Below are 203,885 nucleotides of genomic sequence, written 5' to 3'. Positions count from 1 at the left end.
GCCTGGGAGGCGGCGGGCGCCCGGGCCGCGCCGGCGCGTGCCTCAGTTTCCCCGGCCAGAGGCCTTCGGAGCGCCGCCCCCTCTGACGCCGCAGGGCTGGCGGGCCGACAGGGGGCGCGAGCGCGGGGCTGGCTCCCGGAGGTGGGCGCGCGGGGACCGAGGCGCCCCAGGGCCGCGCGGCCGAGAGAGGCGGAAGCCGGGGCGGCGGGAGGCGGGGAGGCGGGAGGCGGGAGGCGGGGCGGCGGCGCTGAGTCACACCGGATCGGCCCGCCCGCCGCTTCCAGGGGCGGAGGTGACAGCGGCCCGGGACGGGCGGCCGCAGCCAGCTGCCCGCCGCGCCGAGGGACCGCTGGGCGGCGGAGAGCAGGTCAGGGCCGGGCGGGGAGCACGAGTCGGTGACCCGGGGCGGCGGGCGGAGGGGACCCGAACCCCGAGGGACGCGCCGCGCGGTCCGGCCTGCGCCACCCCTTTCCCCGAGACGGCCGCTGCCGTGGCCGGGAGCCCCCCGGGGGACGGGGGTGGGGGGCGCCGGCCCTCCTCGGAGCCCGGGTCGGGTCCCGCCCTGTGAGGTCCCGGCGAGTGGCAGAGGCTGGGCGGCCGGCAGTCAAGGGGATGCGGCCGTGGGCTCGTTAAACGGTGTCAAGCCCGGGGCTCTTTTCACTGCACCGCCCTGCCACTCGGGCAATGAGGCGGAATTTGAGAGCTGGGAAAGAATTCGACATTAGCCCAGCCCCCTGATTTTACAGATGAAGAAATCTTCTGGCTTGCTCAGAGTCCCATCCAGTCGGTATGGGAGTCCGTGATTCTGTGTCAGGGAGGCAGGGAGGGATGATTTCCGAGGCAAGAGTAAGACCTGTTTGGCTAGAGATGCATGTTTGGTTATGCTGGAGTTTTGCTGTTACCCGCGCACACCTGCATTCCTGCCACAGGTCCTGACGTCCGCCAGGCATCAGTTTCTCAAAGCGCTTAACCTTGAAAAGGGTGACGGTGCTGTCAGTTGCGTAAAGGAATACTGGGGTTACAGACTGGTCAGGTCTGCTGCACATTAGGTGCTGTGGAGAATGCTTGGGGTGTAGAGTTCGTTTTTAAGTGCAAAAAAAGAAAAAACCCACCCCGCTTTAAATGCAACCTCATTATCCTTTATTTTCATCAGGCAATAATGAATGGCTCTCCCAACGTGATTCTGTTATATTGGTAACTTGCCTACTTTACAGTAATTTGCGGATCTTGTGTTGAAACACTTTCTTTACCTAATTAGTGATGCTGTGGTATGTGGCAAGCCAGTGGCAGGCTTAATGTTTAGGGTTTGAGCATAGTTTAGCTCCAGTTGTTTGAAATAGCTGAGTTCCAGGGGGGGAGAGTAGCACTGATTAACCCCTAGTTGCATTTGGCAGACGAAGTCCCTGGCACCGGACAGGTGTGCGTTCTCAGTTAGTGCTGTGTTGATGACCCTCACAACAGGAATAGATTCCAGGTGATGAACGAGTTAGTTTATCCCTCCCCACCTGTGTTTCTCTAAATTATTGAATTAAAGGATCTCTAGCCCGTTTCCATCTCCTGACTTTATGTGTTAATTTGGAAACTGCCACTCATTGTGACAACAGAGAGTTTTCATAAAACAAGTCACTTTATCAGCATTGGCCTACAGAAGTGAAAAGTGATTTTTCTTTTTCTTTTTTTTTTCCTGGGTGCTTAATTTATTTGATATGAACAGGTTTCCGTTTTGAAATGATTTCAATAGGTGTCAAGCCAAATTAAACATGCCTACTTTAAGACAAATTTTTTTCTGTCCTGCTTTTTATTTTTTATTAAAAAAAAATTTTTTTTAACGTTTATTTATTTTTGAGACAGGGAGAGACAGAGCATGAACGGGGGAGGGTCAGAGAGAGAGGGAGGGAGACACAGAATCTGAAACAGGCTCCAGGCTCCGAGCTGTCAGCACAGCGCCCGATGCGGGGCTCGAACTCACGGACCGTGAGATCATGACCTGAGCCGAAGTCGGACGCTTAACCGACTGAGCCACCCAGGCGCCCCTCTGTCCTGCTTTTTAATTGGAAGATATATAATCAAACAAAGAAAAGTCCTTAAAGAAATCTGAAATAAATAACAGTATGATACCATCAGTTTCTTAGAAATAATGTACAACCTGTGATTACTTTTTTAATCTCAGCAGTGCCAAATGCCATACGTAATAACCTCTCAGCCATAGTGCAGTTCATAGAAATCAATCATATCAATCAAATGAAAAGGAGATTCAGCACACACATCTGAATGGAATTGCTTAAAATAAAAGCATCAAGCGTTTAAAAATTACGGATACTTCGGTGTTCACTGACGTTCAGAGACTGGAATGGGGTGCTTTGTGAGAACAGCTAAAATCTGACCTGGGAGTGGGGTGTATGCGGTGCACAGATAACTTTTGCAATAAACTGAGAACATTCTGCCTCAGGAAATGTGATAAGATGTCATTTCTGTAGCGCTCCTATTGTGTGTATTTTCGGCTGAGATATAATAATCTTTATAGACAATCTGTCCAAATATGTACGAGTTCTTTATTTTGCCTTGTGGCCCTAAAGCAGAGCCTTTCCCACTTCTTGTTTCCTTTTTTTTCTGGCTCCTTCTGAGTGGCCCTCTTTCCCACAGAGACACTTTCCCGTTCCTCTTTCATCCACATTGCAGTTCAGAGCCTCCTTCAAGCATTGCTTGAACTTACACCACTTCTTCTCCCCTTAAAGAATATGACAAATCCTAATTCTTGAGTCACCATGTAGGATCTCCTAAACACTAAGGGTGGGCGTTCATTTGTAGAACATAGTGCAAGACTCCTTGAGACTCTGGTTCTGAAAAAAGGGTGCAGTGGACTGCGTTTAGGTTTTTATCTCCTGTGTACTTGGAGGCTGCAGTCGAGGAAGCCTTGAGAGCCAGCAAACTCACTTATCTCTGCCTCAGAAGGAAATCCTTTCGTAGGATGCATGGTGAATCTTCAAATGTCTTATTGCCCTCAACCTTGCCACTTTACAGGATTGGGCTAAAATTAGCAAAAAGCTATTTTTCAAATTTGAGATACTTCAGTGATGTTTCAAATTGCAGATCCTTTTTACATTGTGAGGATTTTTTTTTAAATGATAAAAACAACTACAGTGGAATGCAGATGGAAACTTGTATGCCTGCCTATTCCCAGTATAAGGCTTGAACTATTCTCTAGGTTTATTATCCTGTTTCTGAAGTCAATTTCTTACCTACAACATAGCATTGTTAATGGGATTATCTGCTTTGACATTCTCAACTGGGATTGGTTTTTAGCTAAAGTGTCCTGAACATTCATTCAGAATACTTATGAAAAGTTTCACAACAACCGTCGAATTAATATTAAATAATTTCTTATGCTCAGTTTAGGAAGACATCTGGATAAACTAATTTTCAAGATTGGATAATGTAGTCTTGTTGGTCAGGTGTTAGTGATGAGATTTCAGGGGCATCTGGCTGGCTCAGTTGGTAGAGCATGCGACTCTTGATCTCAGGGTTGTGAGTTCAAGTCCCACATTGGGCATAGAGCTTACTTAAAAAAATTATGAGATATTAGTCTCTCACCTGGAAAGGCAGAAACCTAAAGTAGCAGCATCACAGAACAGCTCTATAATAAAAGGGCCCTTAAACCAAAGGTGTTAACTTTTGGTTGGGTGCTTTATCCTTGATGCTATAAAAGTCAGCCACAGGAGATAAAATAAACATAGAGTAGCTAAAATGTATTATTTCATTTTTAGATTTTAGGGCTTTCTAACTTGAAGGATGTAACCACTGAAACTGAGGCAGCATGGTGGAGCAAATAGGGCATTACACTGGGGGTCTCAAGTCTGAACTCCTGGATTTTGGTTCTGATTTGTTGATTCATTCACTACATGTTCATTGAGCACCCCTGTCCACCAGGCACTGTTCTAGGTGCTGGGGATACAGCTGTGAACAGCTGTGAATGAAACAAAGCCCTGTTGACATGCCATAGAATTCTAGTGGAGTGGAGGCAGACAGATAAAAATGTGAATGGATAGACTGTCACGTGGTCGTAGTGCTATGGAGAACTTGAAAGAGGTGTAAGTGGGAAAGCATAAGTCTAGGGGTGAGAGGGTGGGCAGGAGGCCTCTGCTAAGATCACTTTTGATCTAGGACTTGAAGGAATTGCGAGGGTGAGGGTGTGGGGGGCGGGGCAGAGGGATGAGCAAGTTCCAGGCCCCGATGCTGCATATGTTTGGCATGCGTGAGGGATGGCGAGGCGTAGCGGCCACGCAGTGCCAAAGTGGGTGAGGGAAAAGCGGCAGCAGATGAGAGGTGGTGGAGTGGGAAGGGGCACATCAGTGTAGGCCATTGTAAGGATTTTGGCCTTGACTGTGAGTGAGGGGGAAGAAGCCAGTAGAGGGTTTTGAACAGAGTTGCTCATGATGACTTAAGTTTGACAGGCTCCCTCTGACTGCTGGGTGAGAACAAAATGGGGACAGGGCAGAGTCAGGAAGGCCTTCCTTTTCATGCTAGCTGTGTGACCCTAAACCGTAACCCTTCTCAGGGCCTTAGTTTCCTCATCTGTAGAATAACCAGGTCCTTTCTAGCTCTAGAATTTTAAGATTCTAGGTAGCGTGTAATATTTCTCTGGGGAGGCTAGGGGATTGCCTACAACGGGGTCCTAAAAGTAAATAGCTTCAAATGACCCGAAAACTTGATTCTGACCCGCCTTTAGCTGAATCACTCCAAATCAAGAGGTAATCAGGTCTTTTCGGTCAGGTTGTCAGGTCATGAGAACAAAAACACTGCTTCGTGAATAATCTCTGCTGATCCCTTTAGTACTCTGCTGATCCCTGAATTTTCTCTTCCTGCTTGAAAAAGGATGAAGAGCTGTTACTCATCAACAGAGCTGGCAAGCCAAGTAGCTTTTGTTGTTAGGAAAGTTGGAAACTTTGGGGAAGGAAACAATTCTAATTTTATATTTATCATAGGTCATTGAATTCTTTTTTAACATGCAAGGAGTCTGAAAGATTTCTTTTGCTTTTAACTCCCTTATCCCCTTCCCATTCCCCGTATGTATCGTAGGTACTTGTTCTAATGCACATGTGTTTCTTTTTGTCCGCATAGGATCTTGCAAAGTGGTGATGTTTGTTTTATGTGTATTTCAATTTATAATGTTGCGTTTCATTTCGCTTCTTTTTTTCTCTAAGTACTGTTTTGAAGATCCATCTGTTTCTATGTGCACGTCTAATTCTTTGTTCTTGACTGATGTCTTACACTCCATGCTGTGTGCTCAAACCACAATTTTACTTATCTGCTGTCTGTGTGATAGATACTCAGGTTATCCCCTACTCCCTAAGATATATATACTACTGCCATGAGTATCTTCATACCTGTCTGCTTATACAGCTGTGAGTATATATTCAGAAGGGTAATGGGCTTGCATATAATGAATTTGATTAAATAGTGCCAGATTCCTCTCCACAGTGGCGGCCCCAGTCTCTCTTCTGCCAGAAGTGTTGGAGGGTTCCTTTACCCTCACATCCCAACAGTGCTAAGCTTTATCCAGCTGTACATCTTTTCTAATCTTGTAAATACAAAGTGACCTCTTATCATTTTAATTTGTGTTTCTTTGGTTACTAAGGATTTTGAACATCTCTTATATATAATAGCTTCTTCTATAAATTGCCTATTCATATCTTTGCCCATTTTCTATTGGAGTTGCTATCTGCATTGTTCACGTTTAGACTTTGCAGATGTCTTCTCCTTGGTCAGCTGTTAATTGTGCCTTTGTTGTCCTTTGATCAGGAAACATTCTGGGGCAGTTGGGTGGCTCAGTTGGTTAAGTGTCCAACTTAGGCTCAGGTCATGATCTCATGCTCTGTGAATTCAAGCCCCGTGTCGGGCTCTGTGCTGACAGCACTGTCTTTTTCTGTCTCCTGTCTCTGCGCTCCCCACTCATGCTCTTTGTCTCTGTCTCTCTCTCTCTCAGAAATGAACAAATGTTAAAAAAAAAAGTTTTTTTTAAAGAAACATTCTTAATTCTGATGTAATCAAAGAAATTCTTTGACATGTTTAATACTTGTGGAGTTTTAAGAAGTCCCTTTCAGTAGCTATTTCTGTAACTAATCGAGAGCCCTCATTGCATGTGATGTTAGATAGGGATCCAGTCCTCTTACTCTTCATTTAATGAGGCAGTATTTCCAATAATATCTCCAAGAACATCCATGCTTTCCTCCATTGAGTTGTGGTACCCTGTCTTTCATCAGTGGTTTCCATGGATACAACTGGTCTGTCTTTCAGCCTCTCTTCTGTTCCATTAGTTTGCCAGTTATTGCTCTATGTTTTATTGCAATGATTTTGTAGTAAGTTCTCATGACTGGCAAGTGTCCTGTCTCTGTTCTTCATTTTTAAGTTTAATTAGCTATTCTTGGACCATTATTTTCCCATATAAAATTTGGAATTAAGTTTATAAGTTCCTCAAACATTTGATTTTTAAGAAATTTTTATTGGGGTTACATTGAATTTATAAATTATTTCAGAGAGGTTTGACATCTTTTTGATATTAACTCATTTCCTCCAAGAGCATGTAATTTGTCTCTCCATTTATTCAGCTTTTTTTAAAAAAAGAATTTTGTTTTATTTGGAAATAATTTAAAACTAACAGAACAGTTCTAAGGTTAGTACAAAGAGCTCCTGCATATTCCTTACCTAGATGTACCAAAAGTTAGCATTTTGCCATATTTGCTTTATTACTCCCTCTGCTGTATTTCTATGCATGTTTTTTTTTCCTGACCCATTTGAGTTAGTTGCCTTTTTATCCCTAAATACTTCATCAACTCATTTTTAAATCCTTTATTAGAAATTAAAATTTTTCTCCATAAAAGTCTAGGGGGGCATTTTTGGTTAAACTAATTTCTAAATACTTCCTAGTTTTTGTTGCTATTGTGAATCATGTCTCTATTATTATTTTCTATTTGGCTATGGGTAGTTTAAGAGAAATGGTGTTGATTATTGTATGATCTTGTATCTGACAGCCTTTCTTCCCCATCTCATACAAATAGCTGATTTCTGGGTCACCCCCCCCCCCCCGCCCCCTGCCATAGTTAATCACATTCTTTGAAAATAATGATAGTTGTTTTTTAATGTTTTTTTATTTTTGAGAGAGAGCGAGCACGTGCACGCAAGAGAGAGTGGGGGAGGGGCAGAGAGAGCTGGAAACAGAGGATATGAAGTGGGCTCCATGCTGACAGCAGAGAACCCGACGTAGGGCTTGAACTCACAAACCACGAGATCATGACCTGAGCTGAAATCAAGAGTTGGCCACTTAACCCACTGAGCCACCTAGGTGCTCTGAAAATAATGATAGTTTTATTGCTTCTTTCCCATCCTTATACTTTTTATTCCTGCATTGGCTGGAACTTCCAGGACTATGTCAAAATAGTTGCTATGCTAGTGGTGTCTTTGTCTTGTTTTCAGTCTTTTAAGAGAATGAGTCTAAAGTTTTTCCATTTCATATACTATTTGTTTTAGGTTTCAGACTTTTTTTTTCCTTTTTTTTTTAATTTTTATTTTTTTAATTTTTTTTTCAACGTTTTTTATTTATTTTGGGGACAGAGAGAGAGACAGAGCATGAACGGGAGAGGGGCAGAGAGAGAGGGAGACACAGAATCGGAAAGAGGCTCCAGGCTCCGAGCCATCAGCCCAGAGCCTGACGCGGGGCTCGAACTCACGGACCGCGAGATCGTGACCTGGCTGAAGTCGGACGCTTAACCGACTGCGCCACCCAGGCACCCCTTTTTTTCCTTTTAGAGAGAGTGCACGAGCTGGGGTGAGGGGTAGAGGGAGAGAGAGAGAGAGACAGAGAGAGAGAGAGACTGAGAATCTCAGCAGGCTCCATGCTTGTTGTAGAACCTGACATGGGGCTCCATCTCACAACCTTGGAATCATGACCTGAGCTGAAATCAAGAGTTGGATCTTCACCAGGCACCCCTGGTTTTAGATGTACCTATGTCAAGTTAGGGTGTTCTCCTCTAGTCCTAGTTTATTGAACATTTTCATCATAAATGAGCATTAAGCCTTATCAGCTACCTTTTCAGGATTTGTCTCCAAAGAGCTAAGACGGCATCGGGAAGGTGCGTACCCAGATTCTAGGCCTATGCTAAGGTTAAGTTTTAAGCAAAAGAAGATGAATAAGAGTCTTCAGTACTTCTGAGCCCTACTTATATAAATTTATGGTAAACATTTCATGTTTCTAATATAAGCTTATTTCACCATTGGATCAGCCTTTCCTCCTGTTAAGAGTCAGAATTTAAATAGCTGGTGTGAAGAATGGGAGAAAGAGCCATATTCAGCATCACAGCTGGGGCCGTCAGCATGATTGTAAATAGAAGACCTGTAAAATTATAGTTTGCTTACTCTGTGGATCCATCTCTACTCCAGGTATAAATCTTATCCAAGTATATCTCACAGGCTATTGAGATACTTTAGCTCTTCAGCAACCGTAACTCCTGGGGAGTTGGGCAATTGATTGTCATGGCCATCTCTTTTGGTATATGGTTGGGTTTTTTTTTTTTTTTTTTTTTTTGAACGTTCATTTATTTTTGGGACAGAGAGAGACAGAGCATGAACGGGGGAGGGGCAGAGAGAGAGGGAGACACAGAATCGGAAACAGGCTCCAGGCTCTGAGCCATCAGCCCAGAGCCCGACGCGGGGCTCGAACTCACGGACCGCGAGATCGCGACCTGGCTGAAGTCGGACGCTTAACCGACTGCGCCACCCAGGCGCCCCGGTTTTTTTTTTTAAGTAGCTATTTTTTCCCAATTATAAAAACTATACATCTTCATTGTAGAACATTTGCAGAAATATAGAAAAGCAATTCTTTCGTCCTGACTTTTAGCACCAACTTGGAAAAATGTTGGTTATTTCTCTCTCTCTGGCCTTTTTTGGGGGAGGGGCAGAAGGAGGGGACGTGTTTGTGGAGGCGGAGAATGCACTTAAATTTGGGCTATATATAACTGTATCCCCCTTCCTCTTTCAAGGTTAGGCCGTCAACTCTTGTTGCTTTGATTGATCCTCTGAAAAAAGGCAAAAAGATAGGAGTAACTTATGGGGTGAAGTAAATGCATGCTGGTTACTTAGAAATTCTGAACAGGCTATGCCTGGGGGAGCCATTGTGCACAGAGAGCCCAGTCTCACTCTCCGAATATGGGGCAGTTGAAGCCCAAATGCTAATAGACCGAAGACTAGCTTGGTGCAGGAGAAGGGGAGAAGTCTGTCTGATGTCACTTTGCTTTGGTTCATTTAGGACTTTCCTTCTTTAGGCCATTTTCAGAAAAGAAAAACATGGAGAATATAGTTGTAATTTATCTTCTTTTGACTCTGAAATAAACCCAATACAGCTGTCTTGTTTCCCTCATCACCTGCTATGTGCTGAGTGGTGAGGGAGTGGTAATAAATAGCAGGAAGTGAGAATTTCTAGGTTAACATTCCTGTCAGCTGGAAGATTCCACATCCAACTGCCCTCCCCTCCTTACTCCCCATCCCTTTGTCTACTATTTTTTGGTTTTGTTTTTCATTTTGTCCTACCTAACACCTGTCACTTCCTAAAATGCTGTCTGCCTTCCCCATCCCTCAAGGAGGAAGTCCTTCAATGGCAGGGACCTTCTTTTGTTCACTGATAAATCCCAGGCAGGTGGCCGGCACATAGTGTGCTCTCAACAAATGGAAGCTGTAAAATGAATCAGTCTGTAAAGAGGCAGCTCTGTGATACACAGCAAGGAAATCTAAGGGAGGGGTGAGGAAAGAAAGTCCTCTCGGCCTCCTTTAAATACATGGGTCCAATAAGCCAGTAGAATCCCCGTTTCCTCCTTGACCTTGCGAACGTAACCTTCAACCAGCCACAGAGCTAATTTTTCTGCCCCTGTTTCAGCAGTTCCTGTGGAGTGTAGGGTTTCTGAGAGTGGAGTGTGGGTGTCCGTGTTGCTGACAAGCACATGGTGGGAGGAGGGCCCCGGAGAGAATAATCAGTGCTGACGTTCTAGCCATGGGTTGTGGGCCGGGCACACACTCTGCATTGTTTTCATGAGGTGATTCTCTTAGGATAAATGATCTGCCCCATCAGCAGGAAAAGTTGCAATGGATGTGTCGGCCTGTGCTGAACTCCCCAGCCTCACGCCCCATGTCCTCCCACTTTCTAGTTTATTCTGCCCTCCCATCCCCAGGAACGCAGAAACCTTTTGGCGTTTCTGCCATTTCTGGATCCAGTTCAGGATTGTCATGATGAACACTCATGTCGCATATACCTGGTTACTTTATTATAAAGCGAGACCTCAGATTATATTGGTGGTAGCACAATATAGGGCGCTAAAAAAAGTTGCCGCAAATGCATCACAGTGTTGGCCTGGAGGCCAGTGTCACAGACCCAGTTTGTCTTGTACAGACCATTTTCTGACTCATTGTCCTGAAATACTGCTTTTGCTTATTACTCTAGTGTTCAATACTTGTTACCCACTGTTCCCCCCAATAAATCTTAAACCACTGCCTGGCCCTCAAGTCTGATCCAAATCTATATATATATTTACTTTTATGTCGCCATTTTCTACTCTCATCATTCATCAGCTTCTTTTCTACAGCAATAATGATAGCAATAAGTATACTATTAATTATAATTATGGGGGTGCCTGGGTCGCTCAGTCAGTTAAATGTCCAACTTTGGCTCAGGTCATGATCTCATGGTTTGTGAGTTCAGGCCCCACAGTAGGCTGTCTGCTGTCAGTGCAGAGCATGCTTCTGATCCTCTGTTTCCCTCCCTCTCTCTCTGCCTCTCCCCCCCCACATTCTTCCCTCTCTCTCTCTCTCTCAAAACTAAACATTAAAAAAATATAATTGTGACTATTTCATCTTTTATTTTACTGGGTTTCACTAACAGTCTGAATTCAAATGAAAGGGAAGGAATATAAAACAGCAATACTAATATCATAATGGCAGCTAATATTTTAGCCAGTCACCATACTAAAAAATATATCCTCATTTAATCTTTACAATGGTTTTATAAGAAGGTGCCAGTGTAATCGTCATCATACATATGGAGAAACTAAGGTACAGATTGGTTGAGAGGGGCACCTGGCTGGCTCAGTCGGTAGGGCACGTGACTCTTAATGTGAAGGCCTTGAGTTCAAGCCCCACGTTGGGTGTGGAGCCTACTTAAAAAAAAAATTGGTTGAGAAACTTGCCCTGAAGTTATACTGCTTTTAAGTGGTAGAGCTAGAATCTCAGACCCGTATCTATCTCCAAAGCCCATGCTCTTTTTTTTTTTTTTTAATGTTATTTATTTTTGAGAAAGACAGAGCACTACTGGGGGAGGGGCAGAGAGAGAGAGACACAGAATCCGAAGCAGGCTTCAGGCTCTGAGCTGTCAGCACAGAGCCCAATGCGGGGCTCGAACCCATGAACCGCAAGATCATGACCTGAGATGAAGTCGGAGTCTTCACCGACTGAGCCACCCAACCCAAAGCCCATGCTCTTAACCAGCATGCCATATGTAGTAGGCCTCAGGTAAGCAGGTAACTGAAGACAAGAAGTGACACACAATCTCAGGGTTATTGAGGACTGTCCTTTTCTCACGCATGCCATGTAATTTATTCACCAGTGCTCTGGGTTGTGGAGAGCACGGGAGGATTTTTCCTGGAGCCTGAACCCTCTGTGGGGGCTCCTCTCCAGATCCTGCACCAACTGCTGCAGACAGAGCAGGTGGCACCTCAGAAAGGATGGGCTCCGAAACTTTCCATCTGGGTAGCGTGCTTTGGCTTTTCAACCTTTCTCCTCAGGAAGTATTTAAGATTTGCAAAAATGAGGGGCGCCTGGGTGGCTCAGAAGACACAGAGACTGCTTCGGATTCTGTGTCTTCCTCTCTCTGCCCCTCCCCTGCTCACACTCTGTCTCTCTCTCCTTCAAAAATAAATAAACATTAAAAAAATAAATTAAAATTCCTCATTTGTTTCAATTTTTTATTTTTTTTTAATTTTTTTTTTCAACGTTTTATTTATTTTGGGACAGAGAGAGACAGAGCATGAACAGGGGAGGGGCAGAGAGAGAGAGGGAGACACAGAATCGGAAACAGGCTCCAGGCTCTGAGCCATCAGCCCAGAGCCCGACGCGGGGCTCGAACTCCCGGACGCCGAGATCGTGACCTGGCTGAAGTCGGAAGCTTAACCGACTGCGCCACCCAGGCGCCCCTGTTTCAATTTTTTAAACAATTGACTTGTTTGAATCAGGATCCAAGAAACGGGCACATACTGCATTTAACGAATGTGTTTCTTAGGTGGTTTTTAATTGATAAGTCCTCCTTAGTTTTTCACTTTAATTTTTTAGTTACATTTTATTTTATTGAAGAAACTGGGCTTTTATCTTCTAGTTTCCCACATTCTGGATTTTTAAAATGGTTTTTGACTTAACTTTATTGACCTAATGTGAGTTAAGTTACCCTTTTAATCTGTCAGTCACTACAGGAGGTTCCAGGTTATTCAGCTTCCAGAAATAGAAAGGATTCACTGGCCCACATACTGCTTGGTCTGGCCCAAAGGTAATTTCTGAGGAGTCTTCCAAAACATCCCAGGTGACAGAGAATGATGTTATCAACAGACTCTCCATATTTCAAAACATTTAGCCTCAGAAAGAATTTTATAACTTCTAACTGGCAAGGCATTTCTGTGTTCCCTAGAGTTAGTGGAGAGAACGGCAAAGGCAGTGAGTAGTCTGCTTTTCTTCTTTTAGACAGTGTTTGTTGCTTTAAGGATTTCTGGGGCTCAGTGCCAGAACCTCCTTGGGATATTATTGTCTTACAGTTTAGATCTGCTTATCAGGAAACAGAATCCCCTAGGGGTCAGGTAGGAGGAGAATGAGTTTACATTAAAACCAGACGTTGGTTAGTGGCTGTTGGGGTCCTGTATTCTCGAGCAGCTAGCGGGACTGTGGCATATACTAGTATATACATTTTCTAAAACCATAGTTTTCATTACTTCTTGCTGCTGCCGCCTAGGTGTCGTTGGTGTTGTTTAGTAATTATGAAAGCTGGACCACTGGAGACATGAAGAAGTCCAGTTTTGTCTCGTTTTTCTTGTAGACTTGCTGCCTTGAGCTGCTAGTCACCTGCGATAGTTCTGTAGGGCAGTGAGTCAGTATTAAAGTACAAGGAATGAATATCGTGGAAGTACGAAGCGGTGCTTGGATTTATGTATTCACTGACTTGAAGATTGTAAGAATACAGTATCTCAGTGTCAATATTTTCATCTGGTTTCAAAGCCAAATGTTAATAAACCAAGGCTAAAAATCTTAAACACAGAATGAGGAAGGCATGTAATCAATTTAAGTATTTTAAGTAACTTTATTATAAGGCTACCTGCTTATTTTAAGAGGTGTGCTTTCAGGCATTGATAATAAAGGAATGAATCTCTGTGCTTTTACCAGAATGTTCAGACTCTATTACACTCTGTAGGTGCAAGTTAGGCTTGGTCTTTTTTCTCTTCTGGTGACTCTGAAAACTAACAAAGTAAAGCATATTTATTATTGACAATTAAAGTGTTAATCAGAGCGATTTGATAGTTTACTGATTGTTGTTCCTTGTGGTGGTCAAGTAGCAATAAAAATAAGCACCTCACATTCACATCTGATCGCAGATGGCAACAACACATACATGAGATCATGTGTTTGAAAAGCAAGCTGTAGATTATTAGATTGTAATAATGTCTGTTGTAAAACTGTAGTACCTTGCAGAGTGCTGCCAGCATTTTAGTGAGTCTAGAGTTTAGGGTATATGGGCGGTGGAGCGTGTCTGGAAATGAGGCTGAACTTGTGAGCGGGGACCAGGTCACGAAGGGCTTTGTACAGTCTGCAGAGGAGTTTTAGATACTTCCACAAGTGATGATTGGGAATCCCTTGTGGAACTTCAAGCAGCAGAGACTGATAGAATTTTGTGTTTAAAAAGATAATCCTAGTCACAGTGTGGAAACTAGAACAGAAGGAGACGAGACTGGTAGGGAACCAGTTAGGAAGATGTCACAGTAGTCCCAAAGGAAAGGTGGTGAGAGTCTAAAGTAGGGCAATGGCAATCTCAAACTTGTACATTTCAGCCCCAAAGAGCAATTTTTAAATAATTTTTTAATGCTTATTTATATATTTTGAGAGAGAGGAAGAGAGAGAATCCCAAGCAGGCTCTGCAATGTCAGTGTGAGATCACAACCTGAGCCAGAATCAAGAGCCGGTTGCTCAACCAGGTGCCCCCCACAAAGAGCAATTTTTAAAAGGTCGATGTATTTGAAGGATTTAGTGTCAGTGATGCCTCTAGAAGTTCAGGATTTTTTTTGGAAGAGTAAATAAATTAATTTCGTATCCCTCTTCTATCCCTGGAAGGCATTTGGCAAAGGTTTGCTTGGACCCATATGCAGGGATCTCGTTCATAAACTGCTGCCAAATCCTTGTGGGTCTGTTGTGAATACACAGCTCATTTAGAGCTTAGAGTAGAGGGGGTGTCAGTTGCTTTGTCCTTGTGACCAGTAACCACAGAATCACATTGTTCCCCCTTCTCAAGAAGATTGTAGCAATTTTGGGCAGTGAGCCCTCCCACCCCCCCTCCCCAAGTTGCTGCCTCCTCTGTATTTTTCATGTTACAATCAGTTTGAGTGATGATGATGGTTCTCTTACCCCTCTTCCTCCTTCATTATCATCATCATCCTGCTCATAGCTGACATTTACAAAATCTATGAGTACATACTATTTGCCAGGAAGTGTATTCAATGTTTTATCTAAATGGTTAAACTTAATCCTCCTAACACCCTATAAAATAAATTACTATTATTATCTTCAGTTTACTGATGAGGAAACTAAGGTTCAGAGTTCTTTAAGTAACTTGCCCCACGTACATAGCTTGACAAATGGTGGAACCAGAAATTGAACATAATTCTCTTTAATTTTAGAGTCTGAGCTCTTAACTGTTATGATGTGGTTACTACTTAATACAAGTTAGTATGATTTCTCTTTTTAAATTTGCTCTTTTTTGTAGCTCTGCCCAGTAAGGGCCATGTAATCAAACACAGTTTATTTACCCTCCATCTGCAGTTCATAGCAGGTATAAAACACAAATATAGAACATTTTTAAGACATGAAGCACAGGAAAAACTGTGGGGGAAAGTGGTGTGTGGGCAGAGTAGGGAAGCTATTTAAATTTCTAGCCTTTTTCAAGGCAGAATATTCATATATGCCTTCACTATTTTGCTTCAAGTATAGCAATTTTGGAAATAGGAAAGACGATTGTAAAAATCGAGATAACAATTCAGAAACTATAAAATTCACCCTCTTAAAGTGTATGATTGAATATGTTTTTTTGGAGTGTATTCATAAATTATGCAACCATAACCACTATCTAATCCAAGAACATTTGCTTCACCCTAAAAAAGAAATTCTGTACTCATTAGCAGTCATTCCCCATTTCTTCCTGCAGAGACACTTTCAACCCTACAATATACCAAAACATATCCCAAAGCTATGAAAAAGATTTTGAGAAGAATATTTATCCATGATCCCCTTCTCTTTAACACAGATAATAATAATAATAGCAGCCAACATCTGTATAATGGTTACTATGTGTAAGGTACTATTCTAAGTGCTTTACGTATTAACTCATTTCAATTTCACTATGACCCTGTGAGGCAAGTCCTGTTATTATATCCATTTTACAGATGAGGAGATTAAGGCACAGGGATGTTGAGTAACTCACCTTAAATCATATAATTCTAATAGGGGATGGAGATAGGATATAAATCTGGGCAGTCTGTGGGGCGCCTGGGTGGCTCAGTAGGTTAAGCGGCCGACTTCGGCTCAGGTCATGATCTCGCGGTCTGTGAGTTCGCGCCCCGCGTCGGCTCTGTGCTGACAGCTCAGAGCCTGGAGCCTGTTTCAGATTCTGTGTCTCCCTCTCTCTGACCCTCCCCCGTTCATGCTCTGTCTCTCTCTGTCTCAAAAATAAATAAACGTTAAAAAAAAAAGTTTAAAGATAAATAAATCAATAAATCTGGGCAGTCTGACTTTGTAGTCTGTGCTCTTAATTATTACATATGTTTTAACGGGATCATATCTACATTTGAAAATGACAAGAGGACCTTGAGAACGTTATGCTGAATGAAACCAGTCACAAAAGACCACATATTGTATGATTCCATTTATATGAAATGTCCAGAAGAGGCATATCTATACAGAGTATTTATAGAATAGCAATTTACAGAGTGTAAATTACTGGTTGCCTAGGGCTGGAGGTGGGGTGGAGAGGGTGGGAAGACTGTTGGTGGGAAATAGGAAGTGACTGCTAATGAGTATGGAGTTTCTTTTTAAGATAATGAAGATGGGGGCTCCTGGGTGGCTCAGTTGGTTGAGCATCTGACTCTTGATTTTGGCTCAGGTCATGATCCCAGCGTTGGGGGATCGAGTCCTGCATCAGGATCCGACCTGAGCATGGAGTCTCCCTGGGATATTCTGTCTCTCTCTTTCTTTCTTTCTCTCTCTCTCTCTCTCTCCCTCCCTCCCTCCCTCCTTCTCCCCCCCCCCCCGCCCCTTCCCCCCCCCACACTTAGTCTCTTTCTAAAAAAAAAAAAAAGTGTTCTAAAATTGATAACAGTGAAGGTTGCAACTCTGGGAATATACTAAAATCCATTAAATTGTACACTTTAAGTGGATGAATTATATATATGTGAATTACAACTTAATAAACCTGTTTCTTAAAAAAAAATATGAAGAGAAACCACCAGAATTATTTTTCTTAGACTACCTTTGTCTTCATCTAAAAAAATTTATATGTACATACACACACATCACCTTTTTCTCTTTATTTGGGGATACTCAGTCACTTGCAACCAATTCTGATTCTAAGCACTCTGCTTGCCTACTCAGACATTCCAGATGCTTCCAAGTACCTAAAAGCCCAACCTCCTTAACCTGGAAGTGAGGCCTGTGAGATCCCATAGAGCTCTGTGGGAAAGAATAGCATGATTATCGGGAATGTGACTATATATATTTTTTTTATTAAATATAATTTATTGTCAGATTGGTTTCCATACAACACCCAGTGCTCATCCCAACAGGTGCCCTCCTCAATGCCCATCACACACTTTCCCCTCTCCCCCACCCCCCATCAACCCTCGGTTTGTTCTCAGTATTTAAGAGTCTCTTAGGGGTGTCTGGGTGGTTCAGTTGGTTAAGCGACCGACTTCGGCTCAGGTCATGATCCCTCAGTTTGTGAGTTCAAGCCCCGCATCGGGCTCTGTGCTGACAGCTCAGAGCCTGGAGCCTACTTCAGATTCTGTCTCCCCCTCTCTCTACCCCTCCCCCGCTCACACTCTGTGTCTCTCTGTCTCTCAATAATAAACGTTAAAAAAAAAAAAAAAAAAGAGTCTCTTATGGTTTGCCTCCCTCCCTCTCCATAACTTTTTTTCCCCCTTCCCCTCCCACCTGGTCTTCTGTTAAGTTTCTCAGGATCCACATAGGAGTGAAAACATATGGTATCTGTCTTTCTTTGCCTGACTTATTTCACTTAGCATAATACCCACCAGTTCCATCCACATTGCTACAAATGACCAGATTTCATTCTTTCTCATTGCCAAGTAGTATTCCATTGTATATATAAACCATATCTGCTTTATTCATTTGTCAGTTGATGGACATTTAGGCTCTTTCCATAATTTGGCTATTGTTGAAAGTGCTGCTATAAACATTGGGGTACAAGTGCCCCTATGCATCAGTACTCCTATATCCCTTGGCTAAATTCCTAGCAGTGGTATTGCTGGGTCATAGGGTAGATCTATTTTTAATTTTTTGAGGAACCTCCACACTGTTTTCCAGAGCGGCTGCACCAGTTTGCATTCCCACCAACAGTGCAAGAAGGTTCCGGTTTCTCCACATCCTTGCCAGCATCTATAGTCTCCTGATTTGTTCATTTTAGCCACTCTGACCTGCGTGAGGTGGTATCTCATTGTGGTTTTGATTTGTATTTCCCTGATGAGGAGTGATGTTGAGCATCTTTTCATGTACCTGTTGGCCATCTGGATGTCTTCTTTAGAAAAGTGTCCATTCATGTCTTTTGCCCATTTCTTCACTGGATTGTTTTTTGGGCGTGGAGTTTGGTCAGTTCTTTATAGATTTTGGATACTAGCCCTTTATCCAGTATGTCATTTGCAAATATCTTTTCCCATTCCGTCAGTTGCCTTTTAATTTTGTTGATTGATTCCTTTGCAGTGCAGAAGCTTTTTATCTTCATGAGGTCCCAGTAGTTCATTTTTGCTTTTATTTATTTATTTATTTATTTTTTTTTAATTTTTTTTTTCAACGTTTATTTATTTTGGGGACAGAGAGAGACAGAGCATGAACGGGGGAGGGGCAGAGAGAGAGGGAGACACAGAATCGGAAACAGGCTCCAGGCTCCGAGCCATCAGCCCAGAGCCCGACGCGGGGCTCGAACTCACGGAGTGCGAGATCGTGACCTGGCTGAAGTCGGACGCTTAACTGACTGCGCCACCCAGGCGCCCCTCATTTTTGCTTTTAATTCCCTTGCCTTTGGAGATGTGTCATGTAAGAAATTACTGTTGCTGAGGTCAAAGAGGTTTTTTTCCTGCTTTCTCCTCTAGGGTTTTGATGGTTTTCTGTCTCATATTCAGGTCCTTCATCCATTTTGAGTTTATTTTTGTGAATGTTGTAAGAAAGTGGTCTAGTTTAATTCTTCTGCATGTTGCTCTCCAGTTCTCCCAGCACCATTTGTTAAAGAGACTGTCTTTTTTTCCACTGGATACTCTTTCCTGCTTTGTCAAAGATTAGTTGGCCATACAATTGTGGATCCAATTCTGGGGTCTCTATTCCATTGGTCTATGTGTCTGTTTTTGTGCCAATACCATACTGTCTTAATGATTACAGCTTTATAGTAGAGGCTGAAGTCTGAGATTGTGATGCCTCCCACTTTGGTTTTCTTCTTCAATATTACTTTGGCTATTCGGGGTCTTTTGTGGTTCCATACAAATCTTAGGATTGCTTGTTCTAGCTTTGAGAAGAATGCCCTTGCAAATTGATTGGGGTTGCATTGAATGTGTAGATTGCTTTGGGTAGTATTGACATTTTAACAATATTTATTCTTCCAATCCATGAGCATGGAATGTTTTTCCATTTCTTTGTATCTTTTTCAATTTCCTTCATAAGCTTTCTATAGTTTTGAGCATACAGATCTTTCACATCTTTGGTTAGGTTTATTCCTAGGTATTTTATGATTCTTGGTGCAATTGTGAATGGGATTAGATTCTTTATTTCTCTATCTTTTGCTTCATTATTGGTGTATAAAAATGCAAACGATTTCTGTATATTGATTTTGTACCCTGCAACTTTGCTGAATTCATGTATCAGTTCTAGCAGACTTTTGGTGGAGTCTGTCGGGTTTTCCATGTAGAGTATCATGTCATGACTATATATTTTGATATAGAACTTAAAACAGTTTAGTGTGTTATATCATCCATTCTGCAAATATTTATGGAGGGCCTTCTGTGTACCAGGCAGTGCTCTAGGTGCTTGATTGATATCAATGAATAAAATAGACACAAGATTCTTTGCCCTGTAGAGTGTAGAGGAGATAAGGTCTAATCCTATAGGCTTCATAGAGGAGGTATTATTTAAGTTGGATCATAAAAGATACCAGGATTTTATCTAGATGATAAGAGTTAAGTGTGTTTGATGGAAGAGTGAGGTGCCCAGCCGGTCCAGTCAAAACATATAGCATCTATATTGTGTCCTTTTTTTCTGTTTTTAATTTAATTTTTTTTTTTTTTTTGGCTGTGCCACAAATAATTTTAAAGTCTCAGTGGTTTATACCAACAACCATTTACTTTCATTCTCATGGGTCTCTGGCTACAGTTTGGCTAATCTAGGCTGGACCAGGTAGAATTCAAAAGGCTTTCATTTGGGTTCAAGTCTCTTTCCCCTTGTCTTCCCTCTGGGGCCCTGTCTGAAGAGGCAGTAACTTCCCAGGGCATGTTCTTCTCTTGGTGGGTATTAGAGCACAAGGGGACAGATCAAATCATACAATATGGTGTAAAGCTTCTGCTCATATTCTGTACATTGGCACTCTCAAAGCAAGTCACATGGCCAGTCCAACAAAAATGTGACAGGCAACTATACTCTGCCCACAGTGGGAGGCACTGTATAGTCACACAGCAAAGAGTATGGAGCTGTAATTCTGTTATAAAGAAGGTGATGAATTTATTTTTATTTTTTTATTTTTGAGACAGTGAGAGACAGAGCATGAGCAGGGGAGGGGCAGAGAGAGAGGGAGACACAGAATCTGAAGCGGGCTCCAGGCTCTGAGCAGTCAGCATAGAGCCCGACGCGGGGCTCGAACTCACAGACCGCGAGATCATGACCTGAGCCGAAGTCGGATGCTCAACCGACTGAGCCACCCAGGTGCCCCAAGAAGGTGATGAATTTTGAACAGCAATTTGATCAACAAGAGTATTATAAGTACAAGAAATAGCTGGACAATGGGGCACCTGGGTGGCTCAGTCGGTTAAGTGTCCGACTTCGGCTCAGGTCATGATCTCATGGTCCGTGAGTTCGAGCCCCACGTCGGGCTCTGTGTTGACAGCTCAGAGCCTGGAGCCCGCTTCAGATTCTGTGTCTCCCTCTCTGTCTGCTCCTCCCCTGTTCATGCTCTGTCTCTCTCTGTCTCAAAAATAAATAAACATTAAAAAAATTATAAAAAAAAACAAGAAATAGCTGGACAAGGCATGAATACAGAAGCGAATAGACATGGGTATAGAAATGACTAAAAGGTGTCAAAGATGTTGTTAGAGGATTGGAACAAATTGTGAATTATGGTGCTCCATTGATTCACAATACTAGTTTTCTGTGTTACTGCTATCAATTTTAAGTCACAGCACTATGGTGTAAAGACAGTAAATATTTATTTATCTAAGTCATATTTTACCTATCCCAAGTTCTCTTCCACCTGGTTGTTGGCAACTTTAATTTTAGGTATCATTGGAGTCCTTCCTTCCCTGCACCCAGTAGTATCAGAGAGATTCCTGGATCTACACAGTAGAAAACTGGAGGGGGAGCTGTATCTTTAGGCTACAGTGGTTGCTTCCTAATATTATGGAAAATCCTACTATTCACGTATACAAAATTCAGAGAGTTTAAAATGTAGAGTTAAAAAAAAAGGTACTCTATGAACTCAAGAAGTTTAATATGAAACATTTGCGAATACAAAATGCTATGAAACGCTTCTGTCCTTTCTCTCCTAGATGGAAAAACCGGTATCAGACTTATATTCTCACTGTAAACAACTCTAAAACTGGGAAAACACAGGAGGCAGCTGTTTTCAGGCATCAGGCAATAGGCAGCGCTGGTCTGTGATCCTGGAAAGAAAGGAAACACCAGGTGAGTCCCGTATTCACCCGGGCTCTTTGCCTGGGAACATTTTCCCAATTACAGCCCAGGGAGGTGGCACTCAAGTGAGAGCAATGGGCTCCCTGAACAGAGGAGGAAGAACTCAGAGTTTAGGGCTACCAAAAGGGCTGAATTGTAGAACAGGGTACAGGAGGAGAGGGAGCAGCATATAGGTGTAGGGGGCAGGAATCTGCTTGGGTATTTACCTCAGTTCCTTGGCCAAGGGTCAGGTTGGGCATGCACAGGGAAGACTCTGTGAGACCTGATGCGGAATGGCTGCTGTGGGGCTGAGAAGTGAACAAAGACACCTGAGGGTGCACAGTGCTCAGAAATGTTGGTGTTCTAGTCCAGCCAGAGTGAGAGAACTTGATGAGCATTTAAGATGAATTTGGGATCCCAGATAGGACAACTTTAGGAGTGAGTACAATACCCTATAGTAGGGGCACCTGGTGGCTCAGTCCGTTAAGCATTCGACTTTGGCTCAGGTCGTGAGCTCATGATTCGTGAGTTCAGGCTCTGCATCAGGCTCTGCATTGATGGTCTGGAGCCTGCTTGGGATTCTCTCTCTCTCCTTCTCTTTCTGCCCCTTCCCCCTCCCCCTCAATAAATACATAAACTTAAAAAAAAATACCCTAGAGTAAAGGCTGTACCTTAAGACTAGGGACAGAACCAAAATAAACCCACCTGACATGGCATAAAACCAAACCTATCAGGATCAAGAGGAACTGCCAGTAATTTAACTGCTTGTCAAACCAAAATTCAACACCCATTAAAGGAACACAACATAATCCAGACTGTGTACAACATATCATCCACCATACTTAGCATACAATAAAAATTACAAAAGCACAAAGAAGTGAAACTATGACAAGCAAAAATGTGACCCATCCTATGGAGAAAACATACAACACATCCTATGATGGTCCAGGTGATGGATTTAGCACACAAGGAATTTAAAGCAGCTGATACAAATGTGTTCAGATATTTAAAAGAAAAGATGGACATAATTAATGAATATATGGGGAACACTGGCAGAGAAATGGAACTATTAAAAAGAGCCAAGTGGAAATTCTAGATTTCCAGATGGAAAAGTACAATAGCTAAAATAAAGATTAACTGGATGGATTCATGAGAGCAGGAGAGACATGCAGAAGAAAGAGTCCAATGCACTAAATAAACTGAATCTAAACTGAATAGCCAAGAGCAAAAAGATTGGAGCTAGGGGATAACAAAGCTGTAGTGACTGTGAGGCAATATCAAGTAGTTTAACATATATCTAATTGGAGTCCCATAAAGATAGGAGGAAAGACGAGGAAGAAACATGTGAAGAAATAATGACCACAATTTCCCTAAATTTAGTGACAGACATCAACCCACAAGTCCCAAAACCTCAGTGAACCTCAGACAGTAAATATGAAGGAAACAACACCTGAGAACATTGTACGCACCTGCTGAAAACCGAAGATAAAAACAAAAATCTTTAAAAAAAAATTTTTTTTTTAACGTTTATTTATTTTTGAGACAGAAAGAGACAGAGCATGAACAGGGGAGGGGCAGAGAGAGAGGGAGACACAGAATCTGAAACAGGCTGCAGGCTCTGAGCTGTCAGCACAGAGCCTGACGCGGGGCTCAAACTCACGGACCGTGAGATCATGACCTGAGCCGAAGTCGGACACTTAACCCACCAAGCCACCCAGGCGTCCCAAAAATCTTAAGAGTAGTCAAAGTAAAAAGATATGTACAGAGAACAAAAGTAATAATGATAGCTGACTTCTTATCTGAAATTGGCAGAAGACAGTGGAACAACATCTCTAAAGTTTGAAAAAAGAAAAACAAAACTGTCAATCCAAAATATTATACTAAGCAAAAATACCTTCCAGAAATGGAAGTGAAATAAAAACATTTTCAAATAAACTAAAGCTGAGAGAATTTGTTGCCCGGAGACTTAATATTGCAACAAATGCTAATGGATGTTCTTTAGGCTGAAGGGAGATGATACCTGAAAGAAACTCAGATCTGTAGAAAGGAATAAAGAGCACTAGAAATGGTAATTATATAGGCAAATGTGAAAGACTTTTCCTTCTTTATTTAAAGGACAACTGATTATTTATAACAAAAATGGCATTGTATTATCAGGGTTTATAATAATTGTACCAATTATTTATTGCCGTGTAACAGATCTTCTCCAAAATTAATGGCTTAACACAATAAGCATTTATTGTCTTACAGTTTCTGTGGGTTGGGAATTCAAGAGTGGCTTAACTGGATGTTTCTGGTTCAGAGTCTGTCATGAATTGCCACCAAGATATTGTCTGGGGCTGTACTGATCTGAAATCTTGACTGGGGCTCTCAGCTCTCCTTATAAGATCTCAAATAGCTATTGGCAGGAGGCCTCATTATTCATCATGTGAGCCTCTCCATAAGGCTGCCTGAGTGTCCTCACGAATTAGTCTTGGAAATCACATACTGTCGCCACCACCACATTCTGTAGTTTAGAAATGAGTCACTAGCAAAGCCCACAATTAAGAGGAAAGGAACTATGCTCCTCTCTTTGAAGGGAGCAGTATCTAAAAATTTGTGGAGATACTTTAAGGCTACCACAAATATGTAGAGGTAATATATATGATAGAAATAATACAAGGTACAGGATGGAGTGGTAAATGGAATTATACTGTTGTACAGTTTATACAGTGTATATAAAGTGGTATAATATTAATTCTAAGTAGATGCATATTGTACTCCCTAGAGCAACCACTTGAGAAATCCAGAGGTATAGCTCAGAAGCCAATAGAGGAAATGAAATGGAATACTAAAAAATATTTGACTAGCTCACAATGTTGCAGGAAAGAAGGAACAAACCAATGGGACAAGTAGAAAAGAATTGCCATACCAATAACACTAAATGTAAATAATCTAAATATGTTAATTTAAAAGTATAAATGATCAGACTTATCAATTAACTGTTTAAAAGAGAGGCATTTGAGAAATAAGTCAGAGAAAGACAAATACTGTGTGAATTCACTTATATATGGAATCTAAAAAAGGCCAAACTCATAGAAACAGAGTTGAATGATGATTGCTGGGGGCTGAGGGATGGGAGAAATGGGGGAATATTGGTCAAAGAGTACAAACTTCCACTTATAAAATGAATAAGTTCTGGGATCTAATATACAAGATGGTGACTATAGTTAATAGTACTGTATAGTATACTTGAAAATTGCTAAAAGAGTAGGTTTTCAGTGTTCTCACACAAAAATTCTAATTTTGTGAGATGATGGATGTCTTAACTAATCGTATTGTGGTAATCATATTGCAATATACACATGTATGAAATCACATCATATACACAATGTCATATGTCAATTATACAATGTCATATGTCAATTATATCTTCATAAAGCTGGAAGAAAAAAGAGAGGTACTTTAAATATAAAAGCATAGATATGTTGGAAGTAAAAAAAAAAAGAAAAATATAAACCATGTAAACAGTATGGAAAAAGCTGACATGGCTATATTAATGTCAAAGAAAGTAGACTTTAAGAAGTATTAACAAGATAAAGAGGGATATGTTGTTATGATAAAAGTCAATTCATCAAAATGACTGAAAAATTCGAAATGCGCTAATAACAGAACTTTAAAATACATGAAGAAAAACTAACAGAATTAAAGAGAAAAACAAATCCCAATAAGAGTTAGGGGTTTAATTCCCCTTTCTCAGTATTGACAGAGCACATAGATAAAAATCAACAAGGATATTTATGATGTGAATGCTGCCATCAATCACCTTAACCTAACTGACATTTATAGAACACTATTCTCAACAACTGCAGAATGTACATTATTTTCAAGTGTGGATAGAGCACTCACTAAGATAGACCATATGCTGGGCCATAAACATCTCGGTAAATTTTAAATAATACAGAGTATGTTTTCCTACCACAGCAGAATTAAACTGGAAGTTAATAACAGAAAGATCTCTGGGTATTTGGAGTATTTGGAAAGTAAACAATGCACCCCTAAATAATCCATAGTTAAAAGAACAAATCATATGGGAAATTGGAAAATATTTTTGGTTGAATGAAAATGAAAGCATCATATCAGAATCTGTGGGATGCAGCGAAAGCAGTGTTTAGAGGGAAAGTTGTAGCTTTAGATGCTTATATTTAAAATGAAGAAGGATTTAAAATCTGTTATCTAAGTTTTCACAGGAATGAGAAAAAAAGAACTAATTAAATGTAAGGTTGAAGGAGGGAAATAACAAAGAAAGAAGAAATCAGTGAAATAGAAAACAAACAATAGAGATATTTAACAATGTCAAAAGTTGATTCTTTGAAAAGATCAATAAAATTGATAATCTTCTAGCAAGACTAAGAAAAAAAGAGAAAGCGAAATTTTCCAATATCATTACAGATCATACAGATATTAAAAGGTCAATAAAGGGGGGCGCCTGGGTGGCGCAGTCGGTTAAGCGTCTGACTTCAGCCAGGTCACGATCTCGCGGTCCGTGAGTTTGAGCCCCGCGTCAGGCTCTGGGCTGATGGCTCAGAGCCTGGAGCCTGTTTCCGATTCTGTGTCTCCCTCTCTCTCTGCCCCTCCCCCGTTCATGCTCTGTCTCTCTCTGTCCCCAAAAAAATAAATAAACGTTGAAAAAAAAATTAAAAAAAAAAATAGGTCAATAAAGGAATATTATGAACAACTTTATGCCAGTAAATTTGATAGCTTAGATTAAATGGGCACTTTCTTGAAAAATACAACTTACTAAAACTGAGACAAGAATATAAATTTTCAATAGCCGTATATCTGATAAAAATATTGAATATTTAATTGAAAACCTTTCCTTGATGTTCTACAGGCCCAGGTTATTTTACCGATAATTCTATCAAATATGTAAGGTTGAAACAATACCAGTCTTAACATAGATTTTTTTCAGAAAATAGAGGAGAAAGGAGCACTTCCCAGTTCTTTCTGCGGCAAGCCTATCCCTTATACACAAATCTGACAAAGACATTTAACGAAAAGATTAGAGACCAATATCCCTTTGGGAGCATAGGTATAAAATCTTCAACAAAATAGTAGCAAACTGAAATTTGCACTACATAAAAAGAATAATAGGGGCACCTGGCTGGCCCAGTGTGCCACTCTTGATCTCAGGATTGTGAGTTCAAGCCCATGTTGGGTATAGAGATTACTAAAAAAATAAACTTAAAAAAAAAAAGAATAATACATCATAAGCAAATAGGGTTTATTCCAGGAATGCAAGGGTGATTTAACATTTGAAAATCATTTTAATTTGCCATATTAACAGAATAAAGGAGAAAAAACACGATTGTCTAAAAACATTTGTCAGTAGATACAGAAAAAACCATTTGATAAAACTCACTTATTCATGTTTTTTTGTTTTTTTTTTTAAAAGGGCAGAACAAAACAGTACGCACGACCGAGGCAAAGTCCTGAACTATGCCCTTCGTTTCTTTTGGCAGGAATCACAACTATCACAGACATGCTAGCTGCCCAGAAGGCGCAGCAAAAGACCCCATGCAATCTCTAGGACAAAGCTAATTAATTGCTCTATGATTGTGTGCATTTGCTCTTTGTTAGAAAACTAGCATTCCAGCTTATCTCAACTACCAAACACAATTGTTATTTTCTGTAGCAAATCTGTAATCTTATTATTAAAATGTCATCTTAGTTTTCTATCTGTCATGGCAGTCTGTCATACAAATCTCCCACCTGTTTTGTTCTCTTTTTATCTTATCCTAGCTACTATTTATGCGTCACTCCCAGATTTCCATATAGGGTTTCCATATAGATACGTTATTTTCTTTACATATCCTACCACTGCTCCCTCTGCTCTTGTCAGAGATCTTTTCACACACGATGAACCCTTTTACTGTTGAATTTTACGTTCAAACATCCTGATTTAGGACATTAAATCCTTCTGGTTGACACCGAGGAATCAGTCATTCATTGGGTTTGCCATGCCTTGGCCGTTACTCTCTGGTTCATCTTAAATAGAAATTACCAGAAGGTTCCATATATACATTTTCCTTTCAAGTATAGTGGCTCTAGTTTCTACAAATGGCAAGTGTGTGGGTTTTTTTTTTTAAGATTTAATTAAAAAATTTTTTTAGAGAGAGAGTGCCCATGAGCGGGGAGAGGGAGAAGGGGAGAGGGAGACAGAGAGAGAGAGAATCTTAAGCAGGTCCCACTGTGGAGCCCGACGCAGTGTTGATCCCATGACTCTGGGATCATGACCTGAACTGAAATCAAGAGTCAGCTGCTGAACCGACTGAGCCACCCAGGCACCCCAAGTGTTAGTTTTTGTTATTTGCTTGTATAAAGCTGCTGGTTCCTGTTTTCCATGGTGCTTGGATAGTGGTGCTCTTTGAGAGAACCTAAATCACCCACCCTAAGAATGGTCTCAGCTATGTTTAACTCCAGTTGGACAGTTTTTCTTTCCTAGTTTTCTTCCTCAGAATCTTTCGTTTTCAGAATTGCTTTCCTGATTCTTCCTTCTAAAATATCAAGAGTATTTTATAAAGTAGGCTGAAGGGTAGAGAAACTCTTCATGTCTTTTTAAACCTTTTTCTTTAGCGCAGAACTAGCTTGCCCTAGAAACAGATAAGGGAAAGAAACAAGATGCCTACCTTGCAGATCTTTGTAACATTTATCCTCACAGTTTGGAACACTGGGTTACATTTTCTTGGCGTTCCCTGGAAACAGCCCTACAAACTGCCTGTCTTCACATGTTTGTGGTTATCTGTGGCCTCACCCTAAAGTTTCATTTTATAGTGTCACCTTCATCTGCACTTCTGCAACTGCTAAGGGATGTTTTATCTGGGCATTTATTACACCCACAACCTAGTGGGGTTGTGAATTTTAATGTATCACTAAGCTGCTTAGCTCAGACATGTCCAATGTATTTACTCATGTGTCAGCAGTTCTTAAATTTCCACCCATAATTGAGATTCATGCATGATTTAAGAAATGTGTACCTGAAAGGTACTTAAGGAACTCTTAGGTCGACCCATCTGAAAATATTTCTTTAATGCAAATATCCTCAACCTTGATAGGCCCTGAACTAGTAATTTTGGGACCTTCCTCCACCGGTGCAATTTTGTCAAAAAGACAAAATTGATGTAGAGACATATAAGCGAATTTTTACAAAATATTTTTTGGCCTCTACTTTATTTTAGATGAGAAGTGTTTGGTTTAAACCCTGAAGGGGACTGAAGGGCCCTTCCATGATTGGCAGAAAGTCAGATATATATCCTGTCCATCTGCTGAGGTTGCTGCCTTCCAGCTTGGGACCAGTTTGAAATAAGCAAATGTAATGTAAATTGTAAGACAGTTTATACTAGTAGATTCCTTTCCTACCTTCATTACTCTGATCATTCCATCTAAGTCAGAACAGGTTTTTCATTTTTTCCTAGGAGTCCGACATTGCACAGCTTGTTTAACCAAAGTATATGTTGTGAGTCAGTGCTCTTGTCATCAGAAGAGCAGTAGGCAGAAGGAGGTTGAAGGAGGACAGGTTGGCCCTGACTGTGTTACTCAGCCTCGTGGGGGATGCCATGATCAAGATGGGTTCTACTTTCCCTCCTCATCTGTTGCTAGTTCTCTGAGTAGTCACCTGGCAGTGACTGTTGACCTTCTGTCCAAAATGAACTCCGGTGACATAAACCAGAAGGGGAAATGCTGCTTCCCTAGCTTCTCTCATTTCCTTCCTGAAAGGAAGAACTTCATTTTCTGACACCTCTGATCCTTTCACACAAAGCAAAGAGACTATTCTTTTTATCCCTGTATTTTTAAGAATAAGACAACTGCACAATTGTCTTTTTTCTTTTTTTAATTTGAGAGAGAGCACACGAGTGGGGGAGAGGGGCAGAGAGAGAGAGAGAGAGAGAGAGAGAGAGAGAGAGAGAAAGAGAGAGAGAATCTTAAGCAGACTCCATACTCAGCATGGAGCCCAACACAGGGCTCAATCCCACAACCCTGCGATCATGACCTGAGCCAAAATCAAGAGTTGGACACTCAACCCACTGAGCCATCCAGGTGCCCTCCACAATTGCTTTTTGAAATTAAATATTATTTCTCATTGCGCTATTAAAATTTTTAAAATGGATTTCCATTCCCAAAAGGTAATATTTTTGAGAAAGTCAGTTTCAAGACATAAAGAAATTCTCACATGCTCATGAAAGCATATTCCTTTGAAGGAACCTATACTGGAGAGTCCCCACAAAGAGGCCCCCTTCCCCAGCTTTTGTCAGGTAGGCAAAGATGTACCTGCTCCAGGGCTCCCCCCTTGCAGGACCAAACATGAAACAAGAAAGGAGAAACAGCAGTCCTTCGTTTAGGAAACCTCTTCAGAAATTTTGTTTTGGAATCCCAGAGTTTAGACTTACACTATGAATTGGGAAATCAAAGTGTCACTAGTGCTTTCTGAAAGAATACATTTTCAAAACTCTCCTACATTGTATCCTACCTTCCTAATGGTAAAACAGATGGCTCGGAATTTTGAAACAAGAATTTAGAGTCTGGGTCCCACGCACGAGATCCATCAAAAGTGAGGCTATTTTTTTAGTGGAGTAATCCAGGCATTAATAATTTTATTCATATTTTTTAAAGGTTGCAAAATTTGCATCTCTAGCTCTTCTCTCTCATCTGGATTTAGAATGGTAGATTTAGGAAACCAATTTTATAGTTTTGTGGATTCTTTGTCCCCATTTTTTTTCATGCACATTTCTCAGAAATCCTGAAAATTCCTTTGGGCATGTATCCATCAGGGGCCTAGCAAAATATGGAAGGCACGCCGAAGGTGGATCATTTGAGGAGGTTCTTCTTCGAATGGAATGGACAGGTGTGGGGAAAATAACAACCCCAGGCTTGCAGAAGAGCCACCCCAGGCCTGAAGGGGCAGGGAACCGGGAGCCAACTGATAGCCCAGCAGGGAAGGAGCCCGGGGAATAAACACCCCGACTTCTCTGTCCTTCTACCGTCAGCTCTTCTGCTATGCCACCCGTTGGCTGAACCCAACTGGAAGCCAGAGGCAAGGGAGCACCTTGCTGCGGTTCTTGTGGGTCAGCTCTGAGGAGCACAGCACAGGGTGCAGGGTGGAGGAAGGTGGAGGACAGGCCCAGGAGGGAAATGGCAGACCCTCAGCACACACTTATTGTTCAGTGTCCTCAATCTGTACCAGGCTCAGCTCTTTCCTCAAAAGGCTGGTTTGGAAATTACTTATTAAGCTGTGTGATATCGGTATCAGGGTAAAAGTTTATAGTTTGTGATCTCAGGATTTTTTTTCAGTAATACGTTCAGACTTGCAGATATGTTACTTATTAAAAATTACCGAAGTTCCCCAAGCCTTCTCTCCCTTCTATGACATACGTTTTAAAAACTCTTTTTTACTGTGGTAAATGTATATATAACCTAAGATTTACCATCTTAAACATTAAAACGATTTTTTTAAGTTTATTTATTTTGAGCGGGGGGAAGGGGCAGAGAGGGAGAGAGAGAAAATCCCACACAGGCTCTGCACTGGCAGCACGGGGCTCAAACCCACGAACCATGAGATCACGACCTGAGCTGAAATCAAGAGTTGGATGCTTAACTGACTAAGCCACCCAGGCATCCCCCATTTTGACCACTTTTAAGCGTACAGTTCTGTGGCATGAAATACATTGACACTGTTGTGCAGCCATCATCACCGTCTGCCTCCAGAACCCCTTCATCTTCCCGGGCTGAAACCCCATACCCATTTCCCCTCACCCTAGTCCCTGGGAGCCGCCATTGTACTTTCTCTTTCTTTGAGTTTGTTCTTGAATGATCATACAAATGAAATCACATAGTATTTGCCTTTTTGTTTGTGAGTTAGCATGATGTCTTCAAGTTTCATCCATGTTGAAGCGCGTGCCAGATTGTCCTTCCTTTTTAAGGCTGAATGATGTTCCGTTGTATGTCTGCACCACAGTTGTTTTCTTTTTATCCCAAGTTTTTATTTAAATTTGGGCTTGTTAACATACAGTGCAATATTAGTTTCAGGTGTAGAACTGAGTGATTTGTCACTTACATAGGACACCAGGTGCTCGTTACAAGTGCCCTCCTGAATACCCATCACCCATTTAACTCATCCCCTCACCCACTTCTCCCCCCCAGTAATCATCACTTTGCTCTCTATAGTTAAGAGTCTGTTTCTTGGTTTGCTTCCTTTTTTTTTCCTCCCCATGTTTATTTTTGTTTCTTAAATTCCACATATGAACAAAATCATATGATATTTGTCCCTCTCTGACTGACCGACTTCACTTAGCATAATACTTTCTAGTTCTATCCATGTCATGGCAAATGGCGAGATTTCGTTCTCTTTTATGGCTGAGTAATAATTCTGCTTTGTGTGTGTGTGTGTACGTGTGTGTGTGTGTGTGTGTGTGTGTGTGTATATATATATATATATATATATATATATATATATATATATATATAACATCTTCTTTATCCATTGGTTGATGGACATTTGGGTTCCTTCCATAATTTGGCTGTTGCTGATACTATAAACATTGGGGTGCATGTAGTCCTTCAAATTAGTATTTTGGTATCCTTTGGGTAAATACCTGGTAGTGCAACTGCTGGATTGTAGGGTAGCTGTATTCTTAACTTTCTGAGGAACCTCCATACTGTTTTCCAGAGTGGTTGCACTCCACTAAATGTAAGAAGGTATGCTACATTTTGTTTATTCATCTGTGGATGGATAGTGGTTGTGTGTTACACATTTTATTTTATTTTTAAAAGTTTATTTATTTTGAGAGAGAGGGAGAGAGAGAGAATCCCAAGCAGGCTCCACACTGTCAGCAAGGAGCCTGATGCGGGGCTTGAATTCACCAACCATGAGATCATGACCTGAGCCAAAATCAAGAGCCAGTTGCCTAACAGCTGAGCCACCCAGGTGCCCCGTGATATACATTTTACTTTATGATCTTTTTAATTTTTATTTATTTTGAGAGAGAAAAGACACATGTACAAGCGGGGGAGGGGCAGAGGGAGAGAAAAGAGAGAATCCCAAGCACTCTCCACACTGTCAACACAGAGCCCAATGTGGGGCTCAAACTCATGAACCGTGAGATCATGACCTGATCTGAAATCAAGAGTCAGATGCATAACCAACTGAGCCACCCAGGGGGTCCCCTGTGATCTACATTTTAAAATGTTATTTATTTCTGAGTATGTTCTCATTAATACATTCACTATCATGACTGTAACCTATACATGTGCAGTGTGATGTCTCAGAAATCTACAAAGTGATATAAGAGGAAGGGCTATAGGAGCTGAGGCATGAAAGGTGGAAGTGAGCATGAGCAGGAGAGGTGGGCATCATTTGGAGAAAGTGGAGAATGGGGAGACTTTAAATATGTGCAAAGATGGGGGAACCCACCATGGAGAAAAAAGGGGCATGTAAACAAAGGAAAAAATTCTGGACAGAAAGTGCTTTATCAGAGCAGAGAGCATTTTGATTGGTTAGGATTGCACTGAGGGCTACTCAAGTGGGGTGAGGTGAGGCAAAAAAAAAAAAAAGTGTGCTGTGGGCAGAGAAATTTAGAAAACTGGTTTACAAAGGATTCTTAGGGGGCACCTGGGTAGCTCAGTTGGTTAAGGGTACAGCTCTTGATTTTGGCTCAGGTTATGATCTCATGGTTTGTGGGACTGAGCCCTGAGTCAGGCTCTACACTGACAGTGCTGAGCCTGCTTGGGATTCTCTCTCTCTCTCTCTCTCTCTCTCTCTCTCTCTCTCTCAAAAAAGAATAAAAATTTTTTAAAAATTAAAAAAAAAAAGAATTCTTTTTTTTTTTTAATTTTTTTTTTTCAACGTTTATTTATTTTTGGGACAGAGAGACACAGAGCATGAACGGGGGAGGGGCAGAGAGAGAGGGAGACACAGAATCGGAAACAGGCTCCAGGCTCTGAGTCATCAGCCCAGAGCCTGACGCGGGGCTCGAACTCATGGACCGCGAGATCGTGACCTGGCTGAAGTCGGACGCTTAACCGACTGCGCCACCCAGGCGCCCCCCCCCAAAAAAAAGAATTCTTAATTGGATTGTCTCAGTCTTCAATATACTAGTATTTTATGCCCCTCCTAGAGGGAAATAGTCCATAGCTTCCCCCAAGTTTACAGTGACCGTGGAGCTCTTGTATTAGAAGCTGCTTAGTGTCCTCAGAACATGTTTTGGGAAAATGGTGGGGACGAAGCTAAGCTTCTTGGGGGCAGGAACTATATCTTGAATGTTCTTTGGTACATCATGGTAGTAAAACTGGATTAAGAGGTAGCTGCCAAGGATATCAGTTGATAGTGTTAAAATAGTGAGTCACTAAAAAAACTCAGTGCAGATTTAAAAACTCTCTTTCTCTGTCACTGTCTAACTGAAAGAGAGAGAAATCTCCTTCTGAGATTAATGGTCAAGTTATATGCAGGGTTTTATTTTTCCCTAGGTAGGGTAGATACTTTGGGATAGGAGTTAAACTATTTCGGACAGTAGAGGAGAGTTGAATGCTCCTGTCAGCCACCAACGGGATTAGAGAATAAATATTTAAAGAATATTGGTCAAAGGGTCATCAAAGTACAACCAGAGTTTCAGCCTGCATGGGAATTTGAGTCCGTTAGGCTTGATAAATATTTGTCCAATATGTGAATAAATTAGAGAAAACAGGAAGACCTTGTGAATTTTTAAGCAACTGAACAACATGTAAAAATCAATAGTTTAAAAGATTAACTACATTCATTGGAGAGAAATGAATTTTATCTTTGGCCAAGAAAAGAGGCAAACGACACTTAAAAACAACAATAAAATATGTAAGCAGGTTTGCCTGGGTGGCTCAGTCGGTTAAGCGTCTGACTTCAGCTCATGTCATGATCTCATGATTTGTAAGTTTGATCTCCATGTCGTGCTCCATGCTGACAGCTAGGAGCCTGGAGCCTGCTTCGGAATCTGTGTCTCTCTGCCCTCCCCTGCTTGTACTCTGTTTCTCTCTCTCTCTCTCAAAAATAAACAAACATACAAAAAAAGGTAAACAGATAATGACCTCTAGTTAAGATATATATGCCAAAGTGCTGGAGGAAAATATCTGTGCTTTATTTTGAGATGCATCAAAAATAAAACAAAATGTTTGCAGTATGTCAAAAAAATAACATGGATTGATAAATGGATAAAGAGATGTGTGATAAAATAACTGCAGTAAGATGTGAACAGTAGAATCTAGGTAGTGGGCGTAAAACTTTTTTAAGTTCACTGTGTAAAAATTTTTATAATAAAATGTTGGAGAACCAAAGAGAGGAAATTGGAAGTTTAGAAGATTTTGAGGGAAGAACCAGGGAGATTTCAGAGATGTGATACCTACAGTAAAAAGAACATGGGCACTGGAATCAAACAGACCTGAATTCTGGGTCTGGCTTAGCTTTTTATTTGCTAGAGATATAGCAAATATATATATATATTATATAATATACGTAAATATATCTAATATAGATATATTAGATATATTTTAATATATATATTAGATACACATTAGATGTATGGCCCAGTGGTGGCACTGGGATTTGAACCTGGACACCCTGGCTCTGAAGCCTTGCTGTCTACCTTGCAATGCAGCAATGATTCAAGCTTCCAGTTCGGTGTCTGGCACATGGTAGATTATCATCCAGTAGCTGTTGCTATTAGTGTACCATCAACTGTAGAGGATGAAGTCCTTCTAGTATTCGATCTAGAAGATTTATATGACACTATTATAGGAGCTGGAAGGCCAAACTGTTTGTGGAAAGAGATGGTTAATTTAGTTTTCGATAAGTGGAAATTGAGATTTTGATACGAATAGTTTTGTGTATTTTCTAAAATCATTTGCTTGTTAAAAATTTGAAAGTGTGTTACGTGCTGCGCACTGCTCTAGACAAGTGAGCAAAACAGACAAAAATCTCTACCCTCTTAGGGTTTTGTGTTCTAAAAGAGTTTGAAGAATTAAGGACCTTTATATCTCAAATGCAGACTGACTCTCTGCCAGCGAGAGGAAATGCCAGCGAGAGAAGAAGGTGGTGTTTTCATAGCAGACTTTCCTGATGTCCCTGACATCCTGCCGTATGGGCAGTTCTTTCCTCTGCTTTCTCTCAAGCCCAGCTGTGTTCTGATTTCCTCTGAAGTTCTTTTTACTTCCATCTGGAGTTGGTGGAACAGCTTATATAAGCTATTTATGATTAAGTTTCAAAATATCTGTCCAGGACTCTAAAACGGCCCAGACAGGAACAATAGTAGTTGCTTTTCATGGGGTTTACAGAGCAGAGAAGACGGAGATGAAATTCATGATATTCCATGTAACCCAGAGGGCACCAAGATCTCCTTTGCGGTCTCACACATGAATCCTGTACTTTAGCTAGGCTCTGGCTCCAGCACCCTTCCAGGGTGTGTATTCCTCAGCGATTACGCACTCATTCCAACAGGGCAGGAGGTCAGTCAGTAACAGTATTCGTTGAGCCAGACCCTCCTCTGCTTCTGAGTCATTTTCTGGTACAGCAAAAAGGTTGTCAGGGAGAAGCTTTAACTCTTTCAGATCACGAAGTTTACTCCTCAGCGTAACAGGGTCTGTCTCTTACATCCTACAGAGTGTATGCTGATTCTCTCTTTGACGTTTCAGATAAGGAGGTATATATTTAGTCTGAGAGTGAGATGGAATTTGAGAAAACAAAGTAGAAGGAGAAAAATAATACCACCGTGGCCCAACCTTGGGGAGGTGTGTTGATAACGGATAGATGGCTAAGAGGTTTGCAAAATATTATGCTTGTTTAAAAAAAATATTTATGACACCACGCTTAATGCGGAAATCTGACATCTGGCAACTTCAGCCATTTGGAAGACAGCCAGAAAATAAGAAAGGGGCATCAGAGCACATAAAAAGTAACTGTTGAAAAACTCTAGCTAACTAATACATGTAGTTTACCACCACGGAAGAGTTCGTTAGGTTTTCCTTTAGAGCTTGTTTACATTTTATTTATCTAGGGACTTCTAATAATTTTGGCGGTGTCTGTATGATCTTCCCTCCCCAGCAGACTATGAACAGCAATCTAGAAAGAGGATAGAAAAACTGATAGAGGACGTAACTGATAGCAGAGGGGCAGCTGACAGCAAAAGAGAAAGACCCAAAAGTTATACGGTACTGGTAGTATGCATCACAACACAGTATACTAATGTATGGTCTTAATGAACTTGTGTCCATCAGGCAAAGAGTAAATTATGTTCAGTGTCTTTCCTACTAGCGAAGGCAAGAGAGGTATATAATTTTTTTTAATGTTTATTTATTTTTGAGAGAGAAAGAGAGAGAGAGAGAGGGAGACACAGAACCTGAAGCAGGCTCCAGGCTCTGAGCAGTCAGCACAGAGCCGGACACGGGGCTTGAACTCACTATCCATGATTTCATGACCTGAGCCGAAGTTGGACACTCAACCAACTGAGACACTCAGGTGCCCCTATAATGTGTCTATTTTTAAACATGGTCAAAGCTAAACCAAGTTTTGACGTGTTGAAATGGTAGATTCCGTGGTGTTTTTGTACTTGTACAGTGTGCTATACATTGTCTGGTGATATATCAGTGAGACAGATTTGAGCTTGTAGCTGATTATGGAAATAATGTTTAGTAACAACTGCTCACAGTTATCGAGCACCTCCTATACCAACCCTGTCCTAGGTGCTTTTACACTATCAGCATATGGTTAAAGCTTTAGGCAGATCTGGATTTCTGTTCCATCTCTGACTTACTGTATGACCTCGGACAGATTGCATCACCTCTCTGAGCCTGTGCCCTCATCTGCAAAATGGAAACTAATAATATGGGATAGGATTGTTGTGGGGACCCAATGAGGGACATAGCACAGTGCATGGCATATAGTAAGTGCTCAATAAATATTAGGCATTATTATCATTATTTTTATCATCATCATCTTTCTGATGATTATTATCAAAGTATGATTATCCCCATTTTTCTGAACAGGAAACTCTAGCCCAGAGAGTTTAAGTAGTTTATCCAAGGTGAAATAACTAATAAAAGTTGGAGCTGGCATTTTGAACCTTGATCTCTGACTCCAGATGCCTGGTTACTTTGCATTCACATTATACTGCCTCTTCAGCATGGGATTGTAATTCAGTTTTTTTCTATACAGAGGGCAGAGGACGTAGGGAATGTTACTGGCCACTTCTCTTTTCCACTGTGGACCCAAGTCATCTCATTATAGACAAAAATTCCAGTCACACAGAGATAAGCTCCTTTTACTCAACAGTACAAATTAAATATGCAATATTTAATTGTGTTGCATGATTCATTGAAATTGTAAAGGTGCTCCACATTAATATCCTCAACTATTTATATGCATAACACGTTTGTGTACATCATTGTTTTCTTAGGTAATAAACTCAACAAAACTTGTAACCATCTTTTTTTTTTTTTTGGTAACTAGACATTTAGTGCTTTTTGATGTCATCATAGTTATATGTGAAAGAAAAGTTAGAAGCCTCATCTCTACCAACACCAGACAGATACTTGAGATGAATAAAAGAAAATAGGCTTGAGGCCTGGATACTCAGGAGAGCATCAGGTGCTCTCTGTGAAACACCTGAGAGACAGGTTGCTAATCACGGCTTGTTGACAGCTGAGCACATGCCCAGTCTTTCCTCCTTTTCTGTTTAAATGTGTATTGAGGAGGCTCCTTGGGCACATATGTCAAGGTGAAAGACCCTCTTAACAGTGCAAAGGATACTATGCAAGCTTGGGGGATAGGTGTCTTTGAACTGAAAACACATTCTTGATTTGGTCTATTGTACTAAATCTTGTCTGGAAGTGTCATTTTTATATCGCCCTTTCTTGTTCTTTTCATGGATTTTCACATTTCAGTACATTTTAAATCTCTGCCATTGAGGTGTGATCCCACATTCCTTTTTTTGGCGGGGGGGGGGGGGGTGGCTAGGGGGTAAGTAGGAGCCTGAATCCTGGCCCTGCTGCTATGAACTTTGTGACAAATTAAGTTTTTCAACTTGCTGAGCGTAGGTATCCTAATCTTTAAGATAGTTCTGGGGAACTATCTTATTTCATTATAAATGAAATGCCATATTAAAAACCCCTACTTAAAAAAATTTTTTTTAATGTTAATTTTTATTTTTGAGAGAGAGAGAGACAGAACATGAGCGGGGGGGAAGGGCAGAGAGAGAGGGAGACACAGAATCTGAAGTAGGCTCAAGGCTCTGAGCTGTCAGCACAGGCTCCCCAAACCCCCTACTTTTTAAATACCGTATTTTAAAAGTACCATATTGACTGTACTTGAAAACTGTTAATTTCCTTATTGGCCCCTTCAGGCCTATTGAGATGTCTACATTTCCCAACTTCTACCTTTTCTGTCAATCACAGGTAAAGGTCACTTTTTTTTCCCCCCTGACTCCAGAAGTGCCATGAGAATCAAATGAAGAATGTATGAGGAAATCATTATTTTTGTCAGTACTTAAATTTCTTCAGAATATAAAGTACAACCTTCTTATTTGCTTAGCTTTGACTTGATTCTAAGCGTCTTTATATCTTAAGCTTTATCATTCTCAAGATATTGACCCATAGTCCAATGTCTTAAATAGTTAACACTTTCCAATGTCTTTTGACTTGTCTTTCCAGGTTATAAAACATGGAGGCTGGCTCAGTGGTTCGAGCCATCTTTGACTTTTGCCCTAGTGTATCAGAAGAACTACCACTCTTTGTAGGAGATATTATTGAGGTGTTGGCAGTGGTGGATGAATTTTGGCTTCTAGGAAAGAAAGAAGATGTTACAGGTAAGAGGCTTATAATTCCTCAGGTACAAAATAGACCACAGGCCCTCCAATCTTTCCATATTAAAAAATAAAGGTTAAATGGGAAGCCCAAGTCAATAAACTACAGAATCCTTTTGTCTTTTTCCTGTGGTTTTTACCAGTGGGGAGAGAATGTTTGTTATCAATCCATCTATCCTTATTGGTTCCTTCCAAAGGCTGAGATGGTTCGATACCAGCTGCCCCAGGCCAATTTTCTGTTCACATCTTTACCTGTCCTTCCCAGGTCTTTGTCCTTTGTGCTCAGTGCCATTGTTTACCTTCTGAAAATATGTGTTATTTCTTTATTCAGAAACCTGTTGTTTGACATTATTTTTCACTACCAGTCTTTACCTGTGATTTGTGGAACGTAAGTCCCTCTCCACCATATTTTCTCTACCTGTCTTCCTCAAATGTTTTCTACCCTTTCTTTCACTCTGTTTTTCAAGGGATCATGATGCGTCCTGTTCACTCCTTCTTAGATCCATGGTTGGCCCAAATTTATTAAAGCTACCCCTGCCCTGGGTGCAGCTACCTTCCACTTCTTATACACCTGATTTCCTTTCTTCCAGTCTTTCAAATATATGTTAGCACCAGTTTCTTTCATTAATTAGCCTAGGGAAGGGTGAAGGTTTTTACCCCACACTATGCACCTGTGTTAAATCCGGTCCTTAACTGACATAGATTTATGTAATTCTGGGCTGCAGCTTGTTATACAGACTCTGTTAACACTTAACCCACATTTGGGAGATAATAGATTATTTCGCAATAGAAATGATAGCTCAGCTAAGACAAAAATGATGAGTAAGAGTTAGCAACACAAAGAGGATAGACAGAGAGAATTGCTTATCCAGAGGCCCTTGAATGACAAAGAACATGGAGGGTCCGAGAAAAGTTCAGCCTGGCATGAGGTCTGAAAGGTTGAGGAAGGGAGAAGGTGCTGGGGAGAGGAGCTGGGGAGGGAGCAGGAGCTAGATCGTGGAGGACAGCGTATGCTGTGGTATGGAGTTATGGAATGGGATACAATACAGGTGCTTTAAGCACTGTCAGATTTGTATTTTAGAAAGCTCAGTGCTACAGATTGAGAAATGATAGGGAAGGGCAAAACCAAGGGCAGGGAGGCAGCCTGGGAGGTTGTTGCAGTGACCCAGGTGAGACATGCTGCTGACCTGGACCGAGGTGATGGGTCTGGAGATAAGTGGATGGATACAAGAGATATTTGGAAGGTGGAATCCATTAAACTTTCTGATGCTTTCCAACTGACAGGCCCTGTCTGTCTACTACCACCTATTAAAACGCTACCCATCTTCAGACTTAAATGCAGTCTTTTTCATAAAATTTTTTGTGTTCTTCCTGAACCATTTTCTACCTTCTCTAATGTCCATAGCAATCTGTGCATTTTTCTTGTGTCACTAGATTTCAGAGTGATTGTTTATGTCTGAATTCGATTTTAAGATCTTTGAGAGCAAGACCGTCTTACTCATTTTTCCCCTCTGTAGTGTGTCTTGTCTAGAGTAGCACCCAGTTAATGCTTATTGGATTGAATTGCATTTTTTCTGCTCTGCATGAATGAAATTTTGTGTGCTGTACTTTTTCTATAGTAGATTTTCCAATTATGAGTACTCACTTTCCAATTTAGTGTCTATAAATGGGCTCAGAAACAAAGTTATTATGTCCTGGTACACAGAAAATGAAATTTCAGTATTAGAAACGTTTGCTTTTACTTTCAGGACAGTTCCCCAGCAGTTTTGTGGAAATCGTGACCATCCCCAGTCTAAAAGAAGGAGAGAGGCTGTTTGTCTGTATCTGTGAATTTACATCCCAAGAATTAAACAGTCTTCCCCTCCACCGAGGTAAGTTGACCATTCAGGAGTAGACTGTTTACAATAAGTTGAATGGAGCTGGCCCATTTTGACAACTAGATTTTTTTTTTGAATTTTTAAAAGTGGCTAACCTCTGGAGAGTGTTTAGTAATAGCAAGATCGTGCTGACAATAATAATGCCTTATATTTGCATAGCATTTTATAATTTCCATAGTATTTGCTCACAAATACATTCTCATCTGATCCTCACCACAGACCTGGTAGCAAAGTGGATATTATTAACTGCATTTAATAAATAATGAAAATGAGATTCAAAGGATGTTACCTGCAGATGAAAACTTTTGGCCTCAGAAGGTCAAGTCATGTCACCTGATTGTAAGTCCAGCATTCTCTTTCCATTGCCCCATATTGTAGCCACACTTCAGACTACATTAATCTTTTTTTCCCTTAAAAACTAATATGGCTTTCCCAGCAACATTACTATTTATTACTATATAATAATCAAGCAGGAATTGTGGTATAGAGATTAAGAGACAGATGTCAAATAGCCCCATTTTGACTCCCTATCGATAGGTAATATTACATTAAAGTTATCATCAGAACCAGTTTAAAAGGAAGTGATTTAAGGGGTGCCTGGTGACTCGGTTAAGTGTCCGACTTTGGCACAGGTCATGATCTCACGGTTCATGAGTTTGAGTCCTACACTGGACTCTGCTGTCTGCGTGGAGCCCGTTTGGGATCCTCTGTCCCCCTCTCTCTCTGCCTCTCCCCTGCTTATGCTCTCTCTCTCTCTCTCAAAAATAAGTAAACATTAAAAAAAAGGAAGTGATTTAAAATGAATAGTTGTAGCCATGTCTCAGTGACATTCCAAGTATTTCTCACTTACTCTGATAGACGTATGAACTTCTCTAAAGATGGACCATAAACCGTTTCACCAAGGATACTTGATTAAGTCCACACATTTCTGCATGAGCACAGAAACCAGTAGTGTTCCACAAACTGATGTTTATGATGAATGCAATTTTTGTGATGACAAAGGAGGAGCCAGCAAAATGGTAGAATTTATTGGGCATGTTCTTAATATTGTTACTTGTTCTTTTGAGTATGGCCCTGAAGGACTAGGCTTAATTTCTTAAACCATGTGCACATCTGAGAGAGAGAGCTCGCAGAGGTGGGGAAAGAGAGAAACCTAGCAAACTTCCCTAACCCTTAGGCAGTGAGAAGGAATATTGAATTTAGATCTTAATCCTCAAAATCTGTTTTGAGAGTTTCTTACACTTTGCATTGACCCTCTACCTCTGTTCTGAACACTTCTTTGTTAATCAGTGTTGGAAAGGGAGAGAGAAATAGATCAAGATGTTATAGCAGGAAACTTTTATCTGTCTCCACTCACAGCCCTTCCACTGCGGGGAGAGGGGGGGTCTGTAGTCCACATCGGACCAGAGGGAGTGGAGAAAAGGCCAGAGCACAGTAGCTTCCATTAGAGCTGAGCAGAAGATATGGGCGGCATGGATTTGTCCTTTCCTATACCTAAAGCAAATAAATAGTGGGTATAAGAATATACTCTGTGGGAATATGCAGTATGTCTACAACATTTGGGGAATTGGAAGATGTATCTTCTGGAATTAGCTTTTTTGCTTTATATCTTGTGTAGTCAGGTCTTAGATACTAAAAAGAGAGATTTTCTGCTGAATGCCTTCCCTGGAAAGACTGGTATCATGGGTTCTGAACTTGCTTTGAAGTTAAAATCTGCCTCAGGAATCCCAGGGCCACAAAATAGATTCTTAGGAAGACCCTAGCATGGATCTTTCAGCCAGGAGCCTCCTGGACCAAGACTGACTCAAGCTCAGGCTGGGTCTTAGAACCTGTAGATGTTATCTTGATTAGTTTTTAAGCAAAGGAAGAGGATGCAGCAGGGGCAATACGCAGGAAGAGACTAGAAAGAGATATGCTTACTGTCAGTGTTTTTATCTGTTCTCTTCTCTGATGCTCTCCTTCCAGTGAGTGCACTGACTATTCAGCTCTGTTTCCTTCTATGCTTTTCATGTCTCTTTTAGCTCTGTGTCTTCTGATTTGAACACATAAGCCTTTGAGAATGGGAGAGTTAGATAGATGCACCTCTGCAATTTGAATTTTTCTGGGAAGTTTAGCAGGAGACACAGAAATGATTTTAATTTCTCTTGTTTTCTATGCACGACAGTACACATTAACAGATAATAATTTTACTTGTGGGAAACAAAACCAGTAAAAAAAAGAAAGTATTTTTTATGCCACCTATAGTTTATAAAACTTGAGTCTAGGCTTCCTGATTTTCAAGTCTAGTGCTTGGAATGTCCCTTCTACTTCTTAGGTTGAAAATTGTTTTTTTCCATTAGATCAGTGTCTCAGCTCACGAGTGGTATACATTCCTCTAGCCCTGCCTTCTAGTACTATTAGTCCTATTCCCTGTTGTTTCTTTCTCTCTCCTCAGTACCTTCCGTGTAGCAGTGAAGCTTCCTCTGTGCTGTGTAAATAAAACTTTTGGTGATTGAATATATGTCAGGAGGGGATTTGGAAACCTTAAGAGCATATGGGATAATGTTTGAGACCGGTTTCGTTTTACCATGCTGCCTTCAGTTAATTGTTACCTACTTACTGTTCAGAAGTATCATTGGGATTAATAAGAGAAAAAATTATATATTTTAATTGTAAAATTATGTTATTAAAGATACATATGTATTTGGAGCTCAGGAGATAAGAATTCTGATGGCCGTAGATTTAAATCCATCTCTACAACTTAGTAGCTGTGACTTTAGGCTAGTTACTTACGTTATCTCAGCCTCAGTAGGATAATAATACCTACCCCAGGTAGCTGTGAGGGTTGAGTGAGGTTATGCCCATAAAGCATCTGGAACAAGGTAAGCATGCAGTAAAGATTAACTGTCCCTCTTATTCTTAACCTGGGATTCCTGGACTTTGTGGATGTGCTTTGGGGGGACGTTGTGTCCTAATAATGACATGAAGTTTATGTGTCTGTACATTTTTCCAGGGAGATTCTATCTGGAATTGGAATCACCAGTAGTTCTTCCAGCAGGTGTCACCCTTTCTCCTTTCCACAAAGCCATCCAGTTGTTTTGGACTATTCGCTGTATTCTGAGTTATATTTAAACTCCGAAAACAAGGCTGTCTCTGTATGTCTTCTTTGGAAAAATGTCTATTCAAACCCTCTGCCTATTTTTTAATCAGGTTGTTTGGGTTTTTTTGGTGTTGTGTTGTATAAGTTTTTTATATATTTTGGATATTAACCTCTTATCAAATAAGTCATTTGCAAATATCTTCTCCCATTCAGTAGGTTGCTTTCTTTATTTTGTTGGTGGTTTCCTTCACTGTGAAAAAGCTCTTTATTTTGATATAGTCCCAAAAGACACATGAAAAGATGTTCAGCATTACTAATCATCAGGGAAATGCAAATCAAAAACCGCGATGAGATTATCACCTTATACCTGTCAGAATGGCTAAAATCAAAAAGACAAGAGATAACAGGTGTTGGTGAGGATGTGGAAAAAAGGAACCCTTGTACACTGTTGGTGGGGATATAAATTGGTACAGTCCTGGTGGAAAACATGGAGGTTCCCCAAAAAATTAAAAATAGAAATACCATATGATCTAATAATTCTAATAATTCACCCAAAGAAAACAAAAACACTAATTCAAAAAGATATGTGTGTGCCTGTATGTTTATTGCAGCATTATTCACAATAGCCAAGATGTGGAAACAACCTAAGTGTCCACTGATAGATGATAAGGAACATGGTGTGTGTGTGTGTGTGTGTGTGTGTGTGTGTGTGTGTGTGTATACACATATACATATATATATATACATACTTATATATATATATATATATATATATGTATGTATGTATGTATGTATATATATATGTAATGGAAAATTATGCAGCCATAAGAAAGAATGAGATCATGCCATTTGTGACGACATGGATGGACCTAAAAAGTATTATGCTAAGTAAAATAAGTCAGACTGAGAAAGACAAATACCAAGTGAATTCACTCATATGTGGAATCTAAAAAAAACAAATGAATAAACAAAAAAGCAAATCAGGGGGCCTATAAATACAGAGAACAAACTGGTGGTTGCCAGAGGGGAGAGGTAGTGGAGGGATGGGCAAGCGAGAGATATAGACTTCCAGCTATGGAATTAAGAAGTCACAGGGAGGGGCGCCTGGGTGGCTCAGTTGGTTAAACGGCCGACTTCGGCTCAGGTCACGATCTCGTGGTATGTGGGTTCGAGCCCCGCGTCGGGCTCTGTGCTGACTGCTCAGAGCCTGGAGCCTGTTTCAGATTCTGTGTCTCCCTCTCTCTCTGACCCTCCCCCGTTCATGCTCTGTCTCTCTCTGTCTCAAAAATAAATAAATGTTAAAAAAAAAAATTAAAAAAAAAAAGGAGTCACAGGGATAAAAGGCACAGCATGAGGAATACAGTCAATGGTATTGTAATAACCATGTATGGTGACAAATGGTAGCTATGCTTGTGGTGAGCATGGCATAACATATAAAGCTGTTGAATTACGGTGTTGTACATCTGAAATAATGTAACATTTTTTGTCTACTCAAATAGAAAAATTATTTTTATTTTTATATTTTAGAGAGCGAGAGTAAGGAGGGGAGAAGGACAGAAAGGGAGGGAGGGAGGGGTGGGGAGAGAGAGAGAGAGAGAGAGAGAGAGAGAGAGAATGAATCTTAAGCAGGCACCATGCTCAATTCCACGACCCTGGGATCATGACCTGAGCCAAAATCAAGAGTTGGATGCTTCACCGACTGAGCCACCCAGGCCCCCTCAAACAGAAATATTTTTAAACAGAGAAAAACAAGGCTCTCTCTTAAAAGATCAGTGCAGGTGGCCAGGGCCATTTACTGTTTTAAAAATAAACAGAGGGAGAAAAAAAGAGAGAGGGAAAACAAAAAACAAAAAAAAAAGAGAGCATGAAAAGGAAAGTACAGAAAAAGGAGAGAAAAAAATTAGTGGGAATGATGAAATATCACTGATAATTGCCTCATATAACACAGAATGCTTATAACCTCATTTTCTAGGCCACCTCCTCACCCTCAAAAAAGACCAATAAAAAATGAATTCATAATTTTATTTTGTAATTAAATTTTTAATTTTAATTCCAGTATAGTTAACAGTGTTATATTAATTTCAGGTGTAAAACGATTCAACAATTCTATATGTTACTCAGTGCTCTTCATGACAGGTGTACTCTTTTTTTTTTTTTTAATGTTTATTTTTGAGAGAGAGACATCAAGTGTGAGTGGGGGAGGGGGAGGGGGAGAGAGCGAGGGAGACACAGAATTTGAAGCAGGCTTCAGGCTCTGAGCTGTCAGCACAGAGCCCAGTGTGGGGCTTGAACCCACGAACCGTGAGATCATGTATGACCTGAGTCAAAGTCGGTTGCTGAACAGACTGAGCCACCCAGGTGTCCCTATGATAAATGTACTCTTAATCCCCATCACCTATTTCCCCCATTCCCCCCATCCCCCCCCCGCCCCCAGCTCCCCTCTGGTAACCATCACTTAGTTCTCTATAGTTAAAAGTCTGTTTCTTAGTTTGTCTCTTTTTTTTTTTCTTTGGCTTGTTTGTTTTGTTTCTTAAATTCCACATATGAGTGAAATCATGGTATTTGTCTTTCTCTGACTGCCTTATTTCACTTAGGATTGCACTCTCTAGCTCCATCCATGTTTTGTTTTGAGAGAGAGAGAGCATGCTCACGAATGGGGAAGGTGCAGAGAGAGGGGGGGACAGAGGACCTGAAGTGGGCTCTGTGCAGATAGCAGAGAGCCTGATGCGAAGCTTGAACCTACAAACTGTGAGATCATGATCTGAGCTGAGGTCAGTTGCTCAACTGATTAAGCCACCCAGATTCCTCTCTGTGTTGTGGCAAATGGCAAGATTTCATTCTTTTTTATGGCTGAATAATATTACATTGTATATGTATGTATATATACACACCACATCTTCTTTATCCATTCATCTATCAATGGACACTTGGGCTGATTCCGTGATTTGACCATTGTAAATAATGCTGCAATAAACATAGTGGTGCATGTATACCTTTGAATTAGTGTTTTTGTATTTTTTGGGTAAATACCCAGTAGTGTGATTAATGGATTATAGGATAGTTCTATTTTTAACATTTTGGATAAATTTATGTATAAATAACCTGATAAATGATATAATGCCCAGGCCATAAATTTGTGATGCCGTGTGTGTGACAGATGAGGGTAAGGTTCTCATATGGCTCATATGGAAATCTAAGTAAAACATGTGGTGAGTCTGCCTAAAGCACAGTCTCCTGGGCATTGTGATTCAGGCTGGGGGGCAGGGGGACCTAATACGACGGAGTCAGACTACTTACATTTCAGATTCTAAGAAGGCTTGTGTTTGTTCTTACCATCTTATTCCTAATGCATTTCTCGTTCGAATTAAAAAATCAACCAGCAAACGTAAGCAGCCTGGCGGCTGGGATTATTTGTGCATGAGTGAAAGGCTCAGGCTGACTCTAAGAGTCACCACCACACTTCCTATTTTTCTGTTTTTGAAATCTGGGCGCTCTGTTCCAGCAGTTCCTCATATTGTTGTTTCAGAAGGCTGGAAATGACCACCAGGAAGCCTCTTTCTCAGGACTCACCTGGGATGCCAGTGCAATAGCTGCACGACTCTTTCTGATGCAAATGAGAGATGGTGCAAAAACTCAGTAACGGCTACAAAATAAGGGTGTTGAGCAAAATTAAATCTAACATGCTTTTCGGGGTTTAAACTGTGATTCTTAAAAAAATCCACCTTTTTGGGGGCACCTGGGTGGCTCAGTCAGTTGAGTGTCCAACTCTTGATTTCGGCTCAGGTCATGATCCCAGGGTTGTGGGCTGGAGCCCCGCGTCAGGCTCCATGTTTGAGTAAGCTTAAGATTCTTTCTTTCTCTCTTTCTCTCTGTCTCTCCCTCTCTCCCTCCTCTCCCGGTGCCCCTCTCCCCCGCTTGCACATACTCTCTCTGTCTCTCAAAAAAAAAAAAAGATCTTCTTTTATATAAAAGTAGCCAACAGAATGACAGTCTGCCAGGTAATAAAGCTTATTGAAACAGTCACCCAGGTGAAAATAGGAAAAGCAAGCCCTATTATAAGGGTTTCATGGAGATCTGGCAACACAAGGAAAATATTGTAATTCTACAGTTTAGGAAAGCCAGTAGAGTAGGAGTTATGGAATGCCTTTATTCTTCTGATTCACCCAAAAGCCTCTTGTGCCTGGATAGTAGCCATGTCTCCAGTGAGTTTCTTCTGTGGTTCTGATGGATTAGCCTTAGAGGTAGTGGTGGAAAAATCATTTATAAAATTCTCAGGACCCCAAGCTCTAACCAATGGATAGTGAGCCATAAATTAAAGGAATATAGAAATATAGGACCAAGACCCTATATATTTTTTTCAGGAATATCTAAGTAAAACATCAAATCAGTGAAAATGTGTTGGGTGCCTACCACCAAGTACAAAATCTTAACATTGGGTCCTGTGTAGTATATAAAAATACAAGTGTCAAAATTAGTGATGTAAATGATAATTTCTTTACTAGGCTACAGATGGCCAAAGTGGATATGAGTTTCTAAGGTCTTTTAGAGAAGGATGCTAGGGTTTCAGACAGACAGTCTTGTTTGTATAGGAAATAATGAAAGTGTCCTTGTGTGGAATAGGGAGATAATATTGTCTGGCTGGGGTGGAGGCAGGGAACGGGTTATGACTGGATGTGGGTGCCAGGTTGCACTAAGGTAAAAACATAAGAATAGTCTTTTAGTAGTTTAGTAACTAAACCTTTTTAGAGAGTTTAGAGCAAACTTATTTTTTATATATTTCAGATAATAAGAAATACATTTAAATTTTATTTTATTGTTTTTTTTTTTTTTATTGTAGAGAGAGAGGGAAGCATGAGCAGGGGTGAGGGGCAGAGGAAGAGAGAATCTTAAGCAGGCTTCACGCTCAGCCTGACGTGGGACTCGATACCACAACCCTGGGATCATGACCTGAGCAGAAATCAAGGGTCGGACGTTCACCTGACTGAGTCACTAGGTACCCCAAGAATAGGATTTTTAGAAAGAATCCTATGGGAGTAGTAAGAAGCCTTCATGCCTCACAGGAAAAAATTGAGCGGGGGAGGGATATGATAAAACTGGTACGTTTATCATCTCAGTTTGGCTGGAAGAGACTGGAAAAGATGAAGTCTGGGACAAGGTTTAAGAGAGTGAGATGGCGAGAATTAGACCAGGGCAAGTAGTGAGTGGAAACACTATTTTGAAAGAAGGCATTAAAGGAAGAAAGGAAGGAAGTAGCCTGGAGCCAGTTTCAGAGGGAAGATAGGATTGATTTATTTGGGAGTTGGGAGTTGCAGAATCATCATCAAATTGGACAACGAATGCTTGCTCTGGAAAGGCATCGTATCAGACTCAGGCAATACAAAAGAGAAGTGGTACCTGCCATTAAGGAACATGCCATTCACTTGGTGAGAAGATAGGACAGACTTAAATTTTTTTTTTTTCAAATCAAGAGAAGTTGAGTACCCTAAAAGATACCCTAAAGTTGATACCCTAGAAGATAATCTAGTTATAACATATGCTTGACTATAAAATAACTTATGTGACTTTGGTAGGTGTTTGCTGTCCTGGTCTTATTTTACTTGGGCTGCTTGCATCCCTTGATCACCTCTGCTGATGAAAGTAAAATTGACTAGGCAGCCAGTAACAGGAAGATTTAAAAAGATTAAAACTGATAATCCAGAATATGAATAATTCATCATCAGATAATTAAGAGTTTGTTTTATAACAATTTATTACAAAACCATAGAGCAGTTCTTTAAGTTGGGGTGAATCCTCTAAGACTGAATTTTAATTTCATTTTTTTCCAGAAACACTGTGCCCCTATCCTTTCTTTACCTCACCTTCTTCAACAGTAAGACAGATAGACACTAACTGTTCAGTTTACGTTTTGTGAAGTTAACCGAAACATTGATATTGGAACTATTTTCGAAACAAAAGTACCTATTGCTAGAACATGCTTTATTATGATGTATTTTCAGGACAAGAATAGTTCAAAAAGGCCTCTGGAGGATATAAATGAAGAATTTGTTGCCCACACCCTGTACCCCCAACAAAGAAACCATTCCTGAAGACTTGTTTTATTGTTCCATATTTGATATTAAATACGATTTAGCATGAGAGAGTAGATGCATTGGTTCAAAGGATTTCAGTGGACATGTGTACACACACATACATATATTTTAAATGTTTTTATTTATTTTTGAGAGAGAGAGAGAAACAGACTGACAGAGCATGACCAGGAGAGAGGCAGAGAGAGAGGGAGACACCGAATCAGAAGCAGGCTCCAGGCTCTGAGCTGTCAGCACAGAGCCCGACACAGGGCTCGAACCCATGAACTGAGAGATCATGACCTGAGCTGAAACCAGACACTTAACTGACTGAGCCACCCAGGCGCCCATATATATTTATATTTATATTTGTATTTGTATTTATATTTATATATTTATATGTAAAATATATACATGTATATTTTAATGTTTGTTTATTTTTTGAGAGAGAGAGAGTGTGTGCACAAGCAGAAGAGGGGCGGAGAGAGAGAGAGAGAGAGGGACACCACACAATACAAAGCAGGCTCCAGGCTCTGAGCTGTCAGCACAGAGCCTGACGCAGGTCTCAAACTCACAAGCTCTGAGATCATGACCTGAGCCAAAGTTGAACACTTAATTGAGCCACCCAGGTGCCCCAGATATGTGTATATGTCTTTTTTTGTTTTTTTTTTCCCTTTTTTTAAAATTTTTTTTAATTTTTATTTTTTCAATATATGAAATTTATTGTCAAATTGGTTTCCATACAACACCCAGTGCTCATCCCAAAAAGTGCCCTCTTCAATATCCATCACCCACCCTCCCCTCCCTCCCACCCCCCATCAACCAATATGTGTATATGTTTTATCATTTATAAACTAATCCAATGACACAGACTGTAAGAACACTGTTTAAAAGTAGTATTTTTCAACTTTTTGATCCTAGGAGCCCTTTTATACCCTTAACAATTATTGAGACCCGAGGGAGCTCTTGCTTATGTGGGTTTTTGATATTTGCAATATTAGCTATTAAAACAGAAAATTTAAAAACATTTATCAATTCATTTTTTAAAACCTATTATATATTAACATAAACAGCATATTTTTAATGAAAAATAGTTTTCCAAACAACAATTTTAATGAGAAGAGTGTCATTCGTTTACATTTTTGCAAATCTCTTTAATATTTGGTTTAATACAAGAAAGCTAGATTCTCATATTTGTATCTACGTTCATTCTCATTGAACTGTGGTTTACTGAAGTATGTGAAGTATATGAAGAAAATATAGTTCTGACTTTACAGACTCTCCAAAAAGATCTTGGGGCTCCCCCAGGATTCCATGAACCACACATTGAAAACCACTTGTTTGCAGAAACGTGTACTATTTTGTCACTAAATTGTCAAAATTCACTAAATTCACTAAATTATCAAAAGTATTATGCCCTGTGTGGCTCAGTCAGTTAGGTGTCTGACTCTTGATTTCGACTCAGGTCATGATCTCACGGTTCATGAGATCAGGCCCTGCGTCAGACTCTGCTGACAGAGCTGAACCTGCTTGGGATTCTCCCTGTCCCTCTCTCTGCTTCTCACCCACTTGCATACGTGTTCTTTTCTCTGTCTCTCTCAAAATAAGTAAATAAACATTTAAAAAAAAAAGTATTATGCCCTTAAAACTCCAGATGTGTATTTCCCTGAAACTGACGTTTAAAATGATGAGTTGTACTATTAGTTATGTTAATACTCTTTTGGGGTGATGACTCAGGTCATTATCTTTGCTTCTTTTTCTTTAGGCGACCTAGTGATTCTCGATGGTGCTCCCACTGCCGGCTGGCTGCAGGGCCGAAGCTGCTGGGGCGCGCGGGGCTTCTTCCCGTCCTCGTGTGTCCGGGAGCTCTGCCTGTCCTCACGGAGCCAGCAGTGGCACTCGCAGAGTGCCTTGCTCCAGATTCCTGAGTACTCGATGGGACAAGCCCGGGCGCTGATGGGGCTTTCTGCCCAGCTGGATGAGGAGCTGGACTTCAGAGAAGGGGATGTGATTACCATTACTGGAGTTCCTGAACCAGGCTGGTTTGAGGGGGAATTAGATGGTCGAAGAGGCATTTTTCCAGAAGGTTTTGTAGAGCTTTTGGGGCCCCTGAGGACTGTGGATGAGTTGGTAAGTTCTGGAAATCACGACGATTGCATTGTTAACGGTGAAGAAGACACCCCTACAGGAGAAGAGGAGAGGGAGCCCGAAGAGGATGAGGAGCAGCCAGGGACCTACGGAATTGCCCTCTACAGATTCCAAGCCCTGGAGCCAAATGAGTTGGATTTTGAGGTAGGTGATAAAATCCGAATTCTGGGGACGCTGGAAGATGGCTGGCTGGAAGGATCACTGAAGGGCAGGACAGGCATCTTTCCTTACCGATTTGTAAAGCTCTTTCCTAAAACAAGAGCAGAGGAGACCATGGATGTGCCAGAGGAAAGCAGCCCTGCTGAGATCCCTGACACTTCTCTGGATTGTTCTGAGAACTCCATAGTAGTAGAAGGAAGAAGACATGAAACTCTCGAATATAAAGCGGAGAAGTCCAACTGTGTTATTTCTGAAACATCTGCTTCTCCCCTGGAGCATCTGACTTTTGCGTATGAAGTAAACAAAAATTCTCATCAGGACGAGGGCACCTCAGGAGGGTCCCAGAGAAGCCCGGGCCTGGGGCACGAACAGCCTCTTGCCAAAGACTGTTTTGCAAAGGATCCTTCAGAGACTATCAATGGGGTTTCCTCTCAACCTCAGGTACCTTTTCGTCCCAGACTGCAGAAAAACCAGTATTATTCTCCAGTGGGAGGGAGCCTCCTAAGCTCAGAGCAGTATCCTGACCCTGTTCCCTTCGAAGCAAGGACTAAAGACTACTCCAGCCTACCTCCCAGAGGAATGCACTCCCCACCAAAAACCCTTCAGAAGCTGGTGCGACCTCCTCACAGTGGCTCTAGTCTTTTTGCCCCTAGGGTAGTCAGACCCAGCCAGTTGAGCCCTCAGCTCCAGGGCATGGTAAGATGTGTTAAAAAGCCCCACACGCTCAAAGAAAATGCCTCTGGCTTTTGTTCTGGATCAGAGGTGAAGCCTGGTCTGCAAGATAAAGGGTTCGCAGTGGAAGCAATGACACTTGTGCAGGGAGAAGGCAGCACTGACCTGGATTCTAAGTTGACACAACAGCTGATAGAGTTTGAGAAGAGCTTGTCAGGACCCGGCACAGAACCAGATAAAATTTTGCGCCACTTTTCAATCCTGGACTTTAACTCCGAGAAGGACATTGTCCGAGGTTCCTCAAAGCTACTCAGCCAGCAGGAGCTGCCTGAGAGGAGAAAAGCCCTAAGGCCACCGCCACCGCGGCCCTCTGTTCCAGCGTCCACTTCTCCCCAGAGCCTGAAACCTGAACCTCCCTTGGCAGTGCGACCCTCTCGCCCAGCTCCCCTGCCTCCCCCGGCACAGCACAGAATGATATCCCCCAGGCTCCTAACCTGTCCCCATCCTAGCTGTGAGACCCCAGAAAAGGAGGGCCCTGAGAATATGGAACAGACTCCGGACCAAACTTCCCCGTGTCCGTTAGTACTGGTGAGGATTCAGGAAATGGAACAGGACTTGGATATGTGTAGCGGGGCTCAAGAAGAGCTAAACGTGACGGTGGAGGAGAAGCAAGATGAATCATTAAGGGCAGAGACCCTTGAGGACCTTGAGTTCTACGAGAGCAACATTGAAAGTCTGAATATGGAACTCCAGCAACTTAGAGGTAAGTGGTGAGGAAACAAAATGTACTCGCTTCTTGACATCCACAAGTCCGCGTTAACAGCCTCCCTGTGCTTTTTAAGGGAGATGTTACCGTCTTCGACAAAGAATGATTTGCTGTTTCATTACCTAATTTCATATCACAATTCGACTGGTCTGTCTTGGTATATCCTATGACCACTCACTGTAGCTTCCTGAGTTCACTTGATGCCCAGATAAAGAAGCTCAAACCTCATTGATGTTCATGCCTCCTGTTCTGGTGTGGTATGCATAGCAGTCAGGCAGCTGGAAAGTCCCTTAACCAGGCTGTAGTGAGGACTAACGACTCCTAGGCTTCCAACTTGTAAGATTCCAACTTGTAAGATTCCAACTTCCGACTTCCAACTTGTAAGATTCATGAAAAACTCCTCCTTATGTCTTTGTGGTTTAAGGACTGGGTTTCAATAGTAACCATAAGTCCTAACATTTATTAACTTGTTCATAATAAGGACTGGTTACCATTTGCTTGCACAAATAATCTTCACAGCCACCCTAAAGGCACTGGGATAATTCATATGGCTGCTTTATAGATGAGAAAGGTAAGATTTGCAGAGATTAAGTAGCTTACCAAGAGAACTGGGAGCTCTTGTTTTTAACTACTGCAGTTCACTGCTTCCCACCTTGCACATTCAAATATTCAAATTCTGTCCCTTAATTTGGGGGTGACCAGCCTCGGGGACTCCATTTGTATTCACCAGACTTATGGGAGAAATAAATTATAAAGGAGAAGGAGAAAGGAAGTGAGGCACCAGCATTAGTCTGGGGCTCGCGGAGAACACGGCTGTGTCGCTTCGGGCAGGTGTGCCAGAGAGCTCCGAACCCACGTGTCCTCAGGAAGGAAAAGAATACAAAATATTATGTGTGGATATTATGTGTGGAATATTATGTAGGAATTGCAGGATACTGATTGAACCCCCAGCAGGAGAATGGTGGTCCGGAGAGGCTGGCTTAAGAAGGCGGGCCAAGTACACACGCTCACCTGCCCCTCTACTTTAGATCCCTGCAAGCGACTGGAAAAATAAGTTCCAACAAGAAAGAGTATTATGGGAAGGCCAGAAGTGGAGTCATCTTCTGAGAGATGGAGAGCAGATGGTATTAAGGAGAGGAAACTTCTATCTAAACTATGCTCGGGAGAGGACCGCTATGCGAGCGCGTTCAGGTCTGAGGGGACTGCAGCCTCAGAGGCGGGGCGGGGCCGGGGGGTGTCCTGGAGCAGATTTGCTGTGAAGGATCAGGGAAGAACTAGGGCACTTGGGCTGAACAGGGGCGGCAGCAACAGTTACCCTCAAGGGGACTCGTGAGGATGAGCTCTTAGTCATATCCTCAAGAAGGTGATCACTTAGGGGCACCTGGCTGGCTCAGTCGGTAGAGCATGCAACTCTTGGTCTTGGGTCATGAGTTTGAGCCCCACTTTGGGCGTAGAGTTTACTTAAAATAATAAAGGGGACATTAAGAAAAAAAGTGATCATTTAATATGAGTACCTGAAGTCCTGGGGGGATTGCCAGATACCTTGATGGTTTCAGTGTGCCTGAAAAGGAGTTATAAGGGAATCTCAGTGCTGCATCCCCAAAGCAATAGCAAGTTCCAGGATCTTCCACCACCTTCCAACTTGTAAGTTTTGAGATACACCTGTAAACTATTCTTGCATTAGATATACGGGTGGCAGAACAAAAGTGTCTCAAATTTCAGGTAGTGGGAATTTCTCAATAATGAGGCTTTTTAGGAGGGCTTGGCTGGCTCAGTGGGTCATGCAACTTTTGATCTTGGGGTTGTGAATTTGAGTCCCATGTTGAGTGCAGAGATTACTAAAAAGACATTTTTTTTTAAGTAATACTTTTTAGAATTAATTGTATTCCACAGAAATGCTATGTCTTCTGTGCTTAAGGATCCCATGCAGTGTTTTTAAATGGATGTATAGATTAATGGACTGGTACTAAGTGATGAAATAGGTGTTCTTTTTCCTTCAACTGACCTTCTTTTTTAGGACTAATTTAATAATTTAGCCAGTGTTCTTACCGTGCTTTTTTTTTTTTTTAAGTACTAAAAGTTTAATAATGTGATAGATCTACAGTGGGTGTGTACAGTCTTAATTAAAAAGATTTTTCTTCATTTGAATCTATCAACAGCATAGGCTATATTAATGTTAATTTTTTTTCAATAAGTATTATTTATGTCTATTGCTAATGTGATGAAATTATTCCTTGCAGTCACTAACAGTACCTCATAAGGTCATCGTTTTCTATTTTCATAAAAATGATATTCAGTAATATAGTCAGTACAGTGAAAAAGAAGGAAATCATCAGTTTGAGCACTAGGCTTTACTCTTCCAATGCTCTTGATACAGCATTCATCTAATTCTGATTGATATTATATTTAGTTGTTTATATGCCTCCCAATGTGAATTTTAAACCTACTGAGAAGATATACTTTGTCTTAGTGTATCATTTCCCACACACCTGCCAGAGTATTCTGCAGGTAGTAGAGACCCATTAAATACTTGATAAATTGGATATAGTTTAACTGAATGAAATTAGAAGTTGAAGTTTGCGTGTCTACTTCCCAGAGTTTTCATACATCTCCTACCTCTGTTTGTTACTTTGAACTTGGACCACTGTGGCTCTGGGGACTGTTGGAACAGAGATGCCAGTCCCCTTATCAGACACAGTTCATGGGTAGCAAAATAGTCCAGTGCTGTGTCAGACCCAAGGTAAGGTTCTTTGTTGTAGCTAGCTACACCTCCTTCTTAAGACTCTGGAATTACGGTGACATGAGGATTCATTTTGTAGAAGAAGCTCTATTTTTTTTTCAAATCTGAAATGTCATCTTTTATAGTTTTCTGTTTCCTGCAGGTAGCTTTCAGCTTGTTTTTTATTTTCTTTACATACGGTAAGCATAACTTTAGTATTAGAGTCTGCATATGATGATTCCAAGATATTATGTGTTAGTGGGGTTATTTTTGATGTCGCCTACTCCTCATTCATGTGGTCTAGACTCCTTATGTGTCTGATTATCTTTTACTGTGTGCTGGTCATAGTATTTGCAAAACGTTAAGACCTACAATGAAGGCACCTGATTCCAGAGAGGATTTGCATTTGTTTCTATCAGTTTTTTTGTGATCTGCTAATGTTCCCAAATTCCCAAAGGATAGTAATCCTCGGGATTCAAGAAAAAGAAACTGGAATCTCTGTTAATTCCTAAACTATAAATTATTCTGAATTTTAAACTATTTATTTACATGTTCTTAAATAATAATAGTAATACCATAATCATCTACAATGAATAATTTTTCTTTGTTAGGCTTACATTAAAAGTTTCAGAGATTATAATTTTCCTGTCTTATGCTAATACTAAAAGAGATTATTATATTATCATGGCACACACACATATACATATATAAGAAATGTGTGTGTGTGTATATATATATATATACACATATATACATACATACATACATACATACATATATATAAATGCATGGTTTGTAATGAACCAAATATTATGACAAGATTATGTATTTCTGTTTTTTTAAGATGTTTATTTTTTGAGAGAGCACAAGTGGGGCAAGGGCAGAGAGAGGGGGTAGAGGATCCAAAGTGGCTTTGCACTGACAGCACTGAGCCCCATGTGGGGCTTGAACTCACGAACCACGAGATCATGACCTGAGCCAAAGTCCAACTCTCAATTGAGCCACCCAGGTGCCCCAACAAGATTATATATTTTAATAACATGTAAAAGTGTTCTCTACCTGATAATAGACTTTTTAAAGACTTTAAAGACTTTCTTACTTTTTAATTTAAAATAATTTTAGATCTGGGGCACCTGGGTGGCTCAGTCAGTTAAGCGGCCAACTTCAGCTCAGGTCATGATGTGTTTATGGGTTCAAGCCCTGTGTCAGGCTCTGTGCTGAGACAGCTCAGAGCCTGGAGCCTGCTTTGGATTCTGTGTTTCCCTCTCTCTCTGCCCCTCCCCGCTCACAATCTTTCTCTCTCTCTCAAAAATAAACATTAAAAAAATAAAATAATTTTAGATCTATAGGAAAGTTGCAAAAAATTAAAGTTCTCATATACCCTTCACTCAGCTTCCCCTTAACCTTAACATCTTACATAACTATAGAATATTTATCAAAGTCAGAAAATTAACATGACAATAGGCAATTGAAAACATTAGAAGAGGGGAACATTAACATAAAATAAATTGTAAATAAAAATAATTTCAAAACTGTAAAGTAATACCACAAGTAATTAGTATTTAAAAGTTATTCTTAAAACAAGATTGTAAATACAAATCTTTATTTGCCCTGATCCTATTGATCATTGTTATGTTAATATTCCAGGCATAAGAAAGAGTTTCCATCTGAGATTGATGTTGGTTGGATTATGAGTGTAGCTAAAAGCATCCTCAGGTGGGGCCATTAGGGTACATGTAAGTTCATTTTCTTTTTTAACAATGAAGTATTTTGTGTACTTGCTCTGATTTTGACTTTGCTATTGAAATCAATATTGTTTTTGCTAATTCAAAATTTAGATAATATTTTTGCTAATTCAAAATTTAGACAAACTGGGTGGCTCAGTTGGTTAAGTGTCCGGCTTTGGCTCAGATCATGATCTCACTGTTCGTGAGTTTGAGCCCCATGTCAGGCTCTGAGGTATTAGTTCAGAGCCTGGAGCCTGCTTCAGATTCTGTGTCTCCCTCTCTCTCTGCCCCTCCCCTGTTCGTCTTCTGTCTCTCTCTGTCTCTCAAAAACTGAATTAAAAAAAAGTTAAGGGGCGCCTGGGTGGCGCAGTCGGTTAAGCGTCTGACTTCAGCCAGGTCACGATCTCACGGTCCGGGAGTTCGAGCCCCGCGTCAGGCTCTGGGCTGATGGCTCAGAGCCTGGAGCCTGTTTCCGATTCTGCGTCTCCCTCTCTCTCTGCCCCTCCCCCGTTCATGCTCTGTCTCTCTCTGTCCCAAAAATAAATAAATGTTGGAAAAAAAATTAAAAAAAAAAAAAAGTTAAAAAAAATTTAGACAATAAATTTTTAACTATTCATGTCTATAAAAAATTTTATTATTATAATTGATATACAACATTATATTAGTTTTAGGTGTACAATGTAATAATTCAATATTCATATTCTCATGGTCTCTGTAATCTTCTGTTAAAATATTTATAAAGAACTATACCCTATAGCAAATATTAAACCCTGAAGAATGCTGGACAGCTTTGGGTGGTATTCAAATAATGGAACATTCACTGCTCTGAGCAAGATTTAACACTGCACAGAATCATTTGTCAGAGTTGCCAGTTTTGCTTCCAGAACTTGATATCACTTACAAAGTTTGTATGACATACACTGTACAAATAAGCTTATTAATATTTATTTGCAAGAATGACTCACTGTTAGCAGCACACAAGGCCATGAACACACACACTTGTAAACATAACATAGCAAGAGCTACAAGCAAAACTAACTGATTAGATCCTGATCACTATTCTGTGTACTCTTGTCTGGTCAACCTTAATCTTTCACTTTCTGTGTCAGTATTTTCTGTTCTTGCTTTCAACTGGACATCGGTAGATGCCTTCAAACCAGTAATGTGTCTACCTTTATTATTAGGCTTTATTCGTAAAGGAGAATTATAGTATTTTCTCTTGTCTTCAAGATTTCTAGGCTGATTTTTCTTAGGATTCAGAGAGACCTATACATTTCTCAAGAAACACTGAGAAGCATTTTCCACATGGAAGCATTAGTCCATCTCAGTTTGGTTCCTGAAATTAATTTCAAAGCTTAAAGTTCCATGGAAAACCAAGATATAGGAACCCCAACTGTAATTTTGCAAGAGGGCTGGTCCAATTCTGACTCACTCTCTGGGGTCCCTTGGGATCTTAGCTTATTTGGGGAAAAGGGCTGTTTTTAGATTTCTCGCCTTGGATAAGCTCTGGGCTTTGAGTTTTTGACCTTTTCTCCTCAGAGGACCATTGAAACAAAAGTTCCATTTTCTGGAACTGGCAAGTGCTGTGGGGCAATGCCGCTTCTGTGGTTATTTGCTTGTCTGGATTCCAGTTTTCTTTTGGTTTTGGCCAGCATGCTACCATCTTGTCAGTGTATTGATAGTTCGGAGATTTTAAAAATATTTCCTCCAACTTTTTAAACTTTTTTTTTCCTGTGAGAGGATTGGTCCAAATAACCTAAACTTTAGTTATTAGAAATTTGAAAGCCCAGGATTAGTTTTAGAGAAGCCAGTATTTGGCTCCAGCTGAGAATTTGGAGCTTTAAATTTGGAATTACCATGTAGAGTCAGAGTAGAATCAGAGTGGGAGGCATCTCTGATTATAGCATGTTGGGGAATGAAATGCCATTTTGCAGGCTTCAGGATGGGATTCAGTTCAGTCATTCATCCAGCAAATGTTTGTTATAGGTACTGTGCTAAGGGCAGGGTAATAAACACAGATGTGCTCTCTGCTCTCAGAGAGCTTCTGGTCAAATGAGTTGCTAGTTAATAAATTAAGGTACATATCTAAAACACAGTATCTTCAAATCTGATAAATAGGTTGACTTCCAGAGCAATGGAAAGATTTGGGGTTAATCCACAGACTTTCAGGTTTCCCAGTACATGTTACTTTTAGAACCCTGATTAGGACTACATAATGTAGCCCTGAGAGAATCTTATTTTAGAATATCATAGTGTTTTCCTGTCTCTAGGAGAGGTTCACATGCCTCTCAATTTGACAAGTAATCAGGGTTGTACATTCATTTCTTTATTCAGCAAATATTTCTTAAGCACATACTAGGAGGCAGGCACTGGCTATCCATTGATTAATACGAAGGACATAGTCATAGTATTATTCATATTTGTGTATCTCTGAAACTCCAGTGATCATAGTGATGTTGACCTCTGTACATAATCACACTGTTGAAGCCTTTGAACCATGGTCATAGTTACTTCAGTGTGAGTAAGGACCCCATTAGTTCTACATCAGTGCAGGGAATGGTAAAGGGTAGAGTCAGCCTCTTCCATATTGGGAGCCTCGCTCCTAAACTTTTCTTCCCTTGAAGGTAATGTCAAGGGAATGTTGACCAGAGACTCTCAGGGTAATTTTAAAAGGCTGTTGCACATCAAATCAGAATGTGTTTCAAGAAAGTAACATTTTCAACAACATACTGAGATCTAAGACCCACTAAAGAGAGCCATTCATTTAATAAGTTAGAAAATTACTGATATGGAAGAGTAACATCTTTATACTGAAGTGATCTACAATATTCTAGAAAGTATAGGTGCACCTGGGTGGCTCAGTAGGTTTGGCATCTAACCGGCTCAGGTCATGATCTCACGGTTCGTGGGTTTGAGGCCTGCATCAGGTTCTGTGCTGACAGTTAAGAGCCTGGAGCTTGCTTCAGATTCTGTGTTTCCCTCTTTCTCTGCCCCTCCCCTGCTAACACTGTGTCTCTTTTTGTCTCTCAAAAATGAAAAAATGTTAAAAAAATTTTTTTAATTTGAAAGTATAGTTTATTTCTACATCCAGAAGCTATTTATTATTCTGAAGACTCCTTGGTGTGCCTCAGTATTAAAAATTCTTTCTCAGGGCGCTGGGTGGCTCAGTAGGTTAAGTGTCTGACTTCAGCTCAGGTCATGATCTTATGGTTTGTGAATTTAAGCCCCACATCAGGCTCTATGCTGAGTTCACTGGAGCCTGCTTTGGATTCTGTGTCTCCCTCTCTCTCTGGCCCTCCCTCACTCACACCGTGTGTGTGTGTGTGTGTGTGTGTGTGTGTGTGTGTGTGTGTGTGTGTCTCAAAAATAAAAACTAATAAATTTTTAAATAAAAAAATTATATTGAAAAAATAAAAATAAAATAAAAATTCTTTCTCAAACTAGTAAAACACAATGAGTTAAATAGCCAAACATTTTGTGGTCTTTCAAGATGTAAAAGTTTATGTGAAAGGAATAATAATCTTTCTTTCTGATTTGTCAGTACATGAGAAAAAAAAGCAAGTATCTTTGACTTGTGGCATGTGGTTCAGGATGTTGGCTCAGTAAAAATTAGCTCGGTTACTTTAAATGGATTTTGTCTTGGTATAAAACAGCAACCAGTTAGAAGGCTTTAATAGTCTATGTTAATTCAGGACTGAAACTAGTTTTCCTTTTACAATAGGGGTTCAATGTGTGTGTCAAGAAATGTAGCTTGGAATGGTTGACTTAGTTATAATTAACCCATGAATCACTATTCTTTTTTTTTTTTTTTAAGTTAGTTAAAGAATCTCTATTCCTAACTTTGTAGCATGGCTTTGTGAACATTTCCTCATGCTCAGCTCATGGCAGAGGGGAGGAGAAACTGGAATAGATCCAGGGATTTTAAGTATCGGTTTCAGATTTCACTGGGGCTTTGCAGGGATATAGTGAAAGGACCTGCCTGCCTCCTGCTAGCACAGACCCTTGGCCACAGTCATTCCTGCCACTACACGGCCACTGAGTGTGTCATCTCCCAGCCTACACTTTGCCAGATGTAGCAAGCCCCAAGAGATGAGAAACTCCAGGGCAGTCATTTAATCTGCATATATTGAGCTCCTGCTGTATTCCAGGCAGTGCTCTGGAGTTAGGGCAGTGATCTCTGCCCTCATGGGGAGAGGCAAACAGTAAGTAGAAATATGAATATGTACTAGAAGGCAAAAGAAGCTATGGAATCAGGGAAGGCCTCACTGAAAAGTGACATTCGCGTGAAGATCTGAATGATTGTAGGGAGCCAGCCAAGCCATTTTTGGGGGGTGGGGAAATCGTTGTAGGCAGATGTGCAGCTAGTGTTTGAGGAACAGCAAGGAGGCCAATTCAGCTAGAGCTAAGGTGTGGGTTTTGTAGTTCATTGTTCAGAGTAAGACAAGCCACGGGAAGGTTTTGAGCAGGGGAGCAGTAAGATCTGGCGCATGTTATAGCGTCACTCTGGCTGCAGTGTGGAGGCCAAACAGAAAGACACAAGGTTAGGGGCACAGAGGCCAGTTGGGAGGCTACTGCAGTGATGCTGCAGGCAAGAGGTGATGGCGGCCTGGACAGGGATGGTAGACTGGAGATGATGCGGAGTGTGTGGTCCTGGGTATATTTTGAGTCTGAGCCTGTAGGATTTGCTGGTGGATTGGATGTGAGGTGTGAGAGAACAAGAAGAGTCACGGATGACCCCGCGGGTGAGCAACTGGAAGGATTGGAGTTGCCAGTAATTTCTCAATTCATGGTGAAGACTGCAGGAGATGCTGGTTGGTGGGGGAGGTGGGACGGGACAGAGGTCAGGAGCTCTGTTTTGGTCATGTTGATGAGCCCATAAAACATCCGGGTAGAAGTATTGATTAGGCAAGTTTGATATACAGCCCAGAGTTCAGGGGAGGGGTAAGGGTTGGAGACGTACATTTGGGACAAATCAATTTTGACAGCCCATAAACTTTATTTAAAGCCACAACGTTTAATGAGATTACTTCTTAAAAAAAAGAAAAGAAAGAGTATAGATACACAGAAGTGGCCCAGGCACTGAACCTCACCATTAGCTGAAGGAAGTGAAAGACAGTGATCATAATTATAATTAATTGAGCACTTATTACTTGTCACACAGAGTGCTAGGTCTTTGACACACTTTCATTAATCCTCCATATTGTGCATATATGACAAATGACAAAGCCCAGGCTGACCCAGACTGTCACAGTTAGTAAGTGGTAGGGCTGGGGTTCAAATTCAGGTCGGTTTCATTGCACAGCCTTCTGTGCCCTGTCACTGTGCCACACCATGATGTTGGCGTGTTTCAACTTGAGAGAGGACTGCTTGATCTCTGAGAGTGGGTGTAGGAAGCAACACCTGAAAAACCCAGAAATTCAAGGGCTCACAGAGGAGGGATCCCAAAAGACCCTTGTCAACTTACTTCCAAAATAGTTTATTGTCAGGCATAGCATTTTTTAGTACTCTCATGTGTTGAAAACTATAAGAGAATATATGTATGTCTTGATATCTTAAAAAAAAATACTTAACCCTTCTTCACAGATACACTTTTGGCTGCTTGCTTATCAGGGAGTCATACAGCTTTCCAACATGCTTACCCATTCATGCTAGCAACATCTCCACGCTGGTCGTTCGTCTCTCTGAACCCTCACCTAACTCATAACCCTTTCACTTCATCACGAGGTATAAATTCTGAGACATCTTAAGTGCTTCTCACAGCCCTGTCTCATTGTGAATATTCACACCCTTCAGAGCATATCACATTTCCCCCCAAACACCTCTTATTTTCCAACACTCCAGCCCTTATTGCCTTTTACAGTGCTCCCAGAATGCTCTCTGCTTCTGCCTTCCCTCCTCCCAGTCAGTTGTTGCTTTTCATTAGTGCTTTATTTCTTCCTCTGCTGGGGAACTTAACCTTTAGATCTTAGGTGTCTTTCTTCTCCTTTATTTCCAGACACCTCTGTCCACACCACCAGAGGCTGTAGCACTGATGTCCTATGAGTAGCTTTAGCCGTAGTGGTCTCCTTTATTATTATTATTTTTTTTCAACGTTTATTTATTTTTGGGACAGAGAGAGACAGAGCATGAACGGGGGAGGGGCAGAGAGAGAGGGAGACACAGAATCGGAAACAGGCTCCAGGCTCTGAGCCATCAGCCCAGAGCCTGACGCGGGGCTCGAACTCACAGACCGCGAGATCGTGACCCGGCTGAAGTCGGACGCTTAACCGACTGCGCCACCCAGGCGCCCCGTAGTGGTCTCCTTTAAATTCTTCCTTTAGGCTGAGAGGCAGCGGCACTGAATAAGATTGGAAACCACATTTCCAGTCCTATCAGTGTTCCCTGCATTCCTGCCATGTGCTAGGTAATTGCATATCTAGGAGAAGCCCTGGGGCACACCAGTGTTTGGGAGTGTAGAAGACCAGGAAGGTGAATCAGCGAAGAAGAAGACGCAGATAGTCCAGTGAGTGGGACCGATCCATCGGAGTGATTGCATTGCAGAAGCAGAAGCAGAGGGAGGGCCTTGTTGCTGGAACACAGTCTCTGAGGCATTAGGGGGACTGGGATCCAGGGAACCAGCAGAGAGACTGGCCTGTTATCAGAGCTGCGACAGTTTCTCCATTTTAACAGGAGGGAAGGCAGAGTGTGTGGATACAGACACAGTAGGATGGTAGATTTGCTAGGGAAAGGATGAAGAAACAGAAATAATTTATAAAGGAGGAAAAGAAAGGAAGTGAGGCACCAGCATTAGTCTGGGGCTCGCGGAGAACACGGCTGTGTCACTTCGGGCAGGTGTGCCAGAGAGCTCCGAACCCACGTGTCCTCAGGAAGGAAAAGAATACAAAATATTATGTGTGGATGTAGGAATTGCAGGATACTGATTGAACCCCCAGCAGGAGAATGGTGGTCCGGAGAGGCTGGCTTAAGAAGGCGGGCCAAGTACACACGCTCACCTGCCCCTCTACTTTAGATCCCTGCAAGCGACTGGAAAAATAAGTTCCAACAAGAAAGAGTATTATGGGAAGGCCAGAAGTGGAGTCATCTTCTGAGAGATGGAGAGCAGATGGTATTAAGGAGAGGAAACATCTATCTAAACTATGCTCGGGAGAGGACCGCTATGCGAGCGCGTTCAGGTCTGAGGGGACTGCAGCCTCAGAGACGGGGCGGGGCCGGGGGGTGTCCTGGAGCAGATTTGCTGTGAAGGATCAGGGAAGAACTAGGGCACTTGGGCTGAACAGGGGCGGCAGCAACAGTTACCCTCAAGGGGACTCGTGAGGATGAGCTCTTAGGCATGTCCTCAAGAAGGTGATCACTTAGGGGCGCCCTCGCTTGGCTCAGCCTGTTAAGCTTCCAACTTCAGCTCAGGTCATATCTCGTGGTTCGTGAGTTCAAGCCCCGCGTCAGTCTCTATGCTCCAGCGCCAAGCCTGGAGCCTGCTTTAGATTCTGTGTTTCCCTCTCTCTCTTCCCCTCCTCTGCTCACACTCTGTCTCTCTCAAAAATAAATAAACATTTAAAAAACTAATGAAAAAAAATTTTTAAGGTGATCATTTAATATGAGAAGTCCTAAAGTCCTGGGGGATTGCCAGATAGCTTGATGATTTCTGAGGACCTGAAGAGGGGCTGGAAGGGAATCTTGGCTCAGTGCTCCATCCCCAAAGCCATAGCAAGTTCCAGGCTCTTCCATGGCCTTCCATACCTGTGACTTGGTTTGAGATACACTCGAGAACCATCCTTGCATTAGATATACAGGTGGCAGAACAAAATTGTCTCAAGTTTCAGGTAGTGGGAATTTATCAATAATGAGGCTTTTTAGAATTATGTTCCACAGAAATGTCATGTCTTTTGTGCTTAAGATGAAAACATGATGAAACAAACTTGGAGAGCTTAAGTAACTTCCCCAAGATTCTACAGCTGGTGAGTGGCAAAGTCCAGACTCACACCCAGGGCTGGCAAAACTGTGCTCTTAACCTCCAAGCTGTCCTGCTCTCTGCCTGGCATCTAGCACATGCCCCATACATGCTGCAAACATCAGCTCCTCAAACCTGTCTGTACCTGCTGGGTAACCCATGTGCAGAGATGCGTTGAGGACTGAGATATAAGTTAGACATGGTCCTTGCCTCCAAGGAGCATTCAGTGTAATAAATGGAGATACACACGCATAATAAAATGACGTAGGTGAAATGAGAGAGAGATTTGCTCAGTGCTCTGAAAAACAGCAAGAACTGTAGGAATCAGAGAACATCACTGGGGCACCCTTAGTGTGGAAGCGTCGGTCACCAGACGAGAGGCTTGACCTGCATAGTTAACAGAGACATTAACAGAAGTGTAGGGAGGCATGTGTTCTTGCTGGTTCTTTTCCAGTCTCCTCCCTCTTCTTCCTTTACCCTTCTGGCACCTTCTCCCTCTTTCTGTCTCCTTCTAAATCCTGCTGCCTGTCTTCCCTCCTACCATTGAATGTAGCAGTATTTCTGTCTACTGGGGGTGAGGGGTGCACAGATAGTCACTGCAGCCAATCGCCCCCACTCTGGTGACAAACAGCAAGCATCAGGGCCCTGTGGCACTTTAGGGCCTCCATAATTTATCCTCTTTTATATCTTCTCTTGGTTGATGTACTAGGTGTGTTTCTTACAGTGCTATCTTTATCAAAGATACAAAGTAGCTAAAGGGAACTTTGTTTCCAGTAACAGTGGGGGAAAGATTAATCTTTATTTTCAGTATTTAAAAGTGTGCCTGGCTTACTTTATGTGCCAGTCTAGATGTACACTGTGGTCAAATGGCGAGGAACGGCCCTGTGGTGGCCGGGCTGGGGGTGGTGGCAGGGGGCACGGGCAGACTCCAAGACTGGAGGCACAGAGGGAATGTCAGGGGAAGGGAAGGGGCCAGTGTGAGCACACCTGCCTCAGAAGTGGCCCACCTCAGACTTAGATCGTGATAGAGTTTACTTGTTCGTTTGCTTGGTTGGAGGGAAATTAAGGTTTTCTAGTACGTTTTTGAGTATCCCTGTTCGTCTAGTGCCACGAAGTCAAACAGATCTGAGTTCAGATTGTGGCCCTCCCTGGCTGGTACCAGCTTATGTGACCAGGTTATTGAAACTCTGAGACTCTTTCTTTGTCAGCAGTAAAGTAAGGGTAATACAGTACCCTCTTTGCAGGGTACTGAAGATAAAAAAAAAAAAATTTTCTTTTTGTCAGCTTGCTAGCCCTCGCCCCAATTCTAGCACATTCTCACACTGGAAACATAGAAGCTTCCAGGGCTGCCGCTGCTATGGCTATTGGTTTGGAAGGTGTGAGGGAACAGAACAGAAACCTTCACATCAGAAGATTTGGCAATCCAGAGATTGCAGCCAAAGGGTGCATACTAGCGCCTTAGGTATTTGAGGAAAGGACAAACAAGTTGTGAGGAAAATGGAACATGGATTTTTTAAACTGAAGGAATCAGAGGTGTCATAGAGGTCAGTGGGCCTAGATGTCTACATCGAGTCCCAGAGAGAGTGAGTGGTTCATCCAAGAGTAAACATCTAATTATTGACACAGCATCTAACCCTGGTCTCCTCACGGTTCTGTATATTGTTTCACAAATAGGGATTAGACAGTGGTTCAAGGAACCGTTCCTGGACGTTGATAGATGACCAGTTAGCTAAAACAATCATCTTACCAAAGCCTGTCTCTGAGCACAGTACTCTCCCTTGAATGAAGTTAAATGGCATTCAGTCCCTTGGGATCTGCCCCAACCTACCGCTCCAGCCTTTTCTCTTACTACTTTTCTACGTATTCCATCCTCCAAACTGTTCCCCATCTCCTAGTCCTCCATATGTAGAAAGTCTAGGGAAATCCTGCTTGTGCTTAAAGGCACTGCTCAAATGCCGCCACTTCCATGATACCCTCCAGCTGCCCTGCCGGGGACTTTGCTTTGTTGCGTTGCCCTTGTGTTTGTCATAGCACCTGTCACATTAGATCTTCTGTTGTGGGGTTGCTCCTGCATTGCAAGAGGCAGGGACTGACTTGTTCACTTTTTCTCTCTTCTTCAATACCTCACCTATAATAGGTGCCCATCTAATGTTTGTTGATCCACAGAGGTCTTTTTATAGGCACCTTTCTGCTTCCTAACCTTATTCCCCAGTTCCTGAATATTGCTGCATGATTGGATGGAGAAGAGATTTAGAAAATGGTTTTCATGCTTCTCTGGCATGGCACGTATCAAGGGAAGTGTGAAAAACATACTTAACTACATTCTTGTAGGGGACAGTTTTAAAATTACTCAGACACCAGATGAGAGTAAAAAGGAAGTTTTTTTTCTTCCTTTCAGTGGGATGCCCCATTGCGTCTGCAGGCAGGAGTTGAAACCACTTGCGATTTGAGTGTGTACTCACTAACTGGTAACCTGACTCCCATAAAAAGCAAAGCTCTCACAGGAGGAAGAGTTCTCTCTCTTAGGGAAACGGAGACCTGCAGAGTTTCAGATGTCTAAGGATTAGAAAGCTGAACTTGGAAGATGAGGAACAGAGGTCCAGTTTGAGCGGCACATGAAAACATTATTTATACCCCTGGTTGATTACAGAAATATCTAAAGAGGCCAATGAGATTGATAGATGACCTTACCTTGGCTTTTAAAGGGGGCTGTTCTTGCTCACTCTGCTTTTTCTACAAAACCTTTAGAACAGCAGAATACTTCCACCTTCAGCACAGAAAGCAGCCAAGCCAGTTTGACCAGCTTGAGGGAAACACCAAACGAAGCTGCCAACTCCAATCACATGAACACTAGTTACTAATTATCTTCTGGCCTCTGTGGGGAAAGATATAGCAGCTCACTGATTGGATCCGAGGTTGAAATAACTCCACATTTCTCTGTGCTCCCAGCTGGAGGAGCAACAAGAGTGAGTGTCTCGAGCACTTTGGGAGACATTTTCAGAAGGACGGACACAGCCTTGGGCTAAACCGCACCTGTCCACATTTCAGCCCCACCCAGGCCCATGGAAGAGGGAAGCAAAACTCGAGTCTTAAAGTGCACTGAACATGTGTGAAACCCACAAAGATAGAAAAGAAAGAGGAGCGGGCAGGAAAGGGCACTGGGGCTCCAGCTGGGAGTGTGAAGATCACAGGAGTCTACAGAAGAGGGATCTTACAGGGCTGGATGGACTTTACAGAGAAGGCGCCTCGGATTCCAGAAACTGGACGTCAGGGCACAATCGGCCCTTCAGAAAAAGGCATTGTGGATACTGGGCTTTTGGGCAGAGTGAATCAAGTTCAGACCACGAGGAAGCAGAGGAAAGTGGAAAGGACTGTATGGACTATGGAAGTGCGATTCAAGGCTGTGATGGTTACTGGAACTCAGGAGATGTAGATTATGGGAACCTGAGCCCCGAGACGAAGGATAATTGGCTTACAGGCAGCCCAGAAAGCTGGAAAGCTGAAGGATATAGGGAAACGAATGGCTACGTAGATGGTCAGAATCCGAACTGTAATCCTGAGGACTCTAAAGAAACTGGACAACAGACTCGCCACAGTGGTTTGGATGATCCTGTGGGGAATGGTGGTCAACCTGAAAAGTGGCACGTGGACCACAGGAATTTTAATTATAATGCTGAGGATTGTAAAGAAACTAATATTTATTGTAGAAACCGCAGCAATTTATGTCAGGTTCCTGGGAATTATATTAATGGTCAGTCTGTGGACTTCCCAGATTTGAATGGTGTCAGTGAAGGTAAAGAATTTGCCGAATACTATGAAGGGGACAAAGGTGTGTGTCAAAATGATAAAATCTATCCCAAAACAAAGACTCCTGTCGTGGATCAGAGTGACTTTGATACAGAAAATAAAGGCCACGACACTCTATTTGCAAGCTGTGAGTATAAATTTCAGAATTACAGAGAAACAGATTCTGCCCATCAGATGAAGGATTTGGAGGACAGTGGCATGGACAGAGCAGGAATGATGGCCCTTGGGAGCAGAGGGATCTTCCCGGATGGTCTGCGGAATCAGTGGACGAGAGGGGATCGGGGAGAACACCATAGCGGCATTCCGCAGGGCCCTTCCTTAGGAAAGAATACCTGGCATTTAGAGGACGAGAGAAAGACAAATGGCCCTGAGACTTGGAAAAGGAATAGTCGCTACCGCCGCACAGCACCCAGCACCCTGAGACGCTCAGAATTTGTGCAAAACAGGAAGAAAACTCAAGGTACGAACTCAGCCAGCCTTATTAGAATGCTAAAACATGAAAGTAGGTAATAGGGGTGGTTATCTAGGTACTAGGAACATCCATGTACTTAAGGAACCTGGCGCTTGAAATTCTTTTTTCAGTGTCTTGAGTGAGAACAACCTTAGAAATTTAATCCCTCTGGGAGGCACTTTTCAGAGCAAGAGCGGATACAGTACTATAAACACACACCATGGCCTCCAGAACGAGACCGTGTTCTCATGGGAAATATCTTTATCATTCTTGGTTTTGTCAGGGGTCTCTAATCCCAAATATCTTTCCATTTGTTCTTTAATATTTCTTTGTCTAATGGGAATGGCAAGTTCATTACTGAGGCACCAAGCGAAAATTTATTTTCCTGGCAGGATCTTTCTCTCCATCTCTACGCTTCTTTAGACGTCGCGGAAAAGAGGATTTAATTTGTTTTATAGAGTGTTTGTATCTTTACACTCAGGAATCTTAAGTGAATGATGAGCACTACAACTCTTCTGGAAATCAGAGGATTATTTATATTCTTCATGATGCTTTGTACATTCAAATTACTTCATCTCACTTCGCCTTAACGAAGTTTTTGTAACATGATACATTAAGAGTCTTTTATAATGTAGAGGTTGTTTCTTTCTTGCCAGTTTGTCTTCTGTTGTTCTCTGAAATGAATTATGTTCATTTTGTTTTGTTTTGTTGTGGTTGTTTTTATAATTACTGGATTCCCTGTTAAGTCTTTCTTTTTATTTACGCTATTCTCTCACGAAGCCAACTTTCTGGTGGAGGCCGATTTGAGGGTGGTGTAGGTTATGAGCAGAGGATAAGGGTTAGAGTCAGAAAATGTGAATGACCTAGAAACTCCATCTCACACCTTCCTCCCGAGCGGGAAGTCTCTCATCTAGATCTTCAGAACAGGCTCTCTGTTGGTGGGGGCATGACAAGTCCCTGGTGTGATCCCAGAACTGCCAGTGGTTTATCCTGTGGTCTTCCGGCACAGGCTTAACCTAACCAGAATTTCCAGGGCATTGTTTTGGATAAATCAGGGTCTCCACCTGCATTTATAAAGATAAAAATGAAACTAAGCCCGGCTTTAATTGGAAGGCTGAGGTATTTAGCAGCTAGCCATTTTTTTCTAGGTGTGTTTTTGCTCTGAGATGATAGGGATTGAATGACTTCTAAATTCCTTCCAGTTCAAATCAACAATCAAAACACACACACACACACACAATTACACAAGTGATTCTGTGATTCCTTATATTGGTTTTTGTATTGCTCCTATTCCCTTCCCCCACATCTGTTCCGTACATGAACTTTGTTTCCTATCTTTAGTTCCTTATTGTATTAAGCCTCCTAAGTGTAATCTAAGTGTGTTTACTCTGTCTGACTTAACAAGAGTCAAGCCCTTCTCTCCCGAGTGGTGCAATTTGCCCTATGATCTCTCTTAAACCAGCTCAGTTCCCCCTTCTGTCACTTACATTTTTACAACTCTCTCTTTATATTCGAGGGCTTCAGTTTTGATGGTATTCCTATTTAGCTTAATTGACATCCCTAGTTTATACCACTAGTGTCCTCCTTGGCCTGTAACAGAATCTTAGTCTGCCCTGAAATCCTTTTGCTTTCTAACATTCTTTGCTGGCCATCTCACAGCACAGGCACCACTGTCCTTGCTGAACGTTACAGTTACAACGTGTAATTACAGAAACAAGTGTTAGAGTCTGTCTTCTGCTGGGAGTTCACGTCTCAGCCCCACCATTTACTAATAGTATAACTTGAGGTGAATTACCTAATCTCTCTGAGCTTCGGATTCCTTATTTATAAAATGAAGATAATGACACCTGTGTCAGTGAGAGAACATAAATAAAACCCTTAAAGAACATAGTAGGCCTGGAACATAGTAGGTGCTCATAAATTGTGATTTCTTGGTCTTTTGTCCACCCGCCTCCCTTCAGCCTTACAAGTTATTCCACCAGTCTATCATTGCATGGTCCCCTCTCTCCTGAGATCCAGATTGACCCCCACTGAACATCTGCCCTCAGGCCCTGTGTCTGCAGGTGTGATTATCTACGTGGAATGTCCCATCCCTGCCTCCCCCTACTCCATCTGAGAAACAAGGTGCTATCTAATGGCCACTCCCGGCCTGTCTCTCAAGCTAGAAACCAAGTCCTTCTACCATAATGTGCCCTTCCCTCACCTGCCTTATCAGTTCATTCTCCTATGGAGGCCTCAGGCTTAGAGATTGTTAGGGCATGCCTGTTAGGGTTTTGCCCTTAGTCCTAGGGTGTGGGCCCCTCCTCCTGAGAGGTGGGTCTTACTTCTAGGGTGCAGCTTTTTTGATGTTTCAGTGCAACATGAAGTGTTTATTGAATCTCTTAACTTAGAGGGACTCAAATTTCAAGCCGTGTCTTCTCAGCCCCAAGCAGTTGTGAATATCTGCCAGACTTTTTGGCCTCTAGCTGTTACTGCTTTCTGCTGGCTTCCCGGAGTCTCATCACCTGCATGCATAGTTCAAGGATTTGAGGGGAATTTCTGCACAGATTTTGGGCTGCTCTCTCTGTGGCTTCCTCTTTTCCAGGATTTCACTCATAATACCTAGCCACTTCACAGCCCCAGAAATGAGCCTTTGACTCTTCAGCCCAATAAGATTGCCAGTTGTTGGCTTTCCATTTTTGCTTGATTTTCCTCACATTCTAGAAGACTAGGGATTGACTTCAGGGAGTAAAAATTGGATAAATATGGATCTTACCTAGTTTGCATCCCTTGTTTTGAGTCCTATCCCCTCTAGTTTTCAGCCTGCTTTTGGTTGCTTTCCAATACCTTCACACAGTTACTTTAAAAAAATGCCTTATCCAGGTTGCTAATAGTTATCAATAGGGAGGTTGGTACAATGAAAGCTGCTCTCCCATTGCTAGCCCAAAAGTCGGCACCAAGGATTTACACTTGCTAGTAACATAAATGGTTGTGATGGGAAAGGGACACGGTACCTCAAATTCTGTGTTAACTATGGGTTAAGTGATATTAGGATATGTAAATGAGGAATTGTTACAGAGAGGAATAGGATATGGAATTCAGGTGAGAGTCCAGGCTTGGAGGTTCAGGATTGGAGGGCTCAGTAGCATCCTCCTGTCTCACTACACATCAGCAAGCCCAGTGTTTTATAAATAATGGGTAACCACCCATGACTGGGTCTTAAAGTCTCTTCCGTGGGTTATAAGTAGCATTCTTGAAAAATAAAAGTGAGTAGAAAATTTCGTAGCACATCTCGTGTAGGAAAAGTATGCATGTGATACTTTCATGTGTGTGTGTGAGCGTGTGTGTATCCACACGCACGTGTTACATGTCATGTATATACTGAGTCACAGTGTAAAGTGTGGGCTACCGTAAAAAAACAAAAATGTTTGAAAAACACTTAAATCTGACCCACCGTTTTTATAACCAAAGAGCTGGAGCACAGAGAAATTGAAATATATGTCCCAAATCAGTCCCTAGGTCAGGAATAGAATCCAGGTCTCCCGATACCCAGACCAGTGCTTTTACTGCGTCACCAGGGTTGAAGCCAGAACCACAGCTCTGCGTTCATGCCATATAAATGAACCTAGAAAAAGCAGAAAGTGTTGTATTAGGGAAGTCAGGGGAGAGACTTCAAGTGGAGGGGGGCGTAGCTGTGTAACATGCAGCAGAGATACAGGAGGCGTGTGGACCAAAGAAAGACCTTGCATTTGCCAGATGGGGTAAAGAAGAGGAGCAACCAAGGTGCAAAGCACATTACATGGGGTTTAGGAGGGAAGTGGTGATGAAGATATACACGCGATTCCTTTAAAGTTTGGACAGTAATTGCCGTGGAACAACAGAATCCAGGGAAATCTGTTTTGTTCTCTCCCAAGATGATAAAAACCAGCACAGATTTGAAGGCACTTTTGCCAGTGTTCCACAGGTAGCGCAGTTTTTAGGACCCTGTGGGTCAAGGTTTCTTTTCACTGCAAGTATACAAACATGATGTCTTTGTAGCTGCAGACTGTATTCAAACTATTGGAATAAAATGTCTGCCAGTCAATCCAAGACATTAGCTCTTCATCCTGGCTAATTTCATATGCTGATTAGAAGCCACGAGCGCAATAGATGCCAAGAAGTCTCTGCCACTCTGGAGACAGGGACCATACTCCTGGGAATTAACTGGGCAGTAACTAATGGCCAGCAAAACAGACTGTGGAATTTCACTGTGGGTAGGATGAGCCGTGCTGGTGGAACCACTGTCATTTACCTGCTGGACATTCTCAGAGCACCTTGTGCCGCTCTCTCTAATTTCATTCTCTTATAATAAATATTAGCCACTCATCTATTTTTATCTAACAGAACCGTACTGAGCACCAAACACTGTGTTACATTCTGGTTCCACCTAGATTGCCTGAAGATCCTGAGGAGGGATGAGGCTACTGCTCTGGTACAAGTGGGCTGCAACCAGCTACCCTTGGGCCCAGCTCTTCACTTTTTGCGTCTCCTTCAGGGACCATCTTTCTCATGACGTTTGTACCCTTCTCTGAACTTCTGCATGGTCGCCTCTTATTGCAGACCAGCACTTCCCATTTACTCATAGTTTCCGCACCCTCTTCACTTTTCATTACATATAACCATACTCGTCCCAACACTGTCTTTGCGACATTATTGCAACTTCTGCTTCTGTTTCTGTCTGACCCGGCTGATAGTTCATAATTCAGATTCCCAGGAGAGTGAGTGTAATTGACTCACCTTGTGTTTTTTTTTTAGTCCTCATCATATGAACTAACCATTCATTGATTAGGTACAAATCCCTGGTCCAAATGGTAGAGGTGAAGTCCAGGATGGGGGGTCACCTGGTTGAAATCACGGCTACATGGATGACTGATGGTGCCGATTTGGTATGCAGTGGGCTCGAGGGGGCAGGTGTTCTGAGGCTTGGCTGGCCCAGACCAACCCCAGGATGTGGAACTGGGTGGAGGTATCTTTTGGCTGTTACAGTGGCAGGGTACAAGGACTACTTGGGCTTAGAAGGCAAAGGCCAGGGACTCTAAAATTCTTCAGTGTGTAGACCTGTCCTATGCAATGTAGAATTGTCCTGGCCAAAATGCCAGCTGTGTCCCTATTGAGACACTGGAGAAGATGGATAAGACTTGTGCCTGCATTCAGGAACTTGCGGTTTCAAACAGAAAACAGCATATAAGCAAATAATTAAAATACAATTTTATAAGTCCTATAAGGGGAACTATTAGATACCTTTTCCCCTACTTGGCGCTATTTAAACTTGTGTAAACTTGTGTAAATTATTTAATCCCTCTATGTTGTAGTTTCTTCATCGGTAAAACCAGATGATGTAACTATGTGGCAGTATTATGAGGGTTAAGTGAGTTTATAGATACAGAAGTACCTAGAACCGCACAGTAGAACCCGGCGTGTAGTAATGCAAAATAAACATGAGCTGCCATCATCCTTTCACCAGTATACAGATCCCACATCCCCTTTGAATGCAGTTCAACAGGGATTTGGTAACTAGAACTTGTACTCAGCACTGTGCCAAGTATTGGGGGTATCCGGAGAAGGATGCCTCCCCCACCCCCAACACACACACAGAAGTTTCCAGATCAATTGAAGAGGCAAATGTAAAAATATGAATAATGTAATAAAGTACACGAGTATTTGGTTTAGATGGTGAATGCTGTGGACAATCAGAAGAGGGAAAGCTCAGTCTTGAGTTATGGGAAAAGACTTAAGGAAGATGTTTGAACTTGAGCTAAAGCTGAAGAGAGTGAGTAATGGAGGTTGACGTAGGCAGAGAGAAGCAGGGAGAACATTCCTGGTTGGGGAAACTTTATAAGCAAAGATACATGGTTGTGGTGACAAGGAGGAACCACAGTGTGTGGAGACTGGAGTATTAAAATCTTAGAAACCAGATGCTAGTTTGGAGCAGAGCCTGAGGAATAAGGCAAGCTGGATCTGCCTGTGCGGAATCATCTCCTCGCTTGTAATCACTGAAACTGTGAGTGGATACGTTCTCTGAGGAAAGGAGCAACTAGGGAGAAGATCAGGTGTCTGAGAACTGAGCCACAGTTTGGGGGAAGGGGGAGGAGGAGGGAGGCCAGCAAGAGGCATAGGGCGAGATCATATGAAGAGGTCAGGAGAAAACCAGAGAATTTAAAATAAGAGAGAATGGCCAGTGCTTTGAAGTGGCCCAAGGAAATCAAGGATAGTGCCATTGGATTTGTCGAAGAGGCTGTTGGTTGACTGAAAAGACAATATTGTTGGAACCGTGATGATTCAGAATTACTTGCAAAGGACTTATATGGGGGATGCAGTCATAGAAGGAGGGCATGAAGACCACTCTTTCAAGACCTCTCACAAAAAGAACCAAAGACCTGTGACTGTAGCTGAAGGGGCACAGAGTTGGACACGGCTTTCATGTGTTTACTTTTTAAAATCAAGGTGTTGCTTGTTGGAGGATAGATGGGTAGGTAGGAGGTAAAGGAGAGGAAAGGGTAAATATGTGGAGGCAAAAGGCAATATATGTAGGGCCATATATCCCCAAGAGCTGGGAGAGAATTGAAGTCTGGGAAAGAAAATAAGATGATGCTGTGGTTGGAATGATCTAGTCTGGCAGACTCCCACCCAACCCAAAGACCTTGCCTCTGCCATCAGGAACTGTATTCTCAAGGAAGGTTGTATGTTTTTTCCACAAGCCATTACCTAAATTGTTTTTGTATAATGTTTCATCAAAAACATAGGAATATTGGCCTGGGAAGATTCCAGGTCTCTGTAAAAGCAAAAGATATGAAGGAAAGGCAAGACGTCGAGTGTGGATAGGAAGAGGTGCCCTTGTGGGGCATCTCCTTTCACATGGACCTGGGGATATTAGAGGGTGCAGTGGGAGGAGGGGTGAATCAAAGCTGCTAACTTGCAAAACCATGGCAGGCCTAGCCTTAAATGGAATGTCAAAGTGGGAGCTCAGAAACTTGACATCCCCAGCCTGATCCCCAGAGCTTTCCAATTTGATTATTTCCTGAGAAACCAGGAAGTGCCCATGCTGGGCATGACCATCAGGCTGTAAAGCCATAGTGCCCACGCACAGTGATTTCTGGTGGGAAGGGACATGTCTGTATACGTGGTTCCACAGCGGACCTCATTCCACCATATCAAGAAACCCCTTTTTTCTTTTTCTTTTTTTTAAGAAACCCATTTTTTTTCTTATCATAAACCAAGAGGAGACCAATAGAATATATTGCATTTCATTGAATCTAAAACACCATCTGTTATAAGACACTGAATGATTGTATGTACCAATAGAAAGAAAACTTCTGATTAAACATTACCATGCTATTACTTGGAAAACATATCTTGCTTTCAGAAATGCTAAAATGTGCAAAACTGTGCGTCTTAGTATCTACTGAAATGTGGAGATGCTTCTACTCAGTGCTGACCTTACAGCAATACTTAGACAAAAAATATTAGAGAATTCTTCTAGCTCTTTCCTCAGTGATTTGGAGATAGGGAATTCAGTTTTCTTGCTCTCCAGCCCCTGCCCTGCATAAAAGAAGATTTAAACCTCATTTACCCCAGTGCCATAGGGGTAACTATGTACAAAATTGTAACTGAAATTTTCATAAAAGTTAGGATAGTTCATGATTTTTCAAAAATCTTTGGGTAGGGGCGCCTGGGTGGCTCAGTCGGTTAAGCATCCGACTCTTTTTTTTTTTTAATTAATTAATTTATTTATTTTGAGAGAGAGTGAGCAGGGGAGGGGCAGAGAGAGAGGAAGAGGGAGAATCCCAAGCAGGATCTGTGCTGTGAGTGCAGAGTCTGACCCAGGACTCAATCCTACAAATCATAAGAGCATCACCTGAGCTAAAAATCAAGAGTTGGATGTTCAACCGACTAAGCCACCCAGGCGCCACAAGCATCTGACTCTTGATTTTTATAGCTCAGGTCATGATCAAAGGGTTGTGAGATTGAGCCTGGTGGCAAACTCCACGCTGGGCATGGAGCCTGCTTAAGATTCTCTCTCTCCTCTCCTCCCTAAAAAAAAAAAAAATAAAAAAAAAATTTTGGGTAATGTCTTCTATCCCAGCTATAGCAGAGTAGTGCTCAGGGCACTCTAAGTTATAATAATTGTTGCCATTTATTAAGTACCAGTTGCTGTGCTAAGAACTACGGATTAGGTATGCACAAAAGTCCAGTGGAGTCTAAGCTTTGTGATGGTGGTAAAGGTAGCGTTTCTAGAACCCAGCAATACTTGGCATATCGTAGGTGCTCAGTGAATGTGTGTTGTCAAATTCTATTTTGGGGCACAGAATATGTACATCAAAAAGTAAACACCCTAGGGTTTTAATACAGTGTTCTGTTCCAAATTGAGATAGTTCCGTTCTATTCCTAGTTTTCTGGTACTTATTACTGTATATGGATGTTAGATTTTTACAAATGTATTTTTTTCTTTATCGATTGACTTGGTCATATGATTTGATTTTCAAAAGTTGAACTGGCATCACACACCTAGAATAAATGTGACTTGGCAGTGTTTTTTTAAAAAAAGATAAAATAGTACCTATTATTTTGTATTGCTGCTTAAGGAGGGAAGTTGAGAGAAAAGTCTAATCCAGGGACTAGAGAGGCCTTTGTATGGCTGGGCTTAAAGGACAGTAGGTGAGCAGAAAAGCAGGGACACCAGCTGAGCTTGTCATGTTCAAGGATTAAGAAGGAAACAAATACTGGAAGTACACTGTTCTAGGTTCCATAATAATCGCAGCATATGCCTAGTCCTCAGGGCTCACTAAAGGAAGTGGCCAACTGTCTACATGTGTCCAAAGACACTTACAAGTGGCACTTCTTGTGGGACTAGTTAGAAGTTGATGTGGTTGGGGTGCGTGGGTGGCTCAGTCGCCTAAGCGTCCGACTTCAGCTCAGGTCACGATCTCGCAGTTCGTGGGTTCCAGCCCCGCGTCGGGCTCTGAGCTGACAGCTCAGAGCCTGGAGACTGTTTTAGATTCTGTGTCTCCCTCTCTCTCTGACCCTCCCCCGTTCATGCTCTATCTCTCTCTGTCTCAAAAATAAATAAACGTTAAAAAAAAAAAAAAAAAGAAGTTGATGTGGTTACTCCAAACTGAGAGGAGTAAGTTAAGTAACAGAGTAGGAAGTCATGTAAGATTTTAGATCTTGGAAGTGACCAACAAGGCCCCTTTGTTACATATACATGGAAACAATGGCCCAGAGAGGTCATGTAACATGTCTAAGATCACACAGGTAGGAGGGGAGGCAGGGCTCGATACCAGGGCTTTTGTAGTTTGAGGGCTATATTCACTACACCTGCTGCCCTCTCAAGATCTAGAAGTAGCATCATTGGCAGGCCCAAAATGGAAGCCAGGGGAGATCTAGGAGATGCCCAGAGCTTGTTTAAAACAACATGGCACTTATGATTGGGGTCCTAGGGAAAACATGATTCATATTTTCCTTGTATTGAGGTTTTATATTTTTCCATGTGTCAACTAGAAAATAAGATACTAGTATATAATGACAGATATCCAAAGTTTCATGAGATTTTACCATCAAAATATTGGATCATACTTGGAAATAATCTTTATTTTGAGAGATTGGATTCATTGAAATAAATATAACCAAAACCCTTAATGCTTAAGTTGATTCAATGTTTTACTATTCTTTTGTTTCATGAACTTATGTTTTGCCTGTTCAACTAGATTAAGTCAAATGGAAATAACTTTAAAGACATCTAGTTTAGCCCTATTCTGTTTGCTGTTCTTGAACACGGGACAGATGAAATGACTTTCCTGATGAGACTAAAGAAAGCTTTTGAGGGCATTTCAGCTTTCTCTACGTTTGCCCCATTGCCTAGCACTCTGGTAGCTCTCTATTAAGTATTCATAGAGGGGCCCCTGGGTGGCTCAGTCAGTTAAGTGCAGACTCTTGGTTTTGGCTCAGGTCATGATCTCATGGTTCATAAGTCCGAGCCTCACATGGGGTTCTGTGCTGACAGCATGGAGCCTGCTTGGGATTCTGTCCCTCTCTCTCTCTGTCCCTCCCCACTTGTGTGCACTCCGTCTCTCTCAAAATAAATAAATAAACTTAAATAAATATTCATAAGTTTTATAGTTATAACTTGAACAAGATTATAATTCAGGTGAATTGATGTGGAGGAATTACACAGTTATAAAAGATACATAAAATACTGTGAGGGCAAATGGAAGGACTAAAAGTAAACCATCTCACAGAAGTTGAAGAAAGTCTAGTTTTATAGAGTATGTTAGAAAAATAGCCAGAGGGGCACGGACATGAGCAAATTTTGAAACATCACTGTAGTGTCATTATTAATATTGGAAATATAATGCCAGAAATGGCCCTGTGCATAGAGAGAAGACATAATCCAGAACAGGCCTTGACCCTTCACGGAAAGCACTGGTCTGGGATGCTGGTTTTGAATATGTAGCTTTATCAGCCCTGTGATCACAGGCAAGCTATTTCACTGGTTTGTGCCCCCGTTTCCTCATTTGTAAAATGTGAGCAATAATAACTTCCTTCAAGAGACTTGGTAAATACAATATCAGATGTGTGTGTGCTTAGAAAATAAAGCTTTGTGTATAGAGTTTTGTTGGTTGACTATAATCAAAGCTTGCTTATTAAACAGTGATAAATTATTTTTAGTGAATTATTTTATGAAAACTATCTTTGCCCTCTTGATAATTTCATTTCTGCTGCCTAAGGATTAAATAATAATAATAATGTCACACCAACAGCACACCCCTCTAGGATTTATGTGTATTTGGTAAGTGTCCAAAAATGGTGTTTGAGCTGGTCCTAGAATTAAACTTCCCATCCTGGCAGTGTAAGAAATTGCAGACTCCTGTACTTTGGGCACTTGACTCCTTTGCCCTCCTGAAGGCCACAGGGCCTGGAAAAGGAAAGGAGAAATGAGAAATTTTGAGCTGAGCTTCCCCTGAGGTGGAAACTTTCCCAGCAGGGATTGTGCTGGAAGCTGCTTGCCAAAGTAGGAGGGTGGTTAATGAGTACAAGCCACAGGGAACGTTTTTTTTTCAGTTGCTGTTGAGATTTAGGACCTAAATGTGATGATTCCTCTCTGAAGTTGGGTGGCTGTGAGCCCTGAGGAAAAGCCAGTGACCACAGCCCCTGACGTTTTACTTTGAGCAAACCTTCTCCCTGTAGAGTTTTGTAGGTGCTGGAGGTGAAGACTTGGTGGGGGGCTGGGTGGCCTGGCCTGAGTCGTGTGGAGATCAGGAAAACCAGGATTTCTGATTCCTCCGGTTGGGCCTGGGGGGAAGAAGAGCAAATTTACAAAAGGTAGTGTGGTTTTGCTTTTCTTAGGAGACTGGCAAATTGTTGCTTCAGCAGTGTCTCCTTGCCCACGTTCTTCAGGTCAGGAAAGAAACCTCAGGTTATTAAAAAGCGAGGAAAGAATTTGAAATGGATTAACAGAGTAATTGAGAGCTGCTGGTATTAGAATATTCTCATCTTCTAGCAGATGTTCCCCCCCACTTTATTATTCTTTGTTATATCAACATTACATGTTCACTGTAGAAATACTAGGAAATACAAAGAAAGGGAAAGATACCTGAATTTCCATCACTATCAAGACTTATGCATTTTCAAATATACACACTGAAAGTATTTTCCCTTTTTAACAGAATTACAGTTCTTTCATTAACTATTTTGTAACATGCTTTTTCATAGACAATATTCCATGTTAATAAATATAAATGTGTACTCAGGGGTACCTTAGTGGCTCAGTCGGTCAAGCGCCCAATTCTTGGTTGCGGCTCAGCTCATGATCTCATAATCTCACAGTTCGTGACTTCAAGCCCCACATCTGGCCCTGCACTGACAGCATGGAGCTACTTGGGATTCTCTCTCTCTCTCTCTCTCTCTCTCTTTCTCTGTCCCTCCCCCACTCATACTCATGCTCTCTCTCAAAATAAATAAAAAAGAACTTAAAAAAAAAAATAAATGTGTACTGAATGACTACAATAGTAGTCTGTCATACAGATATATGACATACTTTATTTAACCAGGCCGCTTTTTGGAGAAAGTTTGGCAGTTTCTGGTTAGACTGTTTGTAATTTTTTTTTACACATTGAAGAACTTCCCTATATGTACATCTTGTGCATTTGTCCAATGATTTACATGTAATAAATTCCTAAAAGTAGACTCCTGGGTTAAAAGGTTTGACTTTTTTTTTAAGAAGAAGAGAAAGCATTAAAAGTTTCTACCTGCTGCCCTATCCCTTTGGGTCCCGTGTCTTTCAGGGTTAACAAGAAAGAGCTGAGGTTTTGTGAAGGGGGCTCTCCCCTTCCCTGGGAAAGATGATTGATATGTAAGTCAGAAAGCTGTCAAAAGACAGGATAAAATAAGTCTTTTCCTTTGTTTCACATGTGTTCAGCCATCAACTATCCAGAATACCATGGAATATTTACTGTGTATTACAGTACTAGATTTGATTCTGTCTGAAGGATTATTTACATGATACTAAATAGGGTTTTATAGATATAATCACAGGAACATATGCAGATATGCTTCAATACGTAATTGTTCACTTAATGGTGGGTGAACTGTGGCTCTACAGGGGTTAAGTTGTGCTTTGGAGCCACTCTGTTTTGTTAGTAGCTACCGGGTGGCCCCCAGAACCCACAGGTAGAATTTAGGTCACAACTCCCATGATTGGCCTGGAGGCAGAGTAGCTATTGGTCAGGGGCCCAGACAGGAGCCAGTCTTGAGCTTACTGGGCCAGTTACTGAGTTTGTCTTCATTCCTGCTCAGTATAATGGGCACAGTGTGGTTGTGGTGTTATGAGGATTAAATAAGCCAGTATTTATAAAGTGCTTAGATCAGCACTTTACACACACAGAAAGTGCCATAGAAGTATTTGTTAGAACGTAAAGCTGAAAGGAGCTGCGCTAGATGGTGGAGGGAAGCCACAATGTGGGCTCCCAACCAGATGGGCCTTACAAGTGAACGGTGAGATTTTAGACACGGTGGGAAGGGCTCTTTATCAAAGCTGTCATCTCGGAGATTGCTCAAAATTTCACCAATACAGACGTTTCTTAGTATGACAGTTTATTTTAAATTACTGGCAATACATTAATAGATTCTTGTGAGATTAAAAAGTGCTGATTCAGGGGCACTTGGGTGGCTTAGTCTGTTGAGTATCCGACTTCAGCTCAGGTCATGACCTCAGGGCTTATGAGTTGAAGCACCGAGTTCGAGCCCCATGTCCCCATGTCCTGGAGCTCTGTGCTGACAGCTCAGAGCCTGGAGCCTGCTTCGGAGTCTCTGTCTTTCTCTTTCTCTCTGCCTCTCCCCGTTCATGATCTGTCTCTCTCTCAAAAGTAAGTAAATGTTAAAAATTTTTTTTTTTTTATTTGCAACTACATGGATGGAACTGGAGGGTATTATGCTAAGTGAAATTAGTCAGAAAGACAAATATCATATGACTTCACTCATATGAGGACTTTAAGGGATAAAACAACTGAACATAAGGGAAGGGAAACAAAATTAATATAAAAACAGGGAGGGGGACAAAACAGAAGAGACTCTTAAACAGAAGAGACAAAACAGAAGAGACTCTTAAAAACAGAGGGTTACCGGAGGGGTTGTGGGAGGGGGGATGGGCTAAACGGGTAAGGGGCATTAAGGAATCTACTCCTGAAATCATTGTTGCACTATATGCTAACTAATTTGGGTGTAAATTTTAAAAAATAAAAAATAAAAAAAATAATAAATTAAAAAAAATTTTTTTAAGTGCTGATTCAGCTCAGGCCCCCATTGAGCCTTCTACCCTCAATCCAATTCCCTCCTTGAGGTGTGAGGGCGGTGTGTTCCCCTTCAATCCCTTTTCCTTTGGACTTCTGTATTATGTCCATTTATGGAAATGTGTAGTGATTTTTTGCAGGATTTCCTTTTTCTCTCTTTTCCCTTTTCTCTATTTTGTCTTGCAAAAAATAACCTTTTGTTCTGCAACTTTCTTTTCTTCCCAGTTACTTTCCAAGTGTCAGTGTTTGTGAGCTGTGAGCAGGGCTCCAGGTCCCTGTGAACTACTCTGTGCCGTTCTTGCTGTGCTGGGAGCAGCCCAGCTGAGATCTGCATTCTGTTAGCAGTAGGGAAAGGTCCCCAAAGAAGGAGGTCCAGGTCCCTGGGCAAAGCCCCAGCCTGGTGGGCTGGCCTGGGGGGCAGGGGGATGCTGCAGTAAGCCAGGTCCTAGGGCAGACAAAATTGACAAAGTTCACCCACTTCACAGCGTGGCCTCTTAAGGGAGAGATGGATGGGCCTTCAGAATTCTTCCCTAAAAAGAGCATCCCCCCCCCCCCCCAACAAAGCTTAGTAAGGGCAGGCAAAGTGAGAGGTAATATTCTTGGGTTAAAAACTCCTGAAGTGAAATTGAGATGGTGTCAGGAGCAGGAAAGGAATGCGAGAGGGGAAGGGGTCTGAGCAAAGCTGGGCCGCTTTCTGCAGCTCGGTCCCTCTGGAGGATTCCAGCTCCATCCTTTAGAACCTCCCGGCGCTATAGCCTAGGGGGCTCGGGCGATTCATATGTAAATGTGGGAAAGCCTGGGGGAAATGCCTACCCTATTCAAAGGATTTGGGGGTTGCGGAGCATTCCAGAGCCCTGGGAAGACCATACTCGGCCGGTTACCCTGGGACACACACGTCCTCACCGCAGCCTTTTGGGGCCGCAGGTGACTCCTGGGATGCCGGGCCCGGGGCAGCAGGTGGGGCAGCCGGGGCAGCCTGGGACCTTGGGGCAGTTCTGAGATTTTCACCACCAAACCTGGAGCGAGCTTTCAGAGGAAGGAAGAAGTGAGTGGCTTTTCTTTGCTACTCTGCTTTGGTTTGTGAGGTTGCGGGTTCACTGGATCCCTTCCTCACAACACCGTGGAAGGAGCCTGATGACGGGCACTAACCTGAGGGCTGGGGAGATCTTGAGAGGAGGTGGGATCAAGGTTTTGTGGGGTGGGGGGTGGGGGGGCAGCAGGGGGACTGGGTAGGGGAACAAAAGGAAAATACAACCCAGTACAAATTGTTTTATCCCAGAAAGTAAATCTGTGCAGTCAGCCTAGGCTCCAGCTCCTAAACACCTCCAGGGCCTTCCTGGGGGGGGGGTGGGGGTGGGGGAATCTGGTCCGCACCCTGCAGTGTAGGCTACTACTGGGCTTCCTCAGCTTTTATTGTTCTTATGGAAAAGCAAAATGTTGTAGTATCTGGACAGAGCATTTCTACGTGGTGCATTTTACCTTAATCTGGTGCGGACAGCATTTTCTGACCCAAGTTGGGAAAAAAAACTAACTTGTGTCAAGTCATTACCTTGTTTATTCCCTCAGCAGCTTGGCAAAGTGAACATTATTACCTTCATTTTACGGATGAGGACATTGAGGCCCAGAGGCAAGAGTGGACTTGCCGGGGTCACCCAGCTAGAGTAGGGAAGTGCAGGGTTCACAGCCCGTCTCCGCTGCAGCTCAGCGAGCGGCGAGGCCACCTTCTCTCACTTGGTTGTCCCAGATACTAAAATTTTAGATCAGACTTTTTCCTTAGGACATATTTGGAATAATAAAAGAGTTTTACATTTGGAGTCCTTTCAAGTCAGATATTTCTAGTTTGACTTAATCTTGAGAAGTCATATGTGTGTAGAGTTTGAGGGGTCATGAAGGGTCATCTACATCTTCAGAAGCATGTAGAATAATTTTGTCAGAATTGCGGATACATCCCACAGGGGTTTTAAATCATGCTAAAGTGTTCCTGTTTTATTATTATTATTATTATTATTTTTATTTAAAGGCGGGCCAAGAGTTTATAAATGCACCTGCAAAAAAAAAAAAAAAAAAAGCATGCTGGTAGGTTAAAAGAATTGTTACCATTTCTTTTTTTCTCTTTTTATAAAAATCTGAGTTTCTTAGTGTAGGTTGCTGGCGTTTGATTCATGAGTACTTGGTGGTATTCTAAGCTTTCAACTATAATAATTAAGAGAACTTTGATTCCCGAGATAGAATCATTTCCAGAGAATTTTCAAGATTTGAAGCAAATAAACAAACCCCTGACCTTTTCTAGTTGAGATTCCAGGCTAGGGAGGCAAAATGGTACAGGATTAAGTGCATAGGATTTGGATTGAGATGTATTTAGATTCAAATTCCACAGCTGCCATTTACTCTCTACATAACCTGGGACAAGTGGGGCAACCTCTCAAAACCCAGATTTTCTATTAAATCGAGTAATCATACAACTTCAGAGTTTTGGCATGAATATTAAATGAGTTCAGGGACATAAATATGTAAAGTTCATTGCATGCGATAGGGATTCAATAAATGTTCTTCCTTTCAGAACTTTTTAGCCCTACATTAAAAATGAGTTTCTTCTAAAAATAACATATCATTATGTTGTATGCCTGAAACTAGTATAAATGTTGTATGTCAATAATACTAAAATAAGAAAGATAATTATTTTATTTTATTTTTAAAATTTATTTATTTATTTTGAGCGAGAGAGAGAAAGCTAGTGGGGTAGGAGCAGAGAGAGAGAGAGAGAGAGAATCCCAAGAGATTCTGCACTGCCAACACAGAGCCTGATGAGGGGCTCGAACCCACGAACCGCGAGATAACGACCTGAGCTGAATCGGATGCTTAAACGACTGAGCCATCTTTTGGTGCCCCAAAGATAACAAATTTCAAAAACGAGTTTCTCTTCTCAACTTGCCACTTATGACTCTTTATTTTTTTTTTTATCGTTTATTTATTTTTGAGACAGAGACAGAGCATGAACAGGAGAGGGGTTAGAGAGAGAGGGAGACACAGAATTGGAAGCAGGCTCCAAGCCATCACCCCAGAGCCCGATGCGGGGCTCGAACTCACAGACCATGAGATCGTGACCTGAGCTGAAGTCGGACGTTTAACCGACTGAGCCACCCAGGCACCCCTATTTATTTTTTTTGAAAGAGACAGAGCATGAGGAGGGGAGGGGCAAAGAGAGAGGGAAACACGGAATTCAAAACAGGCTCCAGGCTCTGAGCTGTCAGCACAGAACCCAACGCAGGGCTCAAACTCATGAGCCACAAAATCATGACCTGAGCTCAATTGCAAGATCATGACTAGAGCCGAAGTTGGATGCTTAACCAACTCAGCCATCCAGGCGCCCCTCCTCAGTTATCTTTGATTGAGAACTGTCTCTCAGGCTTCCTTTTTCTTTCTTTTTCTTTTCTTTTTTTTGGGGGGGGGTAAACTGTACCCCCAATGTGGGGCTCGAACTCATGACCTCAAGATCAAGAGTTGCATGCTCCACCAACTGAGCCAGCCAGGTGTCCCTCTTTGTCTTTCAAACATGACATTTTGAAAAATGCAAATCCTCGGTTTGGGTTTGTCTGATCTTTCCTCAAGATTTGTTTCAGATTTTTTAAATGTTTTTTATTTATTTTGAGAGAGAGCAGCACACAGGGAGGGGCAGAAAGAGGAGAGAATCCCAGGCAGGCTCCCCACTGTCTGCGCAGAGCCCATCGCAGGGCTTGATCTCAGGGACTGTGAGATTATGACCTGAGCCAAAATCAAGACTCTGGACACTTAACCTACTGAGCCGCCCAGACACCCCTCAGATTATGCATTTTTGACTGGGATACCACGTAAGAGATACTGTGTTGTTTCTAGATATGACAAATGAAGAAACGTGATGTCTCTTTGTCCCTTATTGGTGATGTGAATTTTGATTACTCAGCTATTATACTCTCCCTTTCTCCACCATATAGAGTCACTATTTTTCATTTTTGTAATTAATAAGTGATTTGTCATAACTAACTAAAAACTTTGCAAATATCCTGATCATCATCAGACTCACCACCAACACCAGAAGTCTCCGTTGATGATTTGTGCCTGGACCAAATTTTATTCTGATATTGCAAAATGATGATTTTCTAGTTCCCATCATTTCTTCTGTATTTATTAGTTGACATTATACCATAAGAAAAAACATGGTCTTCTGCCCCATTTATTTATGTACTTACATGTTATCAATATGAACTCTTGGATGCTTATTTTAGTATTAATGGACAGTCCATTGCTGTGCTTATTTGATACTTAGATTGTACCAGATTTGGCCAATAGGAGCCACTTCAAGCTGGCTCCTTGCCTTTTTGAAATGCCTCCATCATTTTATTGAGCACTTTCTTACTTTCTGCCATTAGATGTTTCAGATTCATCTGTACTTCCTTTGCCTCAGTCTTGCAATTATCCATTTCTCCAAAGAATTCTGTTTTTTTGGGAGGGGGGTTGTTTTTTTTTTTAGTGGAGAATTGTTTTTGGAAACAGAGTACAATTCGAAACTGGGTGCATTCTTTTTTAAACATTGGAATTCCTAAATTCTTGGAGAAGGGGCAGTGGGGAAGATTTTTGGAGATTAAAATCTGATGTGAAAGCCTAGTTTTCCGTAAGTAGTATAAGCACTACTTAGGTGTTTTGCGTCTCAGATCTGGTAAATATATTCTTGTGATCACACTCAGACTAGTATATTTACTTACCAAATTTGTAGGTTTTTTAAAGTGATTCTTAAGAAATTTGAAATAAACTGAGCAGAGGTTGCTTCGTTGGTGGAATTGTTTTCAGTTGTTTATTTTCATATTTAATGTTTATTTTAAATGAACAAATGCCATCCCATCTTTATAAATAACTCTCATCATCTGTATCTAACGAATAGGTTATTGCAAAAGCTAATGACAGGGTACATAGTTGTTTTAATTTTTAGATCATGAAGTATGGTTCTATACGGGTTCTTTTGGTTCATGATACCATTAAAAAGAACTTCATCTTTGGAGCGCCTGGGTGGCGCAGTCGGTTAAGCGTCCGACTTCAGCCAGGTCACGATCTCGCGGTCCGTGAGTTCGAGCCCCGCGTCAGGCTCTGGGCTGATGGCTCAGAGCCTGGAGCCTGTTTCCGATTCTGTGTCTCCCTCTCTCTCTGCCCATCCCCCGTTCATGCTCTGTCTCTCTCCGTCCCAAAAATAAATAAAAACGTTGAAAAAAAAAAAAAAAAAGAACTTCATCTTTCTAGTACCTTTGTATTTTCTAGGGCATTTGATGTAACAGGTACTCTAGTCTTCATTCATGTGTTGGTATGGAGAATCTAAATAATTTTTGTATATTTCATTGTATATGTTAATCCTCTATCACAGTAACTGGAGCATGGTAGGCCCTACAGTCTCTCGGTAATTCCTATCTAACTCTTGTCTCCTCCTTAGTTGGCATTGTTATGTTCCCCATAATATTCTTTTTAATTTGCTGTATCAATGTTTTTAACTTCCAGATTGGTATTTCTGCTGCTGACCTCATGCATTGGGTTTTATACCTAATTAAGTGAAAGCAATTCTTTATGAGAACTGCACCTCTCTCAACCTCTTTCCCAAGAGGTTTAGGTTGGCCCTAAAATGGGCCAGCTACTCCTTTCTAGGACAAATTCTAGAAATGTTATCACCCAGATGAGAGAAGTTCTCAGCCCTTCATCTGTTCATGATTAGAACGGACGTGTGACCGGAACTCCTGATGGTTGACAGGTGTGAGACTTTGGTTCTCAAGGAATGTTTTCTGTTCAGCCTAAACTGTTGAAGAGTCTTGCTTTCAACACCCAGAGCTGCTGACCGGTTCTGTCTTCTGTTCTAGAAATGACGCTCCTCTCCTCCCAGTCCTCATCACCGGTGGCCCCTCCTGGGTCTGTGTACACCGAAAACCCAGAGCAGAGGATGCTGGAGAAGAGAGCCAAGGTGATAGAAGAACTTCTGCAGACGGAAAGAGACTACATTCGGGATCTGGAAATGTGCATTGAGCACATCATGGTGCCTCTGCAGCAGGCACAGGTGGGAACTGTGGGAGCAAGTTTGCTTTACCTTGAATGTGATTCTCCAAGCCTGGAGCATTAGGATATGGGCGCTTTCCCCACAAGAGTTACTGGGTTTCAAATAAAGTCTGTGGCTGCTGCCGCCGCCCTTACTTCAAGGGTCCCAACATAACCTGTGTTGTCGATCTACCCTTTCAGCACCTGTCCCTTCTCAAGTCCACCGTTAACTTACCAGACTTAACTGCAGTAGCTCCCAGGACGTTTCCTGCTGAAAACATTTCCAGGAAGTCTGGGTTGTCACTTTATTGGGAAGGTTGTATAATAATATAATACAGTCTGGGGATGAGGGGTTACAGCCTCCAGCACCTGACTGTACAGGGTGTATTCAGGAAACCCTGACTGTGGTGTATGTGCCAGGTACTTGTCTAGATGCTGGAGATAGGAAAAACCAGTTAACAGCACCCTGGGGATTTACTGTCCTTACTGTTACTTACTTGGCCATCAGGGCTTTGCTTGAGTTTGTACTTCTGGAGCATTCACTCCTAAGAACTAGTATAGGCTGTGGGCACTGCCATCAGATTTTGGGTACTGGATGGAAATTTGTATCCCAATGTAATTATGGACCAAATTGGTAGTAGTCATTTTACTAAGGTAGTGGAGGAGGGGAGTAAAGCAGAGAGTAATTGGCTTAAGGACAAGTGACACTAAAGATAATGTTGGCGCATTCCTATTCTGGGAACTTTGTGACATTGAGTGAAGATGACTTTGAACAATTTTGTACCATCCTTGAAGAGATGTTCCTAATATGAATGATATGTCATTAATTTCATTTCCATGCGTTTTTACGTTTTGTTTCCCTTTCTCAGATACCAAACATTGATTTTGAAGGACTTTTTGGAAATATGCAGATGGTGATTAAGGTCTCAAAGCAGTTATTGGCTGACCTGGAAATCAGCGATGCTGTAGGTATGAGCTCCTGCCATTGCTTCAGAAGTAGCTTCCCCCCCCTTTTTTTTTTTTTTTAAACTTCATGGATAGAAAGTAGGGGGTGAAGTAGTTTCACTGGTACTAAATGGGAAAATGAAGCTTTGCTAGGAAAATGAAGTTTCAGTTACTTAGTTCAGAGGTTATTTGACCCCCTGCTTTGATGTGACACAGGATGTTAGCAATAGAAGATATTTTAGATGTCACATGGTCTGATGTTTTCTAGACTGACGGTTGTAGACCATTAGTGGGTCATGAGATCAATACAGTAAGTTGCACCCAGCGTACTTTTTTCAATAAAATAAAATAGAAAATACCAGAGTGTACTATAAATAATAAGCATAGCTACAGGTTTTTGAAACTTACTTCTTATTTCAATTCTACATATAAGTACATGAGTCATGATTTAAAATGTTTTTATTCATGTGGGTCATTGTCAAAAAAATGTTTGAAAAACAGCAATCTACTCTGAATAAACGAGGGAACTGTATTATCTATTGCTGTGTGACAAATTATACCAAAACTTAGCAGCCTTAAATAAGAAACGTGTATTATCTCACAGAGCCTGTGGCTGAGGAAATCCCAGAGTGGCTTAGCAGGGTAGTTCTGGCTCAGGGTCTCATGAGGTTGGAGTCAAGGTTGGACTCCAACTGCAAGGTTGGAACCCTTGCAGACACCTTACTGTGTCTGACTGAAAGGGGACTGGAGGCAGTTTCCGGAACCAGTTCTGTGTGTGTGTGTTCTGAAAAATAAATACGTGATGACATGGTCCTCTTAAATTTTGCTTTAAGTAAATATAATTTTGAGCGGTTTCATGGAAATTTCTTATAAATTGGATGGATAGTCTCATTATTATTTATTGTGATAAAACTACATTGAGGATACTGAGAAGAAAGTTACTAAACACTCTGTATGTTTATGCATATTCCAAAGGGCCTGTGTTTCTTGATCACCGGGATGAGCTTGAGGGAACGTACAAGGTCTACTGCCAGAATCATGATGAGGCCATTTCACTGCTGGAAATCTATGAGAAGGATGAGAAGATCCAGAAGCATCTTCAGGACTACTTGGCCGATCTCAAGTAGGAGTTTTGTCTGCTTCACTTCTATCATAAGTCTTTAGTTCTGCCTTGTAGAAGTCATTGCATGCATACATCTAGACTTCTTGTGACACCTATCTTATTTATTTTATTTATTTATTTATTTATTTATTTATTTATTTATTTATTTATTTTATGTTTATTTATCTTTGAGAGAGAGACACACACACACAGAGTGTGAGCATGGGAGGGGCAGAGAGAGAGGGAGACACAGAACCCAAAGTAGTCTCCAGGCTCTGAGCTGTCAGCACATCGCCTGATGCGGGTGCTCGAACCCACGAGCTGTGAGATCATGACCTGAGCCGAAGTTGGACGCTTAACCGGCACCCCAACATCTATCTTATTTTAAAACTAAAGTCCTGTTCTGTCACTTGCTCTTCTTATTCCCTTTTTGCTTGAAAATCTGAAGTGGCTTCCTGCTTTGTGTCTACAGATAAAAAAGTGTTAAATTAGCATGTTCAGGTAAGAAGCAGCCAGAAAGATAGTTTGGTCCAAATTAACAAGAGTGTAGGTAAGAAGACCAAATTCACTTATTCTTGACCTTTAGGTGAGATTCTCCTGGAGTTAGAGAGGTAGGTTATAAGGATATAATGTATGTCTAAGTAGATCAAAGTGAAGTTAGGGGCTTATTAACTTTTTAGTGGACTAGATATGCCTCCACAGATATTCATAATTTTCCTTTTATGCCATGTGATTTTTTTTGTCTGCCCAGCTGATAAGGCATTAGTTGAACTAATATATTCTGAGAAATTGAAAATTGGCATTAGTATCACCTCTAAGCAGCTGTCTGTTTTCTTTTCATGCCCGCCGCCCTGTAGGAGCCTGTACACAGAATGGTAAGTCCCTTGCCCTTGATGCACAAGCTCATTTCTTTATTTTCTTCCTTTATAGACAGAAACCTAGGAATAGGTCTGCTGTGCTGTATTTTTCTCCATAGTTCTTCCCACCAAATGACACTTCATGTAATGTTTGCTTGTTGCCTGTCTCCTTCCACCAGGACAGGTCACTGCTAAATCCTCAGTATCTAGAACAGTACCTGGTATTTATTAGGTGCCCAGAAAATATTCGTTGAAAACATGAAATTGGAAAGGAGGGTGAGAGAACACAACTATCTTTATTTAAGAATGACAGACACCACCAATAGGCCCTGTATTATTATTATTTTTTTTAATATGAAATTTATTGTCAAATTGGTTTCCATTACAACACCCAGTGCTCATCCCAACAGGTGCCCTCCTCAATGCCCATCACCCACCTTCCCCTCCCTCCACCCCCCATCAACCCTCAAGTTTATTCTCCGTTTTTAAGAGTTTCTTATGGTTTGACTCCCTCTCTATTTTTTTTTTTTACTTCCCCTCCCCCATGGTCTTCTGTTAAGTTTCTCAGGATGCACGTAAGAGTGAAAACATATGGTATCTGTCCTTCTCTGTATGACTTACTTCACTTAGCATAACACTCTCCAGTTGCATCCACGTTGCTACAAAATAGACCCTGTATTATTGACGGTTGATTAGAAGTCTCTGGTTTACCCTCTCTTACAGGGGATGCACAAATTACATTAACCTGGGCTCCTTCCTCATCAAGCCAGTCCAGAGAGTAATGCGCTACCCACTGCTGCTGATGGAGTTGCTGAATTCCACCCCAGAATCTCACCCCGATAAAGTGCCCTTAACCAATGCAGTCCTGGCAGTCAAGGAGATCAACGTTAACATTAATGAATATAAACGTCGAAAGGACCTGGGTAAGAAAAGCATACTTGCCGAAAAGGAGGAATGCCCTTGAGGACGCTCTCCTAATCAGAAGAATTGTTACTTCACCAGAGATGGGCAAGGCAGAGGGTGGGTAACAGGGCTGTGCTTGAAGAAATGGTGGCAGAATTTGGGGGAAATGGGATATGAAAAAGAAAGCAATAACATAAGGAGAGTACAGCCGTGGAGCAGCAGAAGTAAGGCATCTGTGATCAAGCGTAGAGCAGTAAGTCTTCCCCAAGGATGTGAAGACTGATTGGAGAGTGGCTTATGCAGGCACCGGTGATTCCCTTCGCAGCTCATTGAAGGCGATCCTTTTCCACCCGTGCCTAGATTTGTCCTCCTGCATATGCCGGGTCGGATGTTTTACTACCTCCACTTCAGTTAGGAATTTTCACCTTCTTCCAGAAAACCCCAGTTTGCCCTGTCTCTGGGTCACATGACTCCTCTCTGGTCTGAGCCCCGCCCCCAGCACTGTGCAGCCAGTTGCCAAACCACCCAGCGCATTCTTTATTATGTGGAATGAAGCAAACCGTTTCTTTTCTCTTTTCATCAAACCTCTTATGAGGCTCTAATTTGAATGCTCGATGAGTATGCATGGTGACCAGGCTAACCTGGTTTGTTAGTCATATCCGCAAAGAATGGAGAGTATAACCTCTTTCTCTGCCTTCTGCTTCCACCTCGTCACCCACACTGGTATGTAATGTTGACTGTGCTGTTCAAGCCCTTGGGCTATCTAGCCCTTTGTCTTGGTTCATATCTCCTAATGTAATGTCGTCTTCATCTCCTGCAACAATAAAGTGTGCCTTCGTGGTGCCTCCCAGTTCTCTTGCAACCCTTCTGGCATCTCCAGGCTTTTCTTGATATTGTACCTAAGGTATGACACAGTAGTTAGTCACATGACTCCTGTATAGCTTTTTACTGTGTGAGACAATTGGATATAAATATCTCATTTGTGGGGCACCTGGCTGGCTCAGTCAGTTAAGCATCTGACTCTTGATTTCAGCTCAGGTCATGATCTCATGAACTGTGAGATCGAGCCCTGTTTCTGGTTCCGTGCTGACAGCGCAGAGCCAGGTTAGGATTCTCTCTCGCTCTCTCTGCCCCTCCCCAACTTGCTCTCTTTTTTTCTCTCTCTCTCAAAATAAATGAAACCTTTAAAAAATACATTTCAGGGGGCACCTGGGTGGCTCAGTCGGTTAAGCATCAGACTTTGGCTCAGATCATGATCTTGAGGTTTGTGGGTTTGAGCCCTCCATTGGGGCTCTGCTGGCAGCTCGGAGCCTGGACCTGCTTCAGATTCTGTGTCTCCCTCTCTCTTTCTGCCCTCCCCCACTCATCTCTCTCTCTCTCTCTCTCTCTCTCTCTCTCAAAAATGAATAAACATTCAAATGAAAAATACATCTTGGGGCGCTTGGGTAACTTAGTCTGTTAAGCGTCCAACTTCAGCTCAGGTCATGATCTCACAGTTTGTGAGTTCAAGCATTGGGCTCTGTGCTGACAGTGCAGACCCTGCTTGGGATTCTCTCTCTCCCTCTCTCTCTGCTCTTACCCTGCTTGCTCTGTCTCAAAATAAATAAATAAACTTAAAAATAAATAAATAATACATCTCATTTGTACAGGAGACCATTTAAGATGGTCTTATAAAGCAAGTAGCATTCCTTTCTACATTTTATTGGAGAAGGAAGTGAGGCTTAGAGAAGTCAACTGATTTATGGAAGACCACACCTTGATGAAATGATGGACCCAGGCATTGAGCTCACAAGTTTCCTTGACTCCAAATCTTGGACTCTTCTCCTGACCCTTCTGCTCCCTTTGCTCCTCACCACCCCTAGTCTGCACAGTCTCTCTCTGTGCTTTGTCAAGTATCCCGTCCGTCCATAATGGTGATCTTTATTCATGTTTTGTCTGTAGTCAGTTATGAGCTCACTGAATACAAGCACTAGCTCTAGTTTGGGTGGTTGATCTCATTTTGTGGCTCGTGTTGTAGTCTGTCCATGCTCAGAGAAGGGCTTTCTTGACTCACTCCCTAGTCCTCAAGTACCGAAAAGGTGATGAAGACAGCCTCATGGAGAAAATTTCCAAACTGAACATCCACTCCATCATCAAGAAATCCAACCGAGTTAGCAGTCACCTGAAGCACCTCACTGGCTTTGCTCCACAGGTGAGATTCCCACACTTGAAGGTTTGGCACATCTTCGCAGAGTTTTGGGGTTCCCCAGGGCAGCCTGCATGGTGTCGATTGCATGATTCCCCTCTTAGTACCTCTTTTAGTATTTGTCAGCTGGTGGATACAGGACCCTGCAGCTACTGGGTAGGTGAATCCACCCACCCCACTCCCCCAACCTTCACCCGTGCTTTGGTGAGCTGCTTATGATGTGTACAAAGACAAATCAGGCCAAATCGGTCACTATATCATAGTTAATGTGGTTTTAGACGCCCGTGAGGAGCTTATGATCTATTTGGGGAGACAAAATTGTAGACATGAAGCTAGAAGGGATTTAAGAGATCACCATCATTCAACACCACACGTCACAAATAAAGAAACATAAAGTCTGCGAAATTGAGTAATTTGTAAACAGGTCATGCACATTGCTGAGAGTGGATCTGAAGTCACCAGGCTTCATTCTACTCTTCCATATATGCAGCGTGCAATTAGTGGAAAACAGCAGCTAGAGAACAGTCAGCTGTTAAGTTTTGCAGTTTGTTTTCTGGATGCCGTAGTACTTAAAACAGGACCTCCATGAGAGTGAGCTTCATGTTGGCAAGAGATTTAATCTAAACCTCAAAGAAAGAAGGTAGTTTGGCATAGGAAGAGGGGAGGGTATACCAGACAAGGTGACAGCTCGAGCCAGGGCACCAGGGTGAACAAACATGGTGGGCTCCAGGGACAGGAAGAGAGCAAAGCTGTGAGGGTAAGAGGGTCTGTGTGTATTTTGGAGATCTTTCAGGGTCACATAGGGGTGTTTCGATTCAATTCAGTGTGATTCGGGGAAACCTCAAAGGTTTAAAATTTAGACAAAAGATATTTTTAAGAAAGATGCTTTTGCCCCTAGGATAGGTTGCGGGAGAATCCAAATCTGCTAACAGCACATGTTTACTGTGAACAGATAAAAGATGAAGCATTTGAAGAAACAGAAAAGAACTTCCGAATGCAAGAAAGATTGATCAAATCTTTTATCCGAGACCTGTCTCTCTACCTCCAGCATATCCGGGTGAGTGAGGACAGCGCTCCGCTGAGAATCACATAGGGTATAATCTTGTCTGCTTTCCTGCTTGCCAGCATATTGTGGAATGCATGTTGAATAATCTGGACTCCAACGACCACTGTGCCCTGACATACGTGTTCCTGGGAGCCCTGGAGGTCATTTAAGAGGTGATAGCATTTGGAGGATGAGCACGCTGAGTTAATTCTAGGGTGGCCCAGCTTCTTCCTCCCCCTGGCATCTCTACCTTCCCACCACCTTTTTCCTACTGTCTCCTCCATCCAGTTACTTGTGAAGCACTTGTCACAGTTCATTTTGTTAAGATGATTTTGAAGATCGAAAAACACGAGAATGGCTCCTATGGAGGCATACTTTCTATTAATAATGTTGATTGCCATCTAATTTAGTTGCTATACAAAAGGCCCCTAAAGTTGTTAGAACCATGAATTGCTCTGGAGAGCTGGAGGGGCTGAGGATACCAGGCAGTATTTGCGTCATGGTCAGAGCCAGGACTAGAATCCTTTTATTTTATTCTGTAAAGATATTTATTTATTTATTTATTTATTTATTTATTTATTTATTTATTTATTTATTTATTTAGAGAGAAAGCACACATAAGTGTGAGCAGTGGAGAGGCAGAGAGAGAAAGAGAGAGGGAGAGGGAGAATCCCAAGCAGGCTCTGAGCTGTTAGCTCAGAGTCTGATGCGGGCTCAACCTCACGAACTTCAAGATCATGACATGAACCAAGATCAAGAGTCAGACACTTAACCTACTAAGCCACCCAAGTGCCCTGAGGAGTCGAATCCTTTTTATTTGTATCTCTCATTCCCCTATGGACTTCATACAATCGTGTTTATGGAAGCATATCGTATACCCCTGGCCCTCACACATGAAAATCTCATCCTGTGAAACAAGCAGTTTTCTTTAAAAGAGATCCTTTGCTTTCTTAAAAAAAAAAAAAAAAAAAAAAAAAAAAAGTGATTTTTTAATTGAGCAGAAAGGTACAAAAAAGATACCAAAGGGATAAGTAAAAAGTGAAAATAATTCTTCCTCCAACCCGTCTCCTAGTCCCCTTCTATAGACAGTTTGCATTTATCAGATTCTTCTCTCATCATAGATGGTTGTGTGTGTGTGTGTTACACACTGTTGAGCATCTTGGGTTTTGCACACAATAGTGTTTTAGAAGTCGTTCTGTACCTATGCACACAGAACTGCCTTTTTTTTTTTTAACACCTGCACACTATTTGATTATATGGATGTGCCATAACATATTGAACTTCTCCCCTATTGACGGACATTTAGACTGTTTGTAGTTGGTAAATGAATTGATGCATTGGCACAAGGAACATCCTTATAGATACATCATTTTCTGATCTATGAGTATGTCTGAAGACCAGAGTCCTGGCTTTTCTGAGCCAAATCATATAGCAGTGTAGATTTTGATATTAGTAAATTTCATAGACATTATACCAGTGAAAACTCCCTACCAGTAGTGTGTGAAATGATTTCCTCATCCCTTGCTAACACAAAGTGTTACCAAAATCAGAATATCTTCTCTTTGCAAGATAGGTTAAAAATGCTATTTCAATATAGTTTAAATTTGCATTCCTTGTGAATGAAACTGAGGATATTTTTAAGTCATTATATTCCTTTTTCTGTTGATTTGTCCATATTTTGAGGCACTTATTTATTTATCTAAAAAAACTTTTTTAAGTTTATTTATTGTTGACAGAGACAGAGACAATGCAAGCAGGGGAGGAACAGAAAGAGAGGGAGAGAGAAAGAATCCCAAGCAGGCTCTGCACAGTGCAGAGCCTGATGCGGGGCTCAAACTCACGAAACTGTGAGATCATGACCTGAGCTGAAACCAAGAGTCAGATGCTTAACTGACTGAGCCACCCAGGCACCCCGAGGCACTTATTTATTGATTTGATGGTCTTTTTCTTATCAATTTGTAGTATGTCTGTATATTACAAAGTAGACTTTGTCTGAGATGATGGTTTACAAATATTCCCCCCCCCACCGGTTTGTTGACTTTTGAGTTTGCATAAATATTTTCTCCATGTAGAAAATTTTTAGTTTTGCATGGTCTAAGCTTTTCTTTTATGGCTCTTAGCTCTGTGTCATACTTGAAAAGATCTTTTCTATTCCAAGATAATAAATATCTCCCAGGTTTTAGTATTTTTATCATTTCATTTTTTAAAGTTGAAGTCCTTGATCTGGCTGGAATTCCCTGCATAAGGTCGAGGTAGCAATCCAATGTGCTTTTTTTTCACCTGGTTTTCCAACTGTCATCATTTATTGAGTAATCCCCATGATCTGAAATGTCCCTACTATTCTTCTAAATAGCAAACTCTCTCCCTTCATGTTTTAAGTATATAATTAGGTGAAAGTTAGGGTTTATAGAACTTTTCAGGGAGCACATTGGTTTAAAGTGAGAGATTTGGCAAAACGAATATTGGTATATCTCCCAAGTGTGTTCTCTGGTCTAGGACTTTGCCTTCCAATCCCTCTGATTTTGATATTCCCCTATTGGGTGTTTTCTTCCCATATGTTCTAAATGTGTAGCAAGCATATACCTGAGCCCCCAACTCTTTTAAAAGGCTTATCTCCATAGCAGTGAGTGGGATATACGTAACCTTGACGGCCATTTGATGGGCAGGTCAGTTTGGTTCTGACTGCTAGCCAGAAATGAAGGGAGAAGATGTTGAACAGTTTCATCCCTGACTTTATAAAATGAAAAGCCCTGCCAGATAAAAGTAGCTGAGTCAACTGAGGGAGAGAGAGCGCTGGCAAGAACATAAGCTGAGGGACGTTGACTATACTTTGCTATCTACATTGGTGCGTGGACTACTATTTTGAGACTTTGCGACATTTCTTTAAAAGAATATAAGAGGACATCACTTTCACATTCGTTCTCCCACTCAGGAAGAATTAGGAAGATTACAGTTTATCCTTCTGACAAAACGCTGGCTATGTCTACACATACAGGCATAGGACCTAAAGACTAGAGGTCTGCAAATGCCATGAAATAAAATGTAGTAAAATCAAACCGATGTATGAGGCACTGATGTTTTTTGCTTGGGGACTTCATTTGCCCTTGAAATACATTAATGGAGTTTTGGGTACATTTAGATTTTATTTGGGTTAATATCAAAGTAATAGGCATTCCCTGAACTTAAACTAAAGAAGGTGAAAGCCCAGCATTGTTTCAACTAGCCAGAAAAAAACCAGCCCAGGATTTAATAATGGTCAAGATCAGCCAGGGGAGTTTACTGTTTACTCACTTATTTATTCATTTATTCAGCAAATGATAATTGAGTCCACGAACAAAACAGACAAAAATCCCTGTCTTCATGGAGCTTCCATGCTATTAGGGGTCTGTGGGAGGAAGATAGAGATAATAAGCAAGCATTAGTAAATTATATTGTCCATGAGAAGGTATTTTTGCAGTGACAAGGGACAGAGCAGTCTGGAGTGCCTGAGTGCAGGAAGGGGGGCTGTAATTCTGAATAGGGTGGTGGCCAGTGTCTTTGAGAAGGTGACAACACGAGCCAACACTTGTAGGAGGAGAGGCGATTGCTCATTATCGTGATCTTGCAGGAATCATCTTGGCTCAAATTTGTTAATTTACCTCTTGATGAATTAAAAAACCCTCAAATTAGGAACATAAAGGAATGCTAAAGAGCTGATAAAAACCCTTACCATTTTTTCTATAATTAAGAGCCTTAGGCTTTTCTCTGTGGCTCATAAATCATAGTTTATGAGGGTGAGCTTGTTTCAAAGCTGAAATACTGCGCCAGAGAGAAAATTATTAATCATGGACCCCTTTTGTCCCATTCTGCTACCCAGGATGAATGGTGAAGGCTAGGAAGTTCTGTTTGTCTTACCGCATTTGTTTCTAACTGGCTCCAGGAATCAGCGTGTGTGAAAGTGGTGGCTGCCGTGAGCATGTGGGATGTGTGCATGGAGAAGGGGCACCGAGACTTGGAGCAGTTCGAGAGGGTGCATCGTTACATCAGTGATCAGCTCTTCACAAATTTTGTAAGTGACTCTTTCCTCAACCCTCTTTTTATAGGGCCCTCTTCTTGGGATTCTTTAACATCCAGCTTGTGGAAAAGTTAATTCCACAGAGACATGGTGTGTGTGCATCAGGAATACCAGTCTCCCTCTAGCTATATTCTATTGGGGTTTTATATTCAGAACAGTGGCTTTTAATTAGTTGAAAGGACAGGTTGGCCTTTGGGATTCAAAGAGATTTTTTTTCTAGCTGTGATCAGTCTAGCTTGAAGAGACAGGAAAAGTGGGAAATTTAATCTGGTATCACTATTGATAACTCTGCATAAAAAAACAACTATCGGAGTACTAACTTAGAAAGGAATATGTAGGAATAGTTTAGAAGTTAACAAATGGATCTTTGATTTGGCATGAACTTCCTTAAAAAGACAGTACTAAAGGCCAAATTGCCTGGGTTAATTCTAAATAGAGACATGGGATTGTTTGATCCTGAGTAGAAACAGATGGGTGGGGTTTGATGGGTTCTTGGAAATCTCTGAATGGCGTAAGCTGAAGAAAGCATTCATTCTCGCTTGGGGAACTTGCAGGTGTTCCAACAACAGTAGCATCTTATTAAGTAATTTACTTAAGTGCCTGTGTGTGTGTGTGTATATATATATATATATATATATATTTTTTTTTTTTTTTTTTTTTTTAATTATTTTTGAGAGAGAGAGATAAAGACAGAGCACAAGTTGCGGAAGGGCAGAGAGAGAGGGAGACAGAATCTGAAGCAGGCTCCAGGCTCTGAGCTGTCAGCACAGAGCCTGGCACGGGGCTCAAACCCACAAACTATGAGATCATGAGCCAAAGTCAGACACTTAACTGACTGAGCCACCCAGGCGCCCCTCGTGTTTATTTTCTTTACGTGGCAATATCCTGCCCCTCCATGTCTGTCCCTCTAGAAAAAATTAAAGACAAAATCTTTTGAAGTAGAAATTGACATTACCAAGTAGTCATGATTAGAAAAGGTATTATGGGTGTATGAAAGCTTCTCTACCCCAGATTGATGTAACAAAACTACACCTTCAGTGAAATCCAAGCTGTATAGACGTGTGCACGTAAGAAGTGATACCAGACGCACTGTCCCATCCAGGTTGTAATGCAAGCATCACATTAATGTGTGTGACTTAGCATTTGTCATTAGCTGTGGAGCTGAGGTGGGATTAGCATATTTTGCAAACTGTTTGGCATGTGCGAATTATTGGATGAAGGTTATAAATTGAAGACTTTTGTAGAATGTGCAAGTCCATCTGGGGTTGGATCAATAGAACACTATTGGATCTGTGTGGGTTTAGCTCGTGCGCTAGCCACAAAGCGGGTGGTACAGGATATAACAAATCAGCCTTAAGGGTATTTCAGAGAATAACAAATATATGTGGTGATGGATGTTAACTGGATTTGTTTTGGTGATCATTTTGCAATATATCCAAATATTGAATTATCACGTTGTACACCTGAACCTAATGTATCAGTTACACCTCAATTAAAACCCACAAATACCGGGTACGGAATAACTGAGCGATGTGACTTTTCTTGTCCCTGCAGAAGGAAAGGACAGAGCGGCTTGTCATCTCTCCCCTAAACCAGTTACTGAGCATGTTCACGGGGCCCCATAAGCTGGTGCAGAAGCGCTTTGATAAGCTTCTGGACTTTTACAACTGCACAGAGCGGGCAGAGAAGTTAAAGGACAAGAAGACTCTGGAGGAGCTGCAGTCGGCCCGGAACAACTACGAGGCCCTGAACGCACAGCTGCTGGATGAGCTGCCCAAGTTCCACCAGTACGCCCAGGGCCTCTTCACCAACTGCATCCACGGCTACGCTGAGGCCCATTGTGACTTTGTGCGCCAGGCGCTGGAGCAGCTGAAGCCACTGCTTTCAGTGAGTGTGTGCTGTCGTCCATCCGTGTGTCCCACCCTCCCCTGCCAGCGGTGGGGAAATCTCTGAGGTTCTCCAGGGGTTTTTCTGGGAACGCACATTTGGGTTTCTTAAGAAATCATTCAAACTAGGTAGATGAAATAGATCATCAGGTCAAGCTTGTCAGGCTCGGAATTCTCCATCCTTGCCAGTGCCTGTTGCTTCTAAACGGCGCTTTCCACCCTGAGGATCCGGGAGGAGCTGGCCAGCGGGGCCTACCTGTGGGAGCCTGCCTGCGGTGGCACAGGAGCAGTGTGCTCTGGGTGTGGGAGCCATGCTCCCTGCACCCTGGCCAGTCCTGGGATCTTTCATCCGCTGTCTCTTCTTTCTCTCCGCCTGCCCTTCCCACGGACTCCAGTTACTTAAAGTTGCCGGCAGAGAGGGAAACCTTATCGCCATCTTCCACGAAGAGCACAGCAGAGTTCTGCAGCAGCTCCAGGTTTTCACCTTCTTCCCAGAGTCGCTTCCGGCTGCCAGGAAGCCGTTTGAGAGGAAAACTGTGGACCGCCAGTCGGCCCGGAAGCCGCTCCTGGGCCTGGTGAGTGGAGGGCTGGCGAGGGCACAGGTGGAGAGCGGCAACTCCGGCAGGGGTGGGGTCCGGGCCATGCGAGCTGTGACTTCCTCTTGTCTCTGAGGCCTGGCCATTACACTTCCATCATTGGGTTATTAAAAGGTTCAAGTGAGATCATATATGGAAAGCACTTAGAAATGCCTAGCACATAGTGAGCACTGTACAAATAAGCTGTCTTGTTATTATTGATGGACCCAGCTCCGTCTACAGATTAGTGATGTAATAGGAGTTCAAACATAGTGCAGAATAAAGGTCCTCGAGCTCTCTCCTCTGTCACGGGCTCCTTCCTTCACTCTTCCAGAACATCACTACTGGTCCTAGCTCATGACCACCTATGATTTTTTCACACTCGATATGTATTTCAAAATGCCCTCCGAAAAGCACTCTAGGATCTTAGTCTATACAGTGAATGGAGTTTGTAAAGGATTAATATTAATACTTTGATCAATTAATTAAGGAAACGGATTTAAGGGTATGTTAATTCTGCCAGGCTTCTCTGTGTTTGATCATATACTGGAAAAGGTAATTATCTGATACACTGCCAAACTGTTAGCAGCTGACCACTTTTTTACCTGGAGTTATAGTCCTTCAGAACTCAGTTTTTCCATATTTTGAAAAGTAGGGTCAAACACACCAGATTATATGGGATCATAATCTAAAAGATTACTGATCTCTGTTTACAACATTTTGCTCCATATAATCTCATAGACATTAATTTACCTTAAAAGGGGGAATCAAATTTATTATTACCTTTGCTTTTTCTTTCTTTTTTTTTTTTTTAAAGTTTATTTATTTTCAGAGAGAGAAAGAGCAGGGTACGGGCAGAAAGAGGGAGGGAGAGAGAGAATCCAAAGCAGGCTCTGTGCTGACACTGTGGGCGTGGAGCCCAATGTGGGTTGAACCTACAAACCTTGAGATCAGGACCTGAGCTGAAATCAAGAGTCTGTCACTTAACCAACTGAGCCACCCAGATGTCCCTATTTTTGTTTTTTCTAATTTTTATGGATAGTAATTGTTTTTACAGATGGGGAATTCAAGATGAGGATAGCCTCAGTTGTTCAGATTCATACAGCAAAATACAAGAAGTCCTTGTCATACTCCTTAGATATTTTGACTCTTTAGGTGGCACCTTTTTTTTTTGGTTAAGATTTTATTTTTAAGTAATCTCTATGCTTAGCATGGGGCTTGAAGTCACAACTCTGAGGTCAAGAGTCGCATGCTGTACTGAGCCAGCCAGGCTCCCCAAGTGGCACTTTAATCGCATTTTTTTGTCACGAGATAAACAGGTGTAGAACTAAGTCTGTTCATTTTTCCTAAGAGCCACAAAGGCACTAAGCCATGAACTATGAGAATATGATTTTTACCCAGCCACACGGACTGACTCAGGCACAAAAACATCCGATGGGAGTAGCGAGTGGCTGGCCGTCACTGCCCCCATTTCTGAGACTTAGCTTGTGAGTCAGGATTGAATACGGCTGCTGGGATGATGGCCAGGGAGGGCTTTTGTTGATCATATCTCTTGTGTTACCTTTTAAGCCAAGCTACATGCTACAGTCAGAAGAACTTCGGGCCTCCCTTCTGGCAAGGTATCCCCCTGAAAAACTCTTCCAAGCAGAACGGAACTTCAATGCCGCTCAAGACTTAGATGTCTCACTTCTGGAAGGTGACCTGGTGGGCGTGATCAAAAAGAAGGACCCCATGGGCAGTCAGAACCGCTGGCTGATTGACAATGGAGGTAAGAGTGTTAGACCTCAGATTACTGTAACTGTAAATGAGGAACAAGTTATTTTTGACCATACCTGAATCTTATCTTGGCCAGAAAAAAATGTGAGAGTATTTGATTAAGGGAGAAAAATAACCTTACAAGTTCTGTCCATCTTGAGAGTGTGTAAGGCCCAAGTCATTACTGAAACAAAACCTTTCTTTGTTTTTGTTTTTGTTTTTACAAATTCCAGAGGGGGCTCCATTACTTACCTTGCAGGATCTCGCCATGTTTTACAGCTCTTCTGGGTGGTGCTTACGGCCCACCGGTTCTGAGCCCTCTCAGCCTGTTCTAAGCGAACCACAAAATAAGCTGTCCTCTTCCAAGCTCTGTAAACGTGTTTTGTGAGTGTGTGAATTTAAACCTGTAGGAAAAGATTTTTTTGTTTGCCTTTTGAGTTTTTTGTTCCATAACAAACAGTTTTATCTCTTGACTAGGGAATGCCTTTAAATATTTTTTTGTGTGTTTAATTTTGAGAGCAAGAGAGACAGAGTGTGAGCAGGGGAGGGGCCGAGAGAGAGGGAGACACAGAATCCGAAGCAGGCTTCAGGCTCCGAGCTGTCAGCACAGAGCCCGACGCAGGGCTCTAACTCACGAACTGTGAGATCGTGACGTGAGCCCAACTCGGACACCCAACCAACTGAGCCACCCAGGCGCCCTGAAAATGGCTTTAAAAATAGGGCGCCTGAGTGGCTCAGTCAGTTAAGCGTCTGACTTCGGCTCAGGTCATGATCTCACAGTTTGTGGGTTCAAGCCCCGTGTCGGGCTCTGTGCTGACAGTTCAGAGACTGGAGCCTGCTTCGGATTCATGTCTCCCTCTCTCTCTGACCCTCCCCTGCTCGCACTCTGTCTCTCTCTCTCTCTCAGAAATAAATAAACATTAAATTAAAAAAATAAATAAATAAATAAAATAAAAATAGCTTATAGTTTGTTTCTAGCAGGGTGGTGGTGGGGCAGGGCTTGTAATAGAATTAAAGGAGAAGTAAAAAGAGTAATACTGATCCATATCCTTTCTCCCCAATTCCACAAATCCAAACGCTCTGAAAAACAAGAATTCATTTGCCAAAATCTTCCCTTATCTGAACTTATTTGATAGCAAAATCCAAACAAAGTGACGTGAGCCTATATATAATCATTACTCATCTCTTTTGATGCGAATAGTCATACATTTTAGAAACATGAATTGGTTTAATTATGAGGTGTTGACCTAGATACTGCTGGAGATGTCATAGACAGTATATGTACTTGAGTCCTTTTCCAAAATTCAAAAAGTCTGAATTCCAAAACATATCTGGCCCTCAACATTTTATTTTTATTTATAAGTTTATTTATTTTGAGAGAGCGAGAAAGGAGGAGGGAGGGGTGGAGAGAGAGGGAGAGAATCCCAAACAGGCTCTGCACTGTCCATGCGGAACCCGACAAGGGGCTCAAACTCGGTAACTGAGAGATCATGACCTGAGCTGAAATCAAGAGTCAGATGTTTAACCAATTGAGCCACCCAGGCACCCCCTAAATAAGCATTTTAATAAGGACTGTGGGCCTATATAATAAACATCTATGTTCACACCACTGGAATGTAAAATTGTGACATTCTCAGTTTGAAAGTATTTTGTGGATTTTCTCTCTTCCATCCACTCCTGCTTTCCCCAAGGAATGGAGATTGGAAGTGGGAAAGGAAGGACAAGGATGGAGGGTGATGGGCCGGTGAAGCAGGTGACGGGTTCATAGAAAGACTCCTGGTCAAGATCCAGGCTGTTCAAGAGGCTGCTCCATCCTTGGGGCTTTTCTCTTCCCCATCCTGATGAGGGGTGGCAGGAAGCCCACAGTATTAGGATCAGTTGTTAGACCCTCTACCCCTCACCATCTGCCCCGGGGACCCCTCCCATCATTCAGCAGATGTAACAAGGGTGGCAGCAGTTTTCTTAGGTACAGAAAACACATTGAAGATGAAGACGGAGATGGCCCTTCCTCGCACAGAGGTGACATTCTCCAGGTCCCTGCCTTGACAGATACTTCTTTCTTAACATAAAAAATGTTTCTGTGGATCAGGGATTTCAATCTTTTATGTTTAAAAGTTTTAGCTGAGGACTTCCTTGCAGTAGGGATTTGTATCTGACTTGGGTTCACCAACTGGGTGCAGTCAGAGGAGACTTAAATTCAGAAATCCGTCCAGAAGGGAGAGTGTTGCATCTTCCTGATTCCGGATTCCTGCTGTGATTGAGGTAGAAGTTCTGCTGGTATGGGCAGGTGTGCAGTAGGGTTTCGGGAGCCAGGCCCAGCCTAGCCCCTGATCCTTTAGACCTTCCAATAATTTTGTAAGCACCTGATCGCTTGTATTAAAACTTTCTTCCCCACGCCCCCGCCCCCAAAATAATAAAAGTTTTAGCCGAGGGCCCTCCCTGTCATCATCTTAGGCAATTTATTAAAGTGAACATGTGCTGTGCCTGTGTTGTGTATATACTAACTCCTATAAACCGCTTCCTACTTGAGACTCTTCTCACAGTATTTCCACCACGTTCCCAAACTAGAAGCGGGATTCAAGTGCTCCAGATGGAAAACAGAGCCGGAGGCCCTTTCTGAGGGGCTCTGTCACTATGAGGATGGTTTTTAAAATCCCTTTTTCTGTACTTGGTGTACCTGAACACATCCTTAGTTAAGTCTCTCCTAGTCTTTGTTTCCATGGTGTAGATATCCTGTTAAATTCTCTTCATATGTTCATTCTCACACACGTGGTGATTTTTAATACTTTCCTCTTGAGTCTTCACGAGGGCTCCTGTCACTCATTGTTATGGGGTTGTAACGAGAACGCGCTGGCAGGCAGCCAGAGTTGCGTCTCCACCCACATCGGACCTGGGATTGAATGTCTCATCTTTTTTGTCCCTAGGCATCTTCTTTTGTCCCTCACACTATTGACCTAGCTTTCTTTTCTTCTTTTAAAGTTTTATTTATTTGAAAGAGATAGCATCTGTGCTGACAGCTCAGAGCCTGGATCCTCCTTCGGATTCTGTCTCTCTCTCTCTCTCTCTCTCTCTCTCTGCCCCTCTCCTTGTACTGTCTCTCTCAAAAACAAATAAAGATTAAAAAAAGCATGTGTGAGAGCGAGCTCTAGTCAGGGAGGGGCAGAGAGAGAGAGAATCCCAAGAGAATCCCAAGCAGGCTCCACGATGGCAGTGTGGAGCCTTATTCGGGCAGGGCTTGATCTCACAAACCGCGAGATCGTGACCTGAGCCGAAACCAAGAATCGGGTGCTTAACCGACTGAGCTACCCAGGCGCCTCTTGACCTAGCTTTTCAACCACAGTTTTTTCTCTGTTGACTCCGCCTGCTATCCCTTCCACTAAAAGCTCTTCATGTTGATTTTTTCCTCCCCGTAGTCACCAAAGGCTTTGTGTACAGCTCCTTCCTGAAGCCCTACAACGCCCGCCGCAGCCACTCCGATGTCTCTGTTGGCAGCCACTCCTCCACCGAGTCGGAGCATAGCAGCTCCTCTCCTAGATTCCCACGGCAGAACAACGGCAGCACCTTGACCGTCAACCCCAGCAGCATGGCTGTGTCCTTTACCTCAGGGTCTTGCCAGAAACAGCCTCAAGATGCATTGAAGGAAGTAGACCAAGAAACTCTCAGTGCATCCTTAAACTTGGGTTGCTCAGACAGCAGTCTTTCCAGGTGCCCTTCAGACCCAGACCCCAGCTCCCAGCCCAGGCCGTGGGACTCTATGGAAGCAGTCAGAGACATTAACCAGCCTGCCCCTGCCCTCAGGAGCCACAGAAACTCCAGGCATCCAGAAATGGTAGGTTACTCCCTACCAGGGCGAAATGGGCAGGGAAAAGACCTCATAAAAGGATGTACAAGAACAACCCAGTCTCTGGAAGACAGAAGTGAAGAGCCAGAAAGCAGTGAGGCAGAAGGCAACCAGGTAAGCGCTCCCAGTCACCATGTGGAACAGGCAGCAGGAAGGCTGGAGGTGTGGGAGCGGGGATGTCCCAGGCACGCCCAGGGCCTGTGCGGGAATCTGGGCTGAGCTCATGGGCGACTCTTAGAAAATCTGCTGTTTATCCCATCTACTTAGGTTTTTATTCAAACAGCTATTTTTTTCTTCCCATAGAATTTAGAAATAACATTCTGGCTCAGGGTCAGTTTTTCCCATTCTTTATATAATGGCCTATTCTTGTCTTATGAATTTGAACATAGCTTTTGTATCTTGAATTTTTTTTATTTTTATTATTATTTTTTTTAAGATGAAATTTATTGTCAAATTGGTTTCCATACAACACGCAGTGCTCATCCCAAAAGATGCCCTCCTCAATACCCATCACCCACCCTTCCCTCCCTCCCACCCCCCATCAACCCTCAGTTTGTTCTCAGTTTTTAAGAGTCCCTTATGCTTTGGCTCTCTCCCTCTCTAACCTTTTTGCATCTTGAATGTCTTAAACCTACATATTTTAAAGTCATTTTCACATTCACAGCTGAGGAATCCCTGTCACCCACTTATGGCTTTTGCTCACTCTTGCAGCAGGGAGTTTCTGTGTGTGTTTTATAACATCTGTCTGTGAGCTCATCTCCATCAGGGTTGCCTTTGTTTGTGAGACTCCGCGGTTACGGAGGTATTTGCTTCTGTCAAGCTTTGGATTCCAGAACCAGTTTTCACACTGGATTCTCAGCCCAGTCTTTCTATTGCCACATTCCTCAGTGCTACAGATGAGCATAGGGCATGCGCATTTCTCTGGCAGTTCTGTTACTACTCACTGCCCAGGACAGACATCTAAGGTCTGGGCTCCCAGTGGACAGTTTCTAGACATGTGGAAGGAGAAAATGGTCCTTTTTCAGATTCTGATTTTGTTTAAAGAGCTCACTTTGAACTTCATCAACTCCTGTCCAGGCCCTAAGACTCCTCAGGTGTGTTTTCATCCTTGTGCCCCTCAGGCCTCTTGGCTTCCCCTTCTGATCACTGAGTATCACCCATCTTCCATATTGACTGACGGTTCCTTCTCCTCTTTAAGGCAACTCTGAAAGAGTAAAAGAATATGGATTTTGGTTTTCCTTGAATCTGCCCTGTTCATAATGGTAGCCACCAGCCTTGGGTAGCCATTTAAGTTTTAGTTAAAATTAAATAAAATTAAAACTTAAGCACCTCATGGGGCACCTGGGTGGCTCAGTCAGTTAAGTGTCTGACTTTGGCTCAGGTCATGATCTCACAGTTCATGAGTTCGAGCCCCACATTGGACTCTGTGCTGATAGCTCAGGACCTGCTTTGGATTTTGTGTCCACCCCCCCCCCCCCCCCCCGCTTATGCTCTCGCTCGCTCTCAAAAATAAATAAATATTTTTTAAAAATCTCTTGAAAAAAAAAAAAATTAAGCACCTCAGTCTTACTGGCCATAATACTTCAAGTGCTTGACAGCCACATGTGGCTAGAGGCTGCCATACTGGATGGTGCAGGAATCGTACAACCCCACCACTGAAGGAAGTTCTGTTGGACAGTATTGCTCCAAGCAGCTTCCCATTTCCTAACTCACTTTCTCTCCCTCCCCAGGTCTATTTTGCTGTCTATACCTTTAAGGCACGGAACCCAAATGAGCTGAGTGTGTCAGCCAATCAGAGACTCAAGATCCTGGAGTTTAAAGATGTTACAGGAAATACAGAGTGGTGGTTAGCCGAAGTTAATGGGAAGAAGGGCTATGTTCCATCCAATTATATCCGCAAAACTGAATACACCTGAGCCATTCTCCCTCCCGCTCAACCTTGCTGCCTTCACTTTCCTTCTGCTGAAGGGTTCTGGTGGCCCCCAAGAGGGCACCTGCTCCTGGGACACAGGCCCTGTCTACATTGCTTAACCATGGCACAGTGGGGCACAAGATGGGTCTTGTTCACCACCACTGGGTTGTGTCAATCTTGATGCTCACTAGACTTTCTAGGATTTGAAATGGACCCTAGGGCTATGAAGGATTCAGTGACCATGAGAAGAGGCAAGTCGTGGGTCAGCCTTTGGGAATGAGAAGCCGCCAGCCGGAAAACCAGTATTGTATGTATGCTGGAAGCTGTGCTACAGCATTAGATGTTGGCGCTGGTTACACCATACTGAGTTTGGGGTGGTCCTGTGCTCCACGAACAAATGACCAGAAATTGACTTGGATGACGAATTCTCCGGGAGCCCTTTTAGACTGTGCTTCTGCATGTGGCAAGGAGTTTGTTGAGATTGTATCAAATCTGGTGTTTCAGAGCTCCAGTGTTCAGCACACACATTCACGCATACACACCCGCCCCTAATTCCTAAAAGTCCCTAAAACACTACCATCTGCAATCTTTTCCTTATTTATTTCAAATACTGCATTTCCAGATTGGCTCTGCAAAATTCTGTTGTTTTCTCTTTTTAAAAAATATTTACGGTCTGTATTTCCCTTCGATCTTTATCTGGAAGGTTCTCTTCCCTTTTAGGTGTATAGCTACCTATACTTTCGAACAGCCACCTCTGCTTTATCGAGTCCGTGTGTGATCTCTCCTAGCCCTTCACCTGCAATCCAATAACTGATAGATTTTCTTAGGAGAACAGGCTCAGAGCTCCAGCAACCCCATGAAAAGGATTCGTTCCACAGGGAGCTGGAAGCAGTCTGGCTTTGTGGAAGACCAGATGCCTTTCTCCTTCTTCCACACCTACTACCCACAGAGGCAGAAAGCATAGCACACGTGTCTTATATGATTTAGGATAAGCAGTCCCAGAGGTAGCTTATCCTAGACTTGGAAATAAGCATTCTCTGTTTCACCACTAACCTCCGTGCTTCAGAGACCGTAGTCTAAGCCAAACAGATTCTAAAGTGCCTGATCGTACCTCCCTTTGGCCTCAGGAAACGATTTGCTAATCCTTACAGAAAGAATCTCCCCCTAAAAGTTCTATTTGAGGAGGGCTCTTATTCTTAAGGTCTGCCTCAGATATGGAGCCTACCTTGAAACAAGAAACTATGAATTCTGTCTTAAGGGAATGAAGAACACCTCCAGCCCCTGCTCGTCCAAGTGCACCTTTGGCCTTAAAATCCTGATGAATTGGGAGACACTTGTGTACCCCTTAGCTCTGTGTGTCTGTGGGTTGGTCTGAAGGCAGCAACGCGAGTCTCTTGTGAATAGTGTTTATATTTAGAGATGTTTATATTTAAGTAGTTATTTTATAAATAAAAGCATTTCTAAGGGCCATGAGTGTGTTTTCTTGATTTCCCTCCATGTTTAGCTTGAGCCTAATCAGATTTCTGAGGGTACCTCTGTGACAATTCAAAATGATGTCTAGATTCTGGAAAATGGGAGGCTAACTGAAGAAATCCAAGTCAAAAACTCATTTTGTCAAATATAATTTCAACGGAATGACTGTACCCTCAAGACCCCCGTGCTGCAGGCAATTGCCTGTTTGTTTTAAGCGTGTTTATCCTAGCAGAATGGAAGAGCTGAAGTCTCTAAACTGGAAGCCCTACGAGGTAAGTGTTTTCCTGATATTACAGAAGTGGAAGCCGGTGCACTAGCGGTTAAGTAACAAGGCTTGGAGTAGCAGCCAGACGGGGCTGGGGACGGGAGGTGGAGGATGATGTGTGGGTGACTGTGAAGCAATTGTCTGATATTGTTTTTTTTTTTTAACGTTTATTTACTTTTGAGACAGAGACAGAGCATGAACAGGGGAGGGTCAGAGAGAGAGAGGGAGACACAGAATCTGAAACAGGCTCCAGGCTCTGAGCTATGAGCACAGAGCCCGACGCGGGGCTCGAACTCACAAGCCGTGAGATAATGACCTGAGCCGAAGTCGGACGCTTAACCAACTGAGCCACCCAGGTGCCCCGATTGTCTGATATTGTTAAGGGATAGAAAACATGATTGAATAGGTAGACTCTGTGGTACAGAAACTTACAGATCAACTAGGCCAACTCATTTTATGAACTAGGAAAATGAGATCTAATGACATTGTGACTTCCCCAAGTCACACATCAAGTTTTTGATGAATCCTGAATTTAAACGAGTTCTCTAGCTGAGTTTTTACACCTTGTTCTGGAGCCAGACTGTCTGGCTTGAGACACCTAAGAGCTGTATGACCCTGGCAACTTACCCAACCCATGCTTCAGCTCCCACCTCTAAAGTAGATGGTAACACTAGCCACCTCATGGGTTGTTGTAAGGATTGAATGAGTTGGAACATGGAGAGTGCTAGAACACTGCCTGATACATAGTGATAAATCGGAGAGCCTTGAGGTTCAAGTCAAGGAATTTAGATTTGATGAGTCTGGTAATAAACTCTTGGAAGTTCTTAAGTAGATTGCCTGTTTTAGGAAAGCTAAATGTTACAAGATGATTGGGAGGGACTACAGATCAAAGGCAAGAAAATCTAATAGGAAAAAAAGTTAACTGCTTCGGATATAAGAATGCTTGAGAGTGGAAAAAAGCATCCTATAAAGAATATGAAATTAAAGAAATGATGGAATCACTGGCAAAGAGGAGGTCATTGGGATGGGGACGGGTTTCTGAAAATGTGTCTTTTGTTTTAAACACTAGATGTCTGCTTGTCTTGCTTCCGCAAGTGTGGCTGTCAGCCCAGTGGCATCACCGTCACTAACCTGGGAGCTGCTGGAAATGCAGGCCCCACGTGATTTGTGCACACATCCAAGTTTGAGAACATCCGTCAAGGCAATTTTTGTAAATGGGCTTTTCTGCCGTCAGAAAAGTAAGAGTTACAGAAACCACGGAAGGAAAGGGTGTCAGATGTTTCAGACACAACAGAAGGAAATGTCATTGAGGAAAATCTCTCAATCCGGTTTGCCTACTTGCTTCCTCTCATGAATTTTCTCCCTTCCCTGTCTGGAAGTAGCTCTTCAGTTGTGCTTTCATCCAAAAGTCCTAGGAGAATGGAGAAGTGGTGGGAATTGCCATCTATAAAGTCTCGATTTCTGGCTTTCCTCTCAAAATTATTGTGGGAACCAAATAAGATGACGTGTGTAAATTTTTGCGCACTGAGCTCTAGGAGCTCAGTAGTACGTGGTTCTAATAAGGATTGAATTTTGTGTCACTCTGTTTTAATTAGTTGTGCAGCTGGGACTCTGTTTATGTGGGTTTTGTTTCAGGGTCAGGAATACAAACAGGCCCTAGAAGGACACAGATGCTTCACTTGCAGAACCTTAGAGCCCGAGGACCAAGAAACTTCAAGATGTATACGCATCATTCTAAATCACCGTACAGGTCAGGATTTTAAACTTCTCTATATATTAATATGTTGTATTGATGAAGATTTTACTCTTATGTCTTTCTTAGGTACAGGAGAACCCTTGCTGTATCTCACTCAGCCCACTGGAACTTTCCATGCGAGTATTACTGAAGATCGATATTAGTATTTTGCATGTATCAAGAAGGGAGTGTTCAACAACAAATTGCAGACCTTGCAAGTTATTCCCTCACCCCACTCAGGGGTGACCCTCCAAGAAAAGGGAGCCAGTGTAGTGTTTTCCCAGAGGTAAGTTCTGGTGGTGTGGTGAGAGGGAGCAAGCATTCTGGTCTGGGCGGCGGCAGGGTGTTCATTCGGGAGACGTTGGGAGCCGGCCGATGCATGGGACTCCACTGCAGATCGGGGGTAGGCGGGGAGAGGTCTGCAGGCCTCAACCATGTCACAAGTCACTGCCTGTGTACCACCATGCTAGTTATCCCCTGAGACACCCAAGAGGAGTCAAGCTCCAAACCTTTCCCATAGCCACTCCTCAGGTCCAGGATCAGGGAAGCTGAGAGAGACTGCTGATGTGTCGCAGCCGCCTCTTACGGAGTCACCATGACTCACTTTAACAAAGGACCTTCCCACAACCTCTCCGCTGAGGTCAAGAAAAGATTACCTCCAAAAATGATGATGCTGAATAAGATGCTGGCAGTTTGCCAGCAGAGGGACAGGTATGAGCACTGAAACCTGTGTTTAGCAGGGCTGAAAAGATGGTGTAGTCGTCTGCAAACTCAAATGGGATTCACTGAAGATCAATGAATTGTCATTAAGCCAACTTCAGTTGGAGAATATTGGCAATTTCATCAGAGCTACTTGGACTTATCGTATTGTATTGGTTTCCTATTGCTGCTATAACAAATTACCACAGTTTGTGGCCTAAAACAACACAAATTTCTTATAATTCCGGAGGTCAGAAGTGCAAAATCAGTCTCACTCACTCAGCTAGACAGTGTCGGTAGGGCCAGTTCCTTCTGGAGGTTCCAAGGGAGAATCTGTTTCCCTGCCTTTTCCAGCTTCTAGAAGCTGCCTGCATTGGCTTATGTTCCCTTTCTCCATCATTAAAGCCAGCAGCATAGCGTCTTCCAATGTCTCTGCCCTGACACTATCTTCATTCTGTGGTCCTCCTGCCTCTCTTCTGGGGATCCTTTTGATTACATTGGGCCCCTCTGGATAAGGTCATCTCAATATCCTTAATCCCATCTGCAAAGTCCCTTTTGATATGTAAGGTAAATAAGTCCTCATGGGTTTTGAGGATTAGGATGTGCACATCTTTAGGGACCATTATTTCTGTATGATCCAATTCAGGCTACCCTGGTGATTCTGCAATAGGGGTCAGCAAACCTTTTCTGTACAAGGCCAGACAGTGAATATTCTAGGCTTTGTAGGCCATACAGTCTGTCACAGCTCCTCAACTCTGCCACTGTAACCCAAGAGTAGGCATAGATAATACAAAAACAAGTGAGCATGGTGGTTCTGATAAATCTTCATTTACAGAAACAGCCAGATTTGGCCCTTGAGCCATACCCCTACTTTAAATCTGGCTAAAACAAAAGGATTTGGGTCAACCATTAACATTGAAGGTAAGTATGCAGGAAAATTAGACCTTTTGATGAGGAAAATGAAAAGCTAGCAAAAGTGTAATTGGTTTATAGATTGGAAATACAGTATCAGCCAGGCAGATATCTATGGGGCTAGGAGGCGTCTCTATGATACCAGAATGTTAAACCTTAACATCACAGTTTTCCTGCATATAGATGCTAACAACAAAAGAGCCAGCAGGCAAGGGTGTTAGCACCAGGTGTTGGGAAAGAAATCTGTGTCTAGAGGTACAACCAGTGGATAACTCAACAATCTCTATAGATGGATTCCAACAAAGTTGTTTCCTAGAGAAGAGTGAGTGGCTGTGGGCTTATGCAGCAAACGTCCCAAAGACTGTTGCTCCAGCAGAACCAATCATTCATAGTGGAAGCCAAGGAGACGGTAGGTGGACCTGAAATCCATGACAGTGATTATCAGGAAGAATAGCCAGAGGCTGTCACAGTGAGGACCAAGGTGACTAACCAATATGGCGACCAAGGCCTTGATTGTTAGAGTTGAAGAAAGGAGCTCTTACATTAGTTCATTGTTTAGGTTCAGTAAGAACAAAACTAGTCCTAAGTAATTTTTCTTTTCTTCCAGAAACTTTGTTTTTCTGTTCATTTTACCTAAAAGGAATTCTGCCTTACACACACCCCTTTTTTTCTTTTTTCTACTTCTTCCCTAACTAGTTGATTTTTACATTGCATAGTTAAATTGTATAGCATAATCTATTTCCTGCCTGTGAAGTAAAAAGGAATGCTATGGAAATGGAATGCTTCTTGCAGCCAATTCTTTTATGCATTTTTATCATCTTTTACTTTAATATCTTTAAATATCATAAAGCCCTTTTTTATTCCAGTATAGTTTACAGTATTATAATAATTTCAAGTGTACATTATAGTGATCCAATAATTCTGTACATTACTCAGTGCTCATCATGATAAGTGTACTCTTTAATCTCCTTCACCTATTTCACCCATCCCCCCACCCCCTTCCCCTTTGGTAACCATCAGTTTATTCTCTATAGTTCAGGGTCTGTTTCTTGTTTTGTATCTTTTTTGCTTTGTTCATTTGTTTCTTAAATACAATGTATGAGTGAAATCATATGGTATTTATCTATCTCTGACTGACTTATTTCACTTAGCTTTCTATCTGTCCATCCATATTGCAAATGGTAAGATTTCATTCTTTTTTTATGGCTGAGTATATTCTAGTGTGTGTGTGTGTGTGTGTGTGTGTGTATCACATCTTCATCAGTCAATGGACACTTGTGCTACTTCTGTAATTTGGCTATTGTAAATAATGTGACAATAAATACAGGGGTGCATATGTTGTGCATATGTCACTTTGAATTAGTGTTTTTGTATTTTTTTGAGTAATACCCAGTAGTGGAATTACTGGATCATATGATAATAATTTTAATTTTTTGAGAAACCTCCATACTGTTTTCCACAGTGGGTGCACCAGTTTGTTGTTTCTTGTGTTTTTTATTTTAGCCATTCTAACAGGTGTGAGGTGGATCTTGTGGTTTTGATTTGCATTTCCCCGATGATTGATACTGAGCATCTTTTCATGTATCTGTTCACCGTATGTATGTCTTCTTTGGAGAAATGTCTATTCATGTCTTCTGCCCATTTTTAATTGGATTATTGGGTTTTCTTGATATTGAGTTGTAGAAGTTCTTTATATATTTTGGATACTAACCCATTATTATATGCAAATATCTTCTCCCATTCAGGAGGTTGTCTCTAATTTTGTTGATTTTTTGGTATGCAGAAGCTTTTTATTTTGGTGTAGTAGCAATAGTTTACAGTCTTTTTCTCTCTTGCCTCAGGAGACACATCTAGGAAAAATTGTGCTATAGCAAGTGTCAGAGAAATTACTTCCTATGTTCTCTTCTAGGGTTGTTATGGTTTCAGGTCTCACATTTAGGTCTTTAATCCATTTTGAATTAATTTTGTATATGGTGTAAGTGAGTGGTTCAGTTTTCCTAACACCATTTGTTGAACAGACTTTTTCCCATTGTTTATTCTTTCCTCCTTTGTTGAAGATTAATTGAGCTTATAATCATGGGTTTATTTCTGGGCTGTCTATTCTGTTCCATTGATCTGTGTGTCTATTTTTGTGCCAGTACCATACCATTTTGATCACTACAGCTTTGTAGCAGATCTTGAAATCTGGGCTTGTGATACCTCCAGTTTTGTTCTTTTTCAAGATTGCTTTGACTATTTAGGGTCTTCTGTGGTTCTACACAAATTTTAGGATTAATTGTTCTAGCTCTGTGAAAAATGCTGTTGGTATTTTGATAGGGATTGTATTAAATCTATAGATTGCTTTTCGTAGCATGGAAATTTTAACAGTATTTCTTCTTCCAGTCCATGAGCATGGAATCTTTTTCCATTTGTTTGTGTCATCTTTAGTTTATTTCATCAGTGTTTTATAGTGTACAGCATACAGGTCTTTTACATCCTTGGTTAAGTTGATTCCTAGGTATTTTATTTTTGGTGCAACTATAAATAGGATTGTTTTAATTTCTCTTTTCTGTGACTTCATTATTAGTGTATAGAAATGCAATAAAGGGGCGCCTGGGTGGCTCAGTCGGTTAAGCATCTGACTTCAGTTCAGGTCATAATCTCACAGTTCATGAGTTCGAGCCCCACATCTGGCTTTGTGCTGACAGCTCAGAGCCTGGAGTCTGCTTCGGATTCTGTGTCTCCTTCTCTCTCTGTCCCTTCCCTACTCATACTCTGTCTCTGTCTGTCTCTCTCTCTCTCAAAAATAAACAAAATTAAAAAGAAATGCAATAGATTTCTGTATATTGATTTTTGTATCCTTTAACCTTCCTGAATTCATTTATCAGTTCTAGTAGTGTTTTTGTGAAGTCTTTATAGGATTTTCTATATATAGTGTCATGTCATCTACAAGTAGTGAAAGTACTCCTTCTTCCTTACCAATTTGGATACCTTTTATTCCTTTTTCTTGTCTGATTGTTGGGGCTAGGATTTCCAGTACTATGTTGAATAAAAGTGGTAAGAGTGGACATCCTTATCTTCTTCCTGACCTTAAGGGAAAAGCTCTCAGTTTCCCCCCATTGAGTATGATGTTCGCTGTAGGTTTTTCATTCATTCATTCATTCATTCATTCATTCCTTCAAAGAGAGAGCATGAGCAGGGGAGGGGCAGAGGGACAGGGGGAGAGAATCTTAAGCAGGTTCCATGCCCAGTGCGGAGACCAACAAGGGACTCGATCTCACAACCATAAGATCATGACCTGAGCCAAAATCGGGAATTGGCCACTCGACTGAACAAACCACCCTGCTGTGGGATTTCCATATGACCTTTATGTTGAGGTATGTTCCCTCTAACCCTACTTTGTTGAAGGGTTTTTTTTTTTATCATGAATGGATGTTTTACCTTGTCAAATGTTTTTTCTCCATCTATTGAAATGATCCTATGGTTTTTATCCTTTTGTTGATGTGATGGATTGCATTGATTGATTTGCGAATATTGAATCCCTCTTGCATCTCAGGAATAAATCTCATATGATTGTAGTGAATGATTTTTTGAATGTATTGCTGGATTCAGTTTGCTAATATTCTGTTGAGAATTTTTGCATCTACATTCATTAGAGGTTTTGGCCTGTATTTTTTTTTTAATTTTTTTTTTAATGTTTATTTATTTTTGAGACAGAGACAGAGACAGAATGCAAGTGGGTTAGGGGCAGAAAGAGAGGGAGACACAGAAGCAGAAGCAGGCTCCAGGCTCTGAGCTGTCAGCACAGAGCCCGACGCAGGGCTCGAACTCACAGGCTCTGAGATCATGACCTGAGCCGAAGTCGGACGCTCAACCGACTGAGCCACCCAGGCGCCCCCCGTATTTTTTTTTTTTTTTTTTTTTTTTTTTTTTTTTTTTTTTCAACGTTTATTTATTTTTGGGACAGAGAGAGACAGAGCATGAACAGGGGAGGGGCAGAGAGAGAGGGAGACACAGAATCGGAAACAGGCTCCAGGCTCTGAGCCATCAGCCCAGAGCCTGACGCGGGGCTCGAACTCACGGACCGCGAGATCGTGACCTGGCTGAAGTCGGACGCTTAACCGACTGCGCCACCCAGGCGCCCCGCCCCCCGTATTTTTTATTATAATGTCTTTATATGATTTTGGTATCAAGGTAATGCTGTCCTCATAGAATGAATTTTGAAGCTTTCCTTACTCTTCTGTTTTTTGGAATAGGTTGAGAAGAATAGATACTAACTGTTCTTTAAATGTTTGGTAGAATTCACTCGTTTGTTGGGAGTTTTTTGATTACCAGCAATGAAACTGAATGAGTAATCAGTTTGTTCATATTTTCTCTTATTCAATTTTGGGAGGTCATATGTTCCTAGGAATTTGTCCAGTTCTTCCAGGCTCTTCAGTTTGCTGGCATACAATTTTTCGTAATGTTCTCTTGGAATCCTTTGTATTTCTGTGGTATCGGTTATTTCTCCTCTTTCATGTCTGATTTTGTTTGAGTCCTTTTTTTTTTTTTTATCAAAATCTTATTGATCTTTTCAAAGAACCAGCTCCTGATTTCATTGATCTGTTCTATTGTATGGTTTGTTGTTTGGTTCTATATCATTTTTTTCTGCTCTGATCATTATTCCTTCCTTTCTTCTCTTGGAGTTTGGAGTTTTGTTCTTTTTCTAGTTCCTTCAGGTGTTAGGCTAGGTTGTTTGAGATTTTTCTTCTTAAAGTAGGCTTGTATTGCTAGAAACCTCCTTTTTCGAACAGTTTTTGCTGCATCCCAAAGATCTTGGACCATGGTTTTATTTTCATTTGTCTCCATGTATTTTTTTAATTTCCTCTTGGATTTCTTGCTTGACCCATTCATTGTTTAGTATCATGTTATTTAACTTCCATGTATTTGTGCTTCTTCCAGATTTTTTTCTTGTGGTTGATTTCCAGTTTCATAGTGTTGTAGTCAGAAAAGATGCCTGGTATGACTTTGAACTTTCTGAATTTGTTGAGACTTGTTTTGTGGCCTAATATGTGACCTATTCTGGAGAATGTTCCATGTGCACTTTGAGAAGAATGTGTGTTCTGTTTTAAGATGGAATGCTCTGAATATATCTTGTTAAATCCATCTGGTCCAGTTTCCTTGTTGATTTTTTGTTGGAGTGATCTGTCCATTGATTTAAGTGGGATGTTGAAGTCCCCTACTATTATTATTGTACTACTATCAATTACTTTATTTATTTATTTATTTTTTAACGTTTATTATTTTTGGGACAGAGAGAGACAGAGCATGAACGGGGGAGGGGCAGAGAGAGAGAGGGAGACACAGAATCAGAAACAGGCTCCAGGCTCCGAGCCATCAGCCCAGAGCCTGACGCGGGGCTCGAACTCACGGAGCGCGAGATCGTGACCTGGTTGAAGTCGGACGCCTAACCGACTGCGCCACCCAGGCGCCCCTATCAATTACTTTATTATTTACTGCTTTATGTATTTGCTCCCATGTCCATATTGGATGCATAAATATTTATAATTGTTATATCCTCTTCGATTGTTCCCTTTATGGTTATCTTAAAATCTATTTTGTCCGATGTAAGTATTGCTAATTCAGCTTTCTTTTCATATCCATTTGCATGATAAATGCTTCCTTTTTTTTTTTTTCCATGTTTTTTGTTTTTGAGAGAGAGGGAGAGACAATCTGAAGCAGGCTCCAGGCTCTGAGCTGTCAGCACAGAGCCTGATGCAGGGCTTGAACTCACAAACTGCAAGATTATGACCAGAGCTGAAGTTGAATGACCAACTGACTGAGCCACCCAGGTGCCCCAACATAAAGCCTTTTAAAAAACAGTTTAGAGTCTATGTGGAAGACTCCACACTTATAGCTAAATAAGTTCTCTGCTTACTGTCAATGTTTATACAATAGTGTTTACTTAAAAATTAGCAAAGTCATGATCAGTGTGCATTTGTGATTGAATGTGTTCTTGTCCTATGACCTAAATGGAACAAATTTCTTCAGGGAGTATTTCAAAAGGCATTTGTACAAAACTAGCCTGCAAAAAATTGAGATTTGATTGGTACACTTAGTCTGTTTGTGCCAATGTATCATGTGGAGTTACTTTTCTTTCCCTCTTCCTGCATTGTTAGCACACATCTTTCCCATTGTGTTTATATAATTTCGAACATTGGAAAAAAATGTGTGTTCACTTGCTCTATTCTAGCTCCTGGAGATGCACAAAAAAAATAGTTACTGTTTTCAAGAGGCTCACAACTAGGGAGACCCAAACAGAAAATTATCTGACAAAGTGATAAACACAGTGACCATAAATTAGCTGGAGAGTATTTTTTTTTTTTTTTAATTTTTTTTTTTTTTTTCAACGTTTATTTATTTTTGGGACAGAGAGAGACAGAGCATGAACGGGGGAGGGGCAGAGAGAGAGGGAGACACAGAATCGGAAACAGGCTCCAGGCTCTGAGCCATCAGCCCAGAGCCTGACGCGGGGCTCGAACTCACGGACCGCGAGATCGTGGCCTGGCTGAAGTCGGACGCTTAACCGACTGCGCCACCCAGGCGCCCCAACTGGAGAGTATTTTTAGTTGCAAACCACAGCCCCTAACTCTGGTAAACCTAAGCAGAAAGGGAGTTTTCACGTGTCAGCAGGTAGCTCACTGACTCTCCGAGAGACGAAGAAAGCCAGATTGGAGTCTTTGAAGCCAGGAATGATGCTCAACCTCACTGCACCCTGGTGCTGGGACCCCTCCACTGCTACCTCGGGAGAATAGCTGTGCCTGCCACAACTGCCATCCCCATCGCCGGGACAGATTTCGAACAAAACAGAGGAGGTGCCCCACAGAGCTGAAACCCAGACTTCTGGGAGGGTGAGCCGCTCGTGTCTCCCAGGAGCATGAGGACACCGGTTCCTGGAGTACTAGACAAAGTGCAGTCGGTGCTGCCGCCCGTATGGCCTGCCGCTGCAGACACCATTGCTAGGGGTGCTGCTGATGGGAACAGAGCAAATAGGAAAAATCCCTTCCGCATCCCGCCTTGTAGCTACTATTCTCTTCCTGCAGCCACTTCCAGGCTCTGAGCATCTCACTCAACAGCTAAAATGAACAAATGAAGATATTTTATATAATTTCATCACTAAATGGAAGTCAAGAATGTACTGACCCCAAGATAATGTGACACAAAAAAATCCGGAAGATAAGGAAGGGTCAGAGCTTGGGGTGACTTCTGAAACCAGAGGACTTGGACCTTTGTTGGTAATACAAGATGCCAAAGCCCAGGACAGGAGGCCCTCTGATAAACCTGGACCCAACAGTGTACAAGTAAATAAGGAATAAACCCCATCACGCAGAAGGAGTCAACAAGGCAACGTGTCGGTCTCTAACCTGACACTAGGTCAAGGGGAGGACTCTCCCTGCAGAATTGCAGTCTGAAGTCACACCGACTGTAGGGTTTGAAGCCCCTAGTGGAGAATTTAATTCAAACTGGTTCTGGGTAACGCCCCCAAGTGACAGGCGGAAGCTTTCCCAGTTTTGTTTAGGAGAGCTCAGATTCCACTCAGCCCTCCAAGAATATCCACAGATAAAATGACCAGCTTACAGTCAAAAATTCACAAGGCATACAAGGAAATGAAGCATCATGAATAAGAGCCAGCAGAAACCTCATACTGAAACCTTACTAGTAACCAGAGAGAGATTAATAATTCATACTCATCAGTTTGACAAAAAGGGTTTTCAATTGGCATCACCTAGTGTATGCATGTAAACATTGCATACTCCCCATACCTACATTATATCCTAAAGAAACTCTTACACATGTATCTCAGGAGTAATATACCAGAATGTTCCTAGCAGTATTGTTCATAACAGGAGGGGGAGGGAACCATAGAAAAAACCCTACTGACCAACATTAAAATGGATACACTGTTGGGGCACGTGGGTGGCTCAGTTAGGTGTCCAACTTTGGCTCAGGTCATGATCTCACTGTTTGTGGGCTCAAGGCCCACATCGGGCTCTGTATGTCTCTCTCTCTGCCCCTCCCCTGCTCGTACTGTTTCTCTCTCAAAATTAATGAAACATTAAAATAATTTTTTTTAAATAAAAACATTTTTAAAAATTTTAAAAAATGGATACACTGTGTCATTTATACACTGCCACACTACAGAACGGTGAGAAAGAACCAGCCTCACTATGTGCATCAACATGCATGAATCTCAAAAAAAAAACTGAACAAAAGCAATAGAAGAATATGTCAAGTATGAGTGAGGCCATTTACATAAAAAGTACACCTTGTTTAAGGATACATACCAAGTAGTAAAACTAAAATGAAAGGCAGGAGGATATAATGATCACAAAATTCAGGATAGTAGTTATTTGGGAAAGGAAGTAGGAAGGAGGTATAATCAAAGTGGGTTCACAAAACGGGGGTTCTGCTGGAGCTGGTAATACCCTTCTTTAAAAGGTACATTTCACATACTTCTGTGTGATAGCTTTCATAAGAAATAAGGAATAATCCTTCCTTCTCCAGCCCATGGCACCTACTGTCAGAGTGATGTGCTGTTCACATTTTCAATGCCAGCTTCTTTGGCCATCAAACAAAAGGGGCCAGAATTTTTCAGCAGTTCGTTAGGGGTGCCATACTCTACAATCTTCCCGTTGTCTAGGACCATTATCCTGAAACAAAGGAGAAAGAAAGGTCTTAGCAGCATCTCAAATCTTGGCATTTATAAGAACAACTAGTACTAAGTTGTGGTATATTCATTCATAAAAGGTGATAAAGCAGTGAGAATGAGTGAACCATAGCTGTCTGTGTTAGTCTGGGTGGATTCCAGAGATAATGCCAAAGAATCAAGTGGAAGAATATATACAGTATAAGTCCATTTACATAAGTTTTTGTTTTTTTGTTTTTGTTTGTTTTTTTAAGATATACATTGTTGGAGGGAGACTATTCTCCAAACAGGTCCCAAGATTATGGACATTACCCCCATTTTAAACGTAAGATGTCAGAGTTGGAAGAAGCAGAAAACTAGTTATTGTATGGAGGCAGCTGCTGAGACCCAGTTGAATTGAGAAAATCTGTGGTTAATATCTGCCTCTCGTGGCTTGGGCCTCCACCTCCCACACTCAGTTAATTTACTATTGCCTATTATATCCTCAGGACTATTCCGTTAACACCCTGTTGGCTTTTATTAGCGTGATGTAGAATTTTGGACCCATTACTTGAACTCTCGGAATCTTTGGCTGGAAGATATCTTACGGCTAATGTGCTTAGTTTTTTCAAGGCTCAGTCGTGTCTGTCCAGCTCTGTCACTCACACTCACTTGTCACTGTCCATGATGGTGTGGAGCCTATGAGCAATGGTGATAGTCGTGCAGTGGGAGAACTCCTTTTGGATGGTCGTCTGGATAAGGTGATCGGTCTCTATATCCACCGCAGCAGTGGCCTCATCCATGATCAGAATCTTGGATTTCCGAAGCAGAGCCCTGGCCAGGCACAGCAGCTGCCTCTGCCCTATGCTGTAGCCAATGGAACAAACCAAGCATTAGCTCCTCAGGACCAAGGCAAAACGTGGGATGGGTGTGCGTGCACATACACGTGCACTTTTCATGTTCCGGATCAGGCTTTCGGAACCCCTACTCCTAGATTCCTCCAGGATGAATACCTAACAGAAGAGGCGAACACCATGTTTTCCTAACTTTCTCCATTAGAAGACCTACCACAGGTACTTAATTTTAAAATTCATATTTCTGGGTCCCACTCTTCTCAAGCAGAATGGGGAGGAGCCTAGAAACATGTATTTTTAATAAGCACCCCAGGCAATCTCCATGTTTGATGAGTTTGGAAAACCCTAGCCCAGGAATAGTTCTTTGCATCACTACAGTAATAGCCCAGCACCTCAACAGTAATTCCAAAATAACTCAGGATGCCACCAAGTTCAGTGCAGCAATATTTGACCTGGCACTGTGAATATCGGGTGACACTGCATCAGAATGCCCCAATGGCGTTTCTTAGTGGCCTTAGCAAACCCATTCATTATTTTAATGTGTAATTCTAGTCTCAAGGCTAATTATTTGTTCAAGGCCTTCTGCCTTGATTAGAGACATAGCTCTCTAATGAACGTGATGTCTTGGTGTGAGATGCAGTGTATGTGGAATTCGAATATGCTAGTAAAATGCAAATCGCTTTAATTTGCTAAAAGCCAGTAATGAAGGCTGGACCTCTTACTTACATAAAGAAGCTTTGGGAAATGATGTGGAGGAAATATTCAGGAATTCGCTAATTGCTCTTTCCTGCTGTGGCCATTAGGGAACGTATTAAACAGAGGGCGGCTAGACTAGAGTTCTGTAATTCTCTGTAAGAAAATTTCTGCAGGAGATGAGAAGTCACCCAAGATGAACTTCCAGTTTTTCTCTGTAATGTAAGAACAGAGACACTGTAAAACCGTACTTCAGTTGTACCAAACTCCTGCCTGGCTCAGTCGGGCTTCACAGTAATAGGCTGTTACCGAGGCCCCAGTCTGGTGTTCAGCTGCTATCTCTCCTTCCAAATGATTGATCTCCCATCACGCACCAGAGAAATGTTGAGTTTCAGCCCTCAACCCTGGTCTGAAATCAAGGCCCTGATAATGCCGGATAGGTGTCTCCCAGCAAGGATAGAGAAGGATGGGAGGATTTTTGTTCTCACAAACCAGATGTGTCAAGGCCCGTGTCACATCTTGCCAGAGGGACCCACACGGCCCACATGTCTGCGTATCCACTATATGACATTACTTTGTACACGATCAATGCATATTTGTGGACTGAATAATCTTTTCCATAGGCCTAAAAATCTACTTAAGTCCTGCCAGTTCCTAGATCTGTTACTGATGGTTAACAAACTTGGTGCCATTCTATACCAAAGCTTACAAGTATTCTCTGGGGCTACACACCGAAGTCACCTAGGCCCTGACTCAACTGGTCTGGGGTGCAGCCTGGGCATTGGAATTTTAAAAAAATGTTCCCAGGTGATTCTAGTGTGTAGCCTAGTTAGGAATCAATACTCTTAGGCAGTGCTTCTTAAGCTGTAATGTACACACAAATCCCTTGGAATCTTGCTAAAATGTAGATTCTGATTAGTAAGTAGGGTTGAGTCAGAGTGTGCATTTGTAACAAGTTTCCAAGAGAAACCAGAGCTTGCTGGGCCTCCCTTCAGTTCTGAGCTTCATCTGCTAACGTTCCACGCCCTACCTACCACTGGGACTGGAGCAATCCTATGATACCACGGACTACCTAGCCCAAGGAACAAAGGAGTGGATCCCCTTCACTTCCTCCCAGTGCCTGTGGGTTATGAAACATTACCTAAGGTTGTCACCAGCCTCTGTCACTTTGTGGGACAATCCAAGTTGCAGGCCAGCCACAAAGGATTTGAGGTGAGCCAGCTCCAGGGCCTTCCAAATCTCCTCATCTGAGTGGTTGTTAAAAGGATCTAGATTCATCCTCAGGCTTCCGGAGAACAGGATGGGATCCTGCAAGTCAAGGGATGAGGGGGCTATTGAAGGTAATGACAAAAAAAGGGTCTAGCAGGGTTTTTTTGTTTTGTTTTGTTTTTTTGTGGCCAGGAGAAAGTAGCGAGGACTGGCCTGAGGTGCAAAGCTGGTTAGTGGTCAAGCTTTTGCAAAGTTTCCTCACTGAAGACTAAAGGGGCTGCCAGAGGATTAAAAGGAGTTCTTGGTTTTTTTCATTTTAAGATTCATTTATGGATTTCCATGAAAACTCATGGTAAGGAGGTGGAAGGGTCAGGGGTGGTCAGGGGAAGGGACAGTACAGAAGAATTTATTAAGCTGCAGAAAAGATTCAAACTGAGCTAACACCAGACAAACCAAAACCACCCCCCAGAGACTTGGCTAGAACAGCAGAGGAAGAATGGTTCTAATAAGGACCCATATATCACCACCCCTACCACCCCGCCCCCAATCCCCGCCTAAACCTCCAAGAGAGGCCTTATTTGGCAGGGTCCAGAGAGGAAGCCAAAGAGAAGCCTTTTTTTTGCTGATGCACTAAGCGTTCCACTTGCTGGCAAAAACCTGCAGCAAATTCCCTCCCCTATCTTTTAACCATATCAAATGGGGAGTATAAAGCTTAATGGTTTCAAGCTTCAGCGGCAAAACTACTAATGTTGATTGCAAAGGTCTTGCGAACCTAGGATGGGCTACAGAAATGCTAAATAATCATCCGCTCTATTTGACTGCTGTTGTGTTGCTGCCACCTAGTGGTTAGATTTTGGCAGTGACATAAGTATATTGCCACAAAATGCAAAAGTTATTTTTGTCAGTTCTGGAAACCATGTGTCCTAGGGTATCCTGGGTAGAATGCAGAAATGAGACTGCTAACTGAATATACATCAAGAAGATGCATATGTTTCCTGCAGAAAAATCTGTCCCCTGCTGCACGTGCAAAGTTCTAGACCTCACCTGGGGGATGATGGTCAGTTTCTCTCGGAGGTCATGGAGCCCAATGGAAGCAATATCTACGCCATCAATGATGATCTGGCCACCTGCAGCCTCTAGGATTCTGAAGAGGGCATTTGTCAAGGATGACTTCCCAGCTCCTGTCCTGCCGACCACACCAACCTGTAAATACAGTTCCTTTGTACATTAGTTTGCCGTGTACTTCTTTGGGGGAAAAATGTTTAGCCTGGGACATTCTGGGCACTGACTGGCTACTTCATCTCTAAGGTGTTCAACTGATATTGATTTTTGGTGGGGGAAAAAGGGCCCAGATGTCAGAAAAAAGATGCCTTCTCATTCTACCTTCTCAACTGTTGGTTGCTCAGAACTGTAATGACCATTGGAAATGTACACATCAACAGCTGTTGTTGTAATTATGATAAGACATTATAGGGTTTAAAAATAAATCTTCGTTTAGAAGTGAGGAAAACGGAAGGGTCAGGCCTAGCATCAGTTGAGAACCTCAGCATCCTTACCTAGACTTTTTTTTTTTCTTTTACATTTTTACATCAGACCCCAAGTCCTCATAGAGAAGGCGCAGGACTTTGCAGACCAGAGAACTAAGTCATTATCTCTGCAGAGACCACCTCCACATTGCTGTTCTCACCAGTTCCTTCCCCAGGCTGGGTGCTATCATGCCCTTACAGGAAAGGAGCTACATCAGCAACAGAAGATGATGCTGGCAGGGAGGCAGGGAAGGGCTCAGCAGAAAACTCTTACAGCCCCAGTAAGTCTGTTTGATCCCTTGTTGACATCTTGCCCTCTGGGGGAGGAGAGGGTGTGTCCTTATACCTCCCTTGGGCAGAAGTGTCCTGACCCTATCCCTCCACCCCAATGATGAAAGCAGAGTCTGGCTGCTCTCCCCCTCCAACTGTGTTCTGATCACAAGGACTCACACTCAGGCCTTTCTTCAAGCTCCACCTACCTTCTCCATACTCTTAATGTCACAGGTGATCCCTTTCAGTATGAGATCCAGCTCAGGCCGGTACCGTAGTTGGTAGTTGTTAAACTGGATCTCCCCTTTGCTGGGCCAACCTGGGGGAGGTCTCTTATCAGTCACCCAGGGTGCCTGGCAAAGAGACAGGAAGGGAAGTGCTTTACATGGTGGCAATTCACTGAATGGTACCCATAGGACTCCTATCACAGAGCAGGATAGCAGTATCCCAGCCACCTGTGGGCATCTGCAATGATGAGACTGCAACTCCCAGAAGTTTCCAATTAAAGAACCCCCATCCCTCAAGGTTTCTCTGTGGAGCTAGGGAATGAAGACACCTTTTAACTTAGTGCATTCCAAGACCTGACTTCCCCCCAAACCATTTCCTATCTAAGTTTTAAGAAATTGGGTTGAGTTAGAGCACAGTGAGTTGTAGGAGAAACTTTATGATTCCATATGAAATCTCTAGACAGGGTAACGATACTCTTTTGAAGGAAACTTTTTTTTTTTGGCTTGTCCATGGGTTCTTCTAATTTCTCCTTACCTCGTTTTCCACTTTGGTGTACTCATTTATTCGTTCAACAGCCACAATGTTGGTCTCTACTTCTGACGTCATCCTCACTAACCAGTTCAGGGTTTGTGTGATCTACAGAAAATCATCTCAGGCTCAGAAACCAACTCAATTTGTCAAACCATAAGGTCAGTCCAGTAACTCTGGTGAATAACAGAGTCCTTTTGGGTGCTCCGCCATGATCACATTGGGCCTATATTAACTCCTAATGAACACAGCACCATACATAACCAGCTGGTAGCTATGTAAACCTCCTGCATATTAGTTACAAAAGATGGCCAAGTGACTCATCAAATGAACATTTAGTGAATATTTATTACTGTGACAGACATAGTCTTGGGCACCAGGAAATAATGTCTAACATGTATCCCCTAGTCATGCTGGGGATGCATATCATTTTATTGGACTCTTGATTAGAATTTTCTTGATCAGAATTAACTATTCTGTGATTTAAGAAAAACAAACATAGAAGAAGACAGTCAAAAGACTTTCTGGTTACTACTACATTTTGGAAAAGAAACTCGTTTATTCTCTTTTGACTAGAATCAAGCAAAGAGGCAAAGAGATGGGGACTATTAGGTTGCTTCATATCAAACTGCTTTCTTAACTGCCAAAGGCAACAAAGTTTTTGTCCGTTTTTCCAGATGACACTGGTACCTGCTTAGAAAGGGTAAGGAGCATGTCCATAGACTACACAATTAGTAAGAGATAGAGCCAGGGTTTGAACCTTAGTCTTCCCTACTCCCTTCTAGATCTAGAAAGGAATCAAGAGCACAAACTCCATGGTAGACTCTAGACTCGATTTAAGAATAAGTGCATTAATTTAACCAAACTCCCAACCTTAAGACTCACATTAAGTGCATTGGACAGAACAAAGCCCGCAGTGTCTCCACTTAGTGTATCTCTATAAATAACCATCATCATAGATGCAAAGAAGACAATCAGGTTCCCAATCAGCTCCAGACGGACTGCAAGCCACCTGTAGGGCAACAGAACCAGAGAGAAAGGTGTCACTGATCTTCACCTCCTTACCCTAACCAGGAACCTACATGTTCATGGAACACTCTCAGAGGGATTGAGTTGGTAGGGCTGTGTTCTCATGAAATGCCTCAATTTGACTATACCATGTGTTCCTAAAATCTTTTAAATTAGATTTTAGAAAATAAATTGCATCTTAAAGGTACTAGAGGAGCTTGCTAACCTAAGGGAATTCTATGATTCAGTGTCTCCCATACTTGACGTATCATAAGAACCATCTGAGGTAATAGTTAAAAGTACACAAAATTCATGCCAAAAAAAAAAAAAAAATCCTGGACTTTAACCCCCAGGAGATTCTGGTTCAGAGAGCCTAGGGTGGACTTCAGGAATCCATATTTTTAAGTAAACTCTACCCCCCAACGTGGGGCTCAAACTCATGACACCAAGATCAAGAGTCATGCTCTACTGACTAAGCCCACCAGGCACTCCAGGAATTTGTATTTTTTCTTTTTGTTTGTTTCTTTAGAGAAAGAAAGAAAAAATCTTTTTTTTTTTTTAATGTTTATTTTGAGAGAGACAGAGTGTGTGTGTGTGTGTGTGTGTGTGTGTGTGTGTGTGTGAGTTGGGGAGGGACAGAGAGAGGGACAGAATCCCAAGCAGGCTCTGCTCTGTTAAAGCAGACCCTGACACATGATCCATGAAATCATGACCTGGACCAAAATCAAGAGTCAGACGCTCAACTGACTGAGCCACCCAGGCACCCCAGGAATTTATATTTTTAATAAATGTTCTAAGTGATCTCTTTTGATTAGGCAGGGTAATAGAGAAAAGGGATTAGGCAATGCCATAGAGAATCCATCTGTAAGTGAAGAAAGTCAGCAGCACACGAAGGTTCAACGTACCCTGATTTCATGATTTTAAAAAGGGAAAGAAGCTGGAGGTGGAGGTGCAAGTGGATCACAGAGTGAGATGTTGGAACTTTATGGAGAACTGAATAATGTGTAGACATCATTCATAAAATTTGACTTTCCCAAAGAAAATGAATTTAAGTTTGCACCAATAATTCTAGCACATGTACAAATAAATATGATACATATTTTACAACGGCGTCTAAATAGGATTGACTCACATGCCAATGTTCTTCTTGGAAAGTATCTAAGAAATAAAGTCTCTTTACAATCAGAGTCCTGACCGCTCCATGTTCCAGGTAATACTGAACATCATTAGCCTGCCCTTAACACTTCAAGATAATGTGGAAGCCACTCAGGAACGGTCACTTCCTGAAAAAGACCTCCAAGGACATATCCCTTCTTGCCAGGGTCTAGTGATGCTGCAGAAATGAAGGACACTCACCCTACTCAGGATTCACCTCCTTGGATAGGAGCTTTCCAGGTCTGTCATCACTGGTTTTACCTAAACATTCCATAGTCTCCTCCCTCCAATCTCGGCTTCTTTTCCACCCTACAAGCACACACTGCCCGTGGAGAATCTCACATCCGCTCTCAGGGAAGCCAACTACACATTCTCAGTTCACCCAGCACTGCTTAAGTAGCTGGGATACCGAATGCTTATCGATGTCATTGGACTTCCACCATAGCCCTATGATATATGTTGTGTTCTAGCTGCTGTAAAACAAACCAAAAATGAGATTTTCCTTAGGTCAAGGCATTTTACCCAACTTGGTAAATAGAGTAGGCACAAGCATCCAGTCTCTGACTCCAAACTTCATACTTTCTTCTATTTACACAACAAGTATGTTTGGGCACGGTGAAATTCACATCACTGGCTACACCTGCCCTCCCATAGCTAAGGTCAAACATACATAACCGTAAAGCATATATTTGGGTAAATACCCAGGGGCAGCCTCACCTGTTGGAGACAATCCAAGAGAAGACACATTTCTGGTTGGTGTCAATCCCCACCTCATTATGTTTTAGAAATCGCTGCTGATGCTCAAAGGCACGGATGACAGACAAACCTGACACAGTCTCACTGAAGTGAGAGTAGATTGGGGACCTGGTGACAGAGTCCAGACGTTTCAGCTGGCGGGAAGTAGCCACATAAAACATCTGGACCCCAAAAGTAAACAGTCAGTCACAATCACATTGCATATGCAATATCTCTTCCTCTGTGGCCGTGACCCAGCATTCTTCACCTTGATGGCCACAGCCCATATCTGAACAGGACAGAAGACTCTAGGCTCACCTCTGGCTAGGAGAATGAGGAGAGAGGCCTGGGAAGACATTGGTGGGGAACAGTGGAGGATGAAAGTGAGGAGACTATACCACTTGAGGAATTTAGTCAGCCTGACCCATATTCTCCCAAAGAATCTGCATATATTGTCCAAGCAACAGTTTTTGTAGTAGCTGGAAAAACTGTCTCCAAAGGGATTTTGTAAATTACAGCTGGGACTCTAGGGGTGTGGAAAATGGAGATGGGCAGAAAATGGCCAGAGAAAGGTAGCCTGAGGATTAGATAAAAATTGAATAGTCAGGCAAGTGACCAAACTGTGCTTCAATGGTGTATGAAGGTAGTTCTGGAAATATGTGGAACGTTGAGGGTCTAAGAACTAGAACTATATGTGCAGACAGACCTTGAGACACAAGGCTGAAGGATGAGATTTAGTGGAATGCAGTTCTGCGGTGCTACTGGAGTCTGTGAGGATTTGTTGAGACCAGGAAAGAGCTGGTCATTTGAGAGTCTGGACCCAAAACGTTTTACCTAGAAGTTTCCTCAAATATCCTTCTTCTTACTGTTGTCTTATCATTAATGGCTGAGAGGTTGTTATTGAGATAGCAATGTACCTGAGGAACTTAACACAAATACCAGGGGTTGTCACCTTACCAAGAGCCACAAGGCTGCACTTAACTGCAAGTTTTTCAGAATTGTTTTCCCAACGTAAACATTTCATCCCAACGAATTCTCTCCACAGCTTGCCTCCCCTCATCACTTTTTAATATGGGCGTGGAGTCCCCTCCACTTGCTTCACTTGGCTTTCAAGCTATCTGTTCCCTCAAGAATATATTGGCATTGAGTCTAAGTCATCCATAGACACCCAGGTGAAACTAGAATTGCCCTGAAGTGAATAGAGATCTAGCTTCTGCCAAGAGACATCTCCCAGAAGATAAGCCTAAGCCAATCAAGGAAGCAGCCATAGCACAACTCTTCTAGAAGCAACCCATCACCTATCCATTACGGGGGATCTTACAGAACTTACAGACTGTCCAGAGCCAACCTCAAAGTAGTCTTAGGTCCAAACATAAATCTGCCCCATGTAAATCTTTAGTTGAGGGTTGGGGGAGGGCAGCAGCTAAAGTGAGATCCGCTGTGAACCACACACCAGTTGGTGCTGACACTCTATCTCCAGACAGTGGCCTCTGGACTCCTCAGTATGTCAATATAGGACTAAGTGACAAAGATGCTAGAGAGGACTGAATGACTAGCAATAAACAGAAGATTCTCAGGAGGGAGACTGGGCTTTTCTAAGTAGAGAGGAAAGGACACCTAGGTCTTTTTGAACCTACCTGCACAAATGTATAAATGATGCCAAGGGGAATGATGACGGTGATAAAGATGGGAGTGGCCATGCAGATCATGACAAGGGTGCTGATGATTCCCAGGAAGCACAGTATCCAGCTTCGCAGGGAAAAGGGGAGGGTGTCATCCACCGTGGAGATATCCTAGGAACACATAAATTAGAAGAGTGCTGTGCAAATAGGTTACTAGGACATCTTCCATCTTCCTGACTCCAGCAGGGGAATTGTTGGATTCTGGGTTACCAGTGAGTCCTTCATTTAATCATTTCATGGTATTCATTTGCAATACACTTTTCTGCTCATCCCAATAACCAATATCACTTCTGTAATTTCTTCATCTTTCTAAATCCTTCCAAACAGATATGGCAGTCACCCTTCACTTTTTTCAACAGACTTGGTAAAGGTTTTCACTCTTCTCAGTGAAATTCTCACTTGTCAAATTTATTAAACCATTCATAATCATTGTAAGCTAATAGAGACTTACAGGTAAATCCTCCTCTAACTGAGCCAATTCAATTTAATTTAACTTTACACAGGTCCTAATTCCATTCAGTACCTAGAATAGAACCTGGCACATAACAAGCATTCCTTCTGTTTGAAGCCTCCAGTCAACAAACCTTGTCACCGACCCTTGACTGAAGAACCATCATCTACCTGGCAAGCTGTTTTCTCTGCTGAGCAGAGAGCTTCATGGGAGAGGGAGGTGGAGGTCAAATGTGACACTCGCCTGGCCAGTGTTCTAACCAAGTAACCCAGAGGTGACAAATCGGTCTTACTGCCATATTGCCTTCATGTCATGTTGAATAAATGAACAAATGGATGGATGGATGGATGGATGGACGGATGGATAATGGGTCAGTATACACAGGAAGTCTGACTTATACTTTGGGCTTCCCTTACTTACATTTCTTAGATTATATGGATTTTAGCATTAGTAATATGTGGGTATCAAGGTGAGTTCAAATTATCTCTGGAGTTTCCCAAACTGGGTAAGGGATAACAGTTTCCCAAGAGTCCTGAATGACTGAGTCTAATTTACCTTCTCAGAGTCCTATCAGAATGCAAATAACTATATGTCCAGGATTGGCAGAAAAAAAGAAATCCTTACCAGCTATCAGTTCTATACAGATTACTTTTTGTCCTTTACTGGCATAGATTCTCCCACTTTCTTTCTTCCGTCCTCTCCCTTCACCTCTTAAGGGCTCAGCCATCTATTCCAGAGGACTCTAAATCAAACTCTCCTTTATAGGTATCAGCTCCCTTTCCCCACAAAACTCACCATATAGTCAATGACAGTTGCCTTTTTCATGCAAAAGCAGTTAGCAAAATATGACAGTTGCCTAACTAACTCACAGTAAGGTCTCTGCATTCTTTTTCAGAAGATTAATTATATACATATAATTTTATATTTATTTATATGTATTTATATTTATATATGGTTATACATAATACATATATAATTATACATTTATATATATATACTTATACATATATATGATATATATAAATATAATTAACCTGGCACATAACAAGCATTCCATGTTTTATATATTCCATATATATATACACACACACACCCATATATTCCATGTAATAAATATATATTACAACATCAGAAAAGAGTGTGCAATCTTTGCAAAATTCCTGTGAGAAATCTCCCCATTTAAAATTGCATGCCCAGGGTGTCTAGATGGCTCAGTCGGTTAAGCATCTGACTTCAGCTCAGGTCATGATCTCGCAGTTCACGAGTTTGAGCCCTGCATCGCGCTCTGTGCTGACAGCTTGGAGCCTGCTTCAGATTCTGTGTCTCCCTGTCTCTCTGCCCCTCCCCTGCTCATGCTCTGTCTCTGTCTCTCAAAAATAAGTGTTAAAATTTTTTTAAAATAAAATAAAATTGCATGCTCTTTGGGGCATCTGGCTGGTTCAGTCAGTAGAGCATGGGACTCTTGATCTCAGGGTTGTGAGTTCAAGCCCCACATTTGGCATGGAGCCTATTTTAAAATGAAATAAAATAAAATAGGGGCACCTGGGTGGCTCAGTCAGTTAAGCGTCCATCTTCAGCTCGGGTCATGATCTCACGGCTCATGGGTTCAACCCCACATCAGGCTCTGCACTGACAGCTCAGAGCCTGGAGCCTTCTTTGGATTCTGTGTCTCCCTCCCTCTCTGCACCTCCTCTGCTCGCACTCTGTCTCTCTCTCTCAAAAATAAACATTAAAAATAAAATAAAATGAATAAAATAACTAAAAAACTAACATAACTAACATAACTAACCTAACAACCTAACATAAAATAGTATGTTTTTTTAGGTTTTATTAAAGAGCAGAAAACCCACTGAAGTTGTCTCCAATGACATCATGCTCACCATATTTGTCCCAGAGGAAAGTGATAAATGGAGACCAGTCAACTTGTCCAGTTTTAAAGCAGCCACGATGTCCCAGAACTTAGCTGTGGGTTGGCCTTTGTGTCTGTTCTGAGGCCAAAAAGATAAGGGTCTAAAGCTACTCAGACAGTGTGAAAAATGTGCTCCCTTTTCTACAAACAAGAAGACTAAAAGCGTGCTGATGACAGCCGACTATTAGAATTACTTGATTTCTGCCTCTGTTCCTAAAATCTCCATCTCAAATGCATGAAGAATCATGGGTTGGGTTTGGCTCTTGGAAGACAGCCATCTATGATCTTATCATTTATTAAGCATTCCAGCGCCTCATACAGTCCTTGGCTCATACCAGCTGCTCGATAAATACCGTTGAATAAATGAATGCTAAGCGTTCCCGGATCTGCAGTACATGGAAATGATGTTTTAGAACTTTATTAAAATTATAGGTGGCTCTTTTCCATAATCCAGACTTCGTTTACTTATCTTAAAGTATCAAAGATAGAATAGGAATGGAGCAGAGACCAAGCAAAGGGTTATTCTGTTTTCTCTTTTATTGACCATCATAGCCAGTGCATGTGTTTTTCCCTCTGCAGGATAATCCTTCTCATTTTTCTTCTACTGCCAACCCACCTCCCCCCACCATATCTCCCTGGCTAAGTTCCTTTTATGACTTAAGTCTCACATTTTCTGACATTTCCCGCTTTGTCACCAGGATGAGCTAGTACCTCTTTGCTCTGTCACTGTTTTGTATCCCCAGAACAGCACTATATACACATGTTATTGGTTTTATTGTGTCCTGTCATACTCCTTTATTTCCTTGACTGTCTCCCTCACTAGATGGTGAGCTCTTAAAGGGCCAGAGCTTTTCATCTCTATATCCCCAGGATCCTTGGGACCTCACACAAGGTGCTCAATAAACATTTGCATGCTAAGTGGACAAAAGAACTATAACTGTATACTGTTGCCTAGGGGGATAGGAGAATTCTTTCCCTGTTCACAGTGGAAAGATCCTAAAACACAACATCGTACAGCCCTTTAGATACTTACACCAGCGAACCTGTTCACAATCCGGCCTGTGGGTGTTGTGTCAAAAAAACTCATGGGTGCTCGAAGGATATTGGTTAGCAGTTGCTTGTGAAGGATGTTTGACGCATGAGTGGAAGCACGGATACTGCAAAGATTTCCTAGGAGCACAAACACACCTAAAAATGGAACGAGTTTAGTCAGTACTATGCACAGGGATCCCTAAAGACCTGTGCCAAGGACACGATGGCAATTTCTTCCCTGAGTCTAGACAAAGTACATAGACCAGGCAGATTCTGTAAGAGATGGCTGGTATAGCCATCAGACGTACCTTGTACCAATCCCAGAGCTCCATAGACGCCAGCTCTCAGGTCCCTCTGTGAGGCTGGATAGTTAGTGCCATTATAGGTTTTAGAGTCATTGGTCCAAGCGCTGAGCCAGAGGTTGGATCCAATATAAGCCACAGCATTGATCACATAGGCAAGGATGATGAAGAATATCAAACACAATCCCATGGCTCGCAGGTATTTCAGGTAGATGGACAGCTTCACCTGAAAAGCACCCACCCTCAGTATTAGAAATCCTAATGGCTTTTGGTGAGTAGTTACCTAGAATACCAATCACAAGGGGGAGTGGAGTCCCCTGGAAAAGTGGATAGCAGGTAGCAAAATTTGGTAATCTGTGGTCGCAATTTCTGCATTAGGCCAGGATACTAATGGATGCTGAAATACAATGTGGTGTAAATAATATCACATTATTAATAATCTTCTAGATACAATTAAGAGAGAAAGACATCAAAATAGAGTGGGAGAACAACAACACAGACACAACAGAGTGGGATGGAGGGTATACTGCAGACCTTGGAGCTTGTTTTTAGTAATTTGGATTTAAATTAAGACCTTAAACTTAAGACCTTGTTTTTAAGTTTTATTAATTTGAATTGTGTGCTCTCAGATCGACTTATTAGTGTTTTCTGGCTCCAAGAATTGCATCTCAAAGCAGTTTTGTTGTTCCCTCCACATATCAGAATGGAATTACTTATGCAATGTGGTATGAGGATGTTCACAGGAAACCTGTCATTCTTGGAAATAGGATTTGATAGAAAGCCCAAAGCCTCTACTAACATTTCAATGATGAAGCTGAAGATTTGCAAAGCACATGAGACATATCCCACCTGTAGATATGTATTCAAGTCACCAAACTTTAAAATGTTCAGATCCCAAGCCTTAGATCACCTCAAATTGTACTTTTTATTGTGGCCTTCACCTTTCCAGTTTGTATGAATTCCTTCTTAATTAGTTTTTGTCCTTTGACTAGTTCTTCCTCCTCCTTCAGGGTATTCACATTCCGAGTTTTCAAAGAGTTTTTTAGGGATTTCCGGTGCCTGCTACTGGACCTAGAACTGAGAAAGAGAGAGGAGGAAAGCATTCTTGAGGACGCGCAGAAGCATCCGGGGGGTCTTGTTGCAAGCAGATGTCACAGTCGCTCTGCTAACATCAAAGTGCATTTCAGAACACATGGCCATAGAGAAACACCCCACCCCGCCCCTGCTCTCCGTACAAAGAAACAAAGGAAGAGCTGGGAGTGTCCCCGGTGTCCACTCCCTCAGGACAAGCCCACAGAGAAAAGGGAATGATCAGATGGAAATATGGAAGTGATGACGAGGGCTGCCAGCTGAATAGATGACCAACCTGTGACTAAGTGTTCGATGAAGGCTGTTCTCTCTTCTCATGGTCAAGGAGGCCACCTCCTCAGGGATTTCCTCCACACTGGGCATCAGCCCACAATCATCTTCTTCACTGTCCTCATTGACTAGGAGACACATCAAAGGTTAGGGAGGTGGCGACATAGAGCTGTCTGAATTCTATGAACAAGGAAGAGTTCTTTCTGATCTAGCTGGCCCTTCAGCAAGAGACCACAAATGTATACACAGGCTGGAATATTTTGCTTCAGAAATATTACTTATTAGTATCTCTAATAGCTGAGAAATACAAGGATAAAGGAGAGATGAGTTAATGTTCTAGTGGAAGAGAAAATGGTAAAAAGGAGACAAATATTCCCAGAAGCTTCTCAGTTCTTTTGCAGCAAGGAAAGAATTTTTAAGGTTATAGTAGATAAGCAGAAGAGTCCTAATTCCCAGAATTTACTAGAAAGGGGAGTATAAATTAAAAATGCTCTTCTTGAAATTCAAATAACTTTACAAACTTTTGTGAATTTAAAACACTTTAAAAACATATGCTGCAAATGAAGAATACATTTTTAAAATTGAAAATAAAAGAGTAAAATGTAAAACAGCCTGGACATCAGTGGCAATGGTAAAGACCTCTGGAAATTGATAACTCCATAAAGCAGTGAGAATACTGGCAAAATATTGTTAAACTTTTTTCCTAACTCTGGAATTAACCAAAGGCTTGCAACAATCCAAGGAACCTTTATTTAAGAAAAATGGCTAAATCCCAGTAAGAACAATAAGCTTTGTGATAGTTTAATTTACCCCCAATCCTCTCTCCTCAGATCTGCTGTAGCCTAGAATACTAATAGCCTCACAAACATGGTAACCACAAATAGCAGCAGCCTCCTGGCTGCTGGAGGGAACAGAAAGTGTTCAAAATTCTCCCAAAGCCTCATCCTGTAACTGAACTCAAGTCTGTCTGCCCAACATGCAGCAAAGACAATCACTGAGCCATTGAGTATAAAGTAAGGAAAGGGTTTGAGAGGATGCCAAAAAGACAGGAGGGCAAGCTTCACATTTGCCTCCACAAAGTAGAGTCAAGAAAATTTAAGGGCAAATGAAAAAGGCCTGGGTAAAGAGTTGTAGTTGTGCTTACTAAGTCCCACTAACCCTTTGGTTACCGATTTCAACCCCTAGAGAACCATCATTATTTGACCTGTCTGGCAGTTCCCTAGAAAACCCCATGCACAGGGCTTGTCTTTGTTGGACCTGACTTGGAGTCAGCAATCGGCAACAATTGTGTAACATCACAGCTGCCTGAGATGGTGATAACAGTTGGGGCAAATAAGTAGCTAAACAAAAACTTAAAAGGAAAAGCTGGGGAATAAGATATCCTTAGGGAGCTTTGATATCTTTAATATACCCCTGGCAATCTAGAATGCCATACACATGGGCAGGGCTGCACACATGCTCCAGAGAGACTGGAGAAGGCCCTACTCTCACCTCTGGCTACTCTGGGCAAGCAAGAAACAAAAGGTGAAGCAGAATTGTAAATTGCCTACTGGAGTGTTAAGGACACGCCCCCGCCACCGCCCACCACTCTCACACACACACACACACACACACACACACACACACAAAGCCTCTCAGAAAAGCCTGAGTGACTTATTGGTTCCAGGCCCTTAAAGAAATCTCTAATCATTAGCTGACCACCCAAGCAGAGACTTCATTGGCCACACACGACAAAGAATGCAGATTTAGTAAGAATTAGTTAAGGAAATTAAACAGGAGGAACAACAAACCCTGGCAGAGGAAAAATCTTATTTCCAGAGTTGTATTATTTAAAGTGACCAGTTTTCAACAAAAAATTGTGAGACACGCAAAGGAAGAAAGCATGGGACCATACACAGGAAAAAAAAGCAGTCAACAGAAACTGTACCTAGGGAAGCACAGGCATTGGGCTTACCAGAGAAAGACTTTAAATCAACTATTATAAATATGTTCAAAGAACAAAAGAAAACCATGTCTAAAGATCTAAAGTATGAAAATGAGTTCTTATCAAATAGAGAACATCAAAACAGATCAAATTAAGAAAAAAATAGAAATTCTAGAAAAGTACAGTAACTAAAATGAAAAATCCATTAGAAAGACTCAACAGATTTACTAAAGAGATTAAGTGTGTGACTTAATCCAATCAACCATCTCAGCACAAAAGCTGCCAGCTTGGACTGTAGGGGACAGAGGCAGGACTAAATGAAGGAATATGGTCAGACTTCTAGGATTCTACAGGCAGAAAACGTACCAATAGAACTATCCAGCCGTTAACATGTGTTATCCTTCAAGAAAAGGGAAAAATGACCCTGGGGTTGACTACCCCTCAGTTCTAGAGGGTGGAACCACCAGCCCAGGTTGAGCCTAAAGAACAGATAGCATCAGACCAAACAAGACTATCATCAAACCTTAAAATCTGGTGGAATTGACCCTGCTAGATTTGGGATTTGCTTGGGATTCATGACCATCTTTCCTTTTTGGAATGGGAATGTCTATCCTAATGCTGGTCTTACCACTGAAGCAGATAATCTGTCTGGTTTTATAGCTTGTCAGATGGAGAGGAGTTTTGCCCCAAGACTCTGGGTCTCACCCACAACTGATTTGAGTGAGGAGAGGATAAAATTTGGGACTTCAAATTGACATTTGGAGGAGATTTTGGACTTAGAGGAGATACTGGAATGATTAACACATTGGGGATGCTGGGATGGTGTGAATGTATTTTGGACACAAAAAAGATGTGAATTTGGGGATGCCAGAGAATAGACATGATAGAGTGACTTGTGTCCCCCACCAAATCCATATGTTGACATCCTAACCTCCACTACTTAGAATGTGACTTTATTTGGAAATAGGATCATTGTAGATGTAATTAGTTAAGATGAGGTCAGACTGGAGTGGGATGAGCCCCTAATGCATTATGTCTGATGTTTTTATAAAAAGGGGAGGGGCGCCTGGGTGGCGCAGTCGGTTAAGCGTCCGGCTTCAGCCAGGTCACGATCTCGCGGTCCGTGAGTTCGAGCCCCGCGTCAGGCTCTGGGCTGATGGCTCGGAGCCTGGAGCCTGTTTCCGATTCTGTGTCTCCCTCTCTCTCTGCCCCTCCCCTGTTCATGCTCTGTCTCTCTCTGTCCCAAAAATAAATAAAAACGTTGAAAAAAAAATAAAAAAATAAATAAATAAAAAGGGGAAACTTGGGATTGATGCACACAAGGGAGAATAGCATGTGAGGATGAAGGCAGAGATCGATGTGATGGGTCTTCAAACCAAAAATGCCAAAGATTGTCAACAAACCCCCAGAAGCTAGGAGAGAGTCCTGGAACATGTTCTTCCCTGTCGCCTTCGGAAGGAACCAATCCTATGGATTGATTTTGGACTTCTAGCGTCCAGAACCATGAGACAATAAATGTCTGTTGTTTGAGCCCGTTTGTAGTGTTTTGTTATGGCAGCTAATTAAGAAAATAGTATACAATTTTTAAAAAGGGGAGGTTGCACCTGGGTGGCTTAGTTGGTTAAGCGACCGACCGGCTCAGGTCATGATCTCACTGTTCATGGGTTTGAGCCCCATGTCAGACTCTGTGCTGACAGCTCAGAACCTGGAGCCTGCTTTGGATTCTGTGTCTCCCCCCCTCTCTGCCCCTCCCCTGCTCACACTCTGTCTCTCTCAAAAATAAATAGGGGCACCTGGGTGGCTCAGTCGGTTGAGCGTCCGACTTCAGCTCAGGTCACGATCTCACCGTTTGTGAGTTCGAGCCCCGCGTCGGGCTCTGGGCTGATGGCTCGGAGCCTGGAGCCTGCTTCCGATTCTGTGTCTCCCTCTCTCTCTGCCCCTCCCCCATTTATGCTCTGTCTCTCTCTGTCTCAAAAATAAATAAACATTAAAAAACATTTTAAAAAAATAAATAAAATACTTTAAAAAAGAAAGAAAATGATAAACCAAGCCAATATTGACACAGGTCACCCTTGCCCTCCTGCCTTTCCCTTCATTCTACCATGTCATGGTCTACCCCTTGCCAACAACAACAGCATGCCAGGCATCGCTCAGAAATAATTGCTCAATGTTTACCTTGATTGACAAAGGTTTGATGAGCTGTTTTACAAACTGACCTTTACATAGAGGATAGGATTCTTCAAAGGGGCCATCTGGAAACTCAGATCATGGCAGAATCCATGAAACTCAGATCGTGGCAAAAAAAAGTCTAGACTTAGCATAAGAAAACTACCCAGGCACCTCATGTTGATGTAGTTGAGCAATAACTTAAGGGAATAAAGCATCTGACACTGCCCTTTGGCTTGGGGCCTTCACTGCCCAGGCAGGTGATTTTTGCTTTCTCCAGGCCAGTGCCTGGAGCACGTAAAGGCTAATGAAAAGTTCCGACTTCTTCCTTTCTGCTGGTTCCCAGTGCCCCTGCCCCAGTCTCCTGGGATAGCTCCCAACCCTGTCACCCATATCATCCTGTTCTTTGCTCCTGTCCTATCCCTCCAACACTTGACAGTTTATCACTCCTACCCTGTCCTGCCCTGAGCAGTTTTCAACAAAAAATTGTGAGACACGCAAAGGAAGAAAGCATGGGACCATACACAGGAAAAAAAGCAGTCAACAGAAACTGTACCTAGGGAAGCACAGGCACTGGGTTTACCAGAGAAAGACTTTAAATCAACTATTATAAATATGTTCAAAGAACAAAAGAAAACCATGTCTAAAGACTTACTACTTACAGACTTTATGGTTCAGGCTTTTCTTTCCATCTCTTGTGCTCCCTGGGGTGGGTTTGAACCATCATGTGTCCTGACCTCAAGGCCTGAATGAGTTCTCACTTGCAGGCTCTGTAACTACCTGCTTTTCTGACTGACTTGTGGAATGCACCCTTCAGATCTTGCTTTCTAAGGCTTGACCTACTGCTGGTGACTGCTACCCAAAGCAGATATCCAGAACTATGTGCAGGACTACTACTGGCAGATTCTTGGGAAGGTCCCCAGGGATCAGGGCTCCATTGCTGACTAGAGCTAATCGATGACCCCAATGGTGGTGGTATTAGGGGCTATTCCTGCGGTGTACTGTGAGACCATGCAACTGCCACGATTCTTCCTGGTTCGAAACACCCAGTGGTTTTTGGTATATTAGTCAAGATGCCCTTTGTTAGGCCTTATCAAGAATGTTTCAGTACACTATTAGTACCAGTCTATGAAGCTGTCCAGGAAGTGGTTTTAGCGGATTTAGGGTAGGTGGGGTGGGATGTGTGATTTGAGTCAACAGAAGTACAGCATCCTTAAAAGGGGGTGCCTGATGGTACTAGTCTTTCTTCCACAGGGACTAATCACCCCAAATCTTCAGTCATACCCTTCTAAAGAGTGTTCTTCGATTGCATGGTGGAGACGAGCTGAGCAGGATGAGCCCCTAGTTTGGCTCAGGCACAGAATTTCTGTGTCTGTGTTTCTTTACAGAGACATAAAATACAGAAAGAATAGATTTTGGATCTCTGGATAATTCACTTCCAAATTGAACTCACTGGATACTGCATAGTTCAGGCAGTCAGTATCAGTTTATCACTTCTACCCTTCCCATACCCAAGCTTTATCCTGTTCCAGTCCTCCTTACATACCTGTGGCCTCTCCTTCAAGACCCATCTGTTTTTTGGATGTCTTCAGAATCTTAGCAAACAATCCTTTCTTGGCCAGCAGAGTGCTGTAGGATCCCTTCTCCAGGATGGTGCCATTCCCCAGCACCACAATCTCATCCACTTGGGGAAGAAAGTGAATGCTATGTGTAATCAAGAGTCGAGTCTGGAAAAAACAACAGTAAGTAGTGCCACCACCTTCCTTCTGTGAGCCCCTCTGTCCACCACCATCCTTGGCTTGCTCTTAAAAAGGAAAGGAAGTAACTTCTTCCTGCCAACTATGAGTAGCTAACTTCCAACTACCCAGAATGTCTATTGACTTCTTTGGCTTGCTCTGGGGGTGGGAGGGAAGGAAAAAACAGTCATTTAAATTCATTTTAGGGCTCTGTTTCAAAACGTAGCCCTGAACACTTGACCTCTTTTACTTTTTTCTTTCCTTCCCAGTGCCTCATCCTAACACCAGACCCTATGTGTAAGGAGAGACTCTGGTCCTCGTGGATATATTGTTATTTGCCTGTAGTGACAGCAAGGTTTGCCCTACACACATTCTTCCAGCTTCCTGAGAGCTTAGGAATGTCACTTGAGATCCAAGCCTATCAATATAACAGATGCATCCTAAACTAAGGAAATAACTAGCTAATTTCCCCTTCTACTAACCAGCTAACCAACTGAACTTGAGAGCAAGGACGGACCTTTTCATCTGTGCACGCCCAGTCTTTGCAACAAACCAGGCACAGGGTGGTATATAGTTCATGAATGAATGGAGCCAAAGGCCATTCGGACAGGAGACAGAACCAGAAATAGAAGGGAGAGTGAGTTCCTGTTGACTTACTGATCCAAGAGAAGCAAAGGGCCTCAGGGGGACAGCAGCCCACCTACCCTGACTAGCAGCAATCAAGAAGTCTTGAAGGGAACAGGCCACACACAGATGGAGTTTTACTGCCCAATACTGAGGGAGATGTTACTGTCAGCCCTCATTGTACACTTGCTGTTGGTGAGGGACACATTCAAACCCACAAAGGGCTCTGCCAGCACCTCCCCCATTCAGCCCACTGTGTCAGGGCAAATGGGCTAACTTGCCCACGGTAAGGAAAGTGTAGCCTTCACCTACCACTAGCTCTAGTGACTTGCTCTGGCCACTTTATCTGCACTCTCTCATGGGGGCATTGTGAAAGTCCAATGAGGCATCGCAATCAAAGTGCTTAGCGCAGGCCTGGGGCATCATGAAAACACAAAAAAATGTTAGTTCTATTTTATCCCCACATTCCCACATCCTGCAAGGGTTCCAGGAAAGTGCCTTTTCAGAGCAGAGCTCTAAAACCTATGGGATGACCTATGTCCCACCAGCAAGGTGAATTATTGGGTCCTCTGGGATGTTTTCTGACTCCAACCAATTCTCCGACACCAGCTAGGTGTTCAGCGATTCAATTCTGACACTGAGCACCTAGAATTAGCACAAACCCCACAGCTGAAGGGCTTGGTCCTATGAGACTGACCGACTTCAGAGGCAATTTGCATGACTTGGGCCACCCTTACTTCCAACCAACTAGCCATAAAGCCCCTTTCTCATGATCAGTAGTTTATTAGAATGGCTCATCGATCTCCAGAACACACTTTACTTGTTTGTTGGTTTATCATAAAGAATACAATTCAAGAACAGTCAACAGAAGAAATGCAGAGGGCAGGCTATGGGGGTGTGGGACTCACCTGTGGAGCTTCCATGCCCACAGCCTCCCTCTCAGCACCTTAATGTGTTCACCAACCCAGAAGCCCTCTGGATCCCACTGCTCACAAATTTTTATAATCCAATCTTCAGCCCTTGCTTCCCTCCCCAGAGGCCTGAAAGTTCCAACCCACCCATCACTTGGGCTTTCTCACTCTCTTTTTTAAAGTTTGTTTGTTTGTTTATGGGAGAGAGAGAGAGAGAGAGCACTCACCAGCGAGCATGGTGGGGAGGAGCAGAAAGAGAGAGGAGCACAGAGGATCTGAAGTAGGCTCTGCACTGACAGCAGAGAGACTGATGCAGGGCTCGAACTCATGGGCTATGAGATCATAACCTGAGCCAAAGTCAGACACTTAACTGACTGAGCCACCCAGGTGCCCCACTTGGGCTTTCTCTTGAACAGCCCAGTCCTGAGGCTATCTAGGGGCTGCACCTTAAGTCTCTCTCTAGGCTTATGAACAAAAAACACTCCTAGTATTACTCAGGAAATTCCAAGTGTTCGGAGCTCTGTGTCAGGAACTGGGGGCAAAGACCAAATATAATCTTGTTATACCACAGATCTCAGAGTGCTTTCCATCACAACCAATCATCCCAGGAGGATCAATGTCATCGGAGCCACAGAATAAGGTTCAAATTAGCCAGTTCTAGCATAAGCTATGACCTCAAGATGGGAGCTTTCATGGGTCATCTCCTGAAAGACCAGTCTGACACTGTACCTCCTCAGCAGCCTTGGTGGTATGTTGGGGGATAGGGGAGGTAAGTACATGCTTCAGGACAGCAACAGTCCTAGGAGATATGTCCCCCAATCCCTACCCCGATGTCTTCATTGCTTTAAGTAATTTCTCACCTTGCCTTTCAATAGGCCATTGGGACCCAAGACCTTATTGAAAATATGTTTTCCCACATGAGCATCCACAGCTGACAGGGGGTCATCCAGAACATAGATGTCTGAATTTTGATAGGTAGCTCTGGCCAGGCTAATCCGCTGCTTCTGACCCCCACTGAGATTTATACCCTGAAGAAGAAAATAATTTCTATTAAGCACTACTCCACAGTCCCACCTTCACAGAGACTATTATGGAGGGGAAAGGAAGAGATTTACTTCAATAAAGTATCAAGGGATTTAAAACCTTCTAAATTCCTCTATACAAATCAATAACTTTGATTCAAATAAATTACTTCAGGCCCAATGATGAAACGTATGCCAAAATGACCATTTTCTATGAGATGATTTACTTATTAATTTTGTTTCCTGCCCCATGGGAATGTGGAGCTGCACCAGGGCAGATTTTCCCTATTTTATTCATGGTTGTAACTCCAGCGCTTAAAATGCTGTGTGGTACATAGTAATTACTCAATAAGTGTATTTGAAATAGTGAACAAAATCATTCTAGAGCTGTATCTTCATTAATCTTCTAGTAGCTGAAGATTCTTGTCCCTCAAAGACTGCTCTATTCATTGTTAGTAATAGGAAAGAAGGTTGAAAACATCCTAAATATGTAGGCATCGGGAATTTCTAAATCAATTACACTCTAACCATATAATGGATACAATACGGTCGTTAACAATGTATTTTTTAAAAAGGCATTTAATAACCTGAGAAAGTCACACTAAATTTCTAAGTATTTGAAGCAGAGTAGTAGAACCTTTCTCCAGGCCTCACTAGCATCCAGAAGTTGAGTCAGGACACCTAAGCTCCGGTCCTGCGTCTGCTCCTCCACCTGCGAGGTCATCCTTGGGCCAGGCTCTGGTTAGTTAGCCTCTCTGGTCCTAGCCTCATCAGCTTTCTTTAAAAAAATTTTTTTTGGTGGGGCACCTGGGTGGCTCAGTCAGTTAAGTGTCTGACTTTGGCTCAGGTCATGATCTCACGGTTTGTGGGTTCAAGCCTCGCATTGGGCTCTGTGCTGTCAATTCAGAGCCTGGTGCTTGCTTCGGATTCTGTGTCTCCCTCTCTCTCTGCCCCTTCTCCACTCATGCTGTGTCTCTCTCTCTCTCAAAAAATGAATAAACGTTAAAAAAATTAAAAAAAATAAAACTAAATAAAATTTTTAATGTTTTTATTTATTTTTGAGAGAGAGATACAAAGCGTGAGTGGGGGAGGGGCAGAGAGAGAGAGAGGAGACACAGAATCCCAAATGGGCATCAGGATCTGAGCCATCAGCACAGAGCCTGATGCAGGGCTTGATCTCACAAACCAGGAGATCATGACCTGAGCTGAAGTTGGATGCTTATACAACTGAGCCAGCCAAGTGTCCCTCGTGTTTTCTGGTATTTGTTCCAAGCTGACTACCAAAATTGGTCAGCTCTTTTACTCCCATGTACTTCTTCACCGTCCTTGCTCCCCGCCACCCCCTCCCCCCACTACTATTCTTCACCCTTCAAGGTCCCTTGGTGTCCCAAGTACCTTCTCTCCAATCTCGGCCAGGTCTCCTCCGGGCAGCACTTCCAAGTCTGGGAGGAGGGCACAGGCCTCCAGAACCTGCTGGTATTTCTTTTCATCCAACTCGGATCCAAAAAGGATGTTGTCCTTTAAGGTGCCATTCTGGATCCAGGATTGCTGTGGGACATAGGCTATAGTGCCCTAGATGGGAAGGACCAGACCACGGGACAGTTATACCTCCAGAAATGCAGGGCTGAAGGAGGGAGTGGCAGCATGGGGAAGGAAAAACAGAACTTAGATTTTAAAAAATGAATGTCAGGCTGACTGAGCATCTAATATGTATAAAGTGCTTGTATTTATTGCACCAGCCAGGGAGAAACATTCAATATCCTGTTCACCACTTAAATACTTCTCCCTACTCTCTATTTCACTATCACTTTCTAGCCATGATCCTGAAAATTAGAGGAAGAAACACATGCTGCTTCTAGAACAGGAAACTCACTGGGATTGACTCAAACCCTAAGACCACCAGAGGGCTAACACAGGGGTGATGGTATAGAGATTGTAGGAAGAACCAAGAGATTTGAACGAGGGCGCCAGGCTGATGCATGAAGCAGATCATGTCCAGAGAGGAAGCCTGACAAAGGCCTGTGTTTGAGAATGAACTCAGTGATGAGTTGGCAAGAAAAAGCTTTCTCATACACCTGAAACTAACATAACATCTTGTGCCAACTATACTCAAAATTTTTTTGAAAAAATTGTATTAAAAAAATAAATAGTAATTTATAACAAAAAAGGAAGTATGGTATGATAAGTTAAAGTTTTTATTATTTAAAAAGTTAAACAGAAGTCAAAACTTGACTTGAGGCTAGAACCAATTTAAATATTAATGTTAAATCATTACCACAAATTTCCAATGTGAACTTCTTTGAGTGTTAAAGTCATTTGAAACGAAAATGCCATTTTTAAAAAATAATTTAGAAGACATTCAGCAGTTTTGTGTCAGTTTAAAGGAGAAATATGTGTGTGTGTGTGTGTGCACACACACACTTTTATAAAAGAGAATTATGTTTAGAGGTAATTTTAAAATAATCTTCTTTTAGCCTGTGTATCCCAGTATCTATGGGGGCAAAGTGACATGCCAATTCAAAATTGACTTCTAGGGGCACCTGGGTGGCTCAATCGGTTAAGTGTCCAACTTCGGCTCAGGTCACAATCTTGCAGTTGGTGAGTTTGAGCCCTGTGTCGGCTCTGTGCTGACAGCTCAGAGCCTGGAGCCTGCTTTGGATTCTGTGTCTTCCTCTCTCTCTGCCCCTCCCCCACTAGTGCTCTGTTTCTCTCTCTCGCTCTCAAAAATAAACATTTAAAAAATTTTTTAAATTCAAAATTGACTTCTAAAGGACTAAATAAAGAAATGTTCCAAGTGAACAAAAAGAAGAAGTTAGGAAACAGTTAAATCAGTAGCATCTGCTCCGTTATATCTCATATTATTTAATGTAAATTGGCTCATGAGGGATTGGTAAATCAGGGAATAAGGCCAGTATAATGTGGAAGAAGCATTAGTTTTTAATTTTCTGAGCATCTCAGTGTCAAGCAGTCAGGGGCAAGCTTTCCCATAATTAGAAAGAAATGGTTAGCAATATATGAAGATCTTAAGGAAAAAACCTAAAAAATCTACAGACACGTGGGTTTTTTTTTTTTTTTTTTTTGGTGTAAGTAGTGGCTGGTTAAATGATTCCAAGTACTTATAAGTTCCTCTAAATTGAACTCTCTGGGGAAGCTCAGAGTGCTCATGGAGATGCTATGAAAAGATTTCTTCTGGGTTAAAAAATATATAATTGACAATGATGTCTACACCCTGTATCAAATTTTTGAGCAAGTAAAGTCAAAGACCAAACTCTCAGAGGAGGAAGAGGAAATCGGGAGTCTAAAGCTACATGTGATGCTCAGTGTAATGGCCAGTGGGGATTTTACAGTGCTGCTGTTTTAATTGTTATTGGTTTTGTTGGTACGCTAGTTACAAAGTTATGTCAGTTTTTTTAAATTATTGTTTTTGAGAGAGAGAGAGAGAGAGAGAGAGAGAGCACACAAACACATACACGTGGGAAGGGGCAGAGAGAAGGGGAGAGAGAACCCTAAGCAGGCTCCACACTGTCACAGAGAACCCAACTCAGGCTTCGAGCCCACAAACTGAAATCATGACCTGAGCTGAAATCAAGTATTGGACACTTAACCAACTGAGCCACCCAGTTGCCGCAGGTATGTAAGTTTTTAATGATGCTTTTAGAAACCTAGATGTAGCAGAATTGCCTATACTTTGAAGGAAGAGATCTCTGTTAAACAGTTTTCAAACTTTAGTATGCATAGGACCTCATTAAACATGCAGATTTTTGGAGTCTACCCCCAGAGTCTGATTATATGTGTGGGGTGGGGCAAAGAATCTACACTTTACAAGTCTACCTAACGTCTCCAAGACTGCATCTACAGCAAAACAACAACAGTGGTCATCAGATTCTAGTCCTCAGTGCATTCTCCAAAATGAGAAAGTAGTGCTCAGTGGCCCACATCTCAAGGTCAGAACTCTTTTCCTTAGCATCCCCTCTCACCTTGATGGTGATGTGCCCGTGGACATTTTCCATTTCTCCCAGCATGGCTGACATCAAGGAAGACTTCCCAGAGCCCACAGTGCCCACCACAGCCACCAATTGGCCTGGCATAATGTCCAGGTTCACACTGAAAAGAAAGAAGTGTATTTGGTTTTTAAGTGTCTATTTTAAGAGAAAGTGAGTGAGCGAGCGAGCATGGGGAAGGGGCAGAAAGAGAGTAAGAGAGAATCCCAAGCAGGCTCTGCACTGTCAGGACCAAGCCCGGTGCAGGGCTCGGTCCCATGAATTGTGTGACCATGACCTATGCTGAAATCAAGAGTCAGACGCTTTACTGACTGAGTCACCCAGGCGCCTCAAGAGAAGTGTATTTAAAGGAGGTGAGGGGTGTTTTTCAAGAGTAGTTCAGGCCACTTCTCAGACCATTCATAAGAAGTCTCGTATTAGATTTTCCCTCAAGATTGGAAAATTTGTCTTGGATATAGAAGACTCTGAAGTGCTTCTTTAATACGTTTTTTATAAGCTCAAAAGGGCTAGAGAATGAGCCCTAACTTATCCAACTGTCTATAAGCTGTTTGTGCCAAATGTAGGTTTCAACTGGGAAAATTCTCTTAGCACCAACATGGTACCATTGAACAAGAACTTAATGGGAGCTTAGAGACCTGAGTTCAAGTCTCATCTTTGCCACTGCTGAACTATATGATCTTGGAAAGCCACATCCTCTGGACTCTCATTTATGAACTAATAGGGTTGGAATAGATCAGGGTTTCCCAAACTTGGCTATTTAATGAGAATGGCCATTCAATGGAACACTTGCTGGAAGCACAGAACACCTTCCCCTCTCCTGGAGATTTGGCTGTGTCTAACTAGGGAGGGACACACACTGGGCAGGGCTCCTCGAAACTCTGTGCCCACCCTGTTTTTGAGTCCCTAGTATATTAAGAACATCAGGAACTTGTTCACAGTCTTTCTGAAACTGCCCTTTGCTAGTGTAAGTCTAAAAGAAGTTCAGTACAAAGTGGGAGCTGTGTCCAGCCTCTTCTCTGCAAAGGGAGGCTTTCAGGTTGGGAAGGTCCAGAGGAGGGGCTTCTGGCCTGATAGCATCCCGGGGCAAGCTCCAGAATCTATATGAAAGGCTGTAGGAATAGAAGTGTGGGAAGACCCAGGTGTAACAGGGAGAAGATAAGGTGTGCTGGGTTGGGAACAAAGATGTGGCCTGCTCAGGCTTCCTGGTATATTATGTGTGCTACATTCAGTGGAGTTGGGTATATACTGTCTATCTGACCCTGTATAGACCACGTGTTCTCCTATCCAGACATACCTATGGTAAAGTTCAATTTATAAATTAGGCCCAGTAAGAGATTAACAACAATAACTAGTAAAATAGAACAATTATAACAATAAACTGTAATGAAAGATATGTGAATGGGGTCTTAACTCTCATTGACTGTCCTGCACTCACCCTTCTGATGATGCAAGATGATACAATGCCTATGTGGAGAGATGAAGGGAGGTGAATGATGGGAGCACTGTGACCTACATTAGGCTACTATTGATGTGACCATTCGTCAGGAGGAGGATCATCTGCTTCCACACAGAGGTTGACTGCAGGTAACCGAAACCAAGGAAAGCAAAACTGCAGAAGAGGAACTACTAGACAAGCAACAGCGTGGCAAGAAAGGGTTGGCTTAGGGCAGAGGAGGTGGGAGGTGGGAATGGGTTAGTTAGAGGTAAAACTCCAGATCTCAAGTTTAATCTTTGTAGAGGCAGCTCCTGTTGTCCACTTTGGGGAAAGAAGCCATATTCTTGATTACTGTTCTTAAATGAACAAACGAACTTAAATTGGTTTCAGGCTTTGGTGTGCATCCTTTATCATACCCAGAGACCTAGGCCACTTGCTGCACTACCTCCATCCACAATCTGGAGAACAAAGTTCTTCCTGGGTTCTTAGCTGGAGCCCACAGTCCCACAGTAAGACAGCCTGGTGGCAGGTGCACTTCCGGGGAAAGAGGCTCGGGAGTTTTGCTGTCCGCTGGTCTCCCCAGGGTTTCAGCCTGCACTGAAATCTAACGGAATGTGTGCACATTGTCCATATTTCATGTGCCCTAGTGGTTGGAATTTTCCAGTAACAGGACTGGCAAGGAGAAGCCTGAAGAACAGCAGGCTGGACAGGAGGCAACTCACTCTCGAATTGTGGCTTCCAGATCCCGGTCCCAGGTAAAGGAGGCCTCTGAAAACTGCACAGCTTTTTCTGTTGAGAAAAAGGCCCTCTCTTTTAGTCAGATGTAGGTCCTCATGTATCTGTCTGCCCTTTCTCAGCCCTCCTGCGTCCCTCCTTCAGCAGATCCCAAGATCACCTATCAGTGCTGGCTCCTACATTAACAGGAGGCAGAGGAAATTTCCCCTGGTGAGACCAAAAGTGGCCTGCAAACAAAAGCGGTTCTGGTTGAATTCCCAAGCGTGTTAGCCAGATTCCTGACCTGCAGACACCTCTGCGATGTCTGCCTCTGGGCACATTCTCACACCCTCTGTTGCCTCACGTCCTGGTAAAAATTCTACCTCTATATACAAACCTGGTCACTCCATGGATTCCAGGTCCACAGGTCCCTCTGGCTGTGTCTGCCCCCCAATCCTTAGATCTTCAGACCTTGCAAATGTTCTTTCACTCCAGCCTACTTTCCCCAAGTTCCCATGGTTGGCTCCATCTTGACTTCTCTTTTCTAGATCTTTTGCAGGATTCCCTGCTTATCCTCAGACTATGGTTTAGCCATCTGGCTAAGCAACCTATTCTAAATGAAAATGTCACTTAAGTAAAAATAGTAAGCTTGTTATGCAAATGTAGGTTAAAGTAAATACCTTAGCTCTCCCTTTCAATCAGTTTGCTGCCCCTAAGCCCTCCTATGTCAAAGTTCTGGTGCCAGCACTGTGAATAAGATGGGGAAGCAACTTCCGAATTCATTACCAAAATTGTACTCATGTCGAATGGCGGATGTGTCCAACTCATCCCCTCCCAAGTACTTTTCTAGCCGTTCTGTGGAAACGCTGGCCTAGAGGGGGACACAAAGGATCTCAAGAATAAAAAATCCAACGACAAGCACGAGCAGGGAGAGGATTTTGACTTTGTCATCAGCCCTGGATGTGGAAGCAGAGAGTCAACCTGCCAGGCCTCTTGCCGATGGTTTACCATTTGCTACATCTGTAACCTCTGGACACCCCCAGACTCAGACACATTTCAGCCCTGGAAGACATCCCTCTCTGCACAGAGGGAAATTAAGATGCTGTTTCAGCCCCTTAGAAAACTTGTGGTGCTGGGGTCAACTCTATTGCCATCTCTTCAATCTTTGGACCCAGTTCCAGAAACTGTCTTCTGCCTTCTTCTAAGACAAAATCCTAATTTCTATCTGCTTTTGGTAACTGGGCCCCTGGTGTGCTCTTCTTTAATGGAGTCTATGCCTTGGTCCTGCCCAGTGTCCTAACTGAGCCACTACTGGGACCCTTTATACAGGAATTGGCCATGGCACCACAGTGACCTTAGAAAACTCCACACAGGCCAAATTTAAACTGCAGCTGACCTAAGCATTGGCAGAACACCCTGTGGTCTCCTGAAACATAAGAACTGGGGAGAGATCCTAGGAGCTTTTACAAGGACCTTTCTCACTTGCCTGTTTTCAGGGAGCCTGTCAGAGAGATCGTTTCTCATTACCACCTGGGTTCTGATGAAAGCGTGGACTTTCTGTCTTGCCTTTCCTTTGAGTGCAGTTGCAGGCTACAAAACCACTCAGCTGTTGCATGGATCCGCCCCTCAGAAACAGAGTGCCTCGTTTACATTATCATGTAATGCCTGTGTTACATTATCATCTGGCCCCTTTTGTTTCACAGTCACCCCGCGAGATAGGGAAGGCAGGGAGCAGACACCTTTGCTGATCTTGCTCTTGCAATTTATGTACTAAGCTATTGGAGTCTAGAAAGAGCATACTGTTTCTTTATCAGCCAAACCTGTCAGCCTTTCTTAACCCCCTCTAGGGTAGCGAGGTCTGAAACTCATCCTTCCTATGGTCTGAGCGGTCTAAAGCATGCCACCCTTAGTGTAAGTGTACATCACCATACTCTATCTTTCTGATTACCTCACTAGCCTACCACCTGCCCTGTGAATATCCTGAGGTCTGGTACCTGGTCCATCTCAGTGACTGTGCTCACTTTTCAGGAACCAGACACTCCCTCTGGACCATCCGAGTCCTCTTGAACTCCAAACTCACTTTCTGACAGCTTGAAGCTTGAGAGCTGTATTCAGTTCCACCACCACATGGCTTCATGCAGAGAGGGTCTTCTCTTTCCACGTATGCTGCATTTCCCTAATGCTATATAAATACCCCAAGAGCCTTGGTAAAATGTGGGGGAAATTGGGCTGGGAAAAGGGCTTAGAAACGGTCCAGGTATCAGCTAATCATCATAATCTCATTAAATGCTTTCACAGGCACTGTCTCCCTGTGAGGTAGAGAAGATTGGTATGATTATCCTCATTTTAGAGTCAGATAAACTAGGGCTCAGAGAGCTTGTGATTTTATTAAGCTCAAACTTGGTCTCCAGAGACCAAACAAATCTCTCTAATTGAAAGTTCACCAGCAGAAGAGAGAAGTAAGATATGATAGGGCAGTCATTTTGGGATGTAAGCCTTTTAACCAGAGATAATCAGTTAGCAGTGAGGGCTTCTACCCACCTGTAACATGGAGGTGATTACCATGGGAAACATACTCAGGGGGAAACGCAGGATATTGAAGAGGGTGATGGAGGTGAAGGCCTTTTCTGCATCCAAAACATTATTGCTATTCACCAGAATGTAAACTGAAAATGTGATCACAGACACCTGGAAAAGCAAGGTCATGAGCAATTCATTTCTAAAAAGGGTTCAAACACTTATGCTAAGTTTCAGGAACACAGTATATCAGAGTTGAAGGAGCCTTAGGGATCATTATCTCAACCTTCTTGTGTTACACAGGAAATATTTTGCCCGAGGTCACAGTCAATTAATTGTATTACTGGGACCAGAGTTCGGGTCTCCGGGCTCCTATATTGGTGTTCCTCCCCTCTCTAGGCCCACACAGCCTCCTCAAGAAGACAAGAAGCTCTCCTATGCAAACCATTCCTGATTACCACCTTCATGCTGACTATCCTGGAAACTTACTCCGGGCTGCCGGATGACCAAATTGTACACAAGGGTGACATTAGAGTTGGGGGCACCAGGCAGGAATAGCAACTTTGGGAAGTTGAGGAGGGGGATAGATTTTCCAGGATTTCGGGGTTAGGCCTAGAGGCACTGGGCAGTCTGCTGAGAACAGACCTTCCTCTTCAGGAAGCTGACCCAGTCCATTGACTCCTGTCACTCACCAGGACTGGACTTATGTATAAGAGAAATGTCATTATAGTCTGCATCTGACCCAAGGTCAGCAGGTTCTTGAGCTCTTTCTTCCGAAGTTCATGGACTTGCTTTTTGAATGAAGGTTCCCAGGCAAAATACTTCAGGATCTAATAGGATAGAAAACAGCACAGCTCACACTGTTGCCCCCAAAGGACACTAGACAGATCTCATCTACCCAGGTTTTAGGATAGGTTCTCCAAAATAGGGGAGTGGGGGGGGGTGTAGAAATCCAGATTATAAAGTATTATTATAGAAAGGTAGGTTGCATTTGTCAGAAACCTACTATGTACAGAACGTTTTAATTTTTTTAATCTTTATTTCTGAGAGAGCATGAGTGGGGGAGGGGCAGAGAGGAGAGACACAGAATCCAAAGCAGGCTCCAGGCTCTGTCAGCACAGAGATCTTGTCAACCACAAGATCATGACCTGAGCCAAGGTCGGACGCTCAACCAACTGAGCCACCCAGGTGTCCCTGTACAGAACGTTTTGAACACATGATCTTACTTAATCCTTATAACAACCTTAGTGTGATCAATGGTCCCAGTTTGCCTGGAACTAAGAGGTTGCCCAGGACATGGGGCTTTCAATGCTAAGCTCAGAAAGTTCTGGGAAAACCAAGGAGAGTCCCCTACTTTTGCAGAATTATTGTGTCAGTTTTAGTGAAGAGGAAAGAGGCAGAAGATACCAGGTAGCTTGCCCAAAGTTACCAAGCTAGCAAGCATTAGAGAGGAGACTCAGGGCCAGGGCTACCTTTTCATTTTGCCACATTTAGCAAAAAGACATATCAGAATTCTGCGTAGAGAAATACCAAAGAGTTAAAAGAGGCCTCTGCTTCATTTTCAAAAAGTTTAGGGTAATGTTTAAATCCTTGAATTCAAAACAACACATATATTAAAAATTAACTTGCTGGTAAGCTTTGGAGGAAGAAATGCGTTATTTTGAAAGCTGGCCAAAAGAGGGGAAAAAACCAGCATTTTTCCTGCCTGTCCTGCACAAACTTTATTTTAGTGTAACCAACTAGCTAATCGATGCTAAAGGAATAATAGAATTCAAATTTCACTCTTTTGCAATTCCTAATGATATAATAGATCAAGGCAATGATCAGCAGCTGCAAGAACTTCTAGGACAGTTTTCAAACTTGGCTGCATATTAGAATCACTTGGGGGAGATTTTAAAACCTATGTATGCCTAGGCCTCAACCCCAGAAAGTCTAATTTAAATGGTTTGAATTAGGGCCCAAGCCTCACTGAGAGTCAAACTTCCTGGGGGTCAAAATGTGCTGCCAGAGCCACAAATCACTGCTCTGGGGGAAAGAGTGGCAGGAAACCTAATAAGGGGTGAATCACCTGGACCCCTGAACACTCACCATTGCTGGTGTTTGGAAGCACATGGTACTGCCTGAAAGTATCTGTCCTCCCTACCTCCACCAAAAATCAAAACAAAAATATCCCCTATCTAATCAAGCCTCTAGATCTGATTACTAATTTATAAGAAATATAGGAAATAAGACAACGCAGTTTCTCCAACATGACAAAGATAAAAAGAAAAGGGGGGGGGAAGAGTCAATTATAGATTAAAAGCAGTAGCAACTAAATGCCATGTATGGATTTTTTTGGATCCTTATTCCAACTAATTAACAGCAAACAAATGACATCTGAGGCAACTGGGGAAATTTAATGGTACCAAAAATGACTAATTTTTTTTTAAGGTGGGATAATAGTATTGTGGTTATGTTAAAAAAAATAAAGTCTTTTGGAAACACAAAGTATTTGTGTGAAATACAAGATACTACATCTGGGATTTGCTTTAAAAATAATCTAGCAGAGGGGTGCCTAGGTGGCTCAGTCGGTTAAGCATCCAACTCTTGATTTCGGCTCAGGTCATGATCTTGTAGTTCATGAGTTGGAACCCCACATCAGGTTCCTTGCTGACAATGCAGAGCCTGCTTGGGATTCTCTCTCTCTCACTCTCTGCCCCTCCCCTGCTCTCTCGTACTCACTCTCTCTCAAAATAAATAAATAAAAAAAAATCTAGCAGAGCATGAAGTGGGTACATAGATGAAACTAGATCATGCTGATAATTGCTAGACCTAGGTGAGAAGTCCATGGGGGTTCATCACATCATTCACTCCACTTGTGTGCACGTTTGACAATTTCGACAGTAAAACATGAGAAGAAAAGCAACCATGTAGGGTAAATAAAGAGAAATGAAGTTTTGAAGGAGGGCCTGAGACCACTGGAAGGAGAAGCAGGAGACCTGCTAACAGGGGTTGGGAGTCCTGGGACACACCACAGGCCCAGAAGTGGGGGAGACCCGCAAGCCCTGCCAGGCCTTTTGAAGGCCGAGAACCCTCTGCTGCTGGCATTTTCCCCCCGGGCCACCTGTACTCGGCTTCTCACCTTGATCCCACTGAGAATTTCATTCATGATCTTTAAACGTTTGTCTTTATTCTTCATATTTTTTACCTGCCAGGAAAAAGTCAAACAAAACACACTTCCTCGTAAGAGGGTCCAGAGTTGCTGCAGATGCTAGGTCCTAGTGATGGCACCTGTGGCTGTCACATGGGTGCCTGGTGATAGGATGCATCCCTGCCTGCTCTGCTCAGGCTGCTCCCGCCACACCCATCTGCTTTCTGATCCTTAACTACACCCAGTTCACTTCTGCCCCCACAGGCTTTGCCTGCCTGCGCCTCTTCCCAGGCTGTTCTTCCCAAGGCTTCCTCCTGCACAGTCAGGCTCATGCTATTCAGAGCCCAGTTCACATGTACCCTCCTCACAGAGGCTTTTCCTGACCCCATAATCTAAAACCACCACCCATTCACTTGCTCTCATCTCACTCTGTTTAATTTTCTTCATAGTACTATCATGACCTGATAGTTTTCTTCTTCACTTCCGTTTATGGCCCGATTCTCCACTGCAAATAGAATGTAAGTAAGCTCCATAAGAGCAAGAGCTTTGTCTAATTTGCTGCCATATTCCCAGAATAGTATGTACAGAAAATCTTTTAAAAGTAATTATTTGGGACTAAAGGAATGCAAAGTGAATGCATGAATAGATCATGTACACCATTGAGTCCACCCACCAACCTATGACTTCTGGCAGAGCAAAGGACTATCGGCATGGAGCCCCGCCACCTGGTAGGAGCAGGGATGACTGCCAGGATTTAGGCGTAATGTCTGGGTCATTCATGTGTCTGCTCTGCATGATTGGTTTGTATTGCCATGACAGAGAAGCAGGGCCAATAATCACTACTTGAAGAACAGTCCAGCAGAGCAGGGTGGGAGAGTTATGTGCCGGGTCCCTGGGAAGCTCTCCCCTCTCCAATCAGGCTCTGCCATCTAACACGAACGAAGATGGAGTATATAAACCTTAACGGTGCTCAAAAGATGAGAAGGGAATCCAGAGAAAGCCACAGTCATTTGGGATGGTGGAAAGTCTTCCATTAGCATTGCCTGCCCAAATGCCCAAGAGTTAGAGTAAGCAAAAGACTTTAGACTTTGAAGTGGGTGTAGAGATCTCCCTAGGGTGACTCGGTTTCTTTACCTGAACAGCTCTACTCTTGGTGGCAAGTATCCCATTAATTGGGATTAGAAGTACCATCACCCCAACACCTGCTAAGACTGAGGGTCCCAGCTCTGCCCATAGGAAGGAGATACATAAAGTAATCTGTAGAATATTTGACCACAGCAAATGGATGAAGCTGGTCACATCCATGAGCTTCTGGGCATCCACAGACATCAGGTTCACAGTTTCTCCAATGGTGTACTGCTTTCTGCTCTGGTTGGATAGGGTCAGCGCCTAAAGATAAAGATTGGAATTGGGATCTATGGATAAGTCCAAGAACAATGGGGAGTAAAAGGGAAACTCAGGAAGTAAGAACACACTAGAAGGATGGGCTCCATATGGACACAACTTTTCCAAGAGGCTAGGCCTTCTTGCCTCCAAATCTTACAGACAGTGTTCTCTCATTTTTGACCACCCTTTCAGGCTATTCCCACCTCCCTGAACCCCCTACCACTTCCACCCCAACACACACACTTCTTTGCTCAGAAAATTCCTAATTATTCTTTAGTGTCAGTTTAGATGGAATTTATTCTGAGAAGACTTCCCTGGACTCCAGAGTTTGGGGTAGATACCCCTCCTGTGTACTCCCATAACACTCTGGACTAACCTCTGTCATTACGGTAGGGACACTGAACTGTAATTGTTTTTCTATTTCTCCACCAGATGCGAACCCGGGAGGACAAGGGCTACATCTGTTCATTTCACTCCTGTATCACATGGCACACAGTAGGGAATCAGATAGTGAAGGATAAAAGGAAGGCAAGAATCATGAGTGGATTCTGGCCGTGCAGACTTCTGACGTGGCAGTTTTATTGGAAGTCATATTCTTATGAAGAAGTTTCAACCATTTCCAAGGACAGAGATCTTAGAATGAAGAGGAAAGCTGTAGGGTTCACGCATTTGAAGCAAAACCATTTGTTTATGGTCAGGAATTTGTAGGCAACATCTAGATGCTGACTCATACAGCATGGGCCCCCGTTCTCATGTTAGAGAGACCAAAAGACTACTGTCCGTCCACAGGTCTGTTACTTATACCAATGCCTTGCACAAATGCACCTTGCCAAGGGATTGGGGTGGGGGCACTGAAACCAATTCACACCATGCCCACCATACCACCTCCTGAACATTCTTCATACCACTATATCGTCCTGGAGGAAGGAGAGCCTTCTAAGCCCCCCAAAGATAGAGTATGGGCTAAGGTTAGTTCCAGGGATCCACCTCCAGCCACTTCCTAGAAGCTGTACTGTCATCATATCCACAAGACCTATTTCTTTGGAACATAACAAGATTCTTGTTTATACAGTAAAATGAGGGACGTTCCCCCAAACGTTAGGCCACCAACGTTCTAGAGAAATCAGTTCACTGTTATGCCTCCCCTTTAGTATGGAAAAGCAAAAATATGCCAACCCCCCCCCCCCCAACAAAAACCAAACCAAAAAACCAAACAAATTGCCCTTCAAGGTCATCACTTTTCTATTCTCAATAAATCTCAATACAGTAGAAAAGACATTGGCTTAGTCCCAACAGCCCTTATCTGAGGGCAAGTCCTGGCTGTGTGATTATAGGCACTGAAATGATCTAATCCTTACTTCTCTGTAAATAATGCTGTTCCTTCACAGGGCCATGGATTTATAATGGATATGAAAAAAATGTTCTATAACATTTCATAAATGAAGCACTGCCTAAACATATAAAAGTCAATTTTAAATTCTATTTTAGTAGCAATATTAATTTGAATGAAAGTCTTATTAAAATCACCATTTTAAAAATTCTTTGTGGATTGTAACAGTTGTAAACTTGGAATATATTAAGAATCAAAAATAGTGGGAATGAGTCAACACAATTGTAAAAGTGTACATTCATAAAAATGGCTGAGACAGCTTGGTTATTGACCTCATATCCTGCAAACAGAAATCCAGTATCTCCAGAAGAAATAAGGGGATTAAAAATTGAGGCAAGACATGGGGCGCCTGGGTGGCTCAGTTGGTTAGGCATCCAACTTCAGCTCAGGTCATGATCTCAGAGCTCATGAGTTTGAGCCCCGCATTGGGCTCTGTGCTGACAGCTCTGAGCCCAGAGCCTGCTTCAGATTCTGTGTCTCCCCCTCTCTCTTTGCCTCTCCCCTGCTCACATTCTCTCTCTCTCTCTCTCTCTCTCTCTCAAAAAAGAATTAAAAACATAAAAAAAAAAAAATTGGGGGAGGACCAATCCCAGTGTGAGGGTATTCAGGAATTCAAAAGACTTGACCAGACTTCTGGGTTAAAGACATCTGGACTACCTGTCTGGGTTTCTCTCTCTCTTCCCCACCCCCCCCCCTTTTTTTTGTAACTTAAAAAAATTTTTTTTAATGTTTATTTATTTTTGAGAGAGAAAGAGACAGAGTGCAAGTGGGGGTGGGGCAGATTGAGAGAGGGAGACACAGAATCTGAAGCAGGCTCCAGGCTCCAAGAGGTCAGCACAGAACTCGATGCGGGGCTCAAATTTGCAAGCTGTGAGATCATGACCCGAGCCAAAGTCGAATGCTCAACAGACTGAGCTACCCAGGCGCCCCTCCTTTTTATTTTTTTTTTTAAAACGTTTATTTAGTTTTGAGAGACAGAGACAGAGCATGAGCAGGGAAGGGGCAGAGAGAGAGGGAAACACAGAATCCAAAGCAGGCTCCAGGCTCTGAGCTGTCAGCACAGAGCCCAACACAGGGCTCAAACTCACGAACTGTGAGATCATGACCTGAGCTGAAGTTGGATGTTTAACCAACTGAGCCACCCAGGCACCTCACCTGTCTGGGCCTCTTGGTGAGTCAACATCTGCTTGGGGAAGACAGTGACACATGGGTTTTAAGAGACAAATGCAAAGGAGAAAACCAAGAACCATAAAAGAGAAATCACTATGATGGAACTCTCTAGTGGTACAAGAAGGAGGGGAAGAAAAGGCAGTTGATGTTTAATGTTCTGTTCTATAAAAAGTCCTATCTCCTTATTTCTGAATTTTCTCCTCAGGCTTGTAGTCACTGACTGTAACTACTCTATTTTCAATCCTTTTTATTTATTTATTTTTTATTTTTTTATTGAGATATGATTGATTCTATTTTCAGGGATGAAATGAGATTTCACCTTGGCATCTAGGACACAAGGAAAATACAGTTGCCCTGAGAAAGCAAAATGTTAAAAGCAACGTGTTAGAAGATTAGCAAAATCATCATAAGGAAATGGAAAATTTCAAGTCTGCAGAACTCAGTAACCAAAGTGACTGTATTTATAAAATGAGAGAAGGAGTCGGGCAGAGAAGGGGTGGTCAGATGCTAAAGGTTAGAAAAATCAGTCTCTAGGCAAAAGTGGGTCAGGGAGACCGAGTCCTGGCCCATAGAGAATTCTAGTCTATAGCAACATTATAATCTGAGATGGATGCACCAAGTCTTGTGAACCCAGCTTCATGTAATACCCAGTTTAAATGTTGGTGGTTTTAAGAGTTTGCCCTTGGCCAACTTCTTTTCTGATCTTACATTCTTTCTGATTTTAGTATATGTGCTGCCACATACAAGCACCCTGATCTTACATTCTTTTCCAAGGTGTTCTCACTTTGTCAGGAGAGGCAGGAAGAGAGGGACAGGCATGCAAGCCTTCAAGGGTGAAAGGCAGATCCTGGGCAGGGGACAGCTTACCAGCTCTCCTCTGGAGAGTATCTCCCTATGTCCCCAAAACACACACACCCTTTGTCTGTGAATCTGCTTTTCACAGTTTTCAAAGGAACAATTAAAGGAAGCTATCTAGTTAGTCAGAACCAAGTGTTAAGGGTCAGCTAGCATTTCCATCAAATTTTTTTTTAATCTTGGGATAAGTGCTCACACCTACTAAGGGGATTTTCTGTGGTGAGGTCTGACACAATCCACTTACCTTCTTATATACGGAAGCCATGACGGTTGCCCGCACACTTGTCCCCAGCATGAAGCACAGTTGAAAGTAATTCTGAAGGCAGAGAGACTGGATGAGGGCCACAACAAAGAAGAGGACCGAATAGAGATATCCAACCCACACATACGCATCTCGGTTATTTGCAAAGGAGATCAGCAATCTGCCAAAACAAAAACCATGTAAGTGATGCTCATGAGATCTCCAAGGACCCTTCACATTGCTCAACCAGAGCCAGCTACCCTACCCCTGCCCCGCAGTTAACAGAAGTGACCAGCATTTTCCAATGCCTTTGGAAGACCTGAACTCCACAGTTATGCCACTGTTCTCACTTTTGCTTGGAGGAATAGCAGTGACAGCTTAGAGTTGATGAGCCATGGCTGTGAACAGGGTTAATGAGAGAAACTCTACTTACAGCTGCCATTGCTATGCTTTGGCCCATTCTTCCCCCAGCCCCTGGTAAAAGACGTCGTGTGGGATAAATGGATTCGTTCTTGGACAATGCAAGCCCGAAAAGTATCCAGCATGAGTTAGAACTTGTCCCAGAGGGCAGCTCATCCCATAGATTCTGGCAGACCGTGAAGTCTTGTCATGATTAACCTGACCCTCCCACCGAAGGCAGTGGCCGGAGAGATGGAGTTACAGACACTAGGTACAAGTCTGTGTTCGATTTGCTGCCCACCTCTTGGGCATGGCTCTTCCTATATCAGTTCCGTTTACAAGAGCCCCTAACTAGTATCTGCCTTCCTAGGAGGAGAGAGATGTAGAAGAGAGGAAGGCCAAAAGATATAGCATTTTAGAGCTTGAAAATGGCCTTGCGTTTTTCATGAACATAGCACTGCAAGGTGGAAGGCTATCATGAGCATTTAAAAAAATGGGAATTTAATATTAAGCCCCTGCGTGCATATACAAGGGACAAGCAAAAGGCAGAGGAGGTCCTGAAAGGATAAGGCAGGCCCAGGACTCACTTCAGCAGCTGAGGATTCAGAAACAGGAGGAGGTCATGCATCAGCTTCAGTAGGAAGGACTTCAAGAGTATGACGTAGAAAGTTTTGAAGAGAGTCTTGACCAACCAGGCCTTGGGAAAGTTTTCTGTAGTGCCAGACTTTTCTTTCTTTTTAACATCTTCCTAGGTATAAAACCAAACAACATGCGCACAGGGCTATGTAGTGTAAAACTTTGTCTTGCACCGCACAGCTCCAGAGTGTTAAGCCTCTGAGTCCTGTCACATTCTTTGTACAGATTTTGGTCTTCTCACTGCCTGGTTACCATCCACCCTTTCAGCCGCCTCACCAGGCAACTAAACTGGTGAGAATACCACATAAAAACAAAGAATAGACTCCAAGTGGCAGCCTGGAGGGTAATCCTGAGAGTGAAGGGTGACAGTATATTTTTTTGATGTTCAGAAGTCTTTTTGGTTTTTTCTCACTTATGGTTGTTGTGGGTTCAATCATGTCCCCCCAAAAGATACGTTGAAACCCTAATCCCCAGTACCTCACAATGTGTCTTTATTTGGAAACAGGGCCTTTGCAGATGTAATCAAGTGAAGATGAAGTCAAGAGGGGGTGGGCCCTACTTCAATATGACTGGTGTCTTCATAAGAGAAGAGACTCAGATGCAGAGAGAAGATGGTCATGTGACGACAGAGGCAGAAATCGGGGTGATGCATCCACAAGCCAAGGGACAGCAAAACCGGAAGGTAAAAGAAGCAAGGAAGGTTTCTCCCTTACACGTTTTGGAAAAAACATGGCCCTGCTGATACTTTGATTTTAGACTTCTAGCTTTCTACCTGTGACACAAAAAGATTGTGTTAATTTTGTGGTGTTTTGTTAGGGCAGCCCCGGGAATCTAATACACGGGGCATTACCACTCACTTGCCAGTGTCTTCCTTTTCCTATGATTTGGCCTCTTTATTACATTCTCCAGGGTCCCATCAGGCCCCAAACTCCAGCTTCTCAGCCTCAGTTTCCAGGTTTTTCTACCAGTGACATCCTCTTGTAATTTTGTCACTGAGATCCCATCTGATCAGTCTCTTTTGTCCCTGCCTGCCTCCCAGCTTCCAGCCTTGCCCCCCAACCATCCATTCTTCCAGCAACAGCCCAAATGGGCTTTTAAGAGTATAAATCTGGTCACATTACTCCTCTGCTCAAAGCCTTCCCCTAGCTGTCCATCTTTGTAAAATAAAACCCAGATTCCTAACCATGGTCCCTAAAGGTCTACACAGCTCAGTCCCTGTCCACTTCCCTGAGCTCATCTCACCGCCTGCTCAGCCTCTCCCTCCATGCCCCAGAACTTTCTTGAAGCTCTCTGAATAAAGTGTGTTTCCCTCAGTCTCACATTCCTGTTCCTTTGGACTGGATTACACTTCTTTCTGATGGTCCCCCAGGTGGATTCTTCTCAGACTTTGGGTCTCTGCTCAAGTGCCAGCTCCTCTGAGAAGTCTCTCCTAGGACCCTAAAGTCACTTCACACCAAATACATTAACATGTTTTGTTTTTCTTTTCTCTCTCTCTCTCTTTTTTTTTTTTTTTTTTTTTTTTTTTTTTTTTTTTAGAGAGAGAGAGAGAGAGAGAGCGAGCATGGAAGCAAGGGAAGGGCAGAGGAAGAGAGAGAGAATCTTAAGCAGGCTCCACACTCAGCATGAAGCCCAACATGGGGCTTGATCCCACAACCCTGGGATCATGACCTCAGCCAAAGTCAACAGTCGAATGCTCCCCTGACTGAGCCACCCAGGCACCCCAATGTATTTTCTTAATAGCATTTATTACTCTCAAGGAGTAATATGTATTGGTTTATTATTTATTTTCCAGCTATCTAAAGAGGACTCTTTCAGGCCATTCCTTATGCCCAGTGCCCAAAATAGTCTCTGTTACTTGGTACTGATAAATACTGTTGAGTAAATAAATAAATGAATAAATTACCTAATGCTAAAACCCACCAAGGTGCAAATTCTAGTAATGCTAAGATATTATTTTTCTAAAGACACATAATAGAAAAATTCAAACATACCCAAAAGGAGAGAGAATAGCACATTAAACTCAAATGTTTCCATCACTAAGGTATTATTAGTATTATGAATACTACAGATAATATAAAATGCACTGTATAAAGTGCTATCAAAATGTAAGGACAGAATCATTATGCCACTGATGCCCTTCTGCTTGAAGACATAAAGCACACTCACACAGACACTCATGGGAAAGTTACCAGGACAAGGATATCTTGGCTTTGACTCTGATTCTTGTTCAAGCCATGCAGCCTGTCCCTGGAGTTCCCCTGTGCTCTCCCCCGCTGTCGTCTCTGGACTGCCTTCCTGGCCTTCTGCAGCTCTCCTGCCATACGTTTTTCAAACTTGCTGACCAGAGTCTTCGTTTTAATCTTTTCATCAAGATCCCAGACATCTTCGAGTGTCAGAGGTTGCTTGTAGCCTTTCAGAACAATGCTGGAACCAGAGTGACCCATAGGCTGAGACCATACATGTGGAGTCGGGGCGGGGGGAGGTCCCTTGCTGCTTCTTTCAAAACCTGCTCCCTGGTTCAGAGATGGAGGGGCAGAGGATGGCAAGAGGGCCACTGCCCCATCTTCTGGCCCTTTGAACTTGGCAGAGGAGTGGGTAGTGCGGAAAACAGATACGAAAGGTGATGGAACATGGAAGAAGATGAGGAGAAGGGAAAGAGGGGCGGCACTACTGAATTAAAAGCCAAAAGAGCATCACTTCTTCCCCATCCTTCCTCCTCAAACACTGGCTGCCTCTCTGCCACTCTGGAATCTCCTTGAGGGGCTTTCATGCTGCCCTTAAGGAACTGAGCAGCCCTGGAGGCCTCCTCTATACAGTCTCCCTAGATCAGGGCCCATCAACCTGGTATTTGAGGACATGGATACAAAATAAATTATATCTTTATCTTTACTAGCTTCTAACTGAATTTTAGCCTTTCCTTAGGACCTGAACGTAGGCTACCAAACAGTTGTAAAAAGGACTGCCTGTGCCTTGGACACCAAGAGACATCACAGTGTTTTCATGGCTCATTTACATCATCATTACTTTGAAGTTGTGATCATGATTAGCCCCATCAATAGATCTCGTCATTTAATGAATTCTTAAAGAAGCACTTGTGTTACTACATCACAAATTTGTGTTTTTTTAATATTTAAGTGATTATATTTCGATATATTCGGTTTCCTTTGTAACTCTATACCTTTTACGTTATACATTTAAAACATGATTTGAGAAGGGATTTATAGACCTCACGAGCCTGCCAAGAAGGCTCCAGATCTTTTGGTAGCCCAGCTATTTCACCCCTTACCCTCCAAATCATGCCACACTGCCTGCACCCAAATTCTCCTTTTCTTGTCCTTCTGCCTCTTTTTCCTAATGTCCTTTGTTTTTCCCTGTGGAACCCCCAGACCACCAAAAGAAAATCCCCCTCCACCCTCTCCTCCACATCCTCTGAAATAAATAGATCCATTACATTAACATTCTTGGACTCTAAGAGGAGAAATGGAGGCCTCAGGAAGCATTTTTAAAATTAAGATCTCCATCACTTTCAGAAGAATGAAGGGGTAGGGATACAGACAGCCCATACTCCGGGCATTTCCTACCTGTTATACCAACTAAAGGTAATGCTACTCAGAAATGAAGCCGTGAATGATGGAATCTGTAAGACACACACACACACACACAAAAAAAAAAAAAAAAAAAGAAAAAAAATCAAAAAGTAATTCAATTTGAAACAGGAACTTTGTGGGACTCTATAATCAGAAACTGATTTTTATAGATATAATGTTATGCTAAAAAGTAGATATAATACTGAAGTAGACTGGACAACAGATTTATCTGGAAACCCTGAAGTCATTAGTAAAAATCAGATTTTCTGGCATAGATATATGATGAATTGTCTATGCTAAAGATTGGTGGGTCAATGTCAAAGTATTTCCACGCACATAAAAGTATTTCCACATGCTAGTCACTCTATTTCCTTAAGCCATAAATGGTCCACATTGCTATATTGTGGGCTCATGTGTCCTCCATGAGCCCTGGGCATCTCGAAGTTATAGGTGTCAAGATACCATCCAGTTAAATACTACATGAGGTAGGCATATTTAGTGTCTCACATTTGAGGAGTCATCTTTTTCTGAAAATGCTGAAAGTATCAGGATCAGGACGTTCAGCGCATAGCAGATGAAGAACAGGCAGGAGTAAGCCAGATTAGAATTGTTGCCCTATGGGGGAAAACAAACAAACAAACAAACAAACACAAACAAACCAACCAGAAATAAATGGGCCTTTTTCCAAATTAAGTCTAAATGTCCCATATGTCAATGTTCATGATTAAAACCTATCATCAAATTCCCCTATTCTATCCCAGAGTTCAACTGACTGTATGCCATTTACTCTTAGAAGGTGCTCACCTCTACCTCCTCGTGTCACCCTCTCTTTCCTCCTTACCTTTAAGAGTGTCCGGATCAGAGTCTGAAACTGGAAGACGCCACAGAGTACTGAGAGAATCCAGAATAGGGACAGGAACCAAGAGTCCTTCTGCACACACCATAGTCTGCTGTGTTGGAACAGCAAAACCAGGAGCTAGAGAGAAGTTCACATCAAGTTCTGAAAAATATGGTCACTAACTGAGGACAAGAGGCAAGAAAGAGGCCAGAGAACAAGGGAGCAGTAGGTCAAAGGAGGAGATTGTTATAACTAATCTGGCCAAGCAGAAAATACACAATGCCAAATTGTAGACTTCCTCCCTGATACCACCCATCTTCCTCTTTCAGGGCCTCAGCCTCAGGGCTCTCCTTGGGACCCCCTTCCCCACCCCTATGTCTGTTCACCACACTTGGGTGGGGAGTTAGCCAAGAATACAGAGGGTCCTCTACTGCATTTTAATGGAGTTACTCTGGGAGCCAGATAAGTCTTTTCAAGACCCAAGGAAGTTAATGTCAGGCACTACAGTAGTCCATCTGGGGAGGCAGATTCTGCTGGACGAGTGCAAGCTGTCTATAGGATTTTCTAATAATATCAAACTAAGTAATAATAATAAAAAAAAAACACTTGCCTTGTAACAACTCACTTAAATATAATTAAATGGTTGTTTCCTAGATTCTGTGCCGAACGTGTAAACTAGCATTCTGAAAACAAAGCCACGATTAGTAGCATTTGCTAATTTTTGTGGTGTAGAGATTACTACCATGGTAGATGTCAAGCCCCAACATACAGTCACTAAACAGCGTCGGGAAGAGATGCACACGGCCCTGTGAGCGGGCTCCAGCACACCATGCCTACACCCTTCTTGTTTTATAACAATGGTAGCAAACAATAATGCCTGCAGGGGCCAGGCCATGTTCATTCCCGAGTGAAGTAAAGGTGGAAGACTATGCTGAGCAGATGTGTAATCTATCAGGGATGACTGCCACTCAGTGCCAGCTGACCATTGCCCTATGGGGACACATGCCCATAAGTGCCAGGCATGCTGATTTTCCAAGGAAGTTTAGAAATCCACAGAGTTATGTGGCATCTTCCTCTTTTAAAAAATGGTGGCAACTAATTCAGTTGTTGTTCAAACACTGCACAGGCCTCCCCCAAAAAACAGCCTGTAGGAGAAATAGCCGTTTCTGTTATCAAGTTTATACAAACAACCCTGGACTCAACGATCCATTGATAAGACTATTGGTCAATTTAAGAATAACATTTACATAACTTTTTTTTTTTTTAAACTTCTGAAACACTGTTTATTTCACTGAAACCTGGAAGCAGGGGAATGGGTATGTGAATGTCTGGGACACCAAGCCTAGAAGTGCATGTTGACAACAGGAACATACAGGGCCAGGGTGCTGAGGGCTGGACAGCTGTCCAGGGAACAGAGGTGGACAAAGATCTCTATGACAAAGGTCTTGTAGCACTAAAGAACACCAGTAGGAGTACTGCTGGCTCAAAAGTGTGGTACGGGTCATAGCGTGCAATCATCTAGACCTGGGCGGATGTGTCGATGTAATGGACAAGACTAATGTTGGAGTCCATGCTCTTCTGGATGTACTTCCAGTCAAACTCAGTGCCCTGGGTTCCCACTCAGAGGGGGATGTGGCGGGACATAACGAGCACGGTGATGGCCCAGCCCCAGGCAGCACCCATGACCTGTACTCCCCCTTGCCTGCATTCTGGGACATGACAAGGTTTAGGCCTATCAGGTCTACCACATCCAAGCTGGCCTTCACGAACTCCCCAGTGAACTCATACATGCCGCCTTCCCAGGTGAGGAAAAAAAAGTGGCCAGAAACAGCATCTTGCACAGCTGCACGAAGAGGTGGGTGACCCTGGCCTGCACACATTTCCAGAAGGCATTGTACTCAGGCCACTGCACTTGTAGGTGATGAAGTAGGGGAAGTAGCCCAGGACAAAGCCATTCCTGAAGTAGAACAGGGTCATGGTGCTGACCTCCTGCACCCACCAGAGTGTGGGTCTCTGCCTTGGCCAGACTGACACTCGCTCATGTATAATTATTAGATGGAAAGATAGGAGGGCATAAGGTACGTACCTTTGTCATCAGAGCTAGTATTTACACTAGGGAAAAGGATCTAGATGTTAGTGTTCAAAAGAATATGAAAAGCTAAAATTTGATTCAACTCCATTACAAACAAGTTTTGCCTCATCATAGGTGCCTCAAAAAAGGTAGAGGAAACTGGACTTAGTTTTATTCCAAAAGAGTACATTTCAACCAGATGACTATGAATAGGGAGAGAATAAACAGGGCAGGAGTGGGGATACGCCTTACCCATGTGCCCAGGTAAAGGCTTGGATTGGTATATCTAATGGCAGGGACCGTGGCTTGTCCAGAGTCTTCTGTGAGTACAAGGGCCAGTTCTATGGCTGCTAGAATAAGAAGGAACCCAACAAGCACCTGAGAAGGAAAAAGACCACTGTTAAGAAGATATCATTCTTTAGAATAGAATGGTTCCTGATAAAGATAATAAAGATAGTATGCAGTGATTCAGAGAACATGTAAGTAATACTGGCATCAACGAATACATGTAGTTCAAGTAATGGAATAAAGATCAATGTATGCTAGGACAGGTTTTTGAGGAATGTTGAGTATGGTGATTTTAAACTCTGTTCATAAATTCTGATATCTTCCTTCAAAAGATCTGATATCTTACCCCTTTTGTTGACTGTGAGCTTAGTCACTCATTTCTAAAGAGTAGAATATGCTAGAAGGTCATAAAACACAATATGGCTTCCTCGTTCTCTTTCTCAGATCACTTACTTCAGGGAACGCTACCAACATCATCATGAGGATATTCAAGTAGCTCTATGGAGAGATCCATTTGGTAAGTAACTGAGACCTTTTGCCAACAGCCATGTGAGTGAGTCATCTTAGAATTAGATGCTTTAGCCCCACTCAAACCTTCAGATGACCTTAGTCTCTTCTAGCATGTCAGCTGCAACCTCATGAGAGACCCTAAAGCAGAACCCAGGTAAGCTGCTCCCAAATTTCTGACCCACGGAAAAACTGAGAGAAGAAATGTGTTTTTAATAGCTAAGTTTTGGAGTAATTTGTTACACAATAGGTAATAAAAATAGATTTGAAAAGGAAATCCCCCTACCCCAACTGGGATTTCTAGTTTCCTTGGTCATATTCTCTTTCCTTGGTTATTTATTATTCCCCAGCTCTTCCCCATATAACCTTTGAAGTTAACATTGCAAACGAGTGTGACTATGTCACCCTAGGAAAACTCCAAGCCAATCAATATTTGTCCTATGAGTTCATAGGACATCATACACATTGTATTGTTCTAAAGAATCACCCCCACCCATCAGAATGAAAAAAGTACTACTTCCACTGAGGAAGTAGCAATTCTCATTCTCAGAATGAAGATCTTTAGTACCCTCTTCTACCCGCATCCCTTCCCATCCATCTATCCCTACTCATTCCCATGTCTCATTCATCCAGAATAGTTCAGGCAGAGATATTGGGCTGCTTGTAATGAAAACCAACCAAGGAGGGAGGTGAATCCATCTGTAGTAGGACCAGTGTTGTTATTTAGCAAGGCATAAAGTCAAAGACATGTTGATAAAGAGAATGTATTTCTCAAGTAGATTAATACATGATGTTGTGCTTTCCTCACCTGAGGCTGTGGGTTTTTTTCTGGAAAAACACAACAGCTTTTGAAGCATTTATGTTTACCTTTAGGTGACCTGGGAGTAAAATAGAGCAAAAGGTGGAGCTACAGCCCCCAGTCAAGGATGACTTTAGGTCAGGTGAAGGGAATACTAACCAGCTCCTCAGGCCAAGGAAAAAGAGCAGACCCCGCCACAGGCTCACATACATTAACGCTCGCAAACTGATTAGAAATATACTGAGCAATCCACATCAAAAAGGACAATTTACATTATAGAGAACTCCCACAAAGCAATTTAAAACAAAAACAAACAGTCCAGTGCAAAGGGTATAGAATGGAAAATTTGAAGAAAAAAAGCCACACATGGCTTTTAAGCACAGGAACAGATGTTTAACCTCACTGATAATTAGTGCAATTTCAAATGATACCAATATGCAATTTTTCATGTAACTGATTAGCAAATATCAAAAAGTTTGATAAAAATTTGGTGAGACTGAGGAAAAACCTCTATGGAGGTTAATTTTCACCATATATAAAAACTTTGAGCCCATATACTCTTCATCCAGTAACTTCACTTCTAGGAATTCATGCTACAGACACACTAATAGGTACAAAGTTATTTACTGCAGCACTGCTTATGACAGCAGGTTAAAAACCACCTAGATTTCTATCACATGGGGCACATAAGTTATGGGACACCCAAGTAACAGCATTGTTAGTAGTCACTGAAAAGCAAACAGATTCTGGGGTATCTGGGTGGCTCAGCCGGTTAAGCATCCAACTTGATTTTGGCTCAGGTCATTTTCTCAGGGTTCATGGGTTTGAGCCCCCATTGGGCTCTGTGCCTAGCATCTTATTCTACATTTCATAACAAGGTCAATTAGGTCAGTTCAGTTAAACAGTGAGTGGTCTTATTTCAGGAGGTGGTCCTGCAGGTGGGCTTTCAAAGTTAGGCCCACAGTGTGTAAACAACCAGGTAGATAATTAACCAGATATACAAGAAAACCAGAAGAATTCATGATCCAGGCTAGTTTTATAGGTAAACAATAAATATTCAAGGACAATTAATCAGAACTAGAATCTAATACCATAAAGGAATCTAACCATAAAGGTTTGTTACTGAAACATTTTTTTTCCTTTCCGAAATCACCGTCAAAAGGTAGCCAAATTAAGACTAACTTGTTTATAGAACAAGTCCAGTTTTAACAAACTTGGCCTGTTTACGTAAGTGCAGCAAGAACAGTGGCTGGCCATTTAAGTTCTTTTAAATCTGGTTTGCTGGAACTTTTCATAAGGAATTTCAGGTTGAGCCGTTAACAGCCTTTCAAGGCCAAGACACTTGCTATTAGACTCCCCTGCAATACCTATGGATTTGGGTTACTTCCTCTTCTTGAGGCCCCCAAAATATCATGAACCTGCTAGGAAGTGACCTTTCCTCCTTACCTGGTAAGGCTCCCAGGAACCCTGTAAACAAGGTACCAGGCCAATTTTTTCCCAACAGGCATTCATTGGCTCCATAAAATCAACCTTAGTTCCTTAAAGCTGTCTGGTCATATTGGAGTCTATGCATGTCTCTCTCAAATAGGACATTCCTGTCAAGGCCTTGATAATACAACTAAATATTTCCAATGGTGCCATGTTACAAGGAAAAAAGATTTTCTTTTGGGGGGGAGGGGAGAGAAAGAGAGAGAGAGAATGAATGAATGAATGAATCCCAAGCAGGTTCTGTGCTCTCAGCATGGAGCCCCACTTGGGGCTCAATACCACAAACCAAGAGATCACCACATGAGCCAAAATCAAGAGTCGGATGCTTAACTGACTGAGCCACCCAGGTGCCCCAGAAAACAGATTCTTATTGAACTTCTACAAATAACTAACTGATTTCCCTTATGACAGATTCTTCTAGCTTCACTTAAGCCAGCCACCATAGCAGCTACTATAGCACTGGGTTGATTAATCATAGGGGCAGATACAAAAGTCCTGTACCATGCCCCCAGGGGTCTCTTGTCCCCCAATATCTCACAGTCGCAACATGCCCACTTTTGCTTAAAGCAGATCATTAGCTCCACTAATTCACTTGCAGAATATGCCCTCATAGCCACTCTCTGACTAGTAGGAATTCCTTCTCCATCATCCCCAGGCTCAAGAGTGGCCTAGGTCTTTGTTTGAATCAGAGGGCTTGCCCGTAAATCCTTTTCCTTTTCCATGATAACATCTTCCTTGCCAGAGAAGTCATCACCCCAGGGATCCCATGCTTTGGGGGCACAAGTCTCTTGAGACAGAGTAGCTCTCACTTGGGTACACCGTGGTCTGTGCCCATGCATCTTTGCCATCTTATTTCTAACCCCTACTCCTAACCCTGAAATCTTACAGACCTAATGTCTGCATTAGAGGAAAACGTGGCTCATTCATCCTTTTCCAAAGCCAACGCTTCTCTGGTCTGTTCCAATTCTCTTCCTTATTCCTAATTCCCAGTCTGTGGCCTATCGCAAAGCACAGATCAACTGCCAAGCTACCACCAAAATAGCTCGTTCACTATCTCTGTTTCCTTTCCCCACCATTGCAAACAGGATATCTGACAATCCCTGGGGCGTTTTCAGGACAGCCCCATACTCACATGCTGATCCAAAATGCTCAAAAAACCTGGCCAAGGCTCTTTACATGGAGGTAGCTGGCCAACCTGGGGTTCCCCTGAGGGAACAGGCTTTCCCCTGGCACAGCCCCTTTACCCACGCTGGGGTCATTTCCGGTAGCTTGCAAACCACACCAATCGTCAGCGGGTGGAGGAGGGTCAGTAGTGCATCCTTCAGCCTGAAAAGGCACTTTAATACCGAAAAGCAAAGGAAGCCACTCTATACCATTCACACAGAATTTCGTTCAGGGTAATCACTTACAGACAGGGACTAGCGGGCGGGCGCCAGCTGATGACCTAGGGCCGTACGCAGCTCTTCTCTACCACCTCCCTCCCCGTTCTCTGCAACTACCTGGACCTTAATCCCCAGCTCCTATGGAGCGAGGAGCATGATGGTGAGGTCACAGGGTAGTTATCTAAAGTGGTGCTACCTGTGCACCGGAGACGAGCCCAAGGTGAAGGACCAAAGATGGAGTCAGTGTTGTAAGCATTCCTACAGTAGTCACCAAAATTAAGAATAACGTTAATAACAATGGGAAATTCTTTTCATATCATCTTAAGCAAAAAGCATAGATTATGAAATTGCATATGCAATGAGCTTAATTATGTTTTAAAAATATGCATAATATGTAATCAAGTTTGGGATCTTGAGATGAGATCATCCTGAATTAGAGTAGGCCTTAAGTCCAATGACAAATGTTGGTCTTACAAGAGAATGGGAGAAGACACATAGGCATGGAAGACACAGGCAGAGAATGGAGTCATGCAGCTATAAGTCAAAGAATGCCAGGGATTTCTGGCAGTCCCCAGAAGTTAGGGGAGAGGCATGGGATAGACTCTTCCTCAGAGCTTCCAGAAGGAACCAACATTATCAACACCTTGATTTCAGACTTTTATCCTCTAGAATGTGAAAAAATAAATATATATTGTTTAAAAAAATAATACACACACACACGACAGGATTTTCCAGTTCAAGATACCAGATTTAGTATATTTATCTCCCATCCTTCTCCATTCCATTGATCTGCTTTATTACCACGTAATAAATCCATAACAGCACTGAGAATGTGAATGGAGAAGGGTAAGCTCAGTAGACCAGAAAAGTTCTAGAAGACAAAAAGCAAACATGTCAATAGTGACAAGAAAAAGAGCAGAGAAAACCATGGCCCAAAACATGTAAGAAAAGGCAGCAGTGAAAGAGGAGCCTGATGCAGACATTACTGGTCGCTGTGTTTGTACCTTCTGTCTGTCCGGGATTCACCCTCTGTTCTTGCCCCTACAAGCCTAGAGTGGTAACAGTTGGCCACTAGGCTCCAGGTCCCCTTTCAGAGACAATCTTCTCACATGACCCTTTTTTCCCTCAGCCACCTGTTTCCCATTTGGGCCTGACTGGTAAATTGCCTACTCAAACAATTGGAAGCGCTGTTGGAAGCTGGACCCATTTCCAACCCTATGAGATGAGTTAAAACCTATCATGTTGGTCCCATTCTCCTGGCCTGTAATTGCTTTGGCCATGGGCTTGCAACACAATTCTGGCCAAAGAGAACTGGGGAACAGCTTGTGGGGACTAGTTTGTGGGGGCTTTGGGGAAGTTTTTTTCCCTCAGTGATAAATGTGATACATAGATCCAGAATATATAAAGAACTCTTTACAACTCAACAACAACAACAGCAACAAAACATACAGAACTCAATTAAAAAATAGGCAAAGGATTTAAAGAATTTTTTATTTCCTAAAAAGGTCAAAAAGCATATGAAAAGATGCTCAACATTATTAATCATTAGGGAAATGCAAATCAAAACCACAGTAAAATACCACTTCACGCCTACTCTGATATCTATAACTGAAAAGATGAACGGTAACAATTATTGGTGAGGATGAGTATTAGAACCCTCGCACATTGCTGGCAGGAATGTTTAAGGATGCAGCCACTTTGGAAGACAGTTTGTCATTTCCTCAAAATATCAAACATAGGGCTACCATATGTTAGCGGTTCGACTCTTAAGTATATACCTAAGAAAATTGAAGACCTATGTCCGCCCCAAATAAACACAATATAGGAAATCTATCCAATGGTATATTATTTGGCCATACAAAGGAATGAAGTATTGATAGGTGTATAACATGGATGAACCTTGAAAACATAATGCTAAATGAAAAAAGCCAGACACAAAATGCTATATATTGTATGACTGCATTTATATAGAAAATATCCAGACTAGGCATAAATAGAGACAGAAAGCAACTTTGTGGTTTCCGGGGGATAAGGGGAGTAGGACAGAGTGGGGTGACTGTTTAATGGTACAAAGTTTCCACTTGGGGTGATGGAAAGTCCTGGAACTGAAGAGTGGTGATAGTTGCACAACATTGTGAATGTATTTAATGCTACTGTATCTTACACTTTAAATTGGTTGAAATGGTCAACTTCACGTTCTATGTATTTTCCTATAATAATAACAATAAAAAAGGAGTGAATTACTGACTCACGCTACAGCATGTATAAATTTTGAAAACATTTTGCAAGTTAAATAGGTCAGGTGCTAAAGGCTACATATTGTATAATTCCATGTCTATAAAATGTTCTGAATAGGCAACTTCATAGAAAGTTGATTAGTAGTTGCCAGGGGAGAGGGGAGAGGGGAGAGGGGAGAGGGGAGGGAGGGGAAGGGAATGGATTGTTACTACTTCATATGTCCTGGATCTCTTGGAGTGATGAAGCTATTCTGGAACTAGACAGTAGTGATGGGCACACAATTTTGTGAGTCTTCTAAAAACCACTGAAGTGTATACTTTAAACAGGTGTGTTTTATGGTATGTAGACTATATGTTAATAAAGCTAATTTTTTTAAGTGACACATAGGGGCATCTGATCTCTTTATCTGCCTCTGGACACTGACTGGAGGGTGTGATACCTGGAGCTGCTGCAGCCATCCTGTAATCACATGCTAGCTTGATAATTGGTTCGACAAGCTGAGGCAATCAGAAAAAAGATGAAAATAATCAGCCATCTGCTGAGGTTGCTGAGTCTCTAAAGTAGTAAATCCTGGAGCTGCACTACCTCTGGTCTTCCTGTTCTGTAAGATAATAAATTCCTTATTTTTTAAGCTAATAGGTGCAACTCACAGGTGAGTCTCCCACTGATAGAAATCTATTCTCTATAGTCAGCCTCCGCCTAGAGTAAGACTGGGAAAAAGGACAGAAATGACAGTCCTAATTGAAGTTCTGTGTACAGAACTGGTACAGTTACGCCAGGCATGTCCTTCTTTCCCCCACTTGCAAATCATCACAAATCCACTGACAACTGTATTTGCCACTGTTGCAGGCTGAGTCTGGAGTTCTTTCTTGTCCAGCGAGAGAGCAGACGCAGAACTGAATACGAGAGGGGTTAGTGGCGGGGCGGGGAGGAGACAAGAATCCCGAACAGGGGTTTCATCTCTGTATTAATTGAGCTCACAAGATATTACCCACATGGTGAACGTGAAGAAAACAAGATCTTACACATGTGAAAATGGAGAGAACAATCAGACAGTAATCGTTAACTTGTGTATGTAAGAAGCAAAGGGTCAGGGGGCAGGCGGCAAGTGGTTTGTGATCAAAGTACAATAGTATATTGGTGTTCAGTGGAAAGTAACTTCCTGCAGGTGTTATAACAAGTTACTCATGCTTCCATTACAACATCTCACTAGCTAACCTGGGTGCTTTTACCACGTGGTAGCAGCTTTCTGTCCTAAGCTTTTTTTCTAACCCATTTATATAAGTAGAACCTATTTCCCCACATGCCACCACTACTCCTAAGCAAGCTAAAACAGATGTACTCTCCAAAGAAATGGAATGCTTAAAAACAAAAATGAAAAAGAAGTGGGGGGGGGGGCGGCGCCTGGGTGGCTCAGTTGGTTAAGCATTGGCGGTCAGCTCAGGGCATGATCTCCGGTGCATGACTTCGAGTCCCAAGTCGGGCTCTGTGCCGACAGCTCAGAGCCTGGAGTCTTCTTTGGATTCTGTGTTGCCCTCTCTCTCTGCCTCTCCCCAACTTGCGTGCTGGTGCGCACGTGCTCTCTCTCTCTCTCTAAAACTGAATAAACATTAAAAAACAAAACAAAAAAACCGGAATGCTTTTCCTGAGGAGGGGTAGCAAGATAGTATGTGTCTTGGTGCCCCAGAGTAAAACAGTCTACATTCGGTACAGCACAGGCTACTGCTCTTGGGAGAAGCCAGTAGGTCCACACAGTTGTCCAGTTGACTCAGACTCAGAGGCAGTCTTGCCCTCAAGAAGGGACAGCTGGGGAAGCTGACTTACATAACGGCAGAGGGACCTACTCCAGCCACATACGTTCATTAACTTAGTCCCTCACTTATAATTGCAACAAAGAATGCTAATAACCATAAGAAAGTTGAGAAAAGCCAATACTAGCAAAGAAGATAGCCAAGATAATTAAACAGAACAACTGATTCTGGGATAAAACAAATTATTAAGTGAAGAGAAAATGATTTTAAATTATTTTGAAATTAATGTACTAAGAGAGATTTGAGAATACAGTGCATCCATTAATAGGTTGATGTTTAAAAAAAAAATAAAAGGTAGGGGTGCCTGGGTGGCTCAGTTGGTTGGGCATCTGACTTTGGCTCAGGTCATGAGCTCACAGCTCATGAGTTCAAGCCCCGCGTCGGGCTCTGTGCTGATAGCTCAGAGCCTGGAGCCTGCTTCAGATTCTGTGTCTCTGTCTCTCTCTGCCCCTCCCCTGCTCTCCCTCTCTCAAAAATAAATAAACATTAAAAAAAAAGTATATTCAGAAATTAAGAATAATTCTTAGAAACCAAACCTATGATTGTGAAAATAAAGGCTCGTTACGATGACTGGAAGAAAAAATTGGGGAATATCTTAGAATTTAGGTGAAGCAAGAAAAAGAAATTTAAAAAGAGAGAGAGAAGTTGAGAAGGAAAATCAATGCAGTGTTCAAAATCCACCTAAAAATAGTTCTGAAAAGATGGAATTTCAAAATTGGAGGAAAGGAAATGAAAGAAGTAATGTATGAAAATTTCTCCGAGATAAGAAAGACACGAGTCTTTAGATTGAAAGTGTAGAACCCACTGAATGAAAAAAGACCCATGTAAACAGACTCTCGTGAAATTTCAGGACATAAAGAATAAAGAGGATAAAAGCTTCTAGAGAGGATAACAAGAAATGAGAAGAATTCTATCTCAGTAGCACAGGATGTTGGGGAAAATATAGCAACATCTTCAGAGTTTTGTTTTTTTTTTTAATTGTTTTGAAGCTAGCATTCCATCTCCAGAAGAACAATGTCAGAAAGCAAGGAGAGTTGCTCTCTGAAAATTTCATTTGAGGATGTTCTCCATATCCAAGAAATTTCTAATTTCTAATTTCTAATTTCTAATTCTCTCATTTTACACAAAAGGGGCATCAAGATGTAGAATCTAAAATTGATGGCAGATTATTTTTAGGAATGAAGGTAACCAACAGAAAAACTGAAAACAGTCATACAAAATGAGAAGACTGAGAGAAAGGGAGGAAGAAGAAAAAGGAAGCTGAAGGTAGGGCCAGTCAACCAAATTCCTTGTCTTTCACAGAGGAGAGAAATGGATCTTTTTTGAAGGTGATAAATCAAGAAATACAGGTATAAACACATAATTTGTGATATGGAGATAACCATCGAAATAATTTTAAATGAAGGCCTCTAGAGAATGATACTAGAGGGTAGAGGGGTGAGAAAGAGACTTCGGCTTTTCATTTTTTTTTTAAGAGAGTGGCAGGAAACATACCAAATGTTAATAGGAGTATAATAGGAATTAATAGGAGTGATAACAATTATAAATAGATTTAATTTTCTTCCTATTTCTCAAACCTTCTACAATAACCATGCATTGTTTTTATAATCAGAAGTACACGCACACTTTTACTAAATAGGATCAGGGAAATATTATCATTGTTTATAATGATTACCATGTCCTTAAGTGGTCTTTGTCCCTGATCTCTGATTTATTGGAGGAGCTTCAAGCACACATGGAGTTTACTAAACTTTAAAGAGACACAATCTCACTAGTATTAAAAACAAAGAAAGAAAGAAAAGGAGAGTAGTCTGGCCATATTTAATATCTCTCCATCTTTGCAAGGTCCTCCTTTTCCCAGAGCTTTACGAATGACAAGCACTCTGGTTTAATCTTCTATTCATTATACATGTCTATTTCTACCACTTCCCTGGAAGATAAGTGTCTAGCTTCAGTGTCAGTATTTTCAGGGAATATAACTCCCAGCAGTATATTCTGTTTTCAGAAAGTTAGTATTATTAGAAAGTCCTTTAATATATTTAGCCAAAGTGGGCTTCCCTGGAATAACCTCCACCCACTTAGTCTTGATCCTGCTCTCTGAAACTTTTCAGAACAAGCCTGGCAATCTTCTATGCTATATTATGCAATCACTTAAAGATGATTTCCATGTTTCACTGGGTCAACACCAAGTTTATTTTTGCTGTTGCTGCACATCTTGCTTTGACCTCAGAATTTCCACAAACTCCAGAACCAAATTCCTCTTTTGTTTCCCTGGGTCTGAATATGAGCTCATTCACTCATTGATTTTGTAATTCAGTTCATTCAATTACCTACTGTGCATCAGGTCCTTTCAGTAAGAATGCACATTTAAGCAAACAAATAAATGTGTAGAATCTCTCACCCTGGTCAAGCAATCTGACTTATTTCAGACAAGTGCAGACAGTTCAGGAAAGTCAGAGAGAAATAGCCCAAAAGCAGGTGGAAGAGGAAATGGAGAAATAAAATCAAGTTGAAGAATGAGCCAAGAAGAAGGTTCTCATAGAAGAAGTAAAGTTTTACTGTGTGAGGAATTATATTTCGGACTGTTCAGAGAAGAGACCAGTTATTTTGAAATTTTCAAGAGGAATCTAATTTGTGTTTGTCACTCTCAGGGTAGAGGACAAAAAAGGCAAGTATAAATTGTGAATGGAACTCCTGAGACTATGAGCAAGGGTAAGTGAATTATTACCTACAGAAAAAAAAAAGGTAATACATTGATTTTCTTTTCCTCTATAGGGATTTATATTTATAAAAGTTAGCAAAATGTGATATACCTGTATACCCGTATACCCGTATAATGGAATAATATTCAGTCATATAAAGGGATGATGCACTCATACATGCTACAATATGGGTGAACCATGAAAACCTTGTGCTAACTGAAAGAAGCCATCATAGAAGACCACATATTATTTTAAGATTCCATTTATATGAAATGTCTAAAATAGGGAAAATATAGAGACAGCAAATGGTTAGTGGTTGCTTGGGCTAAGGAGGATGGGGAGATGTTCTTTCTGTTCTAAAATTGATTGTGGTGATGGTTACACATATAAATATGCTTAAAAATAGCATTTAAGTGGTTAAATTGTATGGTTGTGAATTACATTTCAATAAAGCTGTTTTTAAACATTAATTAACAAATATAACTAGGATAGAGTACTGATTTACTCATTACCCAGCCTTATCTTGGAAGCCCCAAAAAAAGACAGTTGACTGATTTTCTTTTTTTAAATTTTTTTTAACGTTTATTTATTTTTGAGACAGAGAGAGACAGGGCATGAACGGGGGAGGGTCAGAGAGAGAGGGAGACACAGAATCTGAAACAGGCTCCAGGCTCTGAGCAGTCAGCACAGAGCCCGACGCGGGGCTTGAACTCACGGACTGTGAGATCGTGACCTGAGCTGAAGTCGGCCACTTAACCGACTGAGCCACCCAGGCGCCCCTTGACTGATTTTCTAACAAAAAGCTCTGACTTATTTTCAAGGTTATTAAAGCGTATTATTCAATGTTCAGAATCTAACACATTCTTGATTTGATCCCTACTTCTAGACTGCATTTAATATTAACATTCAACAAATTCATACTGAGTGCTAAGCTGTGCTTGGCACTTGGGTCAGCAAAGAGGACAGCAACCCTGCCCCCACTCTTGGGGACTGTTCATTCCTATCCAGAGTCCAACAAAACTCACCACCAGCCCCTGCCTTGGAGAGTCAATAAAAATCCCATTTCGGTTGACCAAGTTCCTTTCTTCCTTTTAGATTCCAGGTAATCTGATGTCATTGGTATGTGTGCTCATAGAACATTAAATCTAATTGGCATTTTAAAAACCTTGTTTAAGGATCAGGACAGGTAGGGAAAAACAAACAAACAAACAAACAAACAATAACAAACTAGTGAAAAAAGCAGATGGTGGATTTTATGAGGTGGCTTTTTTTCTTCTTTTTTTAAAATTGTTTAAAAAATTTTAAAATTTACATCCAAGTTAGTTAGTATATAGTGCAATAATGATTTCAGGAGTAGAATCCAGTGATTCATCACCTATGTACAACACCCAGTGCTCATCCCAGCAAGTGTCCTCCTTAATGCCTCTTGCCCATTTAGCCCATCCCCTTACCCATAGCCCCTCCAGCAATCCTCAGTTTGTTCTTTGCATTTAAGAGTCTCTTATGTTTTGTGCCCCTCCCTGTTTTTGTATTATTTTTGCTTTCCTTCTCCTATGTTCATCTGTTTTGTATCTTAAATTCCACATATGAGTGAAGTCATGTGATCTTTGTCTTTCTCTGACTAATTTCACTTAGCATAACACCCTGTGAGTTGACTTTGCAGCCTCAGTTGAATGTCTCAGTTCCCACAAGACCCTTTCTGCATTAATCAGTGCCATTGGCTGAGGGGCTCCTCCCCTAGTTCTTGCTGGATTCTCTCCCACAGCTCCTGTTCCTTCCATATTTCCCTACTCGGGTATATGCCTGTGAGCACTCACCCTAACTCACTCTACTGTCAGTGACTGTCCAGACTCATGGAAGACTTTGGGAAAATGGAAGCCTTATTTCAGACCCAAGTTATGGGAGATGAGTGATGGTTGGATTGCCTGAACTGTGCAGAGGACACGTTTTATTTCCACCTCATTGTAGGTGCCAACTGAATTATAGTCTCCTGATTTATTAGAACAGCTTCAAGATAGGTCATCCAGTATTTGTTTCTCAAATATTAAAAATAACTATTAGACTGATCAATTACTCATCATTGGTGTTTAAAGAGTCTGATATCAATAAGATTTAAGAGTCACTGTCATTGTGTAAAAATTAAAGTCACCTTAACTAAGAAATATGGCAAGGGGCCAGTGAGCACCTGTCTTAAGAAAGCTGGCTAAAAATAGGGAAGAAGACACTTTAACCACCAACAAAATGTCTCTATTGTGCATCAAGTAATTAGTTCAAAAATAGTGGAGTTCCCATACCTGCTTAGCAAGATAGAGTTTGGTGATAGATGATCTGTTGATCTTGGTTCTGTATACATGAAGAAGCTGCCAAGGGGCCAGGAGCCAAAGGAAACCCAAGGGAATCCACACCAGAACAGTTTGCTCAAAACAAAGTGGCAGGTCTGCTTCTGGGCTATCCAGGAATGAAGAATTCTGGGGGACCAAAAACGGAAGGATTGTTGAATATACTCATGTTTTGAAGACAGAAAACCAGTGCGAGACCACCCTCCCCTCCGACCCGTTTCTAAACAATTTTAACTCAGTTCTACATCCATATCTGTCCTGACCCTTTAACTAGCTGCATTTTCCTATTTATTTCCATTGATATAGCTTCAACATTTAATGACAGTGACTTTTCTGGCCAACCCAACCTTAAAAAGCCTTTCTTTCTAGGCGAATTTCTCCACCAGCTCTTCTCAGGAAACTTCACTACTGCATTTGCTAGGTTGCGGGAAGAAGAGGAATGGATAGTTCCTCAATTCAAACAGTTCCCTGGGATATAGAAACTTGTTCTTCTTCTACTTTTTAGCACTGATTAAGCTCCCTGACAGATGTTCCAACATGCAGCCAGCAGGATGCTTTAGTCACACTATGACATTTAGCCTCCTTTGAGCCAGAGGGGCTTATAGTGATTGGAACCTGAGGGGATTGTTGGCACAGGAGCTGTAAAGGCACTATTGGATGGGAGGCTCGTTCCCAGCAGGTCTGTAGTCTTTACTTTCTGTAATAGGTAGAAGTGTCTTGGGAAGTGGGGGTGGGAACACCAGTTCTTATTTCTCAGTCTTGTAAGGGGTAATTTTTCTCTCCTTATAAATATTTTCAAATTGTTTTTGTATAGTTGTCTGCACAAACTCTTTAAAGAAAACATTGAGGTGCCCTGACCAAGAGCTCTGTCAGATAGTCTCAGAATTCTCCAAAGATGCCCTGCTGAGGGGCACCTGGGTGGTTCAGTTGGTTGAGTACCTGACTTGGGCTCAGGTCATGATCTCACAGTTCATGAGTTCAAACCCGGCATCAGGCTCACCACTGTCAGCGTGTAGCCTGCTTTGGATCCTCTGTCTCCTTCTCTCTCTGCCCATCCCCCTTTCGTGCTCTCTCTCTCTCTGTCTCTCAAAAAGAAATAAATATTAAAAAAAAAAAAAAAAGATGGCCTGCTGAGATCCTGGGGCCTATTAAGCCCCACCTGCCTGTGGTATGGAGGTCCTAGCCTGAGGCCCTTGGGGCCCAGGTTCTTTCTAAGATGGGAATGCTAACTCTGCGATCTCATTCTTACTCTTCTTATCTCTCCACCAAGAGATTCTAACTTTAGAATTCAGAAGAATAACCTAAGATATTTAAACTATTTTAACAAGCCCTCCATGTGATTCTGGTGCTGTGCTAGGCATTTGAAGACCACACTTTCACAGAATCATTAAATCCTAGGTTCCTTCTCATTTTCTATTCCACTAAGCCATTTAGTAAATGTTGCTCACCCTGTCTGCCTTGAAATTCTCTGCTCTAATGGTTCCAAAATGGTCTTGGTGCTCGTGACACCCAAATCTGCATCCCTGGCCTCAACTTCCACTCCACACCCCTAACTGCTAGGTCCTCTAGAACATATAGCTATCACTTCAACCTCAGCATGCCTCGACAAAACTCAACCAGGGTCTCCTCTTCTTCCTCTCAGCCCACAAACCCCACAACAACTTTCCCTCCTAATATTGTTGAGATTGGAAGTCTTTTCCCTATTTCTCTTTAGAGAAGATGATTTTGCAGCTAGCTAGTTTGAGAAAAGAGTCTAGGAGGGGCACCTGGGTAGCTCAGCCGGTTAAGCGTCTGACTTTGGCTGAAGCCATGATCTCATGGTTTGTGATTTCGAGCCCCACATCAGGCTTTGTGCTGACAGCTTGGAGCCTGGAGCCTGCTTCAGATTCTGTGTTTCCCTCTCTCTCTTTGCCCCTCCCCTGCTCATGTTCTGTCTCTCTCTCTCTCTGCCAAAAATAAAATAAAGATTAAGAAAATTTTCAAAATAAAAAAAAGAGTCTAGGATATAATAAACATATGTTAGAGAATATGTTACCTCTCCCACATAGAATGTCCTCTGGAGATATTATGACTTATCTTCTCTTAAACAAACAAACAAACAAACAAACCCTAGAAGAAACAAAACCAAATCCTGAGGTTTAGACCACCTGCACATCTAACTTTTCTGGTTCTTATTGGTAGCCACTTGAGGTTCATCTACTATTTTGTTCTGAGTCTGAGAAGAGTCAACAGTGAAGAGAAGTAGTATTTCTCACCCAAAATGTAGAGTTGCAGAACTTCTCCAGCATGATTCCTGGAGCACTTCTGGAATGAAGGCTTTTTTGTGACTCTGTTGTTTCTTATTATGTTTCTTATTAAGTCTTCCTCAGAGAAGGTGGACTCAAGTTGCAGTTCAGGATGTTATCTCCTATTCTGACATTCCAGATAAAATCATGTTTCCTGACCTTTCATCCTAACAGCTTACTCATTAACTTGCTCAGATGTTTATTTGCATTATCTCAGTAGCTAGACATGTGACTGAGGGGCCCCAGGGGCAGGTAGACTCACCATCCCCTGAAGAACCAGAAGCCTCTGTAGGTATGGTCTTATGTAAAAGGAATCACTGGAAAATGTCAGCAGAGGCATGCCTGGGTGGCTCAGTTGGTTGAGTGTCCAACTTCGGCTCAGGTCATGATCTCCCTGCTTGTGAATTTGAGCCCGTGTCTGGCTCTGTGCTGATAGCCCAGAGCCTGGAGCCTGCTGCAGATACTGTCTCCATCTCTCTCTGCCCCTCCCCTGCTCACACTCTCTCTCTCTCAAGTATAAATAAAAAATAAACATTAAAAATTTTTGAAAAAAAAGAAAAACAAGAAAAATGTCAGCAGAGCTGGCAGACAACCCAGGAGAGAAGGAGCCTTTCCTTCTCTTGAAGACATATGACCTAAAAAGAGAAGTGTCCATGGAGGGGCAACTATCTTTAAACATGCAGTTTTACTTCTGTTTTAAGGCCTTAGAATTTATAGGAATGAGAAATGTCCTACTCTTCTGGATTTTAAATTAAAAGTTTAAAAATAGTATAAACTTTATTTGAAAAACTCAGGTTATAAAATAGTATATCCAGTGTGAACCTATACGTAAATATACGTTATGCAACAAAATGTTAACCTTAGCTGTTAGAGTTGTGGGTGATTTTCCTTTTTGCTTGTCTGCATTTTCTGATTTTTTCCCCATAATTATCAGGTATTATGCAATAATATTTTAAAGCAATCTTTTTGTATTGTGGTAAAAAACATGACAGAAATTTTACCATCCAACCATTTCTAAGCGTATACAGTTCAGGAGTGTCAAGTATATTCACATTGTTGTGCAACCACTCTCCAGAACTTTTCCCAACTGAAATAGGGAAATTTTGCCCAACTGAAACTCTATACCCAGTAGATAACAACTCCCCATTAGCCCTTCCCCTAGAAAAGCAAATGCTCTTTTAAAATCAGGGTACCCAATGGAAACCAATTTGATAATAAATTTCATATATCGAAAAAAAAAAAAAAGAATAAGAATACAGTAAAATCCGGGTACCCGAAATTAACAGCAGCCATACATGCTTGCCAACATATTAAAGTACAGATGCCATTATTTGGGGGATCATGTGAAACCATTTTGGTCACTAACACAAAAAAACACTTCTTTGTTCTGTGAGTATATACAGACCATCTACAGAGAGTAATTAACAAAAGAGTATTTATACTTTAATGTATGCATACATACATACATATATATTAATTTTTTTAACATTTATTTATTCTTTGAGAGAGAGAGACAGAGTGTGAGAGGGTGTGGGCAGAGAGAGAGGGAGATACAGAATCCAAAGCTGAGCTGTCAGCACAGAGCCCGACTAGAGACTCGAACCCATGACCTGAGCCAAAGTCGGATGCTTAACTGACTGAGCCATCCAGGTGCTCCCATACCTATATATTTAATGTAGACTTTAGTGCCTGGCCTAAGGTTAACTATCCATTTGGTTACCTTAAACTCACAAATGATAATAACACTTACCACTAGTACCAGTGGGTATGTTGTGAATTATTAGCATCTGAAAGATGTGTAACTTTTATTAGGACAGTCATTCAGTTCTGTGAATGACTTAGGCCTTGGGGTGTTCAAATACATTTGGACAGAAATTTTCTATGTTTACCATAAACATTTTCTAGTTCCTCAATATACACATACTAAACTATTCTTATGTAATTAGATGGTATTGCCATACTTGCCACATAAATGTATAAATGCATAAATAAAACCTGGATAAAAACATGGTGCCAAGTGTTTCTAATGGATTTGTTTTGGGGGGTTTTTTTAGACTTAAAAAAATGTTTTTTATTATTTTATTTATTTATTTATTTATTTATTTATTTATTTATTTATGTGAGTAATCTCTATACTCAGCGTGGGGCTTGAACTCACAACTCCAAGATCAAGAGTCACATGCTCTACCAACTGAGTCAGCTAGCCACTCCTTATTCCTTATGGATTTGTGATTGTCCTCAGATTTGTTGCCTGTTTCCACTGTTAAATATCAGAATGATTACATGACATGTGTCCATTATTCCCAGTCGACATCCAACTGAAAATATTGTGTCAAAAAAAGAATGAAATCCTCGTGACTGAATCCATTCCTTTGGGAGCTACTTTGACCAAAGAGGTGAAATGAGAAATTCTGATGAGAGAAACAAATAACACGAACCTGGCTCACCTAAAGTGGTGATGCTAAGGACACACTGGCAGACACTAGACAACTTGTTACACATGCTACACGGCCAAACTCTAAGGGCTTTTCAGAAAAGTCATCGATGCCTGCAGCTGTGTTCCCTGATGACTTAGCCTGCTCAACACTAGACTTCCCATACTGGCCTGTTTGATGCCCTCCAACTAATTAGTTTAATCAGGAATAAACTCTCACTCTCCCTAAACTGTGTGTTTGCCTCTTTTCCTGTCTCTCTTTTTTATAAATCCTGGCTTTTGCCTTTGTTGACAATAGTGTAATGACAATCTCTCTCAAGTACGAAAAAACTAGCATACAGACATCCAATTAAATGTCTGAGTTAGTCTTTGACAATGATGTCAATCCTCTTCTTTCTAGCAGATGGATAGTGACTGAACATGTCTAGCAAGTAGTTATGAAAGCAAATTGGCTATGCTTGGAAATGTTCATTGAGACTGAAGAGAGGGCCTAATGAGAGGTATGGTGTGAGTGGAATTATTTTCTACTTATAAAATGTAAACTCCCTGTGGTGTCTACTGCAAATAAGATGAACAAAAAGTGACTGATAAAAATTGTAATCATGTTTTAAAACAAGCGGAATTTGTACTCATTTGTGCTTAAAACATTTTGAGTAGCCAAAAAAAGGGAGGGTGGAGGATCTAAATATTCACCAAAACAAATGCTTAGGTTTTAGGATATTTACTGACATGGATAGGGTAAACATATGATGTATTATCAAATGAAAGAAGAAGTGGGTGGGTCTGGCATGTAAAGAGTTTGGCAGTTACCATTCCATCCTAACAAGTAAAATGTTGGACAGACTGAAAAATCAACAATTCTTCTTAGATCAGTAAGAGAAGTAAGGTCACAGAGCAAACTGCTGTCCCCCAAATTGAAGAGACAGACAGGCAGACAGGCAAATGCAGAGAATCACAATTTACTGGGGTGGGGAATGCTGAACTGTAATTTACCAACTGATAGAGAGTCTTAGTGTCTGAGTCACAGAGTCACTGAGTTTTTCTTTTCTTTCTTTCCTTTTTTTTTTTTTTGTTTTTTGGTTTGTTTTTTAATTTAAATCCAAGTTAGTTAACATAGAGTGTAATAACAATTTTAGGAATAGAATTTAGTGATTCATCACTTACATATAACACCCAGTGCTCATCCCAACAAGTGCCCTCCTTAATACCCATCACCCATTTAGCTCATCCCCCCACCCAAAACCACACCAGCAACCCTCGGTTTGTTCTCTGTATCTAAGTCTTTTATGGTTTGTCTTCCTCTCTGTTTTTATCTTATTTTGAGAACTTTTCTTTTTTAAGTAAGTAAACAATTTATTAAGGGCTTTGCCTACAAAAGCACAACATAGACAAAGTCTGAAATGTCATTACTATAGACATCACCCAGTTGATAACTTAGAGTAGAAAATGCAGGAAAGTGACCCAGGGCTGACTTCCCACATCTGCACTTGGGCAAGTGCATGGGGGGAAGACTGTTCTAGGAGTCACATCGTGAAACTGTTGTGAAACTGTTATTCTGCCATTGTCTCTGCAAAGTCTGTTAGCCACTGAATGACAGGATGGTTTGGGCATTAGCCGTTCCTGTAAATAGAATGTTGTCTCTCAATCATTCATGTCCATACCACCAAGGTAGCACATTAGCAACTCCAGCTCATTTTTATCGAATATTTTAATCAAATCAATAGAAAGCAATTCTGTGAATCCCTCCAGGAAGTTGTTCATTTACTTGTGGACCCTGTTCACAAATCTGCACTGGATGACTCAGTTTCTGCCTGAAATCCAACTGAAGTCTCCATCATGTCTGAGAGGTTCAAAAAAAAAAAAAAAATCCAGGGGGACTCTGTCATAGGGGAGCTCCCCCCTATAAACATTTTTATGAGTTTTACCTTCAGGAGCTTGAGGAGGTTCTCACAGTGAATATTGGAGAAAAATCTCATCCTGCTTCTGGCAGGCAGAGAAGAAAAGTAGCCATTTGAAATATACCAGAGCATTCTGTTTTTAACAAGATCTGCTCTCAGAAGAACTGTTTAACCAGAACTTAACCCATTGGGGTTTTCTCAGAGCCTAACCAACCTGCAGAGAGAGAAATGCCCAAATCAGCCTACTCTAGCCTTCTTGTTCCACCTAAGAGAGGAGGCTGAGAGGTACTTGCAAAGTTCACAGTCTGGAGGCACCAGATCACTAAAAGACTGAGACCTAGTCATAGGACCAGAGAACACTTCCTCTCCTCCAACATGTCACCACCATATCACTAAAGGCCAATTTCAGCAGTTCCTTTTACCCAGTACATCAAGTCCAGCTACCAAGAAAAAATTGCAAGGCATACTCAAAGGCAAAAAACACAGTTTGGAGAGATAAAGCAAACATCAGAACCAGACTCAGATATGGCAGGGAGGTGGGAATGATCAGACTAGGAACTTAAAACCACTATGATTAATATGCTAAAGGCTGTAATGGATGAACTAGACAACATACAAGAACAGATGGGCAATGTAAGCAGAGAAATTCTAAGAAAGAATCAAAATGCTGGAGATAAAAAAACATTGTAATGGAAAGGAAGATGGCCTTTAATGGGCTTATTAGTAGACTGGACACAGCACAGGAAAGAATCTCTGAGCTTGAGGAGATCTCTGTAGAGAATGCTACAACTAGAAAGCAATGAGAAATTAATCTGAAAAACAAGAGTATCTAAGAACTGTGGGACAACCACAAAAGGTGTAGTTCAAACAAGAACAGAAGTATGTAACCCAAGGGTGATCTTTCCTGGCATGCCAGAGGGCTCTGCAATCATTCCAGCACCTTGAATATTTGTATCAATGACTTACAAGCATTGACATAACTCATGCTTAATGGATATCTATTATATGTCAACCTCATATAGGTTTCTTAAATAATGAATACATTTCTATGTTAAACACTAACAGTTTTGTCTCTTTTAGTCCTTATAATAATATTAAAAACATTCTTTTAATGTTTATTTTATTTTTTGAGAGAGAGAGAGAGAGAGAGAGAGAGAGCAAGAGCGTGAGCGGGGGAGGGGCAGAGAAAGAGGGAGACAGAATCCAAACAGGCTCCAGGCTATCAGACAGAGCCTGACACAGGGCTTGAACTCACAAACCATGAGATCATGATCTGAGCCAAAGTCGGACACTCAACCAACTGAGCCACCCAGATGCCCCTGTCCTTATAATAATCTTATGAAGTAGGTATTTTTTTTTTTTTTACAATTTCACCAACTGAGGTTCAGAAGGGTTAAGAAAATAATTCTACATCCCATAATTTATGAGGAACAATGTTTCATATCTGTATAGTAAGAATGTCAGATGTCCTTCTACCCTTTTATGAGGTAGTGAACACTAGAGAAAAGATATGTGCTCTGGGGAGAAGGTCTGACTAGAAGATTTCCGAGATTTTATGATTTAATGTATATGCAATTTACATAAAAAACAAAAATACTGTGATGATTCCCTTTACCTGAGGATGCACTGTAGAATTTCTTTAAATCAAGCTGTCCTAGGGGCGCCTGGGTGGCTCAGTCGGTTGAGCGTCCGACTTCGGCTCAGGTCACGATCTCATGGTCCATTGAGTTTGAGCCCCCCGTCAGGCTCTGGGCTGATGGCTCAGAGCCTGGAGCCTGCTTCCGATTCTGTGTCTCCCTCTCTCTCTGACCCTCCCCCGTTCATGCTCTGTCTCTGTCTCAAAAATAAATAAATGTTAAAAAAAAAATTAAAAAAAATAAATAAAATAAAATAAATCAAGCTGTCCTAGTGCCCTGAAGATGTGATCTGAATATGTCAAATACGTGCAAGTTTGCAGGATGTTCCTATTCTATCAGAAGAGGTGTTCTGCGAACTCTCTCCTTTAGTGTTATCATTGATATTTAAAGACTGTACTGAAGGGGCACCTGGGTGGCTCAGTCAGTTGAGTGTCTGACTCTTGATTTCAGCTCAGGTCATGATCTCACCGGGCTCTGTGCTGAAGGTATGAAGCCTGCTTAGGATTCTCTCTCTCCCTCTCTCAATGCTCTTCCTTCTAACTCCCTCTCATGCTCCTCCCTCTCTCTTTCCTTCTCTCTCAAAATAAATAAACATTAAAAAAAAAACACAAAGACTGTACTAAAAAAGACATCTTGCAAGATGTGAAGGAGTCAGGAAACCTGGATTCTGGCCTTGCCTCTGCTGGTCTTATGTAAAATGATCTCTCCCAAATCTCTTCCTAACGGTCTCCAAAAATCTCAATGTATGTATACTAAATTCATTGCATAGAGATAATTTGGTTGGAGAGAATGTTTGATCAGAATGACTCGGCAAAGAATATGCTGTATCATTTCTACTTAGTAAGCAAATGTTGACTAATAAACGTCTGCATTAAGTAACTGAAAACTCTACAAAAGTTCAATGTTCAAGATAACCAAAGAGTTGTATACTTTTAGTTAATGATTACAGATAAACTTAAGAAAAGTTTTCTTTCTGGTGTAATATCTTAATATAGATTTTGAGATTTAAGTGGTAACAGAAAAAAGACTGTTTTTCCCTTCATATTTTAAAATTTCGCCTATTAGTTCATGCTCCTATAGCAAAAACTAAAAACTATAATTATAAAGTAATAAGATAAGTACTACCCAATTCTCCCACCAAAGATAATGTGTACATTTTTGTATTGCTAAAACCAAAAATATTTTTAGAATAACCAGAGACCAAACAGGATGTACAGATGAGTAAATTAACACTGATTTAAAAATATTTTTCATTTATTATAAACCTACACTCCTTTTAATTAAAACCTGAAATGTAGTGAAACTCTTCTGAAAGAATTAACAAATTGCAAAAAAATAATTTAAATAATTAATGAACTCTTTGAATTAGACTTAAAGCTTCCGCCAGAAAGAGTCAACTACTAAAAAGTTTCATATAGTTTTAAAAAAAGTATATACTTTAAAAAATAGTAAAAGTTATTGGTGGTACAGAATAATGTTCCTAGTAAACCCAAAGGATAATCTTTAACTTTTGACAAACTAGAGGGAATAGGATGAATTGTATAATGTTTTTTGGACATCAGCATACTAATATAGAAAAGAAGTAATTAATTTAGGTCTTTAATTTATATCATCCCATAAAGTATATTCTTGATAGGTCATAAAACAACAGAACAAAATGGGCTAGAAGCAAAATGTATATAGTGGAGAGAAAAATACTTTTCTGAGCCTCGAAAACAAACAAACAAACAAAGAGAAAGTGATCAGAACACAGAGAAATGCGCACATTTTTCTTTAATTTTTAAGAGAATTTTATAAAACAAATATTAGTATGAAAGCAACCAAACGGGAAGTACATCTGACAAAAAAAGAACATGGGAGCAATATAATTAGTAATTATCACATAGAAAAGCACATAGTTTTACCAGCAATTAAATACAAGTAAATTATTAAAATTTCTGGAAGTATACACAAGAAATTGTTAATAGCATCCAACTCTTGATATTGGCTCAGGTCATCATCTCACTGTTCCTGAGATTGAGCCCTGCATCCGGCTCTGCACTGAGTGTGGATCCTGCTTGGGATTCTCTCTCTCCCTCTCTCCTTACCATTCCCTGCTTGAGTGCACTCTCTCTCTCTCTCAAAATAAGTAAATAAACTTTAAATACATACATACATACATACATACATACATACATACATACATTCTATGAGGGATCAGAGCAATGCAATCCAAAGATATAATTTTTGTGCTTTTATCCAAGGATGAAACTTAGCATCTATACAGGAATAGATGGAATGTGTATTCCTTAGGTTTCTTAAACACAACTCTTGGTGGCAGGGTACAGAAATCCATTCAAACTAGTGTAGCTAGTTTGTCGAAAGATGCAAACTAAACACAAAACAAGAAACAATATTTTGCTTCTACCTATTGTCTTCAGCCATGCTATATATAGCCTTCCCTGCCCTTGACCACATGTCAGGTAGATCCTATAGCTTTTTGGTTTCTTTCAGGTACTAAAAGTTCAGGCTAATCTAATTTAAATCTCACATGTATTTTTTAAAAAAACAGCTTTATTGAGTTATAAATTTTTATATAATTCACCCACTTAAAGTGTACAGTTCAATTATTTTTGGCATATTCACAGTTGTGCAACCATTACTACAATAAATTTTGGAACATTACTATCACCCACAAAACAATCTCACTTTCATTTTAAAGCCCCTCCCATTTTCTTAGCTCAGAGACCTCAGCCACTGCTAGAAAGAAGTGTCATTCCTTTTATCTTTTTTCTTTGTTATTCAATTCCTTGTCATCTAATTTCCAGGATGTGAGGGGCAGGGATGGGAGCACTGAAGAAAAGATGCAAAGGTAATTTCACTGAGCTGGTAAAATGCCTGGCACTGAGGAGTTTCCCAGGCTATGGGACCTTTCAAGGGAAAATTGGAAAAATTCCAAGCAAACTGGGATAATGGGCCACCCTATGAGTTACTGCTATTTGTAGTTCACTCTTGCTTGATCAATGGCTAACTATTACACTTTGTTACAGTTGCCTTCCAGGTGGTCCAACTCTTAGCTCTTCCTTGAGGCACACTGGAGACCTCCAAACTGAAATTCCTAACACAAGTTGTGGACTCTGAATGACCTCTTCTCCTCTCAAATCCTGTCTTTCAGTATAGTACACTCTTGCACTTCTCGTGGTATTGTTTGTTCACTGGATTAAGTTGGGAACAACCAGATCTCCATTATAATGTTAACTTCCTACTTTTATCACTGGCAAATAATCTATAGAGTGATACTTTGGCGATATGTGGATATTCAGCCCCTACTCAACCTTTTACCTAATGGTTTTAGTATTGGTGGTCTTTAACTGATTTATGTCATTAAGGGTTGCAAAAACAGTTATTCTCTAATTCTAGAAGATCAATGATGGTGCTAATGAACATTTGGATACAACTTTTTGTGTGAACGTGTTATCAATTCTCTTGGGTATATACAGAGGAAATGCTGTGACATATGGCAACTCTATGTTTAACATTTCAAGAACCCCCAGACCATTTTACCAAGCAGCTTCACCATTTTACATTTCCACCAGCAGTAGATGAAACTTCTACGTGCTCCACATACTTGCAAATGCTTGGTTTGGTCAGTCTTATCGGTTATAGTCATTCTAGTGGGTGTAAAGTGGTATCTCATTGGGGTTTTGATTTGCATTTCCCTAATGACTAATAATGCTGAACATCTTGTCACATTTTTGTTGGTCAACTACATACCTTCTTTGGTGAAATCTATATACAAATCCTTTGCCCATTTTAAAATTGGATTGTCTTATCAACTGATGAGTGGATAGAGAAGATGTGGTATACACACACACACACACATACACACACACTGGAATATTACTCAGCCATCAAAAAGAATGAAATCTGACGTGCTTTGCAATGACATAGATGGAGTTAGAGTGTATTATGCTAAGCAAAATAAGTCAGAGAAAGACACATACCATATGATTTCATTCATATGTGGAATTCAGGAAACAACAGATGAACATATAAAAAGGGGGGAAAAAAGAGAGAGAAGGAAGCAAACCATGAGACTCTTTTTAAGTTTATGTATTTTGAGGGGGGGGGGAGGGGCAGAGAGAGAGGGAAAGAGAATCCCAAGCAGGCTCTGTGCTGTCAGTGTGTAGCCTGATGGTGGCTAGATCCCATGAACTGTGAGATCATGACCTGAGCCAAAACCAAGAGTTGGATGCCTAACCGACTAAGCCACCAGGCACCCCAAGAGATTTTAATGATAGAGAACAAACTGAGGGTTTATAGAGGGAGATGGGTGGGGGGTGGGCTAAATGGATGATGGGTATTGAGGGCACATGTTATGATGAGTACTGGGTGTTATACGTAAGTGATAAAGCACCAAATTCTATTCCTGAAATCAATATTACACTATATGTTAACTACAATTTAAATAAAAATTTAGAAGAAAATAGGAGTCTTTTTTTAATATTATTTTTTTAAATATGAAATTATCAAATTGGTTTCCATATAACACCCAGTGCTCATCCCAACAGGTGCCCTCCTCAATACCCATCACCCACCCTTCCCTCCCTCCCACCCTTCATCAACCCTCAGTTTATTCTCAGTTTTTAAGAGTCTCTTATGGTTTGGCTCTCTCCCTTTCTAACTTTTTTTTTTCCTTTCCCTCCCCCATGGTCTTCTGTTAAGTTTCTCAGGATCTACATAAGAGTGAAAACATATGGTATCTGTCTTTCCCTGTATGACTTATTTCACTTAGCGTAACACTCTCCAGTTCCGTCCACGTTGCTACAAAAGGCCATATTTCATTCTTTCTCATTGCCAAGTAGTATTCCATTGTGTATGTAAACCACAATTTCATTTTTTTTTTTATCCATTCATCAGTTGATGGACATTTAGGCTCTTTCCATAATTTGGCTATTATTGAAAGTGTTTATTATTATAAACATTGGGGTACAAGTGCCCCTATGCATCAGCACTCCTGTATCCCTTGGGTAAATTCCTAGCAGTGGTGTTGTTAGGTCATAGGATAGATCTATTTTTAATTTTTTTTAATGTTTATTTATTTTTGAGAGAGAGAGAGAGAGAGAGAGAGAGAGAGCCGGAGAAGGTCATAGAGAGAGAGAGGGAGACACAGAATCTGAAGCGGGTTCCACGCTCTGAGCTATCAGCACAGAGCCCAATGTGGGGCTTGAACTCACGAACAGTGAGATCAGACCTGAGCTGAAGTCGAATGCTTAACCAACTGAGCCACCCAGGCGCCCCTATTTTTAATTTTTTGAGGAAACTCCACCGTTTTCCAGAGTGGCTGCACCACTTTGCATTCCCACCAACAGTGCAAGAGGGTTCCCATTTCTCCACATCCTCGCCAGCATCTATAATCTCCGGATTTGCTCATTTTAGCCACTCTGACTGGTGTGAGATGGTATCTGAGTGTTGTTTTGATTTGTATTTCCCTGATGAGGAGTGACGTCGAGCATCTTTTCATGTGCCTGTTGACCATCTGGATGTCTTCTTTAGAGAAGTGTCTATTCATGTTTTCTGCTCATTTCTTCACTGGATTATTTTTTTCGGGTGTGGAGTTTGGTGAGCTCTTTATAGATTTTGGATACTAGCCCTTTGTCCGATATGTCATTTGCAAATATCTTTTCCCATTCTGTCGGTTGCCTTTTAGTTTTGTTGATTGTTTCCTTTGCAGTGCAGAAGCTTTTTATCTTCATGAGGTCCCAATAGTTCTTTGTTGCTTTTAATTCCCTTGCCTTTGGAGATGTGTCAAGTAAGAAATTGCTGTGGCTGAGGTCAGAGAGGTTTTTTCCTGCTTTCTCCTCTAGGGTTTTGATGGTTTCCTGTCTCATATTCAGGTCCTTCATCCATTTTGAGTTTATTTTTGTGGATGGTATAAGAAAGTGGTCTAGTTTCATTCTTCTGCATGTTGCTGTCCAGTTCTCCCAGCACCATTTGTTAAAGAGACTGTCTTTTTTCCATCGGATATTCTTTCCTGCTTTGTCAAAGATTAGGTTGGCCATACTTTTGTGGGTCCAATTCTGGAGTCTCTATTCTATTCCATTGGTCTATGTGTCTGTTTTTGTGCCAATACCATGCTGTCTTGATGATTACAGCTTTGTAGTAGAAGCTAAAGTCTGGGATTGTGATGCCTCCCACTTTGGTCTTCTTCTTCAATACTACTTTGGTTATTCAGGATCTTTTGTGGTTCCATACAAATTTTAGGATTGTTTGTTCTAGCTTCGAGAAGAATGCTGGTGCAATTTTGATTGGGATTGCATTGAATGTGTAGATAGCTTTGGGTAGTATTGACATTTTAACAATATTTATTCTTCCAATCCATGAACATGGAATGTTTTTTCATTTCTTTTTATCTTCTTCAGTTTCCTTCATAAGCTTTCTATAGTTTTCAGCATACAGATCTTTTACATCTTTGGTTAGGTTTATTACTAGGTATTTTATGATTCTTGGTGCAATTGTGAATGGGATCAGTTTCTTTGTCTTTCTGTTGCTTCATTATTAGTGTATAAGAATGCAACTGATTTCTGTACATTAATTTTGTATCCTGCAACTTTGCTGAATTCATGTATCAGTTCTAGCAGACTTTTGGTGGAGTCTATCAGGTTTTCCACGTATAATATCATGTCATCTGCAAAAAGTAAAAGCTTGATTTCATGTTTGCCAATTTTGATGCCCCTGATTTCCTTTTGTTGTCTGATTACTGATGCTACAACTTCCAACACTATGTTCTGCATTGATTGACCGGATCATATGGTTCTTTTAAATGCTTATTTATTTTTGAGAGAGAGAGAGAGAGACAGACAGACAGACAGACAGACAGACAGACACAAAACGTGAGCAGGGGAGGGGCAGAGAGAAAGGGAGACACAGAATCTGAAGCAGGGTCCAGGCTCTGAGCTGTCAGCACAGAGCTCAACATGGGGCTCAAACTCAGGAGCTGTGAGATCATGACCTGAGCTGAAGTTGGCCACCCAACTGACTGAGCCACCCAGATTGTCTTTTTATTGTGAAGTATTCTTTCATAGTCTGGATTTTAGCCCTCTATCACGTATGATTTGCAAACATTTTCTCCCATTCTGTGGGTTGTTTTTTCACTTTCTTGATGTTATTCTTTGACACTTAAGTTTCCAATTTTGATTAAGTCCAAATTACCCATTTTTTTCTTATGTAATTTGTGCTTTTGATGTCATATCTAAAGCTTTGCCTTTAGATAACCTGAGGTCACAGATTTATTCCTGTTTCTTTCTCAGAGTTTTAGGTCTTAGCTCTTTTATTTAGGTCTATGATCCATTTGAGTTAATTTTGGTATATGATGTAAAGTAAGGTCTTTCCTTCTTTTCTAACTTACTTCTTTTTTGGATATGGATATCCAGTTGTCCTAGCACTATTTATTATAAAGACCATTCTTTCCTCAGTGAATTGTCAATTCATCCTTGTCAAGAATCAGCGGACAGGGGCGCCTGGGTGGCGCAGTCGGTTAAGCGTCCGACTTCAGCCAGGTCACGATCTCGCGGTCCGTGGGTTCGAGCCCCGCGTCAGGCTCTGGGCTGATGGCTCAGAGCCTGGAGCCTGTTCCCGATTCTGTGTCTCCCTCTCTCTCTGCCCCTCCCCCGTTCATGCTGTGTCTCTCTCTGTCCCAAAAATAAATAAACGTTGAAAAAAAAAATTAAAAAAAAAAAAATCAGCGGACAACATGAGTTTACTTCTGGACTCTCAATTCTATTGCACTGAGTTTTGTATTCAACTTTACGCCTGTACCACATTATCTTAATTACTGTAGCTTTGTAGGAAGTTTTAAAATATAAGTCCTTGGGGCGCCTGGGTGGTTCAGTCAGTTGGGCATCCAACTTTGGCTCAGGTCATGATATCGCAGTTCATGAGTTCGAGTCCCACGTTGGGCTCTGTGCTGCCAGCTCAGAGCCTGGACCCTGCTTCAGATTCTATGTCTCCCTCTCTCTCTGCCCCTCTCCCATTCACACTGTCTCTCTCTCTCTCTCTCTCTCTCGAAAATAAATAAATAAATAAATAAATAAATAAATAAATAAATAAATAAAATGTAAGTCTTCCAACATTGTTCTTCTTGTACAAGATTGACTATTCTGGGTCTCTTGTATTTCCAAATAAATTTTAGGATCAGCTTGTCAATTTCTGCAAAAAACACAGTTGGGATTCTGAAAGGGATTGCATTGAATTTGGATACCAATTGGAGACTATTGCTATCTTAATATTGTCTTCCAATATATAAATGTGGGATTTCTTTTATTTATGCTAGGTCTGTTTAATTTTCTTTCAACAATGCTTTGTAGTTTCTAATGTGAAGTCTAGCACTTCTTTGGTTAAATTTATTCCTAAGCATTTTCTTTTTTGATGCTATTATAGATGAAATTGTTTTATTTATTTATTTATTTATTTATTTATTTATTTATTTAGGGCCAGAGACAGCACAAGTGGGGGAGGGGCAGAGAAAGAGGGAGAGAGAGAATCCCAAGCAGGCTCCACACTGTTAGCATGGAGCCCGGTGCGGGGTTCGAACTGACAAACCAGGAGATCATGACCTGAACTGAAACCAAGAGTCAGACACTTAACCAACTGAGCCACCCAGGCACTCTGAAATTGTTTTCTTAACTGCATTTTAAGACTGTTAATTAACAATGTATACTGTAGTATTGCTATGGTAGTGTATAGCAATACAATTGATTTTGTATATTGATATTGTACCCTGTGACCTTGCTAAACTCATTTAACTTTTTGTGTTTGTATTCCTTAGAATTTTCTACATACAAGATCATGTTGCCTAAAAATAGAAAGTGTTTTACCTCTTCTTGTCCAATCTGGATGCTTTTTATTTCTTTTTCTTGCCTAAAGCCCTCACTAGAACCTTTAGTATAGTGTTGAGTAGGAATGGTGAAAGTGGACATCTTGTCTTATTTCTGATTTTAAGTATTAAGTATGATGTTAGCTGTGTGTTTATTTTGTGTGTAGATACTCTATCAGATTAAGGAAG

The 203,885-nt window shown here is 41.9% G+C and overlaps 2 protein-coding genes and 1 pseudogene across 13 annotated transcripts; 1 reads left to right on the top strand and 2 right to left on the bottom strand.

The window, feature by feature from the left end:
• Window positions 1-228: 228 nt before the first annotated feature.
• DNMBP (dynamin binding protein) lies at window positions 229-113,080 on the top strand. Of its 3 annotated transcripts, XM_025918095.2 has the most exons (18): window positions 229-367; window positions 21,312-21,447; window positions 39,136-39,290; window positions 41,036-41,158; window positions 52,074-54,050; window positions 90,381-90,574; window positions 91,422-91,521; window positions 92,473-92,620; window positions 93,457-93,474; window positions 94,180-94,379; window positions 96,420-96,550; window positions 97,497-97,601; window positions 101,509-101,637; window positions 103,198-103,530; window positions 103,925-104,104; window positions 105,674-105,872; window positions 109,273-109,814; window positions 111,431-113,080. In XM_025918095.2, exons 3-18 carry the CDS (start codon window positions 39,146-39,148, stop codon window positions 111,614-111,616), a joined length of 4,710 nt encoding a protein of 1,569 aa, XP_025773880.2. In that variant the 5' UTR covers window positions 229-367; window positions 21,312-21,447; window positions 39,136-39,145; the 3' UTR covers window positions 111,617-113,080. The 3 variants fall into 3 exon arrangements, with proteins under 3 accessions (XP_025773880.2, XP_025773881.2, XP_086536730.1); XM_025918096.2 differs by lacking the exons at window positions 229-367; window positions 21,312-21,447; window positions 39,136-39,290; window positions 41,036-41,158; window positions 52,074-54,050 and adding an exon at window positions 67,376-70,714; XM_086680604.1 differs by lacking the exons at window positions 229-367; window positions 21,312-21,447; window positions 39,136-39,290; window positions 41,036-41,158; window positions 52,074-54,050 and adding an exon at window positions 84,403-85,552.
• Window positions 113,081-116,590: 3,510 nt separating this feature from the next.
• ABCC2 (ATP binding cassette subfamily C member 2) lies at window positions 116,591-189,127 on the bottom strand. 10 transcript variants are annotated; one of them, XM_086680605.1, is made up of 33 exons: window positions 188,844-189,124; window positions 186,544-186,717; window positions 173,287-173,412; window positions 170,967-171,101; window positions 170,633-170,740; window positions 170,120-170,175; window positions 168,728-168,962; window positions 166,490-166,650; window positions 165,507-165,684; window positions 161,596-161,850; window positions 160,453-160,518; window positions 158,024-158,161; window positions 157,356-157,502; window positions 155,601-155,685; window positions 154,823-154,889; window positions 152,642-152,768; window positions 150,060-150,236; window positions 148,503-148,670; window positions 145,918-146,098; window positions 140,289-140,409; window positions 139,864-139,999; window positions 138,929-139,148; window positions 138,622-138,776; window positions 135,184-135,339; window positions 133,529-133,728; window positions 131,534-131,660; window positions 130,655-130,756; window positions 130,102-130,245; window positions 129,141-129,299; window positions 128,029-128,195; window positions 126,013-126,207; window positions 125,234-125,365; window positions 116,591-117,115 (listed from the first exon to the last, which is right to left on the bottom strand). In XM_086680605.1, the coding sequence occupies exons 1-32, from the start codon at window positions 188,874-188,876 to the stop codon at window positions 125,236-125,238; spliced, it is 4,629 nt and encodes a 1,542-aa protein (XP_086536731.1). In that variant the 5' UTR covers window positions 188,877-189,124; the 3' UTR covers window positions 116,591-117,115; window positions 125,234-125,235. The 10 variants fall into 10 exon arrangements, with proteins under 10 accessions (XP_086536731.1, XP_025773676.2, XP_086536733.1 ...); XM_025917891.2 differs by lacking the exon at window positions 116,591-117,115 and having other exon boundaries at window positions 124,949-125,365; window positions 188,844-189,123; XM_086680608.1 differs by lacking the exon at window positions 116,591-117,115 and having other exon boundaries at window positions 125,228-125,365; window positions 126,007-126,207; window positions 188,844-189,127.
• On the bottom strand, window positions 171,108-173,268 carry LOC147576115 (BOS complex subunit TMEM147 pseudogene; annotated as a pseudogene).
• Window positions 189,128-203,885: the final 14,758 nt, after the last annotated feature.

This window comes from Puma concolor, chromosome D2 (genome assembly GCF_028749965.1).
Source record: "Puma concolor isolate L17-30 chromosome D2, mPumCon1.1.hap2, whole genome shotgun sequence".
Classification (NCBI taxonomy): Eukaryota; Metazoa; Chordata; class Mammalia; order Carnivora; family Felidae; genus Puma; species Puma concolor.
The sequence above is the reverse complement of the archived record's forward strand: the minus strand, read 5'-3'. Positions and strand labels throughout refer to the sequence as shown.

Excerpts from the sequence above, each read along its gene's own strand:
- DNMBP (XM_025918095.2), top strand. The coding sequence starts at position 39,146 with ATGGAGGCTGGCTCAGTGGTTCGAGCCATCTTTGACTTTTGCCCTAGT. Across the intron at positions 41,159-52,073 it reads CAGTCTTCCCCTCCACCGAG|GCGACCTAGTGATTCTCGAT; the intron begins GTAAGTTGACCA and ends CTTTTTCTTTAG. Across the intron at positions 91,522-92,472 it reads GGAAATCAGCGATGCTGTAG|GGCCTGTGTTTCTTGATCAC; the intron begins GTATGAGCTCCT and ends CATATTCCAAAG.
- ABCC2 (XM_086680605.1), bottom strand. The coding sequence starts at position 188,876 with ATGCTGGAGAAGTTCTGCAACTCTACATTTTGG. Across the intron at positions 152,769-154,822 it reads CTGGAAGCCACAATTCGAGA|TGTGAACCTGGACATTATGC; the intron begins GTGAGTTGCCTC and ends CTTTCTTTTCAG. Across the intron at positions 140,000-140,288 it reads CATCGAACACTTAGTCACAG|TTCTAGGTCCAGTAGCAGGC; the intron begins GTTGGTCATCTA and ends TCTCTTTCTCAG.